The 236,743-nt window shown below is 38.9% G+C and overlaps 11 protein-coding genes and 3 long non-coding RNA genes across 26 annotated transcripts; 7 read left to right on the top strand and 7 right to left on the bottom strand.

Moving 5' to 3' along the window:
- Window positions 1-3,092: 3,092 nt before the first annotated feature.
- Window positions 3,093-41,125, bottom strand: rc3h2 (ring finger and CCCH-type domains 2). Of its 3 annotated transcripts, none has more exons than XM_047372766.1 (20): window positions 40,991-41,125; window positions 28,565-28,888; window positions 28,360-28,477; window positions 26,460-26,693; window positions 25,130-25,305; window positions 23,998-24,198; window positions 22,528-22,660; window positions 21,530-21,648; window positions 19,506-19,618; window positions 18,988-19,224; window positions 18,669-18,871; window positions 18,282-18,580; window positions 16,931-17,077; window positions 15,950-16,087; window positions 12,791-12,961; window positions 12,441-12,681; window positions 12,152-12,236; window positions 9,290-9,500; window positions 8,156-8,319; window positions 3,093-8,006 (listed from the first exon to the last, which is right to left on the bottom strand). In XM_047372766.1, exons 2-20 carry the CDS (start codon window positions 28,793-28,795, stop codon window positions 7,865-7,867), a joined length of 3,363 nt encoding a protein of 1,120 aa, XP_047228722.1. In that variant the 5' UTR covers window positions 28,796-28,888; window positions 40,991-41,125; the 3' UTR covers window positions 3,093-7,864. The 3 variants fall into 3 exon arrangements, with proteins under 3 accessions (XP_047228722.1, XP_047228724.1, XP_047228723.1); XM_047372768.1 differs by having other exon boundaries at window positions 18,282-18,577; XM_047372767.1 differs by lacking the exon at window positions 40,991-41,125 and adding an exon at window positions 33,438-33,576.
- A 216-nt stretch (window positions 41,126-41,341) lies between these two features.
- Window positions 41,342-44,072, top strand: LOC124872588. Its single transcript, XR_007039326.1, has 2 exons — window positions 41,342-41,470; window positions 43,685-44,072. It is a non-coding gene; the product is annotated as an uncharacterized LOC124872588 (long non-coding RNA).
- A 5,201-nt stretch (window positions 44,073-49,273) lies between these two features.
- LOC124872898 (zinc finger and BTB domain-containing protein 26-like) lies at window positions 49,274-52,798 on the bottom strand. 2 transcript variants are annotated; one of them, XM_047373326.1, is made up of 4 exons: window positions 52,584-52,798; window positions 52,153-52,297; window positions 51,341-51,661; window positions 49,274-50,694 (listed from the first exon to the last, which is right to left on the bottom strand). In XM_047373326.1, the coding sequence occupies exons 3-4, from the start codon at window positions 51,647-51,649 to the stop codon at window positions 49,642-49,644; spliced, it is 1,362 nt and encodes a 453-aa protein (XP_047229282.1). In that variant the 5' UTR covers window positions 51,650-51,661; window positions 52,153-52,297; window positions 52,584-52,798; the 3' UTR covers window positions 49,274-49,641. The 2 variants fall into 2 exon arrangements, with proteins under 2 accessions (XP_047229282.1, XP_047229283.1); XM_047373327.1 differs by lacking the exon at window positions 52,153-52,297.
- An 8,519-nt stretch (window positions 52,799-61,317) lies between these two features.
- On the top strand, window positions 61,318-104,979 carry jak2a (Janus kinase 2a). Its single transcript, XM_047372357.1, has 24 exons — window positions 61,318-61,554; window positions 76,405-76,678; window positions 87,000-87,123; window positions 87,234-87,354; window positions 88,129-88,274; window positions 88,661-88,955; window positions 89,085-89,204; window positions 89,977-90,134; window positions 90,240-90,351; window positions 91,339-91,525; window positions 92,400-92,521; window positions 96,117-96,251; window positions 96,339-96,426; window positions 97,883-98,010; window positions 98,142-98,280; window positions 98,466-98,617; window positions 98,745-98,895; window positions 99,094-99,227; window positions 99,534-99,723; window positions 99,913-100,037; window positions 100,138-100,310; window positions 102,109-102,226; window positions 102,407-102,520; window positions 102,616-104,979. The coding sequence occupies exons 2-24, from the start codon at window positions 76,423-76,425 to the stop codon at window positions 102,721-102,723; spliced, it is 3,396 nt and encodes a 1,131-aa protein (XP_047228313.1). The 5' UTR covers window positions 61,318-61,554; window positions 76,405-76,422; the 3' UTR covers window positions 102,724-104,979.
- Window positions 104,980-105,152: 173 nt separating this feature from the next.
- On the bottom strand, window positions 105,153-106,452 carry rln1 (relaxin 1). Its single transcript, XM_047372358.1, has 2 exons — window positions 105,999-106,452; window positions 105,153-105,709 (listed from the first exon to the last, which is right to left on the bottom strand). Exons 1-2 carry the CDS (start codon window positions 106,192-106,194, stop codon window positions 105,363-105,365), a joined length of 543 nt encoding a protein of 180 aa, XP_047228314.1. The 5' UTR covers window positions 106,195-106,452; the 3' UTR covers window positions 105,153-105,362.
- A 150-nt stretch (window positions 106,453-106,602) lies between these two features.
- plgrkt (plasminogen receptor, C-terminal lysine transmembrane protein) lies at window positions 106,603-120,708 on the bottom strand. 2 transcript variants are annotated; one of them, XM_047372360.1, is made up of 6 exons: window positions 120,565-120,666; window positions 120,354-120,409; window positions 120,082-120,170; window positions 108,947-109,077; window positions 108,499-108,608; window positions 106,603-107,293 (listed from the first exon to the last, which is right to left on the bottom strand). In XM_047372360.1, exons 3-6 carry the CDS (start codon window positions 120,160-120,162, stop codon window positions 107,166-107,168), a joined length of 450 nt encoding a protein of 149 aa, XP_047228316.1. In that variant the 5' UTR covers window positions 120,163-120,170; window positions 120,354-120,409; window positions 120,565-120,666; the 3' UTR covers window positions 106,603-107,165. The 2 variants fall into 2 exon arrangements, with proteins under 2 accessions (XP_047228316.1, XP_047228315.1); XM_047372359.1 differs by lacking the exon at window positions 120,354-120,409 and having other exon boundaries at window positions 120,565-120,708.
- Window positions 120,709-125,470: 4,762 nt separating this feature from the next.
- On the top strand, window positions 125,471-136,240 carry LOC124872162 (programmed cell death 1 ligand 1-like). Of its 3 annotated transcripts, XM_047371886.1 has the most exons (11): window positions 125,471-125,683; window positions 125,755-125,890; window positions 127,331-127,403; window positions 127,590-127,846; window positions 128,213-128,309; window positions 129,117-129,383; window positions 131,225-131,335; window positions 133,429-133,497; window positions 133,691-133,741; window positions 134,130-134,247; window positions 135,559-136,240. In XM_047371886.1, the coding sequence occupies exons 2-11, from the start codon at window positions 125,888-125,890 to the stop codon at window positions 136,031-136,033; spliced, it is 1,521 nt and encodes a 506-aa protein (XP_047227842.1). In that variant the 5' UTR covers window positions 125,471-125,683; window positions 125,755-125,887; the 3' UTR covers window positions 136,034-136,240. The 3 variants fall into 3 exon arrangements, with proteins under 3 accessions (XP_047227842.1, XP_047227841.1, XP_047227843.1); XM_047371885.1 differs by having other exon boundaries at window positions 125,471-125,890; XM_047371887.1 differs by lacking the exons at window positions 125,471-125,683; window positions 125,755-125,890 and adding an exon at window positions 125,897-126,219.
- A 2,344-nt stretch (window positions 136,241-138,584) lies between these two features.
- On the top strand, window positions 138,585-142,714 carry LOC124872855. Of its 3 annotated transcripts, none has more exons than XR_007039369.1 (4): window positions 138,585-138,768; window positions 142,002-142,255; window positions 142,328-142,369; window positions 142,478-142,714. It is a non-coding gene; the product is annotated as an uncharacterized LOC124872855 (long non-coding RNA). The 3 variants fall into 3 exon arrangements; XR_007039370.1 differs by lacking the exon at window positions 138,585-138,768 and adding an exon at window positions 140,013-141,927; XR_007039368.1 differs by lacking the exon at window positions 138,585-138,768 and having other exon boundaries at window positions 140,013-142,255.
- Window positions 142,715-147,267: 4,553 nt separating this feature from the next.
- LOC124872064 lies at window positions 147,268-148,307 on the bottom strand. The gene is made up of 4 exons (XR_007039196.1): window positions 148,279-148,307; window positions 148,060-148,162; window positions 147,715-147,788; window positions 147,268-147,587 (listed from the first exon to the last, which is right to left on the bottom strand). It is a non-coding gene; the product is annotated as an uncharacterized LOC124872064 (long non-coding RNA).
- Window positions 148,308-154,633: 6,326 nt separating this feature from the next.
- Window positions 154,634-180,670, bottom strand: mrrf (mitochondrial ribosome recycling factor). Its single transcript, XM_047373624.1, has 7 exons — window positions 180,539-180,670; window positions 175,840-176,019; window positions 173,940-174,092; window positions 164,538-164,656; window positions 158,438-158,529; window positions 155,461-155,620; window positions 154,634-155,383 (listed from the first exon to the last, which is right to left on the bottom strand). Exons 2-7 carry the CDS (start codon window positions 176,015-176,017, stop codon window positions 155,306-155,308), a joined length of 780 nt encoding a protein of 259 aa, XP_047229580.1. The 5' UTR covers window positions 176,018-176,019; window positions 180,539-180,670; the 3' UTR covers window positions 154,634-155,305.
- A 99-nt stretch (window positions 180,671-180,769) lies between these two features.
- Window positions 180,770-198,335, top strand: rbm18 (RNA binding motif protein 18). 4 transcript variants are annotated; one of them, XM_047373683.1, is made up of 6 exons: window positions 180,770-180,987; window positions 183,250-183,365; window positions 191,617-191,743; window positions 192,457-192,543; window positions 194,571-194,671; window positions 197,563-197,816. In XM_047373683.1, the coding sequence occupies exons 2-6, from the start codon at window positions 183,259-183,261 to the stop codon at window positions 197,672-197,674; spliced, it is 534 nt and encodes a 177-aa protein (XP_047229639.1). In that variant the 5' UTR covers window positions 180,770-180,987; window positions 183,250-183,258; the 3' UTR covers window positions 197,675-197,816. The 4 variants fall into 4 exon arrangements, with proteins under 4 accessions (XP_047229639.1, XP_047229640.1, XP_047229637.1 ...); XM_047373684.1 differs by having other exon boundaries at window positions 180,771-180,987; window positions 192,457-192,537; window positions 197,563-197,813; XM_047373681.1 differs by lacking the exon at window positions 197,563-197,816 and adding an exon at window positions 197,823-198,335 and having other exon boundaries at window positions 180,778-180,987.
- A 1,923-nt stretch (window positions 198,336-200,258) lies between these two features.
- Window positions 200,259-213,894, top strand: lhx6a (LIM homeobox 6a). Of its 2 annotated transcripts, none has more exons than XM_047372759.1 (9): window positions 200,259-200,759; window positions 201,589-201,660; window positions 201,766-201,948; window positions 203,402-203,523; window positions 210,185-210,402; window positions 212,307-212,407; window positions 212,502-212,597; window positions 212,817-212,991; window positions 213,101-213,894. In XM_047372759.1, exons 1-9 carry the CDS (start codon window positions 200,682-200,684, stop codon window positions 213,178-213,180), a joined length of 1,125 nt encoding a protein of 374 aa, XP_047228715.1. In that variant the 5' UTR covers window positions 200,259-200,681; the 3' UTR covers window positions 213,181-213,894. The 2 variants fall into 2 exon arrangements, with proteins under 2 accessions (XP_047228715.1, XP_047228714.1); XM_047372758.1 differs by having other exon boundaries at window positions 210,182-210,402.
- Window positions 213,895-215,248: 1,354 nt separating this feature from the next.
- On the bottom strand, window positions 215,249-230,935 carry morn5 (MORN repeat containing 5). Its single transcript, XM_047372760.1, has 5 exons — window positions 230,533-230,935; window positions 230,287-230,434; window positions 226,618-226,729; window positions 225,325-225,456; window positions 215,249-215,489 (listed from the first exon to the last, which is right to left on the bottom strand). Exons 1-5 carry the CDS (start codon window positions 230,577-230,579, stop codon window positions 215,368-215,370), a joined length of 561 nt encoding a protein of 186 aa, XP_047228716.1. The 5' UTR covers window positions 230,580-230,935; the 3' UTR covers window positions 215,249-215,367.
- Window positions 230,936-231,137: 202 nt separating this feature from the next.
- ndufa8 (NADH:ubiquinone oxidoreductase subunit A8) lies at window positions 231,138-236,479 on the top strand. The gene is made up of 4 exons (XM_047372761.1): window positions 231,138-231,335; window positions 233,032-233,195; window positions 234,403-234,568; window positions 235,942-236,479. The coding sequence occupies exons 1-4, from the start codon at window positions 231,285-231,287 to the stop codon at window positions 236,077-236,079; spliced, it is 519 nt and encodes a 172-aa protein (XP_047228717.1). The 5' UTR covers window positions 231,138-231,284; the 3' UTR covers window positions 236,080-236,479.
- Window positions 236,480-236,743: the final 264 nt, after the last annotated feature.

The raw sequence follows: 236,743 nt of genomic DNA, 5'->3' as shown, positions 1-236,743 counted from the left end.
GGTCAAGTGAGTTCGATGTTAAAATGAGCACATCCTCATTAAAGCATGTATTGGTCATTTGGCAGTGCGGGCGGGTGCCAAGTCCTGTTAGAAAAGGAAACTGGCATTTTCATGAAGCTTGACAGCAGAGGGAAGCTGGAAGTGCTCTAAAGTTTTTCGGTAGACAGTTGTGCTGACCTTCGACCTGCTAAAATACATTGGACCCACATTAGCAGATGACCTGGCACCCCAAATCATCACTGACTATCGAAACATCACACTGGACCTTTAGGAAATTTGGTTAACTGTTCAAATTATAATTGCTCTGACAGATGTCTAGCGGGGATGAGATATTGACTATGGATAAGCGCAGAGAACCCCATCTCTTTAAAATATATTAAACATAAAAGTGGCTTACCACAAAGTCAAAACACTTGGGGTATCAATTCAAGTTTTGATATATATTATAATGAATTTCTAATTTTTAACAGTTTATTTTTTAATTAACACGCAGCTGTTACAGAGAAAAGCCACTTCACCATAAGTGTCACACTGCTGAATTGAACTGAACTAAATTGTAAACAGTTTGCCCTCACAAGTAAATTACCTTATTACTCTTGTAAATTGTATTATCAAAGAAAAAAGTAATAAATAGAGTGCAGAAAGGACTTATTCAACTGTAGTTTGATGGTGAAATAAGCCATTTGTTTACAACCTATTTCTGCCTTCAAAGTGAAAGACGATCTGTTTTCTACATTGCCACCAAATCACAGCATGGTGCCCACTATTCACCTTGAGTTATGGTCATGCTGCCCATTCTTGTCCAGCCTGTAAGTAGCTTGTTGTTTAGTGAGATATTGATAAAGTTTAATTATCTCAATTCAGTGCAACATCCTACTTTCAGTGTGCTGTTTTTCTGTTTGCACTTTGACACTTTCAGTAACCCTTCTATGAGCTGGTTTGAATGCAACCTCACTGGTAGATATCAAAAATAGAGTAAGTTGATCCAAGTGTCAATTAATTGAAATGCTGAAGGACTCAAAAGCTTAACATTCATGTGTAAGGCAGGTTTGAGGCACATATAAAAATGTAATAAATATGAACAGTTTAGATTAACTACACTGTTTATTTTTCAAGACAGACTTAGAAGGATGTGACTAGCAGTGCTGATATTTTTTTTGGATAGATCTGTTGTCAGATCTGTTTTATTGGCCTTTGTTGCATTGGCCCTGAATTGCATTGCGTTACTTCACCTTTCCTGTTATGTTTGTTTTACCAGATCTATGTCAGGTGACTTACGTGCACAGCTCTGGTTCACTCACTTTTTCTCTTTAGAAGCTCTTGTGTAGCGCTGGCAGTGTTCTTTAGATTATTATCCTGCTGGAAAATGTTGCTGTTGTCCAGCCTCTGTACACTGGGGATTTTGGGATAACTGTAAGCATGCATGATGCTGTCTGGGATTGTCTTCGCCCACAAAAAATAAAATGCCTTCCATTCAAGCATATCCATTTACTGTAAATGAGTCTTTTACATTGCCATAGAGGAATTCAGACCCACTCTTCTTCATACAATATCTTGAATTTAGCTATTTCTAATGTTTCTTTTAAAAAAAACCTGATTAAAGTCAGGTCATAGCATCTCAACAAGATTTAAGTCTGGACTTTGACTGCTATGCCGTTTAGATCTAGTATTTCTTTCAGAGGTGGACTTGCGTGTGTGCTTTGAATCATTGTAATGCTGTATAACCAAAATTCCTTGGGCCTAAGGTCTTAAACTGACCTAAAGTGAATCACTCCTTCAGGGTTTTCTGGTAGAGAGTAGATTTCATGGCTACATCATTTCTGGCATGTTTTACAGCTCCTGAATTGACAAAGCTTTCCAGACAGGTAGAATTATTTTGTTTCTCATTTCTCGCTGAATGTCTTAAGATCAGGACAAAATATACTACTTTTTCTGATATTTTAGCCTCTCCCATCTTGTTGGACAGGTTCAGTATAAGTAAATTCTTGATTCTAAAGATCAGACAATAATCTGGCCCAGGTGTGGCTGATAAAACTGAACAAAACATAGTAAATCACAGTGAATTCGTGGTTTAACAGGTAAGAACAGATGTGGACAAATGTGTTGGGACCCCTCTCACAGAAAGAAAGTTGGAAAAAAATCTAACATTTAGTGGATAAAAAATGTTATGTGAATAACTGTTTTAATCACTGGTGCCAAAATAATTTTTTACACCTTCTTTAAATACATTGTGCAGCTCCCTTTTTTACCAATAGAGCATCACTTAGTCCTTAATTACGTTTCACAAGGTTGGAAGATAAAGAGAAACGAATCATTGACTATCCCTCATTCCATGGCATGCAGAGTACTGGGTCCTGTCTTCAGCGCCCCCCACTGGTTTTTATAGGCTTTGGGTTTAAACTTGGAGCTGGTAAACCATTTCTGTGTGAATTTGGCCAAAAGCTTTGGATCATTACTCTGCTGGAGAACCATTGACGATCTATTTTCAATTTGCTAATAAAGTGCCAAAGTTTTTTTTAAATGTCCTGGTATTTCAAAGACTTCTTTATGCCATGCACTCTAACAGGGTTCCTATGGTTTTTCAAAGAGAAAAAAGCCCACACAGCATGACAGATTCTCCACAGTACCAAACAGTGGGTTAAGGTTTGTATTTCACAGACCCACTTGGATTGTTTACACAAAGTTCATCTTAGTCTCATCTGACTAAAACACATGGTCGCAGTTAAAGCCTCAGCAGGTTTGGCTTTGGGATGGAAGGACAAGGGATGCTTTTTTGCTGGCATCCCATTATTATGCTGGCATTTAAATGGAATATAAAATTGTTTAATGTGGGATTTTAGCTCCACTGAAAAGACATACCTTAATATTAAAGATTTGTATTTTTATTCATTTGATACATCTTTGCCAGAGGTGCAAATAAATGCATCAATGCACTGCATATGATGAAATAGACACTCCAGTTTCTGGTTTTAATTTTTTTGACATTATTTGAGAAACTATTGTTGCATTGAACTTATCTTGCATAACATGCAGTGAGTTTTAAAACTACCGCTGATATATAAAATGTCGACCATGACAAATACACACAAGCGTTTAATAGCTCTCAGTTTATTAAAGCATGCAGTTTCATATAACCTAATGTTCCTTATTATAACACAGTCTCTCAGTGCAACACAAGAGTGGTTTCCTGCTCTGCCAGTCTCTCTGTAGGTCAGTGCAATACTGCTGAACAAGGCAGAAAACACACAGAATAATCAATCAGTCAGTAAAACAATACGTACACTGCTTTATCTATTATTAACAGCACATAAATCATCATCATCACCATAGGGTCAGACTTTACTCCAGATCTGCATTACAAATACAGTAAGTAAAAGGGAAACCTTTCACAATGCGATATTTCCGAGGAAATAAATGGAATACGTAACAGTATTATTCATTTTTGGGACATTTTAAGAGGTTCTGTCTCAGAAGGATCGGATCTATCCTGTTCCGAGATATTACACAATTGCCCCAAGGATTTGGAACATTTAAATAAATCAGATTTTTACAGGCTGTAGAAATGAGCGTTAACACTACAAGTCCATCTAATGATGGTGCCAGACTGTATACAATGACGGATGTGTACCATCTCTTAAAAAATTCATTTACATTTCAATCGAACAATAGATTTGCAAATAAAATGTCTAATACAGACATGAATACTTAAAACATCAGTTAATCATGTTTCACAAACAAACAAGATTTTTTTCCATATAATCTTGAATATTCAGACACTTTGTCTGATTTTTTTTTAAAAGTCACGAAAAACTCATGAATTCAACCGAAATGAGCAAACTTCCAACATATCAAGAAGGCAAAAATAACACAACAACCAAATGTGGTTATAATATTAACAATATTAATAAAGTCGCTAACAAACAATATTAAAATTTTCCGAGCAGGCAAATAAGACGCTGCAAACAAACTTCAGCACTTGACGTGGCCACACAGTGGGCATGTGCAGAACTTTTACAGCGCCGGGTGTGTTGTATCACAACTACAGAATCATTGGTACTCCTCTGCAATCACAAGAGGGGCCGTGTCGCATGCATGTCACGGGATGCCGTGGGCGGGGGGGGTTTGTTCACTGCAGTTAGCCACTACAGCAGGGCTCCATGGATACTTCATAAACAAACACTTTGACTCAATATTCATGATGACTCCTTCACAAACAGTCCAACATGTGCCCAGCCCTTTTTTCATGAAACTCAAAGCAGAGCTAATATTGATACTGAGAGGAAAAAAGGAAAACACCAGTAAAGTAAAATTTGGGAGTAATATCATTAACACTTCATCACCACAATAAGCTTTGGGTGAAAGGATCACTGAGACACCTGGAGAAAAAGCCAACTGAAGGACTCCCTGAGTGACTCTAAAATGAAGGATTGAACCTCCTCCAGCGGATCACAGAAGAACTATAAGAGGACCATCTCACTGAAGCCTGTACCTCCTCACAAAGCTTCTGTTTTAATAACCTGTCAGAGGATTGTAGGGACTGATTGTACTATACACGACATGGCACTTAACTTTACGTGACTTTAAAGGCGAAGTTGTAAACAGAAGCAGAGGGACTGCAGATAGCCGAGCTTGTTTAAAATGTCGCAGCTAGGTTGGCTGCGCCAGCCCTCGTGTTTTACGGTCAGGAGTTGACCTTTCGAGGCAAGGTTCAAAAGAAAACTTAGGTGGAGTAACCATGACATAGGAGGAAACCCCCAAAAAGTCTCCAGGCCTTAATTTTAAAAGTTAGCAATTCATACACAGAGCAACTGCACCTACAGTGTCAGTCAGATCATGAATTCATCATCGGAAAAAATGTAATTCATTTAGGACTTTTAATGGAGCATTTCTTCAACTTCAGTGAGTTTCAAAAACAAGTGTGGGTACACACGCTTGTATTTATTTAGGATTTCTTCTGAATCAAACAGGTTTAAAATGATACACTTAAGCTCAAATATATAACCACACTCTTATTGTAGACAATAACAAGGTATTGGCATAATTCCAGTTGTATATTTGACCACTGTTCTTATCAGAAATTATTAAGCTCATTTAAACCGGTTATTTTCCTACCAATGATTTGGGTTTTAAATAAAGTCTGCAACCTTTCAATAGAGTTTAGGTCTGGGCTGGTCCAGGAGCTAAATGTTAGCTTACTTTGTCCATTCCAAAACTCCAAAAGTGGAAAAAAACCGCAAGTTGTCTTCCTTCTTTATTATTCAAACCACTTTGTGCGACACAACAATATCAAATCAGACCCTAATGCTGCCACCACCATGTTTGGAAGATGGTCTATTACATAAAGGTCCTCACAAGGTGATGATTTTGGAGCAGGTGCTCCTTTTTTGGTCATCTGCCTCTCAGTCTATGTAAATCTTAAAACTCCCTTCTCTATAGACATCGACACTGGTGTTCAAGAATCTCATAGTTTGAGTCTTGGTGGTTCCTGAACATCTTATCCAATTTTCTTTCATCTGGGGTAACAGTTTGGCTCAGATGAGTGAAACTTGTGACACAGGACAATAATCCCCAATAATCATTAGAACTGGTTTTGGATTCTGATCTAAACCATGAAAATGTATGAACTATGCTTAAAAACAGAGTCCGTGCCAGGAAAACAACCTTTACAAACAGTAAATGAACTCTGCAATTTCTGATAAAAATAGTGGCGGAATAGCCAGTGGAGTTTCGTCCGGACCTCATTGATGGCTACAAAGAAAATCTGTGTGGTCCAGATGCAACTTGCTTAGGGAAATGTATCCTAACATTAGTGGAGATTCGTGTATATTGTTAAGCGTGTGTATCTGATTTTGAACTTGTGTGGTTTAAAGAAAATCTGCAATAAATTAAAACTTCTGTACCCAGTACTTGTTTTTTTCTAACTCGTTGAAGTTATTAGTTGAATCATAATCATGCATAAATAAAAGTCCCAAGTAAATCAGTGGTTGATGAGTGTACTGTATGTAAACCTTTTGATCTGCATTGTAAATGTAAGTAAAGTATGAGGCAATTACTACCAAAGCCTGAAAGGTTTCTTATATAATTTCACTTCATTCTTGTCAGAAATTATTTAACAAACTTGAGGGAGTCTTGGTGTACGGAAGTTACCCATTAACTCCAGTAGAGCAGATCACAGAGCACTGAGCTATAAAAGCCAGCAATCGACAATAAAGCACACATGAAAAACAAAGATCCCAATACAAAAATACTTCAACATACAACTTCACAGAAGTTAGCGTTGCGAAGACAAAAATTAATCCAAACGTTTTTGAAAAGTTAAACAGTGGTTAAGCGTAAAGAAACAACAGGTGGTGTTCCTCTTTTTTGTTACTTTGCCTTTTGTGACATCCAGCATAACTTGTGACTATACAGACAGCAGATAAAGGGGACTGACTGGCATATGACCAAAACAACAGCTTTGTAGGGAGTTTTATTTCAACAAAACCAAGGAGAGAAAGGCCACTGTTTGTGTGTGTATTGGAACTTTTGCACACTTTCTTTGTACATGTAACTGTGTTTTGTTTACTTAAAAACAGAATTTCTGCTCCAAAAGCTAATTAATTCCCATGTTTATGAATGCAGAAATGCTAACCAACAAAATAAAGTATATGAAAGAGCTTCTACTATGAACAAAAAAATAGATAAGAAGGATTTAAGTGAACTTATGTGAACTCCAACCATCAAACACAAAATGCAAATGGGGTTTATGACAGGCACTGTCTCCTGTGACGGTCAGAGATCTATATAAAATACCTCATGACTCATAAAAAGGGTTATTTTATTATCTGGGGATTTTAGATCTCCATTCCTGCCTTACAGTAATTCAATTTCTTATTTAAGATCCTACCACTAATATCCAAAGAATATTTGCAATTTAAGTCACGTCTATTCCCTCAAACTTCCAGGAATTTCCCCAAACTGTAATCTGAAAACAATATCAATTCAACCTGAATGTTTACTTGTATAATGCTACATTTAGGCAATGATCTGATCAAATCACTTTGAGGCTAAACTAATTATATGAAGGTAAAATCTACAGATGTAATAAAACAAATCGATTGGTGACCAGAATCGGATCCTTATGAGGAAAACCCTATCTGTGGGTTTGTTTGCTTAGGTAAAAAAAAAGTGTCTTCTATTTGCCTAATAACACTTTATCAATCCCAAAAGCAAATTAAACATAGGAGTTCTGATTATTACGGTACGTTTTCTACCCCTTTCTGTGAAATAAGGCATATTATGGAAGAAAAAGAACACCTAACAAATGTGAAAATGACATAGCAAACTTTCTCACTTTGACAAACGGCATAAGGCTGTGGCCACTTGAAGCTGCCCAGAGAGAGCAAACATAAAACTTTAGGAAATACTAAAAGAAGGGAGAAAATAACTAATCAAGGTTTAAAAGAGAATATATAATCCTACAAGCAGCTATACAGATCTTAAATACTCATTGATGTCTGCTTTTACAGGAAGTAATTCTTCAAAGGCACACATTAAAAAGCAACCACACATTGAGAAATGTGCTGAAAACACAATGCGTTGGTGGATATGCTGTAAATAGATGGAGAATTTACTGGTGCATAATAAAAGTGTAGTCTTCCAAGTACACAAGTGAAGCTCTGGAAGACCATTGGCTTCAGTCACTGAAATCATTGCATGTCAAATGCTTGTTGAAGGTTCTCTTAGGTGATTGGTTAGATGCCGAAAGAGCCCTTCATCTATACAAATGGAACAAAAATGTATTCCCTGTTGTAGACGTTTCTGGTTTGAGAAGAAGTGACTCAGCTCTACATCAGTGCAGATCGTATTGTGTCTTCCGTTAGCTTCAATTGAGCAGCATCTCCGTCCCAGATGTTTCAGGATGAGCCCCGGTGGAGGCATTGCCCAGGTGAGGAGGTCCAGTTCGAAGTACGAACTTCCTGATGCCCACACCTCCCGATCCCAGCCCTATAGGGGAGAGAATTTTCCTAAAAAGAAAAACAAAATTTAAAAACACAGAATTGAAAGAAAAGTCGGAGGCGAGAGAATAAGACAGAATTAAAACAGCTGGCTGTGGATTATTTGCTCATTATTATGGTAGGTCCATTAAGAACATTTCTTAAGAACATTATCTTACCTAAATGCCATCTTTTTCAGCTGGAGAGCATCAATTTTCTCTGTCAGTAGACTTTCTGATTGGGTGTGCTCCTCTACAGGAGAGGGGCACAGAGAAGATGAGCAGGGAGGTGGGAGGAGGTGGGAAGCATCCTGAGACTGAGGGCTGGACAGATTTAAACACTCCTAAGAAGCAAAGATGGTAACGCACATGAAATTACACAGATTTAGTTTATATTTTAATTTCTTAATTTAAAAACGATAGAACACAGTGATCAAGATGTAAACAAGTTTAACTGACAACGCCTTGAAACAGCATTCACACTCTTTGTACTTGTTTACATTTTGTCTTGATCCAACCACAAACTATAATGTATTATATTGGGATTTTTTTGTGATAGACCAACACAATGCATTGCAAAATTGGCAAATGGAAGTAAAGGTTACACGTTTAACATGTTTTGGAAATAAAAATCTAAAAGGTGTGGCATGATTTGATGGAGAACGTCTTGGAAAATCAATTTTCATGCCTTGCTACAGATTGGTAATTGGATTTAGGTGTGAACCTTGTACAGTTTTTACTCATAAATGTATCACTGGCTGTATATTTAAAGTTACTGTCCTGCTGCAAGGTGAACCTTCGTTCAAGTCTCAAGTCATTGTAGCCTTTAGGTTTTCTTCCCAGATTTCCCAGTTTTTATCTCTATCCATCTTCTCCTACTCTGACCAGCTTCTCTCTGAATACAAATGACTGCACCTCAGTGGACCCGTCTGTGAAATTCCTGAAGTTTGCAGATGATACAACTGTCAATGGTCTGATCCAGGACAGTGATGAGTCTGCTTACAGCCAGGAGGTGGATTTGCTGGTCCACCAGTGTGGTCAGAGTCACCTGGAACTTAACCCACTCAAGACTGTGAAGGTGACGGGAACTTCCCGACAACATCCCCCACACTGCCTCCCCTCATACCCTCAACAACACTGCCTCTGCTGTGGATCTTTTCTGGGTCCTAGGAACCACCCTTTCTCAGGACCAGAGCTGGTCCTCACACAGACACTGTTCAGAAGAAGGTGAAAAGAGCTACTGGTCGTCTCCTAGACTTCGTCCATCAATGTGTTTTGGCTCATCCAAAAACAGGAAAAAGCACCCAAACTAACCTGAGACTTGATTTCGTGGTGCTCTGAATCCTCCATGTCCAGTGCTCGCAGATCAAGCTCAATATCTCGATTCGGATCAGATTCACTTTCTGCTCGGTTTTGGTCCTGCCTGAAGGTGGTCTGATGGGCTTGCAGGTGGTCCGACACAATTTTCTCTTCGCAGCTTATCGAAGATCGGTGGCCATTCAGTTCCGACGCACAAAGGTGCTCACTAACAAGAACAAATACAAACAATATAAATATTTTCCCCCAAAAAGGATTGCTCCATTTTGTAAAATTGTTTGTTTTTTTTGAGAATTTTTTCAGCACTAGAGGCCTTTATTTTTGAAAGTAGGCAGACAGGAAGGAGGGGCACAGAGAGGAGGAGACATTCGGCAAAGGTCGCCGGGTCTGGGACGGCCGCTTCGAGGACAATAGCTTCTATATGTGGTCGCGCGCTAACCCCTACTCCACCAGCGCCGCGCCCCCATTTTCTAACTTTTTAGAAAGAATATGCTGGGCGTCAGTATAATAGGAATGCCATTTAAAACAAATGTTAGAATGTAATATTAAGATTGTCATATAAAAGGATAGGAAAAATAGCATTTCCAATTAATTATCTCAATTAAAGCAGTTGGTTTATTTAGTACTGATGTGTAGCAGCAAAAACTCCTGTGAAATGTAGCACAAAATCAGACACTGCAAATTAGATACCAAGTTTAACTTTATTAGCTACCCAAGTTGTTGTAGATGGGGATGGCTGTGGGCAGGAAGGATCTCCTGTAGGGGTCAGTATTACAGTGGATCTGAAGAAGCCCATGACTGAAGATACTCTTATGTTATATAACAGTCTTATAAAGAGGATGCTCAAGGTTGTCCGTAATGTTTTAAATGAATGAATGTTTTATGAAGAATTCTTTGCACAACCATCTCCAGAGGTTCTAGAACAGTCCCCAGAACTGAGCAAGTCTTCTCTGTCAGCTTGTTGGGCTTTTTAGTTCACTGGTTCTGATGCTGCTACCCCATATTTGATGGTAGACGAGATTGCATGTTCCAAAATAGACCTGTAGAAAACAAGCAGTATCTTGATACAAACACTAAATAATATAAGCTTCCTCAAGAAGTAAAGACTGCTCTGTCGCTTCTTGTAGACACCTTCACTATAGCCTCTCCAATCCAGACTGTTGTCCAGGTGAACAGGTGGTAGAGGAGCTGAGTGCTCCACCTCCTCAACTTCTCCCATGATGGAAATAGTGTTTGACCTATTCTTATTTCTTCTGCATTTCTGCAGATGAAAGGAGTCTATCTTGTACTGACGTCTGAGGTGTACAGAGTGAAGAGGAATGGTGAGAGTACAGTCCCCTGAGGTGCTCCTGTGCTGCTGACTACCTGGTTAGACACACAACCCTTCAGTCTCACAAACTGCGGTCTGTTTGTCATGTAGTCTTTGATCCAGGAGATTGCTGAGGCCCCCACCTGAGTCTTCTGGAGTTTCCGACAAAGCAAATCAGGTTTAGTTGTGTTAAATGCACTGGAGAAATCAAAGAACATGATCATCTTTAACTCCAACTCCATAGCAATAAGCAAGTTGCAGCAGATCCAGATATCTTCTTGTTTGCTTACTCAGGTGGGCCAACAGGAGTCTCTCTTTGACCTTAATGATGTGGGATGCGGGGCAATGTGTCTAAGCAAGTAAGTAAGTAAGTAAGTAAGTGAGTAAGTAAACTTTATTTCTATAGCGTTTTCACAGACAGAATCACAAAGTGCTTCACAGTAATCAAAACATACAATATAAAACATTAAAATGGAACAATACAAAGTGGCAACATTGGGTCAGTTAAGACTGGAATGCTTGTCTAAACAAATAGGCTTTAGGGAGCTTTTTGAACACATCTACTGAGTCCAGAGAGTGCAGCTCGAGAGAAAGTTCATTCCAGAGTCGAGGAGCAGTAGCTTTAAAAGAACGGTCATCCCTTATTTTAAAGAAGGTTCATGGAACCATTAACAGGTTCTGTTCAGATTATCTCAGACTACGACCCCAGCTGTAAGGCTTAATTAGGTCAAATGTAGGCAGGAGCCTGTCAATGTAGGACTCAAAAAGTTAGCATTAAATTTGAAACTGAATACGATACATAACAGGGAGCCAATGGAGAGATTTTAACACAGGTGTGATGTGAGCCCTCCTGTTGGTTCAATTCAATTCAGTTTATTTATATAGCGCCAATTCACAACACATGTCGTCTCAAGGCACTTCACAAAAGTCAGGTACATACATTCTGATTAATCTTAATCATTGAACCGTGCAGACAGATTCAGTTATTTATTCAAATTGGATAAAAAGTTTTTCTATCTAAGGAAACCCAGCAGATTGGTTCCGGTCAAAAGTCTTGCAGCTGAGTTTTGAACTAACTGCAGCTGAGCCAGCTCTTTTTTGTTAAGACAAGTAAAGAGACTTGTTGCAATAGTCCAACCACAAGGATAGAAATGCATGAGTTATCAATTTAAGCTCATCTCTGGACATCATGGATCTTCTGCCTGGGTCTGTTTGACTGTTGGCAGCAGAGGAGGATGCTGGTAATCCAGGTTTGTTATTGGGGAAGCATCTCACTCTTTTGGTCTTCGTGGTGTTTTCAACACAGTTTATATAGTCAGTCCCACACTCAGTCATGGCATAGATGTCTTTTGTTCTTTGTATCACAGGTTACCTCTGAACAAGGGGTTTATACTCCAAGTAGAGAAAAACAAGACTGTAAACTGATTTACCTAGAGGAGGTTCTTACTTTGGAGATGTATGCATCCCTGACATTTGCATAAAAGAAATCCAATGTATTGTTTTGTCTGGTAGAGCAGCTGATAAACTGCTAAAATGTTGAGATGTCATACCTTTCAGGGAAACTGGAGTGCCTGGAGGAGTCTGATCCTCTGGAGCTCCACCTATAGTCGCTGTGATCAAAGTGGTGGTTGTAATCTGTCAGAAAATAATAGAAATGAGAAAAACAAAATACATGATGTCCTGATAAAGTCTGTATGTGCAAAATATGTACATGAACTGCTCCAAAACACAACTGGTAGGTTCCGTTTAGCCAGATAATAGTAAAACTTTGTTACATAAAAAAGTGATAAACTAAATTAGAAGTTTGTTTGTTTTCTTTCAACAACTGTCTCTCCTCACCTTTGAAGTTTATCGCTGTTGTGCTGGCCCTGCCCTGGCAGGCCGTAGCTTGGACAGGGTCAGTGGTATGGTAGCCTGTCCGTGACGCTCTAGAGATTGCACCCCACTTTGAGATAATGGGGGCTTCACTGAAAGGAATGATTGGATCTTCCTCTTTCAAACGTCGGTAGTGTTCCAATGAGTGTAGCCATCGTTTCCCGGTGCCAACAACACCTTGTCCCCCTTCGATACAGTCTTTCTCCTGCACAACAAACACAGGAGAACAATTTTGAATGTCAGTGTTCAAAGGTAGATTTTATTTGGATGCATTTAGTTTTTCTTGGCTTTCCGTAATGTGAAGTAAATCTCACCGTACACTCCGAGTGAGAATGGGAGTGCGCTGAAGTGGGTTTAAGAGGTTCAGGCTCGAAGGGGCTGAGGCTGGGCCCGGCAGTCCCACAGGACCACGGAGAGTAATGTGCCAAACTGTCCTCACCCCTGAACCTACATCCCATGCACTGACCTCCACCACTTTCCACATGCTAAAAGAGAAAAAAGAGAGAAAGAAATTCACATATTATTTTTTATTCAACAAGAGAACTAGACTTATCTATATTGCAAGTGTTTGTATTTAGACGTCAAGGATCACAAAAAGTGTATGAGAATCCTACAATTTGAAGAAAAAAAAAAACTCTCAAAGTCATGCAAGAAAAGTTTGTAAATCTCCACATTGACAGTGAGAACTAACATGGTTTCACTTTGCTGTTGATGATTTAGTGTTGATTGGTTAAATTAGTCTGCAGTTTTAACAATGAAACAAGTTATGAGTTGTTTGATAAAACTGATGTTCACAGATATTCTTCATTCAGTCTGATTTATGCTAGTTTGCAAAAAAGAATGGGCAAACATTTCACAGTGTAGATGGGTAGAGACATACAGGTCCTTCTCAAAATATTAGCATATTGTGATAAAGTTCATTATTTTCTATAATGTAATGATGAAAATTTAACATTCATATATTTTAGATTCATTGCCCACTAACTGAAATATTTCAGGTCTTTTATTGTCTTAATACGGATGATTTTGGCATACAGCTCATGAAAACCCAAAATTCCTGTCTCACAAAATTAGCATATTTCATCCGACCAATAAAAGAAAAGTGTTTTTAATACAAACAACGTCAACCTTCAAATAATCATGTACAGTTATGCACTCAATACTTGGTCGGGAATCCTTTTGCAGAAATGACTGCTTCAATGCGGCGTGGCATGGAGGCAATCAGCCTGTGGCACTGCTGAGGTCTTATGGAGGCCCAGGATGCTTCGATAGCGGCCTTTAGCTCATCCAGAGTGTTGGGTCTTGAGTCTCTCAACGTTCTCTTCACAATATCCCACAGATTCTCTATGGGGTTCAGGTCAGGAGAGTTGGCAGGCCATTTGAGCACAGTGATACCATGGTCAGTAAACCATTTACCAGTGGTTTTGGCACTGTGAGCAGGTGCCAGGTCGTGCTGAAAAACGAAATCTTCATCTCCATAAAGCTTTTCAGCAGATGGAAGCATGAAGTGCTCCAAAATCTCCTGATAGCTAGCTGCATTGACCCTGCCCTTGATAAAACACAGTGGACCAACACCAGCAGCTGACACGGCACCCCAGACCATCACTGACTGTGGGTACTTGACACTGGACTTCTGGCATTTTGGCATTTCCTTCTCCCCAGTCTTCCTCCAGACTCTGGCACCTTGATTTCCGAATGACATGCAGAATTTGCTTTCATCCGAAAAAAGTACTTTGGACCACTGAGCAACAGTCCAGTGCTGCTTCTCTGTAGCCCAGGTCAGGCGCTTCTGCCGCTGTTTCTGGTTCAAAAGTGGCTTGACCTGGGGAATGCGGCACCTGTAGCCCATTTCCTGCACACGCCTGTGCACGGTGGCTCTGGATGTTTCTACTCCAGACTCAGTCCACTGCTTCCGCAGGTCCCCCAAGGTCTGGAATCGGCCCTTCTCCACAATCTTCCTCAGGGTCCGGTCACCTCTTCTCGTTGCGCAGCGTTTTCTGCCACACTTTTTCCTTCCCACAGACTTCCCACTGAGGTGCCTTGATACAGCACTCTGGGAACAGCCTATTCGTTCAGAAATTTCTTTCTGTGTCTTACCCTCTTGCTTGAGGGTGTCAATAGTGGCCTTCTGGACAGCAGTCAGGTCAGCAGTCTTACCCATGATTGGGGTTTTGAGTGATAAACCAGGCTGGGACTTTTAAAGGCCTCAGGAATCTTTTGCAGGTGTTTAGAGTTAACTTGTTGATTCAGATGATTAGGTTCATAGCTCGTTTAGAGACCCTTTTAATGATATGCTAATTTTGTGAGATAGGAATTTTGGGTTTTCATGAGCTGTATGCCAAAATCATCCGTATTAAGACAATAAAAGACCTGAAATATTTCAGTTAGTGTGCAATGAATCTAAAATATATGAATGTTAAATTTTCATCATGACATTATGGAAAATAATGAACTTTATCACAATATGCTAATTTTTTGAGAAGGACCTGTACTCCAAGTATTCAAAAGGGGGGGTAATACCAATGCAAGCAATAATTTTCAGATGTCTACTATCTTTTTCCCACTTCACAATTATGATCTACTTTGAATTGTAATGTTAGATAAAATACCAGTAACCAGTTTAAGTGACAAAATGAGGTAAAGGTTTGAGAGGTATGAATACTCTCTTGGAACTGTAGAACTTTCTCAGTTTTTCTATTTTAAAAAGTCGGTGTAATTACCCCTGCTTTCAGAGAGGGGGAGACAAACGTTTCTCAAAGCAGGATGGAAGTAAACATAAGGATTAAAACTTGGAAACCTACTATAGCAGACTTGCTTCAAGTGCTATTCTGCTGAACTCTGCTGTGAGGATGTCTTGCTGTCAAATATCTGAAGCCATTTTCTAATTTTAAATAATGCACTTTAAAATTAACCTAAACCAGTAAAATGAACATAAATGTACAATGAATTGTATTGGATTAAGGTAATTAATCACATTCAATTAACTTTTTTCTGTAGAGCACCCAGAGATGACTTGACTGGTGATTTGACTCCATATAAATAAACTAATTTGAATTGACATTTGAAAAGCTGTTTTGGTTTAGCAACTGCTCCATTTTACGGTTTGTGTTTTCACTAAAAACCCATCCAACAAACTGTTAAACAAAGCTTTGTTCAGTCGAATGCCTGAGTCACTGCTCGGTGAAGTCTCTGCTCTCTCACAGACGCACACAAACACCCACACACACGCCAGGACCGTGCATTGCTATGATATCTGCCTCCACAGTTGCTAGGCAACCACCTCCCTCTTAAGTAGCATTGGGGGAAGCAGCAAGTGTACGCTTTCTGCGAAAGAAGCTAAATACAATCCATTTAAATTAGTAAAGTGTATAAACGTTTGACCAACACACTGGGCACCTTGTTCACATATTGGGAATTACTGTGCATGAAAATGGTTCATATTTAATATATTTTCTAAGGTTTTTGGTTTCTACCTCTGCTCCAAAATCAGTTGTGAATATAGGGGAAGACCGGCAGAGCCTGTTAGAATTGTGATGGTGGTGAATGTGAGTCCGGTGTTCCTGCTTCCGTCTAAACAGATCCTCATATCCCAGAGGAACCCGTCCATAGTCCTGAAGTGGCAACAGATCAGAGAGGAAACATAGGGAAGAGAGGAGAGAGAACAGATAATGTATATTTACATAACTGTAATGAAAGTCATATTTCAACACGTTGACAACAAAGTGATGCAATGCATGCATTATGTGGCTCTTTGTATTTTTAGATGTATATTCAACTGCATTTTCAGCTTAGAGAAAAGTAGGATTAAAGGTGGCATGGTTTTTAATTCATCACTGTTATTATATTGTGCACCCAAATGAGTCTGACCCAAGTTTAAAGGTTGTTGTTTCTCCTTTCTGGCTATTTTCAGTTTAATTTTCCAACATATAATATGCAATAATTTTCCTTCATTAATTAATTGCAATCTGACAGTGAACAGATTTAGTGGAAGCTTCTTTTTTCCTGTTTTTCCTTTCTCTTTTCTTTACACCCACATATCAGCTCATCTCTACCTTTCCAGTCACATTTCTGCAACACGTGGCTTCAGCCTACTCTGTGGTCCTCCCCCTTCTCACCCAGATATGTATCTGCTTCACCCACTCACTTCTCTGCCTACTGACACAGTAATGTAGCTTCACCAGTGAATCCTGCAGCACCATATGGGTCAGATTTGATTATTTCTGATGCAAATAACTTTAATGAAAAGGATCAAACACAGAGTTACTGATAAACTGAAGCAGACTAATGGAAAATAACATTAAAATGAAGCCTAAGGGTCACAGCATTATCCATGAATCAACAATGGATGCGTGTGGAGCAGAAATCACAGTGGACGTTGTAAACAGAGCACACATCTCTCAGGCCAGTCTACTGTGAGGATTTATACCGGCCATTATGTGAATTATTTAACATACCCTGTGCAGCCCTGCACGGTGCTCTGCTCCAGAGCAGTAGTTGCTGTCTAGAGAGTTGAATCGCTCCCTGAGTGGAGGCTGGTAAACGGAGGAATGCAGAACCTCCAGAGGCAGTGAGTTACTCCTGGCATCCTCTCTGTGGTACAGCTATAATGGTAATCATTAAACAAGTGACAGAGTAATCAAGTTATACATTACTGCACAAAAGTTTCCAAGGAGCCTGACAATTTGTAATCTTTTAAGGTAGTCACAATTAATTTTTCTTTAGATTTTGTGTGTTAAAGTTTTTCTTTGGACCACTTCTTGAACATCTTCAGAAGAGTGAGTTGTGTTTTGTTTGGCCCTTTAACTTCTAATAAAAGCTTCTGCAGTCAACCAGGTCAGCATTAAAAATAGGACAGATGATCTTTGCAGGGTTTTTGAGAGGTCATCAGGGGTGCATCAGCAATGGAGCATCAGAGTTCCTGACTGTGGGACCATGCACAAAATGTCTATGATGTGAACCTGGTTGTTCATCATCTTATCCTGGCTTCATAACTAGGTGGACTGAGCAAACCCCTGTGGATTGATCATAAAACCGTTTAAAGCATGACCAACTTCACTGTAAAGACTACAACCTAATCGAGACTAATTTACTTGGCTACTGTATGCATGAAAATTAGGGTTGTGCATCTCTGGTCTGTGATCGATTCATTTTAGATACGTAAAAGGAAAAACTGATAGGACAACCCTTTATCTTGATGTAGTCCTATTTACTGATTTTAGGACATTTCATTTAGCGACGACTAGAAGAACACCCCAGGCAGAAGCCAATTGAGTTTATGACGTAATTTAATGGTAGCCACATTGTGACTCACTCGAAAAGATATGCACACAGCACTGCGCCAGGTTAAAATTATGTGCAAAATGGGTACTGGATCTATATAGAAACCCTCAATCTAAATCCTCTCCTGCTGCTGATAGGCTAATAAACATATCATTCTTTCTTCCTCCATAGTAAGGCTGAGACTGATGGTAGAACTCCAGAAGGATCCCATATTTTTAAGTAAAGATTATGAAGAAACAGCCTAGTGCAAATATGATACCATTTCTCAAAGACAGGACATTTGTAACTGATACTTTTTTATTCCCCACTTGTCCACTACAAAATGAGTGGAAAAGCAGTTAAATCCCAGAATAAAACTTTTGAAAACCCTTCATAAAGCCTGAAGAACCATTGATCAAGGTCACTCACTTTAAAAGATCACAACAAAAGCTGGCTCATTGGAGGCAGAAAATAAAGAAATCAGAGGTTGCTTAAAGATTTTTGCACAGGACTGTCATGTTGGCATGATAAGAAATAAAGTCTTACCTGAGGTCTCCATACTCTCCTGCTGTCATAGAGAGGAGCATAAACACTGTGAGCAGGAGCCAAATGTCCGTACTGACCCTGTCCAGGATGGGGATGGAAGGCTGGGGCTCCCATCTGATCTCTAGGAGGAAACCCTGATGAAGGGGACGAGGCTTGGTGAGGTGCCTGGGGGTCATTTAGGTAAGAGGAAACACCCGAAGAAGGGGGCAGCGAGGATTCCTGGACGTTGGAGGACCGGAGGAAGCGAGCCATGCATGGTTTGTGAGGAGAGTGAAGTGTAGCTGGATAGTAGGAACCTGCTAGAAAGTAGGTGTAAAACATCACTCCTTGCAGGTAACTAAGAAAATAATATCTTTTAAATATATTTTTTATTTTAGAAAGACTCACAGTTTGGCTGAAAGTGCCCCTTGTTGTAACCAGGGCGGGCCTCCTCGTAAAACAGCTCTGACGCCTGAGAAGGGTGAGGTGTGGAGAGGATGAACTGACCATGTCGGGGCAGTGGAGCACTGACATCAGCACCACCAGCAGTGTTCAAAGGAGATGAAGCTGACGAGTGGCTGACTGGAGTCCTGGAAGGGGAGAGGGACTTCCTAATGATCAGAGACCACAAGAACATAAATGATTACATCCAGAACAACCCGGAGATTCATTCATCAAATGCCAATGAAAGAAGATACAAGAGCATTAGATAAAGGAGTATTCTTACAGCTCTGTGGACCCTGATGTGGTTCTGTTAGGCACGTTAGCCCCACAAGTTCCGTTCATCACTGCTCTTTTCAGTTCCTCCACACCACCTGGCCCTCTGGAGATCAGCAGTGGGTTCGTCAGGCTGGAACCCCCCTCTGTTGTAGAACCCATGTTTTCTTCTGCATCTTTGATGCCTTTGTTGGCTAGAGGGAAAGGGCGAACCACGCTAACGCTCTTCTTGTTCCTCAGTCTGAATCTGTGCAGAGAAGGAAGCAACCGTGGAAAAATTTAGGAGACGAGGGAAATTTACGACCTATTAAGTATTTTAACATTTGTCTAATTTATTCCATTGTATGTCTTTTTTTTTTATTCTTTAGACGATTTCAGTAACTGCGCAGTATTAAAATGAGCAGACCTGCTAATTGTATGTTTAAGATGTAGTTGGTGTTGAGCATTATATGAAACTGCATCATCATTTGTATTTTTTGTACATAAAAACATACAATGCAGTGAAATTGCTCCTGTATGAGTTCTCACTTCTCCAGCTCGTCTTGTGTGTGCGCAAATGTACAGCTGGTTCCTCTGGGACAACCTCCCTGCTGACGAAGATCCCTGCACATGCTGGTCTTATATTTGCTGTTGGCCTGAGGCTGCAGCATACAAAAGATACAAACAAACAAATACTATTTAGAAAATCTAACAATATCTTAATACTAATAAACATATAAACAATAATACATATTTTCCATTTTGAAATTCCATGTTGTTGCAGGCTCTTAGATTTTCTAAACATTTGAGTGCAAATTCCTTTTTTGACAGGATAAATCAGCTCCATTTATAAACGTTTAACCTTCTAAATTATCCACAACAGATTCCTTTGAGCACAGTTTGTACATTTTTGATACTTTTGTATGTAAAAATAAGCTCACATTTCACTCACATTTCAGCCTAAAGATCTGATCTCAGAAGGTCTAGCTGCCAAAAGTAGCAGCCCTTAAAAATGTATTCCTGAGCATTTATTGGTGGGTCCTCTCCAGTAATTATAAAAATGGGGCCATATAAATTAGTCTTTTTTTCATCTCTAAACTTTTTCCTGCCCGGTTTTTATCTTTTTGAAAAAATGTGGTTACATCCAAAGCATAGACTACAGAAAAAAGGGGGAGAAAATCACAAATTCTGGGGAAATTTTGTTTCTCAAAATGTTTTCATAGATAATGCCAATTAACATAAATCAATGTAAGAAGCATTTTACTGTTTAGAAATTCAGATGTTTTAGGTTTATTTTCGTACTCAATTTCCCTTTTTGTATGGAAAAGCATAAAAAGCTAATTTCGCACATTTCCATACTTTGCAAAAGTATGTAGGAACTGTGAACATATTGTGCAACATGCACTTATTTTAACATCTCCAACAAAGCAACATTTCTTTCTTACCTAAAAGTCCCCCTTCTTACACCAAGATGTTTGCACTATTTCCACTCACTTTTAGCAATCTCTTGTGAGCACTGGTGCACAAATGTATCTGCAAACATTCATAGTTGCTGGGTTTCAAAGCCATCTTTTTTATCAACAATAATCCAACTTCTTTCAATTTAACACAGTAAACAACAATTATTCCTAATGCTGCAAAAATAACATTTAAGCTATTTTATCAATACGCTATATAATTTTTTTGTTTCACAGACTTAAAAAAAAGCAACTAAATTAGTTTTTAAGTAAACCTACTTATTGCATAGATTATAGCCTTCCTTCTATCTACTCTTGACAGAGTAACACATGTATAAAAAGGTGAAATTAGCTTGTTAATTAGTTAAGCTATCTGCTCCGGTAATGCAGAGCAGTCGGATGTTTAACATTAATGCCCTTAGTGGCTTGCAAAGTGTAGTTTAAACAGTATTATGGTAATACGAGCGATGGGTGGTGGTTCCTTAGTTTCCACATATTTTCCAAACAGTAGCCTCCTTTCAGCCAGCTGGCCGGCAGGAGCGTTTGGGAAAGGATGGCACTGTGTTACGCTATGTTCCAAACTCCAAACACTCTCTTGCATTTAAAAAAAGGAACATAGAAAAGTTGCAGTTGTTAAAACATAAAACCTTGATACCTCACACAGGCCGCAAACTGTAAACCATATGCAGAAACTCTTTTAAACAGCCTGCAAAATAGACCAACTGAAACCATACATAAACCACTTGTTTGGGTTTTAAAATGTTGAAATTACTTTATGATATAAGGCAGGGTAATGTTATCTTTTTAGATAAAAATGCTATAAAACAACCTTTAAGTGTACATTTCCATCTGAATTTTACATAACTAGTTTTTATACAGTTAGTCACAACTGAGCTGTTTTCTAATATACCAGTTTATATTTACTTTTGTTGGTCTATGAGGTAAATAACCAACTACCGTGTTGTTTTTAGTTTCCAGAAATTGTTTCATTTCTTTCAGTGACACGGCTAAAAGGAACAAAGTGTGCTCCAGCCTGCAGGGAGGTGCATTAAAAGTATGCTTTCTTCAAAGGAAACCATCAGAGCATGATGGCATTTAGCTGGTTTATTAGCGTACCTGTGGACTTTCATGGCTCTTCTTGCTGAAGTTCTGTATGAACTCCACCAGTCCGTGAACCACCAACTTTACAGCCAGCATCACACTTTCCAGTTCTGCCCATGATGGCGCTGGCGCATCTGCACACAGATGAACTTACTTGGATTAGAAGATAAGCGCAGTTTTGGAGAATAGCTCTAAATATAAAATATAGCTATAAGACAAAGTTATTGAAAAGGCACAATACCAGAATTATGAGCCTTGGGAAACTAGAAAGTCTACTTTGGTTGAAGGTAAAGCTAGAAATCTAATGATGAGGAAATTTATGTCTGCTCCAAATGTCACCAAGCTTTTTTTATTGAAAGTGTCAAAGTTCATTCTTTGTTGTCTGTGTGGTTAAGATGTAAACTGCACATTACTAACTATGCCCTTTGTGATCAACCAGCCTGGGGATCTGCTGTCATGATTAAAATGTTGAGTAAGCAGATATCTTTAACATTGAAACTGCTCTTTCTTAATAATTCAGTCAGTCAGTCATTTTCTACCGCTTATTCCATAGTGGGTCGCAGGGGAGCTGGTGCCTATCTCCAGCAGTCTATGGGCGAGAGGCGGGGTACACCCTGGACAGGTCGCCAGTCCATCGCAGGGCAACACACATACAACCATGCACACACTCATTCATACACCTAAGGGCAATTTAGAGTGACCAATTAACCTAACTGGCATGTCTTTGGTCTTAATAATTCAATTCAATTCAATTCAAAAATACTTTATTAATCCCAAAGGGAAATTAAATGTTGTTATAATACAGGAAGATTTGTCATATTGCAAGACAAGATTTTACTGATACAGATGTCAAATATGAATACTGATTATATACTTCCAAAGTTTTAAACAGGCAAACTATATTTCTGGTAATCAGTTTTTAATCAGTTGATGTTAACTGGACTATAGAGTATCAGTGTAAAAAAAAAGAAGTAAAACAAAGAAGTTGTAGATATTTGAAAAAGGGGAAGTACCAGGGTTGTGGTCTATGTTGGCCAATAGCTCTAGGTGTGGTCTAAGGCTTGTGAGGTTGGCCGGGTCTCCCGTCCTCTGCAGAACAATCGTCAGTTCCTGTACGCTCTTTGCAAATGATTCTGGAGACTGCAACTGCAGCACACATGATAAAAAAGGGGAAAATGCTTAAAAAGAGTAGTTGTTGATTTTTAATTTGTTCTCTTGTCATCTACAGTGCCCTCAACAATAATTAGCACCCCCCCCCCCCCTCTCATAAAAATGTGTAGAAAGTCTTACAAAAAAATTTGTAAGACTTTCTACTACCTGCAGTCTGAAAGTCAGAGCGAAGCAGACGAAAGCGACGGGCTGCCGGTCTCGGAGAGGAATGACAGACTCAGGTTGTGAGACAGAGAAGGCAGAAAGTGCTCGCTACAGATGTCAGTGGAAGTGCCAAATGTGGGGCGGGTAGCTGGGGGCCCTACAACGTTGTGCCATGCCATCCTGGGGTGGGAGTGGGGGAAGATTATGGACCTGAAAGACTGCGCTGTCCCGGGCCCTGGCAAACCTTTCAGCAGGCCTGCCACCACGCACAATAAGAAGGATTGTATGAGACAAACAAAAATTAGAGAACTGCAGGAAGTTTCCATTAAGTCTCAATAACAACCATTAGAAGTTGGCTTCATGTCAACAGTTTATTTAGAAAGTAGCTTGGACTACCACTTGTGATGGTAGGACTTTTCTGTCCTACCATCACAACCATAAAGATGTGGAGTCTACTAAACACTGCGGTGACATTAACTGGAACCACATGCTTTGGCTAGAGGAAAAAACCCCCAACAGTCCAGGTGGCGCTGGAATTAAGTAATGAATACTCATTACGAGTGTTAGGCAAGGTGGAGGATGTGTGATTATATGGGCATGTTTCTTTTCCAAAAGCCTGTGGAACCATGTAAGAGTGCATGTCATAGCAAAATCCATTATATACCAAGACATAAAAGCTTTCATAAATCCTGTATCTGGTGGCCTCTGCCAGGAAACTGAAAATGAGTCATCATTGTATATGTTGTTATGAACATAAGATCTGATCAATATAGAAATGGTTCACCAGACATTGACAGTGACCAGACCAGACAACAGCCATCTTCACTCCAAGACCTAAACCCAATTGGAAACCTGAGGGGTGAGCTGAAGAGTGCACAAGTAAGAAAACCAGGAGTTTGGACGATCAAGAGAGATTGCAAAGAGGATCCCTCACTCTCTTCCTATGAAATGTCATAGTAGAAGACTAAGTGCTTTCCTACAGGATAACAAGGGTTGAACTGATAACATATTCAAATTAAATGTTGGATTTATACTCATCTTTATGAGTTTGAGGTTATGAAGATGCAAAAGATTAAACATATCTTTATCAGGGATGCCAATAAACATGTAGATGCTATACAGGCATATAATAATAATAATAATAACAATAATAATAATTATAATCATACCTTGTCAATTATTGACTGCATGTGTGATTTGTGGACCAAGTCTCCGTATAACAGAGAGGACCATTGCTCAGGAGAGATTCGAAGGCCTGCCTCCATGGCAATGTGGACAATCTGAGCATCATGTTCTCTCCTTAGAGCCTCGTATGTTCGAAACTCCTCCTTCAGCTGCATCAGGGAAGAGTCCTCATCACGCTTAGTCACCTGAGGGGAAGAACAGAGCATGTTGTGGGAGAAAAAAAATAGAGATGGAGAAGCTGAAGAATATTACGTTTTGTCAGGGTTTGAGCCACAAAACTTGACAAAGCGAAACTGAAACGTTTCTATTTATATTTTGCCGTCTTTCGAAAAAATCAAAAATTTAAAAGCAATACAATAAAATGTTTGAAGTAAATGTCAGAGAATTCACAGGTGCATTCGTTTTTGGTGTCCTCAGACTCACAAACTCAAATTCTGATCACATGAAGGGACTTTCCCCTTCTCAGAATCTGCCCTATGAGTAATCATCATAAGACACCAACACATACTCCCGCAAGGCATCATTTAACAAACACCAAAGCACAATTGGATTACTCCTACGCTCAAGTTGCACTCCTGTCCATGTTTTTCCTGGAGTCCTGTGAGTGCATCTCTTTGCCTCTGTATTTCATTACCGTATGTCTCCGCCCCGCCAGGCGGGGCAGCAAGGGGCAAATATACTCCTAGATTACATCATGAGGGGCTAGCTGGCATTTCAGCCCTGCCAGAGATGTCGGTCATCAGATAACAGTTCTAGAAATACACTGAATGAGGTTTATTTATAGGAGCTCACATCCTGATTGCAGATGAAGGCTTTTTTTAGTAGCAGTAACATTTCATGTTAATTACAGGAACATGGTTTTTCCCCCAACATACAAGACTATTTTGGTAAAATCAATGTTTTCCTTTATTCTAATTTTATTGAACCTTGCGCTGAAATTGAAATTAGCTTTGGAAAGCTGAATCTCTAGGGGCAAAATTACAACAGAGCTTCTTTTGAAAAGTTTGACATTCAAAAAATCTGTGGTCTTGAGAGACCATCTTGCTCACATGTTTGTGCACGCATATTTAATGATTTTGTGTATCTTTCATTGTAACTCTTTTATTTAGCCTCTACCTTAAAGCAGGAGGCCCTGTAGAGCAGCTGCACTACGTGGCCTATGCTGGTTTTGGACGCTTGTGGGAACCGGGCCTCCAGTTTCTGGACCACGAACAAAACCAGCACCTTCCTGGACAGAGCCGAGCCGTCCTCCAGTGCCAGTAAAACCAGCTTCAGTGCATCTTCTTGCATTGCTGATGAGGATAAGGTAGAAGTTAGATGAAATTAGAGAGAGAGATGTTCCAGGCAGACAGACTGACTCACAGCTCATGTTGCACAGATTATGTAAATCTGTAACAACAATAAATATTTCATATTTCTACATGAGAAAAGGCAAACAAAAGGACAGTACTTTTTCAAAAACACCCAGGTGTCCTCAGACTTTTCAACTTATTCTGTTATCATTATGAGAAACTTGTGCACATACAAATCAGAATCTGCCCTATGAGTAATCATCACAAGACACCAGGTTACAATACCAGTTGACAGTTGGATGAGGAAATGCACAATGAGTAACTCAGGTAATTTCGAAACAAATTTATCAACACAAAATATATTTTCTCTTGAGAATACGTTTTAAAAATATTCATACAGAACAAAGTTCAGATTTAATGAGTCACATGAAAGCGATACAGCAAAGGTAGCACGAACACTAAAATCATAAAAAGTAAAATCGCAAATTGGCGATTAAAAAGTAGGTATGGACAAGGCCAAATATCTTAATTTCTGGATGTAGAAAATGTATAAAATATTGAAAGTCTATTTTAAAGTCTGTTTTACGGTGTGTTTTACTTTGTCAGACTTTGACAGTAAAAATCTGCTGATATTCTTAGATTGCATTAAAAACTTAAATCAATAACTGCTTTCTCCATTCTTACTGCAAAATTATCTATGATAATTTGTGGCAGTGGCAACATTTCTCTCAGTTGTTTTACAAAACCACTGCACAGCCCGCTAATTCAAAAATATGGAAATTCTGACCCTTTGTACTGACAGAAATAAACCTAGATTACAAGATTTGTTTGAATCATTTTTTGTTTCTTTTAAATAATAAGTATATTGGGTACTTTTAAATTCACATGTAGGTACCAGTCTGTTAGGTCTCCATGCTACTGCTTCACAGAAAGCATTTTTTTCTGACTACCTCTCCTTTTATTTACATTTTTTTGTTGCATATTTCTAAATTAAACTATAATTAGCTTCAAAACCAAACCCCTTTAAAAAGGAAAAGTTGTGAAAATGAACATTTTTTACAAACAAAAACAAAACATATTAAAACTGCAATGTTTTGTCCCAAATGTATTTGCTTGTGTCAACAAAGTGTACCGTGACACACAGATGCACTCACCAGGACCCAAAAACTGGCAGCCCCGTGCCCTCACCGCTGCCCAGAGGTTGGCAGAGAGCTGCTGGGGGTTCTGGTGCTGCAGGATGAGCTCGGTCACGGTCCGTTCCCCCAGTGAGCGGGCTGCCCGGACCGCCCGCAAACGACCCTCCTCTTCCAACAGCTGGCAGTTCACCAGGGTCACCAGCTTCCTCTGCATGGGTCTGCTGAGCACGCTCGGACTCGGGTTCACCACACCTGCAGGATGCATACGAAAAACGTTTTAAATATACATCTGCTGAAGTTTGTCTTAATTAAAACCGTTTTTAATTTCACAGAGCTCATCTAACTTAAAATGCACCTTTTTTTCATCCCCTTAAGAGCCACAACATAATCAGGTCTAAATGATCCGAATACTAACATTAAGGAACTGATGACTCACTTTATTATAGTTAATCAGTTCTCTAATAAAGATGAATATTCTTGAGATATTCATGAGATGTGTGAAAGCATGAACGCCAAGTTTTACAAGCAGCCTCCGCAGGCTGAAGAGATTAATTCTCTATCACAAATATCCAAACATGCCATCATTTCCTCCAAACATCCGACTTCCATAGATATCTTTTGATGGCTATTTCAGATAGCACAATAGTTGTTCCTTTTTAGCCCGAAAATACATTTTAGCCTATGTGTCTTGATAAATAGAAATGTTGAAAGGTGGGCTTGTTTGAAGTATTTTACGAATCCTAACAGCTTTCCAATGACACTGAGACATCCTTATGTGGACAAATTTTAAATTTCTTCACAAATATAATTCTGAAATGTGTGCCGTATATTGGTATTCAGCAGCCTTTCTTCTAAAACCCCTTAATAAAATCCAGTGAGGCCAAATGCCTTCTGAACTAATTTTAGTAAAAATACGTTCTGTGAAGACCTTAGGTTTGTTTGGGGTTTTTTTGCGAACAAACAGCATCATTAAGACCAAGGAGCACAGCAGAAAGGTCTGGGATGAAGATGTGGAGAAGTCTGTGGAAGGGTTAGGATTTAAAACAATAGCCAAAGCTTTGAACATATCACAGAGCTCTATTAACCCAGTCATCAAAAGATTGAAAAAGTATGGCACAACTGAAAACCTCCATAAATGTGGCCATCCATCTAAACCGACAGGCCAGGTAAGGAGAGCCATTATCAGAGAAGCATCCAAGAGGCCCATGTAACTCTGGAGAAGTTGCAGAGATCTGCAGTTCTGCAGTGGGAGAATCTGTCAACAGGGCAACTATTACTGGTAAGCTCTAAAAATATGGTCAGAAGTTGCATTTGTAATTTTAAAAGAGGCATGTAGCAGACACAGCAAACATGTGGAAGAATCTACTCAATTCAGATGAAAGTAAACCTTTTTGCCTACATGCTAAATGCTATGTGTTTTGGAAAACGCTGCACATCACCTTAAACATGCCCATAGTAACACAGGTATGGCAGCATCATGCTGCAGGAAAGCTTTTCAGGAGGAGGGACAGGAAAGCTGGTCAAAAGTAGATGATGGGGTAAATCTTAGACGAAAACCTGTTTAGATATGGCAAAAAACTCAAGACTGGTGTAGAGGTTCATCTTCCAGTGGGAAAACAACCCTAAACTTACAGCCAGAGCAACAATGGCTTAGTTTAAACCGTACTGGTATTATAATTATAATGGTCTGGTCAATGTCCAGATCTAAGTCCAATTGAAAATTTGTGGTAAGACATGAGTTCAGAAAATATCTTAAGGAACGACGCTTGAGGTTTCATTATGACAAAATGTAGAAAAGTTCAGGAGGTATGAATACTTTTGTAAAACTCTATTAACATGTAATTTAGACAGAAGGCAAAGTTGTCTTTCCAAGAAAATTCTGTTCATGGTGGTATGCATGCATGCACAAATTCAGTACCTTTGGCACCACTGATAGGTTTCAAGTAGAGAGCCAGCTCTTCTACACTTAGTCGGCAGACCTCATAGTGCTCAACATCCACTGCACTGCTCAGGCTCACAGGTGGAACATCTGGGACCTTTAGAACATACAAAGACAACACACTTAGAGAGTACAACATCCTAAAATCACTCATTTAGACCAAAGTTCATTTGGAGCACCTCACCTGTGCTCCGACTAGCTGCAGAAGGGCGCAGTTGACTGGCAGCAGATCGATATCTGTGCTGATGGGCGTCTGATCAAAGGGGCAGGCCTTGCGGTGCAGCTTGTGCAAGCAGGTCTTGCACACAGTATGGGAGCAGCCCAGGCTGATAGGCTGGTGGCCGCTGCTGTCGAACTCATTGTAGCAGATGGGACAGGACAGGAACTCTGTCCACTGCGCTGCCTGCACTGGCATCCTGCCACCGTGGGAGAGGCGTCACTGAGCTCAGGGGGAACACATGTCATGAGCCCTGGCCACAGCACCTTTTTGCCAGCCCCAACAAGGACTCTAGGGAATGCAGCAGAGTAGTTTAAGTAAATCACATTATAGGCATTTAAGTTTTATTGGGTAACTTTTACAGTAATCTCTAGCTCTTATTTAGAATAGTTGTGAAGCATGCATTAACATTGAGTTTTTTCCATGTTTTTCTCGCATGTATAGACATCCTGTTGCCACTTTTCCAACTAGTACCGCATTAAAAGATATTCAGAAGATGCACTCTCACTTCTAAACTCTGCTCAAAACATCAACCTATTGAAACACAAGCAGAAGAGATACAGCTGCTTTCTTTATTAATAGAGTTTAAAATACATTAACATTTCCAGCCCGAATCCAGAAGAACCAATTACCTGCAAGAGAGTCCAAAAATAAGTGCCTCCGATTGAGTACCGAGTGATTAAAAGTGTGGGATTGGTGACGCACGATCATCCACTTTGCATTTTATAAACACACTCTCTTCTACTGTCTTGAGTGCTAAATGCATGCTGAACCAGAACAGCACAGCAAACAGGCAACAGATAAATATAGGAAGACGCACAGGACTAAACAATTATCAGACGCCTGTTTCAGGGAAATTTTAGATGCTGTGCCATCTGTTTACGTCAGTTGTTCCCAAACAATTCCCACAACTGGGTTCTATTAAAATTCATTGTATATGTGTGTGGGTGAGTGAAGAACATGTGATATTTTCGAGGGTTTAACCCTGGTCATCATGATACAAAGCAAGTCTAAACAAGTTCAACAACAGAGGTAGTACATCATGAAAAACACAACCATCACAGCGATGGAAAGAAAAAGAAATACTCTCGCTGCTAAAATGAAATGAGAATTTTCTAAAAGTATTAAATAAATTAGTGAAACCTGGAGATTTTTTAAACCCAAATTATAGTAACACTAGGGAGATATTTTGATTATTTCCTTTTTCATTTGTGTTTTTTTATTTGATTTTGCTGGAGATAAAGATAAAATTTCGACAATGTATGGAAGGTAATAGATGGGGATAAGCGGCTGAAGAAGAGGTCAGCTGAGGAAGCACGGAATGCGGTGTGCTTGAAGGTGGAGGTTGTTAGCAGGTCAGAGCTCAGAGCTGACCTACAGGAGACAACTACACTGCATTTTACTGCTAATTTTAGGCATAGCTGAAGGACTCACACTGATTTCTTAGGTGCCTTCTGCTTCTTGTGATTTTAGAGCTCTGACAGCTTTATGATCTCTTAATATTTGTTTCTCCGGACAAGAGAAACACAATTGCATTTCATTTTATATTCTTTATATCTAGAAATAACAATAAATTCATTGAAACGTGTACAATATTTAGCACTTTATAATGTAATATAATTTAACCAGTGAATCTGAAGAAGCTTTCTATGTAAAGCAATTTATATTACTATTCCAAACATGCTGACAATCTGCCAAAGATGAGATCTTTGTGTTGTCTTTATGGAACATTCTGTTAAGTTATTTTCTATGCTCTTGCGCAGACTCAACAGTTTCATTTTCCTTCTTTTCCTTTATCTTCATGAAACAGCTTTTATGCAGAAAGAATGCACTTTGTCTAATTGATTCTCTTGGTATTGACTTCTTAAGTTAATATATATATATATATATATATATATATATATATAAAAGTATTTATTTGTATACTTAATGTGCATTATACTTAAGACAAGTTAACAAAAATAACACAAACTGAATAAAATACTTTTAGAATTGATTACCTAAATGATGTTCTGTTTTCTATAAGCACTATATTTATATACAATTATATTTCGATAAAATCTTGATTACTGTAACAAAAATACTGTAGAACAATAATAACATTTAAAAAAAGGAACTGCTATGGGTCAGTAAAAATAAAACTTCTGGTTATCAATATATTGCTGTAAATTTTTACAGCAATACTCAAAGTGTTAGTTTATAATGTGTTTATTTACAGCATTTTATAGCTACATGACTTGCAAGTGTCTTTGTCCAATTTTACAATTCAAGCATTAAAGGCACTTTATGACTATATGGCATTCTGTCGTTGCATTGATAGCTATTGCTTTTTTATGAGTAAAGGTTGACTGATTGAGAATTTTCACAGGGTCATTCTGATCTTTAAATTTCTGGGCAGCCAATGCATATTTCTTTGAGTATGGTCCATAAATATAAGTAAATATTTACCATATTTAATAGGATTTGAACCTGATGTAGACCAGTATGTATGTTTCTTTTTGCAATATTGTCTTTTATGTTCACAATGATTCCAGCTCCAGGTTCCAAATTATCCATACTGTTGTACTAAAATGAAGATTCCCTATCTCACTAATTAATCATGTCTCTGATAGATGAAAATTAAGATGTGATAAAAAGAAAAAAGTGTGTATTAAGAGTCACTATAGTATTCCAGTCAGCTTCCTTTGTGAGCTGTGTACTGACAAAAATAACAGGCCCACCTTGAAAGACACTTTATTAGGGGCACTGATCACATCTATTCCTGTCTAAAATAATAAAAAACACTGTTGTACACACAGTGCCACGATCCTAAAGTGTTTGTGTTTTGATTTTCCGTTGCGTTTGTTTTTTGACTATTTCTTTGGTGTTTGTTTTGTTCCTTAGGTCTTTCTTTCTGAAGTTTACTTCTCAGTACTCATTATTTATATGTGTTTTCATTATTAGTTAATTCTTTTGTGTTTTATTCTAGTTCTCCTTTTACATTTAGTATTATTTCTCTAGATTTCTATTTATCTTTTCCCCCTCAATTTGTAGTTTCCTTGTATTTCTGTCCAGTTCATCTGTGTTAATTAGTTTCCCTCCTTCAGCTGCTCTGTATTCCCTCTACCACAGCTGCTCCACACGTCCTCTTATTGATCTTCTGGTTTGCTTGCCATTTCTCCACCCTTGCCTCAGTATTTAAGCTCCTGATTTCTTTCTCTTTGTTCTTTGCTGGTTTCTTCAGTTGCCTCCACTCTCTGCCATAATTCTCGTCTCACTGTTTGCCTGCCTGTTCCATGCCTGTCCTCTTGTTCCATGTCTGTTCTCCAAGTGCAAGACCTCTGTGTAAGTTCTCCTCAATTTATTTATTAAAGTAGTTTACTTCACCTTAGTTTGTCTCTGCAATTGAGTCTCTTGCCAAACCAAAACATGACAACAAACCAAAACATGACAGATTTTAAATAAATTGACATGCTCAGTTGTGGCCAGTGCTGCTGATTAAAGTGACCTTTAATCAATCGGCTGACCTCTGTGACCACTTTATATTTTTAACTCTGTGAGGGTTTAGTTGCCGTTTTAGTATATTGATTGATTTGATGCTCGTGCTGGACACCACACAGTGTGTTTCTGTAACTGTAGCAAAAACAGTCTGCAAGATGCAAAACATATGGTAACAGCAAGAACATAGAAGACTCATCAATAAGGTTTGCATGTCCATAAAGTTAGGTAAAGCTTAGGGTAAGCTGTTAGATAAGTATAATATTATTGTTAAAAATTGCTATGACAATATTTAACAAAATTAACTTTTTTATGCTTTTGCAAAGCGGTTTGTAAATAAAATATTCATTATTTCAAAAAGTTTAGATTTTTTTCCCCATCCCATACATGCAAATAGTTGGATTTATAGTCCAGGAAAACATATCTTCACCTAGTGCAAAACATTAAAATCGTAAATTTCTAAGGGATTTCATCATCAGCTCCGCCTTCCCCCAACAGTCCATAAACATGACTATTGGGTTAATTGGTCTCTATAAATCGCCCGTAAGTATCAGTGTGTGCATTGTGCATTTCCTGTGTGTGTCTGTGTTGCCCTGTAATGGACTGACAACCTGTCCAAGGTGTACCCTGCTTCTCACCCAATGACTGCTAGAGATAGGTCCCATGACTGTGCAACTTTCATTTACATATTTCGTTTTTTTTAATGATTCCTCAACATTCAATAATTGTAATCTACTATTTCATAACAAAATTCAGCGTGACTGGATGCTGACCTCCTGCGTGCGGCTTCATCCCATAAATAAAAACACTCATAAAAACAGCCCAGCAGCCTTTTAGGCGCCCACCCGAACAGTTGCTCTGGACCAGGCGCGCAGACTGTCAGCCGCACCTGTTGCTTTCATAGTCCCATAACATCTGCTCAAACTGCTCACCAAACCCACGCGGCTGGTGGCACTCGTGAAAGAGATGACAAAAGCAAACGAAAAGCAACCTCCTCAAATGGTTTTCAGCGATGTTGGCCTAGTAAAATAACAAGCGCGCATTGAAAGGAGAAATAATGAAAGAGGAAAGAGAGGCGCAGCAGCAGCTCACCTGAACAACTGACAAGACCGGTTTTTATTGTTTCAGGGTTAGGGTGGGATTTTCCTTTGCAATGCATATCAGTGTTGCTGTATAGTAAAAAGCTTTCCTAATATTTAACACAAAGGAACGCACAAATGAAAGTCGGGAAAATTGCGCGTTACGCATGTGCAGTGTCCCACTCACCACAACGAGGCGCCGAAAAAGTTACATCTTTTCCTTATTATAACGGTTGCCACATAATATCTTATGAATAATATTAAAGATGGCACCATATACGCACCGCCAGAACACATGGCACCTCGCGACGCCAGCACTGGCTCCTTGGCCCGCGTGGACAGGTCCGCTCCGTCCTCGCGCGCGTGTCATATTTCCCTTCCGCGAGGAGCCCAAATATAACCCCGAAGCCCACAAGGTGCTGAACCCCCCGTGAGCTCACCCTCATGTGACAGATCCAGCTTGGGAGGATAGAGAGCGGGGGGGGGGGGGGGCGGTGGCTGTGGGTGGGGAGTTTTACCGTGAAACTTTCTGCGCCTACTATCGCTGATTTAGGGAGTGGTGCACCCTGGAAGAGAGGAGGAGGAGGAGGAGGAGGAGGAGGGGATGTTCTCATTGGCAACCACCTGTTTTTGCAGTCTTTAGACACAATCAGGACCGCCGTGGCGCTCTATTTCTCTGAATCTCGCCACATTTTGGTCAACATCCACGATCAGCTTAAATAAAGCACAACATATCGACTACAGCTTTCAATAAATAGATCATTGCTTTTCAAAGTAAGCAATGTCATGTATTAACGCGTATGCACAGAAAAAGCCTCATGAAAACTTTCAGTCTTGTGACACGATATGTGGGTGGATGCATTATACCAGCAGCAGGCCACAACTTCCTTATCAAGATCCTCTTTACACAAAGATCACTTTAAAATCAGGAAATCGACTTATGAGTGCTGCACTTCGGGTTGAGTGGCTAAAACCTGAGGATGTGACAGTAATTTGGCTGATCATGCTACTGAGATTCTTCAAAGGGAAGCAGCTGCTTGTTGCAAGTATTGTGTCTTTACAGCCAAGAGTTGGCTGGCTATCGTTTGGCTCAGGATAGCTGAGTCCTCACTTTACCCCCTCCCCCACCCCTGCCAAGAGACATCTGGGGTTTCCTATGGCAAATCTCAGATGGAGACAGAGTGCTGTTTTTTTAAGAGATCACTTTCTGCCACTTGAACTGGAGAAATACAAAAATAATTAACCTGTTGTACTTGTTCACATTTTGTCACATTACAGCCACACAGTTCAGTGTTTTCAGTGTGATTTCATGTGATAAATGGACACCAAGAGGGGCGAAAATGTGAAGAAAAAGAAAAATTATGAATGTATGATTTCAGTCTTTACTTTGCTGTTGCCAAATTAAATCCACTGAAACCAATTCCTTTAGAAGTAACCTAATTAGCAGATAGAGTTGATTAATGGAGCAAAACTCTAATAATGCACATTGCCCTGAGCACTGTGACACATTGTGTTGGCAGTATCATGCTGTGGGGAAGCTTTACTTTAGCAGGAACAGGGAAGCTGGTCAGAGTTAATTGGAAGGTGTATGGAGTTAAAGTCACCATACATTTGTAATAAGATAACATGGACGATACCTATTTCATTAAAGATACTTTTATTCATGTTTGAGCTAAAATAAAGTTATACTTTTTACTACTAGGTCTCAAATCTTGCAAGCTATGAAAATTCTGTTAAACAGAAAATTACCATGCATGTCAGCTAAAGTGAGGCTTTCCCAGCCAAGCAGTACATATTTATGAAAGAACACAACTTGCCTTACAATCCCCTTAAAAACACCAGCAACATATGAGTCATTGCTGACAGAATAATTATTTGTCTTAGCGGTTGCAATTTGGCGGGAATCCATAACAGATTTAAAAACAATGCTAGACATTTTGAAGTAATGGTACATTGTAGTTTGCTGTTCTAACTTCCTGTATCATCTGACTGTGCTGTAGTGACAACTCACTTGAGCTTGCACATAAACAGGAACAAGTAGAGATTCAGTTTCAGCTGTGTTTCTTTTTAAGATTTTGTGGCATTAGTGGCCTTCACTCATTGGTAGCTTAACAGGGACAAGTATAGAGAGAAAGGTGGATGCGGTAAATGGCTCCGGAACAGTGCACTTGCTCTACCGCTGAGCCACATGACACCCCACTTTCACTTATTATTTGTCTCAGGGAATATGGGGATATTTGTCTAAGGGATAATTGTCAGAGCTTTTTTGTTAGGATAACAATAGCATAACAATATTTAATATTCTTTGCTATTTGTTGTGTAAAGCCTTCACAGCCAGAAGGTAAATCTAGGCTGGGGCCTTTCTGTGTAGAGTTACCATGAATGTGCGGGTTTTTTCCAGGTACTCCAGTTTGTTCCTGTAGTCTAAAAACAAGTATGTTAAGATAACTTGTCACTCTACATCGCCCTAAATTGTGAGTATAATTTCCTATGTTGGCCTTTTGATGAACAGGCGACCTGTCCTGGATCTACCATGCCTCTTGCCCATTTACCACTATAGTTATGCTCCAGCCCCTTCCTCCACTACCCTCAACAAGATTGAGTATAGAACATGAATGGATAGATGGACATTAGTTAAAATCAGAACTTGTGTACCTGTGTACCCTAAAAAACCTGTCGAATAAAATTAAGGCTTTCTGTTTGAGTGGTCTGGACAAGGAGATGCAGGGTAGTGCATTTGCTTAACACTGTTGCCTTGTAGAAAGTAGGTCCTGGGCTCAAATCCCAGGCAGGCCCTTTTATGCATGGAGTTTGCATGTCCACCTCGTGCATGCATGGATTCTCTCTGGCTTCCTCCCACCACCCAAAAACATGCCTGTCAGTCAGGGATTATTTAACTTGTATATTACATTCCTTTAGAGTTTATTGTTTAAATTGATATATATATATATATATATATATATATATATATACATATATACAGGGGTTGGACAATGAAACTGAAACACCTGTCATTTTAGTGTGGGAGGTTTCATGTCTAAATTGGACCAGCCTGGTAGCCAGTCTTCATTGATTGCACATTGCACCAGTAAGAGCAGAGTGTGAAGGTTCAATTAGCAGGGTAAGAGCACAGTTTTTCTCAAAATATTGAAATGCACACAACATTATGGGTGACATACCAGAGTTCAAAAGAGGACAAATTGTTGGTGCACGTCTTGCTGGCGCATCTGTGACCAAGACAGCAAGTCTTTGTGATGTATCAAGAGCCACGGTATCCAGGGTAATGTCAGCATACCACCAAGAAGGACGAACCACATCCAACAGGATTAACTGTGGACGCAAGAGGAAGCTGTCTGAAAGGGATGTTCGGGTGCTAACCCGGATTGTATCCAAAAAACATAAAACCACGGCTGCCCAAATCACGCCAGAATTAAATGTGCACCTCAACTCTCCTGTTTCCACCAGAACTGTCCGTCAGGAGCTCCACAGGGTCAATATACACGGCCGGGCTGCTATAGCCAAACCTTTGGTCACTCATGCCAATGCCAAACGTCGGTTTCAATGGTGCAAGGAGCGCAAATCTTGGGCTGTGGACAATGTGAAACATGTATTGTTCTCTGATGAGTCCACCTTTACTGTTTTCCCCACATCCAGGAGAGTTACGGTGTGGAGAAGCCCCAAAGAAGCGTACCACCCAGACTGTTGCATGCCCAGAGTGAAGCATGGGGGTGGATCAGTGATGGTTTGGGCTGCCATATCATGGCATTCCCTTGGCCCAATACTTGTGCTAGATGGGCGCGTCACTGCCAAGGACTACCGAACCATTCTTGAGGACCATGTGCATCCAATGATTCAAACATTGTATCCTGAAGGCGGTGCCGTGTATCAGGATGACAATGCACCAATACACACAGCAAGACTGGTGAAAGATTGGTTTGATGAACATGAAAGTGAAGTTGAACATCTCCCATGGCCTGCACAGTCACCAGATCTAAATATTATTGAGCCACTTTGGGGTGTTTTGGAGGAGCGAGTCAGGAAACGTTTTCCTCCACCAGTATCACGTAGTGACCTGGCCACTATCCTGCAAGAAGAATGGCTTAAATATATATATATATATATATATATATATATATATATATATACACTGTATATATATATATATATACAGTGTATATATATATATATATATATATATATATATACACTGTATATATAAAATAAATATTGATGACTAATTTTAAAGTTGGGGTGTTTTTTATTACTAAACCAAATAAAAACACTCATATTTTCACATCTCTTCTCCTACATCTTAAAGCTAAACCGAAACTCAAACTAAAATGGTGAATGCCTTCTAATCGGGAACATTCAGGCACATTCCTTTTGGCTACAAAAATGTTCAAATTATTTATATATTTCCTTAATTGATGGGCAACCTGATAAAATTTTATTCCGGTTACTGAAATGGCCTCTTGTATACCGACTTTGGGGTTACGTGCAGACAGTAGTTAAGGAACGTAAACTGTGTCATGAAATTTTTACTTTCACTCCATCTTGGCCTTTCTGTGAACTCAGTGAAGTGAGATGACACAGTTACCTCTGCTGCAACCCTCTAACATCAGAGGTGTGCATCAGGGAATGAATACTGATTACATTTTTGTTGTAAAAAGAAAAAACATCTATATTTTAAAATGATTTTAAACCAAACAACATACTATACTTTAAATTAATTGAAGACAAAAACAGTATAGAGCTGCTACTGTTAACTATTCTCACAGATTTGACCTAAAATTTAGTGAAAGATTAATTCATTGACAATTTTTAAAAGGTTTCCACCCATAGTAGAAGGAAATGTCTCAAAATACGAAGTGTCAACACCAGTCCGAAGCATTAGAAAGCAGTTCTCATAAAACAAATCAAAGTGTACACAGAAAGAGAAACAAAAATCATACACTATCAAGCATAACATGAGCCTGAAACGGAGGACTGTGGCCATTCATGTGTGTAACTGCAAAACTAGACTGATGCTGTTTCTGACAAAACAGGTTTTTATAAGGCACTTTCCAACATTTCCGAGCCCCGTGTTGGGAAGTGTCTCAGGAAAAAATGGGATGCATGGTGGTGCAGTACTGTTCACTCACAGCAAGAAGGTCCTGGGTTTCAGTCCCAGCCATGCCCTTCTACTTGGTGTTTGCATGTTCTTTCCTTGCATGCACGTGTTCCCTTCTCTTCCCTCCCACTGTCCCAACTCATGTATCTAAGGTTAACCTGATATCTTCAGATGTATGCATAGCTGCCTGATAGTCTACCAACCAGGGTGTAGCCCAACTCTTGAGGGTCTATCTGTATCCATTCATCCATTCTGCTTATCCATGATCATGTTGATGGGGTAAATAGGGAAACCAAGACATCCGTTACCCCGACAGCATAGTCCAGCTCATTCTGGGGGATCTCAATGTGTTCCCAGGCCAGGCAGGAAACATAGTCCCTTCAGCGGAGTCAGGATCTGGCCTGGGCTTCCTTCCAGTTGGATGATCACGTACCTGAACTGCCTCAACTGATTCCGGGCTCTACTTTGATGATCCCCTCAGATGTCAGAGCCCCTTACCCTATATCTAAGGTTGAGCCCAGTCACTAAAGCGGAAGATAATTTTAGCTGCTTGTATCTGAGATTTGGTTCTTTTAGTCATGATCCTTATAATGAAGGTCAGACAGTGGGTAAAATTGAGTTTTTGACTCAGCTCTTTCTTTACCAAAGCAGACCAGAGCATCGCCCGCATAACTGCAGAAGAAGCCTCCATCCATCTATCCATGCTCCTCTCACCATCCTTCGTGAGCAAGTCACCAAAACACTCTAACTCCTTCACTTGAGGCAGAGAAGACCCCCAGCTCGGATTGAGTAGACCACATTTTTCTGACTAAGAACCATGGTTTTAGACTTAGAGGAGCTGATTCCATACCGGCCACTTCACGCTTGGCTGTGATTCGCTCCAGTGCCCGTTGAAGAAACCAACAGAACCACACCATTTGCAAAAAGCAAAAATGAGACCCTGAGGTTCTCAAACCAGACAACCTCCTCTCAATGACTATGCCTTGAGATTCTGTCTATGAACACCAAAAACAGGATTGGTGTCCAAAATCCAACCTGCACTGGGAACAAGGTTGACTTTGTATGGAGGATGCAGACAGAGCTCTTGTACTGGGTATACATGGCCCTTAAAACAACCCTCAGTACTGCATATTTCCATAGCACTCCCTAACAAATGCCTCCAGGGACACAGTCATAACCCTCCTCCAGATCCACAAACCACAAGTAGACTGGTAAACTAAACTCCCAAGATCCCCTTAGCAATTCAGGTCCACTGTTTCATAGCCAGGATGAAAGTCACACTGGTTCTCATGAATCTATGGTTTGACAATCAGTTTTCAACATCCTACAGCAAACTCCAGTCCTCAAGGGCTGGTGTCCAACAACTTTTACATGTGACTCAATAAATCACTAAAAGGACTCTGTAGAACACAACTGTATGCTGAGGCAATTCGGCCATTACTTTCAGGTGTGTTGAGGAAGGGACACACCTAAAGATTGCAGGATGCCAACCCCTGAGGACTGGCGCTTTGGGACCACAACAGGTGTCTATATATATTCAGATAAAAATCACTTTTTAAATGTGTTGATTTTGAAACTGTTTGTGTGGTAAGAGTTTGCTTGGGTATATCTAAGAAGTCTAAATATTTTATCATCAGTCAAGACTTTCATCACTTTCAGAAATCAGTATCTCGGAAAGGCTTTTCAGTTTCTTCCATCATCCCACGCAGCCACCCCAACAGCACTGGTTACAATCAAAGTAATTGCAAAAACTGATGCGTAGAGGCTTCATCTCAACCTAACGTGAATAACCAAGTAAAGCACAACAAGCCTGAAACCTCACACCTACTCCACACCTACCACCACACAGCTAAAAACATATGTTGGCTCTGACTCAAGAGTTTCCCCCATGCAACTATCAGAGTTGGTCTTCAAAGCAGTTCAGGAAGCAACCGGTGGTACCCAATAATGAGAAAGTTAAAATATAAAATATAACACTTTAATTGTTTGAAAGACTCTCATGAGGCAAAGATAATCCACCACTCTACTGACAGATTACCTGGTGCAACTATGGTCTACATTTTCTCTGGTGTTTGGCCATGTCTGCTTCCTTGTTTCTAGAACTGAATATGGGTTTATGTGATTACTTATTCATTGAGTCTGTAACCCCAGTTTGTGTGAAAGTGGAGCGGTGGTGGCCGGTGCAATCACACAAATCCCAAACTGTTAATCTGAAATCTGTTTATGTTGCATGCCTTCTGTCTAAATATGCAATAACAGAAAGGACTGATAACGACCTTATGTAATAGTGTCAAAATATAAAGTTGCTTCCATGCAGCTGCAAATCAACTGGTTATACAGTAACCTGCAGCAGGGCAGGCTGCAGCAAAATGTAACTTTGTAAGATTTCAACATCTCACGCTTGCAGGTTTCAGTTTAAAACTGCTCACAATGAGAGCATCAGGGTTGGTATTCAGTGCATTTCCCCGTTCGTTGAATGCTCTACAGGCTTAGGAAGCTATACATCTTCATCCCCCCCTTCCATTTCACAAGCTCATCTACAGTTTCCTTGTTGCTTTCACATTTAAAATTCCATCACTATATATAAAAAACTCTACCAGCACCAGCTAAGGAAATGTAGTGCAAGTATTATGTCTAGATCTGTTTCAAAAACAACCCAAGGTACAAAAGCATCATCTCTATCTGAGCAACAAGAGAAAGTAGCGCTCGGTTGTGCAAGTCACTTACCTCACGCACGCGAAAGCATCAGAGTAAACATTTCCTGGACATCCACATTAAAAGAAAAATATTTTAAAAATCAGTCTTCATCGGTTGTTGCAAAATAGCAGCAGCAGATGGATGTCTCCTGGCACCAGAATGATCTGGCAACGCATATCAGCGCATTTCCTACAAGTAGGAGCCCAATCTGGTCCAGTTGCGCTCCTCTGCCCCGTGTTTGTCACCGTGCGTGACGGACGCGCAGGTACGCTGAGCCACACACCCTGTTTCACAAATCAACGCTGAGAGGAGATGATGATATCGCTCCGCCTGTGGTGATGGTGTCAGAGCTGCGCTTCAGATTCTCCACCACCAGCAGCATCGGGGTGCACTAGCACGGAGCCTCCGCTGCCGCCGCTGCTGCTGCTGCTGCTGCGCGGCTACGCGTCATTCATACTCCGCGCCTGCGGATGAGATTGTTGTTTGTGGGCCCAGCACAAATAGATGATGGTGCGTAACCGTCGGAGGGGCACTATTTTCATGTAGTGAGCAAGGATAAAAGATATGTACAGGGGCAAGCCGGAACAAGCCGCTTTTCGAGGCGTGGGCTTACTGGTTTTTAAAGTGACAGACCGAGAGGCAGAGCAGCAGCAAAGGAGGGAGGGGGTTGGGGGGATGCGCTTTGACAAGTGTGTGTGTGAGCCTTCAAGAAGGAAGTTCAGCGCACCAGGAAACTCGGCGTGCTTTATGAGCAGAGCTGTTCAGAGAAGTGGATAAGCGGAATAAAAGGCATACTTTATTTAGATCTGTATTCACTGGCGTTTTATGGTTCACTGTCCCTGTCTTGAAAAGTGCTATATAAATAAAGCAGTTATCTAAAGATACGGTTCGAATAGTGACGATTGAGATTTATTATTGTTAAAATGCCAGGTCGAATTATTGAGCTATCAACGCCTTATACATAACTTATAATAATAGTCAGTGTCAGCGCTGCTGAAAACATTACGCGGCTTCTTTCCAGATGTTTCTTCAAAAAAGGGCCAGTGACGGGGGAGCAACACCTGCTGAAAAACGCTTGCATTTTCTTCCAATCAGCATCCATGCAGGACTGTACTCATAAAATCCGTGATTTCAAAGCCTTGTCCAGCTGTTCACTGATGTTTGTCAGGTTTAATTAGGAGAGAGAGGGAGATATACAACCAAACAGAAAAAGTAGACAATTTTATTAATCTCACTTAATTATTTTGATGTTAAAGCTTGAAGAAGAAAAGAAAAAACAGGACAACAACCGGGTTTTTTTTCTGAATGTCTATTAACTCTCACAATAAAGTGTTGAAAATAGAAACAAGCATACAATATTTTATAATTTCAGCATGCAAAGTTGTTCTGTGCTGGTAAAAGTCACTTTAACTCAAGGAGCTCTTTTCGCATTTCTACTTCAACAGTTGAAGAATCATTTTGCTGGGTAGTTCACATTACAGGCTAATATTTGTATATATATTTGATTTTATTAGCATAATAATAGACCCAATGTTAACATTAACTGCCTAAAGTAGGTTTGAGATTTGAAATGAAAGGTAGGTCTTAAGTTGAGCTACATGAAAGTGTGATGAGTTATATTTACATTGGTAATGGTATATTATTAATGTAATGTTTCAACTGTCAGAACACAGTCAAATAGTGTATACTGTTTTCTCAGCTGATTCAGTGAGTCTCTTTTATTATGAGGCATAGAAGAAAATTGATTTATTTCATTTACAAATTTTGCAGCATAATGCCAAAAAAAGCAAGGCTATAAAAGCATAAAAGTATCCTGTTTTTTCAGTCAGTCAGTCAGTCAGTCAGTTTTTGGCTTGAGCACCTTCCACTAAAATGTCTATGTATGTTCTGACCAGAACCAGATCCAACTGGGATCTGATTCTGGTGGCACCATGTTCTTTAAAATCATGAGATTTGTTGAGATTTGTGTATTACAACAAGCTTTGGAGTCATCCTCTGGGGCAGGGGCAACTCACCATTTTAGCTTTCTGGATATTTTTTGTATTTCCCCCTTCAGCATGAAGCTGTCCCTCAACATCAAGTCAAAGCTTAACAAAGTAAAGGCCACACCTCAGTGTACATTAGATGAAGTCTTAACAGCATTTTGGGCGTTTACAATTGGCCAATATAATTTCACAGTGACAATTGATTAACCGACGGCCATCACTGATGTCAAGTTCGACAGATTCTTTTTCAAAATAAATGAACTATTGATATGAGTAAAAAGACTCAACATGTTGAGATTTTGAGATGTGTAGGTTTTTACTTTTCTGCTGCACAATGACAACAACTTTGATAGAATTTTCCCATGAATAATTTCTAAAAAACTTCCAAATGTTGTGAAAAGCAGCCCAAATTTTAACAATTCACCCAAAGGTACATTGTGTTCAAAAGAAGCCCAGTTGGGGGGAAACCAGTCCAGTTGTTTATGATCTTGGTGGATTTTTGGCTGAGTGTTTTTGTGTGGCGTCGGAGTTCTCTCCAGAATTGAGGATCTTTGCTGGTGAGAGTACCAAGCTACTGACAGCACACCTGTTGTCAATCATCTAATCCTGGCTGCTGAAGATTTAAGGAGCTTTTTGCCAACTAGTCTTCACCTGATGGTCAACCCTCAAAAACACATGTTTTCATGTTTTTGCCTGTCTCTCCTGAAGCTCACCATCTGCTGCTTTCTGTGCCTCTCAGGAAAAAAAAAAAAAAAAGTCTGGTTGCTGGATTGCCTACAAGAATCCCTTCAGCAGAAGAACAACAAGGACCTCTCAAAGACTCTTTGGACCAAACAAACACCTCTTCCTTCCTCAGCCACAACCTGCCTGTCTACTCTTAGACTCTGTGAGAAACCCATAGAACCCTGAAGACCACTTGGGCCCCACACCTTCAAGAACACTATCTAATTACCACCACTTTCAGCCTGCCCTTGAGCCCAGTGAGCCACCTGTCTGTTCATCATACTGGCAAAGGTTTCTACCACCTTCGTTAACCTTCTTCTCCCTTTCCCACACACCGATGAACCCTATTGCCCGAAGTCCTCCATTGTTTTGGTCATAAATAAATATTTACACTGCTTCTTTGAGTCCTGTTTGGTAGTGCATGTGGGTCAAAAAACTCCCTAGCTTTGTGACACCAGAATGGGAAATTGAGCAGCACTACACAGTTTACCCCAATCCCATAAAGAAAACACTAATCAACAACAATAAACATGCTGGAGCATAATGTCCATGCATACTCAGATTATTTATTTGAACTTCAAGGCTTTAGAAACCCCAACAAATAAATTATTCATTATGGTTAAAAATGTGTTTTCCCCGTGAAAACAGCATTTAATCTGTGTTGTTATTTTTAGCAACAGAGATCAAGTTGTAAAGTCAACAAAAGTTTCATATTGTTTGTTAAATGTGTTTATTTATTTATCCTCTTATACAATAAGAAAGGATGTGTTAACTTAGCTGTGAAGAGGGATAATAGTCAGTAGCTCACTAAACAAATTCTGCATTGGGCCCAGTACTATCTTGGCTCAGCTCAGATGTAATCAACTGGGTTTGATTGTACTGTATTAATCAGTATTTTCTTGTATCTGAATGCGACAATATGATTGGCTTGTAATGAAATATTTGTATTTGAACTGATTTTGGATTTCATGAATTGCACCTCTCTTGTGAAGTGCTTTGAGGTCACATGTTGTAATTTGCCTGTTATATGTATAGAACTGCATTGAATTGAATAAAGACGTTTAATAACCTGAGGATATAGGTTTCCTGTAGATTATAAATCCCCTTTATCCCCACTCATTTTCTAAACTCGCGTTGTGTCCTTCAGGATCATGTGGAAGATGATCCTTTCCCATTGTTTATCAGGTCAGAGGCAGGCTGCACCAGGTCACTGTCTACAAGGTCCATCATTGAGATACACCAGCCCACAGTCATTCACATTCATACCTAAGGTTATAAGCTTGTATGTTTTCAGACTGTGGGAGGAAGCTGGAGTATGTGTAGAAAGCCTTCGGGGGAGAACAAGCAAACTACATACAGAAAGGAAACCTAAGAGACCCTTATACTGAAACTTTCCAGATTATTTCTTCGTATTTGGCTTTCAAAGGTCCAATTTCTCCTGAAGTCTATCAAAGTAATATGAATCATTCCTTCTCCAGACTTCTCCGGGCTATTACTGCTTTTTATTTTTTATTTTCAGTCCAGTACCTTCACTTTGTTCTTTTTAATTCACTTTGATCTGCTGTATAGATCATCCAGGTATAAAAAGACACCAAAACCCAAGAGGTGAAAAAATGTGATGTCTAAAATAAAACTTTAGCTAAGAATCACATTTAATTGGGGTCTTTTTGTCCTTTATACCAGCAGAATGCTTAAAATACAATTTGTTCTGTGGCATCTCTTAAAAGCTTTCAAAGGGGTTGCAAATCATTGAAGTGTCTATTCATAAAATTAACATTAAAAAATGTGTATTAAGTACATAAGATCTGTCTGGCCAGGGGACGCCATTGTCCCGAAGTATACAAGAAGCAAAAGATGGTTTAAGTCAAAATTGAACACACTATTCCTCTTAATCTCTGTATATTCAATTCAATTCAAAACTGCTTTTTAATCCCTAAGGAAAATTAAATGTTGTTTTAACTCCTCTTATACAAGTTTCTTCAAAGAGTTGTTGTAGATGCTGATGCTGTGGGGAGGAAGGAACTCCCGTCTTACAGAAGAAGCCTCTAAATGAAGACACTCTGAAGACACTCTGACAGTCTGGTGAGGAGAATGCTCAGGGTTGTCTGTAATGCTCTTCTTTTTATCACAACAGACTTGTAGAAGATATGCAGCATCTTGCTGCAAACACCGAAGGTCCTAAGCCTCCTCAAGAAGTACAGTCTGTTCTGTCTCTTCTTGTAGATGGCTTCACAGTTGCATCTCCAATCCAGTGTGTTGTCCAGGTGAACACTGAGGCATTTGTGTTCCTCCACTACTTCCACTTCTTCTCCCATGATGGAACTAGTGTTTGACCTATTCCTGCTTCTCCTAAAATGTCCAATCATCTCATTTGTTTTGCTGACATTCAAGATGAGATGATTGTTTCCACACCATGCCACAAAGCAGTCCACCAGCTATATGCATCAGTATACACAACCTTGCACACCCCTTGAACTTTTTAACATTTTGTCAAACTACAAACACTTCTGTTTTTTTATTGGGATTTTATGTGAGAGGCCAACACAAAGTGATGCATAATTGTGAAGGAGAAAGAAAATGATTCATTTATAACTAATAAAAATCTCATAAGTGTGGTGTGAAATGTGTATTCAGCCCACCCGATTCAGTACTCTGCCGAATTCTCATTCCTGAATTGCTTGAGTCAGTCAAACATCAATTTTAAAACTTTGCATATTCTATTGGATCATAACTCTGACCCAATTCCCTGTCCTTGCTGAAAAAAGCACCCCCACAGGAAGATGCTGCCATCACCATGTTTCACATGTGTACCTTACATAGCAAACTGCAAACAGCACTTCCAAAGGCTTTATTCTAGGTGCTTTTCTGTTAAGGCCTGATTTGCACAGAGCACAGCTAATAGTTGTCCTGTCAACAGTTTTCCCACATGAATCATGAGGATCTCTGTGGCTCCTCCAGAGTAACCATGGCCTTCTTAGCTACTTTTGTAATTTATGCTGAAGAGAGTTGGTTACAATGAATTGCATTTAGGTTAATCAAAAGCAAAGGGACAAAATACAAATGCATGCCACACTTTTCAGATATTTATTTCTTAAAAAAGTCGATTATGTCGACAATTATGTGCTACGTTTTCACATAAAATCAAGATAAAATAAATTTTTGTGGTTTGCATTTAAGAAAAAAAAAATATCAAGAGTCTGAAGTAGTCTGAACAGTTTTGCAAAGATTTGTATCGGTACATTTCTTGTTTATCCCAAGTTTGTCATCAATAGCATGGTTGCCCCCACAGACGAATTTACAGATTAAGATAATGTTTGTTGATCTGAGTTCTTGTTCATGTGCATGAAGACAACTGACCTACTTCTACCAGACAGTGGAGCTTTAAAGAGGATCTGACATCACTGGAATAACCAGATGATTTAATCCTACTCGGTCCTGCACACACTTAAACAGCCCTGCATTAACTTTGAATAAACACCCTGCCATGCATTCCTGTTTGGGCACGCACACTTAAAGAGCAATTGGCATCTTAAAATACTGCCTGGATACAACTGTATACAGTAAGATGAGTAACAAGGTTATTTCTGGCTCAAAAGGATAACAGAGAAATGAAAAGAGACGTGAAAGGAAGGGAAGGGGGCTCTTAGCTGTGCCATGCTTAGCATAGTATGCACAATTACAGAGTGGTAGAAAAGTGAAACAATATCTGTTGTGAAGCCCTTATAAACAGTCAAGGTGAAATAAACCACTTCCCCTTTTTATCCTAAGATTTTAGGACAGCATAATTTTTATGTGTTCTGTACTCTGTGTTGCCCTGTTCAGGGTGAACCCTGCCTCTTGCCCAATGACTGCTAGAGATAGGCAGCAGCCTAAGTGAAGTTCCTGCAGGACAAACAACAGCCAATGTCTATATGCCTGTTTCTCCTGTGTTGCCCCATGATGGACTGACAACCTGCCAAGAGTGTACCAATGGCCACTGGGTACAGGCAATGGATGGATGGATAAAAGCCTTCTGCATGTCATGCAGGGAATCACATTTCAATTCCTGGTGAGCAGCTTAATTCTTGACATATTTCTTTTTTTCTGTTCATTTTGTTGAACAGGAAACAAATCACCACATCAGTATTTCTAAGATTGTGAGTCCTGTATGAGACTGACCCAGGGATAAAATATAGTAAAAACATTTTTATTGTTACTGTGCAAAAACTGCAGACACTTGATAAACAACTGATGGCTCAAAAACCTTATAAACCTTGTATTATCAGTTATTCTTGTCTCTTCTGAGACATTTTTAACATCTGAAACAACATCCTCTGAGCTTCATTTTGTGCTTTAAACCTTCAAATTTCAAAATTCTTTTCCACTTCAACTTGAACAGTCTGGTGTGAAACCTTTATGAAAATACATTTGCAGTTCTTTAGTTATTTGTTATGGTTTGTGAGATATAGGACCCCAGAATGCAGACGAGCAGGCAGCGTGATGGTAAGTGAAAAAGGTTTAATAACAAAAACTCACTCACAGCAGGAGGCAGGAACAAAACAACAAACGGGCAGGCAAGACAGGCATGGCCTGATCAAAAAACAAGACATGATCTGAGAAATGTTTCCGCGACGACTAACTGAACAGGTGTGTATATATGGAGTGTAAACCAGGTGGAGCAAGGAGACAGATTAACTTGGAGCAGGTGAACCGAATAAAGATAATTAACAGAGAACACAACGTGACAGGAGCAAAACATGGCTTGAACAGAACGCAAATCCAAGGAAACAAACTAACAGAAATATAACTAGAAAAACATGAAACAAAAGCATAAACAGGAAAATAATAAACAGAAGCATGATTCAAAACTTGAGCAGTGAAAAACTTATAAGGAAAAAACCTGAAACCAAAAACCAAACAACCCCAAATCATAACATTATTTATTTCTTGCTCTGGTTGTTAGTCTTTATTCAAAGAAAATCAGTTTCATAAGTGAACATTTTAACATAGACATGACTTCAGCTTCTCCAGTGATTTTAAACTGGTGCTGTTCAAGCTTTCGTCACAATTAGCAAATTGAATAGACAGACAGACAGACAGACAGACAGACAGACAGACAGACAGACAGACAGACAGACAGACAGACAGACAGACAGACAGACAGACAGACAGATAGATAGATAGATAGATAGATAGATAGATAGATAGATAGATAGATAGATAGATAGATAGATAGATAGATAGATAGATAGATAGATAGATAGATAGATAGATAGATAGATAGATAGATAGATAGGTTTGTGTTCTTACTACAAAATTAAAACATAAGCAAAAAATTTGGTTAATTAAAATGTGTACATAAAATATTGAAAATAGTTTTCCCATCATCCACATCTGCTGGTCAAATTTGTACCCTTCATGAATTGTTGTTGGGCCCACACAAAATCATTTCAGGGGCTGCGAATGGCCCCCCAGGCCTCACTTTAAACACCCTTGATTTAAAGTGTACAACAAATATTCTTTCCACCACTGTAGTCAAACGGTCTGTACATTTGCTGCATTTTACTATGACTAAACAATGAAGAAAAGTCATATACATTCTTAAATATCACAAAAGACAGAAGAATCAGGACTTCAAGTTTTTATTAGCACGACATGCACAATCGAATGGTGTGCAAATTGTCATTGAGTTTTCTGCATTCTAGCTAAGAAACGTGCAGTTTGAATGAGCAAGATGTTCTTCTAAGATATCAAGCATGAAGACAAAAAACTGTCAAACACCAAACCATAACATCCCATCTGACACTAAAAAACCTCACAGGTATGAGGCCCACACACACGTTTTTCACATTTGGAACCCATGTAATATAACTTTTTTAATTTTTATTTTGCCATTGGAAAAAAAAGTAATATCATCTCTTGAAACCCACCCAGTTTTCCAAAGTGGAGATATATGCAGCCAGAAAAACCACAAACAATAATTACATTTTAATTCTAACTTGCTCCTCTACCCTCCTCCAGCATATCTGTCAGGCCACTTTCACCATTTCTCTCTCTCTTTAGGCCTCTGAAACCAGATTTGCATGTTGGGTTCAGAATATATTTGTGTCTGGTGTGCAGGTGGAGGTGTTCTTGTAGCGAACCCTTTTGGATGAACGTTTCGTGGCACAGCGGGCACCTGAAAGGCTTGGCGTCAGGGTGAACACGTATGTGGCGGGTCAGTTTGCTCCTCTGGGAGAAGCCCTCCCCACAGACCAAACAGGAATACTGTCTGTGTTCCTTCAGGTGGCCCACATAGTTCTCCAGGTGTTGGAAGATTTTATCACACTTCCTGCACAGGTACGGCCTCTGAACTAAGGTGCTGTGTGAAGTCTCTAGTACATCTTCAGCAGTCTTTGCCAAGTGTGCTCCTGAGAGGGCAGATATTTTGGAATCTATCAGACCGCCACAATGTTCTTGTGGAGCTTTAGGTTCATGTATGTTTTTATCTTGTTTTTCCTCATGTCTTACTTCTTCTTGTTGTATTTGGGAGATGTCCACCAGCTTTGTGAGATCTGCAGTGAAAGCTGGGAAGGAAATTATGTCTTGGAAAACTTCATTCTTGAGCGTTGCTGTGGTGTTTTCCACACCTCTCTCTGACTTCAGGGTGTTAAGATCTAATGTTTGATCCCCTGATGACTCCATTGTAGGTTTCATAAACTTCCTGTCCACTATAGTGTCCCTTGTCTTTTCACTGTGCATCACAGATTCTTGGCTGACCCTATACATTGCCCTACTAAGAACCACTCCCTCTCCTTTTGTCTTATCTTCCTGGATGCTGGTGCTGGGCTGGACCACATCCTTTTCCCTCTGATTTTCAAAACTGGAACAGAGCCAGCTTCTGTCTGGCTCCAGGTTTTCAGTTTCCTTGGAGCGTCTCTCAGGTTTTTCCAAAAACACAGTGGGTTTAAGGTACTGCGACACAGCTTGAGTGCATTTATCTACCACCTCGCTCATCTGGAGGATGCTGGCTGCAGTCAGGTAGCTGACTAGTTCTGCATGAGGTACCTGTATAGCAAAAAAAGAAAAGTACAAAAAGCACAAATTTTCAATTGCATTCTATAAACATTAATACAAAATTATCAATTCTGGCAAGCTTGCCTGTTCTTGCTAAAATTAGGCCTTCCACAGCATAATGGTGCCACCACAACATTGCAGCATGGTAATGCTAAGTTCAGGGCGCTATAAACAATAATAAAAGACCATCAGCTCTGACCACTTTTCTTGTCACTGTTGAAAAAAAGCACCCCCACAGTATGATGTGGCCACCACCGTGTTTTACTGGTGTGTTGAATGTACTGGAAACTCTGATACAAGACCTGAAATACAAAATACCTCAGTTACATCAGCATGACCACCTCATATTAACTGTCAAGCACGGTGGTGAAGGGGGGATTGTTTGGGCCAAACACACAATTCTTTGCATATCACAGTGTTCTAATATGAAATGTGAGGAGATTTGTTCATCAGCTAAAATTTGTTTGAAATGTGGTCAAGTAGCCAAAAAAAAAATGTTTAAAGGGGGGTTTGCCGTAGATCCTCTACATTCATATAACAGACTGATGAAGTCACACAGAAAATGAGCACTTCAGGTTGTTACTGCTGAATGTGGTTCTTTTCCCACGACCGTATATCTGCTTACTCAGTACCGCACCTCGAGGAATCCAGTGTAGCAGGACAGCAGCAGCGTCTTGGCGACTCTCACACTGGAAACTGCAGACACACTCATCTCTGCTTGGTCTTTATGGAGCAGGAACTGAACACGGAGGAAGTCAGAGGATGCTGCAAGTACCACCCTGTGGCCGTGGAAGTGGACAGGCTGGCTAGCAGAGGTGTTTAGGCTCCCGAGGATGAGTGTGATGTCACAGAAGCGATGTTCTTCTCTCAGAGCATTCATTTTGTGCAGGACGGAGTCCCCATGGGCGGGCAGGCTGAAGTGCAGAGTGTCAGAGGAGCTTGACATGATGATTTCCCTCTGTTTAGAAAGAACAATTAGATCACAGCTTTATAACTGTTTAAAGATTCTCTGTTGTGAGTCAAAATGTTCTCTTCATATTCCATTTGATCTGTTTTCTAAAGAGCATTGCAATAGTATTTATACCCCTTGAACTTTTTCATATTTTGTTGGATTACAACCACAAACTTTATGCTCCATTTCCCCATCTATTCTGACCAGCTTTCCTGTTCTAAGAAAATAAGCTTCCCCACAGCATATTGCTGCCACCACCATGTCGAAGGTGTATTCAGAGGTATTTGCAGTGCAGGTTTTAGCCACACAATATTTTTAGATGTAAACCTAAAAGTTAAATGTTGGTTTTATCTGACCAGAGAAAAATGTTTGCTATGGCCTCCATATATCAAACTTTAAACAGGACATCTTCATGGCTTTCTTCTTGCCCCTCTTCAATAAAGGTCAGGTTTGTGGAGTGCATGACTAAAGGTTCTCCTTTCAACTGATTTTCCCACCTGGACTCTAACTCGCTGCAGCTCCTCCACAGGTACCAAGGGTCTCTTCTTCGGGGGGTTTCTGATGAATGTTCTGCTTCACCAGCCCTTCACTTTAGGTCAATGGTCATGTCTTGGTAGGCTTGCAGTTGTTGGCTTAAGGAGGCTTACAACAAGTGCAAACAGCAATTTTAAGAATTGTATTTATAAAACAAACTGAATGTATAATTATCTTTCCCTACAATTATGCACTACTTTATGTTGGACTATTTCACAACATCCTGTTAAACTATAGCATGACAAAATGTGGAAAAATTGGCATCAATATTTTTATAAAACGTTGTATTTTAAAACGTGTGCAATTGAATGTGGTTTAACATTAAGGTTTATATAATTAAAGAAAAAGGCTAAATACAATAATCAGGCACATTAATTCAAAAAAGCAGCCCCACCTTAATCTGCAGGATGATCCCGATACAGAACGTTACAAAACGACGCTTCTTAAACTTTATTGGTATAAAATGAAACTGAATAATTCTCAGTTGTCTATTTCTCTGATTTTAACCACTTTAAAAAACGCGAATAACTGGAAAGTGTTGCTATTGGTCCCCACAGGCAGGTGGAAGAGAAGCCTCTCCCATCACTGAAGAGTCGGCCTGTCTCTGCGATCTGCGGATCCATCTGCTCTGTACTGCAGAGGTTCTGAGCTATTCGGAATTTAACTCTTTCATTGATTTTAATATAGCTGACTGTTCTGCCGGACCAGCCAGGCAAGGTGTGTAACACCAAAACTCAACCGCATGGTGGCGGTATTGCATACTTTACTACAAAATATTCTTTACATCTGAAATTTAAGCGCTTACTGGCTCAAGATTGCAGAAAGATTGAAGAAATTTAGTTTTAAAAGGTATTTTTATAATTTAATTTTTTTCTCTATTATATGTATGCATGATATCAATAAATGAAGGCAGGTAACTTTTGTTCTAAAACTGTGTCACAGAGAGTCTGTTGACGCTGCAGGCAGATATTGCCTCATTCCACCCTTCTCCCTGTGCAGTGCAGCATTGAAGACCAGTGTGTCCTCGCATAAAATGTGCCCTGGGAAACCCCTCGTTCATCACGTCTTTAATTCTAACCAATAACAATGCAAAACACTGTCTGAGATTCTGGGGCAGGATGAGGTTCAGTGCAGTCCCTCACAAAACCTGTCCCTCTATTTACAGCAGCAAGCAGAGAACTCCCACTCAACACATAGGTGCCCATATTGCCCATATCAAAAACTACAGATTTTAATTTGGTTTGCTGGTTTGCTAGAGGCTCCAAAGAAGCATCAAGCACACAGTAATCCATCCCCGTACAGTTTGTTTGTTTATTTTTTTTTTTTCCTTTTTTGAGTCACCGACAGAAACAGTTCCCTGTAAAGAAAAGTTTCAGGTCTGCATATGTTTTATTTTGGTTGTTGCCACCAGAAACCATTCACAAAACATGTGGTTGATTCTCATTTTAAAACACAAAACAATCAATCATCATAAAGCTGGACAGGCATCTGGTTGCATAATAATCGTAGACTGTGACAGTAGAGGGCGCTGTTTCCTTCTACATCAATAGCAATGTGCGACATATTTTTCTCCCAAAAAACAATGTAGATAAACAATAATTTAAGACTTTAACTTTGGAGTCTTATGGAAATATATGGGTTCAGTTGTGTGACTCATTGAAACATATTTGTCTGTTTAATTCTACTTTAATTAGTTACTCCAATATCGTTGTTTTTTTAGTTTTAAAATGTAGTTTGGAGTTTTGAAGTGTGTGCTCTACAGAGGTTGGACAATGAAACTGAAACACCTGTCATTTTAGTGTGGGAGGTTTCATGACTAAATTGGACCAGTCTGGTAGCCAGTCTTCATTGATTGCACATTGCACCAGTAAGAGCAGAGTGTGAAGGTTCAATTAACAGGGTAAGAGCACAGTTTTGCTCAAAATATTGAAATGCACACAACATTATGGGTAACATACCAGAGTTCAAAAGAGGACAAATTGTTGGTGCACGTCTTGCTGGCGTATCTGTGACCAAGACAGCAAGTCTTTGTGATGTATCAAGAGCCACGGTATCCAGGGTAATGTCAGCATACCACCAAGAAGGACGAACCACATCCAACAAGATTGACTGTGGACGCAAGAGGAAGCTGTCTGAAAGGGATGTTCGGGGGCTAACCCGAATTGTATCTATGTCCATCCAATGGTTCAAACATTGTATCCTGAAGGCGGTGCCATGTATCAGGATGACAATGCACCAATACACACAGCAAGACTGGTGAAAGATTGGTTTGATGAACATAAAAGTGAAGTTGAACATCTCCCATGGCCTGCACAGTAACCAGATCTAAATATTATTGAGCCACTTTGGGGTGTTTTGGAGGAGCGAGTCAGGAAACGTTTTCCTCCACCAGTATCACGTAGTGACCTGGCCACTATCCTGCAAGAAGAATGGCTTAAAATCCCTCTGACCACTGTGCAGGACTTGTATATGTCATTCCCAAGACGAAGTGACGCTGTATTGGCCGCAAAAGGAGGCCCTACACCATACTAATAAATTATTGTGGTCTAAAACCAGGTGTTTCACTTTCATTGTCCAACCCCTGTATTTTCTCTTTCATATTAATCAGGTTTTCATGCATGTTCTCTTTTTACAACTCATTTTTACTTGGTCAACTTTACTTCCTGTCCTTTTTAGTTGTCCTTGTTGTTTTCTACTAGTTTTAATTTGGTTTTCTGTATTTGCCACACAGCAGGTCTAAGTTTTATTTTACCTCCCTAAGCTTTTAGCCCAGCTTCCTTTATTCTTTTTTGCAAGTTCACTCTTTCTTGATTGTTCCAGCATGTCAGTTCATGTTAGTTTGGCCTTCATTGAATTCCTTTATTTGACAACATCAGAACAAACCTAACCTTTTGTCGGTTCATAATTCCTGTGATATCGTTACAATTATCTTGAGGATGCAGGTTCATATGGGTTTTATTAAGAAAAACAGATGATTCAGCCTCTAGATTTTTAATCACACGTTGTGCAGTGTGCTGTCACGATTTCAAACAAGGACTGGACTGAAAATGTGTGAATGAGTGACAGAAAGAAAACATCTGTCCCTCTGCTGTTCGACATTCCTCAAGCCTTGAATCTGAGAGAAACTGCTCTCCCGAAACTAATAAGTCATTAGTGAGCAGCTTTTAGGTCAAGATGAGGGCAAAGAATTTTATTTTGACCCTGAAAACTTGACTTAGCTCATTAAGAACATTTTTTAAGCAGCGGTAAAATGTTGCCTTTGTCACATAATTGTTGATAAATGTTAAATGGCCTGCACTTGTATAGCACTTTATCAAATCCCCAGAGACCCCAAAGCGCTTTACACTACAATCAGTCATTCACCCATTCATCCACACATTCACACACTGACAGTGGTGAGCTACAATGTAGCCACAGCTGCCCTGGGGAACACTGACAGAAGCGAGGCTGCCATTCAATCGGTGCCACCAGGCCCTCTGACCACCGTCAGCAGGTAAGGTGGGTGAAGTTTCTTGCCCAAGGACACAGTGACTGAGACAGACAGAGCGGGGATTCAAACTGGCAACCCACTGGTTATAGGACCAAACCCTACCACTGCCGCCACCGTCGCCCCCCAATTGTTATATGATTTTAATCAGCTTCAAAGGTAATTAAAAGGACAAATATTTCCTTCTTCGAAAGATGTCAAAGACAGCTCTCTAAAACCTTCTTTTGTCTGAAGGTTCATCACAACTGTAGGTGAAGCCATACACAAGTTTTTCAGGAATACATAGATCAAAGTGATCATCCATAAAGACTCTCCAGCAGCACTGGATTGCACAATGTAGCTTTGGTAATCAAGCTTCATTTGTGCTTTGCTTCCAGTAAGAATTTTACTTATCTCCTGCCATGGATATGCCTACCTGGACCTTACCTCCAATCTTTACCTTCTAAGTCAGACTTTCATTGAAACAATGACCTTGGAAACCTAAGATGACCGTTCATGTCGGTTCGCGCTTGTCATTCCTTGTACGTTTGCTTTTGAAATCAGTAAGCCTATTGGGAGAACAGAGAAGCATCTTTAAATTCTCCTTACCTGTCTGTCTGTGACCTCTGCCATCTCAGGATAATCTACTCCTTTATCCGGAAACCCAAAAAGAAAAACATATATTCTCACTGTATATAAACTTAGTTTTTCTCCTCAGATAAACTGCAGTTAAAAGTTGACAATCATCAGTTGTTCTGGGTTTCTTCATAATGTATTTCCTACATTTTACTTGTTTTAACATAAGATGAAATGAGATTAAGATATTTCCAAAAGGATTTCCAAAAATTAAAAAATGTTTTTTTCAGATTATTGCATTCCATTCTAAAATCTTCAGGAGGTCTGAATATCATCCCAATAATGTCCGATCATCAAAAAATAAAGTTCCCATTTAGGAAATACCTGTGCATTTAACCAAGAAAAAATCTCAGCTAGGAGTTTTTTGTAACGTTGGTTTTCAATTTTGGGTTCATCTTTAGTCCTTACCCCCGTTCTGTTTAATAATTTCTCTGTTTCCTGTATCGTTTTAATATTCTGCGTCAATAAATAATTTTCCTGAGTTCCCTCAGCTCATGTTCCTACACCTTACCTGACCCTGGTCCCAGCAATCACCTCCCCAGGATTTGAGGGTCTCATTTTTAGCAACACCTTGACAGATCCTTTCTGACCATCAGTTGCTGATCTCTGACGCTCCTCTGTTGTTCCTTGCTTTGTGACATCTTCGTGTTTCTCTACTGCGCTTGTGAGTCTTTTTTTTTTTTATGCGCTTAGACCTTTGAGATTATTGTGCCATCCTCATCCCTGCATGTGGATCCTTCTTCACGACAAAGAAATGTAATCACGCAAGTAACTTTCAGATAATGTGATCAGGACATTATGTGAAAAAAGAAATAATGTTATTCTGATACTGCAATTGAAAAGAAAAAGGCATAAAAGAACATTTGAGTTCACAACTTCATAAAAAGGTTTTATTAGCAGACAATAACCCATGTAACTTAGATCCAATACATAGAGGTTTATTTACACAATGTGTGGTAACAGCAAAAGGAGGGAGGAGCAGAGGCAATATGGGAGCAAATTATAGATTTTATTGTAGAAGGAGAGAGGTTTAAGTATGCAGATATAGAAAACTGACTTTTGATTAAAGGCTGTTTTAACATGAAAAAAAAACAAAAACGTGTGATCGTCAAACATGCGAGTGCGGCGTGGAAGGCACCATAGGTTATAATATGTCAAAGGTTACCACCTTTACAGATGCCGATATTTCATTTTGGTTTATTGAAAGGAATTAACATCAGATTTTGAAACTTCAAATATTAAATAAACTTCAGGGAACCTTGACAGATTTTCACTGAAGGTTCCTCAAATGTCACATTATGTGACTTCCAACTGACTTTAGGAAAACCTAAAAGAAACATTCCTAAAAGGTTTCTGATTGACACAAAGGGGTGCAGCCAGACATTTTTCACATTGGGCCATTAAAAATCTAATGGTGGCACACCACAATCAAAACCAATGACTGACTTTGAAAAAATGCTGTGATGTTGTACTATTACTATATAATAAATACAAAAAAAAAAAAAAAAAGGCCATCTTTTGTTTTTACAAATTTATATTTCAGACTGACTAGAAATGAGCATTTAAAGTTTCACCGCCCACAATTATAATAGATTCTTTTTACAAAATTAAGACATTACAAAATGATTTAACATGCATACACTAGAAATGTCAACGTTCTTCTAGCTGCTTTGACCCACATGCAGAAATACACTCGGGAAAACCGGAAACGTTTTAACAAGTTTATTAAGAAATATTTTGTTTGCTGGCGAAACAGGAACTCGTCGGTGTATGGAGAAGGGTAAGTGACAGGCAATATTCTGGGTTGTGATGGAAAACTCCGGGAGCGTGAAAGGTCCAGGTAATTCTGTTTTACTTGCACTTGAGGTGGAGGTGGCACCAGGTGGATGATCTTGGAGGGGAGCACGGTGGAGGGTGAGCCAGGTTCGTTCACAGGAAGCCTGAGGAGACTTGAAACCCGAATGCAGCCAACTGAGAAGATAATCCGTGAAGTTATCTTGCGGAGAGAAAGTCTGGATCTTCTGCAAACGCAGACTGGATAAGAAGCTCGGAACTGGAGGTAACCTGGGAAGGAGGGCACGAGAAGGTAAGTACTCAGAAAATAATCACAAGGAGATTTGTCTTGCCCAGCTAGAGTTACCACTGCAGTTTAACACTCAGGCCCCGGAGTGTTGGCAACGTTGGGTTCTTAAGCTCCTCTCCTGAAGAGGCTGATGGAGAACACCTGTGGACTCAGCTCCTACCGTGCGTCTGGTGCCATCTAGAGGTTGGATGGGGTTAGTAGCAGGTAAAACAGGTGAACAGAAAGAAACTCCCAGAACTCCGACAAGAAATAATCTTTATGTAAATTATTTACTAAACAATGGGAAACAAGGAAAAATTTCAATCACACTGTTCAAATTAATTTAAAAGTACTGCTTTCATGATCTGCCAGTGTTAGGAGTTTTAGTTTCCTTATTCTCCTGTGTTAGGTTTTGAGTTTGAGTTCCTTGTCTGTTTTCTCTGCACTTCCCTGTTTGTGTTTTTCAGTTGCTGTTATTTTAGTTAATTTATTGTAGTTTAGATTCATGATTTATTCTTATGTATAGATGTTACATTTACTTCCATGGACCCTCTGCTCATCTGTGTTTATTAACCTCAATCCTTCAGTTGTCCTGACTTCTGTTCCCATTACCTGCTTTCTTTGAGGTCTATCCTGAGGAAACAGGGTCTTTCTTTTCATTGTTATGCTGATTGTTGCCAGATTTCCCTATTAATAGTTATTGCTCCCTCCACCCTCTGTTAAAAATTTCTGATGACATTAAGGCTTGAATGGCTTCAAATTATTTAGGTTTTAATGACGATAAGACTGAAGTTGTTGCATTCAGCCCTAGCTCTACTGCTGGCGCTCTTCCTGTGAACCTCAGGTCTCTTAAGGCATATCTTAAGCAGTCTGTTATGAATCTGGGAATGATTTTAAGCTCTGATTTTACGTTTAATAAGCAAAATAATTCTGTTTTGAAGAAAAGCTTCTTCCAGTTAAGGCAGATAGCTAAGCTTAAATTAGTGTTAACCAGACCTGACCTTTAGAAAATAGTTAATGACTTCATTACAATCTGATAAAATTATTGTTATTTTGGAGAATGTTTTTAAATCTCTTTTAAAAACCCATTTGTTTGTCTTTTAACCCAGTGTGAGTTGTCTTAGTATTTTATTGTTCTGTGTTCTATGCTTAAATTGTTCTGTCTATTATTTTTGTCTGTTCCTTTGTCTTCTATTTTTCAGCACTTTGGTAACAACCAGTTGTTTTAAAATGGGCTTTATAAATAGAATTTGAGTTGACTTATTTGTGAGTTAGGTGTTGAACAAATTTTCTATTGCTATCATGCATGTGGTGTCAACAGAGAGTTGACGCCACCTGCTTGCAGTTAAGAATAGGGAGACTATTTTATGTGCCTTGAGTGGTTCTACACTCCATATAATCCAGACATAGAATTTAAATGGCCACTTGCATTTTAGTAGGTATGGGACGGCAGAAGCATTCATGCAAGAACCATCACTGAAGAGAGTGGAGGAGAAAATGTGGTTAAACCACAATCGACATCAGTATTTATGAATACTATCGCATTTTCATGTTTTTCTAATATCTTGCAGTCCTAATTTAAGGCCCTTTTGAAGTCCAGGCCTATACACAACAGAGAACGTGGGAAAACGTGGTGAAAATGTTAAATCTAATTGAGCTTCAGCAACTCTGCAATGAAAAATGGGTAAAAATCCAGTCTTTAGATATGAGGAAACAGGATTCTTCAAAGTGCTGACTCATATAATGAGGGCTAAAAACACACAGCACACCTTGCAGATTGTCATTGGTACAGACATGTGAAAAAGATGCATAATTTTACTTTCACTCCATGCAGTCACTTTGGGATACTTTTACTTTGAGTCATATTATTTTAGGGTTGAAACAATTAATTGGACTAATGGTGATTAATCGATTATAAAACGCAATTTGCACAAAGAACAACACAATTAGACCAGAATTGCACAAAAATATATGCATTTTGCATTCAAGATGAAAAACCTTCTTTGTCCGTAAAATATACTCTATCCAGAACTCAACTGGCATAGTTTTAGCTTCAACTGGTTCAAATTCTGTAAAGAAACTTTCCTATTAAGCTCCTTTTATTAATAGATTAATCGATTATCAAAATAATAGCCAGTTGCTAGGGTAACACTAATAAGTGGCTACTCTAACCACATCTGGTTACTTGACTGAATTAAGTGCATAAACATTTTAACCAAACATCAACCACACCTAGACACACAACCACAAAGTGGCTACATAGTAAAGTGAGATTTCTTGTATGTACACAAGCTTGTTCTAATGTTATTTCCTATGTGCTGAGAGCAACTTTGGAGGGCTGGTAAGTATTAAGTATATCTTGAGACTGGCAGTGGTTTCCACTGTTGAAACATGCTTATTTTACCCACTGTAGGAACTGTTTTCAAAAGCTTTATGATGTATAAAAGTAAGCGTTAGAAATGCATGTTCCTTGTGCCTTAATTTGACTTCTGTGACAATGTTGGTTATTTTTACTTATTTGTATTTTATTATTTAAAGTAACCAGAACTTGGACATAAAGTTATTATGAACTCAGCACTTCTCACCAACTACTTTTCTTTTACTCTTAGCTGAGTAATTTCTTTGAATGACCACTTTTTACTTTGACTTATTTTGAAGTATTTCTTCTCCTAACCAACTCTACCTACGTCAGGATTAAAGGTAGATTTGTGATCAAATACAAAAGTCGGGATGCAGTCCAAGAGTCAATGTGAATATGAAAGTTTCAGTCAGCTTTAAATGAAAGGAAACCCCTCCTTTCAAAGCCAGAAGTAGAAGATGAAAACAAGTTGATTTGGCATCCTGCTCCGCCTTAACCATCTTCGTCATGAGCGCAGTCGGCTCCCCACTGACGGACGGAATCAACGTATCTGAGCCGGGGAGGGGTGGGGGGTGGTACAACCGGGTTTTTTTTTTTTTTTGGTTTTTCACATCAAATAATAATCGTGTCGAGTCGAGTCGAAACAAATGCGTCTTTCGCCGAGTGGAGGAGAAGATGCGGAGAGCCACAGAATGGCAGCCGGAGGGGTCGAATAACACAGCGGCTATCGACGGTTGGAGGTTTGTAGCATAGCTAGCTAATGCGGAGCTGACTGCTGGTTTTCACGCCGACCTGAGTTCACTTCAGGAAACTCGGAGCAGCGACACATCACCCCGAGCTGGGTAAGAGTGCTCATTTCAATGTGTGTTCATCCATCTTCACTGCTGGCTTGTTAGCTTCTCGGTGTAGACTAGATGAGCTGCAATAACTGAACGGGGAATTACAAAACACGCAATAGTGTGAAGTAAATGACATTTTATTTGACAGTGTTCCCGGTGGACTGTTGTTTAAGATCATATCATCATGCATAATGTTCATCAAAACTCCCTCAAATATATATATATATATACATTGATGAGTTCATGAGACTATGTTGTAATGTGTTCATGTAAGTATATTTGCAAAATGTCCCGAAAACAACAAATTCAGGTTAATGTAAGACAGCTGCAGCGTTTTAAAAGCTGACAATCTGGGATAATCTGGAGTTCACAATGAAACCCGTTCAACTCCAACAATTCAAAAATGCTGAATTATACATTTTATTTTGATTAGATATTATCATTAAATGTTCAGCAGATGTGGGGACTGCTCTTTCTTTTTAGTGGTTGGAATGAAGGTAATTCTGCCAAAAGCTCATGTTTCTTACTGTGGAATATGATATTTATAAGCTTAAAAATAGCGACAGAGCTGCATGCATGCGTTGATACCAGGTGTGTAGACTTACACTAAGTTCACACTAATGCTTTTGCTCCCCTGCTAAACATTTGGTATATTCATTGCATGTAACTACTATTTCTGGTAACATGATCTTACAGCGGAGAAATGTGTCTGCTACACTGGCTGCTTAAAAACCCCTGCAAGTAGACAGACCAGTTGTTTGTTTGATGTGGATATATCTTTTTTTACTCTTCAAATTCTGTCCGAAAACTCCCAAATGAGACGTGCTAATCTGGTAGAAGAAAAGCAGGAAAATGCACTTATTATAAGTGTTGAAGCGCTATTAGAACATACATATTTTCATATCAAATAATCTCTACAATGCATTTGTCAAACAAATTTTACAACCTTTTAAAATCACCTAAAGCACGTGTGCTCTCACTGTGTGACGTCTCCTCAGTTCTCCTCACCTTAGTAAATTTGAGCAAGTTTATGTATTTTTTATATTAGTTTAGCTGCAGTAGGAATCATTTCCTGTGGAAAACAGCTCCATTTCGCACCAGAAAAAGCTGGTCTACATGAAATGATTGCAAAAGCACGAAATGGAAAGGGTGTTAGCAGGGACGTGCACAGATAGACGCTAGGTGGTGAACAAGGAATTTCGAGAACATGATTCATCTCAGGGAGTGTGTTAGGAAGGAGACAACCTATGGTGTTTAATTGTTGCCTGGCAGTTCCAGACATTTGAAACAAGCAACTGAGTCACATTGCTGAACAATGCTCTTATTTAATTGGAATTGTAGCTTTTTCTATAGATGATGCATTTCAAAATTCAAAAGCTTTCCTATTTCTCTTCACAACAAGCTGTTTCCAGTTCAGATGTCCCAAGGGTTTCTCTTTTTTTCTGGTTTTGAGTGTTAAAGCTGAAAATTTTGCTATGTTTGAATCACTTTTGACAAATAACACTAATATGCACTCTTACTCTGACTGTGGATGTTGTAGAGGAACCTCTGGGTGAATAAAGATAATAAGTACACATTTGTCACACAAAGACTATTCTGGAGTTATTGTTTAAAAAAAAAATCAAGTGTGTATTATGTTGTATGTTCTTCTGGTGTGGCGTTTCACTTGCATGTAGGCAGGGTTGATTCATTTGTCAAAGCGACTTCAGATTTCATTTAGGGTTTTACTGGAAGAAACCAATCTGACACAGACATGTTTGAGGGGAAAGTACATTGTTTGTGCATCTGAAATCATGTGTTACAGTTTTATTCAGGTCAGAACGCCGAACTGCTCTGCCAGTCAATTACAAAAAGAGGAGTTGACTAGTTCAAAATAGATCAAGAAGAAACGACAAAGCAAGAATTTAAGTTTTTTTTAATGCCACTAATTTGGTACAATGAGGTTTTGTTATTGTTAGATAGGCCTGGATGTTTCAAAGTCCCATTCATTCATGTTAAGCAGCCTATGCAACACTGGCAGGAGTGAGTGGAAAATCCATCCCAAATCATTTACAGGCAAGTAACTTAAGCTTACAATATTTATAGTTTATATCTTTCCATTATGTTTTTTTATTCATTTGTTTTACAAAGCATTTCTGTCACTTTGATTTGAAATCATAGCCAGCTGTGTGCGAAAGCAAGTAACACGTGCAGGAAAAGGAAACTCTGGCGTACCCATCTTCCTTTCATGGCATTGCTCTGTGGTTTGATCTATGCATTTTTTTGCTTCATGATGTAATGTGATAGGTATCGCTAAAGTTGTTCAGGGATGACTCTCGCGGTGTTTTTGTTCACTAAATGGCATGTTGAGGCTAGAGATAGATTGCTCACCATGCTTATTAGCACCTCTGTTGAAGATGTGTAGATAGCCTTTAAAATTAATGAATCTTTTATTGGAGAACTATACTGAAAAAACTAGAAAAATCATTTATACAGTAGAGGAAAAAGCAAGAAGTAGAGAATTAAGAAATCATTTTTTTAATTTTAATGTTTATTTTCAACAAAATCAGTAGTTCTACAATACTTGTCATCCCTAACACGTCTCTTAAAATGTAACTGAATTTAAATTTGAATTCATTTAAATTTAATTGATCTTCATATGTCAGGAAAAGCCAATAAGAACATGGCTTGATAGGTAAACCTGTCCACATTTACAGTCAGAGCAATGGTTAAAAAGCTGAGAACAGGAGTGTGGCCCCAGGGCCATTTCGTGTGGCCCACAAATTCATTATACGACTGGTAGGAATATGGTCTACCAGCAGATGTACATAAATGATACAGATGCAGACAATCAAATAAGTTGCTGACACAATAGTCTTAAAATGGAAATGTTTGTTACGTCACAAAGTGTCTTTTATGAACCACATGTTTCGGTTTTACTCAAAAGCAGACTTTAGGGCAACCATTCTTTAAACTTTGCTAAAATCAGGAGCAATTTTGAAGAAATCCAGTTCTTGTTGCTAAAAGTAGACAAAAAAGTTTCTAGACCAAGAAAATAGACTTGAAAACTGCTTACCAGAAAAAGTAAGGCAATTGTTTGATGCCCTTTTTATGGGTTAGGGTTATGGGTTTTTTGGATTCACAATGAGTCGGACTACTTTGTTTCGTTAGAAAATGGCATGTTTAGTTTAACTTTAAACAAACAACAGGAAGATGTTCTTTTTTAATGTCAGACTGAACAAACTGGAAGTTTTAGAAGATATTATGGGGGATGGTCAGATTGTTTTCAATATTTCAGCTGCTGATTGAGTCAAACGAAACACTGTCTGACAGTTTGAGGCATGCACCTCTTACATAAATCGAAACAAGTGTTGTTTAAAGAGTAGCAGGCTGGGAACATGTAAACATACTAAAACAAATACACTGTTGCATAAGCAAAGGAGGTGATCAGTATCAGTAAGGACAATATGATCTTTAGACAACATTCCTGCAGCTGACATAATTTTACTTCTGTGGCTGACTTTTGGTAAAACAATCTATCCTGTTGTTTGATGGCATAAAACTGTTCCAGTACATATCAAAAAATGACTAGGTATGACATAGACAATAACAAGACTGTGAAAACAGCAGTTACGTGTAGCAATCACTTCCCTCACAGAGAAAAGCTACACATTATTCACCTTTAGAATATAAATGTTTGAGATTTTTATGGAAATCAGAACATTTCCTCACCATGAAGTAAGACAAGTTTAATCTGTTGATATACAGTGAGGAAAATAAGTATTTGAACACCCTGGGACTTTGCAAGTTCTCCCACTTAGAAATCATGGAGGGGTCTGAAATGTTCATCTTAGGTGCATGTCCACTGAGAGACATAATCTAAAATAAATCCAGAAGTCACAATGTATGATTTTTCAATAATTTCTTTGTGTATTGCTGCAAATAAGTATTTGAACACCTGCCAATCAGCAAAAAGTCTGGCCCTCAAAGACCTGTTAGTCCGCCTCTAAAAAGTCCACCTCCACTCCACTTATTCTAAATTAGAAGCACCTGTTTGAGGTCGTTAGCTGCATAAAGACACCTGTCCACCCCACATAATCAGTAAGACTCTAACTACTAACATGGCTAAGACCAAAGAGCTGTCCAAAGACACCAGAGACAAAATTGTAGACCTGCACAAGGCTGGAAAGGGCTAAGGAGCAATTGCCAAGCAGCTTGGAGAAAAAAGATCAATTGTTGGAGCAATTATTAGAAAATAGAAGAAGCTAAACATGACTGTCAATCTCCCTCGGACTGGGGCTGCATGCAAGATCTCACCTCGTGGCATATCAATGATCCTAAGAAAGGTGAGGAATCAGCCCAGAACTACACGGGAGGAGCTGGTCAATGACCTGAAGAGAGCTGGCACCACTGTTTCCAAGGTTACTGTGGGTAATACACTAAGACGTCATAGTTTCAAGTCATGCATGGCACGGACGGTTCCCCTGGTTAAATCAGCACACGTCCAGACCCGTCCTAAGTTTGCCCATGACCATGGCAGAAAGATATGTGGTCAGATGAGACCAAAATGGAAGTTTTTGCTATTAATTCCACTCGCTGTGTTTGGAGGATGAAAAATGATGAGTACCATCCCAAAAACACCATCCCTACTGTGAAGCATGGGGGTGGAAGGTTTTAAGGCTTCACATCTGGCATCTGCATTTTTTAAAATCTTTTATCTTCTGCAGAAAAAATGTCTGGCTTTGTGACTGCGACTAGCACAGCTGTTTTGAGGTGAAGGCTGACTGAGCACCATTAGGGATGTGAATCTTACAACCACTTGTGATTCAATTCGGTTCCGATTCTTGGGGTGATAATTCGATTCAGTATCGATTCTCGATTCACAAACAATAATTAACACTCTGACAAAGGGTCCCAATTCCAGGATGAACTACATTTCTCTATATGCTAGAAAACGCTCTGAGAAATAGTTGTATTACTTTAAAGAAAACTGGGTTTTTCTAAGAAAATGCAATGTTGCAAGGTTCATCAACTACTTCAAAAATTCTAAATATATTTTTAAAGACGTAACATTTATTTTTTCAAGTTTCAGTGGCTACAAAGTTTAACATCTGAGTAGTAACTTCAAAAAATAAAAAAAAGGAAAGCAAAGGAAAATGTGAACTCATTTATCAATACCTAAAATATTTTTTTATAGAGCTTCTGTTCACAAAAGCATTAATGAGTACCCACTTATCAGTAGCTTCAGAAATAAATATTTGAGAACATCTCAAATTTCTAAGTATATATAAAAAAATAATTAAGTACCCACATAACAGCAGCTTCAAATATAAAGTAGTACATCTCAATTCTATGAGACTACTAAAGTAAAAATAGTACTCACTTTAGATTAAAAATAAAACACTCAGTGCATCTCAAACCTGTAACTACATAAACGTTTGAGTTCTCATATAAAAGTGGCTTCAAGACTAAACATCTGTTCATCTGAAATTTCTAGCAATAAAATATTTGAGCACTCATTAATTAATAACCTCAAACATAAATATCCACATACATCTCAACTCTTGAGACTAAAACATATAAAACAAAGTTCTAACTTTAACATAGCTTCCAAATGTTAACATTTTGATTACTTCCCCAGTTTATTAAGTTAAATGAAGACATGTTACAACTTTAGCAATGTCTAAGTTCTTTTGCAGAAAGAGGACTTGGTAAACATGGTCTGGGGTTAGATTGCGCTTTTGCGTAGTCACTATATTCCCTGCAGTAGAGGATACTCTCTCTGCAACATTAGTGCTAGGTATGCATTAGCTAATCTAGCCAGTAGAGGGAAAGGTACCTCATAGGAACTCCACCACTGAAGAGGGTCTTCTGAGAGAGACAGTGGAAGGGCCTTCAGATATTTCCTCAGCTCCTCTTCAGCTTTGGGGGCAACTCTTACCTCTGTAAATGTCCTTCCATGCAGGTTAACAAGTGCTGATGTTCTTTTAGGAGCAGGAGGGCTTTCTTCTTCCAAAGCATCTGGATTATTAGCCCCAACATCAGCTTGCGCCACAGCAGATCAGTCAGAGCGGATGCCACACCAATTTTCTGCTGTTACTTGTGCATTTAACATCAAATAATTGTTAGATATCTTAAACATTTCTGTTTGTTATTCTGCATCCTCATCATTGTGTGTATGTATGTGGTCCACACATTTTCAAAAAAATAGTTTATCAACAAGTTTGCAAATAATTACCCATGTCACTCTGACATGGACGTCCAGTTGCTCCTCGCTGGTGAGGAAAGGCAGGGCTTTGAACCTTGGATCCAGTGTGGAGGCAGTGAGAAGAATATTCTTAGTCTGCACATTTGTGTATCTCTTAGAAAGATCTTCATGGATGGTCTTTTTTATTTCCTGCACAAGCCGTGCGTCATCCTCAGCAAAGCCTGCTGCGGTGTCATGAAGCAGCTGAGCATGTAATGAAGCAAAAAACAGTGTGGGCGCAGAGTCCTCTGACATGATATTTGTTGCATCCTTTAATGGTTTTGTTGCTTTGGCCATTTCCTCAGCATGGGAGATGTCAGTTTCACTGAGTGTGCAGATGTTACCTGAACTTCCACCTTTTCTCACCTGAGGAGACATAAGAGCAGCACAGATTGCAGTCTGCTGCTCTACAAATCTTTCGACCATCTCGTAAGCGCTGTTCCATCTCGTTGCTATGTCGGTTTTCAGCTTATGTGCTGGGAACTGCAGAAGTTTCTGGAGCCATGCGGTGTAGTTCTTTTATCTCCTCCATGCAGAATTACTAGGCTGCTAACTGAATCTACTTAGCTGTGATGATTTTGGCGCACGGCGCCGGCCGGACCCTGGCTGGAGCAATGCATTACGGAAGCTGTTGCCTGTGTGCAGCGAGTAAGCTGTAGCTAAATGTTTTTATATCGATCTGTGAAGGGGCTTTCCCAGTTGAAGTGATACAGGCTCATAACTGTTGATGTTTTTTTTTTTTTTTGCTTGTTGCATGTTTAATTTGACAATGAAGCAAAACAAAGTTGGCTAGTCTTCAGTATTATTTGAATCTTTATTATTATCTGATATAATTTGCATGGCTTACTGCTGTTGCCATTGTGCTTTGACTTTACTAACCCACTTGCAAAACTTTTGGCCCTTCCAACTGTGAGTCATTGCGAACAGCCTTTGCCAGCCTTTCCCTTTTGAACACCAGAACACTGCAAGTTTTTTTTCAGAAATGCACAAGGGTACTAAAGAGATTCTTGTCAGCACCAGGACACATTTTTGTGAGTTGATGTTTTAGTTTGGCAAACCTCTAACATGCTGTTTTGTGCAGCTTATACAAATCAAATGATTTTACCCACATAAGAGATTGAGGGCAAACCATTCTTTGCTGCCATTTCTCCCTGTGTGATTCCAGTTAAAAATAAAATAAATTCCACTAAAATCTTGTGCTCAGCAATCGGCTGTAGAAATAATCCGAGAAATACATTTGCCTGCCTTTTACTTACTTTCTACTGAACAACTAATGACAGAAATCACATTTCTGAGAAACTTGCATCCTTATTCTAATGCTAGGTGTACTTTCCAGACCCTTTAAATGCTTAAGTTGAGCACGCTCAATTAAAAATTATTTAGTTTATATTAGATTCTGGTGCATTAAAGGCATGGCCCGTGAGAGAAGATACAGGGAGATCTGAGATTATAATTCACAAGTGCAGAGTATCCGAAAAACAAGCAATCGTGTTATTATTGTTAAATATTAAAATACTGCTGAGATTTTCCCCACATTTCCCTCACTCTTCTCATTTCTTTTCCATCAGCACAAAGTCCACAACCACTCTTCTTGAGCTTTACCATCTAGGCCACTAAAATCTTTATTTGGTGCGCCATGAAATATATTCTTGTCACGCAGAGCACAAATACTGCATGCATGGTGTCCAAGCTGCGGTCTTTGATACTGCAATGACTACTGGGTTTTGATATATTTTTTTGCTCTTTTAATGAGGTATGGAAGAACCAGACCAAAAGATTGGGCTGGACCAGCCACTGAGATTCTTTACACTGTGATGGAGTGAAATAGTGAGTCCAGGTAATGTTATAATATAGTTATTAGATAGGTCCAAGCTGCATAAAGAAAGGGTTTTAAGTTTCTTAGGTATGATTTTTTTGTTTTCACAACTTGGGCCAATAACACGGAAAGTTTTATTGGTTTTATTTTATTTTTTGATAATATATACTTTAACACCTTTTGCAGACTGTGGTGACCTTAAAGGTGGGGTTTTCTAAGTTTTTTGCTACCTTGGAAGCAGAATTTTTGATTTTTAAAGGGATCTACAATGTTAAGCAATAAGTTACTCTGCCTGACTGATATAAATTATGCAGAAACCGTACAAAATTCTTTACACAGTGATATAACAGAAAATGACGATATCCCGCCCTGTTTTACTGAACTGAGAAAGAATTAGCAGGGGTTAAAGAACTATCTCCAGCTGGTCAACAGTATCTGAAAAAGATGTCCTTATAAGAAGTGGAAAAATGCACCAAAAACTGCTTTTATATCGTAAAAACCTCAGTAGAAATGTAATGGCTGATGGAACCTACTGAGAAGATTCCACTCTCTGTTTGGCCAGTGGTCTTATATGAAGATGGTTAAAAAAAGATTTTGATACACTAGAATGTAATGCCATACTATGCAGACAAGAACACAGATGAATTAATGCATACACACAAAATGGATACATAAGCCTTTCTCTACACACTAAATCGTATTAATTACAGAGTAATAAAGGCTGAAAATGTTCTTACCTCACGCAGTCTGCCCGACCCAGCATGCAGCGGACTTTTAAATTTTTACCCAACATAATAATCTTGCAGGTAAATCTTGACAACAAAACTTCAGGCAGAGATCAAATAGTTAGAAATCTCTCCTCTTTATTCGGTCTTATATGATAGAAGTTATATCTACCAATATTCCACTTTCACAACTTTCACCATTTTTGAAATATAGCCTCCATGTTCCATCTGAAATGAGCAATCATTTCAATGTTTGCCTGCATGACCCACTTTGGGGACCAAGCTTTCACTCAGAGCTGCTTAAGCTGAAGATTTGCTCTTCCTCCAGTGGCTATACTGTGCTTTTGTTGCCTTTCTTGTTTTTAACCTGACCCACTTTGAACACACTGTCGAGTCATTTGTTATATTTGAACGTCTATAAATGGTATCGTGCATAAACACCTCAAAATATAGTCAAAATATGATATTTGGGTATCAGGTCTGTTAAATGGTTGTAAAAACATAGAGCTTTTGCTTTAACCAGCACTGAAGCACTTAATTTACATAGCAGTTCACCATCAGTATTAAGGGACACAGACTGAAGGGTCGTCGGTGTTCTTGTAGTTCTCCAAGGAATAGTATTAAACCCTTTTAAAGGAAGATCAGCATGTTTTTGGCTGAAAGGTCCAGTGCATGTCGGTTAAGTAGGAGGCACTTAAAGCTAGCAGTGGACCAGAGCGGTGATAAGCAGTAAAACGTGGCTGAACTGATAACCATAACCCAAACAAGCACAGGATGGCCTCTCACATCTGACTCCCTGCCTGTTGGCTTTGTGATAAACAATTTGGGTGTGTAAACAGCTACAGCATGGTGGGAAAAAATGTGTTTTCTTTATACTTCTCCTTATAAGCTTCTAACCATCCAACCTCAACAATGTCTGTATAACCCAAATAAAAGGAATTGAAAAATATTTACCACTACAGGGCCTTGAACTTTGTGACATTTTGTTACGGTGCAGCCATAACAAACTTTAACATATCTAATTGGGATTTTGTGTAATGAACCAACTAAATGTAGAGAGCAATTTAAGGAAGGTGATGCATGGTTTTCTAAAATGTTTTCCATGTAAAAATCTAAAATGTGTGGTGCGTAATTGTAATAAGGCCCCCTCAGTTAATACTTTGTAGAACCAAACTGTTGGTGCAATTTCAGCAGCAAGCCTTTTTTACACATCAGATTCTATCTCTTTTTGTCTTTGGAGAATACCTCAAGCTCAGTCAGATTGTTTGGTGAGCATCTATGTACAGGCATTTTCCAGACTTGCCACAGATGTTTGATTGTATTTAGGTCTGGACTTTGACTGGACCATTTAAACACATAATTGTGCTTTGATTTTAATCTTCTATTGTAGTGCTGCTGGAAAGTGAACCTGTGCCCCAGTCTTAAAGTCTTCTTAAAGTTTTTTTTTCCAGGATTTTCCTCTGTTTGGTTCCAGCCATCTTCTCATTAACTCTGACCAACCCTGACCCTGCTGAGGTAGAGCGTATCCACAGCATGATGCTGCCACCACCATGTTTCCCCATGGGGATAAGCAGTTTTTGCTTTTTTTCTAAGGCCAGAACGTTACATTTGGTCTCATTGACCAGAGCACCTTCTTCCAATTGTTTGCTGTCCTTGATTTATTTATGTTTTAACATATACTTTCTTCTTGCTACTCCTTAATTAGGGACAGATGTGTGGAGTGCACAACTACTACTTGTCCTGTTAGTAGATTATCCCCCCTGAGCTCTATGGGATGTGTATAGCTTTGGATGTTATTTTAAAACCTACGCCTGATTTAAGCTTCTCCAAATATTTGTTTCTAAACAGGTGAACTCTTATTACTGATTAGGGCTGAATACAAATGCAAATCACACTTTTCGGGTTTTTACTTTAAAAAAAAAATCTGAAAACCATGTATTGTTTTTGATTCAAATCATAATTAGGCATTAGTTCATGTACACAAACTCCCAATATAATACTTTGAAATCTGTAGTTGTAACATTACAAAAACTGGAAAAGCTCAAGAGGTATGAATACTTTTCCATGCGCTATGATTTTTACCACAACGCTGCTTTCAAACGAAGTTGAAAAAAACCAAACCAAAACAAAACATTTGTTATGGTTTAACTCAGTTTGGCATCTGCAGTAACTCCATCACATCTCTTCTCTGGAATAGTAGCTATAGTAGCTATAAATTTCACTGATGCAGAGTTCAAGCTGTTTTTGGTTAGGTCATATCAGGATTCCTTAATTAAAACAAGTTTGTTGAATAGATTTGGGCTGTATATACAGTACAGATCAAAGGTTTGGACACATCTCATTCAAAGATCTCATCTCATTTCATCTCATCTTTGAATGAGAAGGTGTGTCCAAACTTTTGGTCTGTACTGTAAGTATTATTTATGGTTCAAATTTATATTTTTAATAAGTTCCAACCAATGTTGCAGTATGTTACACTCTTAAAAAGGTGTTGGGTAAAAACCTGAGGTTATGTCCCTGTGGGGTTAGAGGAAAGCAGAATGTGTAAGGGGGTTGTAGTTTGCACACTAATGCAGAAAAACACTCCAAGTGTTTTAAATGATGGTATTTGAACAAAAAACAACGGCATGTGCATGGAACCTTTTCAAATTCATTTCAGCATTTTAAAAATGTACTGTCTGGGAAAGACAAGAAATTATAAAACTTTCCATAAACCACATAGAGCTGATGGTCATAACATAAGTCACAGTTATATATCCTGGCCAGAATGGGTCAAGGCTGGTTTTGAAATGGTGCTTGCACAGTCCTGGGTTTAAACTCTGAGCATAAAACATCTGTTTTGGATTTTGGGAATACTGGCGTTGGAATCTCTAGGTTTTGCTCAAAATATGCTGCATTGTTCACAGTATCACTCATGAGGCTGTCAGATTTTTGAGCAGCTCCATCAGTTTGATGCAAACTCAGACAAGGCCTGCATGACATTAGATAATGTTATGGTGATTGATATCCAATGTGGCAAATTTGCATTTTCCTAACTGTTTCTCATCTGTCATTACAATGCTGCAAACACTCAACCTGTAAAACATGTCTAGTACATGCACTTAGAGTACTCAAACTTCAAGGATGAACTTTGATCTGTAAATACAATACAAAGATGTTGGGACCTTGAAGTGTTGAATGTCAATAAGAAAAAAACACTCTGTGGCCTTTAGGATGTTAAGCACAATCATCTGTTTGAGGCAGGAAGACCCCATCAAACGGGGGAAATAAACAGTTGTTAGGGGTGTAACAATACATTTATCTAATGAGACAATACACAGACGATATTAGGTTCACGAGAAATAGATATGAAACAAAAAAAAATCCTGTTTGTTTTTATAAATAAATGTTTTCAAATCACAAAGTGTTTTATAGAATCTGTAAACGGTGTACAATAATATTTCTGACAAGTCCAGATATTGAACTTCTTATGTTTGGAAGGTATTTAAAATGCTTCCTTTTGGCTTTTCACACTGGATAAAAGTTTCATTTGAACTAGATAGGATCAAATGCAACCTGATCTAAAAGAAAATGTGAAATAGCCCTTTATTTTTAGGCACTAGTGGCCTTTATTTTTCACGTTTAGAAAGTGAGTTGAGAGGGAAATATGGTGGAGGGAGGTGGCAGGAAATACAGTAAATGTCAACGGGCTGGGACTTGAACTTGCGACAGTCTGCATCCAGGACTAAGGCCTCCATACCACCGCACATGAAATATCCCTTTAAAATTGTGCCGTTACCCTCTGACTCCAAGTGTTTTGCATCATGTCTCTTACTTTATCACCATTTCACGTTACTGTTTAGTACCCAAAATGCTACCAGACAAACAATTTGAAACTGGGGAGCTTCTTCGGTGCCTCTGTGACAAATGTTTTCAGCCAGCTCGATAAGCAGTGTTATCAAGCATGTCAATACTGTCTATTACAGCAGGAAGTTCTTCATTTCTGACCTCAGAATAACAGTCTCAGACATGAATGCAACAGCATTTTAGGCTAAAATCATTCTCCTCTAAGTCAGGGCTCATAATAATCACTTAAATGTGTTCTACCAGAGAGCAACTGAACAGTGCTACGCAAGACGGGCTTCACTTTGATAAGAAATATCGTGGCCTTATTCATGACACTTGAACTAGGATTTCAACAATTGCTACATGTGAAAGTATATTATGTGTACTTAATGTAGCCCTAACCCATATTAAGTATTTCTGCCGTCAAATGTTTTTATCAGTCTACCAGAATGAGTCAGTATTTAATCTCGTGATATTAAAACAAGGCGACATTAATTGAAGCTGAAGTCTGTCTAGTGAGGGTTTGTCTGGTTGCTGTCAGCATGAGTTAATCTGGTGAAATAAGCTTTGACGTGATCTGTGTGGCAGCATTATGTGATATAACCTGGTTATATCTTGGCATCTACTCTTGGCTAGGCTAGAAAAAATAGCCTAATTGTACAGGGTGGGCTCATGGAGACCATTAGAATGCCATGTTATCAATCTGCAGAGTTAGTTTTATTTTAGTCTGCCTTTGACAATAACACCAAAGAACTCAAAAAGCTTTAACATTAACACAAACTCGTATTAGGTCTGCCATGTGAAGTACTGATAATTTTTCACCCTCTTTTGCTTTTGTTTTGATACGAACTCCCATTTAGTGAATGTAGGTCAGTGCATTGCACAGAGCTGCCCTCATAATTGCTATTTTCAGCTGGATCTATAAACACTAGAACTCTATAATTGCTTGCAACCAATATTACAGTTTCAAAAATTAAGTTACCATTAAGCTATTAGGAATTCAGTTCGTTTTTTCTACCCTTAAACACATCGTCTGAGACGGGTTGATACTAAGAAACCACAAAGCATTGAAAGTAAAGTGACGATATTTCAAGTACCAAATAGCACCAAGTGGTAACTGCAGATGGATGTTGGACTTTAAACAACTACAAGATGTTTGAAGATGTTGTGTCCTCACCACATGCAGAAGGGGCAACACTTTAGCCTTTAGCAGCTGCTAGCAACCTAGCTAGCGGGGGAGTGGTGCTTTGGCCTAGTGGTTAGAGTAGGAGGTTTGTGTTCCGGAGGGGACACAAGGGGCCGGGTTCGTATCCCACAGATTACCACTCTGGGTCCCTGAGCAAGACCCTTAGCCCCAGAATGCTCCCCGGGCGCCGCGCACAACGGCAGCCCACTGCTCCCTATAAGGGATGGGTTAAATGCAGAGGGTCTAATTTCCCCTCGGGGATCAATAAAGTATCAATTATTATTATTATTAAATGCTGAGTTACAGGTGCTGTTCATAAAATTAGAAAATCATGAAAAAATTTATTTATTTAGTAATTCCATTAAAAAAGACTGTTTTAGACTGATATATATCAAATGTTAACTCGTTTAATTTTGATGACAACTAATGAAAATTAAATGAAGGAAAAGTAGGAAAAAATGTGGAAGAAAAAAGTGTACAAGCAATAGGGATAACCGCACATGGAGAGGATTGTAAAAGAAAACCCATTCAAAATGTGGGGGAGATTCACAAACAGTGGACTGCAGCTGGACTCAGTGCTTCCAGAACCACCACGCACAGACTTGCCTGGGTTAAAGATAAAAAGGACTGGGCTGCTGCTGAGTGGTCCAAATGTACTTTCTCTAAAGAAAGTACATTTTGTATTTCCTTTGGAACTCAAGGTCCCAGAGTCTGGAGGAAGAGAGGAGAGGCACAGAATCCATGTTGCTTGAGGTCCAGTGTAAAGTTTCCACAGTCAGTGATGGTTTGGGGTGCCATGCCATCTGCTGGTGTTGGCCCACTGTGTTTTCTGAGGTCCAAGATCAAAGCACCCATCTACCAGGAAGTTTTAGAGCACTTCATGTTTCTTGCTGCTGACAAACGTTATGGAGATGCAGATTTCATGCGGTGAAATAGTCACTTAAAAAGCAGCAGTGAGCCAGAAGCTGACTGGACTGGAAAAAGAGAAACATCTTCAGGAACAAATGTTTCTTTTTTGAAATTGCTGTGTTCACTCATGTTTATCTTGTCTTATTATTTTGTCCTTTTGCTGCAGTGTATTTGTAAAGAGCACATGGCCCTTATTCTGCTGACCGACATGGACCCTCTTTCTTCCAATCCACCAACACCCGACGGCATCTCCCGCTCAGAACCAGACCTATCCGCTGACCACGACCCTAAGCAGGAAATAAAGGAAGTTACTTTAACTGTCCACCTTTATCACCGGGGAAAGATTGAAGGAGGAGGCAGCTGTTCAGAAGACAACCTCACATTTCCATCTGGAGAATATGTAGCAGAGGAACTGTGCATCACTGCTGCCAAAGCTTGTGGTGAGTTACATTAGGATTTCAGTTCTCATATTTGACCAATCCAACTGTCATTTTGGCTATTCGATTGTTGTTTAGCTGACTTAGTACTTTAGTTTTACAAACCTTTCAATTTTTTTTTACTGAAAAGAAATACCTATTCATTTCTCCCTGAAACAAACTGAAATAAGTCGATTTTTTTTCTTTCTTGTAGGCAGTAATTCACAGTGCTCCGATTACTGCGTGTTGTTCCATATTAGCAACTTTCCAATGTGTTTACATCGTGTTCTCATTTTAACACCACATTTAATTGTTCCTGTAACATTGTTTGGTTCTGCTTTTGATGGAATTGTTTGTTTTTGCTGAGAAACCACACCCAGTCTAAATGTGGCACAGCAGAAAGTAGAGCTGCTTTGAATGGTTTATTTATTTATTATCAACTCAATGACAGGAAATATTCAACAATTAATTCTTACATCTCTTGCTACTCAGATTGATAGTTTAGGAATTTCGTAACGTTTTGTTAAGCACGGGCCAGTTATCTGAATCAAGGTTTAAAATAATGTTTTAGAACGTTTCAAAACATCTAAAAAAATGTTCTGTTGTCCTTATGGTTTAAACTCCATTCAGTGAGATGCCAGAGAAAGGGCTGGAGTGAAAGGAGTTTTTTTTCCAAGTGTATGGAGCATAGTAGCACAGTGCTGCCCACCCCAACCTGATGCTGTGCACAGTAAAATATATAATTAGATCATATTATGCTGTTTTTCTCCAAACTTTGTGTACCCTGGTAGTTTTACTTAAGGTTGGCGTAACTTGAGAATCCGATAGCAGACCCAGTTCCAATTGTGTTCACGAGGTTTAGAAATAAGTTGATAAGGACAACATGTTAGATAGTGTGCAATAATAATCTGATTAGTGTAAACATAAGCAGTACTTTGCATAAGTCTCATTTCTTCTTTTGCCTTGGATGAGCCAGTATGTTTTGTATTTTCTTAAACTGGTCTTCAGTATCAGTCATTTAGGCTTTTGAAAGATTGTTCAAAGTTTTTTCCTGGACCTTGGCTGCTCTTAGACTAATTTTGGCTCCAGCACCCCATCGTTTCACGTTAATTCTTTTTTGTGGTTTAAATCTGATCTATGAAACATTGTTGCTTCTAGACATAATGGACAACTCTGGGATAAAATACAGATTGGATCTTCTGGGTTGTTTCTCTTCAGAGATTTGTGGTCTGCTTTAAATGTACTTTGAGTTTTCTTGGATGGTCTGCTTTGTTTGGGCAGCTGTGAAACATTATCTAAACTCTGGGGTTGTCGGGTTTGTGGACAATGCAAATGTACTGTTCTACAAACCAAAGAGTTGTGCAACACACTTGGACAACTGGCTGCTGCTGATTCTGGGCAGCTTCTTGCGATGTAGCCATCAGGTCTGAACACCACAGAGAAACTCCAAGCCTGCATTAATTTGCTTTTACGTCATTGCTCATTAGGTTTGGGAACAAGCAGGCAGAAGGGGATGGATTTTCAGTGAAAGAGACCAAATGGAACAAATGAAGGTGTGTAATGTTTAGCGTTCGTTCATTCGTTCCCAAATCAAACAGAGGTCCTTGGTGTATCCTGGTCTAAAAGCTCTTTGTTACTTGCATTCTGTTACAAAGACATGTTTTGTTCACACTTCTTATGTCATCAATACCGTAAAACGAATTTCAAAGATAACACAGTCATGCCATAGTATTTTAACACCAACAGGATGATTTCTAAAGAGCAATTTAACCAAAATTTGGCATAAACTGACCATCAGCTGAAGAATTATGCATCTCTTTGGTCTAGTTAGATGTGTTTTTGAAACAATTGCACAGTACACAGCACAGTGATAGGCGAACATTTTAATTTGTGCAATTCCTTTTAGCTTTAATAAATAAAATCTGTATGACCTCCTTCATTCTTTAACTTAGCCTGAAGCTCTCCACAGGGATGGATACCTTTCACATTTGAACCGATATGGTACCGATGCTTGGTACCTGGGAATCGGTATCGCTACTCAACGGAACCAATATTTTGTACTTTGTGTTTGTTTATGTGGTGATAAATGTTAATTTGTTTAATAATAAAATATCAAAAATGTTCAATTTAACATATTTATTTCTCAATAAATAAACTTTAATGAATATATCAAAACAACATCCAGCTGTTTGTATTGTAACATCGCAGTTCTTTCAAACATTTCTTCTTCCATGTTGCTGGCAGCAGACGTCTCCAACGGACGCAGGCGTGCTAACGGTGCAGAATCCAGGAGTCGTAGCTGTAGATCTGAGGCTGATGAGAATTGTGCACTTTTCAGCCACGAGAAAAATCTTGTGCTTAACCAGAAGCTTCCTCAGATGCGAAGCATTCCCATCGCTGGCCCTGCACGTTGCGTCACAAATATTGCATCGACTGTAATCTGCATCGCATTTTGAAAGGTGGAGCCATACTTTTGAGCGCTTTCCATCAGCCATGCTTTGTTGACTGTATTATGCTCTTAGGCGTGCAATGCTGTCAGAGGTGGAAAGAGTACTAAAAGTTTGTACTCAAGTACAAGTACTGTTACACTGCTTAAATTGTACTCAATTACAAGTAAAAGTACTGGTGTTAAAAAAGTACTTAAGTAAAAGCATAAAGTACTCTTCTCAAAAACTACTCTCAGTACAGTACTAATTACTTTTTAACTGGTGGATGTTTTATTGTTTTTATTGTTTTATTTATTGTTGTGCTTGAAAGTTTAGATCCCCTCCCATTAAAGAAAAGGCTTAAGTCGCAATAGTAATTCAAATGACAAGAAACTGAAAAAAGTAATAAATAAAATTTTGCTAAATTATAATTTAATAAAATAAAATATTGATTTTTCAATTTTTGTTTAAAAAAATAATTTTAAAAGACAAACTAACAAAACTGTCCCAGACCTCATGAGCACCTTGCTCATGAGCAGTGGAACTACATACCTGTCAAAAGGTGCAGAAGTCTGATTGGATGTTACAGAAAACACCTGATTGCAGTGATTGCCTCAAAGTGTTGCTCAATAGCATTTTAATTCAGGAGCCCCATCATGTTTGCTTGTTTTATTTATTTTTTTATATATATCTGTTAAACCACAATACAAAATGTCATGATTTTCAAATTTCTATTTATTACTACATTTGTCAATTTCAACTTATTTCAGTAACAGCTGATTTTTTCTTTCTTTAATGGGAGGGCATGTAAACTGTATTAGGTGAACCATGACCGAGATGTTATAAAGTATACTCACTTATACATGTGTTCAAACACAACAATGCACAAAAACGCAATTGTATGAATCTTTGAAAAAAATCTGGCCTTACCAGCCTCTATAACATCTGCTGTCAGTCCAGGAAGTCTTGAACTTGGGTAAGAGGACTGCAGCTGCAGTCAACTCTGGATCCTTCATCATTGGTCCAAATCGCTTTTGAATGCCATTTTGCAGGGCTCTGATGAGTAGCACGCATGTCTTGCTTGATGTCTCTAGCCTGCCAAGTTTGGTCAGTAGTTGTTCAATTACTGGTAGCAGCCATCCCATGAAGGAAGAAAACTCAGACTGGAGGATGTTTGAAGCTTTCAGCAATGGCTTCATGGTGGTACAGTACTCCCTTAAGAATGCAACTTCTGGAGGACTCAACTTGTTAGATACAACAACAACAAAGCCCATCATGACTATAAATATTGCAGAAACAGCACCACATTTGACATTGTTTTGTTTGGCAGAGCAATTTGCTGAATAAAGACAGGTGTACTTGAGCAGCTGTTTCAAGTGAAACAAGCCTTGTTTTATTATTATTTCTTTAAATTATTTGCGCTCATGAATGAATGTTTCACATTACTAATGTGATTCTAAATTGTAAAAAAAATTATAAACTCTGAACAATGTTTTGTGTTCTTATTAATTATTAAGAGACTGTTCATGTTTTCAACTGTCCATTAAGGAAAATGTACAGAATTTGCAACCAAATTGGTAGGTGTCCAATTTTACTCACATTTTCACTTTGAACTCACAAATGCTCCTGATGGCATCTTCCCCCTTCTCATCAATAATGCGTATTATCTTTTCAATGGCAAGGTAGGTTGAATTCCACCGTGTTGCATTGGGACGAATGATCTGTAGCTCACACTTGTCCTCTACCACTTCATTTGCCAAATGAGACCGGCCGGTTTTGTTCCAAATGGCCTGGCATTTTACAAAGGTTACACGAGAGAGCCTTTTGTAGGTGTCATTCGTGCTCTCTGCCAGGGCAGCATCGGTTGTTGCCAAAAGGTTAAGCAGGTGACATGCACATCGCTGATGAGGGGGGAGTTGATATTCAATAATCTTAGCCAAACAGCCTTAACACACATAAAAAAAGGAGAGCAATATCATATAAGAACAGTTGTAAAACATCTTACCGAAATGTGCTTTTTTGGATTAGACGCTGAAGTTTTATAAGCTGATATGATCGTAGCAGTCAAACAAAGTTTGCACTGCATCTGGAAGCTGTTTCCTTTTTTCCCTCTGTACATGAAAAATTCCTCCAGGTACGACCACGGGTTCTCGGACTCGTCCTCCATCTTTTCTTCATCATTTTCACTGTTTACAGTGTTGTCTTCTGTCTCCATTTTTGCCGTCCTTGCACCGCTTCTTTGCTCCGCTCTCGTCTGTCACCTTCAGAAACCTGTAACTGCAGCTGCAGTGCAGCTGAGTTTTATTTCTTTTTTTGTTTGTTTTTTTCTTGACTTATAGTTACAAAGATGTGGATGAAAAGCAGGTGGCTGGGATGTGCAAATTATGGGTGTACTCAGTAGGAATTTATGATTTTAAAAGTAGCGAAGTAGATTACATGGTATAAATTGTACTCAAGTATGAGTAAAATTACATTCTTTCAAAAAATACTCTTAAAAGTACAAGTACCCAAAACATCTACTTAATTACAGTAACGTGAGTATTTGTAATCCGTTACTTCCACCTCTGAATGCTGTTCATGTCCAGCATGGAAAATCGCCGCCTCCCTTAGTGTCACGAGGATGTGTTTAGGTACCGTTAGATTTTACGTGAATCGGTACTCGGTAGTACTGACGGAATTTGGTCAGTACCTAGAAAAGTACCGAATTCAGGACCCATCCCTGGCTCTCAATGACTGATGTTGTTTTTCTCTGTTTCTCAAAAACTTACATTTCAGCCTCTGTTTGTCCAGTTTAGAAGGACTCCAGTATATCAGCCAGCCAATGCAAGTATTTGCATTTTTAAAGTATCGGCCACGGGCCTCCTTTGAGCACAACTGGCCAAAAACACGTCTCAAAACAAGGAGCTGTCATATATACCAGAGGATCTGTCCTTTTGAGGCTCTGTGAGGTGCAGAAGATTTGTGAACACAATGCGTGTATCACCATTTATAGAGACACGGCAAGAGATAAAAGCTGCCTACTACAGATGTTTAATTAAACAAAAAAGGCAAAATTCTGATCTCACAACAAACAAGTAATTGTCAGACATACTAGTTAAATAAAATGAAATGAATTATTATGTTATTAGTGATTTAAAAAATATTAAATGTTAATATTAAAATATTAACCTTCACTTAAATTGTTAGTTCTTTAGAATTGTTAAGTCAAAATTGTGAAGAAATGAGGGAAAGTAATTTAATTTTTTTTGTGATGCTAAATATACAATTTATTCTGGTTGATTTGTCTGTTTTGTGTAGATTTGACACTTGTACATCACATTAGTCTAGGTACGTTTATAGGTCATTTTTCTGAACCTTCGTAAAAACGTCTCAGGTAAAATGTCTGGAGTGAAGTTGTGTGAAAAAGCAGCCAAAGTCCAAAACATGGACATAAAACAGTTATGGAAAGTAAAATGTGTCAATAAATGGTAGACAACTAAAAAATAGGGGAGGTTTTACATGCAAATCTGTTGGAGTCAGTGCTGTGGTAGCAGTTGCTCCGATGAAATCTATCCGTTACTGACACATCTGTAGAAAGTAAAGAGGAACTCCTTCACCCTGCTCGAACCTGCTATTAACAGGCGTCCTGGATGATCCACATAAAAGTAGATCTGGCCGAGCAGAGCTTTTTTACACAAAAATCCATCCTGAGTGATCAGATCTCTGAGCAGTTTTAATGCAAATAAACACAAAGCCATATCCCAGAGTGGGCTCACCTGGGCAATAAACATGACATCAACAGGTGTGCTGGTGTTTCTGTAACATCCCAGACACATTTGATGACCTACGATTGTTTTTTAAAATATTCGAATGTTTTTTTTTGATAGTGGAGATATTTAAACTACAAATACCTTTGATGCATCTTAATTATGCAGCTTTAAAGATGAGGGAAGAAAAGGAGCACATCATCAGATATTGGAGAAGTTAGGCTATAAAAGTTCCACCATATTAAAAAACACCTGATGGCAGAGGCAGCCAATTAGCTGCTCCACCAAACTGTATCTATATAGCACTGCCTCATTCAGTGACAAAAGAACCATCACGCTGCTATTCTTATTTTGGATTACAACAAATTATAACAGGGAGTTCATTAAATGAGTACTTTACCTTTTAAGCTTTTAACTTTTAAATATGTCTTTAGAACATTCATTCTGATGGCTGTTTTAACCTACCCAGCAGCAATGGCTCATTTAAAACCAAGAGATGCCCTGGTAACAACTCTGCTAAGGGAGGGGAGAAAGGTCATGTTTGGATGGATTGCATTCAGACTGCTAAACTAATAAGTGTCCCAGACCTCAGAAGGTGGTCTGGGGGAGACATGTATGAAACATTATTTAATCCTGTTGCAGTACCCATACTAAAAGTTCTTTAAATAATGGCTGAACACCATAAATGTATTAATAATTATTATTTTAAGCGCACTTTTTTGAACATCTCAAGGAAAGCTGTTTTGTTGGGAGTCTTAGTTTTTGTAACACATCTGTTCAGCCCTTTCCACTTTAGTGTTTTAGAAGATTATTTCTACACAATCAGCTCAGTTTTTGCACTTTGGGAATGTAAAACATGCTAAAGATCATCATAGGTTTTTCTGGCAGCTAGTAGTAAAAACATCCTTAAAGCCAGTCTTTATATTCCTCAAAATTGTTTTTGACATTTTCTGTTGTTTTACCCCTTCTAATAGGGGTGCACCGATTGCAGTTTTCTGGCCGATTACTGATTATGATCCTTAAAAAGCCTTACCTGCCGATTCCGGTTTTGGCCGATATCGATTTTCTTTATAACTGACAGTGTCCGGTGTCAACACACCTTCAGTGTTCCAATCTTATGTTGTCAACAGTTGTGAACCGTGCGCATGCAGATGTGACCTGTCAGTCAGCCCTCTCTTAGGGCAGAGCAAAAGGGGACAGCGGTGGTAGATGAGATCGGTGGATAAGATCGGTTTCACATGTAAGTATTGGCTGATCACAGGTCATCCATAATTAAGGAAATTGGGGCTGATTGATCAGCCAGCCGATGAATCGGTGCACCCATACCATTTAATGCAATTTTTTGTAAAATTTAGAATGATGGAACAAAACAAAATAATACATTATTGTGAAGTGGAAGAAAAAAGATGCATGGTTCTCAACATTTCCTATGTTGGTATCAATTGATACCTTGTAGACCAAGCTACTGATGCAGATATGGCTGCAAGTATTTTGGGATATTACCTCTAGCAGCTTTGAACATTTTGAGGCTGAAATCATTGCCCATTATTCATAGCAAAAGAGCTCATGCTCACTCAGATTAGATGATTGGCATCTGTGAAGATCGGTTTTCAAGTGTTTCCACAGATTCTTGGTTAGATTTTGGCCATTCTAACACTTTTGCTCTGGCTGTATATTTATGGTTTTTGTCCTGCTGGGAGGTGAACCTCTGCCACAGGCTCAGGTCTTTGTATAAGGTCTTTACCTTCATTTTGCTCTATCCACCTCCCCCTTAACTCCGGCCTGCCTTTCTGTATCTGCAAAAGAAAAGCATCCCCACAGCATGATGCTGCCATCACAATGTTTCATCCTGGTGATGGTGTTATCAGGGCTACTTTTCGATCACATGTGGCATTTTGCATAGTTGCTAAAATGTGCTCATCAGACCAAAGTACCTTCTTCCACATGGATGCTGTATTCTCTGGCTCGTGGCAATTTAAGGGATTGTTGTGGCTTTCTTTTGTCAATGCTTTTCTGCTTGCCACATTTTCATAAACATCAGTTTTCAGAGTATCGAGTCAACAGATTCTCCCTCTTGAGCTGTGGAGCTCTTCAGAAACCTCCAGAGTTACCATGAGCCAGTCATTTTAGGTGTGCAGCCATGTATTGATATAGGTTTGCAATTATGCCGTGCTCTTTCCATGTTTGGATGGATTTTAATGAAAATTCAAAAGTTGTTTCATAACCTAACGCTGCTTCAAACGTCTGTGTAACTTTATCTGTGACCTGTTGCTATTTGTTTGCTAATTTTCTCTAACAAACTTTCACAGGACAGCTGGATTTATACTAAGATTAAGTTACACACAGACTATATTCTAAGTAGGTGTCATTCCCAGGAAGTTGGTTGCATTGTTTTTTTTTTAGATGTATCAGAATATTTTGCTGTTATATTTATCAATCTTTTGTAAGCAATAGCACTCAGTCTGCTTTTTCACCTTGTTTTTGTTTTAGATAACTCACGTAAGTTTGCTGTTTTTGAATGCATTTAGCCCTTTTTGTTTTTACCACAACCTGTTGCACCATTTCCTTCTAGCTGATAAACATAAGTCATTTCTCATGCTCTTCCTCTTGTTTATCCCCAGTTCTTTATGTGTTTTTTCTTTCTGTTCTTGGTTAAGGAAATTTCTCTCTGGCTCAGTCTGTTTTTCATCTCCACATCTGTCTTTCCTGCTGTTTCTCACTCCTTTCGCCCCTTTCATGGTTGAACCACATGAGCGTTACATGTGTGGCATCGTTTTAAAGTGGTTTGGCACAAGGATGTACATTTACAGAGCAACATCTAGGTCAAATTTGCTCTCCTAACTTGAAAATTACTGTCTGCAAAGAGTATGCTACATGGTCAAATATAAACATTTTACTTTATATTGCAGAATATCTCAGAATCATGCAGTGAATTTCACTGTGCATACATATACAGTGCCGTGCGAAAGTATTCTCACTTTACAACCACAGAACCTCAGTGTTCATTTGAAAGACTAACAAAATAAAAATCTGACAAGTGTGGTACACATCATAGAGAGGTAATTTAGCCAATTAACATTTCTTTCAGGTGTGTAGGACCAGGGATGCACCTGAAAGTTGCTGGAGTTTGAGACCTCTGATCTAAAACATTCAGTACTCTGGCAGTATGTTTAGGGTCATTGTCCTGCTGGAAGGTGAGCCTCCGCCCCCATTTCAAGTCTTTTGCAGCCTTAAACGGCCCGTCTTTGCTGCTGAAGAAAAGCACCCCATAGCATGATGCTGCCCCTACCATGTTTCACTGTGGAAATGTTGTGTTTGGGGTGAAGTGCAGTGTTAGTTCTTCACCATATGTTGCATTTTAAATGTAGGCCAAAGATGCACCTTCTTTCACATGTTTGCTGTGACCCGTTTGACCTTACTTCCTCTGGTGTAGTTGAGCATAGTTCCTTTCTGTAGTACTCTTCTCTTGCACTCGCCTCACACTCCAATGCGTACTGTTGTACAGTGACATTCTCTGCGTACCAGTCCCAGTTGGTACGACTTTCTTTGTGGTGCAGACTGAAAACCAGTGGAAGCGTAGCACACAATAACAGAAAACACATCTGCATTTTTATAGCTGTCATCCTTTATTGCAAAACGAGATATTTGCAACTGACAGAAAACTGGGGGGTGATTGTATTCTTAGATGGAAGCCTCATCAGCCAAAGCTAAGCTTTTTAAATACGTTCCGAAAATCTATGGGTGCTCATGGAAATGCAGGTGTTTCTGTTTTTTACTGGAGAGCTGCTGAGGTTACAGCTACGAGGTTGTAGGTGGTTCTCTGGGGAATTCTCACAGCACTCGGTGGTGTTTCTGTAGATCGAAGATGAAAAGGCCTGATTGCAGCGAACCACAAAGAAAAATTTAAAATAGGAAGATTAGGCAAATCGTTTTTTACGGTTCAGCAACTGATCTATGGATGTCTTGAAATGGACAGCTGCAAAAAGTGTCATGTTATCAATTACTCATTGACTTGTAGTACTGTGTGCAATCAAGTGTCAAAACGAGGGATTAATGTCCTAATTTCCTATAACTCAACATGTTTTTGAACTTTGTGATGACATTTACATTGCAACTAAAAACAGTAATAGATTGTTATAATTAAAATAATTTATATGTTCTGACTCTCTTCAGGGATTAGTCCAGTGTACTACAGCTTGTTTTGCCTGATGAGGGAAAATGACCGAATATGTTTTCCTCCTAATCACATCTTTAAACTGCCGGACTCAGACAGTGAAAACCTGCACTTCAGAATCAGGTAGAAAACTTTTCTTTTCACTTTTTTAACCAGTTTCAGATTGTTAAATGTGTTTTGACAGTGTTGCTGATTTGTCTTTCATTTTTTTTGGTGATGTGCTTTTTGTCCAGATACTATTTTCCAGGCTGGTACAACAGCAGTAACTCATTCTACGCTCATCGTTATGGTTTGTCCAAAGAGATGGAAAGCCCAGTAATGGATGATTGTGTCATGACCTACCTGTTTGCTCAGGTTTGTCTCAGTGCCTCACACATCATTACACCTAAAGAAAATTCAGTTGAGAGGCTAATGCTCTCCATTAAGGCACCAACAGTTCCATCTTGGTCATTGTTTGCACTTTAAAAACCTGATAACAAGAGCTGCTGGGTGGAGATAATTTCTTATTTCCTTGTCTTTGACTGACTGCCAGTCTGCATGTCCTCTCTGTCAGCCCTTTGTTTTGTTTAGCTGAAAAAACAGGAAGTGGAGTTGTACGTTTTCAAGAAGCGCAAATGAGGAACGAGACTCATTTTAGGATTCCTTGTGTTTGCATCAGTCTGTGCACGCATGCATGTGGTTCGTGTATATGCCTGAGTTTCAAAATAGTTTCAGCTTTTTTTTTTTCTGTTCTCAAATTTGTGCAAACCTCACACACACACACACACACACACACACACACACGCACAGATCATGGCGCCACTTCTGTTTGACTGTGTTTTTATCTCTATAGTCACATTGACACCATGAACTGTCTGTCAGAACGCTGAGCCACAAAGTCTTTTTCGAATTTATACTCAGTAGTTGTTGAAAGGTTTGAGTATTGTTCCATGCCTCCTCCTCCACCCAAGCATGCATTTTAGAGATTTCAGCAAACTTCAGAATGGCAGAGTGTTTGTTTCATATGAAATGCAAGTATTGTTTTCTTTTTTTCCCTCTACCATGCAGTTAGGGTGAGTTGCTTTGACTAGTAGGTTTGTCCTGTTTTTCTTGCTTATATATTTATTTTTTGTTCTTCATGCGTTGCAGTGGCGCAGTGACTTTTTGAACGGCTGGGTTCATCTTCCGGTCAGCCATGAAGCTCAGGAGGAGTGTCTGGGTTTGGCCGTTCTCGACATGATGAGGCTCGCTAAAGAGAGTGGTCAGTCGCCAGTGGACATCTACAATGAAAACAGGTATCATAAGGTCCCTCATTTAATCTGAGAAATGTTGATAAAATGTAGAGCTGTAGCTCTGACAGATTTGATATAACTGATTGATTCTTTTTGGGTAATTAGACATGCATCTGCAACATCAGGCTTCTTTTGGAAGTCCCATACTATTATCTAAAATTAAAATGTGCCTTTTACAGTTACTGTTGTATAGTCTACAGTTTTCTTGCACAAAAGATATATTTCCTAATAACAGACAACTCCATAATGGACATAGAGGTGCTTGGACTACATATGCAGGTGGCACTGAATAATCCATCCATCCTTATCCTATAAAGTGATTGGTATGCTTAGTGTTGCTTTCTTTCATCTCCATTAAAAACCCATCTGACCCCCCTCCCTGCTTTCAGCTACAAGTCCTTCCTGCCCAGATGCATGCGGAACCGCATCCAAGAGTACAACCTGCTGACCCGGAAGAGAATCCGCTACCGCTTCCGACGGTTCATCCAGCAGTTCAGTGAGTGCAAGGCCACTGTTTGCAACCTGAAGCTCAAATACCTGATGAGCCTGGAGTTGCTGCTGCCCTCTCTGTACTCTGAGCGCTTCCGAGTGACTGACCTATCCTCACGAGAGGTTACCATCGTGGTGAAGGGCAACGAGGGCATCCATTGGTCTAAAGGGAAAGGCGAGGAGGGAGCAGAGGAGGTAAAGTCTATGTTCAATGAAAAAAGGTGTTTATTCATCACTGGGGGATGTTGGAGTGCTGTTTTGAGTTGTTAGGAAAAAGAAATGCAAAAAAAAACAAATTCCTGTGTTTACCTTTTACCTGATTAGGATCTGGAAGTATATTGTGACTTCCCAGAGGTGATTGACATCAGCATCAAACAGGGCAACAAGGAAGGCTCAGCAGAAAGTCGCATTGTTTCCCTCACCAGACAGGACAACCAGATCTTGGTACAGTACTTTCCCCTGTCCACACAAATATTACTAAAAAACATTATACCGTTCGGCTGCAACTATCAACGAAGAATCGAGAGCTAATTTACTTCACATACACAACCTCTACAGAAGCCTGTTTGTAATTTAAAAGTGTTTTCAGTATAAGGATTGTTTCTTTCTTGGCCAACTAAGGCTTTAATTAGGGACTGCTGTGCTCTAAGCAAGAAATCAGCAAAATTACTGACAGATGTAATTAGAGTGTTTGGAGAGGAGCCTGAAACAAAAAAAAAGCTTCAGTGGGAAGTGCAGGGCAGTCTTGGGAGAAAACCTGTTAGAGGCTGTAAAAGACTAGAGACTTGGGGAGGAAGTTCGCCTTCCAGCAGAACAAAGGCCTGAAACTATTAGCCAGAGCTACAACAATAATGTTTAGATCAAGGTATTAGCATGTGCCATGATGTTTGCTTTAAACTCCAATTTCATAGTATCGGCATATAAATCACTTGAATAAAGATTTTTCCTGCATTTCTGTAGATTTTGTACATAATTGACTTGGTTTAAGTATTTCTAATTATTCAGAATGATGGAAATGAGCTCTTTAAATTACTCTGTCAAGGACACAAAAAAGAAATGTATGTAATTTAACTTATGGAACTAGTGATGCTCATAAAGCTGTAGTCTGATATTCATTTTCACCGCGTTTTCACTTGTATAACACTAAGTTTAAATCTATTACATGTATTGCAGAATGATCATTTGATTGATAGATGATTTGTTTTGCATCACAAAGGAGCTGGAGTTCCATTCGCTGTCCGAGGCCCTGTCCTTTGTGTCTTTGGTCGATGGATATTACCGACTGGTCACCGATGCCCATCATTACCTGTGTAAAGAAGTAGCTCCGCCACGACTTCTCGAGTGCATTCAGAGTTACTGCCATGGCCCTTTATCGTGAGTTTGACTGTTGTTCACTAAACCGGCGCATCACGTGTTGTCATGCAATCACAACCCACATACCTCTTCATACAAAGACACATTTTGCCTCTTTGATCACAGGATGGAGTTTACAATTAGTAAGCTGCGTCGTTCAGGTAACTACCAAGGCCTCTACATCCTGCGCTGCAGCCCCAGAGACTATGACAAATTCTTCATGTCCTTTGTTGTCGGGGTAAGTGTTACTTTGCTATATAAATTTTTGTTTAACATGTAGTTTTACAGATAAATCTGATTCCCCATGTTCCTCTTTTGAAGTTTTTGAATTAGTTCTTCTTTGTCCCATTTGAACCAGTAAATTATAGAACAATGTAACAGCTGTTGTTCAAAGAGGATGAAACGTTTTGACAGTTGCACTAAATGCTGCGTTGAAGCCATGCAACTGTATAGGGTTATTACAGAGTATGGAAATGTATGAAATTTGATTGGAGAATTTTCAAGATCCAGTGTCCTTCCTTCCTCACTTTTATTCTACAGTCTTTGCTTCGTTTCCTTGGTTCTTCCTAGTGTCCTTCTTTAGTTTGTTTGTCCTTCACTGTGTCCTTCCTTCCACTTTCCTTTTCTATGTCCTTTCCTTGAGACCTTCCCTTTTCCTTTTCTTCTGTGTTGTTCATTCCCTCCTTCTGTTCGTCCTTTATTTCCTTCATTCCTTGTTTTTTTCTTTCCATGGTTTTTTCATCGCTTTTCCTTTCTTCCTCTTCTTAGTACCTTTTCTTCTGTCCCTCTTTATTTTTCTTCCATGTGTCCTTCTTTCCTTCCCTTTCTCCTTATTCTCTCACTTTCTTCCTTGTGTCCTTTCTTCTTTCCTCTCTTCCTTGCCTCCTTTCTTGCTGTCTGTCTTTCAGTTTCTAGTATTAGCAGGTTCTGTAATAAAGCCAGTCTAGTGTAGAAATGTTTGCCAAAGGAGGTCTTTGCATTTATAAATTAGAAAAGTGATATAGCATGGAACAGTAAGGGGTTTTTCACATGAAGAATGTGTAGCTGTAGAGTGAACTGTATTTCTTCACAGTGTGGAAGATCCAGGCTTTTATACATCCTCAACCACTAGAGGGAGCAGTAGGGCCTGATTTCTGTGCTGCATGTCTCTTACTTATACCTACAGTAACACTAACATGAATTTAGTCAAAACAATGTTTACACGGGTTTTATTTTTATTTTTCAGTATGAAAGCATGGTGGACTATAAGCACTGTCAGATTTTGAAGACAGAGTCGGGAAAGTTCATTCTGAGCGGTGCCAAAAGAAGCTTCGGTTCTCTGAAAGAACTCATGAATTGCTACCAAAACGAGGCGCTCCGCACTGATGGGTACACATTCCAGTTGACCCGGTGCTGTCCACCCAGCCAGAAAGGTCAGAATTCAGATTTACATAATAATATAACAGTGTTCAAAATATAGAAGCTTTAGGTACTGCTGCTACATTAGTGTTAGTTAAGTAACTGGCTGGTGGTTTATTTATATGAATATTGACATTTTTTAATTCTGATCCTGCAAGCTGCCAAAGACACTGTAAGAGGGAAGTTAATTTAGTTAAAATGTAGGTTTTTTATTGTACTCTCAGTACTTTAGTAATTTAGTAGTCTGTTAGCATCAGTCAGCATCAAAGTAGATTAAAAGTATTATTAAAGGTTATTTATTTCAGTAACTTGGTCCACTAAGTAAAACACATATAGATTAATCACTTACAGACTGATGTTTTCAAGCCTTTATTTTTGTTAATCACTTACAACTAATAAATAAAGATTAGAATATTACATCAGATAAATAAAAAAAATCATTTTTAATACAGAAATGTGAGCTTAATAAAAAGTATGTTTAATACCTGCTTAAAGGTTTTTATTTTCAAAAAGTACTTTTAATCAGACAAACGAGCCTCATTGGAACACATATTCTAACTTACTGAATATAATTGTAAGTGCAGCAGTAATAGCAACTTTCAATTCAGATTTTTTTTTCTCTTAGATGCTCCCACATTACACAAAATATTGCATGTCATAGTCACTTAAAATCACATCCAATATTTGGTTATTTTTTCTTATTAGGAGATCAACAATTTCTTAAAATTTCCACCTGTCAGACCGTGTTTTTGTATGAAACATGCTTCTATGTAAAATAAATTTCCCCTTAGGGTTGCAGACATGCTGACATCATGTGCATGACGTAAATAAGAAAAAAATAATCTGTGTTTTTTATCCAATCGTTTGTCCATCTTTATATCTCCACAGATAAATCCAACCTGCTGGTGTGCAGAAATAACCAAGGCGCAGAAGTTGCTCTGTCTCCATCACTCCACAAACACATCAGCCAGATGGTTTTCCACAAAATCCGCAAGGAGGATCTCATCTTTGTAAGAAAATATTTAATGACCCCTTCATCACAAACAGGTTTATCTTCACCCTTGTTGGAGTGTTGTGGAGTTGACGGGAAATCTGCTTTTTGTCGTGCAATGTGTTCCCCATTTACTCCTGGTTAAGCCTAAAAGTAATCTAACTTTAATATGTTTTATTTTAAACGTAACAATTCCTTGAAAATCAATGGGAAAGACAGGAGAAAATGCCAGTTAAAGTGGATTAATTCAGCGAGGGCAGAAATAAGTTGAATGTCATAAGTAGCTGTAGTGCCTACCAGTCTGGAATTTGGTTTGATCCTTTTCTTATAGTCTGAAAAATTTTAAATGAGCATAAAAGTTTGAATTTCCAGACTTTATTTATTTCAGTATAAAACAAAGATCCGATTTGTTTTATTCAACCTTTCTTTTTGTCCAACTTATTGATCATTTTGTTACTTGAGTTACAGACTGATTAAAAACATGCTTAGTTATTCAAAAAGTCAATTTTACTTCTTTTTTGGCATCAAAATCCTTCTATTTCTGTCTTTTAAAACCCAGTGTTCTTGATCTCGGATCGGTTTAGATGTGAAGCAAAACATTGGTTTAACTACTTTTTGGTAATTTTGTAAAATGAGTGGTTTACTGATCACAAACTGTGATTTAAAGGACCTCCATTTAAGTACACTCCAGATTTTCTAAGTAACAAAGAAGTGAAATAGCCCTGAATAGCTTTAACACTGTTGTGATTTAAAAAACTTGATAATAAAACCCAACTGGGGAATATTTTGTACTTCTGTGTCTATTATCTCATAAAGAACTGATGTAAAAATCTAAAGAAACTTATTCTGGAAAACTGATCCGAAACTTGTCTGTCAGAGTAGTAAATACAAAGTTTAAAACAGGCTGGAGGAGGAACCAAGTTTATCTAACCAGCATGCACAGATAGCAGGGTTGTAAGGGAGCTAAAAAAAAGTAAAGTAACATATTATTATAAAACAGCAGCAAACAGTGGTCCCAAAGTCTCCATAAAAACAAGCTAGTAGGGAAGATGCTCTACATGTTGAAGCTTCTTTTTATTTTTTAATATGCTGTTGTACAGGTCCTTCTCAAAATATTAGCATATTGTGATAAAGTTCATTATTTTCCATAATGTCATGATGAAAATTTAACATTCATATATTTTAGATTCATTGCACACTAACTGAAATATTTCAGGTCTTTTATTGTCTTAATACGGATGATTTTGGCATACAGCTCATGAAAACCCAAAATTCCTATCTCACAAAATTAGCATATCATTAAAAGGGTCTCTAAACGAGCTATGAATCTAATCATCTGAATCAACAAGTTAACTCTAAACACCTGCAAAAGATTCCTTAGGCCTTTAAAACTCCCAGCCTGGTTCATCACTCAAAACCCCAATCATGGGTAAGACTGCCGACCTGACTGCTGTCCAGAAGGCCACTATTGACACCCTCAAGCAAGAGGGTAAGACACAGAAAGAAATTTCTGAACGAATAGGCTGTTCCCAGAGTGCTGTATCAAGGCACCTCAGTGGGAAGTCTGTGGGAAGGAAAAAGTGTGGCAGAAAACGCTGCACAACAAGAAGAGGTGACCGGACCCTGAGGAAGATTGTGGAGAAGGGCCGATTCCAGACCTTGGGGGACCTGCGGAAGCAGTGGACTGAGTCTGGAGTAGAAACATCCAGAGCCACCGTGCACAGGCGTGTGCAGGAAATGGGCTACAGGTGCCGCATTCCCCAGGTCAAGCCACTTTTAAACCAGAAATAGCGGCAGAAGCGCCTGACCTGGGCTACAGAGAAGCAGCACTGGACTGTTGCTCAGTGGTCCAAAGTACTTTTTTCGGATGAAAGCAAATTCTGCATGTCATTCGGAAATCAAGGTGCCAGAGTCTGGAGGAAGACTGGGGAGAAGGAAATGCCAAAATGCCAGAAGTCCAGTGTCAAGTACCCACAGTCAGTGATGGTCTGGGGTGCCGTGTCAGCTGCTGGTGTTGGTCCACTGTGTTTTATCAAGGGCAGGGTCAATGCAGCTAGATATCAGGAGATTTTGGAGCACTTCATGCTTCCATCTGCTGAAAAGCTTTATGGAGATGAAGATTTCATTTTTCAGCACGACCTGGCACCTGCTCACAGTGCCAAAACCACTGGTAAATGGTTTACTGACCATGGTATCACTGTGCTCAATTGGCCTGCCAACTCTCCTGACCTGAACCCCATAGAGAATCTGTGGGATATTGTGAAGAGAACGTTGAGAGACTCAACACCCAACACTCTGGATGAGCTAAAGGCCGCTATCGAAGCATCCTGGGCCTCCATAAGACCTCAGCAGTGCCACAGGCTGATTGCCTCCATGCCACGCTGCATTGAAGCAGTCATTTCTGCCAAAGGATTCCCGACCAAGTATTGAGTGCATAACTGTACATGATTATTTGAAGGTTGACGTTTTTTGTATTAAAAACACTTTTCTTTTATTGGTCGGATGAAATATGCTAATTTTGTGAGATAGGAATTTTGGGTTTTCATGAGCTGTATGCCAAAATCATCCGTATTAAGACAATAAAGGACCTGAAATATTTCAGTTAATGTGCAATGAATCTAAAATATATGAATATTAAATTTTTATCATTACATTATAGAAAATAATGAACTTTATCACAATATGCTAATATTTTGAGAAGGACCTGTAATATCTCAGAAGTGTAAATCTGCACATAAACTGCACACATAAATAATAATGTTGAATGTAAAAACAAAATAAACATAAAGGATGCAGAGATTTTTTTAGTCAATGTGACTGCGTCCGTTTTAAGCTTGCTGGTGTGCAATAACCTTTTAATAGAAAATACTTAATAAAAGAGAGGATTTGCTGTAGTTCAGCATCAGCCGCAGTCCTGCAGGACATGTATGAGTGTAGTTTCTTGTGACATTTAACTCTACATGTTTTTTAAAACCTCCACAAAGTCTTTTTTTTTCAGGGTATTATGACATAGATTTTAAAACAGGAAACAAACCATTTTCAAATTTTGTAGTAAGTGAGAACTTTTTAAAGCAGATTGAAAAACATTTTTGTGTTTTTCAACCTCTTAGGCCTGTGTAATTTGCTTTAATTTGGAGCTTTTTTTTTTTTTTTTTAGATGTCTTCATGTGGAGACACGTAAATTTTTTCCTGTGAGGTTTTGTTGTTTTTGCCTATGGAAATATTCAAGACAGGACTGTTGCAACTTGTATTATTCTGTTAGAGATGTAGGTGGTATATTTTGTGGCTCAAACCACCCAAAAAGCCAAAAGCTTTATTATTTACTAAGTGGATTGGGAATTGAAGTATAAATCCTGTCTTTATCGATGTTGCAGCTCATATTAAGATAAAATTCCTGCAGCTCTGTTCATGTTATTATGAATATTTAAAAAGGGTGACAGCAGCATTATTGCACAGAAAGTAACTGCCTGATGTGTTCCTCTTTTTCTCTTTAGCAGAGCATCTGCAACATATGGTCAGAACAGAGAGGTCCAGTTTAGATGTTACAGTTGGCTCAGAAAAATAAGTAATGCTATATTTTTAAGAGTGGTTTAAAGGCAATAAAACTGTTTCAGAATGAAAGCCTGGGCCAAGGAACATTTACGAAGCTTTTTCGCGGTGTGAGGAAGGAGGTGGGTAATTATGGGGAGGTTCATCAGATGGACGTCGCGGTCAAGATTCTGGACAAGGCTCATCGTAGTTTCTCAGAGGTTGGTCATGTTGGAATGTCTGAGTTAATTAATGATCATTTCAAGAGTTTATGGATGGAAATAAATTGTTCCCGTTTTCTTCCCCAGTCCTTCTTTGAGGCAGCAAGCATGATGAGCCAGCTGTCCCACAAGCACTTACTGCTCAATTATGGCGTGTGTGTTTGTGGCGACGAAAGTAAGTAACATACACCAAAACGTCTTGCAAAGATAGCAAAAGAAAGCATACTTTCACGTAGTTCGGGCAGATTAAAACAGTACAGGAGCAATCTGTTGCTGATTGAGTCTGTTTTCTGTTTTGTAACTCTCAATAGTCATTTTCTAACCCTTCCCTGACATCGTTGTGGAGAAATTTTTGACCCACGCTTCTCAACATTGCTTTAAATTTATTAATGTTTGTGGTTTCTGCACAGCTCTTTTATGGTCCATCCACCGCTTTCCCATCAGACTGAGGTCTGAACTTGTCCTCATTCAGCCGTTCTGCTGTAGATTGGCTGCTGTTTTTGAGATCATTGCCCTGTTTAATGACCCAGTTTGGGTCAAGCTTCAGTTGTCAAACAGATGGCCTCCATTTGCCTCCCAGAGCAAAACTTACACCTGGCTGCAACAGAAGTCCAGATCACTAACCCTCCACCACCATGCTTAGCAGTTGGAATGAAGTGTTTGTGCTATGTTTGTTTGACACCAAGCACGGAGTTGAGCATTATGGGCAAACATTTCTTTGATTTCATATGTCCAAATGACAGTTATCCAGAGGTGTTGCTCTTTATTCAGGGCGCTTTCATATTCTTTTTATAGAAAAGAGTTCGTCTGGTAACCAATTCAAACAACTCATACTTAAGTCTTTTTCTAACAGGACTGTCATGAACATTACTATTTAACATGCTCTTGTGTTTTTGTATTAAACCCGGTGACGCTGTTTTTTCCACACGTGACTAATCTGTCTTAGTAAAGAATGACAGATTTCAAAGTGCTTATCTAAAGTCATTGCTGATGTCTTTCCATCTTGGCATTGGGTTAAAACACTTGAATGTTCCAGACCAACAAACAGCAGAAAATCCTTTTTATATTATTTCCTGATGCATAAAACTTCAATCTGAAAGAAGGTGTACTTACGTTTTACCCACGACTTCACTGTTCTTTGCTAACTACTGTTGCAGTTCTCACAGAGACTTGGTTCCATTGCAGTATGCAGTTCTTCTTTCCTCCTATGGAAGATCTAAGTTTTGACACAATCTAGTTTTTTACAGGTCTGGAGACGATACTTTCAGCCTTACTGCTTTTTTTTTTCTTTTACTCACCATCAATTGTGAGAGTTTATTTGTCCCTGCAGCCTGTCTTTACCCTGGATTCAGCGAAACATGTGTGGAAGTAGAATGCATCAGAGAGAGGAGTTATTATTTATTGTAAATATTTGTGTTTTTTTTTTTTTTTTTTTTCATAAACTGAGAAAACATTTTACATTTTTGGAGATTGCTGGAAAAAAGGTGTCAGAAACATGGGCTGATTATTAGAGATGAGATAAAACCCTCAAATTGTTTTGTTGAATGACTTGGGTATTAATGCCAAGAGTTTCTAGTTTATATTATAGTAACCAGATTAATACATTCTCTTGCTCTTTGTTTTTATTTTAGACATGATGGTGCAGGAATATGGGAAATTTGGCTCACTGGATATCTATCTGAAAAAGAAGAAAAACTGTGTGAACATCACCTGGAAGCTAGAAGTGGCTAAACAGTTGGCCTGGGCTATGCACTACCTGGTGAGATCCATTCTGCTTTGTTTTAAATTAGTTGTTCTGCAGATATCTGGTCTAGGGTTTTATTTTTTGACATCTTCTGCCGTTCTAGTGCATGGTAAAAAAAGAAAGTCTGTTTTCACATTTTCCTACAGGAGGATAAAAACGTCGTTCATGGGAATGTTTGTGCCAAAAATGTTCTCCTGATCAGAGAGGAGGACCGGAAGACGGGCAGTCTGCCTTTCATCAAGCTCAGTGACCCTGGCATCAGCGTCAACGTGCTGCCCAGAGAAGGTGAGAAACTCAGTCTCACGTAGCGTCCTGAGGGCTCGTACGTCACTGTTCTGTGAGGCCATGTGAGAATAAAAAGCACCAGACCTGTTTGACCTCGGTGCGATCGTCTGCAACCTGAACAGAAGCTGATTGGCTTTATATTCTCTTCCTGTAACTTTTTGTTTTCTAACACATCTACTTCCTAGTTCTGGTGGAGCGTATCCCGTGGGTGCCCCCTGAGTGCATCGAAAACCCCCAGAATCTGAGTTTAGCTACAGATAAGTGGGGCTTCGGAACGACGCTTTGGGAGATCTGCAGCGGGGGAGAAAAACCACTCAGCTCGCTGGACTCCTCAAAGGTCACACAACTGGATGGATGGATGGATGGATGGATGGATGGATGGATGGATGGATGGATGGATGGAAACTACAACATTTTAGCATTTTCCATGTGAATCTTCTCAACTTTGCTGTATGCATCTGCAGAAGAACCTGTTCTATGAGGACAGGCACCAGCTTTCAGCTCCAAAGTGGATCGAATTAGCCAACCTCATAAACAGCTGCATGGACTACGAGCCTTTACACCGACCCTCTTTCAGGGCGATCATCAGAGACCTCAACAGTCTTTTCACTCCAGGTAGGTAAACAAGTAGAAGCAGTAAATATGTCTATAATCAGAACAAATTTAGGTTTTCATCTTTTTTAAAATAAGATTGTTTGTACGACCCATGACCAGTAGCAGCAAAGAGATTTACAATCTTCAACATGTTTCTTTATTAATTACAGCTTTTGTTATTGTGAAAAAATGTACGTTTTTTCCAACATGATTGTGCAGATTATGAGCTGCTGGTGGAGAGCGACATGGTGCCCAACAGGACACGAGGCTTTGGCTTCCCATGGGCCTCAGCAAGCAAGGAGCCTGCCCAGTTTGAGGAGAGACACTTGATCTTCCTCAAGCAGCTGGGCAAAGTAAACTGCACTCTTTGTAAATATACAGAAACCAGCTGTTATTTTCTTATAGGCCACTGCCTAACCACGCACCTTCTTAGTGTTGGTAGAAAGTACATCTCAGCAAAGTTTTTAGTAGCACAATGACCCCAGTCCTTTCACCTGAGTGGTTTTGGAGGTATAGGGTCCTAATTTAAGATCTGTGAACCAGAAAAATCTGATTCCTTTGGACGGTACTTTATTAGTTATTAATTTGCTGTTTGCGTGAGTTTATGGCTGTTTCTCACGAGTAATTTAATCTGTTGTCCCTCTGACTGCACTCTGCAGGGAAACTTTGGAAGCGTGGAGATGTGCAGGTACGACCCCCTGCAGGACAGCACAGGGGATGTGGTGGCTGTGAAGAAACTGCAGCACAGCACAGCTGAGCACCTTCGGGACTTTGAGCGGGAAATTGAAATTCTCAAATCACTTCACCATGAGAACATTGTTAAATACAAAGGAGTGTGCTACAGTGCAGGTATGAACAGGCGAATAGGTACCTCCATGCACCACGAACTACCTAAAAACGTTGACATCAGTCTTCTCTTTCTTTACCATTTTCCTACTTTTTTTTCCTTTGCTACAGTTGCATTTTAGAAACATTCACTACCATAGAAACCAAGAAGAAGCCTCCACTCATCAGTATTTAACCCTCCTCTTCCTGTAGGTAGAAGAAACCTTCGTCTCATCATGGAGTATCTCCCCTTCGGCAGCTTGAGAGATTATCTCATCAAACACAAGGACCACATCGATTCCAAGAAACTGCTGCACTATGCATCGCAGATATGCAAGGTGCCACAGTTAAAAAGGCTTTTGGAGACAAACTATGGTACATACTGATGAAACTCAACCTGGCGCTGATTTATGTCACATTAACATGAACTTCTTCCAGGGCATGGAGTACCTTGGCAGTAAGCGTTACATTCACAGAGACCTGGCCACCAGGAACATTCTGGTGGAGAGCGAGATGCGGGTGAAGATCGGTGATTTTGGCCTAACCAAGGTTCTGCCACAGGACAAAGAATACTACACTGTCAGGGAGCCTGGGGAGAGCCCCATCTTCTGGTAAGGACCACACTGCATGGTTTCTAACTGCTCCAGGGTTTGATCCTCTGAATGTCCCCATGTCCTTGAACAGTAAAGAGGTGTTTATTCTCTAAATCATTGCCAAATGTTTACAGTGCCTTGCAAAAATGTTAGCAAGCCCTAAAGCTTTTTCGCCTTTTATGACCTTACAACCACAAGCATTGGTAAATGAAGTGGGAAGTGGAGGAACAACTGAAAATTTACGAAGACATGACCCTCTATCTAAGCTGGCTGGCCAAGGTCAGCATTAATCAGAGAAGAAAAGAGACCACTGGAGGAGCTGCAGAGATCTACAGCTCAGATGGGAAGATCTTTCGACAGAACAACTAAGACGTGCACACCACAATTCTTGTGTAATCCAGGTGTAAAGTTTAAAGAAAAAACTTTAGCTTTCCTCCAATTAAGGAAAAAACACCCTTGCAATAATACTGGCCTGCTCTGACATCACATTGTCATGTGACAGTGGAAGTCCAATGAATACGCTATATAGACAGGAAGTAGTGACTGCTGGGAGATGCTAGGGAGGCGATGGGGAAAAGTTTGCTGGAGGAGTCACCTACTAGGACCAGATTGTGCAAACAGTAGCCAGGGTTTTTTGTAAAAACCACGGAGTTGGCCAGGTATTGATGCCGAGCTAGGAGCCTACTCCTAAGGCAAGAAAGCCTGCAGCTCTACTCAGTCCAGAATTCATCAGTTGAACATCACCTGCTCTAATTGGGCCGGTAGGAGGCTTCATAGGCACCATTTTAAATCCCTGTCCCTTTGCAACTCATTGCTCACAGCCTTTCTACATAAACTCTGATTTATCCCTCTGCTTTTGCCTGCTGGGCCGTTAAACTGGATGTTGCATGTGGCACATACTGCTGCTTGAACTTGGATTTCTCTTGAACTTGTGACTTGAAATAATATGCATAATTCTTATTAGCTTTTGAACTGATGAACTGTGATTTATGATTTGAATGGCCATTTGTCTTGATATATTGTGTGTCTCCGTTTGTTTTCCTGCACAATATATGGTACCAACAAAACAAAAAAAAATCAATTGCCGATGTTCAGTCTCTTACTTTGCTCCTAGAGTCAATTTTTGGGAATCTTCTTTTTCTAGCCTAAGATTAAGTAAAGCACAGGTAACACTTGCTTTTATGGAAGAGGGGCAAGAAGAAAGCCATTGTTGAAAGAAAACTATAAGAAGTCTTGTTTGCAGTTTGCCACGTCATGTAGGGGACACAGCAAACATTTAGGAGAAGTAGGTCTGGTAGAATGAGACCAAAATGTAACTTTTTAGCCACTATGCAAATAAATGTGTGTGGCAAAAAAAACTAACGTTTAAATTACCCTGGTGGCGACTGCATCATGGTGTGGCGCTGCTTTTTTGACCAGCGAGGGAATCCTTTATGAGTTGATGGGAAGATGGATGAAGCGAAATACAGGGCTATTCTCCAGGAGGCTGCAAAAGCCTTTAGACTGAGGCGGAGGTTCATCTTCCAGCAGGATGACCCTAAACAGCCAAAGCTTCAATCCAGTAGTTCAGATTAATACTTTTTATTGTGTTTTAATGGCCCTGTGAAAGTCAGATCAATTGAGAATATGTGGCAAGATTTTTATTTGTGAACTGTTTGAAAACCTGTATCTTATAGACACTTATTTAAATGTCCTCCACTACTTTATGATGTCACATAAAACCCCAGTACAATACAGGGGTTTTTGGTTGTAACGTGACAAATTGTGGAAATATATATAAAAATATATATATGTAAATGTAGCTGTTGTCTTCCAGGTATGCTCCTGAGTCGCTGACGGAGAGCAAGTTCTCAGTAGCGTCAGATGTTTGGAGTTTCGGTGTTGTCGTGTATGAGCTCTTTACCTACAGTGACAAGAACTGCAGCCCACCAGCGGTACTGCGCCTCTTTGTTCTTAGTTTAACTGCTGGTTGTCAGTCTCACACTTCATTTATATTTCCTAATCTAATCTGAGTTTGAAAGCAAGCATCACATTTATTGTTCTGGGATTAGGACTCTTTTGTTAGAACGATTATTGAGCTACAGTCCATAAGACCAGACTCCTCTGTGTTTTAGGTTTTCATGGAGAAGATGGGAAACGAAAAGCAGGGCCAGATGATCGTCTACCATTTGATCGACCTGCTGAAGCAAGGATACAGACTGCCTGTTCCTGAAAACTGCCTAAAAGAGGTCTGCAGCACAGCAACAGCTGAAAATCTACATTTTATTTTCACCCTCATGTGTTTTTTTTTAACTTCTTCTCCTCCTTTATCTTGCTCTTTCAGATTCACAAGATCATGGTGGAGTGCTGGAGCAGTGATCCGAAACTGCGGCCTACCTTCAAGGCCTTAATCCAGCGGGTGGAGACTGTGCGAGACAGCAATGTCAGATGAGACGGGCGCAGTGAATACCTGAACTGTTAACCTGCTGGTGTTGACGTGCGCGAGCCGGTCGTCACACCATGAGAAGACATACCGCTTCACGGAGGAAAACAAAATGACTGAAATAACGAGTACACTACAACCAACTAAAGGAAAGATGTTTCTGAATACAATCCAGGTTTTTTTTTTGCTTTTTACATTCCAAACTGCATCCCTACTGCACTTGAAATCATTGAGGAACATTACAGCCATGTGCCTCACCTCGACACTTTGCTTTAATGTGAGACCATCAAATGAAATTCTGTGCTTCTGTTACAAGTAGGGCTTTTCCAACAAAGAGGTTCCAGTTCTTAACCAGAGCCAGTCTTTGAGTGGTTAACTTTTGTTTTTCTCATGCTAATCTCACATTTTATTATCGTTGGAGCAGGTGTTTTAAACATGGCACTTGCAACGTTTTGACGGGCTGCTGTTCCCCATGAGCTCATGAGCAAAGCAGTTTTTCCGCTGGTCCAGCAGTGAGACAGAGCCATGTTAACGTTGGAAATCTGTAGCACCAATGAAGCACTGGAACCAGTTTGGTGGAAAATGCCCCAAGGCTATCATTAGACCTTTTCTGTTACAGTGAAGTTCTGTTGTACATAGATAAAGCGTCAAGCAAAAGTATTTACACCCCACTGGTAGTTAAGCCTTTATACAGAATTTAAATTAATCACCGCTGGACTGGATTACTAATTAAGTGAGTTCTGAAGGCTTTTTTTTTTTTTTTTTGCACTGCATTTTATTTAAGGGTATCAAAGTAAATGGAGCTACAGTTACGCTCAAAATGATTCTAAGCGCTGGAAGATTCGGGTGTAAAGTATAAAATGTTGCCAGCGTGTTTTTTTTATCACTGTAAGTAATATTACCGTTTTGGAAAGGCCCTGCCAGATTCCAGACTTGAATCTGATCGAGAATCTGGGGAGGGAGCTAAAGATTAGGGTGATGGCACAGAGGCCTTCCAACCTTAGAGACTTGGAGCTCATCACCAAATACCAGTGGAAACATCTGCAAAAATCTGCCAGGGATATGAATAATTTGAGGCTTAACTGTACATTTGTAAATGCACGCCACACTTTTCAGATTTTTATAAACAAAATAATAATAAAAACTAGTGTCCTTTTTTTTTTTTTTCAATTTTGTGTTGATCTACCACATAGAATCCCAATGAAATACACACTTTGCAAGATTTTATTAGCTGGTGATAAAATTATGTTTTTACTACAATCGTTTTAGGTCAAAGATGTGAGATTTAAAATAATTTTAATTTTAAATGTTTACATCTTTTTAATGCAGAATTTATTTTAACAACCATGAATATCTGAGTACTTTCTGTAGCCTGCATTGAATGTGCAGTTACACTGTAACAACTCTGGAGGTTATTATTTTAATTTGTATTTTTTTTTTATGCATCAGACATTATAAATGTTACATGGCTTCATTGTCTGCCTATAGAAAGCTGATAGTGATTTAAAAGGAAATCATTGGAAGTTATGGGTTTATTTAAAAATGTAAGTGATCTTTGGTCATTTAGATAAATGTGTATATTTGCATTGCATTACCAGTCATAAGTGGTGAAATGTTTTTTTTATTTTTTTTATTTAAAGTCACTATTATATAATTCAAATATATATATTTGTCAGAAATATATATATTTGACTAAATGTGCTGGATATTGATGACTGAAGGCTTGCAGTTTTTCATAAACACCAAACACTTATCCATATTGTTTTTGTACATCCAGTGCCTTATGTTAAAAAATATTAGACCAAAGGAGCAAAATTCATAAAAAATGGTGAAAAAGTGGAATTTCAAGTAAAATGAATGGCTTTGGTTAAGATTATGATTACCTTCTGTAAAGCTGTGAAATAGGGCATCTTTGTTTCGCTTCTACAGGTTTTATCAGTGGTGAATTTAAGTTGTTTGTGCTGAAATATGTAAATTTGTAAAATGTGTGTGTTATTTCATGACCAAAGATTTTTATTTTTTTTTTTTATAAATACACACATTTAAACTGCTGGCCTTATTTCCACGTTTATTTCCTGCATTGAGTTTTGACCGATAAATGTAAATGGCTGTAAACCTGTGATGTAAGGTTGACGTGTTTTTACTCTTGAGCCACTAAAGAAAAGGTTTCTTTGTTAGGATCGTAACATCGGGAGGTGATGGTTTTGTCTTAAGGTCAGATGTTCGCTTTTGTTGGCAAATAAAATTCCGATCTTTGCCATTTTATCCTTGGGGTGATGATTGAAAACGATCAGGCAGCCGGAACGTCGTGGGAAAAGGCCAATGAATTCACAGCAGCTTTAACAACACTAATGAGGAATATTATGTTGATTGTCTTACTGTACTTTAATCTGGCAAAAAAGTCACTAACATTTGAACATAATGACATTGCAAGACAGTTCATATTAACATAGTAATTAAAATTTATTCCATGTTTCAGGGAAGGTGAGAGTCTACATACAGAACATGGTTTATGTTAAAATAAGTAAGAAGAAAGAGGTTAATGGCTGCTGTTGAACAAATATAAACCAACCCTTTCCCCTCTTTTTGCTCCAACCAAATGACCTAATCTTTAGTATCCTGGCAGCCTTTTGTCCCTCCCGCCCGCCTCAGCACAACCGTCCAATATCGTTCTTGGTGCAGCCTTGGTTACAGCACATCCCCGCCACGCCCAGAGAAAAGTTCCTCTTCTTCTTGCTCGCTACGAGCCGGTCAGAGGCATCTCTGTTCTCCTCCTGCTCTCCTAAAGACGTGGACTCCCTCAGCTGGCCTGGGAAGCTAGAAGAGGACTGCTGTCTGTCATTCGTGGCTTTGTAAAGGGTCAAGAGGTCTGCTAGGGAGGAGGACGTGGCAACGGGGAGAGGAGATTTTTCGTCTCTGAGATCTGTGCCACGCTGCCAGGTCTGCCGGTCATCTTCAACCGCAACATCACCGAGGGAGGTCCAGTGGAACGGGTCTGGAGGAAGGAGAAATGTCCCCAAATTTGTGAAATGTGTTCTTTCACATGGAAAAACAACCAGTTCATAACGTGTGCTTATTGCAGAGATGATTTTTAGGAAGAAGTACATTTCACAGCTAATACTTGCTTATAATAACCTACTTTCTCCCAAAGTTTTCAGTATTTCTTTTTATTTCAATCTTGACTGGTTTCAGTGAAAAATGCAACTTTATCTTAGTTTGTCCAACACCGTAATAAAAGTGCACACCCACGAGATCTTAATGACAAAGTAGCTGGTTTGACTCACCCGATTCCCCCACTGTGGATCGTTTCCACCTGGAGCCGCCGCAGGTGAAAATGACGGCTCTGATAAACTCTCTCCCGCACAGTTTCACCCCATAGTCCCTGGGCACGATCAGTCTGCTCATCACATCGGCTCCCAAGCTGTCGCAGGCGCCTCCCACGCACATCACAGCCAAGGCAACGGTCATTCTCCACAGCATCTTCACTAAAGGCAGAAACTAACCTAACCAGGGACCTGACAAGTTAAGAGTTGAAAATCCTGTGCTGACTTTTTTTCCCACCTGCAGAGTTCAATTAAAGCCCATTGAAGTTGCGACAAATGCTTCAATTTGTCTGCTTCGTGCTCCTCTGGTTCTCTCTATGCCAGTGGGCACAACCTTATATACTGTAGTCAGTAGTTCACTCATGGACCTGTGCGTTTCTGCTGCCCGCCCTCCCTTCCTGCATGAAACACACACGCACGTCACTTAGACTGATGGCACTGACGTACTTGGAGTTGTTTCTTTGTTGTAGTAATATTGCACACACCGTCTATGCAGGAAGATAAAAAATGCACCTGATGAAAGAAAGGTGTGATATTTAATCACAAAATAATATCTAAGACAAGATTTATTGCAAGATTTCTTTTATTACCTTTACAATTACTTTCAATGTCAAATGCAACTGGTTTAAATAGCAAATAAAATGTATGAATAAAAAGCTTTGGTATGATGGTCCACTATCAAAGACCCTCTGAGTTATCAAACAGAAGAATTACTGAACAGATGAGATGTTGTATCCATCAATAATTGACAGTTATTCAGTTTTTCTGTCCCCTAGTGGCCTGAATCATTAACTACAGACTTTGCCAGGAGCAATTTGTCTGCTATTGAACGTTTGCTTATTATTATCAATTATATTTTATCCCATTACAGCACAGTAAATGTACACATAATTAACTCATCTGAATTAGTATTCTGCCTCCACCAATCAGCTTTCAACAATACAAATCAAAACGGCTACAGATTTATTTAAAGGTCCGTGATGTGGACTTGGTGCAAACCGCGGCCTCCAAGACTTTTAAAGAAGTCCGATCAGACCTGACAGCTGTTCTCTATGATGAAACAAAAATAGCACAGGTGAACGCACCGGTTGGACGGTTTGGATCTTGACTCGTGTCACAACCAATGCATCACTTCTCCAAAAGGGAGATGAGGGCGCTTTTGGCACGCCGGGCCTTCTCTATGCTCTCAAATGTTGGCATTCCCAGAGGCAGGTCCAAACGGTCGTGCTCAGACGCCATGATATTCTCGGCCTCGCCTAAAGGTGCAACAAAACCCAATGTAAATAGAATGTAGCATATCAATGTCATTGAAGCTGTCATCTTCTTCCCAACATACGACAGTCACTTCCCTTCTGTAAGCCCTTTTTGTGAATCAGTGGTTCTGCCTCTTAAAGTCGGCATATTTGATTTCTAGTAGAAAATGTTCTTAAATACACTCATCAGCAGGAATGTCTGAACAGTTCGAGGCTTTTAATGCTTCTATTTAGTCTTTTTGTCCTGATGAAAGGATAATACAACACCTAACATGAATAAATATTCGAATGAAGACTTAGATCCACAACGTGAATTTAGCACGGTCACATAGCTTTAAAGCACAGTCCACAAGAGGATGGATGAATGGATGGATGGATGGATGGATGGATGGAGGAAGTAAGGAAGGAGTTAGGATACAAGGAAAAACTAAGGAGGAAAAATGAGACAAGGAAGTAGAACACAAGGAAAGAGAAAGGGAAAAACAAGTGAAGGAAGGCAAGATAAAAGAAAGGAAGGTAGGGCACAAGGGACAAAATGGAAGGAAGATAACAAGAAAGGTAACAAGGGAATAGCACAAGGAAGGACAGAAGTAAGGGAGGTAGAACACAAAAAATTAAGATGAAGGAAGGAGAGAAGAATGAAGGTAGGATACGAAGGAAGGACACAACAAAAGAGGGACAGAAGGGAAAGGAAGGAACAGGAAGGGAAGACAAGGAAAAGATGGAACACATAAGAAGAGAGGTAAGGCACAAGGATTGAAGTACATACCACGGGAAAATATACAAAAAGGGAAAGAAGTAAGGGCACAAGGAGGGACAGATGGAAAGGAGGACTAACATGTAGATAATGGGACTGGGACGGCATAGTTTTTCTTTCGTCTGAGGGTTGAGGTCCGGGTCAGACGGTCAAACATGGACACAGCTGGGCGTTCCAACAGGGAAATGATCCTAAACTATGTTTGGGATAATTAGAGCAGGCCACCATTGAGCTTTAGATCCTTAATACATTTAAAAATTGTTCAATAGTTTCTTTTTTAAAAACATTTAAAGTTGTTATTATATCATCTTTCCACTCTGGAAAAAGAAGAACTCAAGTGATTTCGAAATCCAAAATTAAATGACATTTATGCTCATGATCCGTGTACGTCTCAGCAGTGCTGTATGCATTCTCAATAAAATATGTCGCCTCTACATCTCAGTAGCCTCACCTCTCATCCGATAGATGAGCGTCCCATAGGCGTTGTCCATCTGATAGGCAAGTATGATGCTGAGAGGAACAATCGGAGCCATCATGCCAACTTTTCTGCTTTTAATGGCTCTGAGGATGAACAAAAAGAAGGAACGTGTTTATATTTCTGCCTCCAAATTATGAATTTGTGATCAGCTTGAATCCTAAAAATCTAAAGAATTCACAAGGCCTCATTACAAAAAACAAGCAGAGTTTCATGTTATGGCCTTCTGGCGCCACCTTTCAGTTACAGGTTGATGCGTTAACTTGTGTGACATCCGGATGGTCGCTGACGGCATCTGTAAATGCCACCGGATGATCAAATAAACTGTGAAGACTCGCACTTTCATCACTCACATGCAGGTTGAAGCAGGTTTGTCTCTCCTAGTGATTTACTACTAAAGGAGCTTGGCTGCTCCACTTCTCACCCTGCTGTTAGTCCCAATGTGGCCACTGCAAAGAAGGAGCCGAAGTATTTGAGAAACTCTCTGGACCAGGCGATCTGCATGGCCATCTGTCTCTCTCTCATCTGGTTCTGCATCAGGATCTGACGCTCCATCTGCGTGGAAACACGCAAACATACGCAGATGCAGATGAAGAAATGTATCTAAATACAGTGTAGTATTTCTAGAAAAAACATTTGTTGACATAAAACAATTATAAGAAAGTACTATTTAAATTTAAAATAATTTAGGTTAGATTAATTATCTGAAATTTTCAGAATTTCTCCTTATAGGAACTTGTTCTGAATGGAGTTAATTGATTAAAGTTGGACTTATTGCCAAAAGGCAAAAACAGTTACAATAATGTTTTCTTAAATAAAAGGAGTATCATGGAAAAGGTTTACAGGATAAGTTTCTCTATTTTCTTGCATATTTTCCAGTTTCTAAAAAGCATCAAAGCGTGGGTCAAAGCGAGGAGGACCAAGTCAGTCCAGGGTTAGGAAGGCTGCATCCATGCTGATTAACCTCAGCAAGGCCATTGTATTGTCTTTCGTTTCCTGTCTGACGCCCACACTCCAGCCTGAGTCCATTTAGACAAACACATGCATCCTTGATAGCCTGACTGAGTGACATTCTCAGTTAAAAACCTTTTATTCCCCAAAAGTGAAAGTGTCAGAGATGAGCTTTTGTTTCCACCTACAGGGACGTGACTATGACCTGGCGATGATAAAAAGCCAGCTTTCATCTGAGCGGACGGTGTAAGCAAAATACCTAAATTAGACCATTTTCCAGGAGTTGAGTTGATTCGACAAATTTACACTGACAGGTGCTTTTGTGTGGAATGGCAGGCAGATCTGTTCAACTGTGTTAGAAATGAAATTGTACACCTAACGCAAAAACATTACATTTTTTGGTGACAGATAAAATGACTAGTATTCTCAGAAAACTGAACAAAACAGAAGCATCCGCCTGAATGAGTCAGAGGCAATTTAATAAGGTTTCATGAGGGAGTTGGCTGCACATTGACCCATTCCCGGTACAAAATGTCTTTAACTTGTCAAGCGCGAGCATGACCACTCAGTGCCTTCCTCTGGATGACACTATGCATGACAAATAGCCTGGCAACCCATCATCAGCCCCATCGATCATTTCATTGGAACAATCAGCCAGTCCAACACATAAGGCGCCTCGCAAAAATACTCGTTTCTTTGAAACGTCTCTTTATTCGTGGCCTGCAAATGCATTCCACTCTATTCAACTCTATGACCCGAATACAGCTGCTCACTGAGGGCCTCAGAGGTCTGCTAGAGAACATCAGAGAACAAACAGCATCATGAAGAGCAAGACACACGTTAGTCACACTAAGGAACACTCTATATGTGTGTTTAAAAACTAACACTGTACATCGCCCTGAACAAAACGTCCCCTCAATGAAGCATGGTGGTGGCAATGTCATGCTGTGGGATGCCATTTTGTGGCAAAAATGAGTTGCTCGTTTGCAGCAAAAGGTAGTAATTGAAAATATTCATTCGAAGGGGCCTGAATACAAATACACTCCACACTTTTCAGATTTCTTTACTTGCATGAAATTCTGAAGACTATGCATTTCCTTCCACTTAACAATAAAGCATCACTTTGTGTAGGTCTAGTTAGTGGCTTTCAATGAGAAAAATGTTCAAAACAAAAAAATACAGATGCTTTATTTCTACTGGTTTACATACCATAGCTAGTCCAACATTATCCAGATTTCATCAGGTACAGCAGCTGCCTTTGTGGGCTCCCAGCTCTACCTGAACTGTCTCACATCAGTAAACTGACCTAATGTGCAAACACTCAAGGATCAAGCATGGATCAACAATCCCTGCTGGTAAAGACATGATGTGCTTTCTGTTGTGAAAACCTGAAGTAGACCAGTTGGGGTACTTACAGACTGAAGTACCTTTAAATCAATGGTAGTTAGCACTGATGAACAGAAAAGCAACTCAGCAAAGTTTACCTGTAATCATGTGGCCAGAGCATAACTGGGGGAAAATTACAGTCAAAGCCATTTGCGCGAACAAAGCGCAATCAACTCTTAACTTCAATTTAATTGTATTTTTCTTAAATATGAAACTGGACTGAATGTTGAGGGTGTGAGCTGCAGCTGTGAGGTTTGTACAGCTTCAACCAACAACACTCAAATGTGACAAAAGAGACGTGCAGAGGTTTCAGGAAGTCTGGAGAGTTTGCAAAGTTATTAAACATGTAGATGCATCACTGAGTGCTTATACGTTTCACACTGCAGGGACACTCAAAGCATTTGTTTACGGCACTTCCTTCTATCAAGGAGTGCTTTATTATAGGGAATCGCTCTCACACATCATGGAGTGATTTTAAACTTATCGAAAGAGAGCTGAACTAGAAAACATGACACATCCCAGCAATCAAAGTCTTCCAGAGAAACAATGTAATCATGTTACACGAAGGGTTGCTCTGATCACATGAGATGCTTATTTCTTCCTCATCTTTTCTATTTCTGTATAAAATCTGAGTTAATCACTTCCTAATTGAACTGAACCTGAAACTGAACCTCTGCAGGGCCAGATGAACTCAGACGTTTTGGATTTCACCAAAGATGTTGACTTGATAAATATTAATTAATTGCATGAGAAGCTAAAGTTTTTAATACGGCAACTGTACAATGATAATATGCTTTTTTTGTAAATAAAATAAAATTACATTTATAGAACTGGTGAGAGAGTTAAACTCCTTTTTCAGTTGAATGACATTTTCAAATTGTCTGTCTAATAACCTGGGGCCCTTCTGGTCAGGACCTTCAATGATCCAGAGAGAAGGTGAGATAAATGTGCTTCTTTTTATTGCATGCAGTCACATGTGGATACCTAATCTCAATTTTAACAATGCTGAAGTAATATAAACAAACAATAAAGCCTCACCAGAAAATCTTAAAGTTATTTGGTGAGGAATAAGTTAGGACACCCCACATTTATTCCCACTTAAAATGGCTAAAATTACACATCTGGCTTCCCCCCACACAACAAAAACATACATGTTTGGTTAATCAGCCCCTCTTTATTGCCCTTAGATGATGGTGTGTCTCCATGTTTCCCTGGGATGGACTGGTGACCTGTCCAGGTAGTACCCTGCACCTTGCCAACCAGCTTCCTTACAACCTTTCCAGGATTAAACAGGTTTAGGAAATGGATGGATGGGTTTTTTTGGTATGAGCATATAACTATTTTCAATACAGTCAATTATTTTCAAGTGTTTTTTTTAAGAGATATGGGGGAATACAAAAATGCAATTAGAAACAGCCAAAAAAGCTTTCACCAGTCCATCTTTTTGTTTAAATGCACAATAAGTTACTTGAAACTCTTAGCTGTTAAAGTCAGTTTCAGTTTTAATATTAGGCTCGCACTAATAGGCTAACATATTCTTTTAATGAGTGTAAACTGGAACTACCTGGGTTCTAGAAACTTGAAATATAACAAGATGCAGGGTTCCTACACATTATCCATGAAAACATAAATGACCTTTACAACCTCCACAAATTTATGGCAGAAATGTCTACAGTAGGATCCTGGAATAAACAGAAACTGGACGAAAGAAAGGAAACATATAACAGTTACACAGTTATGAGGACACAAAGAAGGTAGAGAGATTACAAGGAAAGAAAATAAGGAAGGACAAAAGGGAGGAAGGTGGAAGGAAAAGAAAAGAGAAGACGGAAAGAAGGGAAGGAAGAAAGAGAGAAAATATACAAGGATGAAAGGGAAGACACAAAGGAGGAAGGATGTAAAGAAAATGACATTTAGTCTGTGGGATAGGAAATAAATTAAGGAAATACAACTACTTTTCCAGACTAGAGGTACAAAAAATGCGTTTAATATTGCTTCAAACATTAAATGAACCAATGAAAACAAGCATTAGTCACGGTTTCTCTTAGTGACTTCAATACAAAAGATCCCTAGAGGGAAATGTGGGCATTCAGTGAAACAGCCATTTGTTCAGCACGCCTGAACATGAATGTAACCCGGGAACCACTGTCGGTATTAACTGTGTATGCTTGTGGGGTTTCTGCGGAAAGTTTCATACCTGCATTGAATATGAAACTAACCACTGGAATCCACTGACACGTGCTGACCGCAACGAGGAGGACCCTCCAGGAAGTAGGAACTTACAGCCTTTTCAGTGCCGAAAGGTACAGAGAAAAGCTCTTGGCTAAGTGGCAGGAACTAAATGATGTCATGGTGGCTCAGTTAGAGTGATTAATAAGAGCAGAAAGCATGAAACAACCACGTTACTCTCGATTGTAGTGAGAAATGTAAAGTAAAACACTTACTGACTTAATCATTCACTGAATCTAAAACAAGCAGCAGCAGCATCGTGTTTATTTCAAACAAACTGTAAAGATTTATTATTTAACATCATAAACAGTCAGCTACTGACCAATTACCTGAACTCTGACTGATAAAAGCAACAACATCCATAGAGTCTAGCTGGGATGGGTCCATCCAACATCCTTTTGATCAAGAAGCCCAAATGTGTCAACAATATTGAGCTTATAATAAGTCAGTCAGTCAGTCATTTTCTACCGCTTATTCCATAGTGGGTCGCGGGGGAGCTGGTGCCTATCTCCAGCAGTCTATGGGCGAGAGGCCCATTATATTTTAAAGAACATCAAAATTATTAAAAATACTTCATCTGTAAATATTCAATCCATCACTTTAAAAGGGATATTGTCTAAATTGCAATTCTGTAATATTGACTAAAAGCCATATTTTACACCAGTTAGTTGTGGGCACATTAATTGACTCCCCTGGTGAAAATAAGTAAAATTCCTTCAAATAAAATCTAATACTGAAAAGATTTTTAAAATCCAACCTTTGATTTGAATACTTTAACTTACTTGGGAGGGAAATCCTATAATAAGAAACAATGGCACAATTATTGGTACCCCTAAAAATCCCTTTAAAATAAACGAATGGAGGCATTTTTTATTAATACTTTTTTACGTTCATCAGTGATTGTAGAACCTTCTAATTAGTAATCCATGATGTTCTGTTTCACCAGGGAATGACAGGTGATTTCTCTTAGTTGTTCTCCAATAGGCTCGAAAAGGTCTCAAATTTACCTTGCAACCACACACAGTGAGCAAGCTGGCAGAGGAGGTAAAATCTGGAAAACCACCTCAAGCCTACTGGTAACTATGGAGGAGGAACTGTGATGCTGTGGGTCTGTGTCCCATCCAAAGAGACAAGGAACCTTGAAAGCTTACAAATACCAGGGCATTTTAAATAAATACCTGGTTGTCTCTAAGAAAATACCAAAAAATGGGTCATGATCAGGTCTTTTAGCAGGGTAATAATCCAGAGCATATGACCAAATAAACACGGTGATGTTTCTTTAGACCAAATGTCTGAAGCATTCTTCCATGGCCTAAATCCTATAACAAACCTGTGGGGTTAGCTGAAGAGAGGTGAGCATAAGAGACGGCCCAGAACTCTCCTAGAACTCCCGGAGATCCACAGCGGTGGTTACCAAAACTAGGGTTGCAAATCGGCAAGTATGAGGTCTCAAGATCTGCCTCCAAAGTCAAACTAAATAACAAAAATGAATAATAATGATCAAAATAAAATAAAATGTATGCAATATATGTTACAACACATCAAAAACAGAACCTACAAATACTACTAAAGGTCAGAACCAATGATCCACAGAGATTGTGCAAAGAGGTCCAGCCTTGAGAAATCTTACAGGAGACGCCTACTGGCCAAAGAGGCTTGTTCACAGCAGGAGTGACAATCCCAGCATGTGGTTAAAAACAATTATTTAATAACACTGAGTTAATTAACTGTTCTGAACTAGTCAGTCAGTCTGTCATTTTCTACCGCTTATTCCATAGTGGGTCGCGGGGGAGCTGGTGCCTATCTCCAGCAGTCTATGGGCGAGAGGCGGGGTACACCCTGGACAGGTCGCCAGTCCACCACAGGGCAACACACAAACAACCATGCAAACACTCATTCATTCACCTAAGGGCAATTTAGAGTGACCAATTAACCTAAGCATGTTTTTGGACTGTGGGAGGAAGCCGGAGTACCAGGTGAGAACCCACGCATGCACGGGGAGAACATGCAAACTCTATGCAGAAAGACCCCCGGCTGGGAATCGAACCCAGGACCTTCTTGCTGCAAGGCAACAGTGCTACCAACTGCGCCACCGTGCTAATCCCGAACTTATCTTAGCTGATGGTGCCAGTAAATGTGGCCGGCACTGGAACTGTGTTCCTGAAATGACAGAGCTGACAGTGTCTGTCTATTTTAACTTGATGACAACTTCTTACTTATTCTGAAAGCGAAACATTTATCGATACATGTACTTCGAAACAGGATAAAATAAACCTTCTATACACTACCGACATTACAGAGCATGACGAAGAGGTTTCGAGAAAGGCCAGGCAAGCAATGGCAGGAAACAGAAGAGAAGAATACGTGAAAAGCAGAAATGAGACACGATCTAATCTGAAGGTGGCAAAGTGAGAACAAAACAAAGCCCAAACCAAGCAGGAAACTCACTGACATTTATATAGGATTGCAGCTTTATCAAATTTAGGCAAAAGCTTGACAAAGGTATGTGCAGAAATCATCACAAATCATCCTGGATATTCACGCTCTATGGTACAAGCTGTTGGGAGGAGAAGCAGAAGCAGATGGGTCACACAACAGAGAAGCACATGCTGGAAAGAAGTAGCATCTACTCAACATGGGATCGAATGGGACTCAGATATAAGGGAATCTGGAAATGCACACAGTTCGATCAGTATATTTCACAGGTTTCAGATCAGATTCCAGTTATTAAGGCCATTTAGAGCATTTTTTCCAGTACAAATTTCTGATCTAGAACCTAATTTTTCTGATTGCCATCATAACCAGAACTAAAAAGCTCAATGTGGTTTGCAGAAAACAAGACCAACAACTAGAATTGCACTAAACTCAAAATACACCAGTGATTGTTTAAATGCAGCCATGACCTAGATCACTTGTTTGGTAGAAACATATGAAGGCATTTAAAGTTATGCAAACAAACCGGGCTATTCGAGCGACTGCGCCCGAATTTATCTTGGTCTAATCAAACCTGTCAACTGGAAAGACACATTTCAAGCACTGTAGAGGTAGACATGTTCATTGTATCTGTTTAGAACTGCACCATCATGCTGCCCCTATAAAAATGCATCAAGTACTCGAAGAATACAGAACTAACTCAATGAAACTCCTGCATGGAACACAGGAAGATGTCTCATCTATACAAGCAGAAGGTTCCTCTTAGCAATTGTGCAACTTTCCATTTACTGTTTGAAAAACTTCCCTATTGGCCTAACGTTGACTTTCACAAGCTGTCACAACCAAATGCAGAGGCGTTTTCCTCTTTGATAAAAGCTTTAAAAACATTAATAGAAACCATAATCCTGCAAAGCATAAGTGGGTATAGAAAATCCATGGTTGGACATCCCATTGAAAGTATATCTGGCATCTACAAAAAGTGGCAAATGTTGCTGATCTGATTTTCTGTTTCACTCTAAAAGGCAGCTCTTTACATAAAAAAAAGGTTACCGTATTTTCCGCACTATAAGGCGCACTTAAAAATCTTTAATTTTTTCAAAAAATGACAGTGCGCCTTGTAATCCGGAGCGCCTTATATATGGATCAATTGGTTAATTGGTTGATCCATACTGGTTGTACACGGCGCTCTGTCAAAATGTTTCAGTACGACTGGTAAACTACAAAGCCGCACCGCTTGCAGCATTACGGCTACCGTAGTCAGGGGTGTCGCCAAAGTAATAGCGGTAAACACCTGTACTGTGCTTACTCCTAGTCCAACACCACTTGTGTGTGTATAACGTTTGAATGTACTGTTGCAGGAATTGCCTGAACTATATGTGATTAGAAGCTCAGTGTGTGGGGTGTATGTTTCGTGTGTGTGTATGGAAGATGTTGACATTACTCCTCCGGACAGAGGTGGCGCTGTGTGCTGCCGTAGCTGAGAATCAAGAGTGAAGGAGTGACGTCGGTATTATTGTGTGTGTGGGGTGGGTAGAGACGGCGACCGGAGCAGCGGTGTATGAGTCTGTAAGCCCTGTGTTTTTACGTGCTGCAAAGTCATTAAAAAGAACCCCAAATCTGGTCAACAACTCAGTGTTTTGATGCTGTTTCTTCATGCTCAACTCAGCAACGTATGAGTGAGGGAGTTAACCCCGAGGAAACTAGTAACTTCGGCCCTGGAGAAAGCGTCTCCACTGTGTCATCAGACTACGGTCAGGGGACAGAAACAGGAAAGGTTAACAGTACTAACGTTTGATTTAGTGCATCAAACTGTTTCTTTTACGTGTTTACTGAATCAGGGGAAAGTTCCCTTTCACGTTTTAACTAACGTTTGATTTCAACTTCAACTTCATAGACTCCAATGCATTCCTAACGTGCGGTTGGCTCTATTCAATAGAATTCTATGTAGAGGAGACCTTACCATGAGAGTGAATGGAGTTATCAGAACGCTGGTTTGTAGTGTATTAATAAAGTTTGACTGACTGACTTATCTGACTGTTTTGTTGACATTCTCTTTAGCACAGCTCCATCTAGTGGATGCATAACGCAACCCCAGTCAAACGTTTGACTGCAGTAGCTTCTATTCTATGCGCCTTATAATCCGGTGCGCCCTATATATGAAAAAAGTTCTAAAATAGGCCATTCATTGAAGGTGCGCCTTATAATCCGGTGCGCCTTATAGTGCGGAAAATACGGTAATTTCTCTATATCTAATCAGCAATGGGATAAAAAGATGGGCTGCTTCTCAGAAAGAATCAAGTTGTGATAGAATATTCAGTGTTTTGAGCAGTACTCAAAAAGCGTGGAGGGTAAGGCGAAACTTTAGACCACCTGTATGCTCTGAGTAGGACAAAAGATCGTAGATAAAAAAAACTATTTGACCTCCCTACAGCTCTACAACCAGCAGCCAAACATTTTTCAGAAAAGGCTAACAAAAGACAATGCTAACGTCAATTCACTGCTTGCGTTAAAGCATGCGTCATAAAAATTAGACCAATGTCCAGGAAATGTTATGGCTGATCTCAAGATGGAGGCCATTATTCAAACACAATGACCGAGTGGCTTTGACTTAAGGCAACAGCATGACAGGGATCAATTAGCAATGACTGATGGGACGTTTCTGACATCTTAATGCAGGGGGAGGTAACAACGCAGCTTTGTGTAGACATTTTAAAATGGCCATGATCACTCTGACCTATTTAATTAGGCGATGTCAAACTAACTTTCAAATGCAAAAAAAATAAAGTAGTAAAATTATTTCATATCATTGAACATTAAGAGCTCTCACCCTCAGCGACCCTGGAAATTTTACTTGAAAGTTTCATCTCATAGTTTTATTTTAATTTATTTTTACATATTATTCAAAAAGTCCAATTAAACTGTATACAAGCTGATTTGGAATGTGAACTATAAAAATTTAAAGTAGCTAAAGAGAGCTGAGCCTATAAAACAACACGGAGGCACCTCAGTAATGCATAAATATGCATCTAATATCCCTCAATGAGTCATCTTCAGGGCCCAGATGGTGGCACTGTGTAATTCAATTGCCAAACCTTTGCCATCATTGTATTGTGTTGTATTAGTCATCACCTTCCACGTTTTAAAGCTGGAAATGCTGAGAGGATTTCAGGTGCAGGCCACAGAGCAACCCTTTTGGGTGTAAATTTTCTAATTTCATTGACATTATGACACCCACAGACCCCACCTGCTGCTCGGCAGCTTGCAGGCATGAATAAATCAAAGGGAATTGTCTCTAATGGAGAATGGAGCGCGTAAAAAACAATATTTTTGCTTTAATTAAAAAACATGGAAAAACAAAAGAATCATATGAGGGCAATAAAAGCCTGTACTCCAGACGGAAATGCAGAGATGCAAGGGAAGCTTTGAAACTGTTGGTATGTGACTCATACAAGTAGGAAAGAAATGCCTGACAGACATGTCAGATCAGTCTTACATTATAAGCCGATCTGCGATGTATGAAAGTTACATCTACTCAAGTGTCCTTAAATATCACAAAGCCTCATACTGTAATATTTTAAATAAAAATGAATTGTTCAATTATTGTTATATTATCATATATATGTATATATAACGTCATCAAACAACATACATTTGCACAATGCCCTTTAAAGTTTTTTATTTGTAAAAACAAAAAAAAGAAATGATGTATAATTTTTGTCCCACTTCACAATTGTATACCACTGTGTGTTGGTCTTTCACATAAAATTCCAATAAAATACATTTATGTTTGTGGTTGTAATGTAACAATATGTGGAAAAGTTCAAGGCGTATGAATACATTTAACAAGCCAATGTACATGCAGAATAAGAGTGACAGATCTGGTAAGATCACGTGTTCGACTCAGTGATGCATCTGCTGCATTATGATTTAATCTATTTTTTACAAGTTTGGTTACCTGTGCTCCTTCAGCGCAGCATATATAATCTCTCTCTATATAAAGAGATTATATATATATATATATATATATATATATATATATATATATAGTCAGTCATTTTCTACCGCTTATTCCATAGTGGGTCGCGGGGAAGCTGGTGCCTATCTTCAGCAGTCTATGGGCGAGAGGCGGGGTAAACCCTGGACAGATCGCCAGTCCATCACAGGGCAACAAACAAACAACCATGCACACACTCATTCATACACCTAAGGGCAATTTAGAGTGACCAATTAACCTAACAGGCATGTCTTTGGACTGTGGGAGGAAGCCGGAGTACCCGGTGAGAACCCACGCATGCACGGGGAGAACATGGAAACTCCATGCAGAAAGACCCGGGCCGGGAATCAAACACTATGCATACGCATCATCTCTTCTGCCTATTATCAAATACCAATAAGCAGGACTTTATCTCCCATATTTTATCATTAAAAGATGCAATGTGCAAAAACCTAAAGCAGGGTATAATGTTTTTAATGCATGCATCATTTAAAAAGTATAACAATGACCGTCGTTTACAGTGCAGGTCCAGTTTGTATTATTGTGTTGCTGTCACCTTGACTGACCTGCAGCCGTGAATTATGAAGCATGAACTCCTGCTGCTTTTGTAAGTTTGCATCCATGGATTTAGACATGAGGATGCCCATGTTGGATCCTGACGAGCAAAACACACAGAAAAACAAAGTCATTCTGTAACGGAAACGAGGGCAGCAAATGTGACATCTTACAGACACGATAAATAGCTGCATTTGTTCATGTTATAGTGACCTTGTCACTGCTACAGAGTAAATAAACTTGAGTTGACATTTAGTTGACTAAAGCATCGGTAAATACAAACCTTTGTTTATTATTTGGATTATAACTGCTTAGCCTGCAGAGTGTACTGTTAAGGAACTTGAGATAGAAAACAAAATGTGTGAAACCGAGTTAGCAAACTGAGAAGGCTAATATGGCTAGCCTAATTAAATAGCTTCTTTTGCTCCTCCTGATAGGATTTGCACCTATTAATTGTAAAGTCATGGCTAACTATAAAATAAAGATTTACATACCTAAAATACCTTGAGGCGAAACTTTAGAGGAAATAGATTAAAAAGACAGAAACATTTATTTATCAAAATAAAAGCTACGTGAGCTGCAGTGCTAATACCGGAAGTCCATTGGTGTCTTGCCTTCCGGGCGGACCTTCAAAATACGTTACATTTAACCATTTTCATTCTCAATAAATTAGAGTTTTCGGTTAAATAAATAACAACCAAGCATGCTTAGTTGCAGCACAAGTTTAAGCCAGAAGGAGAATAAACCTGATAATTTGCCAGCTGCTGGTTATATTTTGTGTTCCATGCAGAGTGAACTGCAGAGATAAATGGCTCCCTCTGTTGAAAAACAAGGTTTTAATGCAAAAACAAGAGTTCTCTTTGAAGTTAAAAATCTGAACCTTTTAGAGAAACAATTTAAATATAGCTCCAGAAATGAGAGGGGAAAAATACTAAATTCAAATATCATGCACATAGAGTCAAGGTAAAAAAAAAAAAAGAAAGACACTCCGTTAGTTCTCCTTCAAAAACTAGTACTGAAAAGTGGTTAGAGAAGGAGGTTTGCGTTCCGGAGGGGACACAAGGGGCCGGGTTTGTATCCCACAGATTACCACTCTGAGTCCCTGAGCAAGACCCGGGCGCCGCATATAAGGGATGGGTTAAATGCAGAGGACAAATTTTGTTGTAATGTACATGTGCAATGATAGTGTGTTTCTGTACTGTACGAGTGCAGAAACATACAAATGTTTTAACGCTGTCAACATTTATTAAACAAAGATTGAGGCGAAATGAAATGTATGGCCTACTTTAATGCAAGCTTTATCAACAGAGGGTTCCTGTTACTACCTTTCAAAATAAAACATAGTATTTTTCTTGGTATCTCTGTCCTCTCATGATGTTTAACATTTACTATGTTAAAGTGAGGCATACAGATGAGATTAACTTTAGTTCGTGTTTTTTTGTCATTTCTCTTAAAGCTGCCCTGGAGGTAAATGTTTCTGAAACATCCATCCCTAGGACGTTTTGCAACAATTATTTTTTTCACTTGTCAATTGTATTGGCAATCTTTCTCTATTTAGAATGATGGACTTTAGATGTTTTGAAATGCCCCTATAACCCTTTCCAGATTGATGAGCAGAAACAAGTGCTTCTGTAAGGTAACTGCTGAAGTCTTTTCACCCCAACATTGTGTTAACGCACACCTCTATGTTCCAAAACCACTGATTTTATAAAGGTGGTCTTAATTACTGATAATTAGTTAATGATGTGCTTTTGATTAGCAGCACTGAGCTGTTACCTTCCCACTTCAATCCTGTGTGAGCATCAGGGGTGGACATAGTTTTTCCCACAAATATTCAAAATTTTAGCTTCATCTTTCCTTAATACATACAGGCACAGTGAGATATGTTATGTGTTTTTATCTTCCCCAGTGCTTTAAGGTTACATTTTTTAGAACCTGGTGAAAAACAGACATATTTTTTTATATATATTTTGAGTGGAATAACCCTTAAATTGAAAGATTTACTGCATTTTGAATGTAAAACAAAAACATAAAATAAAATCTTGCCGGGACTTGTTCAATGAGACATAAATACTGACTTCACTGACGGGATTAGTAAATGGGTTAGTCATTGTGATTCCTGCAGTTTGCACTGACTCATATGGTTTTTCCTCATTCACAGTAGAACAAATGTGGGAACTCTACATCATCATTGCTCAACTTCCTTGAAATATAACTCCATTATTTTCCAAGTCTCCACAGAGTAGACCGTCCTACTAATAAGTCATAACATAGAAACTCTGCATGTTCAAGTAACAAGCATCGTTATTTTCAACCTTGCTTACACAGCTTTGGCAAGATAAAAGCTCTATGCAACACTAACATCTGGATTTTGAAGAAGAAAACATTTCTCACACAAGACCCATCTCAGAAACCCTTCCTGTTGTGACAATTAACATTTTGCTTCGGGTCATTGAGAAGGTAAAATTCAAGACAAGGGCTTTTCAGGAGACATATTAGAAATGAAGCACAACAAGAACAGTTTTTTTTTATTTATTCTGAGATAACATTGAAACTGACAAGATCAGACACAGATTATTATTGGCTGGAAGGAAGTTTGATGCGGGCATGCACAAAGAAAAACCTAAATTCCTGGCAAACCCAGAAACTCTTCACCAGTCACATTGTAAAAATAAAATTGATGTGTGCCAGAGATAAATTGTTAACTTTTTACCTGTCTTTCATACAATACAGATGGGAATTCCACTTGGCTGGTACCAAGGCTAAGGAAACTCTGGGTTTATTCAAATTTCCGTTTTTCCTAGGTGTCATATTGTGAATGTGTATCTGTCTCCTGTTGGAAATGTTTGCTGCACTGTACTTTTAGAAATGCATTTGCATACAGTGCTTGAAAAGCTACGGTATTGTCAGTCATACGGCACAACATAAAAAAAAGGAACAAAACAGTAAAAAATCAATCAATAATTTTTTCAAATAGTAGCATACAGTTTCCCCTTTATTTATAAAAACATAATACCCGTATTATAAGATATATTACATATTCAACATTTCTAGTGGATTTGCTTTATTTATTTAGGAGTACTGGTCATTTTGCCCATTTGCCTATTTTTAATTTTGCTGTGCTTGTGTAGTCATACCCAGTTTTTCCACAATCATTGACTTTCAGAGGAAAAAAGTAATTTTGAAGCAGAAGAATACTCCATAGAGGCAGAAAAAGAAAAGCCTTGATTCAATTTTTTAATACTGTTCTTTTACTGAGATGTCAGAGAGAATACCAAAGCGACTGGTTTGTTTGGAGGGCAGCACCCTTTTTTACATGTTGTTGCTCACTGCCGATCCGCTGACTTACCGTCACATACAAGAAAGACAAGGTCAACCTTTTAGAAATACACTCACCGGTCATTTTATTAGGTACACGTGTCCAACTGCTCGTTAATGCAAATTTCTAATCAGCCAATAGCATGGCAGTAACTCAATGCATTTAGCCATGTAGACATGGTCAAGACAATCTGCTGCAGTTCAAACCGAGCATCAGAATGGGGAAGAAAGGTGATTCAAGGTAGTTTGAACGTGGCATGGTTGTTGGTGCCAGACGGGCTGGTCTGAGTACTAAGAAACTGCTGATCTACTGGGATTTTCACACACTACCATCTCTAGGGTTTACAGAGAAGGGTCCAAAAAAGAGAAAATATCCAGTGAGCGGCAGTTCTGTGGGCGCAAATGCCTTGTTGATGCCAGAGCTCAGAGGAGAATGGCCAGACTGGTTCGAGCTGATAGAAAGGCAACAGTAACTCAACTAACCACTCGTTACAACCAAGGCATGCAGAAGAGCAGCTCTGAAGGCACAACACGTCAAACCTTGAGGCGGATGGGCTACAGCAGCAGAAGACCACACCGGGTGCCACTCCTTGTCAGAACAGAAAACGGAGGCTACAATTCGGACAGGCTTACTAAAATTGGACAATAGAAGATTGGAAAAACGTTGCCTGGTCTGAAGAGTTTCAATTTCTGCTGCGACATTCAGATGGTAGGGTCAGAATTTGGTGTCAACGACATGAAAGCATGGATCTATCCTGCCTTGTATCAACGGTTCAGGCTGGTGGTGGTGGTGTAATGGTGTGGGGGATATTTTCTTGGCACACTTTGGGCCCCTTAGTACCAATAAAGCATCGTGTCAACGCCACAGCCTACCTGAGTATTGTTGCTGACCATCCCTTTATGACCACAGTGTACCCATCTTCTGATGGGCTCCAGCAGGATCATGCCCCATGTCATAAAGCACGAATCATCTCAGACTGGTTTCTTGAACCAGTCTGAGATGGCCATTACTCAAATGGCCTCCACAGTCACCAGATCTCAATCCAATAGAGCACCTTTGGGATGTGGTGGAACGGGTGATTCGCATCATGGATGTGCAGCCGACAAATCTGCAGCATCTGTGTGATGCTATCATGTCAGTATGGACCAAACTCTCTGAGGAATGTTTTCAGTACCTTGTTGAATCTATGCCATGAAGGATTAAGGCAGTTCTGAAGGCAAAAGGGGGTCCAACCCGGTACTAGCAAGGTGTACCTATTAAAGAGGCCGGTGAGTGTATTTGACATGGTAAAAAACATAGTGCCATGGAGTGAAACCTAAAGGAACAACATGCACACATCGCTCCTATTAAGGTAACGTATTTTAAAGCTACATTAGGATAGTTACAAGCAGCATATCTCTTAAGCTAAGCAGCTGACAAATGACTACCACAGCAGAGAGCTTGACTAATTAGCCTGCCAAAGTCAGCCAGTTATACTCCCAGTGTTACTCTATTAGGAGCAAAATGGAAAAAGTCATGCTTTACTACTAAAATCAGCTGGTGATTATTTTAAATTTTTGCTGAACCCTATGTATCAAAAATAATAATTCCCTTCAGTTAAGGGGATAGGGGTCTAGACTGCTGTTGTTCAAAATCTAAAATACTGAGACAAACCCTTCCTCACCGAACAAAGATTCATAAACACAAACTGGGTCTTTATTCTGGTTTAGCTTACTCTATTCTTTTCATGGCGCTGTTTGTGTCAAAAGTCTATCTTGTTTGAGAATTAAATTCAAAGTTTTTTGAATAGTTTTCCCCCTTTTTTCTACCATTTATCATCCAGTTCATGACGTTAGAAATAGGGCTGTTAATTTCAAATTCTGTTTATTTTTGCGTATAGTCTAATGCCTGTATTATAATGCATACATATATATATTTTGATTCCTGTATGTTCTAGAGTGATTGAAAAATACATTGGATACTACTTAGTTTCAGCTGTAACTGGATAGTTACATTCTAATACTAGTTTTTTTGTTTCATTGTTATGCACACTTACTGCGAATAAGTTTTTTTGTGTTGTTTTTTTTTTTTTTTTACGTGTAACCTGTTTGTTTACGGTTCATTGCAGGACCTAGTTGCTTCTGGTAGCTCATGTTAGTGGGGAATGATTAATAATGTCTCGTAAAAACACGCTTTGTCAGTTTTACAGTAATACGCAACAGCCCTGCTAAGGTGACTTCTCTCAAGGCGGAAACAAAGCGGAAGGAGAATCCCGAGAGTATCGTGACCCAGCGTTGGAAATAACAGACCATGAGGTTTGTTTTCGAGTATAAAACAAGTAGTCAGTCAGCTGGGTTTATTTACTTCACGCCTTTACGGCCCCCAGACGTCTTCTTGGTTGCTGTTATCGGGACGGATTAAAACTGCGGACGTCGACGTGAGAACTAGAAGAGCTCGCGACCGTGATTTGGGGGTACTACTACCAGTTGCCGTGGAAACTGCGCACCCATTCTCTGCTTATGGTAGGTCCTCCGTCGCCAAAAAAAGCTGTTGGTAGAACAGTTTTTGTCCGTTAGATGTACAAAAAAAGTTGAAACATGTTTGCAGGAACTACCTATCTATGAGGCATCTGCAAACATCAATTATTTTGTTTTGTTTTAGTTTAATTCATCTAACTGGCAGTCAAGTTAGAGTTAGACAAAGCCATGTCGGTTGTATTGTGCAGGGAGTGGGTTGTGTTGTGGTAAAGAGGGAGGATCTCCTTATTAAAAGCGCTTGAAGAAATAACTGAGCATTTAGACGTGAAGGAAGGAGGAAACAACACAGCACAGATTGTTTGTACTATCTGCAGGTAGGACAGCAATTTATCAATTTATGAGTATTAATCTGTAGCTTTTTGCTTTATTCAACCTTGATGAATAGTAATAAGTATCTATTTTTGGGAACCACTCATAATAATGAGATAGTCATACTATACAACAATAACAGGAGTGGATTCAAAGGTATTTTTAGTAATAGGTTTTATATTGTCTGTCTATTTTAATATTTAAATTCAAATATTGTTTTGCCTCATATTTTTAAAAAGCCTAGTTATCTGGCTGTACCGAAACACATTTTTAACAATCCTCTTTTATTAAAACAACGACTGTAAGTTACTCTGTTCTAATTAATCTTGGTTTCTATGCAGTCTTGATAAGTCTGGAAACGTTTAGTATTCGCTTTAAACAATTTGCTGGTTTGGATAATCACGGAAAAAAGGAAAACTGAGTGTGGAGTGGGGTTGCTACATCACAGCTTGATTTTACCATTACAGTATTAGGAGAATCAAAAAAGGGACATTTTACCACTGGTTGTTAATGGTCTGGAGGTACTAACATTTGCAAACTGTGCTTCAAAGAATCAGCATTTAGTGTCTGATACTCCAGTCAGAGAGTTAGCAGTGAAACGGTCCAGTTTTTGAATGATCTGTGGAACCCATCAATAATAAGACCCAAAAGCTATTCAAACAGTTTTAGTGTTAATATTTTGTACATAATGGTACACAATTTCATAAAACTGGTTTATGGCAAAACCAGCTCACTGGTTTGGGCTGATGTGCAGTTGCAATAAAAAAAAATGACTCATTATTATGGTGGCTCATATGAAATTATAAGGAAATTAATAGATGGGAGAAACCAGATCTCTCCATGGGAGAAAAATTGGGTTATGAAAAAGCTCCAGAGCTGAGCACATGTTTTTGTTCTCCTGATGTTATCTAACGTAAACCAGCTGAAAATAGATTTGTTTTGTGACAGTCATGCTTAGTCATGCATACCTTGATCAGTGATCATGTGTTGTTGATTATCTCAGTGTCATGCAATTCATCAGAATTTTCATCTGACCTGCATCTGTGAAAGTGGCATGTGATCATCTGTGGCCATAGGATTTTAACATTTTGTATGCACTTTTTTCCCTTCCTTTAGGTTTCAATGGACTGGGTCATTGTTGTAGTTCTTGTTGTAGTTCTGCAAGTTTTCCTGCAGCCATCTCTCGCAGGTGGGTAGTAAGCATACACTTGTGAAACATTAGGAAAAGCTTTCAATTTCAGTTTTGACACACAAGCTAGCTTAAATCTGCAAAGCAAACTTATTACACGAATGAAACCTGAGGTTTAGTGCATTTATATTATGTATTTTTGGCAAGTTTACTCTAAAACTTCTGCTACTTATTATTTTCCTGCAGACTTGTTTACAGTGAAGGTAGAGCGAACTACATATTCGTCGGAGTATGGAGGAAATGTTGTGATGGGCTGCAAGTTTTCTTCCGAACCAGCAAAAACTCATCGTGACCTGAAAGTTATCTGGCACTTGATGGTCACTAATCAACATCAGGAAGTGATACGAATAGAAAACAACTTGGAGGACATTGCATCTCCAAAGTACCAGGGTCGAGTGAAGCTTCTCACTGATGAGCTGAAAAATGGCTGGGCAAAGTTACAGGTACTTGCTGGCAATGAATTTATAGACTCAGATGGAGTTCACAACTGTCAGATGACTGATGAGCCATTTCTCAAATTTGTTAATGTAACATGTGGCTTGCCTATTTAAAATTGCCAATATGTTTTTATGCTGCCAATAACTTTCCCATCTGAGCCTGTTATTTGTTATTTTCTGATCATATTAAGACAAAATGTACTTGAAACAGAACCGTGCTTACAAAATATACAACAGAAATTTGTGGTATTGTTTTGTTGTACTGCAGTAATTGATTGGAGAGTGAAGTAGTGATCCAGTTATGATTTATGTTTATTTAAAGTAGTGTATTTTAAGAGTATATAAGTATTTATTTTCTCTCTCACTTCACAGATATCAGATCTCAAGATTAGTGACTCTGGGACATATCAATGTTTGGTTCAAACAGCAGAAGGGAATGATTATAAAACTATAACTTTGTCAGTTCGAGGTAAGATCAGTCATTGAATATGGAACAGTGTGCTTTTTTTTTTAATACCACAGGACCTTTGTTCTGGGAATGGTCTTGCTCAACGGCTGCTGCAGATGGTCATTTCTGGGCAGTCAAACTAATTTCAAAAATGAAACTAAAACAAATATTACTCAGTTTACTATAAAAGAAAACCTTGAAACTTAGATACAGTTCCTTGCAGATGTATTCATACCTCTTGAACATTGTCACGTTTTGTTGCAACTACTAAGGTATTTTATTGATATTTTATTTGATTTTTTCAAGACAAAAAAGTGAAAATTATGAAGTCTAAGGAAAAGGACACATGCAGATATTTTGCATAAGATTAAACTATTTCTACTTTTCACTGCTCTTCCTCCTCTTGGTCTTTATATTATGTTACTTCTGTGTTAAAAAACACGGGAAAAAAATAGACCTAAGGTTCTTATTATGTATTAACGTGTTCCTGTGTTTCAAGGATTTGTGTTTAATCCAGGAATAGGCCGTCGAGATAAAGTAACTTTGTTCAGAAACAAAAAAAAGTGTTACCAGCACTGCTAAATCAGAAGCCACCTTCAGAGTTGTGTTGTTTTATGATTTGTTGAAAAGAAAAAATGCTTATAAAACTTAACTAAGCTAATGGTTTGGATCTATGTATGCATAATATCATTAAAAAAAGCTGGAAAAATCTATAAAAAGCATTGAATTTAAAATGAAAATATTGTAGGAACCCTGTATTTTGAAATTGAACACAATAAATGTATCATAATAAGATGTTGCTAATCTTAATTTATTATTCTCTCCCAGCACCATATAACTCAGTCTCAAAAAAGATTGAGAGGACAGCAGAGGGGGATAAGGTGGTGTTAACCTGCAAGTCTGAGGGATACCCTCAGTCTCCTGTTGTGTGGCACGATGGGCACCTGCAGAGGCACAGTCCTAACACCACAGCTACAACAACGCCAGACAGTCTTTTTAGAGTCACCAGTCAGATAGAAGTCAGCTCTTCAGAGAAAAACAACTACACATGTAACTTTACAAAAGATGGCTACTCTGCAACGTTTCACATTCCAGGTAAATGTTTACCATTTGTCAGGGTTTTCTTTGAAGATAGTGCTCAAAATGTATACTTGGAGGCAAGCAGAGGATGTCACAACTTATTTCTGATTTGCTTCAGAAAAGTACTAAATGGCAAAAGAATCCATTTTAAAGTTAAAGACTTAGAGTCTTAAAGTCACCAAGGTGGTTAAAAAGCTCCGTGGTGGCAAGACTTCGGGGGTGGATGAGATCCGCCCTGAGTACCTTAAGTCTCTGGATGTTGTAGGGCTGTCATGGTTGACACGCCTCTTCAACATTGCGTGGCGGTCGGGGACAGTGCCTCTGGACTGGCAGACTGGGGTGGTGGCCCCCATTCATAAGAAGGGGGACCGGAGGGTGTGTTCCAACTACAGGGGGATCACACTCCTCAGCCTCCCTGGTAAGGCCTACGCCAGGGTATTGGAGAGGAGAGTCCGGCCGATAGTCGAACCTCGGCTTCAGGAGGAGCAGTGTGGTTTTCTTCCCGGCCGTGGAACACTGGACCAGCTCTATACCCTCTACAGGGTGCTCGAGGGTTCATGGGAGTTTGCACAACCGGTTCACATGTGTTTTGTGGACCTGGAAAAGGCATTCGACTGTGTCCCTCGTGGTGCAATGTGGGGGGTGCTCCAGGAGTATGGAATCGGGGGCCCTTTATTAGGGGCCATCCCTGTACGAGCGGACCAGGAGTTTGGTCCGCATTGCCGGCACTAAGTCGGACCTGTTCCCGGTACATGTTGGACTCCGGCAGGGCTGCCCTTTGTCACCGGTCCTGTTCATAACTTTTATGGACAGGATTTCTAGACGCAGCCAAAGGCCGGAGGGGGTCTGGATTGGGGACCAGTGGATTTCGTCTCTTCTTTTTGCAGATGACGTGGTCCTGCTGGCCCCCTCTAGCCAAGACCTACAGCATGCACTGTGGTGGTTCGCAGCCGAGTGTGAAGCGGCTGGGATGAAGATCAGCTCCTCCAAGTCCGAGGCCATGGTACTCGACCGGAAAAGGGTGGCTTGTCCTCTTCAGGTTGGAGGGGAGTTCCTGCCTCAAGTGGAGGAGTTTAAGTATCTCGGGGTCTTGTTCACGAGTGAGGGAAGAATGGAGCGGGAGATCGACAGACGGATCGGTGCAGCTGCCGCAGTAATGGGGGCGCTGTGCCGGTCTGTTGTGGTGAAGAGAGAGCTGAGCCAAAAAGCAAAGCTCTCAATTTCTACGTTCCTACCCTCACCTATGGCCATGAACTTTGGGTCATGACCGAAAGAACAAGATCCTGGATACAAGTGGCTGAAATGAGCTTCCTCTGTAGGGTGGCCGGGCACTCCCTTAGAGATAGGGTGCTAGACTTGCCTCCATTTTCACTGAAACTGTAGGTGTTGTAGAAACAATTTAACACTGTGCAGGTGCACTTAGAAAACAATATTTGGAGATATATTTGGGTTTTTATTTTCACTGGAAAGTATATTCTAAAAGATTCAAAATTAAATTTTGACTATAATGGAGGAGAACCTGATAGGCTTAAAGGACAGAAGATCCAGTAGATGCTCCATGAAGCTATGAAAACATAAACAAAAGTAGTAAAAGTAATCTGAAAAGTTGTTTCAATACACAGCAAGAAGACTGTTGCATAAGACTCGACTATTTCTACTTTACAGCCACAATTAGTTTTAGTTTTGACCACTATAGGGAAGTCTGCTTCACTTTGTCTTTGGTAAATTTGGTTCTTTCCAAAGTGGTTGAAAACATGTGTGGACATAAACAAAATGTTTGCAACCCATGGCTGTCTTTGCTGAATTTCAAGTATGATGTTAAAAATGATTCCTCTATATTTTCTCTATCATTACAGATGATATACGCCATCCTCCTGGGAAAAACGATGCCCTCATTACTGTGTTGTGTTTAGGATTAATATTGACTGCCATTGGTCTTGGAGTGGTCACTTACAGACGTCGCAAAGGTAAATCCTTGCTTCTTCTGTTCTTTTTGTACACAGTAAACACAGAGACAAAACTTAATCATTTAAAATGTTAGGTTTTTTGCAACTTTATTTAATAAGTAAAAAAAACCTAAAATTATTTATGGACCAGTTTCAATGCATTTAGGAAAGTAACACAAAAAAAGTGATGCCAGTAACACAAAAAAATATTTGGCAGCTTGTAAAGACAGATTAGACTAGGGATGTCCCAATCAGGGTTTTCTGTCCCTGATACCGACCCAGTTGGATCCTTCATTGAAGCAATGCCATGCTTATGTTTGAAAACTGGTGAAGCATGGCTCAAAATATTGTGCCAAGCTCTTTCAGAGATCCATTATTTAATGTAAAAAAATGTCTCTTTGCAAAACTGTTAAACTGCACAAAAAGTAATTTTTGTCTAGATAAAACTGAATAAATTCAGGAAGTCTGAATAATTGTCTTCTTAGCAGCTCCCTGTTGCTTTAAGAAATACAAACTGAAACCTGTTAAATAAATATTCAGTTACTAAATAAAAGCATTGCAGAAAATCTGAATATTCTCATGTTGAGTAACAAACTTTTTATTGATATGTTGTTAAAGTAGCATCAGCATGTGAGACAATCCAAACCTGAGAAGATGGCACATTCTTCCACATATAGAAATTTAAAATTGTGGTTGCAAACATACATAGCTTGTGAAGGAAAGTAAAACGAAAAGTGATACACAAGTAGAGCTACACCTGCACGAAATACCCATGACAGGTCAGTGGGAAAGGGAAGCATCACTGGAGTCAGACTTTCACTTTGGTTCTTCTTTATTTCCTCATTTCAGACATTATTTAGCTTCGTGACCTGCTGCATTGTTAAAGAAAATTCCAGACTCTCTCTTTCATGTTTTTAGTGTTTAACCCAAAATTTGGCTTCAGTCTAAACTCAAACAACTTGCCATTACTGTCAGTTCATTGCTCAGCATCTAAAAATCCTTCCTGTTTCACAGCTATATCAACTGACTTTAGTTGACTTTTGTTTTGCCCAAGGGGCAGAAACGGCTGTTTGTAAAAAAAAAAAAAAAAAAAAAAAAGAACCATTGTTTCCAGTGAGAAAGACATTGTCGGCTTTCATATACGCTGGGTTGCAGTCTAAGTCACATTTCCATCAAAAAGAGGAAGCTTTTCTCAAATGTTTTTGACGTTCTCAGGCTCAATTTGATGCCTTCCCTGTTGTGATTTGAATTTTGTGGAATTTCACCAGCATGCAACCTGTTATGTTTGTTCTCATGTGAGCGTGAGTTAGCTTTTTTGAGTTGTTGAAGTCAAGGACTTCATCAATGTGCCTGGAATAACCCAGCCTGGTTTTGGTCTGTGTTATAGGGGGAATTCACAACTATTTGTGAATGTATGGGTGCTTTTTTGGTTTAGCACATGTTCACCATAATATCCAAACAACCCTGTCACTTCACATGTACATTTCTTACACACACTTTCAGATAAATGAACAAGCAATCATAACAAGAAATCATATTTCAGTTATGGGTATGGAAATCTCTGGGTGACTGTATTCAGGAAATGTCAGCCTTTGTAGCGATACTTACAAGAGCACTTTTTAAACAGTTTACAAATAAGGAGTGTAGACAAACTAAATAAGTGTAGGAAAGAAAAATGAAGCAAAAACATTCTTGTAATAATTTATTTTAACATCCTAACATTATATCTTCTAAGTGTGAGTATTGAGTGGGAGAAAGAAATCCCACAACGATTATTTTCTAACAGCATCAAAGGATCCACACTTATTGGCATTCCTAAAAATTCCCATAAAATAAATTTAACTGAAGACTTTAGAAGACTAAAGAATGTATAGTAGTTCAAGTAAGTGTGGAACAATTTTGTTTCCAATGACTAAATGTGTAGAAATAAATGGAAAGCAGGATGCTAAACATAAATTTAAAACTGTATGTCTTATTTCAATATAATTACCTCTATGATAATTGGATTTAGTGACAGACCATCCACTAATTTTAATTTTTTGTTGTATTCATGTTGCATATTTACCTAACGTTGTGCACCAACACACTTAATCAAAGGTTCCCCTGTTTTATAGGTCCCAGAGCTCCCAGAACCAGGATTTGCCTGGTTGATGATGGGGAGAAGTCCATGTCTGCAACTCCCTGTAAGTCTGAATTGCTCCATCCTTCTTTCAGTACTGTCTCTGAAAGCACCGTGTAGTCACTGAAGTCAAACCACTGATAAATCATGTCTTCTATGTGTACACACTAGTAATGATTGGGTTAGTTGGTAATCATTAACTTGACTAGGAAAATAAGTACCCATCTTTTCTGATGATGCTGTTGATTTTTCGTCAGGTCTACACAGAGATAAAGGAAGTGGTCTTGAAGACACAGTTATTACTGAAGGTAAATGACTATGTTGCAATACTATTGTGTTTTTGTTATCCACTCTTTGTTGTCTACACTTATATGATCCTCTATTATAATTACTGCCTTTGTGTTTCAGTAAAAACATTTAGAAGAGAATAGAACTAACAAAAAATGCACTTGATATACTGTTAACTGCCTGTAATAAAAGAATGCAAATATTCTGTAAAATATTAAATCTAGGCGAAAATGTCAAAACTGAAATATTTAATTAAAAAAATCCTGATTATGCAATTTCTACCATCTAAGACACAGTTACATGAAATTATTTGTTCAAGAAGGAAGTATAACTAGAACATTATCTATTTCTTTTCATATGTCAATTCTCTTTCAACAATGAGTTTGTTTTTCTCTGCTCGTCACACAGTGGAAAACCTGAGGTCGCATCTGAAAGCCTATTATAACGAATTCTCCCTCACTACAAAGACAAGACACCACTGTGATAGTTTTGCTGCGGAGGAGCTGCCTCTCAGGCTGCAAAACAAGTGAGTCATAAAGACGTTTTTCCAAGTCCGTGGAAAGAATTGTAAACTCCTTTGCATTTTTACCTCACTTCCAGTAACCCCAAAAATCTGACAACAACAGAGGGTAGCCAGTGTAAAGCGCATGTACGGTAAAACCAGCCGGCGAGATGTGGTCCTCAACTGAAAATCAAGGGGGTGGAGCTCCGCTTCAGTTGCTAGTAGGGGCGGGACTCAGGAAACGTTGTTAGGTGCCTGTGTAATTGTGACGTCACAATTACACAGCTTTTGAAACCGCACGTTTTCTTTTTTTTTTTTAAGATATTTTTTTCAGCACTAGTGGCCTTTATTTTTATTTATTTTTTTGACAGTAGGCAGACAGGAAAGAGGAGTAGGGAGAGGGGGAGAAATTCGGCAAATGTCGGCGGGTCCCGGATTTGAACCCGGGACGGCCTCTTCGAGGACTGTAGCCTCCGTATATGGTCGCGCGTTTAACCCCTACACCTTCAGCGCCGCGAAACCGCACGTTTTCTCGAAAAAAATAAGACATTCATTCAATGCCAAAAAAACAGCTGAATGGTTTTTTTGCGTTTGGACTGATTGTAAAAGCATTAGAGACCCAAATGGAAGTATAAAAAGGATGAAATAGGGAATTTTGCATAAAAGGTCACCTTTAAATTAATCATGGGTATAAATAGTTATTAAAATGCTCCAATTTTGCTCATAATTTAACCTCATAAATACTATTGTCTGAAAACTTTGTAGTACATCGCATTTCTATTTATTGTTGCTCTGATCCACCTTTTATTCACTCGAATGAAGTATGACTGATTATAACCTAGCTAAAATAAAAATGACTCCACACAACTTCCTGTTGGTAGACAGTATTTGCTGAGCAGGAGGTTATCAGTAAATAAAAAAAAAACCCAGTCAAGTCATCGGTTGTCAAAGCAGATATAAAATGTTACCCCTGGTGAGTAGGAACTGACACGTTGTCAGTCCGTAGCGACTGAAAGTACAGGGGTATTAAATGACGAAAGAAGGAAATGACCCGCACTCAATTAGTAAATCAGACTGTTGGCGTCTGAAGTGGATTTTGTTTACATCTTTACTCATCCAGACCAGACAGTTTAAACACTCCAAAGGTTTAATACTTTTGAGAAATACACGGTGTACCACATGGATCAATGTTAGGACCATTTCTGTTTTTTAATTACTGTCAGTATTTACAGTAGTCTTATAAAACTAAGGGTTTGTATTGACGCCTTTAGCTGAGGTTTTTATTGTTGTACCTGTTTATGCAGTTCAGAATTACAGAGATGTTTCTATTTTCAGTGAGGGCCTGCCTGTGAGACTCCAAGGTCTACTTCCGAACGCTGGTGAAATTCTGTTACTTGAGGGACCCCCAAGAAGTGGGAAAACAACCGTAGCCAATATCCTGCTCTCATCTTGGACCGATGCTGCTTCGAAGTTCTTTGACGCCAGCATTTTGGATCTTTTCATGTATGTCAACTGCAGCACGGTGAAGGCTGACTTGTTCCAGGATGCAACATCTCAGCTCTCTCTCAGTGAAAAGATATCAGCAGAGGAGCTGAGGACTGTTCTGTCCCAGTCCAACAAGACTCTACTGCTATTGGATGGATATAAAGAAGGGAACCACTGTTTTGATGAGACTTTGAGGAGGTTTCTAAGTGAAAGAGAAGCTTGTAGAATTTTGGTCACATCCTGTCTGGGTGATTGTCCTGTGCTGAAGCAAACTCTGAAGACAGAAGGGACACTGAAGCTTCAAATACAATCTGCAAAGTACTGAGGACACAATGGTGATGAACAATAAACACATTAAGCCAGTGTCACTGTTTTTAAGCAGTACTGGTATGTATAGTATTTTGAAAGCCTAAATAGGCTGCAAATATATAGCAATATATATATATATATATATATATATATAATTGATTTTGTATTTTTATCATTTGTCCTTGGCTGTTTGATTAAATAACATTAAATTTCACAAAGCTGACACTTTATCTTATCATTTCTCAAAAAACTACTGAGTAAAATTTGAGCTGCAGCCTCAGTCTGTTTGTGCAATAGCTAAAAAGACCTGAGTATGGTCCTAAACTCTTTCACTTTCAATGCATTTCATAACTCAAACATCCCTTGAGACTCTCCACATGTTTCTGTTCTTTGTAAGTGCATGAGAAAAAGAAAGGTGTAGATTTAGGTCAGTTTGCTGAACTGCAAGCGAAGCAGCAACAGCTTCCCTAATGTCAGCTTAAGATGAGGAAGTGCCTCAGCATTCCTGGCAAGAGACAGCTGCATACAGGAATACTTATTTTTTTTTAAAAACATCATTTTTTAGTTTTGCATTTCCTCCTAAATTTTTCCTGAGATTCAGTCCTGAGTAATTCAGGATATTGGTATACCTTTTCAAAATAGCTCAAGCTCATGTGTCATTGCCCTGCTAAATGGTGAACTTCTGCTAAAATCTCAAGTCTTCTGCAGCATCTAATGGGTTTCCTTCCAGGATTTACCAGTATTTAGCTCCATCCATTGTCCCTTTAACTCTTACCGTTTTTCCTGTACCTGCTGACGAAAAGCACCCCCTCAGCATGAGACTGCCACCACCATTGCGATGATCCCACAAGTACCATTTTGCATGTAGGCCAAAATGTTGGATTTCTTTTGAAGGTTGTTTTCTTCTTGCCACTATTCCATACTTTAGACTTTTAAAGTAAAACTTCTACAATGCATTATCTTCTTTTCACTTCACATTTAGGCATTCATTTGTCTTGGTCTATAACACAAAATCTCCAATGCAATTCATTCAAATTTGTGGCTAAGACCAAATTTGAACGTTCAAGCAGTATAAATACTTTTGCAAGTGCGCTGGTTCTCTTCATTAACTGCCACAGCTGTTTGAAAGGGGGAATGTACTTTCTTGTATTTTGCAAATATGCAATTTTATTTTTGAGGCATAAATGAAGAAGTGAAATACCAACCGAAGACAGTGACATCTGAGGTTCTGAGGTTGAGATATGCAACAAAAAGATGCAAACTTGTTTGTATTTTCAGCAGAAATTATTAATGCATCAGAAATAAAGGCCAGATGCAAGACCTATAACATATGCATCTAGAGAGTCAATGAAGAACATGCCTGTATGTCAAAACTCATTAGAAAAATTGCAACGGTTAAAGTTTTGACGATAGAAGCTCAGTGCATTTTTTAATCAGTAAAGCTACCACTTCAACATCCAGAGTATAGATAATCTGACAGGTTCTTTATGCATGGCAGCACATGTTCATTCTGCAGAAAGAATTCTTGACCTCTGATCTTTTTACGTTTGCCTTTCCTTTTGCATAGTTTTTTTTGTCTCTGCTTCTCTATGGTGGATGTTTGACAAACGTTCCTTATCCAAGTCAACATGGGTGGGGTTTATTCCTATAACAACCCCCCCACCCTTTGTTGTCAGACTTCTTTATATAACAGATAGGAAATTCAGTAGATAAGAAAGCACATCTGTGGTAAAAAAAAAAAAAAAAAAACCCCAAACTGAAACAGTTTCTTTAAAAACTGTAGGTTACACAACTGTCAGTTTTGTTGTTCACTTTTTCAGCTGTTAGTTGGAAAACACTTCTTCCTAGTGCTCTGTTTGGATTTTATTCAGTCTGCCTGGATAAAAAGGTGAATACCTTATTAAACCACCTCGTAATTTAAATAATGGTCCTTTTAATCTGTGCCTTGCCTGGTTGTTTTACTTAATCAGGTGTCTTTCTGGGAAGACTTTATTAGCCAGCTCAATGTGAACAGTAACAGGAAATCATCTGAGTAAAGTAATCATCAGATTATGTTTTAAAACATCAAATCATAAACTTCAAAAACTCAGAGACTGTGATAATTTACAATGAGATTAATGTTTGTCTCAGCTTTGGTACACTGCTAGCCTACCAAAAAATACCTAAATTAATCATCATACATAGATACACCTAACTGGGATTCACTGTATGTGTCATCCTTATTAAGAAATCTAGGAAACTCCCATTACAATATGTGCTTCAGACCCTTTAGAATATTGGTACTTTTTAAGTCAATGTGAATGCATTTTATTGTATCACTATAAGATCACTAACACAGGCAGAGCATAGATCCACAATTGTTGGTAGACCACTGTTAGAAAAGCTCAAAAGTCTGACCTTGTTGGCTGTGGTCCCCTTAGAATAACAACCATGTGCCAGTTCTTGACACATCAAAACTTTTTTGTGTGTGGTTTCCAAAAAATATTGTATGATTGGTCAGAAATGTAAAGGGGGCATGGTTACTGCGCTGACAAATGCCGCAGTGGGCTGGACATATGAGCACCTTACAGGAGTTCTTCACTTGAGCTTTTGTGAAGTATGAAATATCCTGGCCAGAAAGAACTTACTAAAGTAAAAGAACTAAATTTCTTAGTTTTTGTTGTTGTATGTACAAGGGGTGAAGAGAGAGAACTTAAAGAACCTGGAGCAGAAACGTGGTTCTGAGAAAGTCAATAGCCATCTGACCCAACTGTAAGTACACTTGTTCAGTTCCTCTAAATAGGGCCCGTTATGTAACCGATTCTTGCTGCACTCCAAAGTCTCAGAGCAGACCAAATAACCCCTCGACTCTGCGTTGTGTGATTTTTTTTTATGAAGGAAGACAAGGAGTTTCTGGTCGATCAGACATTTTATTTCCTGCGTGAGAACATAACGGGTTCGTATCAGTGCAATCGGCTTCAGCTTCGTACAGCACACTACAACAGAGCTTCATGTTTCTATATTAAACAAACTGAAAGTGCAAAAACTGGTGTCAAGTGCACATCCAGTTTGCATCCACCACTCTCAATGTGTATAAATTCATAAAGACATGTTTTATGGATTGCTAATGTTTTTCTCTGCTCTGTGCTGAAAAACGCAACTCACCTCTGGTGCAGCTTTCACAGACTGGCACCGAATACCGTAGCCAGCAGCATATAACCAAGGGTCGTTATGCCTCTGGTGGAGTGAGCCCTCACAGCTTGGTGCATTGGGACAGAGCTCTGTCTGGACAGAGCCTTCCCTCTTGCTGGGTTTGCAACACACACAAACAATTGATCACACAACCTCACAGTCTGTGTACGGTCAATGTAAATGCGCATTGCACATATGGAAATTGGTTATCATGCACACAACCGGAATAGATGCAGTGTTCTGTGTTCTTTTTGTGTCTCTGCTCTGTTCTCTCAAACCCCCAGTCGGTCGTGGCAGATGGCCGCTCACACTGAGCCTGGTTTTGCTGGAGGTTTCTTCCCGTTAAAAGGGAGTTTTTCCTCTCCACTGTCGCTACATGCATGCTCAGTATGAGGGATTGCTGCAAAGTCAATGCCAACGATTGTCCACTGTCTCTACATGCTCATCCAGGAGGAGTGAATGCTACAAATCACTGACTGGATGCAATCTGCTGGGTTTCCTTAGATAGAAAAACTATTTATCCAATTTGAATAAATAACTGAATCTGACTGCACTGTTCAATGGTTAGGATTAATTGGAATGTATGTACCTGACTTTTGTGAAGTGCCTTGAGACATGTGTTGTGAATATAAATAAAAATAAATTGAAACAGTAGGCCAAATGGTACCACTGTGATCATCGATGCCATTCCCATTTGTAAAATCATCTTGAAACGTAGTTTGTGTCCAAGCTGAAACTGAGCAAGGCAACAGTGAAACACGATCACTCTGTGGTTGGAAAAATGCACCATGCTCGCTGGGGAGGATATTTCCAGCCCAAGAGATGAGAACTTCTGACTTGGGGTCAGCAAGCTTTTCTGGAAGTTTACCGAAAACCCCAGAACCTGAATGTGTGACAGAAGCTGAGAAAACGGCACTCTCGCCTGCTCACGGGAGCTGGCTATTAAAGCCTCGTCGTCCAGACAAGTTAAAGTGCGGGTGCCTGTTTTCCTGAGAGATGTAGCACTTCCTCCACACATTTTTTAAAAGGTGCAAAGTGCTAGAGACAGACTGAAGGCAATACCAGATACCCGTAGGCTATGCCCTCGAAAGCGAATCTCAGAAACTGTCTTTGGTCCAGGTGTATCGCTACGTGAAAGTAAGCACCTGTCAGGTTGATCGTGGCAAACCCAACGCCCGGGGTGATAGCACTGAGAAGCTGCTTGAGTGTTAGCATTTTGAACTTGTATGTTCAGCCCATATTTACACTGAAGGAGCTTAAGGCAGTTGGGACCACTGTCGCAAAAAACTCAACTTGTACAGGAATGTCTAAAGTTTGCAAGTAAATGACTGACATTGATAAGAAGCTGTAGAAAAAGGATGTGGTCAAATGAGACCAAAATCAGGTTCTTTGAAATCAACTCGACCCCTCATGTTTAAAAAAGGAGCTTGCTGGCAGCCAATTACCTGAACACCACCTCCACAGCCAACCACAGAGCTGGAAACATTATGCTGTCGAGCTGTTTTTCTTCTAAAGCTACAGAACAACTTCATTGCATAGAGGGGTCAGTGCACAAGGCCATGCACCATTATAATCTTAAATAATATTCTTCTTCCCTCAGCCACAAAAATGACAATGGCTTAAAACATACCATGAACAGCAGCCCTGAAACCTCCTGAGATGTGTGCAAACCTGGTGACAAGCTACAACATCCTACCGCTGTCTTTACCAATCAGGTTTCTCCTCCACTTGTAACTTTTATGTAATGTTTGTTTTTCTGCATTTTTGGTCAGCATTCAATCTCTATGCATTAAAATAAAACCACTATAAAATTAGAGACTCTTCCTTTCTTTGCAAACAAACTCACAAAATCAGCAGATGATCAAATATTACTTCCCTCGTATATAAGCATTTTACAAGCGACACTGCTATAGTATTATCATGGTACAGTAATATTTGACAATGTTGCATTTTTGTTACAGTCAAAGGGAATCTCATTCATGCAAAGTACCAAATGTGCTGCAGCAATCTTCAAAAATTCTGGATCACGCAAGAAAGGCTTCCTTTGAACATTACCATTGTTTCCCATTATGAAAATTCCTCAGATTTATTGGATAGGAGTTTCGGTGGTAACAGCTGTTTCCTGTTAGCTTAAAAAGTATTTACCCACTTTGAGTTACTTAATATTTATAGTAATAGTCAATAAATTAGAATATGTGTTATGATGAGGCTTGTTTGTCTCTCTTTTTTTTTTTTTTATAACCTTTAAGCAGGTATACAACATACCTTTCAAAAAGCCCACATTCCTGTAATATATTTTGTATCGGTCTGATGTAGTATATGTATCTTAAATGTCATATTTTCAATAGCTGTAAAAGGAAATCCTCATAATTAACAGAAATAAAGACTTGAAAACATCAGTTTGCATGCAGTGTAATGTAAAAATTTAAATTGCTTTTGTGCTTCTGAGGTGATGACCAAGTTTGAAATGACAATAGCTTTCACCTTCCTTTCTGCCCCCTCTGGGTGGTCTTCCCAAGGCATTTAGTACCTGAAGTGGAAATGTGTCTGAACACAAAAGGTGTTTTGTGTCCGGATCTGGATTTTTGTCTGTTTTGGTGCTGTTACTTTGCTGAGCCCCTAGATGGCGCGGAACCTGGAGGAGAGGCGACAGGTGTTCACCATTTCCTTGATCACCTGCTGAGGAGTATTTAAGGAGGAGGCTGTCAACAACTTGTTGCCAGAGTGTTGCCTTTAGTGGTACAGCTCAAGCCACATTACCTTGTCTTGTCCTTGCCTGGAACTTTTAGTAACTTGATCTTTTTACTTTGCAGGAATACCTGAACCTGACCTTGCCTTGTGGTGAATACAGCTTGGATTGACCTTTTCCTGTGGAAGAGCCATTCTACTTTATGAACCAAGAACCACACCTCTCGGACCTCGCTGGTTGGCAGCCACCGCGCCAACTTCTGTATTCCTGGACTCAATCATTCTGGCACACATTACCTTCATCCTAATCAGTCTCACGGGTAAACAACATCTTGGTCTCTCTGCTTTCCTCCCTCTGGCGGATCACTCCATTAACCAAGTAAGACTAACTCTTATAGCAATAGTTCAAGACCCTGAGTTATCCTGCTCATCAACCTGTTTGTTTTTACAGTTGGTTTCCCGGTTCCAGTTTCCCTGCCCAAGTCACTTCACTGTAAATAAAACACATTACCGTAAATCTTTGTCTCCTGAGTTGCTTTTCTGCATGTGGGTCAGACCCGTAAGAACCAATACGACATTTTGTCTCTCTTCCTGTCCCTAGAACCCCTGCTGGTCCAACAAACAATCAGTCGCAGAGGAGCCGAGATGTCTGCGAGAAAGTTAGGTTGATTTCTCACCTCTGTTTCTCTTAGAGGGAGGGTGTCAGGACCAGACTGATATAAGGAGGGGTCAGCACTTGTCTCATCAGATTTGATCTCGGCTCTGTTCAGTAACACGTGTGATGCGGAAAGATCTGTCTCCCTTATAAGGCTAAATTAATAAAGCTGGTTGAATGGTTTTCATCATTCTTTCTTTGGAAAATACAAGTTTTCTACAACAGCAGCTAATCTATATAATGTGTTTCACTTAATGAGCTAAGTTGCTGAAATAAATGAACTTTTTAGCAATATTCTAATTTATTGAATGGGGCTGTAACTGGACTGGACACAGCATATTCTGAGTCTAAACCAAAAAATAAACAATTGTACGTTCATCACTTAAATAATGCTTGTTACTGATTATCTAATCAGAATGAAGAATTGACTTCTAACTCTTTAAAAATGCACATCAAACAAGACAAACATAGCTCTGAGAGTCGCAAAGAGCAGGACAGAAATATACATTTATCTTAAGATAATAAAATTCAGTTGTAAGAAGAATTTTAACCTTTTCAAGAGGTAGTATTTAAGATATTGTGAAAACATTTCCAATCAACACATTCCAGGACTTCTTGGAGTACCTAAAGGCAGTTGAATGTCCATCTCATGTGGTCTATGGTATAAAGGTTGCCCCTTTCATGAGTTTTCTAGATACTTTATGACCATTTAGCCGTTGAGTCTATTATAATGGGCATAAATTAGCATTAATAAAATTGGCAAAACGTTCATTTCTTTGAAAAGGAGGGGAAGTCAGTTGGATAAAAATCAGGTCTAAAGGGGTTTAGGTGTATTCATCAGCTTTGCCTTCAGCTGAACATACAAGTCCATAATAACAATAAAATATTATTTACGTGTTCACTGCTCTTTTAAGTCGTTTTCCTCAGCAAAGTCTACAGCTTTTATCATTAACCCAACGATTTGTATTTTATTTTACCTTAGATGTCCACTAGATGGTGCCATCCTCCTTTTCATTCAGTCTTTGGGTTTCTTGCGTTCTCTGATAATAAAACCACATAGTTTAATTCAATGTAATTTAATTCCTTTTTGGAATCCTGGAAGAGTGATGCGGAAGAAATTAATTATATAAAACGAACAAAGGCAATCGTGACTGAGATTTGATTACCATAGCAAGTTTTCATCTTGTGGTTTAGTCATTAATAGTCTAAAAAGAGTTTGGATTTAAAATTAATAACATGTCACTCCACAAGCTTCAGAAACTGTATACTGAGTTTTAAAACTGCAGTTAACATGCAAGAAATTTCTTCAATAGGAGGGACTTTTCAAAAGTAAATATATTGTTCCTTCAAAATGTGATAAATGTTAATCGTACAACATTTAAATTCTTATCAATATTTTAAACCAAGAAAAAAGGCTGCCCCTGAAACTAAAGCCAGCTGATGCTCTACTCTATTACCCATCACCCCGTCCAGCCTCCCAACACAGCCACAAACCACACACAACACACTCAAAATGAGGGTTAACTCCCCCCTTCAAACAACTTGATCCCCACCTTCCCCCTATTTCCTTCTTCAACATCCACCCCTCAGACCAACAAAGTTTCATCAATCGGTAATTAATATTCTAGGGAAAAGAGGGGAGCATCAGGAAGCAATTATTCAATAATGTATGGATGTAAATGCACACAGTCCACACAAACACACGTACACAAGCACATATACATCACCGTGATCGACTCTTCCTCTCCTCAGGGATCAGGTTACTCTCATGCAGTCGATGCAGCTAGAGTGAATGTAATGAGTGTGTCTTGGGCTACATTCAACCGTAGTGTTTTAAATTATTCACACAGGTCACACTTTGGCGTAATTGTTAATTCTTATAAATCCTATAGCATCCACCGTGGCCTGGTGTTTAGAGATTTGTAGATGCAACTGTGTGTTTTAAATGCACTTCCATGTCAACTATCACCACCGTCACACCAGCAAAGAGATGCTTCACACAGGACCTCTCCAACAGCACCTTGGAGTAACTCATGACTACAGAGAATGGGTCTAGAAACCAGATACACAATTATGCAGTAACAAGACTTTGACCTAACCTGCACAACTGACACGGTATTTGTGAAGATAAAACCACAACATTTAATGTACATATTGGGATTTTATGTGATGGGCCCACAAAACTAAATTTCTGCCCAGTTCTCTTTGCTAAACAGCTCAAGCCCAGTTGGATTGGATAGAGAATGTCTGTGAGCAGGAATTTTCAAATTTTGCCCCAGATTTAGTCCTAGACTTTGATTGGGTCATCCTTAAACAGAGGGTTGGTTGTTCTTCTGGGTGGTGAATCTCCTTGCAGCCTCTAACAAGTTGCGTATCAGGATTGCACTCTATTTAGCGTCATCCAGCCTCTCTGTCCTTGCTGAAGCAAAACACTCCCACAACATATTGGTGTCACCACTGAATTTTTGCAGGAGCTCCAGTTACCATGGACCTCTTGGCTGCATCTCTGATAGACTCAATCCTTACCTGGTCTGTCAATTTCAGTAACAACCATGTCTTGGTAGGTGTGCTTTACTGGGTCCATTTTAAGACGTTGGATTGAACAGAACCTTGATGTGTTCCTCAGTCTTAATAATGCTTTTGTTTGTTCACTAATGTTCTCTAACTAGCCTCGAGAGCTTCAAAGAACAGCTATATTTATACTAAGAGTAAATCACACACAGGTGTACTCCATTTACTAATTAGGTAACATCAGAAGGCTATTGATTACACTGCATTTTGCTTAGGGTGACCATAATAAAAACAGGGTGAATACAAATGCACACCACACTTTTCAGATTTATAATTGTAAAGAAATGTTGAAAACTATGCATACTTTTCTGTCCACTGTTTAATTATGCACTACTTTGTTGGTTACATAAACGCCCAATAAAATACATTGAAATTTGTAATTACAAGACAAAAAGGAAACCATTTAAAAAAGGAATGAATACTTTTCAAAGGCACTGAATGACATTAAAATATTTATGCTATTATTATCTATTTATGGACTAGCTGAGGAAGACAGAGGAAATATGAATAAAGGTAAATAAAATGAAGGAAGTCTCAGGTTTGATAACCCAACAGTTCTATGACCCTAAAGTGAAAACTTTACCAAATTACAGACAAAGCCAATGTAAATATATTGACTACATTAAATTATAATATTACAGCACAGTGGGACATGCAGGCTCTAAAGATGCAACACTTCGGTAGTAGGGTTCATTTTGGAGTCCAACGGCTCCAGTTTATATCCATAAAACCTTGGCTGGCATTGACCCCATGTGTCTGGTAATTGGGATCAGATGAGTGGCAGCAAAAGCGAGGCGACCAGGCTTCTCCAGGACCTGTGCTAACCTGGAAGCATTTATTTTATGGAAGAGATGTTTAGTTAAAGTGCAGCGCTGCAGCCTGCAGCCCAGCCCCTCTAATGACCCTCCAAGTCCCCCCGCCCGGGCCTGGAGACAGAGTCCTGTGATGGATACGACTGGAGAAACAGGGACACATACACACATGCTTCCATCACTGTGCACTGTGATGGATATGACTGGTGAAAGCTCTGAACGCTGCTTCCTGAGCCCTTCACTTCCTTCCTCGCAAGCCTCGACCGGCGAAGCTGAGCCAGGTTTTACTAAACTATGGCTGGATTGGGTTGCAGATTAACAGGCTTCCTGCTCAGTTCATTGGATGAGTTCATCTGCTTTTCTGTCGGTCACTTTTGTTTATAACAACGCAGAGACTTTACTGAGGATAAATGACTTTTATCAGGATAGATACGTGTGATACAGAGGTTCACTAAAGAAAAGAAAAAAGAAAAAGAAAAAAAATATATATATATATCTATATCTATATATATATATATACATATATATATATATACATATATATATACATATATATATATATATATATATATATATATATATATATACATATATATACACATATATAACAAATTCATTAGCTGACAACGAATGATAAAAATAACAAAAACTAAAAATAAATAATACAATTATTAAAAGATGTAGCAAAAACATTCAAGCAGAAATTGTTTTATATTTGTTATTGTTGTTATCTATTTTAATTATTATACACGATTTTAAAATAATAAATAACCATTGATTGATTTGCTTAAAGTGTTTACTGTTGTTCTAAATATTGTTTTTATGAGTGTTTTTATATATATATATGTATATATATATATATATATATATATATATATATATATATATATATATATATGTATGTATATATACATGGTGAATTTGTCTGATTCTTAGAATCCTATGGACTGTTGATTTTTTAAATAAGTTTCTTGTCTCTTTTATATTACCATTTGTTTCATAGCAACAGGTAAAAGCTACTTATATATGTTTTCACCATTCTTTAAGCAAAACTATAATAAAATATGACCTGTTGGAGGAATTCAGATAAAATGTTTTACTTTCTCCTATCTGATTGTAGACAGACACCTATTAGAAGTAGGAAAAAAAGAAAATTTCTTAATTAAATATACATTTTCTTCAAGATTGTACAGAAACACTGATTTAAATTTGCTTTCTCATACAAGCTTCAGGGAAACAATTATATTTGTAAATCAAGTTTATTGTCATTCTGTTCGCCATCCCATCAGCAGCCACACCAAACCTCTTATCCACCTCCTCCTCCTCCTCCTCCTGCTCTCCTGCTGGCAGCCCTTGATTACTCCCGTCTCCTGGGGGATGGTTTAAACCCCTCAGAGATAGTAATATCGAAAGCACAACTGGGCTAGTCACTTCAGATCAGGGTGGGGGGAGGAAATGGCGATGGACATAAAGCTAAATATATAATTCCTCCCATGCCGGTAATCACGGTGTCTGAACAATTTGAAACGACAGTTTAACCACTTTGGACTGGGGAACGCTTTGTTCCCATTTGAGAACCATGGTGGACCGTCTGCTGGGTCCCTGTGGAGATTGGGGAGCTTCCTATTGGGTGTGGAGGCCTTCCAGGGGTCCAGTGTGGTCCTCTCTAAATACTGTGGAGGGGTTGGAGGAGAGCATGGCACATGCCCCATTAAATTAAAATGGCTCACAGACCAGACAGGAGCAATTCTGTGAATGACTGACGGAAGGAAACTCTCTCATTGCCTGCTATTTGCTTACCTGATTATTAGGATATCCAGCTTCCTCCTAAAATGCTCATTCATTTCCCCGTTAGTGGAACCAAGAGCACCCACCTGGATTAATAGACACAACCAAAGCTGATGACACACAGATATAATGCAGTTGGACACACACACACATACACACACACACACACACGTGTATATTTGTATATATATTTAGCCAAATGTCTATAAATATTGATGGCTAACCTGCACACATTTTTATCCCATCTCCATCCCTGCCATGATTAGCGATACTTCTAAATTAATTTACATTTTTAGGCTCTATTTGCATATGCAGAGATTTTACTTCCAAACAGGCCCTCTCAATATGTCTTTTTACCCATCATCATAACCAGAGAGGAGAGTGCATTTCATTTCCAAGCGCTGATTGGATCCTTGATGAGATCTTCAGGGTGGCTTGTCGCACTGCGATGCTCTTCAGTCTCCAGAGGTGATGAGAGGTGAGAGAAAGGAAGAAGGAGGAGGGAGGGATGAGAGGTGAGAGAAAGGAAGAAGGAGGAGGGAGGGATGAGAGGTGTGTATGTGGAATCAAACCCACTCTGTCTATGCTGAAGTGGTCAACGTCGTCGTCGCCCAACTGCACGGCCTCTTCAGCGATGTATCTGCTGCTGGAGCTTTCGGCTCAGGATGTAATCAGAGGCGATGCAAACAAGAGGAGAGCAGACAACAACATTCATTCCTCTTCTTCAGTGGATTCAGTGGCTATACAGTAAAAAGAACATCTGAATGGCAAATGCCATGATTCTCTGGGACTGTATGAATAATGCAGCTTTATGGTGGAAATATGCTTCAGACAGAGAAAGGGAAGTCAAAAACAATAAAATCTTTTTTTTTTTCTTGCTGTACTTTGATGTGGTATTACATACAGCTGTGTGCACAAGTTTTAAACTGCCCTTAATTTAGTACAAGAAATCAGACTTATTTGTATTCCTTTAAAGTGGTTCTGATCAATGGGCTTTTGCTGGTTTTCACTCATGGTCTCTCAAGAGATTTGTTTCTTTTTACTGGACCATGAGAGCATATGTGGATGTGTGCTGTTTGTGCCCCTGACACAGGACCAGAGGAATGTATTACCCTTCATCTAGGGTTTTTTTGGGAAGTTGTTGGTGGTAATATACTGAACCTGTGTTATTGTGTTGTATTTTTTCTAATTAATTTTTTAATGTTTAAAAATGTCATATCTTCATTTTGCCATACAGATTTTGTATTATTATTTACCATAATTATCGGTGGTGGTAGAATTAGCAATAGTATGAGCTTTAATTTATCAATTTATTTGCATTTATTTGTTATTCTATATTTAAATAACGATGATCATTAGCATTAGTGTTGTTGTTTTAAATGAATTGGATACTCACAGCCATACTGAAAATAAGCCAATCTGTGATCACCCTGTTGTATAACATTAGTCTCGTTTTTTTTTTTATCATTTTCTTTTTTTTTTCTGTCGCTTGGTTTTCATAGTCTCATAAATCTAAATTTTGTAAAATGAAAGGAAATCAATTTAAAGAACCAGGACACTCACTGGTGGATCTTGGGCTGCCTTCAGAGCTACTGAAAAGAAATATTGGTATTAATTATTTGTAAGGTAAATTCAAACAAATGAATGGATGTAGAGCTGCTAAGAACCAACAGCCAAAAGGATGAGGTGAGAAGGCACACCCATCTTTGCTTCATCAGAAAATTCCTTAAAAGACAAGCGTAGTAAAAAAATGTCCAGGATGATCTGAAGCAGGTCAAAATGAACCAGAAACAAGCGCTGGTAGCTAGTTGTGCTGTGTTGCATTTACCTCTGAAGTAAGAACTTTGATTTGGAAGTGAAATTAAACCCAACTTAACAGTATTCCAGTACCAAGTTTAAAAACATGCTGGATTTGCTAACTGATATGCTCACTGACCCTGGTAACTACTTTTAGCATTACAAGGTAACAACAATGTGTTTTTCTGCATCTTGTACTTTTATATGTCATATTTGCATGTTCACTAAGGGAAGGTCTAAAATATTACGTGTGAAAGATTAAACGATATATAAATCCGACATGTGAAAAGTTAACTTTACATTTTAAACACGTGGCAGCCGTATTGGATTTTAGGCTTAGGGCTAGGGATGAGCCTCCGACTTTCCCACTTAGAATTTAGACTTTTATGAACCTTTCTGTAAAATTGTCCAGCTTCAAACTTGGAAATGAAAACGTTGGAGTAAAAATGTAATGCCTAATCATACCATATCCTTCAATCAGTGATGCAGCACCAATGGATGTAAAGGCCTTTTGTTAAATTTTTATGTCATAACAGGCTGAAAAAAATCCTACTCCTGTTTTAGATGATACATTTGGTATTTACTACTTGACATAAAAAGCCTAAGAACCAAAGTACTAGACCAGGGCTTTGCAAACTTTTCAATCCAAAGAGACATTTTTGCTCTCAGCCCTGCTAAATAAAACTTGTTTAGAGGTGCAAATGTAAATGACCTTTTGAAAAAAGACAACTTACAATTATTGATAAATGTATATTAAGACATGTGTTGTCATTTTAAAAGAACCACCATTTTATTTCTTTTTTTTTTTTTTTTTGGTTGAAAATAAAGAAAATACATACATTTTGCAAAATAGGGATGGATATATTTTCTTCTGTGGAATGTTAATATTTGTGGAAAATGATGTAAAAAAAAAAAAAGCAAATAGTTTCCAAACTACTGACAAGAAAAATAGACCCAAAAATATTATTGGTACTTTTAGTGTGATTCTGTTGAAAAACTGCTGTATCCTGCACTTGTTATCATATCTATATTTAAAAACATTAGTTGGTTCTTTGTTTTTAGCCAAAGTTATTGAAAACCATTTTGGAAGGTCCCAAGAGCCACTTGCAGCTCTGGAACGACAAGTTGCAGACCCCTTAACTAGATAAATGCAAAGTAAAGTCTATTCATGTGACAGGGTTCTAGTATTAAAAAGATGTTAAGGTTTTAATTTAAAATTCCTTCCTTTTAGAAATCATACCCGATTAGGATCTGAGTTTAGCTGCTTACCAAAAACATACCTTTGAAAATGAGTGAAAAAGTTGATCAAGTCAAGGAAGTTGAGTTCGAGTCTACAAAATAGAAATAGCAAGGCTGACAAATCAACAAAGGATGATACATTTCTGCACAGTAGGTCTTCTGAATGCTCAATAGTTTTTTTTTAATCTACTTGCAGAAATTATGTATTTGGCTTTAAGAGCTGCTTAAGTGTGACCCAAAACTCAGTTGCGTGCCTAAACACTTCCTTTAAAGAAACATAACTGCTTCAACATGGTACTTATGCGTGGATCTAACCCGTGGCCTCTTACAAAAATACATTTTTTATTTTCTCTTTCTGTGCTCTCCAACTCCAGACTGTGGGGGTCACTGTCCTGTGAGCTTTAGATGCATCCCTGCTTAAACACACACAGTTGAAATACTACCTCATTTTTTCATCCATCTGCAGAAACCTGGTAGAGACCCATGTGTTTAAAGTAGTCAAGTTGAAGCCGGGACACCTAAGATATAATACATGCAATATATTAGCCAGCAGAACCAGTGGAAAACTTTAAGACCGTTCAGTGACTTAGATGACCTTTATTTGCTTAAAAAAAAAAACAAAGAAAAAAAACCTCACGTTTTAGAGTATTGCGAACAACCACCTTTGAAGGAATCACTGCTTAGCAGCAGCATATATCCATGTATAATACCACTTTGCGCCTCAAGATGGGGTTGTTAATCATCGTTGCAACTTGTCTGCCCTCAGTCAAACATGAAAAAACCGATCTAGTCCGTCTGTGTAAATCCACCATGCCAAGTTCTTGTTATTCATTAAAGAAAGTAGCTGTTAAAAAAGGAAACATTCACAAGTAGAGGGTCATTAGACCTAGATTCACTAACGGGCTTGCAGATCCAAGCATTTCTGTTGCTTAACTATCATCTTCCTTCTCTTTCCTATGAAGGCCCTTCAAGAAAGGCCAGATTACATATCTTATCAGAAAGATCATGAAAACATCTTGCTGGATGATTTCTTTGATGCTACAGACACTGGGGACGGGTGTCTTCAAGATCTTTTGCTCCGATGTCCCTGGCCTGTAAAAATGTAATTCTTGGCTTAAAAAAGAAAATAAAACAAGCAAAAAAGACAAACATCTGTTTTTACAAATGACTCCTTAATATATGTATAAATAGGGTACATAGGTACAAAAGTTAAAAGCAATACCCTAAGTGATCTTTTTATATTGTTATATCCTGTTTTAATTTAAAAACATGACCCTGAAGATGACTGGATGTATAATTTTAAGAATATCAAGCATTTTATCTGAAACAAACAAACAAGATAATCGGTTTATAACCTCAAGACAGAAGAACTAATAGATGAATAGCTGCAGGGATTGCTTGTCTGGGCCTCTATAGGAAAGTGTTCTTTAAGTAGCAGATACCGTGCTGGCGATATCTAATAGCAAGTCTGGTAAAGATGGGTAAAAAGCCTTAATATAAATTCATCTTTTATTACAGTAGCATAATCTCACACAGATAAATTTGGAAAAATATGGCATTTAATTTGAGCACATTTATTCAGTAGGAAAGAAATCCCACATTAGGAAATTGTTTTCTTTTATTTAACCTTTATTCTCCCATTAAAGAAATCCATTGAGATTATTAATCTCTTGTACAAGGACATCCTGGCAAACAGGACAGACTCAACAGTGGCTCAGTATTGGTTCCCTCGCTGTCAATACTTTGTACACCCCCCTTTAGGCACTACAACACACAGGAAATTGTAGAAGAATCCAGCCATTAATTTCATTACATTTTGTCAACAGGGAAAAATAAAAGAACAAAATGCAGCTCAACTACAGCAAAGAGGGACATTTTGGGATTACCAAGGTAACAATGATTCTTGGAGAAGCTTGGGTAGAACATTAACAGCAAAGCCCCAACATTTTCTTTTACTCTGTGTTATCATTTAAAGGCACAGGGAATACAGAAATTTTCATGCAAACACTGAGTCTTCTTAACAACTATTAGATGCCCTCTACAGGCTAAACAGTTGGTTGTGATGCAGGCCAGTAAAAAAGCCCTTTGACTCCCACCATAGCTAATGTAAATGTCTGGAATTAACTAAACTATAGTGGGACTTCAACCAGAACTGTGTTCTTTGGTCTGATGAGACTTACACTGAGCTTTCCAGCGAGAAACACTCTCTGTGATTGTGGGGTAAAACAATGGACGAGGAGATTTAATATAGAAAAGAGGTGGTCTCTGTCAGAAAACTGAAAATGGGTTGTTAATGACCCCTAATGATACAAAAAAAAAAAAAAAAAACAACACAGAAAATGTTCACCAGACTGTAAAACTAACCATTTTCCATGTTCTTTCCAGAGCCAAGTATGTAGGCTACAACATTGTGAAATATTAAAGAGAAGAAAATGTATCAGCCCACAAAGGAGGTGGTACAGAGTATTAACAGCAACCAATAACTGTGCAACTGGTAAATGCATTAAACAGCAATTAGGTTATCTACTGAAATAGAAGATGAATTTATTTTAAGCTGGCCTTTCTGAAAGGCTTTTCACTCATTTTCACTGGTGGTACCATCAAATGTGTCCGATCTATTATTTCGGAATCAAACATTGACCTTTTTTATAAAAAGAAGTTTTACAAATAGCATGTTTGCTCCGTGCACAAGGTGTAAATAAAAGGCTGCCCTATGAAATCAAAGTTTACTGAACTAATTTGGCCTTGTATATTTTTTTGAGGCATCGCCAAAGGACACAGCTGAACTTCCACCGAGACAAACCTCTACTGCTTACTTGTTTGCAAACAAGCACGACCCCACACGCCAACGGCAGATGTGTACGTCAAAAGGCGGCGCTCCTGGTAGTAGTAAACATTCGAAAGGAACATGGGTAATTCGGTTGATAAATGTTATCCGAAATGAAGCTATCAGCTGAAAGCAATTTTCTTGTGCTTTGCCTGTGTTGTGCGCCAGGGACTTTGGGAGATTTCTCACCCCTCCATCGATCATGAAGCCTCTGTTTTAGGCCAAGGTACACAATGCCCTCAAATTGCTGACATATGGACCAAGAATCACCACAAAAACCTGACATTTCCACCCCGCCCTCCTCTGTCCCAGCCCGTCCATTCCTCTGCTAAACTCTTGTTTATCCAGTGACTCTGGTCTGTTTGGACCATTAAAGTAAAACCATAAATGGAGACAGGGCTCTGGTGAGCATGCAATAAAACCTTAATCTGGCGCTTGCAGCACCAACCTTGTCTAATAACCACAATGAAATCTGTAATGCACCTATTCCTAAATCCAATTTAGAGTAGTAAGAATGCATTGTAATAAAAAATGTAATTAGCAGCTTCAGAGTTGGTGCAATCATCAAATGACTGTGTGGCTGAGATCAAGTGTGGGCAGACTGAAAATAAAGTCTGTCTGACTTGAGGGCTGCCTGTGACCAGTAGCGGAAGGAGCAAAACAAATCATGATAAAGATGACACCAGCCACATAATAGTACAGAAAGCCTCCAGCTGGTATAAACAGTCAGGCAGATGAAAGCAGTCGGACACAGTGTGTGTGTGTTTGTCACTGGGTAGGTTTTTTTCATTCCAACCTTTTTTTGTTATGGACTTGGTTTCAAAAACTCCTGCAAACCAGCTATTCTCAAACTGCAAGTTTAAAAATTGAAACTATTAAAAGACAAAGGAGGCCAAGTGTAGAACATTAAAAGCCTCTTTTCCTAATGGACGATCACAGTGCCAGCAGCCGGGGCCCCCAGAAGGTCCCTGCACAGGAAAAGTCCATTATCACTCCAGCTAATGGAGCAGGGGGCCGACTTCAAACCAAAAAGTAAAGCAAATGAAAAGAAAACACAAGAGAACAAGATGACGCACATGCTTCAAAGCAGTGTTTCTTTAATGGGGTCCATCAATAATGTTTCTTTCTTGACTTTATTATGTTTAAAATAGAGTAGCCATGTTATCAATCTTAGACATGGACAGAAATTAAAGGTCCTTTTTCTTCCCTCCTGATGTGCATTCATAACAGACTCAGAATCAATGTGAAACAAATGTTTGGCAACACGCTAATGGTATCTGCCTAAGTTTTGAGAACAAACTGCGTCTTACTCTTGCCACCAAGGAAAACCCACAGCCAGTTTACATTCGGATGAGCACGCTTACTTTGTATAAACAGACAACCCCTGTGGCGAGGAGTTTGATTAGGAGGAGGCCCACAAATCCCATTAAAAGGCCATTTGTCCCCTGTTGGATGTTTGTTTGAAGATGGGGAGAGTAAAAAGGAAGAGGAGAGAGGTGACAGGCAGTCTGTCGCTGTTGTTGCCGTTTCCATGCCAGTTTCTGTTTACGCCCTTATGCAGCTGGATGCAGATATCACACAGCAGTGATGGGTACCCAACAGTGTGGTCAAGAAGAAAGGGCTCAGCTTCTGTGGAGTGTACCACTCCATCATGATCCAGTCTCTGTTACCAACAGGTTCCGGTTTGTCGAATGGATGCTGAAATATGTAACTGAAGACTTCTTGCCGTTTTTTTTTAGGTCATCCCAAAAGCTCCTTGGTCTTGGATGCAAGTTGTTTGTCGATGTCTGCTGCAAAGTTGTCAGCCATCTGTTGAATCTATAAAAAAATAACATAGTAAGTTGAAGACATGGGTTTGACTCTCTTAGCTGTGAAGTGACTAGTAGGTTTTGTACCTGTTTTTCTATGAGTCGTATTGTGTCTTCAGAGTGCCCCTCTTTCACCTTTTTCACCTGGTTGACAGCGTTGGAGCGCACTCTTCTCAGAGAGTCTTTAGCCTTGTTGCTGAACTGTTTGGCCAACTTGGCAAGGTTCTCTCTGTGTTCTCGTGTCACTCTGCAGTTAAAGGAGGGAAAATAACAAAAATGTAGTGAGATGAGAGGATTTACAATGGTTTAGGGTAGCACCAAGGCCTACAAGACCGCCAAAATAGTTCAAATGTTACCTAATCACAGTGAATTCACAGCTCACAATGTGTGGAATTACCCTATAAATAAGGGAGGTTTCTGCAACTGTGCCATCAGTTTCATTCTTACTGTGGAGGAGCGCATTAGGACGGTCATCAGCATCCGGAGAAAATGCAGGTGTAGGGGTTTTCTGTACAATTTCAGTGAACTGTTGAGTGTGACGTCCTGCATAATAAAGTTTATCCGGTGCAGCTCTCTGTATGCATATCACAGCGAGAACAGTCAGAAGTGATCAGAGACCCACAATCCAAAATGTGGGTGCTTTTTATTGATCACTGTGAGCTGATCATAATCAGGTTCTGACTACCTAAACTGTTTTTGTTAAGGGTTGTGATGTGAAAACAATATAATCGTAACACTTTATGCTTCATCTTCCTCGCTCTTTCAAACTTAACAGCAAGAGAGGTCGATTTTTCATTTAAATTGCAGCCCGAAAACCTCCCAATTTCAGTCAGTCAACCAGCCCATGCACAATTTGGAGGTGTGCGCCCTTCTCCCCTAATGGGATCCTCACCAACAGGGAGCATGGCACATGATCATGCCATTGTACATTTTGGAGCGGAGATTGTGGATTTTTGCTTGAGCTAACTTTGTGAGATGCTTTTGGTTGCTGTCAGAGCAGTGGCAGGATCCAATAAAGACAGATGAGTGACAGATGGGATCTTACCTTGATTCAGGTTAGGAACAACACGTTTAAACACGTGAAATCCAAAATAGGGGCAAAATGTATTTGTTTTCAAATACTTCACATAGTTTGCATTTATATTCTCACTGTGAAACAAATGCATGAATCTAAGATAAAGGATGCCCTTTCAATATAAATCAACATAGATGTTTGGTATATTAATCCAGAACTAAAGAAATAAAAAAAAGCAAATGTAATAGTTCTCCAGACTGCCATCACCATGTTAAATTTCCATCTTGGTTTAAATAATTAAGTCAAAAAATAATTAATCGTATTTTTAAACAAAAACAGTCCAGGGAGTAACCTTTACAAAAGTACAGTACTCAGCAAGTTTTAAACCCACTTAAAGTCTTTTATTTTTTGCTTTCAAACCTTCGTAAGGTTTCATTAACTTCGTTTTGATCAGTAGTTTTTAAAAGCTTTCTCAAAATTGAATTTTGACGAAAATCTTGTTTTCGTTTCTAACTGCAGTATTTGCCTTTGACAGAGACAGCATATTGAGGAAAAGAGGAAAAGTAAAAGACAAAAGAAGACGTGTCAAATCATATTTTAGCAAAAAAAAAAAAAAACCAGAAAGGATCTGACACAGACCTGAGAGATACATCAAGAATAAGCTGCTCATCTGCTTGCTGGTGCTGAAATAATATTTTGGCTGATATTTATTATTATGAAAGATTCAGATGAGGAAACTGGAACAAATGACATCTATATGAAAAAAGTCTTACAACATAGTACCTGAAATAGCAAGTTTAAAACCTGTTTTTTCCTTAGTTGCCTATTATTCACAGACAACACTGGCACAGCGCTTGAGTTTAGGGGCTTATTATGTCTGAATGATTCATAAAACACTGTTAAATGGTCAGTCCAAAAGAAAACTTAGGAAATCCTTCAGAAAGACTGGAGTACTACTGACTGAGACCAAGCGAAAACATAATCAGAAATACTTTTGTAGTTCTTTGCATCCTACATAGCTGCAACTTTATCTGATTATAGTATGACTGAGCACCGAAAACAATTCAGAAATGTAAATGCACAAAATTATATCCTCCCTTTAGGCAAATGGGTGTACTTAGTGCTTGTTAGCCTTAAACATAAACCTTGTAGTTCTGACTCACAGCTTTGAACTACAATCACTTCGATGACATAAGCAGAGTTGGAAAAAAGGAAGAAAAACAAATCCTCCCAACAAGTTTGCATACACTTTCCATTTGTTACTCAAAAAAGTCCTGCTTCCTGTTATTCTCCGCTGTTCTTGCCCTTAATTGGCTTTTCTCGACTTGTTTTTGCTGCGGTAACAATTTGCAAACAATCCAAGTGCCGCGTCTATTTACTGCAAACAATGCGGCCTAATTACCGATTCCAGGGCCAATCAAGAAGCGCCCTCTCTTTGGAAATGCAAATGGAAGCTCGGAGCGTGCCGAGACTGATTGCAGGGGGAAAAGTAGTCCGACTCTTGTGTCCCTCCTCTGCCAGACTAACACCTGCTGCTCCACGTGCACACCATTACACATGCACATAAACACAGGAGGCATGCAGACTCTCATGCACATTGTGTATATGTAAAAACCGTAGTCTTTACACACAGAGCAGAGCGTTGAGTGAGTGACGGATTGTTTTGTGTGAGGTTGTTTGATTTGGCAGTGGACAAAATAAAAAGGGTGAGAGTGATTTAGCCAGAAAGGTGAGCGGGAGACTGACCTGACAATCATGTCAACACACTGAGGTTCTCTAAAACACCTTTAGAAAAGGTCAGCTACAGCAAATATCATGGGTTTATTTGCTAATGAAGTGAAACAAAAACCATGAGAGAGACAATGTGTGAGATTTTGCTGTGATGTTGGCATATCAGATGATGTTTCATGGGAAGAACAGGCAGACAGTGTTAAATGCAAGAGAAGTAGGGGAAAAAAAAAAACAAAGTAGATGGAAAAGAAGGAAAAGTGGTAAGTGGAGGTAAGCCTTTCTGGCCCCTGGCGTATTTGTGTCAGAAGGGGGACTCACTTGGGAACGGGCACCTTGATGATAGTCCCGTCCCCCTCTGGGTTTAAGTTCATGCTGCTCTCTCTCAGGGCGCGGGTGGCCGCCGCTGTAGCCTGGGGCGGGAGGCAGAAAAACACACACACACACACACACACACACACACACACAGAAATACAACTTCAGTGCTGGTACGAAAGGAAAAGCAGAGCCACGGCTGCAGGTAGTGACTGTGCTCCAGCTGGCAATCATTAAGGTAGTGTGTGTGTGTGTCAGGGGAATCCCGTGTAGCGTGGAAGTGCCTTGGGCCACTGTCAGCGTCGGGCCTCATGGGACGAGACTGAGAGGTTGCAGGGGCACAGAGTTGACCTCTGACAACCCCACAGGAGAGTCTGCCTGGGCTCGTGTTTGATACATGAACACAAACATGTCAGCTCGTTTGCATTCAATACTAATAGTCGAACCATATTAAAAACACATATACAGAGTAGATTTGTTTCATTTTAAAATCAGGTGTAAACCCTTCAAATATAGTTACTTCTCATGAGATCAAAGATATATTATGGTTTTAGGGTTTATACTAAGGGCTGCACAATATTGAGAATGCCTCCAATTGCAATATAGTTGTTAAATATTGTAGTGATGCTATTGATTGCAATTACCACACAATTTTCTCACTACTCTCCTTTTCCATCATCCCAATGTCCTCCCAAAACTTCAGGACCTTGATCACTAAGATCTAGACAAGGTGTGGGCATAAAGAACGTCCATCTAAGTGGCTAAATCTATTATTGTCAAGCACAGTATAAATACAAGCCACTTGAAACATTATAGCGGATTAAATATTACATCCAAATAGTCCTTTATAATTGTTCTACAGCAAATACTACCATTGTGGTTCTAAAGACATCTGTAAATTTACCTTGGCTTATTACAAAGAAGATAATTTTACAGTTGGCACAGTTGGTAGCACTGTTGCCTTGCAGCAAGAAGGTCCTGGGTTCGATTCCTGGCCTGGGGTCTTTCTGCATGGAGTTTGCATGTTCTCCCCGTGCATGCGTGGGTTCTCACCGGGTACTCTGGCTTCCTCCCACAGTCCAAAGACATGCCTGTTAGGTTATTTGGTAACTCTAAATTGCCCTTAGGTGTATGAATGAGTGTGTGCTTGGTTGTTTGTGTGTTGCCCTGTGATGGACTGGCGACCTGTCCAGGGTGTACCCTGCCTTTCGCCCATAGACTGCTGGAGATAGGCACCAGCTCCCCGCGACCCACTATGGAATAAGCGGTAGAAAATGACTGACTGACTGACTGAATGATTTTTAATTTGGTTTACAGAACTTAGTATTTCTTTATTTATGGTTTTATCTGGATTTGTTCAGAACAAATATGTTTTTAGTACACTGTCATGCCTTTACTGTTTCAGGCTTTATGTCCACCTCACTGCCTTCCTGACGGTAATGAAATGCATTAACTATATTATCGCTAGCCTTGAAGCATAATTACCACAGTCATATCTGGCAAAATGTGACTCAGACAATTATAGCATGAGGCTAACTTTATAAAAAATAAAGAATTTCAACACACACCTTATTTACACAGCTTATATTTTATATAAAGTTTAAGCTGTGTAAAAACGGGGTGTGTTGAAATGCTTTTTTGTGAATGTCAATTTATTCAGATCAGACTGGATACATTAAAGGCCAGTATGCACCAATAATATATGAAGGCTAAATAAATCAAAAGAATATTGCAATATCCAACAGAAGTATGCTGTAATTATCTCATTGGATGCAGAAAAAGCCCGTGAAAGGGTGAACTGGAAAATCTTTTTTGCCTGCAACACAGTTTTGGAGTAAGGCAAAATTAAAATCCCTATCCTGAATAAGGATGCTAATATACTGCACCAAATAATGAAGTTTCCCCGATCACTACCTAAGAAGAGCCACCAGACAAGGTTGGCCGCTCTCTGCATCATTATTTGCTATAATCATCCGACCACTGGCAGCTGCAATGTTACAGAACGACCAAATACATGAAATCCAAACAGCCACTCTGTATCTCCGTTTTGAGGATGTGTTACTTTACTTCCCAAATGCTCAACCCTCCATCTCTGAGACAACAAAACAGCAACTTTTCATGGGTCTCTGTATTTATTCCAATTATTGAAATAAATAAATCATCCTCCTAGTCAATTCTAAAATTCTGATCGGTCCAATTATCCTATTACAGACTGGAAACATGAAGTATCTAGGTATTGCTACAAGGCTGCAAGATATAACGCGGTTAAACCATTCCCATTACTTAAAACAGTTCAGGATGATCTCACTCGCTGGAGTACTATCCCCCTCGACGTCTGGGAAATATTGCTTCATTTAAGATGATGGTTCTCCCCAAAATCAATTACATATTCTCAATGGTTCTGAACAAATTATTAAACGCAATGATTTCCATTCTTATGGAAATCTAAGTCACATCGTAAAGGTTTAAAGACAAAAGGCCAAAAACTGTGGAGGCTTAGAACTCCGCCTATTCTGCCAAGATCAGTGGACTCAATGTTTGTTGCCACAAAGCAACAACTTGTTATTGGGTTCAGGGGGCAGTTACTTTTCACATAGAGCCAGATTATGTATAGGTTTTTCTCCCTAACAAATGAAATAATTTGAAAACCTTGAATTTACTCAGATTATCTTTGTTTAATATACATTATTTTGTAAAAAACTACTGCATGATGAAAACTAACCTGTTAAATGTCTAGTAATGAAAATGCATAAAAAAGGTATGTATAGCAGTACTCTTTTTTTTGCACCGTAAAAGATTATTGCTAGCCAACACTCAATGAAATTATGAGACTTTATGCATTTTCTTTTACTTTCACCTAAAAGGTAAAACCTTGACACCACTAGGAGAATAAAAAGTATCCCCAATGTCCACCACAATTCGTCAGTCTCCAAAATACTGAACTACACTAGAGAGCTACAGTTATGGTTTGCATTTGCACAACAGGAAACTGCATAATAATTCCCTTAACTGACCTTTTGAAAGAATGCTAAAGTCTGATAGAAAGAAATTTAAGCCATTCAATTTCCTCCTGTCCGCTCCACCACCTTCTATCCCACTCTTTGCTTTTGACGGCTCCTTCTGGACTTTTCCACTTGGGGGGAAAGAAATGGCAGCAGGATTAAAGGAATTTGTTTGTGAGTATTAAATACATTCTTGAGGTTTCCTTTCCTTTGTTAAAGTCATCCGGAAAGCAGGCCTCCAGTTTCTTTCTGAGTGCGGGTTGATAGATTTATCCCATACCTATGTTTGATTGTTCTCAGCATTAAATTCATCACAGTTTCCTCTCTCAGATGAGCGCCGCAGCGGTTACAATAAAAAATAAAAAAAAAACCTGAGTGCAATTCCTCTGAAAAAAGTAAAAATAAAATGCTGGGCAGGTTCTGGTTAATGTGTTGGGGAGGAAGAGAAATTACAGTGAAGTTTCGCATCAAACGCTCCCGGCCCGGTTCAAAGCAAGCATGCGAGCGGAGAGGAATGTGATGGAGAGCCGGTGTGTACCTTTAAAAGACACTTAAGGAGCACAACATTAAGATGCCGAAACATTGGAATGTATGCCCACACACACAAAAACTAAACTGCTGCTACATTTCCACGTGTTAGTTGCACTGTCTTTCCAGGGTGATCTTAATGAATGAATAAAACACAATGACAGAGACTGTGCTGTGGCAGGTAATGGATAGGTGTCATTATAAGCCTATTAGGTCTTGGTACTGAGGACTCACCTCTGTGCCGGACCTGGGTAATACGGGTTATGACAGGGTGGTGTGTGAAAGCAAGAGTGTGTGTCTGTCTGAGCATGTGTGGTCTGTGATTACTGAGAAATAAGGAAAAACACTCACCAGAGAAACATTTAGCTCACAAACTGTTCTGATAAAAACTTAGATATGTTTTTATTTTAATTTTAATGTTTTTATGATGCTGGAAATGAAGCCAGAGATACCAGAGCTCTCAGGTGACTGGATAACATAAGAGAAGGTGAAGGAAAATATGAGAAAACAGGTATTGCTCGACATGCTGTTGATCAAAATAAAACTTTTTTTGAAATCAGTCATGTTTATCACAACTAGTTAATGTTGGTATTAAATGCTTTTGGAGCCAGTTTCCTACTCCACATGTCAATGTGCCCTGGGGCAAGGCAGTTAACCCCAAGTTGCCTACCGATCTGCGTATCAGTGTATGAATGCGTACGTCTTAGTGAGTGTGATTGGCTGAATGTGGCTACAGTCTAAAGTGCTTTAACTAGTGAGTATGACTAGAAAAGTGCTATATAATTCGATCCATTTATCACTCTTATTCAATAGGAATGTGTGAGATGTGTCCAAACTTTTAACTGAAAGTGTATACATATCTTTTTTACAAAAAAGAAAGCACTGGAGTCCAACTTGTTGGCACCCCTTGCGTTTAACACTTTGTATAATTCGCTTTTGCCAGTAGGACAGCTCTTCCTCTTTTCCCACATTCTCTCTAAATCATCCATAGTCCTGGATTCGGTTTTAAGACATCTTCTCTTCAGATCACTCCACAGTTCTTCTATAGGATTTAGGTCCAGGGACTAAGATGGCCATTTTGTGTCTGGTGAACCAATTTTGAGATATGTGGCAGAGACCACAAGATGTTTATTTAAAACCCCTTTAATTTAAAAGAGTATATGATTAAATGCACTCTAGCAATGTTCCCAGAAAAAGAGGCCCAGAGCATCACAGGTCCTCCACCAAGCTTAAAAGCGAAAATAAGGTGCTTTGTCACATTTTCTTCTTCTATGTCACACCAAACCCACAAGGAGCTCAATCTTTTTCCGACCACAGCATTTAGTTCAAGTAAAAGTCTCAAACTAAGCATGTTTACATTTGTGATGGTAGGACAGAGATTAAGCCCTATTCCCTGGCATCGAATCTAAACAACATATTGGCAAGTTGATAGTGTTTAATGTCTGTTATGATGCTTTGGTGGCTTCAAGATGCCGCTCTTTTCTTTTTTCTTGTTGCCATACCCTGAATTATGAAGACTCTCTCTGTCGTCATATTCAAACTCCAGGGAAACAGGAAGTCATAGATTACTAATCAAATGTTCCTCGACACTCTGATCAATTATAAACAGCAATGTATAAATAATAATGAGAGTGATTTTATATGAATTGTTGGTATCATTTTTTTATTAATAGCAATTAAATCTTAAGGTGAAATTTATTCCCACTGAATAAATGTACTCAAATTAAAGGCTGGATACTTCAGTGTAAGATTATACCATTGCAACAAAAGATGAACTTATTTTAGGGCTTTTCACACATCTTTACCAGAAATGCCCATAAATGCGAAGCACACTACATATGGGATCTACCGTCCCCTACACCTTAATTGTGTGATAAATGTAAAACGATCTTAACATTGAAGCATCTTGTGAGCATCTTGTCACAGTGCACAGGATGACATTTCTGTCAAGTATTTTTGTTTAAACCGTGTAGTAAAACTATACTAAAAAATAAAACGGAGCCTGAGCATGAAGCAGAGGAGACATTAAAACAACATTGTGAAATTTAACACTTGTATACATTTAAATACATGATTTAATAATATCAGGTTAAATGCAAATTCTAACATCAAAGAGTCTGAATACCTCCGACCCCTCAAACAAAATCTACAAAGAAATGGAGGGAGTTAAAAGAAGTGGGAAAAAAAAATTAATCGATTTCTTCCTAACCCAGGGGTAAAATGAGGTCATTTCCTATCTGGGACGACTCACATGCAGACATAAACACACTACAGTGCACACATACCCTTCTTTGCTATCTTTCACCTTCAGAACAAAGGACTCCTTGAGTGATCAATCAATTAGCATCTGAGAGTCAGGACACAGAGAGAGGCTGGTCAGGTTTCATTTTCACACAGAGTGATGTGGGGTTCTAGTTCTGGTCTGGCTCACTTTTCCCTCACCAAAGACCATCTATCTGTCTCTGCTTTGGCTTATTTTTACAAAGCTTATTTATTCAGCGCTTGTCTGAAATGAGACCAACAGATACAGGTAGGAAGAAACTGCAATGAAGTGTGTGTGTGTGCGATCATCTTACTTCAGGGAAGCTGCTCATGTTGACCATAATGAGCTGAGGTGACTTCATGGAGATCTGACCCAGCTGGTTCAGAGGAAACTTCCCATCTTGAGTCGTCACCACAATGTGATCCAGAGCCCCTAAATAAATACAGACCATAGGAGGTGTTTCATTTCTTTATTTATTTGCCTCCACAGAAAACTCAGACGTCGCATTGGTTGCAGTGATGCACACACTCTTAAACTGTGGCAACTGCGTTTCTTCAATATTCGGCAGACATTTTAGAAGTTAAAACTTCACACAAATTGCTCACCGATTTAGGCAATGAAAGAAGACTCATCAAATTTGTAAAGAATTTACACTCATATGTTTGGCATTATATACTGAGATCATGTTCTCCTTTTGTTATTGGCCTCTAATCAATGTGGTAACATTCTCTGGCTGGATATGACTGCTTTCATGTAGTAATGGAATGAAAGAAAACAGAATCAATCATTTAGTCGCGAAGTCTAACAAACAGAAAAACAAAAGGAATCTACAGCAGAAGCCACAAATAACAGATGTAAAAATTAGGCCTACTGTCAAATGTTAAAAGTTTCCACAATCTTTTGTCTCCACCAGCTACAGAAACAAGTTTTGCCAACACAAGTTGACTCCTGCCCAACCCTCTCCTCATCCCTTTTTTTGCTCCCTTGCTCCATCCATCCGTCCCCCCTCCTCCATCAAGCTAACCTCAGACACAGTTGTTTCCTTCTCCTCCACCTCTGCCTTACATCATCCCCTTCCTCCCCCCTCCCGGGGGGACTGTGCTGGTGTTGTGTGTGGAGAAGTGGGGTGACGGGGAGGTGAGCCAGTGGTGTAATTTTCTCTATAGGATTAATTTATCTTTGGATTTCAAGGACAGAAAAAAAAGATGTACTAATCAGACAGTCAGTGTGTATGAAAAGTATTAAAAATAACAGATGTGATCAAATCAATATTGACTGAATGACACAATTCTAATATTTTTGTTTGGTCTTAAATGTCAGTTTGACCAGATGCTTAAAGTCAAAGAGCAGAAAATACTATTTTGACCTGAATTACCTCTGCTGAAATAATGCAGCAGCAGATAACTCTTAGCACCTTAATACTAATGAAATAGATTTTAGTTTGGGATCTCGTCAGAATGGGGTCAAGACAAAAGCAGATTTTTATCATTGAGTCCCAAAAATGTTCCGATTAGAGGTGCTTTATCTTAAATACCAATCTGTCATTAAGGAACGCCTGATTAGGGTTCCAGTTTGTTACTTTAAGAAAGTCAATGCCATGAGAATTCAGCAGCTTTAAAGTGCAGTAAAATAACTCGCTACATGTCATCAGTATTACATATTTTACATTACTATTGTGTTGGTGTCTCACTTAACTCACTCAGAGATGATGTTTTGGTAGCAACAGTGACAGGAGTTACCGTCTTAAGTTTTTAAACATATCTGACTTTAAACATGCAAGTTAAGTCTTAAGTAAACTGATATCTTTTTTCTGCTGACTGTTTCCATGCAGAACAGTTGCTATAGTGGTAGGCTATTGTTGGCACCTTTTGATAGGACTTGTTGATAATTTAGTAACATCTCTGCAGAACAATCTCATGTGTTTCTAAACACATATCTGACTTCAATAAGCTTAGGACTTTCTACTGCTGATGTTTTCATGCAGAATAATTTGTTCTATAGGCTAACATGGACATGTTTTTATTTTGTTTTGATATGACTTGTTGAGAATTTGATTCAAAGCATGTGGAAATGAGGTGCAAACATTTCTTCTGCTTCATCAACTTAGCACTGAACTTTAAACGTTACAATGTTTTGTTTTATTTAATAACTAGTGTTTCAACTGCACTCTATCCTACACGGAGCTATTTGAAGACAGCTTGCAGACAGCATCTCCACAGATGGCATTTAACAGGTTAAAATAATACAAAAAGAATATTTTTAATGTATTTTGGGGATTGAAGTTATTAATGGCATTCAGGCACCCATAAAAAAATTATATGTTTTCTTGGCAATCTGTAAAGGAGCATTTTTCATATCCTGGGAAACCAGGTGGGGCAAAAAGTGCAAGGGGCAGGGTTTTGGTTGTCACTATAATGGCTCAGTCAGAAAGTGATAAACTTATATTTATGTTTTACGTTGAAATATATACTTGGAAAAATTGCTTTTAGCCAACGGTTTGGCTGAACAGTCACAGTTCCTTATGTGTCCCCTTGTTACATGTCCAACATTATCGAGATGTCCTTTTTTTTTTAGGTTTTCAAGGCACTAATGGCCTTTATTCATCAATACCTGCACAGGAAAGAGGGCAGAGAGGAGAAGACATACAGCAGACGGCCCAGGGCTGTTAATTGAATCGGGGACATCTGAATTCAGGACCTCAGCCTTTGCATATGGTGCGTCTGCTCTGCCACTGTGCCACGCGGTGCCCCACTATTGAACTGTTCTAACCCCATATTTTTGTATTTTATCCAATTCTCATTCTGATTGGCTGCCCCATAGAGTGAACATCACTAAGAGGCATTTAAATGTTAAGGAACATTTACAGTGTTTTTCATGCTTCAAGCCTAAATGTCTAATAAAAGCACATGTGCAAAACTTTAAAATTTCACGTATGCTTAAATTTAAACACTGTTTTGAACACATTAGAAAAAGTCTGAGCTAAAACTATAGTTTAGGACAAAGGTTTTAGTGTTTTGAGTCATAGCTCATTTCTTGACATTTTGCTCCCAGGGAACTAACACGTTTTAAATAATCTAGTAAAGTGGTTTCTATTAATATATTTCCGGCTTTCTAAAGGTCTTACAAGATTTGCTTTAATGTTTAAGCGCATTTTCAAATTTCTTTCATTTTTTAGATGAACATTAAAGCTGCTCAAATCTGATCTATGAATTATTCAGGTATTAAAAGTAATGAAACAGAGCTGTGGCTTTACACAGGAGGCGACTCGGCAAAGACCTTGTTTTTCCTTTTTACTAGGACCCAAACAAAACTTTGTTACTACCAGCAAGAATAAATGCAAACATGGACAGCAGTATTATGAGAAAGAATAAATTAAATTGCTTTAGACGTGGTCAAACTTTGATCTGTAGAGAAATGAAACCTTGTTATTAAGTTTTCAATCTTTAAGCAAAGCTACCAGAGTCTGCTGACTCCTGCAACAACAATTCAATTTAGGATTTAGCCCCCAAACGAATAACCTATACACTCTTTGTTTACATAGAAACAAAGCTAGTTTCCAAGCCCATTCTTAATCAGCGCAATATGGTGGACAAGTCACTAATCTTCCCACACTTTCTGCATCTATCCGTGTGGCTTCCTGTTATATGTCTGACGCACAAACACGTCCATAGAAGTACGGACTCTTAGCAACACGCAGAAGAAGATACCATGATATTCAAACACACTCTCCCACTTGTAGGTTTAATGGGACCCAGATGAGAGTCTCGTAGAACAAACCCACATACAGTTGCATGAGACACACACTCTCCGACAACTGAAGTCATTTGATTCCACCATCTCATCTCTGCTGTCAGATCCAAGTTCTGCTGCCTCCCTGGATTACTGTGCAGCTGGACAGAGGAGGGACGGATGGACAATCTGAGGACGGATAGGCTGATGGAGAGAGAGGACAGGAAAGATGATAAAGCAAAGGGATTCATCTAAAATAGATGAATCAGACAGCAGAGGGGAGGGAACTGGAAAGTTAGAGGGAATAAAGAGAGATACTGCTGAAGCTAATTGGCAGGGTTTCTTTGAGTGAGATTGTGCAAAATATTTCTGAGGGATCTAGATGTGCCACGAGGATCTATTACAGGCAAGTTCAGTGAAATCTTCACTTAAAAAGCAACCATAAGTTTGAGGTTTAAGTTGTTTAAAAGAAATGCAGGTAAGATGTTACTTAAATTCTAAACACCTATGTTTTGATGAAGGTGAGGATGTCACATAAGCTGAGGCCAAAGATGGAAATGAAATAATATCAAACTGAAATGCACCAATTAATCAATCAGAGATTTTAATTACAACCTCTTCAAATAATCTGCACATAAAATACACAAACAAATCTTTTTTTCCCCCCTATTCAATAAATCCATCAAAACAACATTTTCAATCTATAAAATATCTACCAAGATAATTAGATGCATTTTTTTTTTTTGGGAAAGTAGAGACATATTGGGTACCTATGCCTTAGTCCATAAATGGGACTAATTTTGAAATTCCTTCATTTTCTGTTTATTCAAAATTCTATGTGGTACAGCCCTATGTCAAAGTAAGCCAGAAATCAGTACTGGCCTGGAAAAACCTGTTCTGTGTATTTCTAGTAGGCATAGACAGGATACCAGTTTCTTGGTATACCATGTTTTGCAGTTTAATAGCAAACTGCAAAAGGTTTTCCATCATACTACTTCTATGGTTTAACGTTGTTTTAATGTAATGCCAAAGAAAGTGCCAAAATATCCAAATACTATATGGAGATTGGAGTAATGCACCACAGTGTTGCCCCATCCCCCACATTTTGCTTCGCACTGCTGGATTGCTGAAAGAAGGCCGCTGCATTTTCCCCCCTCACGTAAAGGTAAGGCAAATCCAGCTCCTTGGAAACATGTTTGGTTGCACAAAACACGGACAGTCGGTATGGAAACTAAAGCAGGCAAACCCACCACTGTTTTTAAGGTGACACTGTTTTAAATCTACATCTGGCAAGCTACAGGCAGCTTAAGCAACTGACTGCAGGTTCTACCTAAGCAGTTAATATGAGGATGGTATACTCTATAAAGAGCAGAAAGGTATGATATTCTTTGCATGGAGCAAGTTTACTTGAAATCTACAACTAAATTTAGCAGAGGGTTATTTAAAACCACAGTGTATTGAAATTACAATACATACGTGTGTAATTGATATAAGTTTTATACTTCTTCTATGTATATGGTATGTTATTTTGTCTCCAGTAGGAATGATTGTTGCTTTTCTGTTTTGAATAGAATAAATTTGAATTAATTGTCTACGTAAAAAAAGTGATACCATGCCATTTTTACTTAAGGCCATCACACTGTGCAATCCATATACAGGCATAAACTAGCATAAACTTTAGTATTAAATGAAAAGAAGACCTTAACAGCGGAGATTAAGTCCAGACAGCCAAGTGATGAATCTGGGGAGAATAAAACATATAAGGCAAGCCAGGAGACTGTAGGACGGATCATACAAATCAAGGTTTAATTCAATCGGTAGTTCAACAGGCTACATTCTCCATCTTGCATGTACATAGTCATAAATAAGAGTAACCTGAAACTGATCAGTTCAAGCAATTATCCCATCCAAAGTTTTTATTAATAATCATCCAGCTGTAAATTTCCCCAACCTGAAAACAGTTCAGCCTGCCTGACAGGAAGGTTTTGTATGTCTGAAGTGCTGAGAGTTACTTTTATAAGCAGCAAACGTCAGTAAATGGGACTAAATTTCCTCCCGAATCATGTTGACAAACCTGCGTGCAAAGTCTCAGTAAAACACTTTCCCCAAGACATTCTGCTTAGTTGCTACAATCATTTTATGTTTTCCATTCCTTTAATTTCTTTATTTCTTAACGCCCAGGATGCTACATCTGCCTGTTGATCTCATTCTACACACCTAAAATGTGCCTGATTCAGATTTATAAAATATATTTATAGCTACTATTATTTTTTATAATTACAGATAGGAGTTATATCAGCATTGATGCAATAAGTTTCATTTAGGATTTTGTTTAGCATGTAGTTTATTGTTTGGCGTCTGTGAAAGTCCCTTTGGCTATGTTGGTAATCACTGGTATAAAAGACAACCAAGACGGAAGAAATCTTCAGTTTTAATACAGATTATGGCTGCAGCGTCCTTCTGTGGCAGCTTCTATAGCACAACCTACTCCCCAAATTTGTTAGAACCGAGAAACAAAGGGTTATGGCCTGGATGTAGTTTGGGAAACAAAAGCCAAAGCCAGGTCAAACTAAGGTCACACATGGATCTCCTCATATTAAGCCCTGCAGGGGTTTTTGAGGTAGATGGAAACACAAGACAGCCTTGTATTTGAAAGCAAAAATGTGCAATAATGTCTCACAAATCTACTATATTATGTAAAAAAAATAATAGAAGATTTTAGGTCAATGTAACCTGGGTCAAACTAAACTTGTGAGTCTGAGGCTATCTAGCTTCATACACAAACTGTGATGCACTCTGTATTCCACCTTTTTACTAGAACCAGCAATAACTCAAATAAAGCAATCTGAGCTACAGTAGCTCATGCAGCATTAAGAAACGTACAGAACCTGACCTTGACACACACAGAATCTTGTCCTTTCTCCTCCCAAGAATATCTTAGGGCATGTAAGACCATGAAGGAGTACACGGGCTCCAGCTACTGATATCTCTAGAAGCTCTCTCTTAAACTGCAAATAAGGAAAAGTTTGAAAATATGGTTTTCCTGGTATGATAACATGTCATGTTTGTAAAGAAAACGCGTTGATTTGAAAGAGGGAGTTAGATGCACGACAAAGATAGACAAAGAACCATGGGGTTATGCCCAGTCTGACTCACCAAGAACGGATAAACTTGGTTAAAATGTGACTGACTTGTTTAATTTACTGTGATATTGTTTAATGTTTCTGTATGATTTTTTTTTAAAATTTGGTTACAACTCAGCTCTGAGGTCCAAGTCGGGAGATCACCGAGACCAGTACAAGAGGAGAGACCGCCAGAATTTATAAAATCCAAATTATGTGCATAAAAACCTGGATTTTATTTTGAAAAAGAGAGAAAGTATGAATAAAGTTAAATCTTTAATCAGCTAAAGATAATCAAGAATCATTCTCAATTTCTCTTTAAGTAGGTAAATGTTATGTTCTTGTTTAAGTAACCTTTGAAAAATTTGTGTGATTACTAAAAGGCTAATTATTTATTCAATCAGTGACTAGATCCAATATAATTTTTCACTTTCCGGCTGAATGTTATTATTGGGATTCTGAGAATAAATATGTTTTCCTAATGTGTTGCTCCAATTCCTTTGTACAAACGTTTTCAGTTTAGATTCCCTGACAGAGAGAATTTACCCTTCAGACAGACTGATAATTGAAAGATTTGGGAGGAAAAAAAAACAAATATTAATTTTTAATGAGACTGATGTGAGTTTTGATGCATAGCTATAAATAAGCAGTCAATCAATTGCTACAGTTAATGCTCCTCGGTTTGTGAGGATTATCACTTCACAACTGATGCCTGCATCGCATGTAAAGCTTTTCCACACAGAACACGAATAACAAGAATTGCCAAATTTCAGTTCCTGGATTCGTAACTGATTTGTACTTTATTTACAGTCAGTTCTTGCAATTCTTGAGCCATCTGGAATTTGTTGCAAAGGTTTGGAGCTGTTCAAAATCTTGGAGCCGAAATCACAAATCCAAAAACAAAATCTCAGTTCATTTCTAATTTATTCGTAGGTATTCCTATGTATTCTTAACTCCATTGGGGATTTGTGAAGCCTTGTCTTGACCACTCAAGGCCATTGTAAGCCTAAAATTGCCCAAATCCCTCTTCTGTTCTTGGAAAAAATAAATAAAATAAGGAAAACAATTCATAAAAAAAAAGGAAAAAACTACAAAACAAAAAAATATTCATTTTAAATAAAAAAATATCAAACCAAGTAAAATTCAGATTTTTTTTATTTAGTCTCTTAGCACATTTTATTAGCTAAAACAATCACTTTACTTAAAACATTTTGACTTAAATATCAAGAGTTGTCATTCAAATCACATTTACTCCTGCTAATCACTCATCATTTTTATTATATCTTGATGGAAAATTGTCAAGGATAGTAAGAAAATTCTAATTTAATCGTACCTGATTCTTAGATGCATTTGGCATATTGTTAACCTTCGTGCAGTATTCTTAATAGATTCTTGTAAATCGTACTGAATTAAAAAAAATATTTGTGCAAATCAAGCCAGATCTCCAGATTTATTTTTTTATATCGGACCTGTCTTGTAACTGAATCTTGGACCAGACAACTAGCAAAATCCTAAGAATCCTCACGAATCCTACAGTTTCACAATTCTTGGCGATTCATATTATTCATGGACTGTGTGGACCAGTGGCTTAAGTTTTAGTGAAAGCTTTTGAAAATCACTTACCACACCCATCTGATGGATCAGAAACCACAGGTCAGCCTTTGCACCCGATATGCCTCTATGAGCCTCAGAGGTTCACCACTGTTACTTCTTAGGAACCCCATTAATGAGATAAAGAGATAATGACCTCTGCAGCCTGGGAACACCCCACAAAAGCTGCAGTTTTAGGGATGCTCCGACCTGGTCGTCTAGACACACCAATTAGACCCTTGTCAAACATGCTAAAATATTTATGTTTTTCCATTTTTCCTGCTTCTAACACATCAACTTTGAGGTCAGAATATTCACTTACAGCCTAATATACTCCGCCTACAGGTGCTATGATAAAGAAAAGAAAATCAGTGTCAACCAATCAGGGGAAACCCTGCATCTGTCACCGGTGATAATATTATGCCCATCAGTTTATGGGTGATAATATTATGCCCATCAGTTTATGGGTGATAATATTATGCCCATCAGTTTATGGGTGATAATATTATGCCCAATTTTGAAACATAACAATGTTATATACTAATGGTAAATGGCCTGTACTTGTATAGTGCTTTATCAAGTCAGAGGAGTCCAAAGCCCTTTACACTACAAGCAGTCATCCACCCATTCATTCACTCACCCATTCATACTGACGGTGGTGAGCTACATTGTAGCCACAGCTGCCCTGGGGCAGACTGACAGACGCGGGGCTGCCATACAATCAGCGCCACCAGGCCCTCTGACCACCATCAGCAGGCAAGACGGGTGAGGTTTCTTGTTTAAGGATAGATACAATGACTGAGACGGACACAGCGAGGGTTCAAACCAGCAACCCACCAGTTACGACAGACTCCTACCACCCGAGCCACAGTCGCCCCCACAAAGATGAATGTGGATGTTTTCACAAAAGTCCCGCTTAAATGGGTCAGTTTCACAGTTTTTCTCATGACATCCTAAATAAGCTACATTGTAGTTGCAGTTGTCCTGAGTAGACACGTTTCTAACCACAAAATTATCGTCTAGCATCGTCAAGCTTTACAGTCATTCAACAACCTTTTTGAAGATTGCTTTTATTAAAGATGTTTTATCTTAAGCGGAAAACTATTCTTAAAATCATTAAGGAATGTAAACTGAAAAACATTTGCTTTGCATCACTCCTGTGCAGATATCAAGCTTCATCTTATTACAAACTGCTTTTTCTTGCACCTAGAGAAAAAGGAGAGTTAAGCAAACAGGAAATGTGTGTGCAGGTCCAAGAGACATAGGACAACTACCTGCTGAGGTTCGGATGCTGAGGTTGCGTGTGAACTCTTCTTTGAGTGCATTGAGAACTGAGGTCATGTCCTCTTTCACTTCATCCAGACTGATGATGTCTTCCACCAAAGCTGAATTGATATTCACCTTAGCTGACTGGCCCTTTGCCTTGGCTTAGATGATAAAAAGGATCAGATGAGACTCAAATATAAGACAAATAACATCTAATCAACAAACTCGCATCTGAGCCAGAGAAAGTGAAGAGGTTACAGGTCCTTCTCAAAATATTAGCATATTGTGATGAAGTTCATTATTTTCCATAATGTCATGATGAAAATTTAACATTCATATATTTTAGATTTATTGCACACTAACTGAAATATTTCAGGTCTTTTATTGTCTTAATACGGATGATTTTAGCATACAGCTCATGAAAACCCAAAATTCCTATCTCACAAAATTAGCATATTTCATCCGACCAATAAAAGAAAAGTGTTTTTAATACAAAAAACGTCAACCTTCAAATAATCATGTACAGTTATGCACTCAATACTTGGTTGGGAATCCTTTTGCAGAAATGACTGCTTCAATGCGGCGTGGCATGGAGGCAATCAGCCTGTGGCACTGCTGAGGTCTTATGGAGGCCCAGGATGCTTCGATAGCGGCCTTTAGCTCATCCAGAGTGTTGGTCTTGAGTCTCTCAACGTTCTCTTCACAATATCCCACAGATTCTCTATGGGGTTCAGGTCAGGAGAGTTGGCAGGCCAATTGAGCACAGTGATACCATGGTCAGTAAACCATTTACCAGTGGTTTTGGCACTGTGAGCAGGTGCCAGGTCGTGCTGAAAAATGAAATCTTCATCTCCATAAAGCTTTTCAGCAGATGGAAGCATGAAGTGCTCCAAAATCTCCTGATAGCTAGCTGCATTGACCCTGCCCTTGATAAAACACAGTGGACCAACACCAGCAGCTGACACGGCACCCCAGACCATCACTGACTGTGGGTACTTGACACTGGACTTCTGGCATTTTGGCGTTTCCTTCTCCCCAGTCTTCCTCCAGACTCTGGCACCTTGATTTCCGAATGACATGCAGAATTTGCTTTCATCCAAAAAAAGTACTTTGGACCACTGAGCAACAGTCCAGTGCTGCTTCTCTGTAGCCCAGGTCAGGCGCTTCTGCCGCTATTTCTGGTTTAAAAGTGGCTTGACCTGGGGAATGCGGCACCTGTAGCCCATTTCCTGCACACACCTGTGCACGGTGGCTCTGGATGTTTCTACTCCAGACTCAGTCCACTGCTTCCGCAGGTCCCCCAAGGTCTGGAATCGGCCCTTCTCCACAATCTTCCTCAGGGTCCGGTCACCTCTTCTTGTTGTGCAGCGTTTTCTGCCACACTTTTTCCTTCCCACAGACTTCCCACTGAGGTGCCTTGATACAGCACTCTGGGAACAGCCTATTCGTTCAGAAATTTCTTTCTGTGTCTTACCCTCTTGCTTGAGGGTATCAATAGTGGCCTTCTGGACAGCAGTCAGGTCGGCAGTCTTACCCATGATTGGGGTTTTGAGTGATGAACCAGGCTGGGAGTTTTAAAGGCCTCAGGAATCTTTTGCAGGTGTTTAGAGTTAACTCGTTGATTCAGATGATTAGGTTCATAGCTCGTTTAGAGACCCTTTTAATGATATGCTAATTTTGTGAGATAGGAATTTTGGGTTTTCATGAGCTGTATGCCAAAATCATCCGTATTAAGACAATAAAAGACCTGAAATATTTCAGTTAGTGTGCAATGAATCTAAAATATATGAATGTTAAATTTTCATCATGACATTATAGAAAATAATGAACTTTATCACAATATGCTAATATTTTGAGAAGGACCTGTACATAAACTTGAGCTTCAGTGTCTGCACTCTCCTCACTGACCTTTTGACTTCTTGGTGGCATAGAGCCTGATGCATGCAGGAGCAGGGTGGATGGCGGTACCAAGACAAATTGGTGGACTGAAACCCACCCACGACGTGACTGTGAGGGGAGACCTGGCATGCCGCACCAGGGACTGACACAGAAAGGGTCGCAGCAGATTCAGGTGATTCAAAGCCATGACTGTAAACAAGCCAAAAAGGAAATGTTTTAATAAAGAGACACAAATGTGATACACAGATGTCAAAAAGTCAGAAATAGCTCAGAAATTATTTGATAGCTGCACTGAAAATATTTATCAAAATGAGGTAATAGCTCATGTTAGCCAGCAGGAGGTAGGACAACATCTAACTTCACACAGTGTAAAAGGCTCTTCCTCAATCTATAAATATATGGTAATTAGTTACAATATTAAGCACAGTTATAGATAGCATTAGCATAAATATGGGGAGTTATCTTTTTTAATTATACTAAGTCATGGCAGAAACTGACTTAGCAACAGGTGATGTAAACAAAACCTTTATCCACAGCAAAATACGAATCCAGCTATATCCATAATTTATTCTCAGGTAGTCAAAACATAGCAAACACCATAACCAGAACAGTAAAAAAATTATTAACCCAAACAATGCAAGTTGATTTGCATCGAGGACATTTGTTTGTGAGCGAATAAACCATCTCATGAACATCTATAAAAACGCCTGGACAAAAACATCATCTTTCCCTACAGTTTCCAACGGTTTAAACTACCAGTGTTTGCCCTGAGGTCCTTATATGAAGCTAAATGTTCATCTGTTGATGCTGACAGCATGGATTGGTGTGCAACATAACAGCAGTTTAGTATACATTTGTATGGTATGTAAAGATGAGGACAAATCATTACCAATAAGTAGCTAAAAAACCAGAAGAACTTAATAGTTAATCACCGTTTTTTGTTAAAAAGATATGTCAGTATACATTTCTGAAAATGATGATTTGTATTATCATGACGATGTCATCTACTTAATAGTTTTTATTTTTGGCTCTTGGGCAACATTTTAGTCACACTTGGATTCGGAGGAGCAACATATTTATTTTTACTATTTGACTGACTGACTTTTCTACTGCACTGAGGTGCACCTATCAGGGTTTTCCTGGCTAAAACCGATTTCCAGTTTGGATTCCAATTTATTAGAGGTAGTAGTTTTGAATCCAGCAGAGAAAGAAGGAATTAGAACATGCATCTCCATTTATGCATCAAAGCAGATGTTCCTGACCTTGGCCTGATTTTTATTAAATGGTAAATAGGGCATCAATGTACCTGCTGTTGGTTGATGCCTTCATAGACTGAAAATAGTTAGCTCGAGATATGTGTGTGTAAGAATAAAGTAAATAAGTCGGTTACTTTACAATTCCACAAAGCAGAAGGGAGCAAGAAATCTGCACAATTTAAAAACATATTAACGTTTGAAACAAACAACCTAAAGAATGATATGTTCTCAATGAGAAGATTAGATAGTAAAAAAACAATAGAAAATGTCTCTTGGGATGTGCTGTAATAGTCTTGGAAACAGCAGTACGAGCAGCATTATAGACAGTTATGCAACTTCCTCACCATCGTCTTCTTGCACTGACAAAATCATAAAGATATAACGATCTGTACATTCAGCCTACGTGCCGTCATTTTGGGCATTCCTGAACAGCAACAAAACAATGTGACTCCATGCTCTGCCTTTCTATAGATGAATCACAGCCCACCGTGCAGCCTGCCTCCTGACTGTGAACTCTTGTCACTGACCCTCTTTCTGCACATGCAAACAAAGACCATCTCTGCAATATTTAAGCCCACACACACACAAGCACACAGTAAAGACTGTCTTTCAAAGTCAGTGGCAGTAAACGGCTTGTGGTACGTTGCTCCCTGACTGGCATCTTCTATTGTCTGAGGAGCACTCACAGCTTTTATCTCTAAAGAGGAACATACCACCGGTTGTGCACTGAAATAGTTCAGCCATAGAGAACTTTACTCAGTTTCTACTACAGCATATTTCACACATATTTCTGATGGCTTGTATTTGCCCTACAAACAGTAAATAATTGTGTCATATATCACCAAGAAAATCCTTTATGTTATGTAAATAAGAGAATGAAATACACACAATTGGATAATTTAACTGTAAAAACAGTTATGATGCTAATTTTCATTTAAAACTAAATTTACTAATCAAAACATTTAGAGCCCCCTTTAAACATCCCATTGTGTGAAATTTGTGTTCTTCTGAATCATTCAGAGGTCAGTGTGTCATTACAAAAAAAGAAATACCACCAAATCTCAGATACAAAGCTGATGCACGGCTAGAATCATTCATCTGATCTTTGCTGTCAATTCAACAAACTCTTTCTATTTAGGCTAGACTTTAGGCCACAGCTTCCGAAATAAACTCGCAACAGGCAGCTGAAACTGGGAGGTTTCCTGACAGGCCGATATGATTTGCCACATAGTGGCAGAGCTGACGGGCATGGAGGTGGGAAGGTGACAGATCTCCTTACAGAATAAGTGAAGCGAACAAAGTGAAGCCCAGGTGTTTAATGGGATACTGTAGTCTCGTATCCTGTAGGTTTCACAACCAGCTGCGGCCACACCCCTGCTTCTTCATCCAGCAGCGGGGAGCCAGCTGGTCCACCCGCATGCTCTCACTGTTTGCTTTGGAAAGGAACACTGAGGTGTATCTGATAATGTTCTGTATCGCTCTGACACATTTCCCACTGGTGGGGTGGGGGTGGGGGTCAATAAAGTACCAGAGGAGAGTAAAAAGAAAAGAATCTGTGATTTTGCTGTTAAGATTTTCCTCAGCAAGTCCAAAATGTAAGTATGCATTTTTTAAATAACTAACCTAGTCAGGAATGAAGATCAGCTCCTCCAAGTCCGAGGCCATGGTTCTCGACCAAAAAAGGGTGGCTTGTCCTCTTCAGGTTGGAGGGGAGTTCCTGCCTAAAGTGGAGGAGTTTAAGTATCTCGGGGTCTTGTTCATGAGTGAGGGGAGAATGAAGCAGGAAATCGACAGATGGATCAGTGCGGCTGATGCCGGGCACTCCCTTAGAGATAGGGTGTGGAGCTCTGCCATCCGGGAGGGGCTCGGAGTAAAGCCGCTGCTCCTCCACATCGAGAAGAGCCAGTTGAGGTGGCTCGGGCATCTATACCGGATGCCTCCTGGACGCCTTCCTCGGGAGGTGTTCCAGGCCCAGGACACGCTGGATGTCTCTCGGCTGGCCCGGGAACGCCTGGAGGAGGTGTCTGGGGAGAGGGAAGTTTGGGTGTCTCTACTGAGTCTGCTGCCCCGCGACCCAGTCCCAGATGAAGCGGAAGACGATGAGTAACCTAATCAGACCTTTGAAATTATTTTTACTTAGAAATTACTTTAAGATTGAGAAAAAAGGAATAAGAAATTTGAAAACGTTTCTAGGTCCTTAAATTAGCGTCACATCCATCCATCTTTTTTAGGTAATACCAATCTGAAAAGTGTGGGGTACACTTGTTCTCAACCCCTTCTAATTTGATACACCAACCTTCACTTTCAGGTCAGTTTCCTTTATTCAGACCCCTGGGAAGTTTTGATTTACAATTATAAGAATGATAACCATTCTAGTTCTAAATGTTGAAATATGGAGACTGCACATCATTTATAGAATAAGTGCTCTAAGTCGCATTAAAACCACAACATTGAAACCATGTGACTAAAAAAACAAAAAGAATGGAAAGCTTAAAAAAACGCTCTAGATTGGTTATTTAGATAAAAAAAAAAACAGGTGAAATAAACCGATTGCAAAACTGTCTACAGGTAGGAAGCTGAAATGTCCCCTGAAGGGGTGGGAGTCATCCCACAAAATACACAAAGTACACAGAGACTCTGGGTCAAGCTGAGTTTCAACAATTAATTAGCTTTCCTGGCCACTTCACAATCCGCATCACATTTTCTCCGTCGTTAAAACCCGATTCATCATCTATAAAACAGTCTTTTGCACCTGCTAAAAAGTGTGCAACGACCCAAAATACTTATATGGTTATACACAGTCCAAAGTTCAGAGTTGTGACCCTTTGTTGCTCAAGTTTGCTGGATTTGTTCGATCGTCTAGACTCGCTTATCCACAGGGTTGAGGAGGGTGGTGGAGTCTATCTGCAGTTAAAACTGCAGCAGAAATTTTGAGCTGCGGATAAGTCTTCAGACCACCTGGCAAAGTGCTCAATAACACCATTCACCATGCAACAGACCAACCATGACCCTACAATCCTAAGACTTGTCTGGGTCTACTTTTAAGCATGCTTCGACAAGATGTGTGTGCACAGAACAAACAAGGAGAAGAAACAAACCCTTGTGGAGAACCAGTGGATGGCAAGACTTGGTCAGACAGAACCCAATGAACTCATATTTAGTGTTTATAATGTGTTAGACAAGACTTCTTTTTTTATTATTAATCATTTGTCCTGAAGTTGCATTAAGGTCTTACGCTTTTTAACTAGAGAATTAAGTGAAACAGCACACAGACAAATATCGGGCCACAAAAATTGATTCTTCATAGAGGCATCTTAAATCATCTTGTGAAGGTCGGGGTAATGTTGAAGTGAATGAGCTAAATAAATCAACGCGACAAAGTTGTTCAACAAATGTTAACTGCGGCATAAATGCAACAAAGAGCTTTAAATTACACAAAACGTCTTACTTACTTATTGGGGGTCACTCTTTACAAGAGAAGCATGTTAGCTGAAGAAGGAAGCACGACAGTTGACAACTCATTCGTCATCAACAGGAGGAGCTGCCACAGATAAGTGTGCTCGAGATGTTTCATGGGTCGCACCGAATGGGCGGAGTTACGCGTTGACGATGACTGGAGTTTTCGGGCACTTTGGTCAAACGGGAGGTGCCGGATAGTAAACCGACTGCCTCGAATGGCAGTTAAAAAACCTACGCCATCATCCCGCGCCTTTGTTTTCAGGCTGTATCAGAGCGGATGTGTTTTCTCTCAGAGCTAGCAAACTAAGTCAGTTATTTAGGTGGAAAATTGTCGTCTGAGATGATTCCGGTGACGTTTTGACGCCACTGGATCATCCCAAAAGTGGGATTAGTGTGAACGTTTAAACCGCAGGACTTGTTGTTGAAGAGGAACAAACAAAAGGTAATGTCAGAGCAGCTAGGCGCTATATTCCACTACTTGTTTGAGACGAGGTTCTCAGATGAAGTTGTTCCTAATTAAAAGTAACCTAGCATGTTTCTTATCGTGCTGTATGAAATGTCTAATTATTTAGTAATAAAAACAAGAAAGCGTTCATCTTGCTGAGTTAGCCAAAATAACGTTAAAAGAAAAATGTTTATTGATTGTGAACATTGGGTTCTTTAAGAGGAACTGAGATTTTACGGGACAAGAAATATTCTTAAAAAGTACAACAAACTCCTGAGGTAAATCGGCATGGAAGAAACTATACATTGTCTCATTTATATATTTTAATAGATGAAGTTAAACATGTTATTTTTTAAATGCTTATTAGGCGATGGGCACTTGTTTAGCAACAAATGACAGAACAGGGGGATGCAATAAACTAGAGACTGTCCTTTGGTGTAATTTTTCATATGTTTTAACCCGTGTTTTCTCATGTTTTCTGTGTGTAAACTTTTAGGTTTGTATTATATATAACCGTCCTGCTGCTTAACAAGATATTTTCAATCAACTGGAATGTCCTAGATTAATAAAGGTTTAAATAAAGTCAAGTTTGTTTGTACAGCATATTTAAAAGTAGTACATTTTACCAAAGTGAAATACAATAACATTTCTGAAACAACTCAAATAAATAAAACACTAACAATAAACCTAGGGTCTCTTACTCTACTCATTTCAAAAGGCAGAGAAAATAAATACTTTTTTATCAGAAATTTACATAAATCTTCCATTTAAATGAGGCTGATATGTAGAGGAAAGCTATGGCTGTGGGGACGCCACGGACAAAGCTTGATCACCTCTACATTTCAGTTTTAGATCTCAGATCATCCAGGAGAAACTTGCTGGTTGACTGTAGCTCTTAATGGTCCGTGGGGAGGAGATTACATTAATAAGTTGGGGCTAGACCGTTTAATATGTTTAGTAGTTTTATTAGAGAGGCACCAATAAGGCTTTTGCTGGCTGATGTTAAGGTTGTGTTTTTCTTTGAAGTTTGACCTACCGATTTCAGTTTCCTCTTAATGACTGTAAAACATACAAATTCATCCATGTTCACTTTAATTTAATTCGGCAATTAATTGTATCAAACATTGACCATGAAAGTAAAAATGTTAGTTTTGATTCCCATTTATGCATCAAAACATACATCCTTAACCTTTCTCTGATTTTTACTGAATTCACAAGCATGGGACGAATGAATGTGCTGTTTGTTGATGTTCTTATTGCTCAGAAAAAAATTGGAGTTTTCAGTTTTTATACATTTGATTAACGGGATCAAATTCTGATATTTCCATATTGGATCTGCGGATCCACAGTCACAGTCCATCAAGAGAAAACCCCTGTTATGATCACCAGTTGGTTTATTGATGCATTCATAGTTTTTATAGTTACAGTGTATCAATAAAAGCTAAAGTCCTTCTTTAAAAGGATGTTTCGGTAGATTTCTTTTTTTTTTTTTTGTCTTCTTTCATTTGCTTTGCTAATCATATCAATATTTTTTAGTCATCATTCAGAGATTTGTTGCACTGGTGTAAATTTTCAGTGAATAAGTTATGCTTTTGTGGTTTGCCTACGGAATCCTTTGTTTTGCAGGAGTGAAAAAAAAAACACGTTCACCCTTCTTGATAAAGCCGTGAAATCCAAAAGCTCAAAAAACTGGGTGTCATTTCATAATTGGCATTCTAGATTAAGAGGCCTAAGTGATCGCAATATCAATGTGTGTAATATCACAATTTACATGTTTCCTAATATCATTCAGTTCTAATGAAAATTGTTGATATTGTTTTTATCAAACTGAGTAAATGTTGTTTATCAGAAGGATATAGCAGTCAATCCTGAAACTTCATACGTTTTAATTTCCTGGACTGTTTTTATATCTAATATTGATTAAACATACAGCTATATTGAACGTTTGCAGCTTTAATACATTTTACTTCCTTATTTCTGCTTTACAACAACAGTTATATTAAGAAGAAAGTACACTTGCCATCAATTCAAGGGTGATGGTATATAAATGATCTGGTCTAAAGTTGTATAAATGTAAAAGTGTGTAAAATCCCACATAGTAACTTCCACTATGTCAGAGGAAGCCAAACTGCAAAGGAAAAACCCGGGACATAAGAGGATCTTTACATTATTTACAGCATGATCCTACATGTTTGGAAAGCCATATGTATATGTGAACTCAAACCGTTTTTGCTAAGTTTCTTCTGATCTTATTTCCAGAGGGTACACATGTCGTCTGCAGCAGAGACTGTGGAAAATGCCTCCATTATTGCAGAAAGCGCGGCTCATGATGGAAACCGCCTCTGGATTGGCAACATCGATCCAAAAATCACAGAGTGAGTAAATCCACTCTAATTTTAGCCGGGCATGTTTTTTATGTAATCCATTAACTAATGTATACCACTATAAAATCATTGCTTGAATGCTTACGTAACGATGCCAGCTTCACTTGTCTGTATAGAAATTTATCTCTAATAATAAGAAGTTAAAAGTGAAAAATGTGTTATTACAACATTCTAGAGAGTAATAAAAATGCTTTTTAATGCGGGTTCTGAACAAAGTCGCTATAATTAGGTTTACGGTATGAACCTGAGAGTATGGTTTTAACACGTGTACATGTCATACATGTACCCACAACATATTGTGGGTACATGTATGATTAATTAACTGTGTATGTTGTGTGTGTCATGGGCTGAGACAAAGCAGACGGGCCTGGGTGTGTGAAAGAGATGCAGTGAGGCGAGGAGACCTGCTCTGCTAAGGAGCAACCATCATTCCTCACTCACCTGCCCTGTTTACTCTCTCTGTGTCAACCTGAGGGTGTGTGCGTCTGTGCGTGAAGGTGTTTAAATCGACAGGAGAAGTATGGGTGGCACGTTGTAGAGGTGCAGGCACTCAACACTGTCTGAACATCATAAACCCGCCTCACTTTATGTGCACTTGCACGCATCCTTTCCTGCTGTGGATAAAAGTATTGTGAAAATGTTTTTAGGGTGAGGGGTGCTTTAGTACGCCTGTTGGGGGGGGGGGCTGCTGGAGAATGTACGGGCCCAGGTTCTGGTGGGCGTCTAGACAGGCGTTTCCTTCCCCTTTCCATACTCTGTTCTGCTGTGCTTCTCCTTAAAGAGTCCAGTGCTGCACCATGTGGAGGGAAAACAAGAGAAATGCACGTGGCCCCTGTTACTGATTGGGAAGATTAATTAGCTCCAGGCTAAAACATGCAGGACTTTCTCTGTTTGTCCTGCGAAACCAAATGTGGTGCAGAGGGGAGACCAGGAGCTAAGCCACTGAACACCCTGCACCGCTTTGGCAAGTTTCAAGTCAGTAGTGAATTCATTTTGTTCGTTTGTTGAACCTACTTGGAAAAAGAAACACAATGTTTTCTTTAAGACGGTATTAAAACATCAATCCTGTGAGAAAACATACTTGATTTGTATTTTAGACTAAATTAATTATATTTTCATTTGTCTATGATGTAATTTCCCACTTTTGTTTTGAAGTAAACAGTATGTTGAGTTGCTGAGTTCTGTTTAAAATCCATAGTTTAGGGCAGTTATCGGGTCTCATACTTGGATACCTAAACATGGATCAATCCCAAAGCTCTGTTGTGCATCTCCGCATAAATCCATCTGTTCTGTGAAGGCCCCAGACATTTGTTAGATAAATTAGTGAACAAACAGCATCATGAAGCCTAAGGAACACAGCAGGCAGGTCACGTGGAACGTTGTGGAGAGGTTTTAAGTTGAGTTGGATAATGAAACAGAATCCCACGCTTTGGAGATCTCATGAAGCGCTGTTCAGTCCATCATCTGCAAATTTTAAAGAGTATGGCACAACTGCAAAACTATCAAGAAATGGCTGTCCCACTAAACTGGCTTTGCAAGAAGAGGATTATTCACAGAAGCAGCCAAGAGACCCATGATAACTTTGGAGGAGCTGCAGAGATCCACAGCACAAGTGGGAGCATCTGTCAAAATTAAAAATATTAGTTGTCCTCTCCATCAATCTGGCCTGTTGTGAAGGAGTTGCAAAAAGGCGGCTATTGTTAAAAGAAAGCTATAAGAAGTCTCTTTCACAGTTTGCCACAAGTCATCTAGTAAACATTAAGAAGGAGGTGCCTTTTCATCAGATGAGACCAAAATTAAACTGCTTTTCCTATATTCAAAACGATATGTGTAGCAGACAGCTATGGTTCCATTTCTCTCTGAGCACACCATACTGTGAAACAAAGTGGTGGCAGTATCATTTCATGTGGTAGCTTTTCTTCAGCAGGGACTGGGAAGCTGGTCAGGGCTGATGGGAAGATGGATAGAGCTAAATATAGGACAATCATGGAAACATAATCCTTTTAGAGGCTGCAAAAGACTTTTGGGTTGTGGGTTGGACAACGGCCCTGAACATACAGCCGGAGCTACAATAGAAGGGTTTAGATAAAAGCATGGTCCTGTCAAAGTCCAGACCAATCTAATCGAGAATCTGTGAAAAGGCATGAAAAATGATGTTCACAAATGCTCTTCATCCAATCTGACTGAGCATTGTCTATTTAACAAAAAACAGGTAAAACTTTCAGTCTCTAGATGTGCAAAGCTGGTAGAGACACACTTGCTGGTTAATCTACCAAATATTGACAAAGGGGGCTATATTCATATGCATGCAATACTTTTCAGACTTTTTTATGTGGGGGAGAAGTTTTTTTTTTATATTGTATTATATTTCTCCCTGCCCTGTGATGGACTCGCAATCTATCCAGGGTGTACCCTGCCTCTGGCCTCATGACAGCTGGTGATAGGCTCCAGCTCCTGCCACCCTGCATGAATAAGTGGGTAGACAACGGATAGATGGATATTTCTTCCACTTGACAATTATAAACTACTTGTTTATCGACTAAAATCTCAATACGATACATTGAATTTTTATGTTTATAGAACGATAAAATGCAAAGTCCTATTCTGCTGTGGTTGCTCTGAGCAAAAGTATTAGATCAAAAAGGTTGTGATGATTCAAGAAAGCAGCACATTAATCTATTTAGCTGTATTTCCTGTCAAACCCAAGTAGTTACATAGATAAAAGCCCCACAGGGTGTCTAATTAGACTTTTTCCACGTTTTTTGCACACCTTTGAGACCGGAGGCATAGCAGGTGTTACTGAAGCTTTCAGCACACATTCATGTTTTGCTCTGTAGCAATCCATCACAGTCTTCCTCCTTGTTCCCTCTCTGGACCTCGTGTTACATGCAATGTTGTGTGCCTGGCATTTGTCATGTGTTTTTATTAGCAAACTTGAATAACCACAAGCAATGATTCATCTCACTGCCATAGGGTGAAGAAACTGCACAAAGCTGCCTTGCCAGAAAGTCTAAATGTAATGCCTATTTTTCCTCCGAACTTGAACTTTTCCGACCTAAAGCCTATTGTTATCCTTCTCTAGACTTGACTTGTATCACCCCTCTTCCTTCCTTCCTCTCGTATCTGTCTCACCTGGTTTCTAACCTCCTCTGTTCCACAGTTTCATCTTCCTTCTCCCACACATTTCACCTTGCTGTCAACATCCCCTCTCTGAACTTTACTCTCCCTTTGCCCACCTTTCCCTCCCTTTTCCTCTGGTTCCTCCCCTCTTCCTCTGGTGGTTTTTACAGCCCCCAGGAGAGGTAGCCCATTGTGGTTCAGCTCACTATAGCATCCCAAATAATGTTCCTAGAGTTTAATCTGTCCCAAAAATACATATCTAAGCATGTGTATGGCAAAATAGAATGATTATATTTCATGCATTGCAAAATAAGTTGCAAGTAAAGATCGAAAAGTTGGGAAACAGCTGTATGTGCTAGTCCTAAAATGTGTTAAATCTAAGGAAAATCTTGTTTCTGATCAGATTTCGCCAAAGTCAAAAGTTAATCTATGCATTAGAGCCTAATTGGAAATATTTAACCAGATTATATTCTATACGTGCCTTTTCTTTGCACATTTGTCTAATGCAGGATGAGCTACCTCCACATGTGAGACTCACAGGGTGTTGTCTGGGAAAAGCAGAACTTGCTCAAGGCCCACTAGGGACTCGTAGAGAGAGAAAGAGGTGGACGACATTAGTACAACCTGTTGCTTAAACACCCTCCCAACCCCCCGCACAGAGTCCCTTTATAACACACACATGAACGTGCGCGGTCATGTCACACAGTCTTTTTTGTGGTCTCTCACAGCCACACAAACACCAACCACTTAAGGTTTTAAAAATAACAACTGCCTAAACAATAAAGACTGCAGCTTTAAGCCCCTCTAAACAGTTACACAAAGCACCTGGGGGTCACTCCCGGACCCGAACAGTTACACTAAGTAACGCCAACAAAAACACAGGAAGGTCTTCGGTGACGCTTTTTGTTGATTTATTTTCAACGTGAGTTTATTTTTATGTTTACATTTTGTGAGGCATTTATAAAGTCAGTCAGTCAGTCATTTTCTACCGCTTATTCCATAGTGGGTCGCGGGGGAGCTGGTGCCTATCTCCAGCAGTCTATGGGCGAGAGGCGGGGTACACCCTGGACAGGTCGCCAGTCCATCGCAGGGCAACACACAAACAACCATGTACACACTCATTCATTCACCTAAGGGCAATTTAGAGAGACCAATTAACCTAACAGGCATGTCTTTGGACTGTGGGAGGAAGCCGGAGTACCCGGTGAGAACCCACGCATGCACGGGGAGAACATGCAAACTCCATGCAGAAAGACCCCCGGTCGGGAATCGAACCCAGGACCTTCTTGCTGCAAGGCAACAGTGCTACCAACTGCGACACCGTGCAGCCCCTGCACTCTCGCCCCTAGACTGCTGGAGATAGGCACCAGCTCCCCCGCGACCCACTATGGAATAAGCATTTATAAAGGACGACTAAATTCAATTCAATTCAAAAATATTTTATTAATCCCAAAGGGAAATTAAATAATGGTGCTGTTTTATCTTGTCCAAGAAGTTGCTGCAATCAACAGTTGGGCAACCCCATTTTTTAATGTTTGGTGTAAAATACAAACCTAAATGCTGAAATATGTTTAAAAAACAGCTTGCAACATTAAAGGTGCACTGTGTATGTTGAGGAGCAAAGACAGCGTTGTAATGGAGCTGTCTGTGATTGACCTGCAGCCGTGTGTCTTTAATTGTCCATCAGTGATGTTTCATACTAAGAAAACAGTGTTATGTTCCAATACAGATGTGTAAGCATTGCTTCAGCTTTTTCTCTAGTTGGAATGCTTTGCCTATAAGTTGTAAAATGATTATTGTGAAGAATATTCAGAGCTCTGCAAAGCAGCAACTGTAATATGTTTTTTTTCAGTGGGCAGTCTCAGTTATTTTTCTTCTGTTTTCGTGTTTCATCATTAGGAATCTCTACGGAGCATTGGGCTGTGTTTGTATGGTTTGTCCTTAAAGATGTTCTGTGGACCAGGGATGGCTGCTTCCTCAGCTTATGAGCTCTTTCTATATGACCAGCAACATAAAATTACCCTTAATCCAAAACAAGGATAAGTGACAAGAAGGAATCAATGACAGCGATGCTTTAACCAATCCCAACACTCAAAAACGTAAACCAGGGCAGTTGTCCACTTCATGTTAACATGTCGTTTCCAGTTAACACATAAAAAGGTGTTTTGTTGGGTTAAACTGATTTCATAAAACTTTTTGAGTGAACCTGTTTCATGTGATCAGAGCTATTTCTACTCCTTTCTAACCTTTACTTCAAGTACATTAAGTAGGAAAGAAATATTAGATTAGTAAATCGTTGTTTAAAAAAGAATCCTCAATGCCTCAATTACTTGCACCTCTAACAACCCTTATAGCATGAAGGTAACTGAATTAGGATTGCATAATATATTTTCATCGCAGTATTGGTGTGTGAAACATTAATATTGCTGAGGAATGGCTGGAATGCAATATTTGATGAGTGTGTCAAGATTTCACGCTTTGCACGCTAGTAAAGTGTTCCAGATGCATCTGAGGCTACCACTGCAGAAAGATGCAGTCTTACTGCAGTGGTAGCCCAATGACAGTACCCAAGATGCCAAAGATCACGAGGAGGTTTGGAAGCATATGACAGATGAGAAAAGGAGTAATGGGGTCAATGCGGATTTATTGCTTATTATCATCGCATGATTCTTCTAGTATCACGCAAGCTTAAGCTGAAGCATGTTTTCATTTCTCTGCATTTTTTTAAGTTCATCAGACTCTTCAGGACCTTTTAATTAGTAATTCATGACTTCCTGTTTACCTGGGGAGTGAATAAAGCATGACTCAGAGCCTCACTCTTGAAAATGGGAACGACGAGAATAGGGATGGGTACCTTTCACACTTGAACTGATATGGTACTGTTACACGGTACCTTAAAATTGATACCAGTACTCAACGGTACCAGTTTTCGGTACTTTTGTGTGTGTTTGTGTGGTAATAAATATTCGTGTAATAAAATCTAAAAAAAAATTCAATTTAACATTTTTAATTTAACTAAATGAATGCCTGAAGGTGCCACATCAATTTATTCAATTGTGAACACCATGGGAACATCCATCCATCGTACTGTTCAGTAAGAGGCTTCTGTGTCCCAGACATGAACAAGTTTTAATGGGAAATGTGTGTATGAACCCCAGAACAAAAGCAAAAGACCATGTAAAGATCCTGACTAAACCTGGTAACAGAGAGCCGTTATCCACAGATAAACGAGTCCTGAACCAACATGGGCTGAAAGGCCTGATGAAACTAGAAAGGATTTTAGCCATAAGGACGATCACATTTGGAGAAAAAAGGGCCGGAGAAGTACAGTGGTAATGGCATCATGTTGTGAGGGTGCTTTACTAGGACGGGTCCACTTAAAAATAGCTGGCGTCATGGAGAAAGAACATTATGTGAAAATATTAAAGCAACATCTCAAGACCATCAGCCTGGAAGTTAAAGCTTGGGCATAGAAGGGTCTTCTAAATGGACGAAGACCCTAAGCAGACCGCCACATGAGGTACGGATTGGGCTTAACAACAACCAAGTCAATGTTTTAGACTAGCTATCACAAAGCTCTGATCTCAGTCCTGTAGAACGTTTGTGGGCAGCGCTGAAAAGGTGTACAGCCAAGGCAGCCTACACAGCTGACCCAGTTATACCAGTTCTGTCAGGAGAAAATGGGCCAAAGTTCCAGCAAACTGTTGTGAGAAGCTTGTGGAAGGAAACCCAAAATGTTGGACCCAACAAATACGAAGGAAACGTGTAAACTACTGACTTTAAAAAATCTTTCTTTATTCTGCCTTTTAGTATGGGAAATAATTGCATTAATCCTAGCTAGTCTAAAACAGGAGCGCTTTTGTCTGATTTAATGCCAGACAGTGAGGGGAAAAAGGTTGTCTTTTTATGCAGCGTATATACCGTAAATATCTGGCTTCAACTGTACCTACTCCACTAAATTCATCTTTATCTACTGTCAGAGTTATAATTAATACATTTAAAACAGCTTAAAAATATGAATTATTTGGTGATCAGAAACAAGCGGTCTAATATGACTTTGGAGAGCACTAACTCTCTCCTGGCTTTTTAGAGAATAAATAAATGCGTTCTTTGAGTGACCCTGAACTTAAGCTCTCTTCTGTACTGTCGGAGAAACAATTTCTTCCCATGACTGCTAGTGGTCCCACTCACACACACACACACACACACACACACACACACACACATGCTGCATATCTCTTTAGTGACTGCGTATCTGTCGTCATCCCCAGTCCAGTGGTGCCCTGCAGCTTCTACGCCGTCATCGGAGGTTGTTTGTGCCGAACTCCAGCGCTCAGAGGGGATTTGGGGTTTCCTCTGTTTTATTTCCTCATTGTCCTGCTACTGTATCCTCAGCATTGTCTCAATAAGAGATTTACTGTTAATGGCCAGCCACACCAGCTGGCCCCGTGCTAAAAAGGTGTCAAGGAGAGAAAGCTGTCATTCTCATTAGCCCGACCTGACAGATTCACAGACCAAGCTGTGGCCAAACGATCTCATGCTATTACGCTTGTTTTCCTTGTTTTTTGTTTGATTTACAATGGTACAAAACATAAAATATGGTAGATACCTAAAAGGTTTTGGATTCTTAGTTGTAATACCTTTAGGTGAGGTTTAAAGATGCCTTTCTACGTTGATTAATAATTGTGGGGAATGCTTTGTGCTAAATTGTTTTGACCACTTGTAATGTCATTGTTTACCAAAAGTAAATTAGATCAAGTTCCTAATGCATGAATGAATTCAGTTCTTTAAAATTTAAAATCTAGTTTTTTCTTAATTTAATATTTTCTTTGACACATTCTTTGGGGGAGAGGTGGCCTAGTGGTTAGAACAGGAGGTTTGTGTTCCAGAGGGGAACACAAGGGGCCAGGTTCATATCCCACAGATTACCAATCTGGGTCCCTGAGCAAGACCCTTAGCCCCAGAATGCTCCCCAGGCGCCGCACAATGGCAGCCCACTGCTCCCTATAAGGGATGGGTTAAATGCAGAGGACACATTTCATTGTAATGTACATGTGCAATGACCAATAAAGATGATTATTTATTCTTTCTGCTTATTTTATTTTTCTCATTTTCCTGGCAGGTATCACCTGGTGAAGCTTTTGGAGAAGTTTGGCAAAGTTAAACAGTTTGACTTCCTGTTTCATAAGTCCGGGCCTTTGGAGGGGCAGCCACGCGGCTACTGCTTTGTCAATTTCAGCACCAGAGAGGTAGACAAAGCAGACGTCCATCTTTTTTCATTTTTAAGACCATTTGTTGTAAATCTTTGTGCCCAGATCATTCGGGTTTGTGCGGGTTAGCTGTATTATATCCTCTTCTTTTTTGTTGTCAATGGATCCGTTTTGTTGTTTGTGCACACGAGAGCAGAAAAGGCCTCTCACAGATGGAGTCTGTATATTTTATCAGAGAAGGTCGATTCATTCAGTGTAAAGTTTAAAGTGAAAATGTTCAACAAACTTTACGAGACATCCATGAGCAGACAGGAACTGAGTGTTTATTTTGACTGAAGTGGACTGTGTTTCTAAGAAAAGAGAAATAAAATAAAAGGACTTAAAGAGTGCGCTCAGCTTCACAGGTTTGTTGGGCAGTGTTTGTTTTGGAGTGTGCTTGGGGATCATGATAAGCATCTCGTTTCACAGCTAGTGTCTATCAGTGGGATATGAAGCCCTCCCAACAGGATTATACAGAGGAAGTGGCTGTTTATCTTACACACTCACACTCACTCGCATGTAGACACGGTCAGATAAAGAACTTCAGGAATATAGTTTTACATCGCACATTGCATGAGACAAATCTAGATTTAGCTAACCATGATTTAGCTTCGGCTCTGTGTGGCTCTTTGTCATCTTTCATCATTTATCTAATGACTTGGATGTCTTTTGTTTCCTTATTCCGTTTTTCCCCTTCGCTGTGTTGTCTACAGGAGGCAGAGAGGGCAATCCAGTGTTTAAATGGGAAGCTAGCTTTATCCAAGAAGCTGGTGGTCCGATGGGCGCACGCTCAGGTGAGGGTAAGTAAGCTCAATCACAACAGTTTAATGTTTGCTCTGCGGATGCAGTCCTTGGTTAGTTCAACAGGTGAAGGTCAAACTGAATTTGTTTGCCTGTCTAAAACTTTGACTGTTGCTGTCCATCTGGCATGAAATCGGTGATATTGTTGAAGGAACTGAACAATGATTGTAGTTTTCACCCTATATTCCTTTAACATTACCGCTGCAGTTCACAGAGAGAGGAGAGATCCCTGCACAAACCCAGGGCTTGCTCTTAACAATAGACAGCCGGCTGACGAAGGGTGAAGGGATATCCTGCACAAAGGCGAATCCCACCCTTCACACACACACACACACACACACACACACAGAGATACACATACAAATATGCACAAAGACATTACAGAGGGAGGCGAAGGTCAATGCTGCAGCCTCTTTGACAACATGCTGTTAAATCTGCTTGCAGGTTTATTGAAAGTGGGCTGAATTTTGATATTGGATTAAAAATAGAAGCTATCTGCGCTGAGATGCTCACAGATATAACAAAATTAATTTATCGCTGTATGTCTGATTGTAATTCAAAAGGTGAGATTGAGCTGTCAGTTTTCCATCCATCCATCCATCCATCCATCCATCCATCCATCCATCCATCCATCTGCCATGATTTCTCAGTAAAGTTTAGTAATATTTTTTTAAATTGTCTAAAACTATCAAGATGCAGAGCTATGAAAATATGAGTCTAGGCCAGAATTGCATTAATAATAATGTACATGAACCTTTCTCTCTACCTTACATGTTCTGTATGATGACTGCAACCTGCTTTGACAGTTGTTTTACCCTGGAAGACCTTTCACAGCTTATGTTTCCCTATAGCAGCTCAGATGACGGTGTCGGCTTAGTTCAAGATGGCCCCTTTCACTACAACCCCAAAGATAGTGTTTAGCTAAATATGAAACCAGACAAGACCTCAGATCCGCTCTGGCTCTCCTGTTGGTGGAGATGATTCAAGGAGACGTTTTCCTCTTGAATTTAACCCCTGAAGCTGCTCACAGATATCAAATAAGTGTACAATATTTAAACTTTATAGTTAAACCTCTTTTTAAGATATTTTAAGACATATTTTGAAACTGAATATTTTCTTTTCTTCGTAAAAATTACTATAAAAAATAATTACAAGTCTATGTTAAATGAGTTGCTCTGTTAAAATGCGTCCTTTTACATGTATTATATATTTATTTGATGAAATGTATTATGTCATCGGGTCTGCTTATGCAGGGAATTCTAAACATGATCTTAAGTGTGGAAAGGACACTTCAATGCAGAGGTTTAGACGAACAACCTGAAACATTTTGTCTGAACTCTCCTGGATTGTTTACAATTTATTCCAGCCTCACTGACTCTATGCAAATCTCCTGGCATTCCGGCCTGTAGGAATAGGTGGAAGGGAAGGGTTCTGGCTGGAGGAAAAGTCATTGTTTCACACTCTATGCATTACTTGTGTCACTGAACAGTATGCAATAACAGCTGTTCTAATTCCACGAGCATAGCTTGAGGACAAGGTTTATACATGAACTGTATCTGCTGCAGGAAGCAGCAGAAATGACCATATCTGTCATGTGATCATACATTGTTTTTTTTGTTTGTTTGTTTGTTTTTTTTCTGCAGGTTACACGATGATTGGAAGGTGGTTTTGAGAGGAATGAGTGGAGATGTTTGTTGTTGCTCATCAGATGGTCCGACATTACTCATCCTCAGAGTGTGACTGAGCTGGATGCCCCGATTGGTTAAAATTTGATTGACTGGACATGAAAAAGTTGAATTCAAAAATGTAATATTTACCATATATGTGGAAGTGAGCCAACGTTGAATTTCCAGGCTGCTGTCTGTAGTGTTACATTTGTTCTGATTGCTGCTGATAGGATTCCTCCTTTCTCTATCTTCTGTTAATTTAAGAGAAAAGATTTGATCTTATGCTGACAGTTTGTATTGATCTTGCATATTTTGTAATTGTTGCCACCTTTTTTTTCCTCGCCACATTTTCTTTACAGAGGTTTGAAGGTTTTCGTAATGAGAAGACGATGCCTGCAAGCCTGGAACCATCATGCAGTGGTTCAACAGAGGCAGGATCCATTACAACAAGCAACCTCAGGTTGGTATCATATTTCATTTTTCAGGTCGGGATCAGATGAAAATAGAAAACAGAGTATGAAAAATATTTCCTTTTTTCAAGCAAAGTTCCCTCTTTTTTTCTCCAAAGTTAATGATAATCATTGGAGTCAAACTTTTCAAATCTAGTTTTATTGGACGAACCACAGGACTTGTCTTTAGGGCTGTGTGCATTTGCAGAACTGTAATCTGGGTTTTTATGTTGCTTTTGGAGTAATGGCTTCTTCCTTGCTGAGCGGCCTGTCAGTTCTATTTGGTACAGGTCTTACCATCTTCACCTTTGATTTATATGCACATTTGGTGTGATGGCTGGGTTTGTCATGGTGTTATTACTTGGATATACCAGTTTGAACAGATGAGCATGGCACTTTCAGGCATCTGGAAATTGTACTTAAAGATGAATGTGCCTTGTGAAGGTCCACACTTCTTATCCTGAAATCTTGGCTGATCTATTTTCATTTTTTTTGTTTATCACAATGTCACACAAGTTTGTTTGAGGTGTTGCTTTTAAAACATCAACAGGTGTGCCCCTTTTTAACTCAAAGGTTGGAAACTAACCTGTCAAATCTATTAGTTTGACTTTTAAAAATAGCATGTAAATATTTGGTTTCACCTCTATATCCTCATAAGAACTAACTAAACCATGTAAAAAATATTTAAGGACTGTATTTCTTTTTTCATAGTTTTATTGGTTTTCTTATATGGAAGCAAATCGTTTCCATATTTGAAATTAAAAAGCATTTTCAGAAATGCTTTTTCATTTTAAGAATGTGGCTGCATTGTTTGACTCATAAATGAAATTAGTAATCAATAACCCTATTTGCAGTTTAATTTTCTTCTTCAAGACTGCTCATTCCTTCACTAAATTAAAATGAAAAAGACATTTGAGATTTATTTTTCAAAATATGCCCCAGCAAATAGATACCAAAATTCAATTTGAAATGTAAAATTTGAAAATGAAAAAGCATTTCCAGGAATGCTTTTTCATTTTAAGAATGTAGCTCAATTATTTGACCCATAAATAAAATTAGTAATCAATAATTTTCTTCTTCATGACTGCACATTTTATGCCATAATCAAAAAGAAAACAAAGCAGACATTGCTTTTTCGTTTTAGTGGTCTGCCCGCAAAGTACTGCCCAGAACTCGAAAATGAAAAAGCATTCAGAGCGGCGGGCACAGAAGAGTGACGTCAGCAGCCGCTCTTCCTCAGCTCCCTGCTGACCGAGCTACCCATCTTGTTCAGTAGGGGGCGCTGTGCATGTCTGCATTGCATTACATTGCAAACGTGCCGCGAAATTGATTGAATTGCAGCAGGGCCGAGCTCAATTTGTGGCAGTGGCAGGCAGAACTGGCAGTTCTGGTGGCAGCCTTATGGCCTGAGACATCCAGCGTGTTTTTAAGCATTTATTTATATTTTTCTGTGAGGGACGATTCAGAATAGCCGCTCATGCTCTATAATAAACCGGCTGTTTGTGCAATAAATCGTCATCCTTTCAACACGTCACACATACACATAGTGCTATTTATTTTCCATGTCAAGTAAATACAATCACCTTATGTTATGGGTCTAAAGCTGTTTATTAAATAATAATCAATAATGAAATCATTATTTAAAGGTAACAGGCTATAACAATAATGACAACCCATTTGCCGATAATCTGCATTAGCTTCCACAAAAACAGCGGCAACCGCTTTGGCAAGCTTTTACGGCCGGTCTGGCATCCTCGCGGAATCCCGTGCCACCCTGCAGCAGGCAGCAGAACTGCCACAGCCTGCCACCGGAACTACCAGTTCTGCCTGCCATTGCCACAAATTGAGCTCGGCCCTGCTGCAATTCAATCAATTTCGCGGCACGTTTGCAATGTAATGCAATGCAGACGTGCACAGCGCCCCCTACTGAACAAGATGGGTAGCTCGGTCAGCAGGGAGCTGAGGAAGAGCGGCTGCTGACGTCACTCTGCTGCGCCTGCCGCTCGGAATGCTTTTTCATTTTCGAGTTCTGGGCAGTACTTTGCGGGCAGACCACGAAAACGAAAAAGCAACGTCTGCTTTGTTTTCTTTTTGATTATGGCATAAAATGTGCAGTCATGAAGAAGAAAATGATTGATTACTAATTTTATTTATGGGTCAAATAATGAAGCCACATTCTTAAAATGAAAAAGCATTTCTGGAAATGCTTTTTCATTTTCAAATTTTACATTTCAAATTGAATTTTGGTATCTATTTGCTGGGGTACATTTTGAAAAATAAATCTCAAATGTCTTTCATTTTAATTAAGTGAAAGAATGAGCAGTCTTGAAGAAGAAAATTAAAATGCAAATAGGATTATTGATTACTAATTTCATTTATGAGTCAAACAATGCAGCCACATTCTTAAAATGAAAAAGCATTTCTGAAAATGCTTTTTCATTTCAAATATGGTAACGATTTGCTTACATATTCTTAAAGGTGTGGACTGGTTTCTGTCATTTCTGTTTTAATGTAAGCAACCATGACTTAGGCTAGTCAGTTTAACTAGTAAGAGGTGAAAGGTATTGTTCTGTTAGTATGTAACAGTTACTGTAAGTCAGAAGTAAGCGCTTTCTTAATGCCAGTGTAACACATTATAAGGTTTCGCTGTGCGTTAACTGAACGTGTGGATGCATGCAGCCCCATCCATACAAACACACACCAGCCAAACTGCCGGGTCCTTTGCATGGAGCACAAATCTCGGCTTCAATAAACACAGTTCTGTGTAGAAAGGTATAGTCTGTCAGGTTTTTCCGGGACATAATAGGACACTTTGCCTCTGTAGTGTGAACCCCTAACATCTAAACACTCCTCGCGACCCATCTGATGCTCACACTTTTCTTTTTCTCTGCTCCACTTTTAGGATACTTGTCCAACCCTTACCCATCCCTCCTCAACTCCATCTCACACAAGCTCCACAATTTCTCCGGCAGTCCTCTGTCTTGCGCTCCTCCATATTTCATCTCGACGTTTAAAGTTGTTGATCTCAGTTTTTTTGTAATCCGCCCCACCTGTCAGCAAGGCTGATATTGTCTCCTTTTTGTTTTCTTCCCCTCTCTGTTTTCCGTTTCCCCTCACCCTCACTGCTAACATCTCCTCTACGACTTTTTTTTTTCTCTCCAGCACGAGCGCTAAAATACGTGCCATAGAGGCCAAGCTGCAGATGATGGAGGAGAATCCAGATGATAGCTTCTCAGGCCCGTCGGCCTATGTTTACAACAAACCGCCTGAGAGGAAGCGCTGGGAGCCCTACCCTAAATCGCACCACAGTAACCAGAGCAGGCCCTTCCGCAAGTTTAGGAGATGACCCATCCTCCTCCCTACTCCGAAGCCGCCTCTTCCCCTTCTCCTCGGTGTTCTGCTCTTAACTCGCCCCCATCTCTACACAGACTTTTGAATCTGAGAAGAGTTTGAAGCTGAAGCAGATGAACAGCACTAGGACTGTATGGATGATTAAAGTTTATTTTTCTGCTGTGCCAGTGATCTGACTGGCTCATTTATAAAACTCCTCTGTCAGTTGTGCAGATTTTTGATGCAGTTCAAAACTTCTGACGGCTAATGTTTATGTCACTGTTTTTTAACAGGTTTCCTTGTTTCACATCATGTTATTTAACTAATAAAATGTTTTTGATTTGTGTTGGAGTTCTTTTTTTTACCACCATCTGTCATCCATTCAGCTGGACTGAAGCCGCTTGTGCGTCTTCGTTTTTTTGTGTTGCCTCTTCAGGACGTTCTCTGCTTTAATCACCTCCCTTTTTAAGACCAGACATTTCAACGACTTAAACCATTGAAGAATGCCCAGCTCAGATGTGTTTTGAATGTCGTTATTGGGTTAGGAGGTTGGATATATTTTCTCGATGACGTCCCCTTGTTGGATCCGTTGACTCAACAAGTCGGATCAAACGTCCAAGGAAGTGCACTGCCCACAGCTCTCCGTGGCATCTCAATCATCTACCTTCAAGCAGGGCCCTATTGTTTATTTTAGAAGCATTTAAGTTCATATTTTCAAGAAGTAATAATCAAAACAGAAGCAGGATTTTATAGATTTATCAATAGATTTATTAAACAAGGATGTTGGGGACTACAACCCATCTTGTGCTGTTTTAAATAAATTGGTTCTAATAATAGCTGAACTGTAATATCACTTTTAATAAATTGACCAATCAGAATTGAGGACATGAAAGAATGAGTTTAAGTCAGTTTGAAAGAAAACTGGGGAGTTGATCTAAGCAGGTTCTTGAAAACTTGTTGGAGTCATTGTTTTATTCCCAACTGAATTAATTATTAACTTAAAGTGTTTTTGTTTTTTTTTTGGCTGCATTGATCCTTTATACAGCGTTCAGTGTTCCATTTGGATCAACAAAAATCAGGAAGTGTTCAGCTTTCTAAAAACTTTAATTGGCTGACACGCTTGACTTATTGGATTTGATGCCTTTAGGTCTGGATCTTGTTGGTAATTTTAACGCTTTTACATCCCTTCCTTGCTTCTGTCTTTAGGTTTTTGGTCATTTCGTTAGGCGTCATTTAAATTGATATTGTTTTAATGTTGGGAAACCGTCAAAAACAGATTTGAGATTTCGTTTTTTATTATTATTATTTTTAAATAGTAAACTTTCTTGAGAGTAAACTGTTCTGCCAGCAGCACCGGTGTTTCTCTCATGTTAACCAGTAATTCTCCAATATTCCTGCAGGGAAGAATGAGTACATTAATGGCGCTCCGGGTTTCAAAATAGTATTTACATTAAACACTTGATGCATTTATATATCTACATGTTTGCAATATCCCTGTTTGGAAACTTCTGAGAGTTTCATTAAAGTTGCTTTTATTGGATTTTATTTTGTCATTTTCATTATTTTTCAAAGATGGCCCCATTGTCAGTTTTATATACGATTCCTCTATCTTAAAAATGAATAATAGATATTTTATTTATTTATTTAGGAGATAATTTCAGACAAGATTTACCTACATTTCTTATGGGTTGCATGATATCCCAATGATTTAAATACATTTTAAAAGATTCCTCGTTTTTCCCCCTATTCTTTAACAGTCAGTACCTGTAAGTAACAAAATAAGTTCATGGCAAATTCAGGTGAAACAATCTTGACCTAAATTTGTATTTTCAGGAAGACAAGTTATTCTAAGATTTCTCTGGTTTCGTAATATGTATTAATGTGCATGGATTACGTTTCGTTATTTTTGGTGAATAGTTTTCTTTGTAAACCAGACATGATAGATGTCTTAAAATATTGGAATTATTATAATTAAAATTAATAAAATAAAATATTTAAAATTTGATCATGTCAAATATTTTATATTCTCGTTTCTTTTTTTTTAGATTTGTTACACAATGTAACAGAATTTTACATATAAGTGCAACAAATTACTTTTGAATTATAACCCAATGATATATATTTTTATTCCTTCAGAGAAATCCAACATGCAGATGCATAACTTAAGTTTGTGTCACAGCTGTTACAAAACTGTGTCCACCCTTCTGAAACTCTTTCCTCTCCCTCCCCCTCCTTTAACTAAAAGGCAGGCCTGCAGAGCCGCGCAAACTTTCCCTGCAGCTCTGCAGAGACACTTTGGTTCTGTTCTCCTTTGCGCTCTGGTCACCTCTGGAGCCCAGCCGGCCTCTCCTGAAGACTCGGGAGTAAAGTTGCAGCTAACCCGTCGATTTGATTCGCTTCCTGTAGACAGTTCTTCTGCTCAAAGGTGGAGAGAGAGAGCGATAAGGACAGAAAGAAGGCGGGAGAAGAAGTCTAAATCGGACACGGGAGCCCTCGCATCTGCAAAGCCCCTGTCTGGATGCGCAGGTCACAACGCGCTGCAGGGTTTCAACGGAGAAAAATTTTATAAAAAACAAAACTGTGCAACAGATATCCCACGAATGGTGCAAGCCTTGACGCCGAGCGCTGATTCTTCTCCAGGTTTGATGCGCAGAGATTGGAGACCCTGAACGCTGAGACTGCAGGGGGTTCATGTACTGGAAAAATGAAGTTTTGTCCCCTCTCTCAGAGGGAAACAAGATTCTGTCTGAAGGAATTCCAACAAAGCAGGTACTGACTATTTGGAAGACTTTTATAAGTTGTGCGTAACGATATTAGACCTGTGCACAGTTTTGCGCCTGGATTTAGACAGTTTGCATGTCATGCGCAAACTGTGTGTGAAATCGCTAACGTGAACTAATTTCTATTGGCCAGACCTTTCATTGCATGCCTGCTCCGGCCAAACTGCGCCGTTTCTTTGCATCCCTCAGCTTCGCCTTGAACGTTTCGTTTTTTTGTACCTCTGTGATGTCACAGGAATCACGGCTTTCGTACCGAGATCGGCTGCACGCGCCAGCCGCCGTGAGGAGGCACGCGCCCTCTCTGTTATGAATAGCGTGATTTGCGGTCCGCGAACCTCTCTCTCTCCTCCTGTCTCTCTGTCGAGCGCAGCCAGTTCGCCCTGAAGAGAATTAGATTTTAATTACAGCCATTAAAAATCAAATTTGCAATTCTTTGGGTGACCCGTTGCCTTCTGCTGATTGACAGTTGAAATTGACACTCCGGGTCCCTCTTATCCGCAGCTATTTGTAATTACAGGTAGTTGTCCCCCCGCCACTCTTGCTGTCCTGGATTGCGCAGAAAATACTATTATTCTCAGAGGCATGGGTTAAGGGCATGGGGGAAAAGAATCAATCCAAATTGAAATAGCTTCATTAAAATGTGCCTTTTGTTGCGGGGGCCCTGTTAGCGGATTTAAGCGCGGTTTATTGTCGGGACTGCTTTATAAAGGAACAGTCTTAAAGGAGGTTCTGCAAATGTCTCCCGGGGATTTTTCGCAGCTGAAGATGAGAACTGGAAACTGATGAAGATCAGCAGTTTACTGAAGGTTTTCTTGTAGGTGATCTGCACCGAGCATCAGAGCACACCGGGAACCCCGCGCAGCACTGTGGACTCCAAACACACACCGATGGTGAGCGCCTCTTTATTATTTAACATGTAGAGAACACTCAGTTCATCTGTTTAGAAGTGGGAATAAAAATGGCGACATGGGCTTCTGATCTGCCTCTGTTTTCAGTCTCACTCGGACGGAGAGTCCCAGCGCTCCAATATGGAGCGGGAAGACATCCGCTCTCCTCCCAGCACTCCGTCCACCCCCTCGGTGTGCTCGCCGACCTCCACCGCCAGCTCCGTGCCGTCCACCGGGAAGAATGTGTGCGCCAGCTGCGGGCTGGAGATCCTGGACAGATACCTGCTGAAGGTGAGCCGGAAGCCTCACTTCTCTATTTCAATCCCCGCTCATTTAAAAATATTTTGTAAAACTTGGCATGAACATCGACAGACAAGAGCCTGTCTGCGCAGTACAAACAGAGGCAAAGTGTGCGTGTTTACTGTGGTCTTACTGGGAATGAAACAGACGCGCTCTGTGTTTGCTCTGGTGTGTTTGAGTGAAAAGAAAATCTCAACATCCTAATGCGCCTTTTGTGCTGAACGATAACACTTTAAAAACAGAAATGCGGAACGAATAAAACCTAAAGCCTAAAAAGGTTATCATAATGATTTGAACGGATCGTGAACGTTAACAGATGCGGCTGATGTTATCTCCACCGTGAAATGTTCGGAACCTGAGTTTTTGTGAGGTCCATTATCTTTGTTCTCAGACTGACAGATAGCGCCGAGGAAACACAAGAAATAAGATTTAATCATCTATGACAGTTCAAACAAATATATATATATAACTTCTAAAAAAACATCTTTATTAATTAAATATTAACCTCAAAGCAAAAATTTTATTAGTTTTTCTACCGTTTTATTATTACTTTTTTTAATCCAACCAACTATCTAATCTTTAAAATTATTTTATGTAAATATTTAGGAAATATTATCGACATAGAATTTATCCTAAAGATTATTTTCCTAAAGAAGTATCTATATAGAGAAACAATCTTTAGAGCTTGACAATTATAATAGAATTGTGTTTTTTAAAATTTAATTCCCTTTATGGAAGTCTTTCTTTGTTAATTCAGCTCTACATATTTAATACACACTAGTGATTTAGTGGTATAGGAAACTCATGATTGACAACATAAATTATTATTCTGATAGAAAAATTAAGCAGCTTTTGGCGGCGACAAAACTAAACCACAAGCTTCAAAATTTATTTTAAATATATATATATATATATACATCTTTTGATGTACTATAACCTTTATGTTTTTTTTTTATAAAATAAACCGATTTCTCATTTAATTTATTTGAATTATTTATTAAGGGCAGCCTAAATTAATAACTATCTTTATATTGCAGACGTGGAACTCAACACAGATGAGAAAAAAATATAAATTGGCTTTTGTGAAAACATAAAAAAATACTGACTAAGAAACAGCCAGCAAAAACAAATAATAATAATAATAATAATGAAAAGGACCAAACAAAACAATTTTTGGAGGAAAAATCTTACTTTTGACTGTGACGCGGTCGGATTATATTTAAATTTAAATCATAAGTGATAGGCCTGTAGAGATCCCTCTGAGGCGAAATTCGCGATAATCAGCCTTTGTGTTCATATTGGCGCTGATTAGAAGGAACTCTGCGGAGTATGACAGCAGGTTTTCTCAGCAGAGACAACCCGATTCCCTGGTGTTTGGGGGGGGGGGGGGGGGGGGGGGGTTTCTTTGGTCGTGCATTTTGACACGCGTGGTGTCTTTTCGCAGGTGAACAACCTGATTTGGCACGTGCGCTGCCTGGAGTGCTCGGTGTGCAGGACGTCGCTGCGTCAGCACAGCAGCTGCTACATCAAGAACAAGGAGATCTTCTGCAAAATGGATTATTTCAGGTAGGGGTAAGTTTATGGTCGCGTTTTCAAAACACCACGTCTGCTCTCCTTTACTTTTGTTCTCTCTCTCCTCCTCATACACGAACACAAATGCACAGTCACGAGTGTGCGCGCACACGCACGCAACCCGCATCCTATATGCCCTTGGAGATAGATGCGGGCTGCTTCATGTAATTTTGAAAGGCTCTTTCAAAAGCTGAAAGTGTGTATCAAAATAAAAGCATCTGCCCACAGTGAAGAGCTGAAAGATCCGCGCTGTTGTTATGGCTATCTAACACACAACATTTCTAAGAGCCACACAGAGGAAAGTACCACTGTCTGGGTAAACTCCCAAAGCATTAAACATCATATTGTTGCGTTTAGTTATGAGAGTTAAAATCATTACATTTATTTGTTGGACAAATGCACGTTTTGCCACATTTTTATTATCTTGGATTGGGCTAAATATTTTTAAATGCGTTTATGAAACCTCCTTGAGTTTATTTGATCTACTATTTTCCGGCTCATGTCAGCCTGCAAGTGTTGCTGTTACTTCATTGCAAACGACATTTCCCATGATTCATGTTACTCACGAGCAGTCAGAATTAAGCTGCTGTTATCATGATTAGACCGGACCTCACATCTTTCGTTTTGGAGTGGCCAAGCCGGAGTTCCGACTTGAATCTGATCTGTGCAGGGAGCTAAAGATTAGGGTAATTGCAAGTAGGCCATCCAATCTCAAGACTTGGAGCTTACCATCACCAAAGGTAAATAATCAAAAGCTTTATTCACTGATCACATCTAATAATTTTAATATGTAGTTTCTTTTTTTTTTATAGAACACTAAACAAAAACAGATTAAACAGATTTAAACCTACCAGACGTTTGGGTTTATATATATATATATATATATATATATATATATATATATATATATATATATATATATATATATATATATATATATGTTTTTGCCCAAATTTATTATTACAGTATCTGCAGTTGTTGCAAAATTTGATGACTTCGTGGATTTACTTTTTAATCTGTAATAATTTTCTCTGTTAATCTAATTAAAAGATGTTGCACTCTATGTATGCATATATGTATGTGCGTGTGTGTGTGGGGAGAGGGAGGGGGGGTGCAGAGGTTAAATTGGGTTCACACCAGCAGCAGCATAGTAATATGCTCAGTAGCTTTGCTGGGGTGTTCAGACATACACTCCTATTTATGCTTAACACTGCAGTTTGTGAGTGTTTGTGTGTGAGTGTGTTAAACAGAGTAGAGGAAGAGAGTGCACAGCACTGTGGGTAAACTTGGGTGTTTGTCTGATCAGAACCTGACACCAGGCCAGACCAGTGCTCTGAGGTTTATAATCACCTGCAATTAGCTGTCCTCCAACCCCAGACCCACAGTCCTCCAGACCAGCAATTAGACCGCCCCGAGAGTCTGGTCCAGCATGTTCCTGACATGAATGTGACTCTTATCCAAACTGAAACTCACATGCAAAGAGACGTGAAGCTGCACACTTTAACACATATTATTTGAAATATATATAATATATAAATAATGCTCTTTAAAAGGGGATCTTTGTTAATTTAGAAGCTGCCAATCATTTTGCAATTACAAAAAAAAACAAAAAACTATAGTCTGTCTTGTTTGCTTTGCCATATTTTACTAAACCAGTGGCCTATTTAAAGGCTTCCTCCGTTGCTCTTTAAAATTGAACTCTGACATACAAAGACATACTGTAGAGTTTATTCTGAATTCGATTTACATCTACAAAAATGAACATGATTGAGCTTTTATATAACTGTTGATTGTAACTGTTCTAATATTTTTGGAATTCTTTTTGAAAGTGTGTCAACTCAGTAACATGTTTTTTGATTTGACAATTTCTGATTTTATTAGTTATTGCTCAGAAAGGTGGAAAATAAAGAAGGCACCTCTGTATCTGCACCCTAAGTCCAAGTTCCCATTCTTAAAGCCTCTTGTCGCTCAGGGGCAGAACATAGTTGACCTTAAACCTTAAATCAGAAGTCAAAGCACACTGATCCAATATAGGTAAGTATCACCTATTTGCCTTTGGGACACATGATTTGCTGCTTTTTTGCTGGGTGAATAACAAGCAGATTGTTCAGACCAATTTATTTTACCCAGATCCTTGGGGGTCTTGATGAAATAATTAAAAGAGGTTTCAGCTAGAGATGGAGCTCTTATTTTTGATGCCTAAATAAATCAGAAAAGTTCAACTGAAAAAAGTGGAGACGTTTGTCACTTGTGGATGTTTATGGCTTCAGTTATAATTTTCAAGCCTTTTAAATTATTGAAATAGGCCAACATTTCAGTCATCAAATTTAAAGTGCAGTTAAACAGCTTTAACTCCAAAATAAATCAAGTTATAATGATGAGGATTTTAGTGTTTTGCAGGTCAAAATCCATTAACTCAAAAATTTTATCCTCTGACTGATTTTGTCCTGATTGATTTTTACAAAAGAAATATCAAAATGTTCCTATTAAAATACTTACATTTTGATTTGCTGTTTCTCTAAGTTGCCCTGAGAAAATGAAATTGTGTAAAAAACTGTTGCTGTAAACAGTCTGGTTCTGCTGCAGGGCCTGCTGCGGCTCACCCTCTTCTGTAAACACAAACTGCAGTCTGGACTTAGGCCATCAAGTCAGCTAAACACCGCTGGAATCCTGATCCTCCGGGCTGCTTTCAGACCTCTGGAGATGTTTCCTCATCTGTATCAGCCCCTCATCTGGCTTTGGACTGACAGCTCCTTTAATGGGGGGTAATAGCAGGAAATCAGAGTGGGTTTTTCTCCTTGTATGTGTGTCTGTGTGTGCAGGGATGGAGATGAAGGGGGGTTTGAGGGGGATAGAGCCCTTCCTGTGCCTCTCAAACCAATGTCAGACCTTGGGGGTTGATCCTACACACAGTCTTCTATACACAGATCTATAAAATGTTACTTTATCAACCTCCTCCCTTTCTCCGCCTGCGCCTCACTCTGCAGAAACCTCGTCCATGAACGTCTGTGATCTGCAGGCAACACTGGAAGTTGATCTGCTGCACTAATCAGGGGCTCCCTGGGACATCGATACTGTAACTATGAGTGTGTGTTGCACATCTAAACGCGCATGCACCTCTTTATGCATGCACACTCTTTGTTATTTTTGGAATCAAAATTATTCATCACCTACCCACTTCTGTTTAACTGATTAGGTCTCCACAGTAGCAAAAAAAGAAAAGCAGTGGGCACAGATAATGGTTAGAATTTGAATAGGAAGCAAGTAAATACAATTATAATTTTAATAAGACGTGTTATACAGATGATACATTTAAATAAAAATTGCCAAGCAACAAATATATCTTATAGAATAGAGCATACAAACTTCGAATTTTGAATAGTTTAAGTTTTGAGCAAATTAAAAAATGTAAGACAAATCTGCAAAATATGTGAATAACTTCCTCTTTTTTTTCCTTATTTGGTTTGTCTGCTGCAGACCTGACACAGACCATAAAACCACACAGTCAGACATAATCTCTGTTTGCACAAATCTAATCAAAGCCTAGTGAATTTCTCAATGCTCATAAGAAATAATAAAAAAATAGTAGCTTCTTAAAGTTCTCTCTCAGCAGCATGTAGACTACTGTTAAAAAATAAAATAAAAATGAGTTGAAGAAGAGGCAGGCAATGAAAACGAGTTTAGTGGTGTAGGATGTTGCAAAGATGGTGAGAAATGACAATTTTCCAACATGAATATGCTTTTTTATGAGGAACAGAGTAGAAGTAGGAAGCTGACCAAGATAGAGCAACTTTTCTGGGTTCTTTCTCTTAGCATGAAACTGACAAGCTGTCATGCTGGATTAGTTACAACTTTTTACAGTGTTTTCCTTCTTACTGTACAAACCTGTTGGAATCCTTTGTAACAATGTGCACGGCGTGCCACAGGGTCAATTTGTTTCTGGCACGGCTTTACTGTCTTTTAAGCAGGGTCCATGCTGTGGCGAGTTTTATTCCTCTGTGGCTAGTAACAATTTATTGGATCTATTATTACTTCCTGATTTATTCTGTAATGATAAAATCCAGAAGGGAATACAGTTAGAGAGAAAAGAAGACAGTCAATGACTTGCCCTGTACAACACTACATGCATAGAAATGAAACCTCTCGCTCTTATGCAGAAGAGGAGCTGCAACCTTGTGATGTCGGGGCTGTAGTACGCTTTCATCCCAGACAGAGTGGACTTGAGTGCACTGAAACGCTGCCAAACCCACTCACTTGGCAATGTGCCCTTGTCCTCCTACTCTCTCTCTGACGTTCCTCACATTGCCACTTTCCTCGCACTACAACTGTTTGCCTCAGTCCTTCGCCTTCCTGTTAGATGTCTATTATCCTGCTCCCTCCCCTCACCAGTTCTCTAATGTCTCTTTAAATATGGCTTTCATTTGTGCTTTGTTTTGGGATTCTTCTGATATCTAAAATAATATCTCCATAGTTTGCATTAATCACCATAAATCTGGATGTACACATCAGTAAAAAGTAGCTGTTTCTGCAGCTCATTTTTCAGGTGTCCTCCTTCGCCAGAATTGCTAGCTGCTGACCTAAACAATGGCTCTTAACCTAACCCCAACCATCTTGAACCTGAAGCATTTAACATTTATTAAAGCCTATATTGCACAGTTTAGTGCTTAATCCCCCTCCATTCTTGTGTAAAGCAGATAATTTTTTTAACATTTTAGATACTTTAAAACATCCGTTAAACCTGATATCATCCAGCATTCTTAATTTGAATATAAATCTGATCATCAGTTAAAACAACTGATTTATTCCTGTTTGAGTTAGATTGTTTAAAACTACAATTAGCAACTTGAAATACAAATAATAATACAAATAAAAATGCAGTTCTATAAAATAACAAAGTTGTAAAAAATTACAGACAACGACATCATCCTTGGATTTTCTATCTTAATTGGAAAATACAATTGAAAACATTTTTACTGTCCTACGTCTATTTTTGTTTTGTTCAAATACAGACAGTACACCGGGCCCTGTGTTTCTGTTTAGACGTGTCTACTTCCTGGAAAGAGCTAATGTTGGAGCTTTTGCTGCTGTTAACTTTCATGTTTTTCTTTCCCATAGAAAGTACACCTTGCTTAGTGCTTCTGTGTTTAATTGTGATGTTAATGGGTCTCTTTCCTGAAAGGATGCAATAATAGAACTGGTACTGCCATTAACGTTCAGTACTCTCTTTGAAGCTAGACTTGGTCTCTTATTTATTTGTCTTTCTGCTTCTTGTCCTCTTAACCTCCAGCTGGTCGAGGGCCGATGGTCACTAATAATGAGCCTGAATCTGCTGGAGGGTTCTTCCTGTTAATAGTAGTTCCTTTCCACCGTCACCACATGCTTGATTTGTATCAGGAGTTGCTGACTAAATTAATGACTCAATAAAATCATTCGCTTACTTAGATAAATTTTTTATCAACAGATACTTTACGACTAACTGAATTTGACTGTATTGTATTGTACATAGTACGATCAAATTGGACCGTATGCAATCTGATCTGAATCTGGCTCTATGATTGTATTGTATTAGAATGAAATAGACTGAAACCAAAGGAGGTTTCTATATAATTGGATGTGAAGCCGGTTTGTCTTGCAAAATACCTCGAAATTATATTTGCTTTTAATTTGTGCTATATGAAAAATTGCACTTGACATGTTTATCAGTTTTTTGATGTCAGTTCCGATCAACACTTGCAAATGCTTTCCTATTTTCTCTACCATGACAATGTCACCTCCACTGTGGGTGAGCATTAGCATAGCAGCCACTAATATCTATAACAGGGGTGGACATGAAGGGGACTGAGCGGTCGAGAAATCTTTTGCGATTACAATATTGCACTAATTGATATCGTGATGAGGGCTGTGATTTGATATATTAAGCAGCTCAGTACAGCAGAATAACTTCTCATTTCTACAAAGATCTTCTATTTATCTCATCTGTCATGGCTTCTACAAATTCAGCTTTTCTTTTTTCAGGCTAAATGATATTTTTTTCAAGCAGCATTTGTTGATCTAGCAACTTAATGTCCACTTCCTCAACTACAGTTGTCCGCTTTCTCTTATAGTAACTCCACAGTTATTCATCACTCACCCGCTGTCTCCCCCCATGCCCATCAACTCCCCAAACCGCCCACCTAGGGGGAGTAAATAACACACAGACGAGCTCACTGTTACTATCAGTTACAATATTGTGACCCATAATGATGTCATCGTCTTTTCTCCTCGATTGTGTGCAACCCTCTGCCCCTCCGCCTAATTTATGATGTGTGTGTTTACATGTGTGTGTGTGTGTCTGTGTCAGGGCCTTCATGGATCAACTAGGAAATTGCAGGTGTTGGTTTGTTTGTATTCAAGGCTCAGCTTGCAGTTTTCTTCTGAAAACTTTATCCTCCTCCAAGGTCTCTTCCCTCAAAGGCTTTGGAAAATGCCATGCGTTTAAAACACACACACACAAACTTCATCTTGGTAAAAAATGATCTTCTCAAAACGAAAAGGATGTAATTGTGCATGTTTTATTTTTTAGATTTGTTTTTAAGCGAACATTGCCCTCATTTCTCTTTCTTTATTTCCTTCTCCTTTGCCCCATGCTGTTCTCCTCTTCTCTCCTTCACAGTAGGTTTGGTACTAAGTGTGCCCGCTGTGGGCGGCAAATATACGCCAGCGACTGGGTGCGTCGTGCAAGGGGGAATGCATACCACTTGGCCTGCTTTGCGTGCTACTCATGCAAGAGGCAGCTATCCACGGGAGAGGAGTTCGGCTTGGTGGAGGAGAAGGTTTTGTGTCGGATCCACTACGACACTATGGTGGAAAACCTCAAACGGGCAGCCGAGAGTGGTGAGGGGCAAAGATGTTTTCTGAAACTCTATTTAAAGCTTTGCTGTGCTTTTAGGAAATTTTCTACATACTGCAAGCATATTGTTTTTTGTAACTTATGTCTTATTTGTTCAGTCCTCAGAAATGTAAGATTAGTGAGATTAGTAATTGTCAGGATATTCTGCAGTGACTTGATGTTCAAGTCCGGTGGGTGTAATTAAAATATCTCTTGGCATCTGACATTTACCATAGTGGAGAAATCCTATATATTTTGTCTTAAACGTTTTTCACATTTTGTAATCTAATAACGATAAACTTTAATATGTAGTCTATTTGGATTTTTTTTATGACACCAACACAAAGTAGAATGAAAAACGAAATGTAGTTTCCAAAATGTTTCAGAAGTAAAAAACTGAAGTGCGTTTAACTGCTTTACTCTAATACTCCTAATTAGTAGTTACCTAATTAGTAAAAATAGTCCACCTTTAAGCAGATTTTTCTCAGTATAAACCCAGCTGTTCTGTGAAGGCCTCAGACGTTTGTCAGAGAACATTAGAGAACAAACATCATCATGAAGACAAAAGGAACAGAACTGTCCAGTCTATATCAAAATGGTCAATATAGAAATCTAAAAACCAACCAAGACAATGGGGACCACTAAATGATAGGACAACTTGATCATGCACTCCACAAATCTAGCCTCTATGAAAAGAAATATATGGTTTAAATATAGTCCAAAGAATCCAGTCTGCAGTTTTCCATGTAGGGAACACAGCAACCACTCCAGTCAATGAGTCAAAATTTGTGACCTACATCCAAAACACTGTATGGTGGGAAAATGAGACTCCCCACACACCACATTTACTATGGAAGGTTTTGATGGTAGCATCATTCTGTGGGGATCCTTTTCTATGGTAGAGAAGGAGGGAAGCTGATCAGAGCTGATGGGACGGTAGATGGGGCTAATAACAGGGCAATCCTGGACGAAAAGCTTTTTAAATGTAGGCTGTAGATGACTTGGTAAGTCTGAGGTCCACCTTTCAGGAGGACAACAACCCTGAACATACAGCCAGAGCTACATCATTATGTATTGGGTAAAAGCATAATCATGCATTAGAATGGCCCAGTCAAAGTTCAGGTCTAACTTCAGTTGAGAATGTGTGGCAGGACTTAAAACCTGATGTTGTCAGAATCTCTCAGTCTAGTCTGACTGAGTTTGAACTTTTTTTCAAAGAAGAAAGGGCAAGGGTTTCAGTTTCTATATGTGTATAGCTGGTAAAGAAGCGCCCAAAAGATCCGCTGCTGTAATTGCAATGAAAACTTGTTTAACAATTACTGACTCAGGAGGGCTGAATAGATTTCTTTTGTAAATAAAAACAATTAAGAACCAGGTAACTATTTCCTTTCATTATGCACTCCTTTGAGTTTGTGTGACACATACAATTCTTTTGCAAGTACCTGTATGAGTAAAACTAAGTGGAACACTAAAAATAGAAGATTACATGAAGCCACTTAATATGGCCGAAATAAAAGCACACACTTTAAAAATGTCCCTTGTATTACTCACTTATTCACTGACGGCTCTATTTAAGGGTAATCTGAACCTCATTTTAAACTATAACTTATAGAATTTTGCAAAATTATTTTTTGTTAAATGCAACTGATGAACAAGTTTTATTCTGACTTATTTTCATCATTTCTTGGGCTGTAACACATCTAACAGTGTTGATAAATGATATTGCCCCCCCACCTATTATTTTGAAAGGCAACTTGCAACTAAAGCAATTGGAGGAACACGGTATAATAAAATGTAAAATATGGGTCTGTGAGAACTCGTGCAGAAGAAATAGAAGATAAAGTTTGTGACACTCCTCAGCTGTAAATATGCATCGGGTTTGTGTCTGAAATTGGAGTGTCTTTTTCAGGTAACGGTATTACGTTAGAGGGCGCAGTCCCGACAGAACAAGACAGTCAGCCCAAACCGGCCAAAAGGGCTCGGACATCGTTCACTGCAGAGCAGCTGCAGGTGAGATGCAACAATCTTGCCCTTTATTGAGCTTTTAAAATCTTTTTAGCAAATCTTCTGCTTTCCTCTACTAATATGTTGTCACCATATGCAGATAATGCAAGCACAGTTTGCTCAGGACAACAATCCTGATGCCCAAACGCTACAGAAGCTGGCTGACATGACGGGCCTGAGCAGAAGAGTTATACAGGTCAGAAAGGTCACAGATTTGCACAATCTGCTATACATTAGCTGCATGCATAGAAGTAACTCAATTCCACAATTCTTTGTCTTGATCAAAGCAGATATATAGAATATTTAGGGTATTTATTTACCTTTTTTCCTTTAAGAACCATGTTTAAAGACACATTTATCAGCATATAGCAGTGTAGGTAAAAAGTGTAGCTACATGATGTTTGTGTCTGCATAGGTGTGGTTTCAAAACTGCAGAGCGAGACATAAAAAGCATACGCCCCAGCACAGTGGTGCTCCGCAGGGTCATCCTCAGTCCAGGATACCTTCGTCGCTGCCCGATGAGCTGCATTACTCCCCCTTCGCCAGTCCTGAGCGTGCGCGCATGGTCGCTCTTCACGGGTACATTGACAGTGAGTTTTCATTTGCTGGACTTTTTTAGCTCTACAATGTTTACGAAGCTCTCTCAAAGACAAAGTATTTATTGGTGTGTTTGTCTTTCTTTAAATACATGTTTTCCAGGTCATCCGTTTTCCGTCCTAACCTCTCAGAGCCTCCCCCACCAGGCAATGTCGCTGCCCCAGCTCCCCCTCAGCCGCTAGCTCTCTATGTGACCCCTGACCTCTGGATCTTTACTCTGGATCTGCCGTCAGTGACGCCGTCTGACCTCACTTGATGATTGTGCAAGAGTCCTGGAGAAGAGACTAATCTTCCAATCGTGAACAGAAAGAGAAAGGGACAAATCTGCCGTCGTCTTCTCTTCTTTTTAGTGGATGGGAACATTTAGCCTGTGGCCACTGTTTCAAACCAATCAACTTCCAGCATTTATTGTCAATAGGAACTCTCAGTCTGTGTGTTACACCAGCCAACGGACCCACCCTGCTTGTCATGTACAGCATCTTCTGCTCTGTTCAGCCACCTTCAAACTTGAGGAATTTTGAATGGATATAATTGATAAAAGAAGCAGGACTGCAGCTTCTCAAAGGTTGTCAGATTATTGAAGATAAAATGAAAATGTCACTGTTGCCCATTGGACAGGGCTCACATGTTAGAGGTAAGACTCCTCCCTTTTTTTTCTCTCAAAGCAACCATATATTGTTTGCATTTGAAATAACTACTTACTGAGATCTTGAGAATAATTGAATAAAGTTTTCAATTACATTTGAGGTTAATTTTGCAGCTTTACAATGAAATGTTTGGTAAAAAAATAAATAAAACATGATGTGCCTTATTCATTTTAATTAAAAAAATGTTTCCCCTTTAGTAAATTTAAAAATAAGGATATTACATCATTTATAAAGGTATTAAATCTTTTTTTAAAAACTCCAGAATACTCTATCACATGTTTTTCTCCTAAATTAAAACAAAAGGCATAACATTGGATGAGTTGTTGAATAAAGGCTTTGGCATCTGTTATAACTCTTTTACATTCTTTCTAATAAAAAGAAAATCTCAGTTTAGCATCTGTTCAAATCATTCCTGAAGAACAGGGCATGTTCGTATTTTCAGTAATTTATATTTAGAAGGTTGCTTGGTTTGCCTCTGTGTATGTTTTTTTACACAATGAGGGAAATAGAAAATTTTGGTACAATATTGACCCAATAAAACCAAGTGGGTTTGTACATAGTGAGAAGTGTGCATGTGTGTGTTATCGGAGGGGGGAGTGAGTGTGTGTCTGTATCTTAGTGCCATGGCCGTTGTGTGAATACAAAATCCAACGACACCTCAAAGTCCTTGTATTTATTGACATGATAAAAAAATCCCTGTAAAAAGCACTTTTTCCCCCTTTCTGAAACGGTTTTGTTTTGTCAAAAAATATTTACAAAAAAAAAAAAAAAAAGAAATAAAACAAAGGGTTAATTTGAGAGACTGTGCATCATAAATGTTTTGTGTAATAAAATGCAATAAATCAGAATGTGATAATATGGTCTGGGTGTGATTTTTTTAATAATAATTTGTGACAATACATAGGCAAAGACTATTTAATTAAAACATGACCAAAACAATAGACTGGCACGAGAAAAGTTTGTGCGATAGTTAAATTAGTCTTGAATGAAAGGAAATCATCCATTCAGATAATAAACAAAGCCTAATTGTTTATCACATCAGCTTCTATGGGTTTTTGTCTGCCTCATGTTGTTTTTGGACACCTCTCTGTGTTTGTTTCTATCAATGTGGGATGGGCAGAAAGCAAGAAACAGCATTAAGGCAGCATTTCTAATTTATTTTTAATTGATTTTTAAAAGGTAGTAATGTGACTGAGAGGCTATTGTCTGCAAAGACTAAGAATTGTGTAAAAAGAAAATACTGCATACCTCTCGTTGCATCCTAGAGTTGGGCAACAAAACAAACAGTGTGATAATTTAGCTTATTACTGGGTTTTAAAGAATTAACTCTGTATTAAAGCCTATACCCATATTTTTCTAACTTCCAACTAACTGCATTCTTAAAGATTAAATGCATAGATTTAAACCTTATCTTTTAGTGCTTGTTTAGGCCTTGAAAAGACTTTGTTCTATAGGAAACAATAATCAGTTTCAGCTTTTAGCTGCTATTGTAAAGTGAGCGTTACTGAAAAGATTGGGACTGAAATACCAAATCCTGTCGATGGAAAGAGCCCTGAAGGAAAACATTTTCATGCTAATAAAAAAGTCTCAAAGAAAATAAAAATAAAAAAATAATAATTTTTTATTTATGAAGGTGGGTCTTTTGTGCACTTTAAAAAAACACAATGTTTATTGAACAAAGTTTTAATATGTAAAATACAAAAAGTACAAATGAAAACACAATTATGAGACAATCTTGCTGTTCTCCTCAGATCTGGTTGCAAAAGAGTTTTGAGGATCACCACCTGCAGGCTCATCCCAAGCCTTCCGACATGTGCGCACAATCCACTCATGTTCCGAGTCATCTGTTAAAAAGATTTGATGGGAAATTCATAAATTCTTGTCAGTGTCAGAAACAAAGGTAATAGTAAAAGTTGCCTGTTTTGGCTGGTTTACAACATCCTGGATATTTGAGTACAAAATATTGATGTTGAACTTGCTTGAATCTTAGTCATACCCTATCATCTGTAGGTTCCACACATACTAAAACAAGAAAATGCCGAAATTGGTTTTTGGAGTGTGCTGTAGAACAATTATGATGCTTTTGCTGCATCTGGACTAACTTAGATCAGCTCTATTTCAAAATCCTCTTTCCAAATAAGGAATTGTGTATCCTTGACTAAATGTGTGAGTGTGTGAACGTTGGTACTTGGTTATTTTGTTTCTGAAAATTAAATCAAATTGTATTTTTAGTTCTTTGCTTAGCATTACAGACCCAGTTTAAGGACCGCAGGTCCAGTTCAACCTGAATTGTAAGTTCTCTACAGGCCTAACAGGTAATGAAAAGGGCTTCAAAAAAAATGTGAATGTTTATTTTTTAGTGAGTGTGCATTCAATCATTACATCAAAAACTAAATATGCATCACAAAAATATTAAAATCAAGTAGTGATGTGGCAAATCACTGAAATCCACTGCATTTATTAAGCATTACTAGACCATTTCCTTCAGAAATGGAAGGAAAAATGTTTTTCCACACATTTTATTTTTTTCCCAAAGCAAATTCCAAATTTTTCCTGGTTCTTGAAGGAAATCAACAATCTTAAAAAACAAAACAAAGAACTGCCTTCATATTCTGCTATAAATGGCTCACAGCAAGATGAGGTTGTGCTCATTTTGTGGAGCTCATTTTAAGAGTAACAATCAGTAGCTTGCATATTTAACTGCAGATCGTTTTGTGCGCTAGACTGCAGCACTGAAGTGCCATTCACGTCTTGGATAAATTTGTCAAAGCAAGATAAGCCTGACAATTAGAGGAAAATAACTTCTTAGAGCCACTTCAGACACCAACAAATAATAACCCACCAAAAATGGACGCCAATCTTTAAAAAAAAAAAACAACAAATGACCAGAGGAGCTGATAATAAACCAGTTTCTCCTTGTTAGACGGTGAAACGAGAAGCTAATTGCAGGGGAAGTGAGCTTTCTCTGGAGCGCGCGCAGCTGCACGCACTTGAGCCGCTCGCGGGCCTCACCACGGAGCGCGCGGGGCCCCTATTGTACCTACAGTGTTGCGGGTCTGCGGCTCGCGCGCTGATTGTGCGTAATTGGCAGCCAGTGGGCGTGGACGCCACCAGCCACTTCAAGAGCATAACAGCCCGGCTCTCCTCTCTACCTGCGCCGATCGCGAGGGCAATTGGGCGCTCTGTCGGCCGCGCTACAGCTGTCACAGCAAGCATTTGCCCCGTCTTTGTGACGTAGTTGAAAATGGGACAGGTAATTACTGGAGGCAATATATTCTCCGTGTTACTGACCTCAATTAGCCACAGCCTACAGCTTAATGATGATTAGATTGTGTCATTTTTATATTTTCTGTAATTCTGCCCTCTTCAAATTGTATAGCAGCGTTTATCTGAGGATTTAAGTCACATGTAATTGGTAGATTAAGTTAACTGAGGGCACAGGTGGCTGGTATATTTTAGGCTTTGCCATGCAGTGTATTAAAGCAGGGCATTTTTAGTCCATAAATATAAATAGAGATAAAATTGGTTATTTCGTTACTTGGTATCACATCTCTATATTTAGGGTTTCTACACATTTTTAATGTCCAAACATTATACTTTTCCAGACTGAGCAAAGTTCTCAGTCGCAAGTATAAATACTAGAGACTGTGCTAAACATGCAGGCACTGATCAGTGATTAGGCCCATCACCAATAAGAACTCTAACCATTTTCAGCGTATAAGTGTGTCAACCAACAGCATGTAGACCTACTTACATACACCTTTTCCGAGTTTATAAAAAATCAGATAAAAGTCAGGGATCTATGATTTGATGCAGAAATGGGGGTAATCTTAATTTATTTTCCAATGGATTCAAAACTACCGCTAACAAGAAACAGCAGATTTCTTTTCTCTTATTTATGTATTGTAGTCATTAGGCAAAAGATCAGAATGGGTCAAAATTGGAATTAGCCAGTCGGAACCACAGAAAACCACAAATCGGTATTAAAGAGGGAAAGTCTAATTAATGCACCTAATAAATACAAATGTCAACAATGAGTTTACTGCGGATTTTTCCCTCAGTGTCAGAATCTACTTATAAAATCTGCAGAAGCCGCTGGGTGGAAAAATAGAAGAATGAAAAAATAACGGAAGAAATGAAGGAAGAATGGATGTGGAAACAGGTGGATGCAAAAACAAATGAATTGATAAATAAATAAATAAATAAACTAATGGATGGACAGATGATGAACAGATGAAAGGCTAGATGGATTGATAAAAGAATTGTTCAGCGGATAAACATGATGGATGGAAGCAGAATTTGGACGTTGGACCAGGGAATTCTGGATATACACATTTTTTTCCATAATTATCCAGACCCGGAAAATACTAAAATCAAATTCCATACTTCTGGTATAAAGATTTACAATGGTCTTTTACACACATTCAGCAGTTTTTGTGGTTGATGCCAATCTGGACTGACAACATACACGCATGATCTTCATTCAAGGCACACAGGAGTGAGTGTGGAAGCGATAATGGCACCTTGTTAAAGTCTGTTTATCTTAACCCTCAAAACATACTCGGAGGGAAAAGTGTTTCCTTCCAGCCTGATCGCTGTTATTTAACTCTTGCACATGTACACAAAGACTTACACCCACCCTGGCTCAATTAAAAATCTGTTTTCTACATTTGTGGTGATTTGCATAAGTTATGATCAGGTTCTGCGGGAGGTGCAAGTGAAACTGAAACAGAACTAGAAAAGTTTTGACTGCGCCTGTGACAGTTACCGGAGGCACAGTTTAGCATCATTATGTGCTATTATCCTGCATGCACAGTTTGTAGAGGCACTACAGTGAAATCACAGAATATGTAAACGCAAACATTGGACAAACATTTAAACATGCTCACATGAGTCAAACGTCTCCCGCTTACTGTCAACAAATCAGCTGGTGGCTTTCATATCAGATTAAATTTACAAAATTATTAATTCATCAGCCAAATATCAGGGGATTAAGCTATTATTCTTGTTTTAGGGTGAAAGTCTGAAAGCTGTTTGAAAGGAGAGATTTTCCAAAGATTTTCTGTACCACTTCCCAGAGCCCAGGCTGATTTTATCTGTCTGTGAAACACCTCGACTAGACGGGGACAAAGGGAGCAGGCCAGGATTCGGTCACTGGAGGTGTTTTCCTTGGCAGTGGAATGTTTTCTGTCCACAATTTTAGATGGAAGCAGTCATTCCAGCAACAGGAAAGTAAGACAAAATCATATGGCAACACGCGGGCCACTCTGCTAAGCAGGAATACAGTAAAAACTAACAGGGAGCGTTTTTGTTTTGAAAATAACTCAACATGCTCAATCACATGCTGCTGGAGGTTTGATTGTGCAGATGTGACCTTTGTATCTTTTCTCATTCCTTTTAATTGCACAAATCTCAATGCACCTCAAATCCTAATGAGCAGCAACAAATTAAAATACAATTAAATATCCCAAGAGGTCTCCTTGAAACTAGATAAAGCTAACATTTTAATTTTTTTTTATTCCTAATTTAGTTTTTAATTTAAAATATTCATTTTGTTCAATGTGAGGGTTGTATTCCTAATTTAAATAAAGTTTATACAAGGTTTATGCATGCTTTAGATCTTTATCCCATGTGTATTTTAGGACCCAATTTGTTGTAAAAAAAAGGACCAATTAAATTAAAAGTGAGGCTAATTAGATTAAAGCAATTTGATTTAATATTACTTCAGATAGGCGTTTGAATGAGAATCAGCAAATATTACAACTCCTACCTAGTGGTTTTGCATGTTTAGGGCACTTTCTAATTGACTCGGGCTCTCAGCGTCACATTCAATGCTAGAGGTCAATGCTGATGGCAGTATTTAAAAATCAGGGCAGTCTGTAGCAACCAATAATGTCCGCCAATAACATAATAATTTTGGACATATTAAATGTAAAAAAATATGTAACAACTTGCCAATGATTTATTGAAGCCTTTGAGATTTTCATAATAATACTACAAGTTCATGGCTTGTCATTAATTAATTAATTGCTAATGAAGCTAATGTGGCAGACTGAAGACTTATTTTTAATGCAGCTGTACACCAAGACACTGGAGCCTCACTGACTGTATACCAGAATGACCGAGATTTAAAAAACAGCAAATACGGGCCTAACTTTTCAGCCATAATTATATGCCTACAAAACTGTCATCTCACACAACCAAAATGCCAACAAATGACTCACAGCAAGCCCTGCGGTGGACTGGAGCCCTGTCCAGGGTGTGCCCCGCCTCCTGCCCGTGGACTGCTGGAGACGGGCTTCCCCGCGACCCACCATGGAGGAAGCGGTATAGAAAATGACTGACTGACTGACTGACTCACAGCATACCAATCCTGGCTGCCCAGGCCCTCCTCCGGCTAATTAGTCAACAGATATTTCTGTTGTTGTGGCACCCTTGCAACCCTCAAGTGTTCTGACAACAGTATTAAGGCCCTCATCACATTCAGTCTCCTAATAAATGCTAATGCTATTTGGTCATTTCCTTGTCACTATCTTTATGGCAGGAATTCATTGTGGTGTGTTTCCCTCACTGCCCCCCAAACCATTACACTGTCCCCCAAATCCCATTAGAAAAGTGTTTGGTTATTTCCATATCTGTGTCATGTTTTTGTTTCTTTTTTTTTTAAACCAGTGCACTATTTCTTTAACTGGTGGAAAAATCTTATTCGAAGAACAAAAATACACAGAGCATTGAAAAAAAGTGGCACAGTGGTGAGATAAAGCCTTTAGGTTCATAAAGACTCCCTGCTGAAAATAGGGACACGCAAGGTTGATTTATTTGATTTATTTGAAATTACTTCATAAATCCAGTTAGGTATTTGAATCCACTCACTACTTTCAATTTCCTCTATATTTCCACATTCTTGTCCTGCAAGATGATATGTAAAAGTTGCTTCTGCAGTACTCCAAAATAATCTGTAACCACTTGGGAGATATTAACAAAAGATCCTATTGTTTTGCAGCTTGGAACCTGTCCAGGATGGATTGTTTGTCCATGTTAACGTTAGTAACTAAGGAGGTCAGGTTTGCTCAGTAAATTATGTTTGGCCTCATGTTTCCTAGTAACAACATCTATCCAACTTAACCGGGTGAAATTCATGTGAACTGCGTTGAAAACAATCTTTATCTGTACAAGCTAAAAAAAAAAAATATATTGGTCTTCACTGGCTTGAGTTTTCCATCGCCTCACATCCACAGCTGCATGGGGATCTCCTTCCTCTCTCTTGCCACAGTGAGCGCCCCCACTGGGAGGGCGGGTCTTCCCTGTGTCCCATCATCTTCGCAGTCCTCATCCTGGGCGGAAGCCACTGGGCAATAAATTCAGTCTTCACACCCACTCTGACAAATATGCTTTCACCTCCCAGGGTTGAAAAATAAATTCTTACAGGATACAGAAGCATTCCTTTCAAGAGTTGTATATCAGGACAAAAGGGAGTATACAAGCATAAATAGTGTTTGTCATCAGCCGCCACATATAGAGCACATCCCTCCGAAGGCACGGACACGACCAAAAACAGGCACACATCACTTCCACAGTTCCTGTTTTTCCTCTATGTCTATTTAAATCAAAGCGAGCATTGTTAAAAGGTGGTCTGTTTCTGTATTTTTTAGTCTTAGTTTCCAATTTTTTTCCATCTTGTTTTTCTGTAGCCCTTTTCCTCCTTATCTCATTTTTCTATTCAACTCTGTCAGAGCTATAATAGTAAAGAAGAACTTGCATCAGGAAGAATGATAAAAAGCACATTTTTGTGATCTTAAACATCTGACCTTGATCCGAATCTTGTCTTCTGCCTTTACATGTACATAAATGAGATCAGAGCGCTTGTGGAACTGATCTATTTTACATTGGAAATAGTTTATCTGAATACAAACCCTGCATAAAAACCCATTTAGGCTGCTTTTGAGTCATGAATAAACTTCTTTCAGGATTTCTATCTGAATGCATATTTGCATTTTTTTGGGCAAACAGCTGGAACATCTCCAATTCAGAATCAATCAGATGAAGATGAGACCAAAGACATTATGGTTGAACTTTGCCATACTTGAAAATGAGATATAACAATTTCAGTGTTTAAATACTTGCACAACACAAGTCCAGTTAAGAGACATAAACACTACTTAGATGCAATGCAAGAATTCATACTCACTATACTTTTTCTGATTGTGTGACATTACAATCACAAACTTTAATGCATTTTATTGAGACTTTATGTGATAGACCAACACAGCAAAGGGCATAGTTGTGGAGGGGATGGTTTTCACATTTTTCTGAATACAAATCTGGTAGATTCAGCCCCACTAATATGATACCCCTAAACTAAATCTGGTACAGCCAATCGCCTTCAGGAAGTGACCTCATCAGTGAATAGTGTCCACTGGTGTGTGATTTAATGTCAGTATAAATACAACTGTTCTGTGAAGGCCTCAAAGGCTTGACAGAAACCATTAATAAACAAACAGCATAATTAAAAACAAGGAGCACACCAGACAGGTCACGGATACATTTTTGGAAAGGTTTTAAGCAGGCTTGGGTTTTTAAACTATATCCTTAGCTTTCAACATCTCTCATAGCATCCATCCTTCGAAAATATGGAAAGGGTGTAGACCGACCAAGACATGGCCGTCCACGAAATCTGACAGGTCAGTGAAGAAGATCATTAATCCGATAGTCAGCCAAAAGGCCCATTGTAACTCTGGAGGAGCAGCAGAGATCCACAGCTCAGGTGGAAGAATCTGTGTACATGACAACTATTAGTTGTCATGATCTTTGGGACTTTGGTTTTATTTGTCATATGTGGTGTTCTTTATCCAGTTCATTATTTAGTTCTGATTTTTCTGTGTGTGGTTATCCTGATCAGTTTTTATTTGAGATGTTTAGCAATTTCTAGTCATTTTCCCCTGAGTTCCTCCAGTCATGTTCACCTTACAGCTGTCATGCAGTCTGCTGCTTAAGAATCACCTGATGCTGGTTCCAGTAATCATCTTCCTAGCATTTAAATAATCCTTTGCTCAGTCAGTTCTCTGTCAGACTGGTTTTGCTGTTTCCTTCATGTTTCCCACCTCTGCCAAGTAAGTTTGTCACCTTTCCTCAATAAACAATCTTCAACAGGATCCTGCCATCCTCTTGTCTTCATTTGGTTCTGACTTCACCTCAAAACATGACATTAGCTGTGCACTTCAAAAACTGGGCCATTATGAAATAATAGCAAGAAAAAGCTACCGTTGAAAGAAAGCCATAAGAAGCCCTGTTTAAAACATTACTCACACCATGTAGGAGACACAGCAAACAAAAAGAATGTGCTTTGGTCAGATGAGACCAAAACTACACATTCTGGCCTACATGCAAAATACTGTGTGTGGAGGAAAACTGATAAACAATGGTAGTGGCAAGCTGTGGGGATGCTTTTACAGGTACAGGGAAACTGGTCAGGGTTGATGGGAAGATGGATGGAGTTAAACACTGGGAAATAGTGGCAAAAAGCTGTAAGAAGCTGAGAACGACTTTAGACTGAGGCCGAGGTTCACTTAACAGCAGGACGACAACCCAAAACAAACAGCCAGAGCTACAATATAATGGTTTAGATCACAGCATTTTAAGGTTGGCTCAGTCAAAGTTCTACAGTCCTCAACGAAGATGTCATAGGTTTGAATCCTGACCCTTTCCAGCTTGTGCACCCCTCTCTCTCTTTTTTTTTTTTTTATAAATTGTGCACCACTTTGTGTCGTTCCATCATATAAAAGCCCCATAAAATACACTGAAGTTCAAGGGAAACAAACACTTTTGCAAGACACTGTAATTGTGAAGTCTGATTGAGCTTTTTTTCCTCTGGATCACAATGTTGAAATAATTACTCCCTACAAACAATGCCTCAGCATTGTCATCTCCTGTGAGATCCTGAGGCGAGCATCGCGATCATTTTCTGTAACATGTCTCAGCATATCTGCGAGACTTGATGAACAGAGGTCGACAGAATTAGCGAATATCTCTTTGGACACCTGACAGACTGCATTTACTTTAAATGCTGGGCATTGATTCAGTCATAAAATGTGCTTCCAATGTTTCCCTTTGGACAAAAAATGCCTGTAAAAGCCTAACCTGTCAGACGACATTACTCAGAAATTTCAAATCAGATAAAACAAGAACTCGTTTAACATCACTCCATAGGTTCATTTTGATCAAAGTTGCTAGACCAAGGAAGCTTTCAGAGTATAGGCAAAGAAAAAAAGTCCTGCTTAAACCGCATTTAAAACAAGTTCACTATACATGAAACTATAGTAGCTTTAGCAAGGCTCCACTTTACCATAAAATCTGCGTCCAGGGCAATACTGTCACTGTTGCCACTTTAAAATATTCTTCCTCTAATCCTGTTGGTTGTACTTTCAGAACCAGAGCAATACAGCTGGACCTCTTCCTCTACGCTTAAATCTCTGTGCAAACCCTCGATTCTGTCAGTCAACACCTGCTCCTTTACACCAGTATTTAGAAGTCTCACGATATACTATAATACAATATGATAATTAATTTTAAAATTAGATTTCCTCATTGTGTGAATTATGTAAAGATAAACTTCTAAACTGTTTCATTTATTTAACTTTTTATGACTGCATTAATCAATTTCACTTTTTAAATTCAAATTGAGTCCCATAAAAATCTAATTTAGAAAGAGAGACATTCATTTATCTATCTATCATCTATGCTTTTCCTTTGGAGGCTTGTGGGGGAGTGGCAGCTAGTGCCTATCTCCAGTGGTAGTTGGCTGAGTTTTGGGGTACACCCTGGACTGGTACAAAACAGTACAGAAACAGTACAAAAAACAAGCACCCACTTACTCCTAAGAGCATTTTTAACATGCATGTTTTTGGACTGTGGGAGGAAGCTGGAATACCCAAAGAGAGCTCTGACATGCGCAGGAAGAACATGCAAACTCCCTAGACCAGGATTTGAACCCAGACCTTCTGGCTTCAAGGAAATTGTACAAACAACTGCTCCAGTGTGCAGCCCACTTTCATTGAGACAATCAAAAAAAGATCTACATTTTTTTCTGACATCTGAAATTGGAATAAAATGGCTATGCAATAAAGGATCCTACAAAGCAACATTGTCCCCACTTTAAAATATTTCTTGCTCTTCCATAAATAAATAACAAAAAACATGTTCAGGACTGAAAAAGGGGAATTGAATGAATAGCAACGTTTGTGTCGTATTTTTCACTAGGTCACAAAGATTTAACATGCACCAGTGTATCGCTGAAAGGTGCTTCACAGGACAAAAAAAGAGTGTGTACATAATTTGAAATGGAAATTCGTGCTTGCTCTTGACTTTCATCTTTTTAATTTACTTTGGCAATGCAGGCCTCGATGCTTGGATGTTCCTCACTCAGGCCGAGCCAATTTGGCATCAGGTTTGTGGAAGAAAAATGCATCAACTGAAAGGACATGAGCTCAGTTCTACTTTCAAGTAAAAGTGCAGTTACACTGCTACACACGGGCTCTTTCGTTCATGGCAACAGGCAATTCATAAAACATGTGACTGTAGTATAATACTGAATGCATCCATCCAACAGGAGATTCATTTTGACAAGGCTACAAAAGTGATTAAATCACATTTTTTAACTTTTTAAAATCACATTTGTTTTACCTGTATTCCTGAGGAATCTGCCAGTGTAGGAAGTGACAACTCTGGAGTTTGGGTCATAGAAACCATCTGCACAATCGTAGCAGCCATCAGGAATAGACGGTGGTGGATGTACATTAGTCAGCTGAGTTTCTCCTGTATAAACAGAAAGGTTGTTAACCACTAAATAACATTTTCCTTGTGTTTTTCTACAGTCATAATGTCAGCTTGAATGGAAAAATAATGTATGATGCCACTGAACACCAACAAGGTGACTCTTCCTTGAATACTTTCTAATGTGTTCAACCTGTTTTTTTTTCATACAAAAGAGGGAAACGTTCCCAACCTTTAAAGCAGTTATGAAATATTGTTAATGACAAAAGCAGATGATGGAGTATTGTACAAATAATAGCTGTCACTCCATCAAAGATTGCAAGTAATCGGTCCAAGAAATTGCCAATAATGTTTTTCTAATATGTCAAACACAGATGATTTTGGGTTTTCATCATCAATGATAACAAGTGTAGTTGAAACATTCCATAAAAATCAAAGACTGAGAATAAGCTTTGGGTTCCTTGACAGCCATCACTTGCAAACAGAATCTGTATATCACAGATAAATGGCTTGTGAGCCACAAATGTGACATTAGTAGCTATGTAGTAGAGCAACACAATATATTGAAGCACAATATGAATATATATATATATATATATATATATATATATATATAATAGCTAATATGCTAAAGCTCACAAAGAGTTGTAAGCACATAGTTGTGAAGAAAAAGAGCAAGAAAAATCCTGTTTCCTGTTATTGTGCAGTCCTAACAGCTTTCACAGTTTTCAGCTATTCATTTTTAATAAGTGGTACTTTGTACATCACAGTCCTAGCCTGGCAGCCATTAAACCTTTTTCACATGATGAATTTAAAGGAGGCACACCCATCTCAAAAACTGGAAAACATTTCACTTCCACCCAATGTCCTATTTATACCGTGTGAAATAAATAACAAGTGATGTACTGTGCATATAAAGAAAAAGTAAATAAAAATATTTCTGTTTTTTGAATAAGCTGCCTTACCACTGTTGACAATCAAACATTGTATTTGAATACATTTTCATTACTTATTTTTTAATTTGTTTTGTAATTTATTGGTATTTCTTTGCTGATTTTGATTCAGACATTTCAACATTTTAACCCTCTTGCCTTCACCTTACTATGTGTATTATTTTGTTGCTAAATGATTTGCGTGTTTGTAAGGTAGATGAACAGAGAAGAAAAAAAAAAACGGAATCAGAGCAAAAACATAAATTCCAACCTGCTGGTCTAAATCCATTGGATCTTTCGCTGTGGAAACGCCGGTCATAAGCATTGCAGTAGTCCCAGTTGTTGTCCTGGTACTGCAGACCATCCGCAAAGGTAAATGACCCCTTGGGAAAGAGAACGTCAAAAACATGATCCCTCATTAATCAGTATGTTTTGGTGTAGCTACTTCACTTCTTTTGATAAAGTGCACTGATTTCTGGTATGACCGGACACTTTGTTTTGGAGATGAAAACAAACAAGTAAGCAAACATCAGTTTCAATGATGAAAGAAACAACTCCTGAACCAGTCAAGATAATGCTCAGGCTGCTGTTGAAATTTTTCCACATGAAGACTCCTTTGACAGCACAAACAGTTGCCTGTAAGGTCTTGAGGGTTATCCTGCATACCTTAGACAGGGTTTCTGAAGAGATAAATAGCTGCTGAGGTTTTCAAATGTCAGTTTTCATAGCTTAAAGCACCACAAAAGAATTTATATTTCCCCCTATTGTCTTTAGCTTGAGACAGGCCTCTCAGAGATGGCTATCTCAAACATTCTGTATACATAACCAGCAATATATGCAAAGTAATTAACATTTAATGCCTTGCACAAGAATTCATAACCTTTCAACCATACTCTTAAATGCATTTTAAAGGAATTGTATGAGATAGACCAACATATCGAAGGTCAAAATTAATGTTTTCATATTTTTGGACAAAAAGTATGTCTTGCCAAATTATTCAGGAGCCCTGAGTAAATACTTTACAGAACCACATTGTAGTGTAATTACAGCTACAAGTGTTGTAGTGTAGAAACGGAAATATTTGCCCACTCTTCTTTGCAAAATAGCTCAACATCAATAAAGTTTTATATAAAATATTCTATTGTACCTGTGGCTGTATGTTTAGGGTCGCTGTTCTCCTGGAGGGTGAAAATCCTCCCAAATCTAAAGTTCTTTGCAGCCTCTAAAAGAGTTTTTTCCAATATTAGCCTACAATATATTTTGCTCCATCCATTTTCCAATCTACTCTGACCAGCTTTCATCTATCTGATGAAGAAAAGCATCCCTTAAGAATGATAGTGTGGGGCACAGTGCTGGTGGTGTAGGGGTTAAGCATGCGACCTTATGTAGATGCATCCTGTTTCTCTGTTAAACATTCAATAGAGTACAAAACAACAGCATACAGATGTTGCAAATGCACCTTTTTATTTATATATGTGTATATTGTACATTGTAAATATGTATATTCTGTAATGCAAAAACAAAACCAAAGAGCAAAGTGTACCGGAGTCAAATTCCTTGTTTGAATGTATGAACTTGGCAATAAAGCTGATTCTGATTCTGGACCTGGCAACCTTTGCCAAATGTGTCCCCCTTTCTCTGCCCCTCTTTCCTATCTGCCTACTATTGAAAAAATAAAGGCCTTTAGTGCTGAAAAAATATCCTTAAAAAGAATGATAATGTCATCAATCTGGTGGATGGTGTATTACTTGCTGTGTTAGCCTTCCTCCACACCTAGGTTTTTGCATGCAGGCCAGAAAGTTTATTTTTGGATACATCTGATCAGAGCACTTTCCTTCACATATCATTGCTGTGTCTCCTACATGGCTTGTGGCAAACTGCTGGTGGGGCTTCCCATGGCTTTCGATCAACAATGGCATTTTTCTTGCAACTTTTCCATAAAAACTAGATTTGTAGAGTGCATGACGAATAACTGTCCTGTCAACAGATTTTCCCAACTGAGCTATGGATCTCTGTATCTCCCCCACACGTGTGAGCCTCTTGGCTGCTTCTCTGATTGCTGTTCTTTTTAGGTCATTTTAGGTAGATGGCCATGACTTGCTGTGTCTTCTCCTACATGGCTTTTGCCAGTTGTACCATAAACTTAATTTTTAGATCATTGATTGAACAAGGCAAGGCAAATTTATTTGCATAACACATTTAGGCAACAAGACAATTCAAAGTGCTTGACATGATGAAAACATAGGAAAAAACATTAAAAAGTACATTGCAGTGGAATAATAAGAGAAGTAAGAAAAAAAGTTGGACTACAGATTGAAATTAATGATATTTCACAGGCAACTCTAAACAAATTGGTTTTTAATCTTGATTTACCCAGGGATTCAGCATTTTTGCATACTTCTGGAAGTGTGTTCCAGATTAGTAGAGCATGGGAACTAAATGCTGATTCTCCATGTTTGGTTTCTATTTCTGGTGAGGCAGAGTAGACTTGAACTAGAAGACCTGGTCTGGAAGGTCTGAAAGACCTGGTCTGGAAGGTTGACACGACGACAAACAAATCTTTAATGTATCTTTGTGCTAAGCCATTAGGTGACTTTTAAACTAGCATAAGTATTTTAAAGTCAATTCTCTGAGATACAGGGAGCCATGACTTCATAATTGTTTTTACTTTCTTTTTAGTGAGAATACAGGCAGCATTCTGATCAGTGGTTTCTAGCTGTAGTGACTGAAGCTGTGTGCTGACTATTAATCGCTCTTCCTTTAGTCCAAAAATGATGACGTCAGTTTTGTTTTTATTCAACTGAAGAAAATTATGGTACATCCACACATTGATTTGTTCTAAGCATCTGTCCAGTGCTTGAATGAGTTCATAGTAATCTAGTGACTTTGTAATGTTGAGATGTATGTCATCTGCGTAGTTGTGGTAATTTATCTTGTAGTTTGTTATTATCTGATATTGGGGGAACATGTAGAGATTAAATAGAAGGGCCCAAGATAGTGACTTGGGGAACATCGCATTTGACTTTCAGTTCTCCGTAAAATCCTCAAGCTTGGGATATAGTTTTAGAACTCAACCCTACTCACCTCTCCATAACTTTGTTCAAGACCAGTCTGCTGTGTTACTTGGGCATCATGATGCAATTTGTTCACTAACATTCTCCAACAAATGTTTGAGGCCTTCACATTACACAGGTGTAGTTAAACTGAGATTTAATAACACAGGTGAACTCTGTGGGGGCATCTGATTAAAGAGACTGAATATATGTGCTTCCCTCTTTTTAAGGTTTAATGGTATTTGTAAGAATATGTGAAACCTATGTATCCATTTTCTTCCACTTTGAAATGTTGTGCTTCTTTATCTTGGACTATGGTAAAAAATCCCTATAAAAATGTGAAAACGTTAAAGGGGTATGAAGACACTAAAGTTCATGCTTTGGATGAACTGATCACTTGCTAATAGGGGAAATGGTCATTTAAAACCTGAAGTTTTTGAAGTAAAATACTAAAGGAGAGAACTTATAAAGAAATAAAACAAAACTTTTGTAAATGTAAATCTTTCTTGTGCTAAATTCAGCTTATCTAAAGACTCTTTAAAAGAGGGCTGGCACTAAATGCAGGTGCAACGTAGTATGAGCCAAGATTTACCATGGTTCAGAGCCGCCAACGTTTAAAATAAAGCACAACTGCAGCAATGATAAAAAAGTGGAATGATCGCTTTAGTTGCAAAGCTCGTGAAAGATCATATCAGAGCAGGGAAGAACAAAGCATGATCCTAGAAAATAATGGGAGCAACATAATTACCCCAACAATAATGGTGAGTGATTGCTAAAAGGGAACAGATGTAGTATTAAGTATAACCAATGCGAAACACAGTCATGCATGTGGATGGATGCAATCTGAAATTAAAGCAAGAAACAGACAAAGACTCACAAAGGCTCACCTGTTTAGCTAAGCCGTTCTCCCAGGTGGCTTCATATTTGCTTCCATTTGGAAAGAACAGCAAGCCTTTGCCATGAAACATCCCATCTTTCATTTCTCCGACATACTTAGTGTCTGTGAGAAAGGTGTACTCACCTTCACCATCCATCCTAATGGTAAGATTACATTGTCAACTACATTTTTCTTTCGACAGCTAACTTCCTATAATTACTAATACAGTTTTGCTTTGGTTTTTTATGATATTTACCTTCCATTTTTTGTACTTCCTTTGTAACTGTTTCCAATAAGCTCCATTAGTAGAGGTGACTGTTTCGGTTTTTTTCTCGAGAAACCAAAATACAAAAGAAGCAGAAGCAGAAGAAAAGGTAGTTGCACAACGAATATATAGTGTTACAAGCACAACGCAAAAAGAGTTCCCTTAACAGTTTAGAACGGAGAAAGTTTAGAACGAAGGAAAGAAAGCAAAAGAAAAAAGATGGTTAGTGTAGTGTTACCATGACAACTGTACCGTAACTAGCCGGCCGTTTAATTTTTACTTTATGTGCAATTTAGGCTAGTAAGAAACAGTTTTTAAGCTATATATTCTACTGTACGATTCCAAACGAATACATAAATAAATCTAGAACGAAAACATTGTCATCGAAAAAAGATTAGCAACTGCAATTTTCATATATACAACACAAACCTTACGAAGAAAAGAAAGGAGATGTTACCATGGAAACGTGACAACGGTTAAGCTGTAGACAAAGGATTAAAATAAAAAGATGTTAAAGATAATTTGTTTTTATTTTCATAAAGTTTTGTTCATCTCAGTCAAATTCTTTGAGATGTCTACGTAGTTCGTGCGTGACGCGTCATCAGGACGCCCCAGACGACGTAAACTGACCTTCTCGCGGCCTCGTTGCTCTCGTCCCTGAAATAAACGGGGGAGGACGTTGGATGGTTATTCTCAGCGGTGTTTGATTTTAGTTGCTTGTTTTAGAAAACAAGCAGTTAGCTATGCCGACAACGCTGGAAATTCCGACGTTGCATGAGCTGAAGGTGGATGAGGTGAGCAGTGGTTGTTGTTACTCAGAGAAGAAATGCTAGCTAACTAGCAAGCTAACCGGTTAGCTGCTAAAACTGTCCAAGTAAAGTTATCACAGCGGTGACAGTCACTTACAAGGACTGCGAGGTGGAATATGCATGAATGACATAACTATGTGCACGTTCACCAGGCGCAAAGTACCGGGAAATTATGTTTGTCCTTCGGAACTACGTTAACGGGTGATAAGGTTGGTGTGTGGCTCGACAAACGGATCACATTCCACACACTGCGTCCTACTAAATGACAATAACTTCATAACAACTACTTTCAAACGTTTGTTTATCAAGATTTGCGTTGAAGTGGTTTCAATTTGATTAAAAAAAATATGTCCTTGAAAGTCCGGTCATCGCTTTAAGTAGTTTAGGTCATTGTCAACACTTCTAAACGAGATAATCCTGGATCTTTTTTCCACTTTCCTTATTTCAATAGTTTACAAAAAAAACTAGGTTTGTTTAATTTTTGCAACACATGACGGTTTTTGTATTATTGAAAAGAACAATCCATTATTTATGTAGCAAAACGTATCATTGTTTTTTTTTTTATAACTGACAGATGTAACTGTGGATTATTTGTATAACAGTAATTGCAAGCATTTTTTTTTACTCATTTATTTGCACTTCATTGGGTAACATATCTTACATAGATCAGTATTATTTTTTGCTCTTTGCTTAAGCCTTACTTAAGAAATTGTTTTTATTTATTTACATATAGAAAAGAAAGACAGTTTTGCTGCTTGTTGCCACAAATGTACTTTGTTTACAATAAAAGGCACTTGTGCAATTTCATAATTGTTTATTGGTATAGGAGTGTCAACTTTAACTCAGTTGTAAAGGATAGTGTATAACAAAAAGGAAATTGTATTTTTCCCTTAACACACTTTGACACAAAGACATGTATGGAAAGATATTTCCTTGTCCTCCTCACAAAAGTGTGGGGGCAAATACACCATGAAGCTATGATGTGATCTGCACCCTAAAATAATTATCATGCAGTTTTATATAGTTTTTGCAAATAAATATACTGCAGCAAAGAAAATTAAGGGAAATATAGTTGAAATATAAATTATGTTCTAAAGAAAAACCACTGGATCAGTTCAAATTTTCAATAAAATATTTCTTGCATATTCTAAATTGATCTTTCATGTTTGCAGCAAGAAACTGGGTGATAGAAAAAACTGACATTCAAAAAAGTCGGTTTTAAATTGACATTTTCCATTGTACCAGAAACAATGATAATATTTTATTTGCTGTATTTTCTACATGACAACTAACCCAACAACAACAACTTTAGTTGAAAAGAAAAATGTTGTGGATCAAATAGCTGAAAGTTGAATCCACTGCTTTGTTAATCTGTTGGGATGAAAAAACAAAACCAAGATTGCGTATCATTTTATCAATGTCTTTTGTCTAATATGGTCATTTCTCCTTGAACGAGAATGTAATTGAATAAAATTAAAAAACAAAACACAAGATCAAACTGTCAAAGACATATTCTAAAATTTCTAGATCTGCATTGAATAAATGCACCTTTTTTTAATTGTCTTTCCTGCAGCAAAAGTATTATTCTATGTGAAAAGCCTAAAAAAAGTTGTTTTTTGTCTTTTATTGGCCACATATTTTTCTTAACTCTGCCATGTTTTGTCATTCCTCTTTGCTTTAGATAAAAGTGTCGTCTGCAGTTCTAAAGGCTGCTGCCCACCATTATGGCTCCCAGTGTGACAAACCCAACAAGGAGTTTATGCTCTGTCGCTGGGAAGAGAAGGATCCAAGGAAGTGTCTAGAAGAAGGGAGGAAGGTCAATGAATGCGCTCTAAACTTTTTCAGGTAACTTCAGTTATTCAACATTTTGTGTTTTTGATGCCTAATCCATAAGAACTGAAACAGTGCCAGGCTTATATGGAAACCATGTACAGGGGTTACTTGACTGACTGGTTTATTAAGTTCATAGCTCATATTTAAGGTTAAATAATAAAGTTTACTTCACTTGTAAAATAGCAGTCTTTCTCATTGGCTGCAGGGGTGTCATTGTACGCATTTGTTTTGGCTTTTAAGAAGAAATATTCTCATGATATCGGAAAGAATTTAGTACTCCGTTGATTATGCAGAATAATTACATTTTCAGAGTTAAAAATTGCTCGCCTGTTGTCATCTGCAAAACTGAACCTAGGTCCTATAGAGAGTGATTAAAGATGTGGCTGAACACTGCTGCCAGCAGAGAACAGACTTTTAAGAGTCCATGGGAAACTGGTCATCAGAGGTTTGTGTGTTTCTTACTCAGTGATGGACATGTGGGAAGAAAATGTGGTCTGAAGTTGCAAACGTTCCTGCTAGGCAGTTGTTCTTATGAGCTTTGAAGCTGTTATGTAGACACAGAAGATTTAAAAAGTTTCAGGTTTGGTGTCTTGTTCTGCAACTAAGCTTTTCAGTGTATCATGGGATGTAGAGGTTAGTAACTAAATGCTGGTGCTGAAAGACTAGGAGAAAGAGCTGGAGTGAGACTCATAATGGTCCAAAATGGATGGAATATTTTCCAGTTGTGAATTTTCATACATTGCTTATTCAGGAGGCCGTGACAAATATGAATTTTTAGTTTAATGAAACATCTGATTATTTATATGATATTGTGGAAATCCAACCTAAACAGTTTATGTGGTGTTTTTTTTATTATTTGACAAATTGCTAAGGGCCAAGTTTAAATGCTGTTTATACAGTAGCTATCTTTAATTTTGAAAGTGGACCCACATTTGTGCAAATATGGTGATAAAAGGCATTTTGATGATGAATTTCTGCTTCAGGTCATGAAGAAACATAATTTTTATAAAAGCAAATTGACCAACTTTGATTTTCTTTTTGATTCAAGTTTCTTTAAATGTTTAGAAGGTACTTGTAATTTGTTGAATGATCTTAGTTTGATGCCCATAGGGAGAAATGTTTTTTAGTTCCTTAAAAAGCCTTTTTTGTTCTGCCTGACAGCTGTGAGTCTTATATAGGAATAGATTGTAATATACCTGTATGTCTGTATGCATTTCAGACAAATCAAGGGAAACTGTGCCGAGTCCTTCACAGAGTACTGGACCTGCTTGGATTACACCAACTTGGCAGAACTACGCCACTGCCGCAAAGAGCAGCAAGCTTTTGATAGCTGTGTCCTTGATAAGCTGGGTTGGGAGAGACCTCAACTGGGAGATCTATCTAAGGTGAGCCATGTACTGTGGGTTCTGTTTGTGCTGATTATACACACCCAATATGAACATTGCACCATCTGATAACCGTGAGTAAAGATAACACTTTTTTATTCTCTAATGGTTTTACAAAATTTTACATGAAACTGTTTAACAAGAGGCGACTGTGGTTCAGTGGGAAGAGTGGTCATCTTGCAATCCAAGAAGTTGTGGGTTATATTCCAGCTTTTTCTTGCTACATGTCGATGTGCTGCTGGGCAAGGCATTTAATTTTAAGTTGCCTACTGATCTGCGTATCGGTGTGCGTGTTTGTGAGTGCGATTGGGTGAATGAGGCTCCAGTGTAAAGTGCTGAGAGTGGTTCGTATGACTGGAAAAGCACTAAATAAGTTCATCCATTTTAAAATGGATGGTAAATACCATCCAACATGATCTAATTGCATTTGTCAATTAACAATCATAATCATGTTATCTCTAAAATACATTTTTACCTTAATTTTGATATTTGGATTTAAAATGAATGTCATAAACACCAGCTAAATTTAGTGTCTCATTAAAGGGATTTTTAACTTTGTGCATAGGCGTATGAACAGTTGAGTTATTGGAGCAACTGCTCCTCTATTTTTAAGTGGGGGAACAAAAACAGAAGATTTCTCCTGCCCTCAAAAAACTCAGACCCTCCTCTGCAATCTGACAAATTTGTTTCTAGTAGTTCTTTTCATTGTTTTTGAACTTGCAAACTAAAAATAGATATTTGAGAGAATTGCTAAATTTAGGCTCTTCCTTCACTTCAGAGGTGGTTCCCTCAAGTCAGTCTGATTTGGAAATAAGTCGTTTCATCCCAATGTGATCTGTCCAGTATTACAGTCATGGGAAGGAAAAATAAATGACTCTGAATTGTTTTTTAAAGTTTTATAACATCTTTGTCATTCACGTAAATTGGCCAAAAAAAAAAAAAATACGGGCACTTGCGATGAGGTGAAGGCTGCTTGGGCCTACCGGTGTGCTGCAGTAACATGTAGGTGTCATGCAGTCTGTCTGCAGCTCCAGTCCGTTGAAACAGCATCTTAGTGACTTCTTTCTGCCTAAACCTAAATGTAAACTCTTTAAATGGTCTAATTAAATCAGCACATATCCGAGTCAACATAAACTGGTTAAAAAAATAAACAGAAGCAAACGTTTTTAATTGGGGAACAAACTCAGGATCTTCTGCCCCCAAGGTATAGTGTTCCTTTTTTCTAAGCAGAAACAGAACCTTTTTAATACCTTTGTGTACCTTGACACCGGTAACCGACTCACGCCTGTTAATAGTAGACTTTGCATAAGGAGGTGGTTGCATCTGCAACGAACCTCTAACAAATCTTTGAAAATGTTTTTTTTTTTTGACAGGTAACCAAAGTGTCAACCTCGCGGCCTCTCCCAGAGAACCCCTACCACTCTAGACCTCGTCCTGAGCCCAACCCGGCCACCGAAGGCAAACTGGAGCCTTCCAAATATGGTAGCAGGTTATTCTTCTGGAACTGGTGAAACAGCTTCAGAAGGAGAAAAAAAAAATCAGTCACCATCCAAAGTCATGGGTTCTGTCCAAAAAGAGCAAGACTATTTGAGCATCCATATGATGATGATGATGATGATGATGATGATATCAGGTGGTTGAAATCTCTAAGGTGTGAGCACAAGCGTTTATGATGCTACTCTTTGCAACCTTTTCTGTGGATGTGCTTGGATTTGGACAGGATTCATGTCTATACAGTCTTTTTAAAAGCTGTGCCCCACCAGCTTTGTCAAACAGTTTGATGTAGGAAAGAAAAATGGATGATTGGGACAACAAAATAAATCAGTTTCTGCAGCTTTCCTAAACATTTCTGTAAATGTAATGATTATACAAAAACAGCAAGTCGTCAGATAATAAAGATTTAAATTATAATTCTGGAAGTTTTTTTGTGGTTTGCTTATTATTTATTACTCATATGACCCTAATTAAACTTTCTCTAATCATAGAAATATCAGGTATTTTGAGCCCTAATTGCAGAGCTGTGTTTTGTCAAAGATTCAGGCTGAAGTGAAAGGTCAAAGCTCAGGGTTAGTACCTGTAGCCAGCGAGAGCGGCTTCTGCTTCCTCCCTTTCTCTCTGCACTCTTCCTGCTTCTGACCTGGACTGGAAGAAGACCAGAGGGGCAGTGTGCACAAA

Source organism: Girardinichthys multiradiatus, chromosome 8, assembly GCF_021462225.1.
Source record: "Girardinichthys multiradiatus isolate DD_20200921_A chromosome 8, DD_fGirMul_XY1, whole genome shotgun sequence".
Classification (NCBI taxonomy): Eukaryota; Metazoa; Chordata; class Actinopteri; order Cyprinodontiformes; family Goodeidae; genus Girardinichthys; species Girardinichthys multiradiatus.
This window is presented reverse-complemented; position numbering and strand designations above follow the sequence as displayed.

Excerpts from the sequence above, each read along its gene's own strand:
- rc3h2 (XM_047372766.1), bottom strand. The coding sequence starts at position 28,795 with ATGCCAGTGCAGGCAGCGCAGTGGACAGAGTTCCTGTCCTGTCCCATC. Across the intron at positions 12,962-15,949 it reads CAACTGATTTTGGAGCAGAG|CATGTGGAAAGTGGTGGAGG; the intron begins GTAGAAACCAAA and ends TTTCTCTTTTAG. Across the intron at positions 8,007-8,155 it reads CTGAAAAAGATGGCATTTAG|GAAAATTCTCTCCCCTATAG; the intron begins GTAAGATAATGT and ends TTTTCTTTTTAG.
- LOC124872898 (XM_047373326.1), bottom strand. The coding sequence starts at position 51,649 with ATGTCAAGCTCCTCTGACACTCTGCACTTCAGCCTGCCCGCCCATGGG. Across the intron at positions 50,695-51,340 it reads GCTACACTGGATTCCTCGAG|GTACCTCATGCAGAACTAGT; the intron begins GTGCGGTACTGA and ends TTTGCTATACAG.
- jak2a (XM_047372357.1), top strand. The coding sequence starts at position 76,423 with ATGGCCCTTATTCTGCTGACCGACATGGACCCTCTTTCTTCCAATCCA. Across the intron at positions 96,252-96,338 it reads CTCATCGTAGTTTCTCAGAG|TCCTTCTTTGAGGCAGCAAG; the intron begins GTTGGTCATGTT and ends TTTCTTCCCCAG. Across the intron at positions 98,011-98,141 it reads CCTGGGCTATGCACTACCTG|GAGGATAAAAACGTCGTTCA; the intron begins GTGAGATCCATT and ends ATTTTCCTACAG.
- rln1 (XM_047372358.1), bottom strand. The coding sequence starts at position 106,194 with ATGCTGTGGAGAATGACCGTTGCCTTGGCTGTGATGTGCGTGGGAGGC. Across the intron at positions 105,710-105,998 it reads ATCCACAGTGGGGGAATCGG|ACCCGTTCCACTGGACCTCC; the intron begins GTGAGTCAAACC and ends TCCTTCCTCCAG.
- plgrkt (XM_047372359.1), bottom strand. The coding sequence starts at position 120,162 with ATGGGCATCCTCATGTCTAAATCCATGGATGCAAACTTACAAAAGCAG. Across the intron at positions 109,078-120,081 it reads TTCATAATTCACGGCTGCAG|ATGGAGCGTCAGATCCTGAT; the intron begins GTCAGTCAAGGT and ends GTTTCCACGCAG. Across the intron at positions 107,294-108,498 it reads GCTCATCTATCGGATGAGAG|GCGAGGCCGAGAATATCATG; the intron begins GTGAGGCTACTG and ends TTGCACCTTTAG.
- LOC124872162 (XM_047371886.1), top strand. Across the intron at positions 129,384-131,224 it reads TGCAACGTTTCACATTCCAG|ATGATATACGCCATCCTCCT; the intron begins GTAAATGTTTAC and ends CTATCATTACAG. Across the intron at positions 131,336-133,428 it reads CACTTACAGACGTCGCAAAG|GTCCCAGAGCTCCCAGAACC; the intron begins GTAAATCCTTGC and ends CCTGTTTTATAG.
- mrrf (XM_047373624.1), bottom strand. The coding sequence starts at position 176,017 with ATGGCTTTGAATCACCTGAATCTGCTGCGACCCTTTCTGTGTCAGTCC. Across the intron at positions 158,530-164,537 it reads ACATGAGCAGCTTCCCTGAA|GCTACAGCGGCGGCCACCCG; the intron begins GTAAGATGATCG and ends CTCCCGCCCCAG. Across the intron at positions 155,384-155,460 it reads TACGACTCATAGAAAAACAG|ATTCAACAGATGGCTGACAA; the intron begins GTACAAAACCTA and ends ATTTTTTTATAG.
- rbm18 (XM_047373681.1), top strand. The coding sequence starts at position 183,259 with ATGTCGTCTGCAGCAGAGACTGTGGAAAATGCCTCCATTATTGCAGAA. Across the intron at positions 191,744-192,456 it reads TCAATTTCAGCACCAGAGAG|GAGGCAGAGAGGGCAATCCA; the intron begins GTAGACAAAGCA and ends TGTTGTCTACAG. Across the intron at positions 192,544-194,570 it reads GGGCGCACGCTCAGGTGAGG|AGGTTTGAAGGTTTTCGTAA; the intron begins GTAAGTAAGCTC and ends TTTTCTTTACAG.
- lhx6a (XM_047372758.1), top strand. The coding sequence starts at position 200,682 with ATGTACTGGAAAAATGAAGTTTTGTCCCCTCTCTCAGAGGGAAACAAG. Across the intron at positions 212,408-212,501 it reads TCACTGCAGAGCAGCTGCAG|ATAATGCAAGCACAGTTTGC; the intron begins GTGAGATGCAAC and ends CACCATATGCAG. Across the intron at positions 212,598-212,816 it reads TGAGCAGAAGAGTTATACAG|GTGTGGTTTCAAAACTGCAG; the intron begins GTCAGAAAGGTC and ends GTGTCTGCATAG.
- morn5 (XM_047372760.1), bottom strand. The coding sequence starts at position 230,579 with ATGGAGCTTATTGGAAACAGTTACAAAGGAAGTACAAAAAATGGAAG. Across the intron at positions 230,435-230,532 it reads GGAAGTACAAAAAATGGAAG|GATGGATGGTGAAGGTGAGT; the intron begins GTAAATATCATA and ends TCTTACCATTAG. Across the intron at positions 215,490-225,324 it reads CAGATTCCTCAGGAATACAG|ATGACTCGGAACATGAGTGG; the intron begins GTAAAACAAATG and ends TCTTTTTAACAG.
- ndufa8 (XM_047372761.1), top strand. The coding sequence starts at position 231,285 with ATGCCGACAACGCTGGAAATTCCGACGTTGCATGAGCTGAAGGTGGAT. Across the intron at positions 231,336-233,031 it reads ATGAGCTGAAGGTGGATGAG|ATAAAAGTGTCGTCTGCAGT; the intron begins GTGAGCAGTGGT and ends TCTTTGCTTTAG. Across the intron at positions 234,569-235,941 it reads AACTGGGAGATCTATCTAAG|GTAACCAAAGTGTCAACCTC; the intron begins GTGAGCCATGTA and ends TTTTTTTGACAG.